Source organism: Bombus vancouverensis, chromosome 6 (assembly GCF_051014615.1).
Source record: "Bombus vancouverensis nearcticus chromosome 6, iyBomVanc1_principal, whole genome shotgun sequence".
Classification (NCBI taxonomy): Eukaryota; Metazoa; Arthropoda; class Insecta; order Hymenoptera; family Apidae; genus Bombus; species Bombus vancouverensis.
This window is the reverse complement of record NC_134916.1, coordinates 15,797,231-16,027,271: the sequence shown is the minus strand read 5'-3', so window position 1 is coordinate 16,027,271 and position 230,041 is coordinate 15,797,231. Positions and strand designations below refer to the sequence as shown.

The window sequence follows — 230,041 nt, the reverse complement described above, 5'->3', positions numbered from 1 at the left end:
GATCTCTGAGAAATAATTTTCCAGTTAATTAGGAGAAATACACGACTTACTTTTATATGTATATGTTGCAATTATACGAACTGTCTGTAATTTAGTGACCAATGTTGCAACACGGTGCGAATAATACTTTGGAAAAGTATAATCTCGAAGAATCTGTTGCCTTGATGCTCGAACAAAAATAAATGGTGGAAGATAGCAATTACGTTTTAAGATCTCCGGGATGACTAATGGCGAGGAATGGCTGCGATGAGATAGAAATCGGTTGTCGAGTAATAGGGCTTTAAATGCCGGAATTAAATCGTAGCGGGATAAACACCGAACAATATCGAATCGCTTTTTCCATTTCTCTCGATTCTTGCTACCTTGACTTTGCCTGTGAAACATATTATCCATAAACGTCCTTGTTGTATTATGCGTGCTAACTTGAATTTATCGTCGTACGTGCGTTGTTTGCAGAGGAATAGTATTTTTGTCGCGACAATGCCAAAGGAAGAAAAACAACTTACGTTCAACAACGTACGCTCGAGATAAAAACATAAATTTGAAAAATGGATATGTACGTAAAACGATGAATACAAAAGGTATCCTGACAGAGTTGTACGAAGTTTGGAAGATTAAGAAAACGACTGTTCAAATATTCTTCCGCGATTCCGTGTAATAATATGTATATGTAATATAAGAAAAAATAATGAAATAAAAAAGATTTGTAACTGAAAGCAATTTTCACCTGTTATATCGTAAAAATGTTGTCGTCGAACAGTTCTTAGACGCAGCTATTAAGTTCAAGACCGCCGAAACTTTGTAGACATCGTTAGCGGAATCGCGCAGGCTTGATAAGGATCGTTCTCGATCGAGATCGATGCGAATCGATCACGTTCCGCGCGCACGCTTCCCATGCTGCTCCTTGCTCGATAACCAATGGAAAAAATCTGGAATTCCCAGTGGGTGGACCAGTTCTTCGTTCTCCAAGATATCCGAGCGTGGCGTCCTTTCACGTTGTACACGTGAAACTCGTTCGTTCTGTGAACGTCTATAGTCTACACAGAATCCTATCGTACTTTTATCGATCGATCTATCGCTCTAAATAAAGATATTCTATAAATCATTATACACGTATGATGAGATATAATAATTATTCAATCTTCCAGTATTTTATAGTGCTCCAGTTTTTCCATTATTTCTTTGTAATAAATTACCTTTTGCTGCGAATTATGTAGGACGTAAATTACTTCGTACAAAAAGAAAAAAAGAACAAATAATTTAAATGTAAAACGATTTCAATCGAGCTAATTATTTTAATTATTAATTATAGAAATATTTGAAATTCTGAATTATACATTGTTTCACTCGTTCAATAAACGATAAAATATTTTATTGCAAATTATTTCCTCGCTCCAGATTCACTGACAGAGAAACACGTCGTTCTATCATTTAAAATTCTTTTATTTCCGAAGCTTTGTATGCACATATAACGATCAACGATGTAACAATACCGTCTCTGCTGATCGCAATCAAAAAGACTCTCTCTTCTTCTCCAAACTTTCTCTCTACCTCTTTCTTTCTCTCTCGCTTAAGCGTACACGCGTTCACATTCTCTCCCTCTCTCGTTTTTTAAATAAAATCCAATCACCCAATCCCTCAACTTCTTCGTTTTATATTTAATAAATTCTCGCGTGATTTCAAAGTGAACAATCCATTTAGCCATCTTCTCCGCTGTAAAGATACACCGGCCACTCGTTACACACTTGATTTTGTAATCGACCAATGAGTCTCGTTATGAAAATCGTCGCAGATACCAGTTGCTCGACCAATGGCCGAAGAAGAACGCTCATAATACTGTTTTGGTTTCGCCTTCGAATAAAAAACACCGAATCACGCATGTCACGTTTTTTTTTTTTTCACGAACGACACACATATTATTGGATATTCCTACGACGTCATTGGAAGAGAAAATTCCTTAAAAAATTTATTGACGTCAAACAAGGAGACGATTCCTAGTAAATTACGTGAAATTTTATTCATTCGTTATTTCTTAGTTTCTCCTTTGACCGTAGTTTCTTTCTTCTTTAGACAGAGGATGTAAGGAAATCGTCTTTTTCTACATCTTTTTATTTAGTCTGAATTTTTGTAGCTCTGTTTCTTCATATAGAGTTAAAGATGGAAACCGTACAGGAGAATAGCGAAGTTCCTTTGGAAAGTAAAATTCGTTCCCTAGGAGCGAAGGTTCGATAAATTTTAATCTAAGAATTATTGTTGTCGTATTTTAACGTTTCTTCATTTTCCGTATATACTGACGAGCAGCAGTCAACACTGTAATTATCTATACACTATTTTAATTAATATTCCCTGCAGACGTTTCGACAGATATCTTCCAAAAGTAAAAAACTTCAGATCAAACATCGCCTATGATACGAGTTACAGTGAGAAGAATACGTATGGTTTATATTACGAGTTCTAACTACGAGTCTTTACTCGTCAGTCTACACGTAATTTCTCATGCAAAGACTCTATTACAAGTAGTCTAGTCCGCTTTCCAAACTCTCGGAAACGAGCGATGGAATATGTGCGATCACACGATACAGTGTGACCTATAAAAATCTATGTCTTTCTCGAGCGTGCGTTTAAAGCACCAGTTCGATGACGATTACGAAGGAAGCCACTAAAAGAACGTTGAGAACGGTCCTTAATTTTTCTCTCTTTTTTATCGTTTTACAATCGTCAAAACGTGTCCACCTTTATCGAAGAATGGAAGAAACTCTAGCCTGAATTATTTATTATTACACAGAAGTGTCGTTTATAGATTACAAACATGCTAGATACCTGAGAAAAACGTGATCACGAACGTGTGTCGATCGATAATCGTTTAACATTATACTTCCCTCCATTTTATTATACAAATCTCTGTGTACATTGTAAAGAATGCCAACGTCTTCGTTGCTAGTCGACGATACATCGCTACGTTCTCACGATAAAAATATTATATCGAAAATTTCGATGATATTCTTATGGGATAGAGGAGCGGTGTGATCGTACAAAAGTAAACGGTCGAAGAGAACATCGAGTACGGAATTTGTTTCTCGTCGAACGAGTCTATGGAAATCGTACAATTAGTATCGATCTACGTGTATGTACTTATATTCTCCTTTTTCAAGATTAGATTAGTCTCTTGTCAGTTGTCATCTTGTCTCTTTTCTTTTTCCCATTTGTCATCGATAAATTGTACAACTACCTTCGCGTTACGAACGTAGTAATAATAGATTAGACGAGTAAACGCGACAATGCTTTATTACTCTGTACCTGATGCATCTATGATTAATTAATATCGAATCGAAGACGATGGTAATATAATGACACAGTAGAACTTCATTCACTAGAATGAAATTTTAGTTGGCTCAATTAACTCGGATACATTATTATTTCAAAAGATACATTTCATTTTCACATTATCCGAATTTGTAGTCGTACTACCAAAATGATACGAAATTTAATGTACCTGACCTAATTAATTCGTTGATATACAGGGTGGTTGGTAACTGGTGGTACAAGCGAAAAGGGGGTGATTCTACGCGAAAAAGGAAGTCGAAAATATAGAATAAAAAATATACAATAAAAATTTATAGAATAGAAAAAAAACGTCAATCGAGACAACGATCTACAGTGAGATCCGTTATAACGAGGCGTGGTAAAGTGCGCGCGTACCGAACGAAAATTCAAAGTCGATTTTCTCGAAAACAAAGCCTCGAAGGAAAAATTTGTATTCTATATTTTCGACTTCTTTTTTCGCGTAGAATCACCCCCTTTCCGCTTGTACCACCAATTACCAACCAGCCTGTATAAATATCATAATAGACACAGTGGCGTGTAAAAATTTGTAGCTACTGTAGGTAGTTAGAAGACGTAATGAATTCTTTTAATATTATTTGTTTCGTAATGGAACCATCATAAATGAAATTCTACTGTATTTATGTTTCATATTTTTCATTCGGTGTAAGCTACCGAGTATGTAGAAGTATTTACATGAAAGCGTTATATCGTGTTTTTCTTGTTAAGTATCCAAGTGTGTATCTAATTGATGGATAAAAAAATATTATTATTAAATATCGAGAATGCACAATGATTCGCGTCATCGACGACGCACCTAACTACGAACGCGGCGCCTATCTTCTACTATCGAATGCAGATCGTATTGTACAAAGTCAGTCGCTGCTCGTGAATAACAAACGACAGTGTCATCGATGATTTATGCCACGTTAGAACGTTATACACGTATACATTTACGAAGCTAGCCTTCAAAACGTAAACGTATCTTTCTTTCCACATTCTCCTCTTATATCCCTAACGTGCTCAAGAGGAGGAAGCGTCGGAGGAACGCGTGTACTGTCCAATTTCAAAAGGTAGCCGACACACTATTTTAAGTATACTTTCTAATTTTACGTTCCAGCGTATCTCTTCTTTCTTTCTTCGTAGGAAAACCTGCATACCAGAAGATAATTGCTTTTAAAATAACGCGTACAACGTTACCACGTGGGGAAAGAAAACCTCTATTATCATCTGTGACGAGACGTCGTCCTAGATAATTGAAAGATTCGAAGGAAAAGTGTTACGAGCGACACGATTCCGAAGTCTTTTAATCCATAGGCCACGGAAAGTAGTACGAGCGACGAAACCTCTAATTTTTACGAATCACGACCTTTACTTTACCTCTTAACCCAAGCGAACCGAGAATTTTATAAGCATCAACATTTTTGTCAATTGTGAAAATTCTTGAAACAAACAGATGTATATTATTAGATGAAATTGTCACGGTAAAGTAATTTTTGTATAACACGGTGATTCAATATTAATACGTTAGATCATCAAGTACTCACTCGGTGATGGCATAGTAAGCACATAAATGTCTATGTTTGATTTTCGAATGTCCGAGTCTGATTCAAGAAAGTTTAGATAAAGTTATGTGTGGAAAAAATAAAAAAGCATCCGTATCGCTTTTCCAGTAAATCCTTCAATCGTTCTATGTTGGAACGACGAACGCTTTATTTAACGAGATCCATGCTCGTAGAATGTTTCATCGGCGGGAACGACGATCGCATTTCGATCCCCACTGCGTCAGTTGTCTTTATTTCCTATCCTAAATACGATTAATTGCATCGACCACGTGTGATAAAGGAACGTGGCGTTCACGTTTCTTGCCTAACTTTCAATCGAATGGCGAATTACGGTTAATGAACACGCGAATCAAAGCGAATTGAACATAGTTTCGGAATCGCGATAACATTTAGGGAACTCTTGTCACGAGCAGGCTTTCCAATCAACCGATTTAACTGCACGCTTGGAATTCGATTTTCATGCATACTGGGAAACCCACTGCGGTTCGCAGCTCCACGAGGGTATGTTTTTCTAGGAAAATGCCACGCGATTCACAGGGAGATCGCGTCGATCAATTTCGATAGCGTATTAGACTTGTAGATTACAGTACAAAAAGCGTAAGATCTACTATGAATAACAATATATCGTACATGTGTTTCAAAGGTGTCACAGTCCAAAAATATTCAACCCTGTGTTGGAAGAAAGAAAATCGTCAAAGGGGCATTTTCAGAGCTAAAAATGAAAGAGTTTGTACTTTATGCGACGTTGTGCCTTCGGTCGAACAATGTTTTGTAAGCTTTTAAATAGTTTCTTGCTTTCCCTGAAAAATTTGTTCGACCTGTGTCACTTCTGAAATATATGCGTGATATATTAACACATTAAGGATCGAGTGGCGACATAATGATTTAATGTTACGTAAACGCAATGTTACTAAGGATGTTTAGCTAAAGTAATTAACATATTGATCTTTCAAAGTGCGAAAGACGTATTAGAGTAATAAATAAAACTAACGACGAAGTATTTTAAATTCAACGAAGTAAAAGAAAGATGGCTCAAAGAAAATGACAAAACTTTAATTCTGTTTAGTTTCGAAATGACAGAATACTTTAACTAAGGCGGATTTAAACTTGAGAAGATCGCACGATCTGGATAGAAGAAAAATTATTAAGCAAATCCTTCGAAGTCTCTTTCGTAACTACGATGTTAACAAATAGCAGAATTTTCTAAAATTAATTGAAAATGTTGCGACACGAACGCGATTTCGATCCTTAATGAATTAACCAATTAATTACGATAAGTATGAAATTGAAGCGTAACGGCGCTCGATAATCTTCCTCCTCTCAATCGCTACTACTTTTCTATTCTCATTTTTCTAAATGATATGTGACGAATACAAGCGACGCGCACGAATTTTTGTACCATCGTTTCTACACCTTTCACGTGATCGCCTAATCTCTGTATGATAAAAAGATCGATGGAAATATACGCGAGAAGAAAATGGCTGGAGGATGAAGACGGACTGAATGAGCAAAATCAAGTATACAAATAAATATAAAACGTATATTTAAATTAAATGCCACAAAGTATTTTGTTGTATGTTCTTGCGTCACCAAGTCGGAGTTGTTCTAATTTTCACCTTATCCGTTTTTCTTTGTCTCTTCGTTTTCTTTAGTTCTCTTCTCCTCCGCGTGAAATTACAGTGCTCTGAGACGACGAGCGAACGTATATTAACGCACGCGTCATTTTGTACACGGAACAAAGAAAAAAAGCAGAATCATAGTTCTGACGCTTCTGAACGTACACAGGGTGATTCGGAACAGGTCATGCAAAACAGTTCGAATCTACCGTATAATTCTTTTTCTCTCTCTCCCTCTCTCTCTCCCTCTCTCTCATTCTTTCTCTCGCACTCTTCCTTCCATTTTCATTTCTTCTTTTCCTAAACTATAAATTAAAAGAGACGAAAATTCGCAACAATATCCTAAGCCGACTAAAAATTTCATTTTTATTTCTTTTCTATTCGTAAATCGGTCAATTTCTTTTAAACATGCCGCAAACGTACAATTCATCTCTTCCTTCGTTTTAAGCGTACTCAGTCTTATGCGAGCCACGAAATGTCTGGTGCACCGCAGTTTCACGCGGATTCCTTTAAATTTCTACTGAAATCTGACGAGCGAAACGAACATACTAGACGCGTGTTCCACACTGTCCGGAAGGTTCGATTTCATCGGAACGAAAGAGGAAAGAGCAAGAAAAAAGAACTTAATTAAATCGTCCAACGATCGATCGAACGTAGTAAAGTCGTGTTTCTATATCGTCGAGGAAGAAAAGCAATAATAAAAGTGATACGACATATGGAACGTTCCAATTAAAAATCGATACTACTTACAAAAAAAAAAAAGAAAAAAAAAAGAAAAAGAAAGATGAATTACATATTTCTCGTAGATTTTAAACAATGTACGAGAAGTTCGATTGTTAAATGATGCGCAGTGAGTAACAGCACCGAGATAGAAAAATCCTCTGACGCTTTTTAGCCGCGTGTTCAAACTCGCCGGAAATCGAGCAAATTGTTCGTACGAGACGAAAGTGTTCCTCACGAACGTGTACAACACGTCTCTTAACCTTTATATTACGGTAATAATGAAATTAATATTATTGCTGTGCATTCTCTTAATCATGGACTATGTATTATTGCTTTACGAGTTTTCTTTTTTCTTTTCATCGTCTTAGAAAAATCTTTCATTCGAACGATCGCGAACCACACTTTCCAACGATCGTGATCAGAATTTCTTCTACTTTGTAGAAAATCTTAGAGATCGTGTCTGATGAATAGCATTTTTTTTTGTTTTTTGTTTTCTTTCCGTTTCTTTCTCGACATGTAACACTGTTTTAACAAGGGTTGTTGCCGTTGATTACCGACTTTCATTTCTTTTGAAGAAAAGTGCTGTTGCTCGGGTCAATCGTGTTTATAACCTCGGACCGCTCGAAACTTACTCGAAGCTCGCGCGAAATAACATCGATCGATGAACACTAACGTGTGGTACGTAGTTGGTAGTAGTAATAGTCTAAAAAAGATCGTACATATTTCGCGCATGCACGCAGCATTTCGTGCGCCACAAACATGCACAGGGCACTTGTTATGTACAGGAGATAATTACGCGCTATACGTACACGTGTATCGTTAAATATACGATCTACGTTAAGTTACTTATCTTCTTTTGTTCTCGAATTATACAGCGTTTAAGGTACACTCGGAAACGAGCGGACTAACAGCATTTCGACGTTTGCGATTTTTCACTAACATTCTTCTCTTCAACTTGTCAATAGAATTATTTTTATATTATAGATTTATATATGTATATATATAATATATACCTATATAGATTTCATCGATACCATAGGTACATGGGTAATTGCTTACGCGATTTATGTACAAATTATCACGGTTTCAGGTAGCCGAGAAGATCAGTAAATCGACGATTAGAAACGATTTGGTCATGTCGGTCCGTTCACGAGTTTTCCTCTCGTCCTCGTATTTGTCCGATATCGAACGATAATTTATTGCTAATAGTATTTCTTTTCTTTTCTTAAATTCTCTATTTTTCTTTTTTACATCGAACGATCGATCGACGAATCTCGCTCGAGAATATATTTTTCACAGAAACCCACGCTAATCGCTACTATGATCGCTAATGAATCCTTAAGGCGAAGTTTACGGCTAGAATCGTAAGGCGATGTTCGTTTATATGGTCGATGAGAAAGTGTATACCTTGCACACAACGAGCTGCTCCATCGATCGATCGTTGTCCAAGTTCGATTTATATAAAACGAACGGGACAATACCAGACCGACATGTCCCCACGTGTTCTCTTCTTCGAATAATAGCAGTAATAATAACATCGTTAGCATTTGTATTATTTATACTGCGCGGTAACGAAAAAAATCAACGTCTCTTCGTCGGCTTGACATGACGTACATCTACGTCATATTCCCCCCTATTTGCTATATTAATTTTCTCCCTATCTCCCGTTTTCCCATTTGCTCTATCTATTCGTCGTCTTATATACTCCCTCCTTTACTTACTTTCTTCCGTTCTTTCTTTTCCCCGTTTCTCGCTACATTCGTCGATGAAACGAAATAATTTACGAATCAGCTCATACACGTGGAAAAAGCGGAAACTCAACGAGATAAAACCTCGAAACGCTAGAAACACGATACACAGAGCGAATTTATTCATCTATAGCGAAAATTGTAGCCGAACTAAGCGCAAACGTTTCATTTTTTTTTTCTTTTCCTTTTTCGCCTAACGATTCCTCTTCGGAGATCAGCGGCAATCGTTACATCCTATTTGAAGTACACGAGGGAAAATTATAATAAGTTTGTATTTCCTCATCTTCTGACTTCTAGAAAGAACTATTTTCATACGAAGTAGTTGAAACGCAAGTATTTTGGTATGGTAACCCGAGAGAGTCGAAGATATTTGTGAGAATTGTATAATTAAAACTTATTGATATCTTTCAAACGATCAAGAGTGATAAAGGCACGCGTTTAAGCCCAAAATCAAACGAAAAGATAGCTTGGATGGTAGTGAATTTTGAATAATTGCTCTCCTACAAAGGTCGGGAAACGTGACTTATCATCATTTTCATCCGTGGACTTCACATTCCTTTCTATACCATTCCTAATTTGGCCACCTATCTGTCGTTACTCTTTCATTCACTAACGCATGCGCACGATTTAGAATAATCTTGACTAATCGTTAATTAGTTAAATATCACAATCTATGATAAGAAGTCCGTAAATATATGCATAGATATACGCCACCATACGCGCCATGCTGGAAAAACCGACATAGCGCCACGACGCAAATTAGAACCGACAGTTTTACAAAAATAAATTGTCTCGGGTGGGATAATAGTTAATGGTGGTTGGTGATGAACGGTTTATCTACTATATTCGGGACAATGTGTACGGCTTTGCTAAAATCATCAGCCATAACTCGACTGAAAGACTCATCGAATCTCCCTTTGAAGATTTCGTACGAGCTTACAAGAAGCTAAAGATTGCCTGAACGAAATTTTCGCTACGTGTGCTGTTGTCGTTGCCTACGATCCAGTGAAAGTTCCTTCACCGATTAAACGGAACCCGCACACACGATTTATCCGTCGAATTTTTCTATTTTTTGTAAAAAAAAAAAAAATAGAAATCGTGGCATTAAACCGAAATCGTTGGATAAATGCGTTACACGATGTACACAATTGTGCAATAGAATATACATACGTACGAGAACAGAGCGAAGCAGAGAGGACTAAGAAAAAATAGAATAAAGAGAAGAACGAAAAAGAAGAAAACAAAATAATAAAGAAGATACAAATAAGGAGAGATATAAAGGAAATATTGATGATGGTAGGTAGTGAGGTCGTATATGTATATATGTATATATGTATATACGTAAAAACGTTGAAGAGATCGTGATCGATAAAAAAAATATATATATGTATAAATGTATACTATGATCTATGTATGTACAAGATGAGACCCTCTGTACGCGAACCGCAATTTAATTGGAAAATAAGTCGAAATTCTACGCGCAAGATAGTTCGATGATCGACCGCTCCGTGTTACGACTAACTACGTTTTACATTTTTTTATTCAACGTATTTACAAGAGGATAGCTAGCCGTAAATGATTATTTGATACGTCAAATTGATTATTTACAAAAAAAATTCTGAGCTGAAACTTTAAATGCCACTCAGCGGCATCTCCTAAAAGAAGAAAAAAAGAAGAACAAGAAAAAATTAACAAACACTGCTTATTGAACCTTTTTAGTAGCTACTCTTCCTACTAAAATCCGTTTGTTAAACTTCCTGTACAAAGAAAAGAAAGTTTCTTTCTTTTTGTATCTGTTGCTTGGTCACGTAATCCTTTATCCTTTTTACAAGCGCACAAACACACACAGGATAATCGCCTAAAATTCGATGTAATTTCATTTCACTTATTATCATCGTCGCTTCTCTCCTCACTGAAAACCTCTATTTTTAACAGACAAACACGGACAGTGTGACTTATTTCAAACGCGTCCGTTTTCACACTGTTTCCTTTTTTTTTTATTATTATTATTTCTTCCTCCTTTCTTTTTTGTTTCGAGCGAACTGCCGCGCCGTCGGGACGAGGCACAGCGATCAGAATCGAATCTATATATCGGCCTGCTCCGCGAGAGATGTTGCAACGATCTTCGGAATAAAAAAATTAATTTTGTGAAAAAAACCATCATACTCATATGTATTTCAGTCAATGTTCTCTAATATCTACCTATTGCCAATTTAATACTCGACGACGAGGCTGGCGTTGCTATTGTTGCATCACTCGGTGATTCGTACGTTCTTCTGTGGAAAGTACAAATATCAAAACAGAAGCATCGTTGCGAGATACGAGACGCTATTTCGTTTTCCATCTGGCCTCTTGAAACAACAGTTCAAAGAAGATAATGATAATGTACCAGGAACGTTAGTCAGCGATTTCGTAAATCCGACGAATCACGTCCGCAATATGTGGTTCTTCCTTAATCAGTCTCTATAGTATCGTAGAAATGGTTGCAAAGTAAGTATCGAGAGACAAGAAAGAAGAAAATTCGATACGTGCTTCTGTTTTCATACGCGGAACCTCGTTTGTTCCAGTTGTACGCGTATATCCCCTAAAGTGATAATGGGATTAACCTGCCTATGAATCTCCGATGATGATGGTTTGTTATTTCAAAGGAAACGATCGTCGCCTGGCAGAATAGAGACCGACGTTGTTGTACAGAGTGAAAGGACCGTAAATTTGTAACTATCGTATGTTCCTGTTCGAGATGTTTCATTTCGGCAGGGAGAACGAAGCATGCAAAAACACATATATCGTTATCATGTCGATTCCACGTATAACCAATTAATTGCTCACGTGTCTTTCTTTCCGTCGTGCGCATGCTCAACACATCGAAGTTCACCGCACATCAAGACTTGTCCCCTTCTCGACAGGCTTCAGACTTAGACCATCAACGACGACGGCGACGAGGACGACCATGAAAAAAAGGATCTCGAAAAAAAGAGGAGGTAGACAAACGCCCATGGCGTACGGTCCTCAGCCTGGAGTGGGTGGGGTCTTATGTCAGTGAATATTAAAGTTGTACTGCTTACGGCTGGACGAAATACGAAGCCACCGACTTACAGCCAGTGGCTCCGGGTGACAGTTCGACCAAGATATATCCCCGAAATGAGGATAAGGCGAGGACGTGGTCGTAGCCTCAACCTGTATCGCCGTGGACAGGTCCTGTTGATGGTACTCGTGTTTGGTCCTCTTTGACTGTAATTGCGTAACAGGACTCGAATGAGTCGTGTGATTCAGTCTCTTTCCATTGATCTGAGTCGCGTGTTGCTGTTCCAACTGTTCGAGCTGTTCGAGTTGATCCATAGATTCGAATAACAGACTGGGCATAGATGATATAGGGGAGTGGACGATATTGTTTGAACGTGGTATTTCGACCAGCAATTTGGATTTATCTTGGTATACAGGGGAATAGATGGTCATTGCCGCTTCTGGATCGATGTCCATAGGTGTTTCAGCCTCGAGAACCGTCGTGACCAACGGCGGTTGCGTACACGTGGCTGGCAGTGATGCTGGCACCGGTATAGCTGGGGATGCTGTGCTCGGTATCAGCGTGGCGACCGATGACGTCGATTCCTCGTTATTAGCCGGTAACGGTGACAGCGATGGCAACACCACGGATATCGGCGCCATCATCGAGCTCGATTGCGTCGAACCGGTCGAGTTCACTAGCGACGATTCCAGACTCCTCAGCTCCTCGTTGACGAAGTCCTCTTCGAGCTTGGTCTAAAAAAGAGAAGCGTTGGCGACTCGCAATAAGAATCGTAGGGCCCATACGAGGTGTTGGCGTTTAAGTGCCCAAAAGAAACCATGCCTTACAGGTTTAGTGGAGCCATGCGGGGCCAGACACCGATAAAGCAAATCAACAGCCTGCAATAACAAAAACAGAAAACAGGTATCAACCGACACCCTACTGGCGGGCAACTGTTCGCAGCTGACTCGTCTGGCTCGTCGATCGATCCATGTTTGTCAGCTATATTATTACTTCTCTTTCTTCGGTTTTTTTCTTTTTCTAAATCCTTCTTTTCTTATTCTTTTTATCTTTTCTAGCCTCGCTATCTTCCGTCTAATGCGTCTTAAGAGATCTACGAAAGCGAACGATCTTTGGGTATCGACTGATACCTGATACCTAACGCCTTCTAAAACTCGAAAGACTAAATTTCGATGGGAATCTACAAATATGAATCTGTAGTATTATTTCACCTGTTATTCATTCCAATCTAATTTCTATTAATTCTATTCGTTCTCTACTTCTAAGCGATTGATTCGATATAACTCACGACCATGTTTTTTAATTGAACTAACGTAACAAATGGCCATAATTGATCGATAGTTACGGCCCTAGGAAGATTCGTACATTTCTTAAAGACGCTACGGACTTTTTAACGAAGAAAGTTTGAAGTTCATGGACTGCGACTTACAGGTTTTTCTTTTACTCGAAGCACTGAAAACCAAAAATTTGCGAATATTCTAAAAATTCTGAACGTCAGCTAATGCTCACACTAATAATTACCCCAAAGTTAGGGTGAACGAACTTTAATTCGTGATTAATTTTACTCCGAAAATGAAAGAAGTATTTGAAATAAAGGGATTCAGAAATGAATCTGAATAGAATAAAAACGAGGTAAATTACTTCACTACTTGCATAGCTTTCCAATATTTTTATCATAAAATATCGTGAAATGAAAGTTTCGATGTACAGACTACACATTAGATATCGATATTACCAGATCATGCGTAACTATTACTTCACAAAAACAAGATATAAAAACAGTAAACTACCAATATATTACCAACATATATTTTCAAAAAGAAAAAAAAGAAAGAAAAGAAAGAAAACTAATTAGAATACTCATCGAAGCGAATTTCCCCTCAAAACAATACATGATACACAACATACCTAACAAAATTACATCAACGATTGCGCGACAAAGTACCGACGTCTAAAATACGTATATCCAAAAATAACAATCTTTCAACATACAACAAAGAGCGAATTTTCTTTCGATCCAACGAGGCACAACTTTCATTTCCAGTCAACCAAACTAGGAGAACAAAAATTACTTCAAATGTTTCTAATAACTATCACATCCTATTCCCAGAAACACCAGAAACATCTACAGCGTGGAATTGACAATACAGCATTACTAACTCATATAACATATATAAAGAACAAAAAAAAAAAATATAATATAATGATAAAATGAAACAATAGGATTTCGCCTCGCGAAGGATCATCACACTGTACACTCTTACTAAGGACATATCACAGAAGGGAGATCGGAGAATAAAAAAAAAATACAAAGAGAAACAATATAGCGATACGTTGGCCCTTACCTTTGGCAGTGGATATGTGTCTGGCAGCGATAAAACGGGTGGTGAGCTGGGGGTTTCCGCTTCGATGGTCAGGGCGGGGTTGGTGGGCGTTAAGGGGTTCAAGTTCGAGGTCCCAGAGGACACAGTCACCGTACCGGTCACAGTCACTTTTGTCGGCCTGTTCGGGACTTCCTTCGAGGCACGATGCTCCGCGAGGAGTTTGTCAAAAGTTTTACTGCGACCGATGACTGTCCGCCGCAACGAAACCGTATGCGCTTTGCACGTAAGCGACCTGGTGCAAGGCTTGCCTGTTTCCTCGTTCCACACTCCACAATGTCGATCTGGGTCGTACTCTCGATCTTTGAGCAACGATCGATCGGTTTTGAGTCTCTTCCGACGAGGTTGACCGGTCGCTGTGCCAGGGCTTTTCACAGGACTCGAGCTAATTACAGTTCCTGATCCAGAGTTCGATGTTTGAACAGACGATGGTAACGACTCAAGAGGCGATCGAGGCGACGATGAGATCGGTATCGATGAAGATGACAAGTTCGTTGAGATGCTTGGCTGTTCCGTGCTCCGTTTCACGTTCGTGTGATTGATCTTATTGCTCCCACTATTTGAGATCTGAGGCGATGACTGCGTCTTTTTCAGTTTCGACACCTTGCAATAGGGCGTCTTCAGAGGAGTTTTTACAACTGGAGTGGAGGGAGGTGGAAAATTGACAGTACCAGAAGGATGGCGACTTTCTGTAACAAAATATCAACAGTATTATGTAGTATGGTTTATGCAAGGTAGATAAAAAGTTCTTGGATAAGCGATATTTTTTAAAAGAACGTTTTAATATGAGTCTAGTTACTTGTATTTTTTTCTGTTTCGCTTAAATGACTTATGAGAAAGATATTATGTATGAAAAGAATAAGTTATCTATGAAATACTTATGTTTCTTGTATGTTTAAAATTACAATTGCTCCGTCAAAATAAGTAGAATAAATTTTACTTGATATAGAATTAAACGTAATACTAATATTTGAGCAGAAAGGAGGGAAGTATAAAACGACATACCCATATGTTGAATGAGAGCCTGTGGTTTGACTATTGCATGACAGGTTTCACATACTACCGTGTAAAAAGCATCCCTTTCAGGACAAAATCCATATAAATCAATGTCTGAAACAAAAATTGTCTTGTTAGAAAACAGTTACAATTTCAATCTCTAAACAAGATTGTATCTCTACTACGTTAAACTTACCCTCAGCTGAAAGCCTCGTAACAGAACTAGTAAGTTGAGCATCCGGTTCTTCATCGCCTGTAACAAGTCAAATTTTCTTATGGATAATATGACAAAGTAAACAATGCGTATTATAAGGACACTTCAATAGCAAATCATTAACTTATATGCAACACATAAAAACGTGTATTATAAACGTATATCTTCAAATTAAATATTTGAAGAAGAAATTATTAAAAGGATTATATACCATGATTAATATTATGCTTAAATGTAAAGTTCACGTTCATCGTATTATAATTGTATTTACCCTGTTAAAAAAGATTTAAAAAATCATAAGATATTGTTAGCTTTGTATCTATTGAATTTTGTCCTTAAAAGATCATTTTTCTTTCATTCCCATCAGATTCCAAGCAGTAATGTGAAATAAAAACACAAACTTCTGGGTAAACAACTTTTATTATGTTTATATTTCTTACATGCATAATTCTTGTAACAAAAAAGTCTTATAAGAGAGAACAGAGCACAAATATAATAAAAATACAAGTGTACATATATTCGTTCGAGAAAAAGTCCATCAAATAGCGCGGGTTCGGTCGAGATCGTTTCACGAAATTCAGTGATTCATGCCAATGTATTATTTCTATATGCTCTAATTTAACGTTTCGACGCTCCATCATTTTCACAAACGGGTTTCGCCACGAATTACATAATTGTCAGTGGAAAGAGCCAATAAAATACGCGCGATCATCTATGAAAATGTCAACCGTGATTAGCGCTGGACAATTGTTGACAACCGTTTTAAATAAATGCGTGTCAATGCGGGCCCTAACGATGCCCTGCGTCAAGTCGACAGACAAAGGAGCATCGAAGTTGAGGTTAGGTACACGAGCTAGACGCTCTCCGTTGTCGCGGTTTTAAACCAAACGAGAGCAAACGAACGAACATTTTCGATGAGATTCAGCGCACTTACTCAACGGTTTGTCTCGTCCGATTTTTTCGATCCAGCTGGACCAGGGCTGGCCGTGAAAGAATGTTGGGCTGTCACTTCCCGACATTGCCAGTGGCGCTCGCGTTGTGAATGAAACACGATGCGATTTCTCGTGTATATAGCGAGGCGAAAGTGTTTTGGGGCCGGGCCGCGTGGACTGTCAGGTGCCGCGGGTCGCGTACGATCTGTCTCTTTCTTAACGCGATAATACTTTGAATACATTTGCTCATAGAGTATACGCGTTCTCACATACGAGAAAAATAACCTACTGAACTTTGAAAATTTTGTCTGGCAAGACCCTGTCGGCTAACATCTTTCACGGAGCGATATACTCTATCACTTCTCTCGCGTTTGTACGCCCGAATACGAGTAACACGCTTCGGCGTACCGCACGCACGTAAGGTTATTACTGTGAGATCCGAGCGCTTGCATTGGACGAACTAATATGACGTCACCGACGAATAGTCAGCTACTCGTGCGCAACTCGTTCGGACCAATCAGATCTTTGGATTTCTGTCCTATCTCGTCTCGTCGCGGTACCTTATTGGCGATTCTGGCTTGCTCAGCAGGTGGATTGGAAATTTAAAGTTTTTCAAGTACACTAGAATTTACCACGTTTAATTACTATCTTTTTATTCCTTCGTAAAAGACACACAGCTTAAAAACGATATTACAAACGCTCCCTTTTCTCTCCTTATATGAAATAATGATATACAGAGACATTGATACTGATTCGAAGTGTATTTTTACTTCGACTATTAAAATTCATTGGATATTTAATCCTGTGTCGATAAAGTAACTGTATCAAGATCAAGTCGTACAAAAGATTTAATTTGACTAGCAAAATAACGACGGCAATGTACGTCGTCTGAAATTAAATACGAAGCAACGAAATTCGAAATATTTAACCCGCGAAAAACGGTCTCTGATTCGGTTGCGTCTCAACTGGTTGAGCTCTATTTTTTGAGTCACCGCGGTGTTCTTGAATTTGTTGCCAATTTATAAACCAAAATGGTTGTTTATCTCTCGGCCAGGTTTTGATTCGATTTACTAAGGCAACGTCTCCCATAGCGTCTACTGGCAAATCTGGAGGAATCGTTGATGTTGTGATAGGAGTATTAGATGCTACAGCTCCTACTGCTACTGCTGGCCTATTGGTATTGTTTATATCGATTCGACTTCCCACGGTTCCAGTAGTAGCACTAGCTACTGCTGCTTGTTCATCCAGATACTGTGGAAGGACACCAGGATATGGCTTGCTACTTCCAGCATAAGTTGGCCTCTGCGATTGGACCAAAATAAAGGTGGCGAACAAGATTACTACGTATTTTATCTGTAACGATAAATTTCAAAAAGAATATTAAAAAAAACCAAAAAAAAAAAAAAGAATTGGCAAACGTAAAAATTGAAAGTAATATTTGAATCGATGCTTCTATTAATGTTGTTATTTTTATCAGTCCAATTTTGTAAAGTGTATTTTACTTACCATGATGTTTTAAGTAAATATTTTAATAAGTCACTCTTGTAAGTACGTATGGATATTTCTCTGAGATCGGCAAACTAACCGTTCGGTTTCTCCGTTGAAACTAATCTATTCAACTCGATGGAGTCTCTTGTATATAAATCCGCAGATACCGGATTCCCCACCACGGAACCAGTCGAGTCATACGCATCCATGGGAAACCGTCGTAATTTCTCGGACCCAGTCCCTCTGATGCGTGTACGCATCCTATAAGATACGAAATTGACGTCCGGGAAATTTCGGACGATATCATCGTCGATGCCTGCCTTTCCTAACAGGACTAATTTCTACTTTCGACGATGAGCTGGATTCTCGTGAAATCTTCCTTGACACGCATACGGAACCAACAAGCGAATTTGCCGAAAATATCTTGACCTCAAATTATGAGTAGACGAAATTGAGGACTTGCTTTGATAAATAAATAATTTCGAAGGAAACATCAGAAGCTTTTTTTATGTTTCAAAATTTTCTACTTAGGTTTGACGTAATTTTACATAATTAATCGTTTTCCGTTATTCTCCACGTAAACGATATTGCTTCTGAAATATTTTCATATCGAGTTAAGGCTATTAGTAATTTTTCAACTTTAAAATTGTTTAGCTAAGCTTAAGAGAATTTGATATAAATCAAGGAATTAATATCCTTTTGTTTCGAGCATATTTCCCAATTTATTTATATAATGTTTGAAATAAAAAGATTATCTGAATATATAAGAAGACATAGTGAGGATTCTTGTACAATATAGAAAGTTAGATGACGCCAAAACTGCGGAATGTTACAGGATTGGTAACACATTCGACTTCTGATTCACACGATACTTAAAATTACAAGGCTTTTGTTATATCCGAACAATTACCATTTTTCATCTACACATCCATGTATATATATATATGTGTGTGTATATGTAACGGAATGTGAATATTTGTCTCTAACGTGGTAATGTTGCGGCTTCGTGATGACATCATACACTACAGTTTGCACAATTTTTCGCCTTTACCTTTTTTCAATATTCGATACGGAAAAGAAGCAAAACTACAGAAAAAATCTCAGATTTAAAAGCTCATAATAAATATGAAGAAATTAATACGTTAAATTAAGTGGAAAACGATATTGCTATTTTTGTACTCATATTTTATTCATATCTCTGTAAAAGCGAACAATATTTTCAGTGATTCCCACCACACAGTGTGCGCCGATAAAATTGCATTAATTTGTAATGTCTGCCTTGATAAAGAAATTATCTCGAAAGAAGTAAATCTCCATACGATGATAAGCCGAAAAGATGGAAATGCGCATGAATACGTCAGAGGTTAAAAAGAATCTATGATATAAATCTCCTAGTGCACTGGATCGAATATTTTTGTTTGTGTGTGTATAAACTCCTCCAATCAATAATGTCAGAGTTATCGTCCGGGTATAATAAAATGTCCACGATAGCCGTGGAAATACCAAAAACGCAAAATATTATAATTCTTAATTCAGTTATTCCACGCTATTCATAGCGATGGAACGTCGTGTAGATGCACACGCAGGTTTCAATCAAATACGATAAAATCTTTGGTAAAATTTCCAAAATACAATCTAATTCTTAATTCAGTTATTCCACGTTATCCATAGCGATGGAACGTCGTGTAAATGTACACGCAGGTTTCAATCAAATACGATAAAATCTTTGACAAAATTTCCAAAATACAGTATAATTTAGTTTTCCTTATAATTAGACTACATATTTTTATGCAATTTGTTTTGCCTCTGAATATAAATAAGAAATAATTTAGATTATTTCATTTAGTAAATATTCTACTTCGAATATCTTTTTATAGTTCTGCATATTATGCGCATTCTAAGCATCTTAAATTTATGATAAAAATTTATAATACCCAAAAATCCGTAATCTACTTATATTATATACAGTTAATGAATATTGACTTTTTTAATTACAACAATCATTAATCCCTACTATAAATAAACTAACAATAAGTTTCTATTGAATTATAAAAACAATGTATCTGTACATATTTCGTTGAATTTCTTCTCTTGTTTTTTTTTTGTTTCTATGATGATACATTGCTGGCGCGTGTAGTGAAAACGTATGGAAGGGGTAATGATTTTTATTGTCAAGGTTTAGAATGGCTACAAAGTCAACATCTACCTCTTACTCATCTTGTGGAGGAGGAACAAGGATCGCTAAAATCTTGTAACGGTGAAGATGCCTTGGATTTTCCCCATCATTATACCAAAGACGTTCATGCATATCTGTGAAAGATGGGATCTACGGAAACATATAATTTAAAAGATATTCAGCCATTATAAAAATATATAGTATAAAATATTTAGTCGTAACAGCTTGTACAATATAACTCTATTTAAAAGAGAGAAAATACAGAGAATTTCAAATATTGCAATATACAGGATATACCAAAAATCATGATGGAAGGCGAAGAAGGGCGGGGATTCACTGTAGGAGAGATACGTGGCGTGATAATCTTTGATATAAGACTCCGTCTTCGACAAAATTAACTATGAGGTTTCGTCAAGTATGCGTGCACTCGAGAGATAACGAGAGTCGGTTGGACTGGTTTTCTTTGCATTTATGTACTGTTCGATAGTATACGCAAAAAGGGGGTAATTCCCCATGTAAAGGAAGTCGACAGTGTGGAGTGACAAATTTTTATATAAGGCTTCGTTTTTTCGAAGAAATCAACTATGTGGTTTCGTCAAGTATGCGTAACGAGATAACGAGAGTCGGTTGAACGAACTTCTTCTGCCAATCTGTTGGGCAGAATACATACTCGATGGAAATTCACAGTCGACCTTCTTTAATATAAAGGCTTATATTAAAAATTGCCATTCTACATTTTCCACTTACTTTCGCATGCGGAATCATTCCCTTTCGATTTTTAGCATGATCCTTGGTACACCCTGTATCTGGAAAAATGAAGAAAAAAAAAACGTTACATAAGATATTTTGACTCGGAAGGGAAGAGGAATATTTTGCATATTTTTTATATTTGTACGCGTTATATGCATACAGTGGAACTCCGTTTATACGAACTCCATTTACATATACGAAGGAAATTTTAGTAGTGTCTGGTCGTCTGAACTTCTACCGAGCTCCTATTCATCTGAACTACTGCCGAGCGTCAATCCACTTATCTGAATGTCTTACTGTAAGATGTAAGCAGTAAACAGTAGAGGCACGTGTTATGTGACACAATCTCTTGCCTCGAAATCGATACCAGTTTGCAGCATTATTATATATTTAGGCGTAAATATTTCGTGGAATCTTATATAAATATGAATTGCTATTAACTGAACGAAAAATCACGAACGGGTAAAAGTAGACGGGTTTCTGTTATACGAGCGACTTGATCATATGAACCAACTTGTCCCCTAACGGGTTCATATAAGGCGTTCTACTGTACTGTGCATTTTTGCACACATTTCAATTCCCCATAAATAATCACTCGCAGTTTACTCATCAGCCTTGAATAACAAAGCGTAAGAGAATTGGTTCTTCACTGATCACAGAATATATCTATAATTCGCTTCGATTGTTTGTTTCTTAAGATGACGAAGCACAATGTTTCTGATTCACATGTACACGTAATAAAATTTCTTCGATCGATACTATAATTAACGACAATAAAATTACAACAAAGGTCATCAATTTCATGCGAAGCGGCTGGGCTACGCAATAAGAATTTTCTCCTAATTTGATGTAGAACTCACGTCATGGGTATTATACGTTCTATTGGTGTAAATGGGTTTTCCTATGAACTTTGACATTTACAATTATGCTTGCGATAAAGCCGATTCCAATCGACAATCCATAAATAAAGCAAAGAGTGAGCAATGTTATTGAGTGTACGAACAGATTACTATCTAATTTACAGCATGCATTACGAATAATCGTCCGATATTATGCATTGCATTCGTTAAGAAATATGAGTTGTTACCAGCCAAAATAAAATGCTGCTTTTATCTATTGATAATTAGTAGATTGCGGATATTTACGCAAATTTATATTTTTATAAAACAACTGAAACAAATGTGTTTCATCTACTAAATATTCATTGGAATAAGTACTGATTTTGGGGTATTTTATATATTTTTGCGTATTATACACATTCCGTGCGTTCACGTACTTTAGAAATTTTCATAAATGCATAAAAATTCGCAATCTTATAATTAGACTGGTATTTAGTGTGTGTCATTGAAAATCTGCTCTCTGAGTTCAGAAAAATAGTGTTTGTTTCATTTATAAGAAGAGTACGTGCTCTTATATCGATCATTTGTACGACCACCGAAATGTGAGAATGATAAAATTCTATTATTCATCAATACCGGTTTGACATTTCAAAGAAGTCTTGGAGGAAGATTTGTTGCAATGAGTAAATTATACGCGTTCGTAAAAATATACGTGATTTAATTAATTCGCAAAATCTCTTGGGTTTATCAAAATTATAATACATTTAAAAATATACATATATAGATATAGAATATATGTCGATGGAAAAAGTGTTGCGTGATTTAAAGTTTTTGAAAAAATGTTCTACATATAATTTCAAAGATAATATTTTATAATTCAAGATTAATAATTCATTAGGATAATATTATTGGTATCCAATCCTAATTACCGTCATTATGACGTAATATATTCCCACAACGTTTAGATATAGATTGCAATAAATTGTTTTATAACTTATGCGTAATAGGTTTTGAACCACGTATTTTATCATGTCCACGTCATAAACAGAGTATAATTTAAAATTCACAACTGCAATTTGTTATATAAACTAGCCTCAACTTCCTGGAGCTGCTTGTTCATCGACTGATGAGTATCTTGACCGACACTTTTTAATTTTATTTTTGAATCACGAGATGGCTATAGTAACTACTGTTCAGGATAACCTGTTTCCTTCATAGAAGAATAATTCTTGACTTTTCTATTCTATTCTTTATAAACTTATTTATGAATTAATATCTATAGCAGTATTAATTTGAAATATGATTAGTAAAAGGAAAGAAAATTATAGGAAATACGATTAGTAAAGAAAAGGAAATTCTCAATATATTGCAATATTTTGACGTGGATCATTTTTATTCTGTTTTTAGTCAATGTCAATGATGCAACATCATTAACTACATCATCATTGACTAAAGTATAGACATGATACTATTATATGGAACTTTATCTTTTACGTTCTGAAATACCGACCTGGAAGAAATCATATTTCTTACGCCCTCTATGATTTGCTACGGCGGAAATGGGAATTAAAATCAAATTTTATTACTCAACTATGTACAACATACAGGCAATAATATACACTCACTATGATAAAAAATAGATATTTATCTACTTTACCTTACTTTATCTACTGAAATACGATAGAAGTCCAATACATAATTATGCACTTAAATGCTACTACTCATATATTACTTAAATATTAAAGTACTTATTTATTTAAGCACAGTGGTACTTTCTAGTAATATTTGATTCATTCTTGGACGGATTTGAATGTTACACTTTTATATTTTAATTTCAAATTCTACTGAGATTATACTGAATATAGGGATATACATTATCATAAAACATGCCCGAAGCGAGCCTGATAACAACAAACCGCGTACAGTCTTCGATCAAAACGTATCTGAACATGTCGTTAGATTCTTTCACAACAATAATAACATTTTTTTCGTACAAATTTGATAACGATATTAATAGAGAAAACTCGTGATTGAAACATAACAACACATAGAAGGCATTTCAATTTTTTGTGTACATATAATAAGAATTGAATGAATCGTCATTAATATTTAATTAATATTAACATTAATGTTAACCATTCATAAAATACATAATTGTTTATAACTTAATCACGTTACATATTAATTGGATACCTGTTACACGTGAATCGAACAAAAGACAATATAAGAAGTGTATACGTACCTCCATCTCCGTAAAGAAAAGTTAAATATTACCAAACGTTCTTCATTGTCACCGTTAATTGTCACACTCGTTACATTCTCACGTCTATTCTTTCGAAGTTATTTTCGTACTTAACCAATGATCTGCACAGAACGTAACCAAAGATTTAAGATTAATGCATAAAACTGAAGCAATTGTGTTAAAACGAAGAAATAATCAAACTCAAACTAATTAAAAGCTTATAATACAAACTATAGATGATACTAACATTGAAATAGGCGATCGATGACAAACGAACAGAGAAAGTACGAAGAAATATTGAATCTCGCTATAAATATACCCTATAATAAAGTACTAAATAAGAACATATTAGTTAAACGAACCTGATTATAGTCGATAGAAGACAATAGATTTGTAGCAGAAATAGTACTACGTCGTTGAAGTTAAAATCACGCATAGACGATATATCTTAACATCACGCTCTTCCTCAGTACAATGACATTTCGCGCCAAAACATCGTCTAACTGACTTCTGATTGGCTGACGCGGAACGACTTCTGATTGGCTGACGCGGAACAACTTCTCATTGGTTTAGAACCGCGCACAAAATTGAAATATCGTATGCCGCGAAATTTGATTTAGTCGATCTATAGCATTTACAGCGTAGATGCTTATAAGAAGTTCCTAAAGTTTGCTATCTCTTTCATATTTACACCGATAATATTAATCGAATTTAATTTATCGCTAATCTTTCTTTACCATTATTGTTATAATTAATTTATTACAGTGGATATAATATTCCTCTTTTATTAAATAAAACAATATAAGTAATTAAAATAATAAATTAATTAAAGTAATATAATCTTATATTATTACAAACTAAAGCAGACTTTAGCGAATGTATAAGATCTATATTCTGGGCCTTGCTATTCAAGAAAAATACGTTTTATTTTACGAGTATAAAGAGTAAATTATTTTAAAGAAAATAAAAAGAAAACGATTGTATTTTTAAAATGCATACTACAAAATTTTAAATATAATTTATCACGAAATATATTTTATTCCATATTTAGATAAATTTATTTCACCTTAACCCGCTCCTCCATTTATCTATGAAAAGGGTCACCACTGAATCAAAAGCCTCGGGCCCGAAAAATTTTAATACGGCTCTGCTGCTCGACCGCCTTCGGACAATGCGCATGCACCGTTTCGCTTCTGGACGGGAAAATGTATATAAGTATTTCGCGAATTTGAAAAGATCAATAAACGTCGGCTGTCAAAAAGAGAAGGATTCACGTAAAATTAAAATCGTAAACATTTTAAACTCTCAGCTTTGCGATTCAAACCGTCATGTTCATATCACAAAATACGGGCCTATTACTATTATATCATTTTATGACATATTATATCATTTTCGATTATAGTAAATACTCATGATACGATTATGAATTATATGGTAAATAATGGGAGTTAATTGCTTGCAATCGCCATTATATTTTTATATACATAATTAGGGAACTTATAACACTATTAGAAACTTATTGATTTTCAAAATTGCAGAGTATCAAATTCAAGGGAAAACGTTTGAGACTTTTTGGTAATGAAAACTAAAGAGATACTATATTTTGTCTGAATGATTGTGGTCCTCAAAATAGGTCCCGTTTGTAATTTATAATTTCATTATTTTCTATATTTATCATTAGGAGCTATAATAATTTATTAAAGTAAAGAATATATACAACTTTTCTGTATATTATAATATTTCTTCTAAATTGAATAGTAGAAAAGATGTAAAATTAAAATGTTAATTGTTTTCTAAATGTTTGCTTTGCATATTGCAATTCTGTTCGTTGCATAGTGTCGCTATCTCGCGCAGCTCGCAGTACTTTCTATAAAGATTTACAGAATTTTCCACGATTGCTCGAAAGATCTTGCTGATAGAAAAGCTATATTAAAAAATTCTATTCCTCCAAATAAAAAATGGATAGAAATGAAAGTTTTATTATATTTTATTTAACATTTCACAAGTTTTATAAAAAAACAGTTAGTCGGATTTCTTTTTATTTATTTTTCCACTCACTCTTGTATTTTTTATTTTATATGTATTTTAAGACAAAATAATCTTCAAGTAACATCAGGAGTAAAATCAATGGCGCATTTTGTTTTCAATAAAGAGAATTTAAAACATTCGATTCAAACTGTTTAATAAGCAAATTAACTTGAAATATGCTGTAATGACTTAAACGGGCTTAGAAAATTGAGCCATTTAAGCATGGGCCAGTTTTCTTGATATTTACAGAAAGCCATCATTGTTTCGTCTATTATCGGGCTAGTTGTCGACGTCATCTAATTTAGTGTTGCAAACGAGATCATTGCTGCTGATCAACGCGCTAATGACAAAATTACTCTCTTTGTTCTACAAGATAAATGTCACTTTCAAGGTCTTTGCCAACGGTATCCCACAATTTTTCTCAACTGACCTTTTTTCTCATTTTTCTTACTTTACTTTATAACTTTTCCTTTCTACACGTTCTCCTCCCCGATTACTTAAAAAAATTATATAACGATGTGTAATTCAAAATTCAAATAACAAAGTTGTTCAATGCAGTTAAATTAAGAAAATGTATATAATAATTACAATATTATTTATTATTTAATATCACAATATCTACAAATTAATTACTACGTATTATTATATTAATTTCATTTTTATTAAATTCGTTATTTCAAGAATTATTTACGGACGAATTTCTCCCTCCCTACCACGTATCGTGAAAACATACAAACCGTCATCCGATGTATGTACAAACCCATCGAACTGTGGCAAATTGTTAAAATCCCGGGGACTATCAAACTTCAACCACACAATTAATACACTTGTTGAATGTTTGTCTCTGTATACGTGTTACGACCGTTCGCGGAGAAACGCGGTCGCGAGGAAAACGCGTCAGCGAGAGGCGTAAATTCTCGCTACGATTCGGTTAATCGACGCCGCGAATTAGTCGTTCCTCTGTTTCGGCTAAGATAACACAGCTGGTTGAATGAATATGACACAGTATAGTAAGTTATATTTCACCGTTTATTCTAACAACTTATAACGAAGGCAATTACGCTGGTGCGTATGTACGAGATGAATGAGTGACTGATCTACGGGTGTGTATACCCGGTTAAAGGATGTTGACCGTTTGAAGGGTGTAAAATCAGTACTGTCCGAAGACGATGCTGTGGCGAAGGACAGCTAAGGATGGGTGTGTCTAGCACACGGGGCCATCGGATTTGTTGGTAACGATTTTAGTTAAGAGAATGAGGGAAATAGGCTTCGTCGTTAATTGGTTAAACGAAGGGTCTTAACCGCCCTCGAGAGAAAGTGGTTCGTGGGAGGAAAGTTGCATCATACGTGAGAAAAACTAACTTTCCCTTGTCAAGCTGTAGTAGACAATAGTCTTTAGAAATTCTTCGGAAACAGACGTTTGTTTGGTTTGAAGGACCTCTACTAGGAAATTCCTGAGATTTATGGAAGATACTTGAGACTATTGAGGGTACGCAGTGAGTATCCGAAGATATCCGAGACTAACGTGGAAGAAACACATCTCAGATAAAAAGAAGCGACTAAAGGACAAACTAAAAAAACTCTATTGGCTCACGGGCCGACGCTCCAAACTAAATATACAGAATAAAATTACCCTCTACAAGACCGTAATAAAACCTGTCTTGACCTACGGAATCCAACTATGGGGAACAGCAAGTAACTCCAACATCGAAATACTACAACGCTTCCAATCGAAAACGCTAAGATCCCTAATAGACGCACCTTGGTATGTTACCGACGAAACCATCCATCGCGACATCGAGATACCCACAGTCAAAGAGGAAATAGCAAAATACAGCGACAGATATAGCAAAAGAGTCAACAAACACCGAAACCCCCTAATCACTGGACTGCTCGATACGACGGACCAGATTCGCAGGCTGAAGAGGCACTACCCGCTAGACCTAAACGCTAGATTCATTTAGTTATCCAAATTAAGCATATGCACTTACTTATAATACTTATAAATTATACCTATCTATAATAAGTATTAACTTATTGTAAATAAACAGCCATGTCACTGCGCCACGCCAGAAAAATTACTGAAAATTCTCAACGCGAGAATTGATTGTAATTTCAACAAATAAATAAAAAAAAAAAAATCTGGTTGCCATATTGCCCGCGGTGTGTGGCCTGGGCTAGGTAGAGGGTTACGCGACGTAACAATACGTTTATCCAACAATTAACATGCTTCATTAAATATCAGTTTAATTTTGTTTAATTATAACTTTCTCTATTGATTCTACGTATATCAGATTCTCCAAGCAAAAAGTTAGGTCTCTTTACAAAGTTTGTATATTTTTATTCGCGGACAGATCAAATATATTTGAAGACCGCACGAGAAAAATACGATAGGAGTATGATCACGTTTTAATAGAATATCAATTTCTAAATTCACCACGCTGTCGATCAATACTATATCGCCTTTCTCCAAGTTTCGTAAGATTGTAGCATCTAGATGAAGTAAGAAATAATAATAGAAAATCATCGAGTAAATTCGCGACATTCCATTTCATCGTCAGAATGTGGTTTCGATACAATTTAATAGTCTAAATTTACTGAAAAATATTACAAATGATATTTGTATTGCGAATAAAATCGCGTTAACGTAACTGTTACGCCGGGCCTCTCTGCCTGGCCCAGGTCACACACCGCGGGCCAGACGGACACCAGATGTCCGCTTTTCCGTACGGCGTACCCTCAATATCCTTAAGCACCCGTCATAAACCCGAGTCACTTGCCTGCTAAGGTCCTTCAAAACAAACAAACATCTGTGTCCGAAGAATTTCTAAAGACTATTGTCTACCACGGCGGGACAAGGGAAAGTTAGTTTTCTCACGTGCGCTGCAACTTTCCTCCCACTAACCACTTTCTCTTGAGGGCGGTTAGGACCCTTCGGTTAACCAATTAACGGCGAAACCTGTTTCCCTCACTCTCTTAACTAACATCGGCACCAACAAATCCGATGGTCCCGTGCGCTAGACACACCCATCCTTAGCTTTCCTCCGACACAGCATCGTCACTCAACTTCACTTCTTCTACATCGTTGGAAAAGTCAACTACTAAGTATACGCTAATGCCCAGCGGGGCAGTCTAAGCATAACGCGAGAGTCGGTCTCGGTATTGTCGAGCATACACTTCGTCTCTTAAATATCTTATAGTGCTCCGTCCACTAATACACTAAATCTAATTATAAGAGCCCTGCTCTAACGCACATATCTATCTTAGCTTCGTGCGACAAGTTGTTAATTACTTATTTCTCTACGTCAGTGTAATCTAAGTGCTGGAAACATATAATTTATAATTCTGTGAATCACAGGGTTATACAACCTCAATCACCCCTATTATCTCAACGGAAATCAGGGGATCGATCAACTCGCGGTGTCGATTGTTATAATCGTAACGGGGATTTACGACCCCCGTTGACGTCTCTCCTCGCGATTACGTCTCCCCGCAATTGGTCGAACAAACAGTAACGTTAGTCTTTAATGAGTTAAAAGCGACGCGAAGTATAAGAAATTGATAAAATGGACGTATTATATCATGTTCTTTCTGTAAGTACGACATAATCGGGAGGCAGCGATCGCTTCAGAACTTGAAGAGATCGGCGATAAAATGGTAATTCGTTCGAACAAATTTCTTGTTCTCTCTATGGAAGCGTATAAACAGCGCCTATTTCATGGCAAAGCGTATAAAAGCCTGGTCTCTCTACGAAGGGAGGAGAACTCCGTTTGAAACCGAACAACGACACTGACCACACGGCAACTTTATTCTAGTGCCGCTTCTCCTAGGTCAGTTAGGTCCCTCGATTGCATGTTGTTATTATACTCGTGACCGGTTATCGTTGGTATCGTCAATGGTTCACGAAGGACGGGTCAAGCCAGTTGCAACGATACGTTAACACCGTTGACATCGAAACTCTCCCCGTTCGATTCGTCGATTATGTCAAATTTCTTCGCGCCCCTCGAGGACCGTGCGACCTAATTTTTAACCCAGTACCTCCAATTTCGGTTCCATCGCTCGCGATATCTCATCCGCTGACCCCTGTATACCGTCATTGAATGTATTTCCATTTTCTGATCTTAACGTTCGAATTCTGACGATATTCGATATAAATTTATCGTTTCTAATCGATTCTCATAATCCAATGACCCGATATAGTCTAGTATTGTATCCTGTAACCTTTGTATTCCATCATTTATCACGTTTTCTAATTTCTATATTTCTATGCTAACGATTCGATTCTCTATCGCTCGAGATAAATCCATTATTCATAACCGATTCTCATAATTACGATCTAACGTTTTTAATTCTAATCTAATAACTCTTACCTCTACATTTCATGTCCAAATCTTTATATTTCAATTCCAATTCGATTTTTATTCGTAAATAATTCTATTGTTATTATTAACCAATCTTTGTAATTGCAACCTAACGCCTCTAATTCTACTCTAATATTTCCTTTGTATTCGTACATTTCCTGTATTTCATTTGCTATTTTTTCCTGTATTGTATTTGCTCTGTATTCCATCGTTTAACGTGACAGTTCAATTTTTTATCTGTTTTATTATATCTGTTTTGCAGGTGTTCGCGTACCAAGCGACGAGAGGCTACGATTCGCACCATTTCAAATTTCACGCCACCATACACCGACCAAGGGGAATATATGGGGTTAAGTATATCGACTACGCTAAAATGTCGATCTAAGGAACCCCATAGGCTACAATGTCGCTACGAAGACGCCAAAATTACCAAATTCTCGTCAAACTGGATTCAAAGTGGGTGCTGTCGTTTCATTTAAAGACGCAACTTATCAAAAATGTGATTTCGAAAACGAGACTTTCGAGTTGGAGTTTTACGACAGGGGAATCAAAGAATACTTATTCGAAGAGAAGATGGATCATTATAATGTGAACAGACATAATAAGTGAGAATAAGATCAGTGCAGAAGGTGGAGAAACTAGAGAATTCGAGCATGGCCAAGTGTTTCGTCTGTTACGAGCTTTCACAGAACAACGTGGACGATTGAACGAACAGGGGAGAGTTTCAGTTTATTTGATTAGCCGATCACACGATGAGCCCTGAGGTCGCAAACAAGGTGTATTTGAACTTTGAGGTGTGTTTGAGATTAGACGCACGTATAACGTGGCTCTTCTACTATCCAAAAAGAAACTGGTACGTGATGATTTCATATTGTATCGACAGAATATATTGTATCCTACGATGTATCATATAATGTTACAGCAGAGGTTCAGTTTTGCAAAAGGAATATTCATCTTTTTCTGGAGAAATGTTTATACTCCAAGCGAAATGTCAATTGTAAATTTCTTCAAAGAGAATTTTTTTTTTCTTTTTTCTTTTTTGAAGAAACTTTGGGGCATTTCATTCGAACATTGTGCGTTGTTTATGGTTTTATCTTGGTTTTTTGAAAGTTTAGAATAGTAAAAAAGAATCGATTTCTAATAAAATAATACAGTATTAGCTAACATTCATATAAACTTATTTATTTATTTTTCTCATTGTTTTTGCTACTTGTTTATCAGCGAATAAACCGACGCTCACGCAAACCGTAAACCGATATATGAATCCATCGAAGTGTGGCAAACTGTTGAAACCCTAAGAATCATCAAATTTCAACCACTCAACTAATACGCTCAATAATTATTTGGCCCTGTACACGTTTATAGGGTAATTAACAAGCTCTTTCATGCTTCTAGCGTGTTCTACGTAATTCGTACCTTTGCACAATTTTGAATAAAAACACGTAACTTCTCAGACGCCAAACTGATAAACTCCACTTCTTATTAATTTTCTAATTTCGTTGCGTAAATATGCGATTAATGTTGAATTTTTGACAAACAAATGGCTTATTTTATTATTAAACAAGGATAAATTCTTAGAAAAACAAGAATTCATTGCCCGACCGATGTAGCTTAAAACAGAAAAGAAAATAAAAATCGTACGTTTCAATGATTCCCAGGTTAGGATTAGGTTTCAAGCTAACAAGATAACAAATTTCGTATCGATCAACGTGAATTTTGCGAACGATCGATTCATTGAAATCTCAAACCTCTGTAATTTCAGTTTTAAGAAATGTTTCATCTAAATAAATCGTTTATATCGTTTCGTATGAAATTTGTTCAGTCGTTGACTTGTCGTAAAGGATCGAAGCGTTTCTTCGCTATACGATTTCTTCGAACAGATATTCGTAAGAAATACTATAAACCTGTCTTTTTAAATGCTATTGAAAAGGTAAATGCTGTTAAAAATGCGAAAGCGTGGAACAGCTCTGTCAGAAATCGAGAAAGCCGGAACATCGGTATCAGAGATAGAGAAACATCTAAGAAAATTTACGTATGAGCGATCGATTGAAGAACGACGGGAACATAGACGGTCGTTGACATGTAAAGTAATTGCTCGGCTAGTTTCGAAATGGCGTGTTAACAGGTTGCGGGAGGGTCCCTTCATGGCCCCGATTGGAACTACTGTATCAATTCTCTAAACTCTATCGCCGGCTGTGCACATATACCTCTACACGCTTTATTTTCCAACTGGAAAGAGAGAGCCGGCTTCGGTAAATTGGAGCTTGCTAATCGTAAGAAGAGGTCAGTAGTGCAGTTTAGCCACGGTATAAGAGCGGCCCCAACATCGCTTTACTCCACTAAAGTAGTTGAACGTTGCACGGTATCACCATGAACGTAGTGCTGAACGTGGTGCCATTTTTCTTAGGTAAGCCATGCCACAGACAACGATGGCGCTCGTACACGTGTATCTTCTCATCATCTTCGATCGATCATCCTCGTGTATCTTTCTTCGTTCGCGCATCTATATCTCTTAATCGAATCTTCGTTAAAAAGGAAACAATTATTATCTCTCCGTCTATCTGTTATAATTTCGTTTAATCGCTATCGATCGGCAAGTAGTGGCTGTATTACTCGGCTCGGGCAGAAAATCCAAAGTACAAAGAGCGGCGAGCATGAAGTATAGCCGCGTGATGCGAAAGATAACACTGGACCGTCTCTAATCGGTTCTATTCAAGCCGGTCCAATCATTCAATTCACGTTCACGTGTGCTCGTGGGTAGATCCCACGAGATAGAAATCCGCGACATATCGTGTTCACGCCGGATCATCCCAGAAATGTGCCACGCAGAAACTAAGTTTAATCATTTCCGTGTCTTAAAACCTCTTTAATTTTCGCACCAGCATGCAAAATCGCGCTATACGTCTGTAACTGGTGAGATGGAGTCTATGAGATATTTTTCAGATATTTTATATTTTTACGGTAATTTGGAAAATATGCATAGCCAGGCGTTTTATTATAGTACCAGGGCGTGGATATGTATTCCAACGAACTATAATTCTAAGAAATATGCCACTAACTCTCAATAACTAAATAACTCTCACTAACAAATATACTAACTCTCATAAACTCCTACAAGTTTCTACCTACGTGCTGAAATGACCAGTTATACGAATATTTATGAATATTTACTTAAACTATACTAGAATTACCAGGTATTAAATAAATATTTAATTCTGCAAAAACCAAAGAATAAGTTTCAATGAAACAGATCGGTGTGTAGCTTCTCTGCGTGACACAAGCTTGTCATGAGACGCGACGCATTTAGTAGCTGGTCATCTAGACGCAACTCTGATCACGCTGACACGTTTTCCAGCCGCACGTGTCACCATTGATACTCCATGGAAGTACGGGCCAGAGTACACTTTCCACGTTCAAGTAAATTCAACGGCGATTCCCGAGGAAGGTAGCTACATGAGTATTCGGCTGAACGTCGCCTCGAAGCTGGTATGTCAACCAAAAGGATTCCGTATTCTCAGTTGTCGTTTTCGCGACTCGAAAGCGGACAGTTACGCGACTGAAAGCCTCGATCCAGGAACACCAGCGGTCCCGGTCAGCCAGGTGTCGCGACAAGAAGCGTACGAGATCAACCAGGATCAGTTTGAGATTAGATTCACCGAGCAAGGACTGGATAGTCTCGTAGTGAATGAAAATATACAGCCAAGAGAGCTGGATATGATCAGGGTGATCGTGGGACAGTTGAACGTCGGTGTATTGGGAGAATACGATCAAACGGTCGAACTGATGGAGAACTTCACGCAGGGAGAGTGCGTGACGATGTTCTGGGTGGAACGGAATGTGATTGGTCATGCTTTACACGTGAATCGTGGCTACGTTCTGGAGACGATATTCGGATTGAAGGATGGACAGTTGGTGCAGATTAAGAAGATTAGAAATCTACATATGTGCACGCACAAGGTGCCGTATTTCTTCGGCAGCGCCGAGAGCATCAGACAAGTCAGCGACGTGGTGTCTACTGTTGTGAGTATTTGGAAGTATTTGGAAGTATTTGGTTGGATATTGATTTGGATTGGAGATTTTTTGGGGGGGGGGGGAGGATCGAATTGTTTCTGGAGAATTAAATAGTGATTTAACCTGCAATTTCGTCGAATACTAATTACCCTAAAGATGAGAATTTCATTCATATTGTAAGCAATGTAATTTCTAGAAAAATTGCCAATTGGTATTTAAATGATCGGTTTCTGAGTGACTTAAATTTGGTATTTAGAAATTCTGATAGAAGCTTTTTAAAATCTTCTAATGACTAATGGAAATACGTCTTTCGTTGCAGAGTTCGTCAGAAAGTCACATAGTAATCACATCCACCGAGTTCATATCTGGTACGACGAACGTGATAAATACCAGCAAGGTGTCTGAAGGAATGGTAACGACCTTATACGAAAACATAAGTGTGAGATTAGTTTCGATCCTACCCGCACTGAATGAACCACCTGAAGTAAAGGATCCTGAACCAGCTAGTATGTTTATTGGAAGATGGTTGATGGAAAGTTCGATGGAAGATGACTTATCGTTGGAAGTTTAAGATTTGCGTCGATATCTGATCATTTTCATTGATGTAGTCTAATGACGATAAAATTCATCTATCACTATTGTTGTAAATAGTGTGTAATTGTATTGTCATGTGACTCTGTAAATAATAAAGTAATCTTTCGTTTACATACATAAATCTCAAGTCATTTATGTTGCTTTATGAGATTATACATTATTTTTTAAAGAATTTCGTTAATAAATTTTTCTAATGAAACATATGAATTTTCTTTTAAGCAGGTAACTATTATAAGATTAATGTGCATAATAATATTGTATTGCGTATAATAACATAACGTATATTGATTCATCCATATCCACTTAAATGTCGCTTGAACAATTTGTAATAGAAAATTACACTGTTATTTTTACGTAGAATAACACTTCGTTTACGATAACACTGTCAATTTAAAGTAAATTGAATATTCATTTAAATAGAAATTGCTCAAGCATTTCTGCTTTAAGTAATTATATAAATTAACGCAAGAAGAAACTGGAAATGCAAAGATTAAAAGCGCGATCTGCTTTAATTGCAGACTGCTTTAAGTGATTTGATTTGAAGAAAGGAAGCAAGAACTATATCTTACCGTACATCTGCGTTTCATTAGCAACAAGTAGAACGCGGACATTTACAAATTCCTATTTTTATAAATACAATTTAAAAGACGAAAATTGGACAGAGATCTATTTAATATCATAATATTATTATATTAGTACAGTACAATATATTTAATACAGTATTAATATATTTTGGATGTCTCATACATTTTTGCACCTTCGTACAGCGTTCTTAGCGTTGCTAAGATCTTCGAAATATAGCAAACTATACTTGTAGCAGCATATGCCAAAGCTGCATCAGTTAGAAATGCTATCAGCGAATCTGGGAAATGGAATTTGGCCATTAGACAGAGATGCGTTTAACGACAGCGAATTTGTTTGCGTTAGTAATACGTCCGTATTGTAAGCAATATAATGCGACAGAAGATCAGATACATCGTATGGTAAGCTAGAAGAAGACGAAAGCGTTGCCCAGACAGCTGACACATATAGCACATATAGCATATATGTCACAATACATCGAATCCTACAGAGACTTTTGTGCAGAAAACGTCACAAACTCGATGCTCAACATTATGAGCGTAAAAAAAGCAAAAATCGATCTTTGTAATATTCCAGTTCAGACAAAAAATCGCGAATACCTGTTTCTACTTCCAATAACGATATCTAACAATCCCAACAAGGACGAAGTAGAATCGAAGAAACAGGAGAAATTAGTTTCCGCTAAGAGACTGGCTGTATTATAATATAAGCAAATTATTTGTGGAATGGGTAAGGTATTTTATAAGATTCCCAAAGCTATTTAAAGATAAAAATGTCGTTGTAACTATGGATGGATGTATTACCCGTACTGAAAACGTAGACGCCATTTCACTAGCCTGCGGTCATGAAATAATGATGTTGTCGCTGTCTACACACGCATCGACTGCAGCCCCGTCATGTTTCATCTTTCAAACACTTAAGCAGCAGATAGGTGACTTCGCATATCCTGACAAAAATATAATATAGTTTCACGTGTCAGGAAAATCCACCCCTTGACACCGCTGAAAGTAGCTTAGAGGAATCCGAGGTGTGTTAATTATTTAATAAAACCATTTTGTTAAATGGTATTTAAATGTTATAACGAGAAATAAAAATTGATGCCATATTTAATTGATGCTAGATTCATTTAGTTATCCAAATTAAGCATATGCACTTACTTATAATACCTATAAATTATACCTATCTATAATAAGTATTAACTTATTGTAAATAAACAGCCATGTCACTGCGCCACGCCAGAAAAATTACTGAAAATTCTCAACGCGAGAATTGATTGTAATTTCAACAAATAAATAAAAAAAAAATATTTAATTGATGATTTCTACGTGAAATTAGATAAATGTAAGTCTGATGAAATGTAAGTAACTGTTGAACATTGAGACTTTACCAAAGTCTAATGAACGAAGGGATTATTCAAGGCTATATTCAACGAAGAGAAACGAATCGGCGCTTAAAAATGCGCGTCGGCTGAATGACAATGGGTCAATTCAATTTTCGCCTAATGACAGGGTCCGATATGACAATACGATGGTCCCAATGGAAAAAAACCTCCGAATAAAATAATTTGCGCAGTGTGACGCGATGAAGAATAGTTGTTCCAGTTCCGAAAAAACTGTCTATACCAACTTACCAATCTAAAATTGGGAATTGTCCGATTTGATGAACCTGAGAAGAATTATAATACTCCCGATTTCCACGCAAATTATCGCGACTTTTATCGATGATGACTTTGAAGGGACTTTGAAATAATTTCTCAAAAACTTCCACCGATCAAAATGATCTTAATATGACCTCGAAGGAAATGAAAAGACTTTAAGGTTAAACGCGCACTAGCGATAGTTTTGTCGCTGTGGCTCGCATCAATCAAAAGTTCAATTTCTTTTTTTAATAACCAAAAAGGTCGTTCTGCAGTCGCGTCGTACGATGCGCGTACTTCCATATAAACGAATGTCCTTTTCGTAAACGATAAAACCATCGCGCAACAAATTGTCCTTAGCGCGTGCACAGCAATTTTCAAATGATCTAATTTGAAGTTAGATAATCTTCAGGTTGAGTGACTATTTTACTCAAATTTCTATACTTAAGGCTAATAAAATCACAGTTTTCGACAGGAAGATCGGTCAGCACCTACCTTCCAATTATCTCGATGTAGTTTCGATCGAAATGAAGAATGACTACGAAGTATGATCAGAGAATGACATTTTCTGACGAAAGATTACGAAACGATGTTCAGGATTCAACAGATCTAATCACTGATACAATCACAGTCAGATCGATCACTTTCAAACTTTCCAAAAATCCTAATGATCGATCAAATCTACTGCGTATGAACGTGAGACGAAATGAAATGGAAAAGGGCGTCCTTCGTCCGGTTGCCTTGTTTCCATTCGGCTTAAACGTTTCCCAGAACGACGATTGTGGAGCCCATTAAAATCTTTAAAGGCGTGTCTAGACTGGAACGATCTGGGAACTATTGAAAATGATATCAGGCGTGTGAGACGGTACGGAAGATGTCTGCAGGAACCACGATCCGCACGGAAGCGGTTGTTAATGAAATTGTTTTCAAGGAGACAGCAATGAATCAAGTTATCTGTCGTATAAAGAGGAGACAGATAGAACACGGTCGCATCAGTCGTCTCAGTAGAAGCCGTTCGACATGCTGATAATAATTCTACCATTTTTTCTGGGTACGTACGTACGTAGATCCGTTTTTTCACCGATAATTCGATGAATGAAAACTCGTCGCTCATACGTCACTCATACCACCAAACTATCCGAAGATCGGGATATTTTTGGTTTCAAATAAATTTGAATTAGGTTACTTAAAGGGATGTTTTTTTATATTTTAATTCTTAAAAGTCGAAAGCAACGAAATTTAACCCTTCTGGCATTAATTAGTAATATAAATATTTGTGTTAAAAAATTTGTGTTAATTGTAACTTTCAAAAATCGGAAACCTTACAGTGCCGATATCATATTTGCATTATGAAAAGCGAAAAGTGCGAACGTGAATCACCTAGATTTCTCGAAATTCCACCTCGTTTTACGGTACACGAGTATCGCGAACTTGTTGTTTGTTCACCTCTTCCCTTTGTTTCACGAATTTATTTGCCTACACATCCGATTAATTCGCTCATGGGATTCAATCGATTGGATATACCGTCCGCTAAAGCACCAACGGTTTCAACCATCGACGGCTTTAAAAGTAACCGTTAAAGGGTGATCTCGAAGCACGTGCGTGAGGAGATACGCCCGCCGATATCATATGCAATACATATGTAAACAGAGGGGAGAAAAACGTCGATATTTTTCAATGAATAATCCTTCCGCCAGATTTCTCCACTCTACCGAAATTCATTAAAAGTACGAGAAGATTATACAAATAATTTGTCAACGGTTTCGGGGAAATATCTATTTCGTCCTATACAGTGCGAACCACGACACGTGATTAGCTTAGATCAACCTATAGTCAGTGGGTCGATCGAACATTTTTTTGGCAGATATAACATGATTCCAAGACTTTTTGTTAACTCTTGTTAATTCTTCGGAGTTTTTAAGCTCGCATTCAGGTTTTTGTAGATAAGCCTGTCTTTTTTTTACAACTATCTTTTAGCAGATATCGAGAAAAATGCGACAAATGTAACAAATATCTTTTTTCCATCTGAATGGCAAAAGTATTAAAAAAGTGTCTGTCAACTGTAATACACCTGCGTAGACGGCAAATTAATTGCTGTTTAGCAATTGTGGACTGTTATTTTTCCAACACTTCTTCGATTCTAATAGTAAAAATATATTTCTTACGATACTTACTAGATTCGTCTTAATATATACTAAAAGATCGGTTTAAAAAAATTATTGGTTTATCTAAAAACTGAAGTGAATGAAGCGTGAACTTGGAAACTCTGAGAGAAAAGAAGAGACGATAAAAATGTATTATGATCATCTTAAATCTCTTTAATCGCCGTTAGCGATTGTATATCGCTAACGGCGAAATAATTTAAGCTAATCATACTTTGTGATTCACTCTGTGTATATCTCGCTTCATTATAATAACTTACTTATAGTGCAATGGGCTAGAAACCGCGAGGAAATGGCCAAAAGTCATTTTTTTATACTATGGTTATATCATAATGTGACAAGTCTTCAAAGCTCCAAAATCCGAGATACTATTCATTTCAGATAATTCTGTGATCTTGGGTACAGTTCTGAAAACAAGATGCAAAAATTTTAAATAAAGCTAATTGCTGTATGTGCTTGTTCTAGAATATTAAAATACAGGTTTGAATTTTACTATCTTATGTATATCAGTATGCTAATTGTATCATAAGTATTTGTTCAAGGTACAAATAGTGCAAAATTTATAACGATTAAAATTTTTGATAATGTTTTTAAAACAATGATTAATAAATTTAATAGCGATAAATATCGGACCTGTTTCGTATGAAAGTTTAAATCGCTGCTAAGAGGAATATATAAATTTCAAGCGCAGCCTCTTGCAGCTTTTAACTCTGTTCCGATTTTAACCAATAAATGATAATTTCTATCGTTTTAGACACTTGTAGCTGTATAATACATACATAAAGCGGAGGAATTACTTGAAGAGGGACTTAAAAGAAGAGGGTTGAGTTTCATAGCGAAAATTTTACTCGTTGTTAGTATTCGTTGTTACAAACGCTAGATATTGATTTTCTCATGGCATATTTCTGGGCCGTGGCATTAATCTTGCCGAATGTGCACGGTGAAATATGCCTCGTATTCTTAAATTTTCTTTCATTTTATATATTTTTAAAATGTAAAAGTTCTATGTAATCTATTTATTACACCTATTATTACCTATTATAATTTTTAATGTTACGTATCTTACAGTTATATATAGCGTTAATTACACATCATTAATTTATAAGTATATGTACATTATAGCATAGTGATCAAAATTTAGAACAATTCGAAGCTGAACTTTGGTTTGGGATGCTACTTGTCTTAAAACTTTTTTTTACTTAAAGCAATCCGATGGTAATCGGTGAATAGAAACGAAATACAACGATTTTGAGTGTCACAGTCTATTGATTCTAAAGTTATACGTGTTGAAGTTTGACACTTTTAATTAAATCATAAAAAAAGTCAAATCAAATAGCAAATTCGCGTATATTGTCGGGAAGAATATGGCGCGGGTCCCTTGCAAAATAGTTGGGGAAAGTGTACGTACACAATGTAATAGATGGGCTTACGAAGATTGTATCGGCCGAGAAACAGCAGAACTTAATTTAAATAAACAACGATAACGCTATCGAAAGTGATTAAAGGCAATAATATATAATATAAAGATAATATTTTCGTTTTATCGTTATTTTAAGTAGAGAAATAGGATTTTTTAATTTTATTTCTTTCGTCTTTTTCTTCGTTATTAAAGCGACGAAGATATTGAACTTCTATCCGAAGTTATATCGTTATTCGAATCTGCGATAATTAAAAGTGACGACGAAGACTCTGACGATGATGAAGATAATCAGTGTATATACATGTAATTTGCCTATATCTCGCTATTTAGACAACGTGGAAATTAATTCGCAGGTGTTCCAGATAATAATCTTGAATTATATTTTTCTATGTTTCTTGTCTAAGTCTATTTCTAAAAGTAATCTCTTTTTTTTTTTATTTATATTTTACATTTACATTTAACATTACATAATAACATTTGTGCTTGCTTCGAAAACGTTAAATGAAGTCTATCGTGAAAACATGATTTGTGTTGAAAAGAAAGCTATTAAAACAATTTCTAAACCACTGTGCACAGTACTGAATCTGGCATTGGTAATTTGTAATTTTTCTGTCACATTCGTTGTCAGCGACCTGAAAACCCCTTAATTACCAATTTGTAGAACATTTCGATGAAATTTAAAATTTTAGCCATTTGTTCGTGGTTTTGTAATTGTGTAGTTTCTAGCCCACTGCGACAGTGTTTCGGAATTAATCAATTTGAATCAATTTTAATCGTAGTGTCATTCTACGCTATATCGATCACTTCTTTTCCCTCGATGTCTCGAGTTTTCTTCAGAACGAAATATGTTAAAAATGAGATTTATTCGAAATGAGATAATGAGATACCAAGTGGTTCACGCGAAGTCAGAGGAGCGAGGGGTTAACTCGCCATTCCACTTGTTTCGAAATTGTTTGAAAAATGTCTCAATTTTGCGATTTTTCCTCATTTTCGTGAAAATGGGTTGTACGTTTGAATTTTTATCCCGGGAACTGCCTGCCGTATCGATAATACAAGAAATTTTAATCGCGTTGAAGAATGATTTTTGCGATATCGAAAGATGGAAACATATTTCTATTTTGCAAATTTCACCTGAAGGTCGCGTTCTTAAAAATCCGAGAAAGTTACTATCGTATTCCTCGATTTTTTCTCTATAAAATGGCTCAATCCCATTCTAGCACGGTCTCTATGGACATCACAATAAATTGTTAAAGACGAATAAATTGTCAAAAATCGCGGTACGTTCGGTACCAAATCAATGGACCAGGCGATCCTTTGATGAAATACCCCCGAAAATATGATACAATTTGATGAATAGTTCGGAAATACCCAGGAAAATATTTATTATACGAAACAATGCGTAATACCCTGCACTTGTATGCTGTTTCAGTGAAACCTACAAAATCTATAGAATGCAGGCATCGATACTGTCCTTTATGCTACTAACCCATTGTTACCCAATGATACTTATTTCATAATAATTAAATTTCTACCAGCCTGTCTGTTCTACGATTATTTATAAAGAAATAAAAACTACGGGGGGTTGGGGGTTATCGCGATGGTGGAAAATTTGCTATATATTAGAAAAGAATAACAAGTGACTTGTTCATTATGTCACTGTTAATTTTGTATTCGATTCCGCACCGACTGCAAAACTGTAATTTTTAAAAAAATTAACATAATAATTTTCTCGTTCAAGCATCGCCAGCATCGGACTATGGTTTCGGGAGGAGGCTGTAGGCTACCCCGAAAAGATTACAAGTTACTTACAACAATTTAATAGCAACGACAGCATATTAAAAAGGCTGTCATGACAATTCTTTAATATCGTATAAAATTATACGAAGCACATTTCTGATCAATATCGTCAAAATTAGTGGTTTTCATAGTTCACCCGTACGTATGTTTCAGTTTCACAGTTGACAATTGATGCTGTTAAAAACAGTCTGTAAACTGTATACATATACATTTGGAAAAATATCTGTGAGATTCGAATTGATCATATAATTTGTAGCTTTTACAAAATTTAGCTTAAAAATTTAATATTGAAATCGAGGTGCTCTTAAAGCATAGAGCCCGGGACTGCAAACTTACTTATCCCTCCCTCTTATTCTGGACCTAAATTAATATTTCGCGTAATATCTTCCTGTTAAAGGAATGAATCTCGTGTCATTTTTCTGCCCTTTGCACAATACCACATAAATCCCACGAATTTAATTCCTCTTAATTAAATTAAATTGAATGAAATTAAATTAAAAAAAATTGCCAAAAACTTAAGGTTTTACATATTTATATATAGTACAATAGATAAATGTATTATATATTTTATACATTAAAGACAAGTTTTCTAGGAATTTTCAATTTTAGCATTATGTTAAATGTCTTTTTTTTTAAAGCTTCTTGTTATCGATTTTACATGATGGCAAGAACAAAGGGTTTCTAAAGAAAGTACTAAATAGAGGAGATAAGTCTAAATAGACAAATAAAGCGATTTAGATGAAAATCTTTTTAATCTTCTCATCGAAATTAACGTCTCTTGCACTTTTTTTTATGGAAATTGCTTGATAACACGGTGCGTAATATATTTAATCAATAACATAGTTAACGTAGCTAATAGCAGAAGCACAAATAATATACAAATATTTGACGAACTAACTCCACTGCAATAAAATTTCTTGGTAATTGGAATATGCGGAACCAGTATCACCAAATTCCGAGTAAACTACAGTGTGACAGGGTTAGTATATATAGGTATGATTGGCATAGCGATTAATAATCGCGACTGTATCTAGGGTGTTGCCGGCGAGCATCGATTAATACCTGCACGATATAATGACCGTAAACGCGGCGTGGTACAGGCAGATAGAGTAAAATGCATCCTATCTGCTGGGACGTGCGATCTATTTTAACTAGTTTAACAGGCTCCTTGTCATTGCAGCGGCACACGTGGCCGTCTACGACAACGCTTACGAGAACAGCGATTGGCAACGATACGGTGCAGAATGTACTTACGACGTGCTGGTGAACATGTCTTTGGCCAATATCGTCCACGAGAAGGACAATTTCTGCTCGATGATCGCGTCAGAACTGAAGTGTCGTCCGAAAGGCAGTGACACCCTAAGTTGCCGTTTTACGAATGGAAAGATCATCAGACCCGATCCAAACGACGATAGATGCTCGAATTCGAAAAATTTCGTTCCAGTCAACGACAGATTCATCAACGAAGAACCATTCGAGATTAGATTCAATTCAAAGGGGATAGAGAATTTAGTGGTGCCGAGAAATATTTCTAGGTGGAGCCTGGATATGATAAGAGTGATCGTTGGTCAGCTTAACGTTGGCTTTGAACTGGAGAATGGACAGGATCGGTTCGTTACCATGGAGGATTCTAGTATGGGATATTGTGAAGTAGAGGTCAAAGTGTCAAGGGCAGGATATGAAAGGGGAGTGGTGGGACAAGAGGGATACGACATTGTCTTTGAACCTGAACGACCAGATACGCTGCCTTTGAGCGTGGCGAGTCTGACTATGGACAAGGTTAGACAGCCCAAGCAGTGTCCTAATAGGAAGATATACTTCTTCGGGAATCACGAGGATTTTAGTATAGAGAACAAGAATACTTTCATGGATATGGTAAGTCGTGGGAATTAACGAAATAGAAACTAGGTTGAGATTTGTTTTATTCGGTAAATATTATTACAACAAGTGCCTTATTACATATTGTACATTCGTATTTCTACACAGCCTATCTAACTTCTAACGGCCTATCTAAGTCTATCGTCTAACTTTTAAATGTCGTAACATCTTTTGCAGACTACATCTATCAGCCAGATGCACATTTCACGCGAAGAGATGTACTCGTTCACTGAATCTAAGGGCGTAATGAGAACATTGAATAGACCAAGAACGATGCGAATGCATCAGAAAGTAGGCTTGTCTTTAAAGAGCATAAACCCTGCTCAAAGTCCATTACCCGAAATCAAAAGTCCTGCGTCAACTAATTTATACGCGTACACTAATTTGGAACGAGTTCCTGGATACAAATAAGACGATTTATACGTATAATCCTACACGTAATTTGTATAATCATGACAATCACTTGACAATAAACGATTTACTAAGACCACGACTCTAATTAAACGTTATATTTAATCTTCATACGTACAACCCCACGTTAAGATTTAACACTTCAGCAGAGAATGTTTTCCTTACATTAAAGAATTAACGAAGTTCAGCAAGCGCAACTGAATATTTGTGGCGGATCGGTATCAATAGGGCGCCGACAGGTCGAGCCGCGGGTACCAACCGCCAACACTAGAGGGCTACGACGACAACGAGTCTGTCTGTCTAATTCGCTAGCGGTCGAATATACGAGCGATTGATATAAATCCGCACCTAGCCAGACTCCGCCTTACTGATGAGTCCACCAGTAGTCCCCGGGACGAAACGCACTCTCTCTCTCTCTTTTCATCCGTCACATATTATTATTCACTACTCGGCGATAAGTAAATTTCTTGTTAAAAAATCATTATAATTGGATTAATACGTAAATATATTTAATAGCGGATATAATTAATAGCGACACATTTATATTGATTAACGCCACTTGTACCGGTGCGAATACAAATCACGCTTAACTTATTAATAGTGTACAGGTCAATGGAATTATGTGTACATATCGAGCTTATCATTAACTTGAGATCCAATCGCCTCAATTACCGATGTCGTACAACTAGAAATGGATATAGATCACATGTTAGTAGTATTTTTAATTTTACACCACCTTCGAGAAAATTGCACTTTATTTAGTGCGCTGTCTAGTAAGTAAATAAATAATCTAACCATTGTTGCATATACGTGTAAGTAAAATACGACTAAAGTGGGAATTATTTCATACTTTTTAACGCTTTTCCAAGTCGGTAATATCTTTTTAACAAACGAATCTTTTATTTCACATTCTTTATCGAAGCGATCGATATTACAGAAGCAACGTAAAAATAGTTTGAATTATCATCGTTATAAAACGGTAATTTATTTCCATCTATTTATTATTTACATCGAGTCTCAATTCCTATTAACGAACGAGCGAATAATCATCTCGTGGCGAAGGTAAACTTATGCCCGAAAACGAAACCTCAGAACAGTGAAACGCAATTTCAAAGCGCCCACCCAGGCTACTGTTTTTGGAATCTGTTTACTCTGTGTTTCATAATGGAATATCGATGTAAAAGGATATATCCACGACGGATTGGATACTTTCCGGACAGACGTCGTATAGTTGAAAAAACTGAAATACAATTTTCTCTTCTACGTAATTAATATAAGCAACTTAATTGTGTTTCTGTTTACCGTGTGTAACTATTCTACGCTCGAGTATGTATATGTCACCTGTAAAACGAACTTTCCTAGTTACGTACACGTCGTGTGCTTAACTTATACTATAACTATAACTATAGGTAAGTCGTTAGTTGTAATTTCTATTTCTTGGTAAAAATCAATTGAATGTTTGATTATAATTAATATTTTAATGGGAGGTTTTCAAACTTCAACCGCGATGGAAAAACATACTTTGACAGGAGATTCTCGGACTTCAATGGAAATGGATTTCACCAGTTTCTAATGAGCTCTCAATGTATTTTCTGTAACAGGCTTTGAGTTTCAAACATGGCTCTGCGTCTGGATTACGAATAATCGAATAAACCAAGGAAGGAGGGCATTTCAATTTTCTCTTTTTACTCGCATTGCAATGATGATCTCGGTAAATGATCTGTGTATCAATTAGTTTCTGCTATTTTCTGTATCATTAAGATTGGAGATCTTTCAAACATTTATTGAAAATAATTTCGAACAAATAGCAGGCAGTGAAAAAAATTCCGATAAAATTCAACAATACGCTATAGTAAGTATCGGGATTTTAATTTGCAAAATAAATACGATGTATTGATATAATACAGTACAATAAATTTTTGTAAATATTTATATAACAAACAGTTTTTGTTTATTATAGCGTAATTGTTATATATAATAATACATTTTTATATAATAAACAAAAAATGATACGAACTAATAAACAAAACAAAATTGGAACATGTTGCACCGACCTCGGCAATATTGCAATCCTTTTCATCCTTTGATATTATTTTCGCTCGATCGACGTGCGCCAGGACCTTCCTGGCTGGTCCGGGGACAAATCGACTGACCAATTAAATTGAATCGCATAGCTGGTGCGATTAACTTTATTGAAAAGTAATAGAGACCAAGGATGCGTAGAAGAATTTATTGGAAAAACAAGGAAAATGTCATGAAAATTTCTAGAAATTTACGATCTTCAAACACGAATCGAAACTTTCAGATAAGTTACGTTTGATTAAGCATCAATTTACACTATACGGACCGTCACGTAATGGCAACGTAATGTACCAGCATCGGCAGGACGTTGAAACGTATATTTTAAATGGAGCCGTTCGCGTTATCCGAAAACAACGAAGGATCATAGCAAATCGTAAAGAGCAGAAGAGAAAGATGAAAAATTATAAAGAACACGTAAACATAGAAAGAACGAAGGCTCGTAAGGCAAACATCTGGAATAAGGAAAACATCTGAAAAGCATGATACGAAGAAATGGTCAGTTTTTGTTTTGATAGAGTAAAAGCTGGCCACTTCCGGTCTCGCGCATCTTCTCTTTCATAACAGGTGTTAACCCCCCTCTACCACTGGTTGCTCCTTTAAACACTAATGCAACACTGGGATGTGGCATGGGGTGGTATCTCGCACACGATAGGTAGAAACTAGAACCCCCCACTCGTAGACTATGAGATAAGCAAAACAGGGTGCCTCTGCGCCTGCGGTACTCCTGGCGAACGTTCATATGTTACCTCCACCCTCTTGCCAACCAAATCAGAGATCAGTGAAGTCGTCGTCGTGATAACTCGGAGGACACTCATATCGTTTCCTCTACTTTCCCGATTTTGAAATTTTGTGATATTTACGTAAAGCAAATATCATTTGCAGTTATTCGAAGAGACTCTGCATTTTGGGGCATACATACGTTGGAGAACAAGCAAGCTTTATCGGTCAATGTGGTCAAGAATTTCGTTGATTCCAATCTTCGTCAAAAGGTGGGTTCGATTATCCTTATCGTAAAGAAACAAATACAAAAAGAAAAAAGTATTTGCACGTCATTGTATTTATTGTTATAGCGTTTACGTATTAATTAATTAATTAATTAATTAATTAAATGAACTTCGCGTGATTAGCAAAATTGAATACTTTAACATGAAAATGAAACGCAGAACCTGATAGAAAAAAGGTTTTATTAGAAAATAAGAGTAAGATAATAATAGTTTGCAAATACTTTTTGTAGCCACTGTGTACCGGTTGTGTGTCAAATTCCCCTTTATCTCTTTAGTTGATTTCTTAGTTTTTAAAATTAGCCAGTTTTCTATTTTGATATTTTTTTTTTTTTTTTTTTGTCCTGAGAAAAAATATCCTGAGAAAATATCACATAAATACCGGAGATTTCAACGATCTATGAAAAACAGGCAGCCTTCTTAGATAGTAGCAATCGAATCAGACAGAAAATCATGGATTGTGAAAAGATAAACATCAATCGTGTACTCTGGTATTAAAATTCCGGAATTTGCAAAAATTTGACCAGTTTCGTCTCAGTGATCGTCAGTGTGAGTGATTCGAGCTTTTATCTGAAAAAATAATTTCTCTTTTCGTATGCATACATGAAATACTTCGAATGTGAAAAAGTTTGAATATGCAATCGAAGAATCACGCGAACTTTTAAACGCGTTTAATCAAATTAAGTAAATAGTATCTTGGTCTTCTGAAAGATATCCGCTAAAACGTTCGTATTATTATGCTAAACAAAGATTCAAACGTTTGTTCCTAAAAACCTAAACCTAAAACTAAATAATGAAATTATTTCAGAATAATGGAGTCTACAACTGTGTTCAGGGCCTACAGCAAAGAAATCTTACGCCTGATCATGATCGAACAATTATCAATAGCCCTAATCCATATGCGCGTTGAAAATGGTGGCATGACGATTAAATCCACCACGTCTGTCAAGTTTCGCAAAATATGTCACGAAGAAGACCAACTTCTGCATCTGGTCCGTCATTTAATCTCTCCAGACGAAATTCTCATTCCTTTCATAAGACGCTTTTCTGAATTCTTAAACATCGATGTTCGTTCCGTCACTGAATGTATCGAGAACATCTTCAGCTCAACTTGCGACATTGTTGTAGACTTTGACTTACAAAAATTGATACAGCTGTCCAAGAAACGAGATGGTACGATTAAAGATATAATAACAGAGATGTTCTGGCTACCAAAAATGAACAGTAGAGCAGGAAACGGAAGTTGGTTCGACTCAGTCGATCGAGGACATGTAATTCCTTTTTACATGACTTGTTGCGATCAATTAAGCGATTTTATTGGAGACTATTTCAATTACTTTCGCGTAATTGAACAATCAAGTAGAAAAGTAATAAAGTGGTATTTTTTGGATATTAATATCTTTCTTGCGCAAGACACTGATTCGTTGTATGAAAAAATGGAAGGAGAGAAAAAAAATAAGCAAACGAGAAAGCTTACTATATTGAAAGAGATAGACGGCGATACGACGCATCACACGGTTCACGTGATTCGTTATTTCTCTAAAGAATGCAAATTGGAAGATGACAGTATTGCCCATTTACTTAGAAACCCTTTCTTACCCACCGACCAACTTCCCTTTATCACACAGAGCTATGATCCACGAATTTCGAAATACGTGTTTCATATAGTGTATAAGGATAATATCGAAATGACTAATAAGAATTTTTTTAACCTGCTGTCCATGCTACGAGACATTTTGTACAAACTGAATATTGTCTCCATCGTGATACAGAATTGCGACTCTTTCAATTTGCAGAATGTTTTATATATGTTCGAGCACATTTTGTGCGAAGAGGATATCGCTGTGACGATCGCAGGAATGTAGAACCGTCAATCGTGCCTCGGTAAACGATCAATTTTCTTTGGAAACGATTAATTTGAAAGAATTAAGAATGATGATTTAGAGTTTTGACTAATGTGATTTTGATTAAGAATCCGCCTCTACGTTACAAAAACGATTCTTAATCGCGGTACAAAGCTTTAAATTGGGATAAGTCCAACGAATATTTACTTAACGAATTATTCACTTAATTATTTTCTAACTAGGTTTTATGCTACCTTTACTGTGATATTATTATATTTTAATCTTAAATATCATATATAGACACGGAAATATAGTAGAAAGAATTACTTTATTTGTATAGACAGATTCCCTAAGAAGTAAAACTGATACATTCTGCTTTTTTACAAATTCCTCAATTTCAGTACATATATCATTGATGCTTGGCATTTTATAAAGGAAATAATCTGGTTAGTTTGAATTCTATGTGATTCAATTAGTATCACTCAAAAAGGAGCCCTTTCCTTCGTAGATCAATGAAATCTTATATGTAAACAATAAATCACAGGCATATACGACACGTATACGTGCCCATAGGAATATGTGTACCTGAGAAACGAGTCCAATCTAAATGTCATTTAAAATACAAGTGCTAGACTTGTTTTAACAACTTTCTGTGTACATGTCAAATGATGTGATAATTGTATATTGTGTAATATGATGTGATAATGTATATGGTGTAATTGAAATTTAAGGAAATTGAAAATAATTCGACTAACTCTATTATGATGTTCGCTAATGTGCTATCATACCGTATATATCTCTATATGAAAGTATTTTCATTAAAAGAATGCTATTTTTTGAGAAAGCGAATTTGTACTGTGATGTGATATCGATGTAAGAATTGAACAAGGATCGGAATTAGCTCTTTCCCAGTTTACTTGTTTTTGAGAAAAATGAAAGCTGACACAGCTAACACAATAATAATCAAAGCTAATACAAAGAGCTGATATTTCCTAAAATATTTATAATTATAATTTTACGTTCATAATTATATATATATATATTTATTTATTTATGATATATATATATATTTATGATATATATATATATTTATTTATGATATATATATATATTTATGATATATATATATATTTATTTATGATATATATATATATATATATTTATGATATATATATATATATATATATTTATATATATATGTCGGAGATGAAATGAAAACCGGAGCCTTCCCTATGCAATTTTGAGGAGGCCTTTTAGTACTTTGACCTAGATTTTATCATAACTGTAATTAAGTAATTGTCATCTGTAATTGTTTGACATTTGTGAAAAGCGAAAGTGGGTTCGAGGTGACAACTGGTCGCTGAACGTAGCCACGGTCACGGGATAAACGTTTTGCTTGATGAAGACAGAAATTGCCTAGTATCGGCGTTTGGGCGTTTGGATCTTTCTCGATGTTACCAAGGAGTATATAACAAACTTTTGACAGATATTGCCTAGCAACAACGATTGGAACCTTCTCGATGTTTCCAGCGAGAATATAACAAACAAATGCAGTCGTATTACGAAGAAGATTTTAATCAGAGAGGCATTCGTGTGGTCGCCTTGGAAAGTGATACATCGAGTAATTTTTCCGTGTGATTCAGCAAACGTATTTTTGTGTTATAAAATTGTTTAAAGTTTTCCCGTTGACCGTGTATTCGTTTGAACCCCGGATCATTGTTTATAGCGTAAATTAAATTCAATATTTGTAAATTTATCAATCGTTAATTTTCATTATTCGTTAAATTAGTAAATCGTAAGATATATTATTCGTTTCTTTTATTGTTCGATAAAACTTATTATTCTTTAATCTAATTAATAATTTAACTTATCATTTGTTAATCAATCATATCATTTACAAAATTCATTATTCATAATATTTGTAAAACCTTGTTTATTCGTGTAAATATATTCTCTGTTTTGTAAAACAATGGCTAATTCAAACGAAGAATCGTTACGCGCCTTAAATCCTAATGTATACCCGACATATATATATATATATATCATAAATATATATCGATATAATTATACATTTTATGATATTTCTCATATTTTCTGAACTTTTTCAATTATATACATATTTTCATACTACGTATTTTAGTAGTCAAGTAGTTAGTAGTTTTAGATAATCAAATATATTGGCGAAAATTTCTCTTAGTATTACAAAAATCGGGGAAGGTATTCGTATATTTTCTTAAATACCTTACAAAGAGTACTAATCTTAGAAGAAAAAAGTAGGCAAGACGAAAGATATATATTTTTCATATTGTGAACGTTTTAGATTCTTTAAGAAAAGACTATTCCGTTCGAAATATGATTATATACAGTAGTGGTAGAATCTCTTAGACGACGAAGAAATATCTTTGCAAAAAAATTGAAAATAAAGCAGAACAAATCGCCTATCTTGGATCAACAAAATTGATAGAAAATCATATTCAATTTCCTGAGTGTTAAATGTTGGTGAAGTAGAACTTGAGTTACAGCTGATTTCAGATCTTCTCTTACGATAAATTATCTCAAACCGATGAATATTAATTATCGATCAATGGATGTTGTTATAATTATTACATATATGTACTATATACATATGTGACTAAAATTGTATTCGATAAATGTAACCAGTAAAGTTTGTTTCTCGAATCGTATGAAATAATTTTATTACTACCACCTGATCGATTTTTCCATTTCCTCTATACATATATTATATTTTCTCTTTTTCAAACGTAATCTCTATCTACGTTAGAGATTAAGTTTGACAAAAATGGAAAAATGTCCCGCAATTGTATAAAATTGTATAAAACTGTATAAAATTGTATAAAATTGTATAAAATTGTATAAAATTGTATAAAATTGTAAGAAATTCGTTGTTTAACAGTTCGTAAAGCAGTAGCAAAAGTTGATTTATTCTTTTTCTCTAAAAAGTTCAAGACAAAGGGGAAGCAAACGCGCAACACAGAAAATCGAACGAGTACCAGTAACAACGCGTTATCAACTAATTAAACGTGGCCCGTTTGCACATTGAGATCCAATCGTATTTAGCTGTCAACTACGCAACCTGCCCACAATCAAAGAGGAAATAGCAAAATATATATAGCGAAAATAAATAGATATAGCGAAAGAGTCAACAAACATCGAAACCCCCTAATTACTGGATTACTCGATACGTCGCACCAGATCCGCAGGCTGAAGAGACACTACCTGTTGAACCTAAACGCTACATTTAATTAACAAGTACTTATAAATCACACTTGTCTATAATAAGTATTAACTTATTATAAATAATTAGCCATGTCATTGCGCCACGCCAGAAAAAATTACTGAAAATTCTCAATGCGAGAATTGATCGTAAATTTTAATAAATAAATAAAAAAAAAAAAAAAAAAAACTACACAACTGTACACACGCTCGCACTTTGAAGTTCGCGCGTAACTTGCGTGCAACAAAGGATTAAATATATATATATGTATAATACTTTATAATATCAAGTATGACGAAATCCACAGCGATGGAAAGACAGGATTTATACTGTGCGTCCTATAACTACTTAATCAACTATTTTTCCCGAAATTAATTATATACAATACTATCTTTACTTTGCTTTTCTTCTTACTTTTATTATTTAATACTTTTTTCTTCTGTCGTTTCTTTCATTTCATTTCTTCGTAGAATCTTTCCTTCCCTTTTCTTCCACAGTTTCTTCCTTCACTTCTGTCTTGTTTTCTTCTCCACGTCTCTTCGCCTTCTTCCTTCCATTTTCTCACCTTCTCCTTTTTCTCCTATTTCCTCCCTTATCCTTTTCTACCTAACTCCATCAACTCCTCTTCGTCCTGTCGTCTTTCCTCCATTTACTTCATCCCCTTCCGTTTCCTTCTGGTCCTTCCTTTTCCGCTTCTTATCCGTTTGCAGAATCATTGCGACAGAAGGAAACGTCAACTTCGGCAGATCAAATTCGTTCAACTTCGTTCCGGCTACAAATGCGAAAGGTGCGCAACGACTAATGGGAAATACGAGGAAAGCAGCGATATCTTATTTTTGGGAAACCCGAATTTCGTGACCAGTCCGAGAGACACTACTCGGAACATAGTAACGCAAACTCGAGCAGACTGGTCTCTCGCTTTAGCCGCGTAACGAGTTTAATAGAATAACACACTTCGATAACACGAACCACTCATGCTACGGATTACGGTCGTTGAAGTGTCAAAGTAACAGCTTAATTCGGCCAGCTTACACTGGGTCACATCGTTAATCGTATAATTTTATTTCCAATGAAAACCAACTTTTGAACCAGTTTCCACCGATCAAAAAATTATCATCTATCAAAGAGTATCATTAAAGAGTAAAAAAAAATACTTTGTACTATGTTACAGAAGTTCAACAGTCAATAGAGTTTAACGAAGATGAATAGTCTAAAAGGAATCTCTTTCTCGTTCAGTTGCGTTCAGTTTAATGAGGCAATTCATGAAAGTTGCCACGACTCTCCTAATCGTCAAACCATGAAAATTACATGCGATGTACACACGCATTACGCGTACCTGTGTATATGTATATGTGTATATTATATATATATATATAGACATGTTGAGCTACGTCGTAGGACAAAGATTATATCGAATTAGCAAACACAAGCACGGTTGCGCGAACTGTCACTGATATAAAGGAGCTTTCAACTGCTACGAGGACAATCCAGTGGCTAAACACGTTGCAACAACATGCACGTCGTATTAATCCCATTTTTTCTAGGTCGGTAAGCCAATTAATTTTAATCAAACCTTCTCACTAGCACACCTTCTCACACAGACCAATTTATATTTTGCCGGTCCCATCGTTAATGCATGAAACATTGAAGAATCGATCTTATCGATTTGTAATGAAGGAACATCGATTCGATGGTCAAAAACGAAAAACACATACGGTATATCGGTTTCAGATATTTAGAATCATGTTTCTGCTGCGTCTATACCAAGTGTCCTATTAATATTATTATTAAGTCAGGAATTAATGTTACAAATGTCAATAGTCAATTTTTGATTGAAATGTTCTCTAAAGTAATCAAATTCTACGTCGACGAGATCTCATCTTACAATCATCTTCGGGTTTCTGAAATATGTACAGATCCTAATATTTTTTTTTCATTTTTTTTCTTTTTTAGTAGAACACGTAGCGATGTAGACTAAGCTTGCACACTGTATTATTTACGAAGTAGAAACGATTACGTATTTTACAAAATTATTTATCTCGATCAAAACTCTTACGATCATCTACGATACAACTGAACCATCGCTTCTTTATAATATATATATAATATTCTTTATAATACATTTAATATATATATATATAATATATAATAATATTCGTTGATAACAAAACGCTCAATCGCATCTCATTTTACTCTAGTGATTTTAAATAAAATGATTTTGAATAGGATGATTTTGAATAATACGATGACTTTTAAGAGTTGATCCGGCCCTGATAAAAGAACTAATCTCGTCGATATTTCCTTTATTTAGCGGCCAACGTCACTACGTTCGATTCACGTGCCTGGGTATACGGTCCAGAATATGTGTTCGACGTGAACATCACACACGCATTGTCCGATGGTCTATTAGGCGATGCACTCTTCCAAACAAGCGTAACCACAACACTAAAATGTCGTCCAAAATCGATGGATCAGTTACTTTGTCATTTCGAAGGTATCACGGTCGAGGATATGAGCGGAGGTCACATCGAACTAGGAGAGATAGGAACTCCATTTGTAATAGAATTCAGTCCAAGAGGAATCGAAAATATCGGATTTTCATCAGCGATCAACAAAAAAAAACTTAATATCCTTCGAAAAGTCTTCAAAGAATTAAGCACCGAAATAGATCTAAGCAAATACGCGAACGTCGTATTGCCGTATCTCTCGTACGCAGGGGACAAAGATTACCCGTTAAACGACTGTTCCTCTTTGTTCGTCATTTACGAGTTCTACGATTCTGACGATCTCCATAGAAGTAACCGAGAGGAGAGTTACGATCGATCTAAGAAACAGAATTACAATTTGGAGGTTATGTCGTTACCAAATCGAAATACGGACAAGACTGTTGTATTTGAGAAGTGGACAGACAAACGCAATAGCAGATGTCATCCGACATTGCGGAAAACAATGACGAATTTTGAAATTGTATGTGTCAAAAATTAGCCAATTTTATAATCAGTAGACTGCCGTACGTTTGTGCATTTATGGGATATTTAAAAACGTGAAAATTCATAGAACGTACATGGCACGTTGAGTGATACGAGGATCATAGCGAAAAAAGTATGATAAGCAATTTAAAAGTTAGTCTTGTCGAAAATGTCGACTGTCGTAATATTAGATGTACCTTTGGTCGTTTTATAGAATTTCATAAATTTATTAACTTCATAGATTGTTTATATTTTTAGAAAACTTTACTATCTTTGGATCTAAGAAGTTCAAAGAGGCGTCGTTTCAAGGCGTACGTTTCTTTTAATCGCGTCCGTAAAAAAATATGAATTTCTATGATCTAATAATTGGAATGTAATTAAAAAGGTGAAATTTAGATAGAAAATTATATTACCAACTAAACGTTACAGGGTTTACTATGCTTCGGCTGTTTTATATATTTTTTCCATTTTTTCCCATAACTACGAAAAAAAACCGCAGATTACTGATAATTATTGTGTAAATAAAATAGAGAGTTAACGCTTATCTTTTCCAGGACGAATATATCAGCAGAATGTATATCAATAATAACACGTTTGAGAGTGAAACTAGGATAAGCCAGAGGGTGTCGAACAACATAGCCAAAAGGAATTTTACCCTGCAGGATATTACTTCCGTGAAACTACTTGGCATAAAACCCGCTACGGATCCACTGCCGTTTTTCAATTTCGACAAATTTGAGAGACTACATCCCATAGAAGCAATGGACAACAACAATAATAATAATTAGATATTAAAACTCCCGTAGAAGATTGACGTTACTCTCCGTATAGGAGGATAGAAATATCGTAAAGGAACTGTAATCAAATTATATGCAATAAAAACTCTTAACTCTATGTAACTCGAATACAATTCATTGCTCGAAAGAATAACTAGATTTTTGAATTTGGTACTGTTAAGATGATCTACGACTCCGAGATCGATCTCGCTTAACTGATAATGTGAAACTAGCTACGGTCGATATAGTAGAAAACACTGTGCCCCTTATCAAGTTGCTTTCCAAAAATGAATTACATTTATTTTTAAAATTCGAATTAAAATTACGCTGATCACTATTAAATGGAATAATGTCCATATGATAGGGCAAATTAAATTAAATATACCGATCGAAATTTCGTTAATATACTCTTTACAAAGATTGTGATTATTATTCGAAAGCACTTTATCAGAGAAAATATATTTTAAACGATGTAATCATAGAATCAATGGAAACGTTATAAGACCCCGAATTTCGTTTTATATCTCGAGAGTTGCGAGTTACCCCAGATCGAAGTAGCATAATTTGCGATTACAACGTCAGTGGTGGGATGGCTTAATTAAATCACACGACGAGGTCGTCAGAGTATATCGGCGATATAAAAGGACCTTCAAGCCGAAGAAGAGTATTAAACCAGTTGAGAGCAGTGCTACAACATGCTCGTCTCATTAATCCCGTTCTTCTTAGGTCGGTAAGCCAATTTTCCATTTAACTATGTCTTTATCGTCAATCTGTCTGAATCGGGCCAGGAACTGCTTATGCAAACGATAATTCATAACTAATTGCAAATCGTAACTTCCTTCGTTAGCGCATGAAAAAACGTCTACAGGCGTTAATCGCTTGAAAACGACATATTAAATAACTATTTATCATTTATAACTATTTATGTATAATCGTTCGCTCATTCGCTTATTCATAACGTACGACTCGTTTTACTGATAAAATTTTCAAATTAGAAGGAATATTAAAATAAAAAGGAAAAATTAGAATTGTTCGTGCTTCCGTCGTCATTTTGTTATGTAGAGAATGTGCTTTAATAATAATCTAACACGTCTGAACCGAGAGACTAATATTAAAATTTCCTAAAATCGAGAAGATCGTTAAAAAAAAAAAAAGTAAATGTACTAAAATAACTCGTGAAAAGAAACTAACGACAAAAATTTCGAGTTCCGCTTGCGTTGAAAGAAGAAACCGTGACTGTGTCAACTAGAGTAAGTGCTGTTTAGCCTAGTTCAGTGTTTGAGAATTAACGTCAAGATTTATTAAATATCCTGAGAAGTAAATCGTCTAAACTAGAACTAATCTAATTAAAGTGTATAACGAAAAGTTCGAATTCTGTGTGACAATGAGTTAGAAGCTATAACTGTACCAATTGGAGCAAGTGTATCGAGTGCAAAAGTAGAATATATTAAAAATTATCAAAGATAAATCGACTGAGATAAAATACAAGAAAATGAATAATAAATACTTGCAATGCCATGCGTTTGCGCTGAATTATATAAAAACTGTGTCTAACAGAATATTTAATAAAAATTTCAAAGAATTCAGGGAAAAAGAATCGACGAACGAAATTAACTGATCTAACGTATGAAAGAATTAACAACGATACTCTAACGTGCGTCGAACGATCAAAATTATTCGAGAATTTTATCGTTTTTCAGTGGTCCGGGTGACGGTCGACGAGAGCGTCTGGAAATATGGACCAGAGTACGTGTTCGACGTAGAGATGAACGTTACTTCGACTCCGATGAACCACGATGGAGTTCAAACGTCGAACTACACAGTGATGAACCTCTTCTGTAGACCGACAGACCCTGATGGATTGTTCTGTCATTTGGGAAACGTCAGACGACAAAGCATTGACATCACCAACGACAATAAAATCGACATACCAGAGGAACAATCGAGACACCTAATGAGCGAGGAGCCATTCGAAATAAGATTCAGCGAGAACGGTATCGATTACTTGACGGTGAACGATCAAGTCGAAGTTGAACATTTGAATAATATTAAATTGATCGCCGAACGATTTAATATCGGAGTGAACTTGAATGGCGTGCCCGATGGAACGTTCCACATTACGGAGAACACGACGATCGGAGAATGTGGCGTGACGGTTGCGATAAATCACTATCCCTCCAAGAGAATGATGAACAAGATAAAGAACGACAGATACGATCTGCAATCTCTGCCACGATTGAACAAAGTTCCCAGCGAGACTATACTGATCCAGAAGACGACCAATCTGAATAATTGCAGCTACTACGCATCCTTCTACTTTGGATCTTATGGTGCCAATATCGTGGTCGAAGCGGATCTCGATTCGCATCTAGTGAGCGACTATTTTCCATGATATTCGAAGATTTAGAAGAAATTTCTTTCCTTTTAGCTTTCGTCAAATTTGTGGAAATTATTCTAGTAATTCCTTGTAAATCTCATCTTCATAATTTTATAACTCAGTTTGTAAATTTACCATTAGCCGTACTTTTGTAAGTTTAATCTTATTGGCAATCTCGTAATTTCTTGGAAATTGATGCTTGCAATTTTCTAATTCTTCGTAGATCTGACGTTGCTATTAGTTTCGCGATTCTTTGCACTTTTATTGCGATACGAGAAAGTTATATCGTACGAGAAACTTGACAATTAAAAAATTAGATGCTATAACGATTCTTCTCTCGTTTCTAGGAGAGTTCGACTACGCGTGTCTTCGTGAGCGACTATCAGTTCGTCTCGTCGATAACAAGGATGGGCACTTTGGGCACGGAAAAGAAGAAACTGTCGGCTATGACGCAATACGTAAGTCTGTCTCTGAAAGATATTCGAGCAGCCAAACGAGAATTGTTCGAAATTCCTAATTCATCGATAACCACCATCGTGGCGAATTCAGAGACGAAGAGGATATTTCCGATGAAATGAATGGTTTTTGCGATAATTTGAAATACAGTTATAGATTAAAAAGACAAAGTATAATCTGTCGACGTCAAGCTGTAAGTTAAAAACAGACAACATATTAATGTACCATAGAATGTTTTGTCCAATTTATGATAAAAAAAATAAACGGAAGACAATAAATATAGTCTCGTATCGAAATACCTACAATCTCTCCTATTATGTATCCTATTTTATCAGCATCATATATCATTCACCTTAAATAATGCGTTTAACATTTACATTTTTAAAGTCTTACATAAATCTTATTAGATAAATTTCTTTTTATTTAAATTACGGATACATTAAATTATATATCTACGGTGACCCACACACGTCCATGTACGCACAGAATATCGTGTGTATGTAAACGTATACACATTTGTTTTCTCTAGTTCAGCGATCATTGTAAGTTGAAATTGATTGACGAATCGATTAAAACAAAAATACAGGGAAAAAGAACTCTTAGCGTAACGTGATTCGTGATCTTCCTCCCGCGTCCACGCGTGTCTTTCTTTCTTCTTTTTTCTCTTTTTCTTCTTTTTTTTTCTTTTTTTTTTCTTTGTTTCTTTTCCTAATCTAAGTTTCGCCTTAGGGAACAGAGCAAAATTTCTCTCTCCTTGCTAAATCTTAAATCTAGGTGCTCGGATTGCAAACGGCCCTCTTTTAAAAGACTTACGTCCCGATACTCGCGAACATTACAGAAGAGAATATCGAAACGCGTTCTTCAGCGTTTTGAACGTTTCTAAATTTCTTTCTCGTCCTTCGAATTCGATTATCTCGACTCAGGATACACGGAATGTAATTTCGTATCCTGATACTTCAGAAACAAATGCAGCCTGGTACGAGTGTTATCTATGGAATGGATAACGTAACGCGCGATTTTCGATTTCATCCAACAATCGAAAGGATAATTTGATCCTCGATCAAGAAACGCTTAGCTTGTGTCCTGTTTCTTTGAGAAACTTGTCTTGTTTCCTTTTGTTTCCACGTAGGAATGCCCCAAGCATCGATGGATTGCACGTTCGATATTTCATTTTCAAGTTACGATCGATCTTCCCAGTACGATCCTTTTTCTCGTACGATTCATCGATTAATCAATCGACTTTTAATCTTGATTTAATTGAGACCTAAAGAACATATAGTGGTATAGTCGCAGTAGAAAATGCACTTAGATTCTTCCTCGAATACACAGCGCGGTCCCTAAAACGTCTAAAAGCTGAACTTTCCGTACCAAGCTCTCGACAAGGTTCTCTTAAAACTTGTCGTTTCTCGCGATCGCGTCGCGCTTATTCGTCGCATATAATGCGCAAAATTTCTTCTCTAATAAAACAGAGGAAAAGAAGACGGTACAACAAGTACAAAGTAGATTCGGTCGATCGACTTTTCGCTTCTATCGCCAAATGACATTTTCCAACTACGAAAGAATGAATGAGACGTTCAGACGAATGAGACGTCGTTGCGATTTTGCATCGACGATGTACGAATTGACAGTTTAATCGTTCGATTGGAAAGGCGCGTGAATTTTCTGTAGCAAGTTCGAATTTGGCGCGCTACGCGAAGTTGCGACAACTTCGCGTCGCTCGATTACACCAGCCATTGATTCCTTAATTTCCTTGCAACAGCGAAATGTTATGGCTTTGGAAATATCAATCTGTCGAATCGTACGATATCGCTGCAAAGTGATTCGATGCGAAACTGCGTTGATAAAAGATTCGTACGATGCAAAATTGCAACGATATCGCGTAGTTCGTCTGCAACGAACCTAACTCGCACGCTCTTCCGGCTACAGAGTGCGCTTCGTTGCGTCGGAATACGCGCGCCAAATATAAAAAAACGTGTACGACCAAGAGGAACCAGCGTTGTTTCGTCGCTCGCTGTAGAACGTAGGTTAAAGCGTCCTCTTCTTTCTTTTTTTAAATACGTAAGTACGTTTTGTTGGAATCGATCGTTAAATATTACAACAAGCATCCAATCACGATTACGATTTCGATATTTATAATGGCACGATTACAATGATCCTTGTGCGTTCATTTCGTTCGTCGACGATATATGGAATTGGTTCACGCGTCGCATCGATAGTATTCACCGTGTTAAATCATGGCGAATGACTGGGTACAACACGAAAATGAAAAAAAGCTCGACAAGTCACAAATTTACGACGATAGTTTCAGTTCTTATACGTTCTCCTTTGTATGTTGCCTTCGATTGGTATTATTCTTTCTTTCTTTCTTTTTCTTTTTTTTTTTTTTTTTTTTTTTATTAAACGAATCCAAATATCGCGTATAATTCGTCTTCAGACGTATCGTTCGATGAAAATGAAATATTTACCTGAAAACGATACGAACAATTTTTTACGATCTATTTAGAGATGAACATTGGGAAATGGTACCTCGCGATATAAGTTTCGTATAAAGCCGTTTGTTGTTTCTTTCTTTCGCTAGACACATAGATACAACGTTTTCCTAGAGGTTTCGTTTCGTTTGAATTGCTCGCTCGATTGACTCATCTATCGAAGACACTGTCATTGTGAAGTTTTGACAATTTTCACACTCGCGGTATCAAACACGTGTACACATCTCAAATGTATATGTATATATGATCTAAGAATGTAAATATATGTATATATGTATATATAATCGACAATTTGAAAGCCACGTATATCCGGTATACGCGAATTATTTCGTCCCCTCGAGTTACCGAAGTCTCTTAACGTTCAGATATTTCGTATAAGATCGTGATCGTCGTATCGAATCTTCCTCTTATCGTCGATACCATTGACAGACAGACATCGTTACAAAATCGATTTATACAAATCTAAAAAATGATCACGGTTACAAATATTGAGACAGTGAGACGAGGGATATGATTGCGGAAACATTCGGAGAAGGAGAAATCCCATATCACAAACCACGGTGCACGGTACATACTCGGCGAACAATCAGCGATCGATAAGCAACATTATATCTCGTCGAAACATGTTTCCTTTCCGCAAAAAATGGGGGAAAAAAAATTGTTATCTAAAGCGTCGTCCGAACCGTCCGATCGTGACAAACACTTTCCACTTGTATCCTCGTACGATTCTTACTGAAAGCTCGCTAGCAAAAGTCAACGTGACGATCTGTCCTCTACTTTCTTCCACTCTATCTACTAAAAAAATTTCAAAAACCACCATTTGGAAAATCACTTTCGTCGCATGCTCTGAATCAAACCGAATCTTGCGAAGTATCTGCCTAACTAGCGGACGACGTGAAAAGAACGCGTTCGTTTAAATCGTCGTCTCTCTATATTAAGCGATTTCTTCCTCCCCTTCTCTCGGTTCGCTATTTCTCCACTTTCCTTTTCTTTCTTCTCCATTCTTTTCTCTTTTTTTCTTTTTTTTTTTTTTGTCGCTCCGGTCTTGGAAAACAAACTACTCTAACCTAGGTGTATATACAATTATTACGCTCGTAGAAGAGACACGGCGCGCAAACCGTGGCTCAGTCGACACAGTTCCTGCCGTGCACAGCGAAAACATCGTACGCGGACGAATCGCAAGCGGCGCGACATTATTGACCGTTGTTCGCAATGTTGTTCTGCTGCTTCACGGAATCCATATTGGGGATGTAGTCCATCGCCATCAGACAGGCAAACACAGTCATCACCATCTTCGGTTTCACCTCGGTTATGTCCTCTGGCAGCGCGTACACGCGTGCGCCGCATTTTCGGGCCAAGGATATCGCGTACTTCGCGTTGTCCAGGTTGTTCTGCGTTAAAAAAAAAATGAAATTCGCGTGAATTCGTGCGTTAATCTCGTGTAAGCGAAACGATCGTTTGGATGCTTTGTTTGTCTCGTTTCGTTCATCTTCCAGAATGTTCGTATCGTTTGGGTTTTAGACTTTTGATGCAAATCTCTTCGGTTTGTGAAAAATGTGAAAGAATCGTTTTGCGTATATGGTTTTTCGCTTCTACTTCGAGGTGACTTATTTTTTAAAACATCAGGTCTTTCTATTTTTAAAACGATACAGATACTCGGATATAAATATTCAAAGACCGCAGCTAGATTAAACGCGATTTTGTCATTTGAATTGTATATTTAAAACATCGAAATTCATGTAAATTTTATTATTATCTTTTTTAACTTCACCTTCGGACAGGTTATATTATATTACGTAAGTAAGAAAATAACGTTCGTATATCAGGCAAATTATGCTGCATTTTGCAGGTCTTTAAAGTCATTTAATACCACAGATACCATAAATGGCTTGCAATATTTTCTAAGGCAATGGCAAATTGTTCTATGCAAATCAACACAAGTTCCTCGATGATTATTTCGAAACTATACAAAAAATATTCCGATATTAAGGAAGACTCGTTTGTAATTTTCCACCGACCGTGAGTTCATTCCAGAGAGAAAAGTTCGCAACAAGAAACGACTTCGTTGAACTCTAACCGAAGACGTTCGCGATCTCAACAACTTTAAAACCAACAAATCAACCAAATTCTATTCCCTTAAAGCAACAATCCCCACAGCTCACCTCTTCGGTTCCACCTTCCTTCACGAGGTCATAGTTCACAGACCCCGGCTTAATGGCGTCGATAAGATCGATCACCACCTTTCCATCGGCTATCGACGAATCCTGGAAACCCTTGATACCGCTCGTCTTCCCTGCCGTTTGAAGCTTCGAGTTCACCCACTGAACGATCTCCTTCTCGACCAAAGTGCTACCTTGGGTGCCTGCCAGCGACGTGAGAATCGACAACGTGTACGATCTCATCAACTGCCAGATCAAAGCCAAAGTCAACGTGGCGTTTCCATCGTTGATATCCTGGCCAGCGATTCCTACCAACGAGAAGTTCATCGTTTTCCCAAGCTCGACCGCGTAATTGCAGTTCTCCAATTTCTCCATGAACTTGCGCAGTTTCGTGAACTTTCTGTGCACCCTGTTCCAGTTCACGGTGCCTGGTTTGATGATGTCGTAAAGCTGGAAGATGACCAGACCATCGGCCAGATCGGAGTACAGCCAATTCACATGAGGCATCACGCCCATCGAGTTCATCCAGTTTCGATATGTTTTCTCTTCTCTCGTCTCTTCCAGGGATTCTAGGCCTTCGATGCTGCTTTCCGGTTTGTCCAGGCCAGGATAGTTATTGAACATATTGGCGACGAACGCGAGATTCAGCTTGTATATGCCATTGACCACGTCGCTGGGTGTTACGAAGCTACGGCAGCCCAGCTTGGCCGCCTGTTGCAACATAATTTCCGCTCGAGAGGTGTGGTTCGGCTCCATTAGAGCCTCCAGAGTAACTCCAGCCGTGTTCGGTGCGATTTGCTTGATGAGGTACGTATAGACCTCCGAGTCGGTGATATCCGTATGGAAATTGTGGCATCGCCTGGCTATACCGGCGTTTTCCAGATGATGGTTCACCCATCTGAGCAGGATAGATTCCGGTGATAATTTTAGAAGGTCTTCGATGCGTTCTCCGTCCTGTAGCAGAGTGGCCAAGCCTGGACAATTTTCCAGGGTGATCTGGTTGAACAGACCGATACGTATAATTTGCCATAGAAGACCCAGCACCAGGTGAGGCGAACCTTTCGTCAGATCGTGCGCGTCGATATTCACGATATTGCAACCGATAGCTTGGGCCGACGATAGGGCCAGCGTTAGGTTTTCGTGTTTCTTGTAGAGGGTCAGGTTCTTTTTGTTGATGGTACGTTCGTCGATCGTATCGGGGCAGGAGTGATTGATTATTTTACTGAAATAGAGGACATTCTTTTTAGTCGTACAATTTCTCATCAGTTAGGTAAATAATAATTGGATTTGTCTTTCTGAGCGTAAAAATAGAAGGATTCGTGTGCTTATAGGCTGAGCGATTTATTAGATCGACCAGGATGTTTTTCGGAAAGGAAGAAATTAATTATCTTAGATAAAACTTCTATTAATTGCTCTTTCATGCAGTATTCATTGTTAGATATATTGCTTATAGATAAGCAAGTTACTAGAACATCTTCTATCTGCGTTATAATTCGCTTATTCCATCGCTGTCGAATTTTTCGTTTTTATTATTAAAATATTAATATTGCATCTTATAGGTGGTCCGATTTTCGAACATTCATCTCGTCAACGAGATTCATAAAGACAAGAAACAGATATCGATATACTTGAGAAAGACTATTCCCATACGACTTGTACAAAGTACAAGTTTTAAAATGTTCCCTGTTACAGAACAATTTATCAATGAAATTTTCAACAGCGATTAATTCAAATGGTAATATCGCACTGTCTGTTTATAGATCAAAATACACAATCGCAATTGTATACTCTAATTATACATTTTAATCTATAATAATTACTTGCGATTTGTCGAAATCCTCGAATAAAATCGTAAATGTAAAAAGAAAATTTCCTAACGCTATTTTCCAACCAATCTAATAAAAATAGAAATATCGATAGGTTCATAGTGAAAGTGATTTATTGTATATAATCACACGTTGTAAACATATGTATTATATCTAATCACGCGTTATGAATAATCACGCAGATCAAAGAATCGTGAACGTATCGATAAATAACCTATTTTATACAAGTTACATACATATATATATAGATAATAGAAAATATAAATTACATACCAGAGAAGAATTCCATCCTTAACCTTGTCGTATAAGGTCTTGCCTTCCGGATCGATGAGCAGCAGATGTTTCAAGTCAGGATCGTGTGACAAATTTGTGTTGATCCAGTCGCTGAAGGCAAGCTGTTCCTCCAATCTAACAGAATGCGTGGTCCCTTCGCTGGATGCCTCGGAAATTCCTCCCAATGTTTCTAAATTCTCCTTCTTCGAGACCACTTGTTTAAACGTGGATCCCAATTCGTTCGCCTTCAGTTCTTTACAGAGTTTCTCAAACTCTTCGAAGGATAGTCGTCCCTTGTGTTCCGACCTCTGCTTGTCGTCGTATTCCTCGATCATCTGACGCACCTTGTAACCAGGCATCTTGAAGCCACAGATGTCCAAGGCGCTTCGCAACTCCGTAAGATTGATGAACCCGTCCCCATTCTCGTCGATCTAACAGAAACGAAGTTTCTTTAGATTTCCAGTCTCTTTCCGGCTGCGGTTAAAAGAAGCCAAGCACGTGCTTTTGCGCGTAAAGCGTTCGGGTGCATGAGCTGGATACGAGAGTCATGGAATTCAGGAAGATAGTTCCGGTCGCTGAGGATTCGGGTAGTCCAGTTCTCGGGTTTAGGATTTTTGGAATCTTCGGATATCCGATCAAAATCTCAGAGTGTTGACGTTAAATAGAAAATAGCTTTGACTCTTAAGGATTCGGATCTTCTAATTTTCGCATCTATCGTAGGATTCTCTTTGCACGTCGCAGTTGGGCCGAAGAGACGTGGTGTTTGGAAAAAATAGCCTTGGGACTTGGAATTTCCAGATTTGTACATAGAACAGGATTTGCGGAATCTTTGGATGTTAAAGCTGGATCAGAGACTCGCACCGTCGAGGAAGGATAATTTCGATTCTTCAGGATTTGAAGGTCTTATAATCTTCAGGTCCGTCGCAGGATTCTTGGATTCTTTGGATGTCAGAGATAAATCGAAGTACTGCAGTGTTCAGGAAAAATAGCTCTGGTTCTCGAGGATAGCGATTTCAGGTATGTAAAGTAGGATTCTGGAAAACTTCGAGCGCCGAAATCGAATCGGACGGTTGCAATATTCGGGAAAATAGTTCCGCTTCTTAATAATACGGACCTTGAAATTTTCAGGCCTGTCGCAGGATTCTTGGATGTCTGTTGGATGTCAGAGATAAATCGGAGAACCGCAGTGTTCAGGAAAAATAGCTCTGGTTCTCGAGGATAGCGATTTCAGGTATGTAAAGTAGGATTCTGGAAAACTTCGAGCGCCGAAATCGAATCGGACGGTTGCAATATTCGGGAAAATAGTTTCGCTTCTTAATAATACGGATCTTGAAATTTTCAGGTCATAGCTTATGTTCAAGGTGTAAAAATGTACAGAATATATAGGACGCACAAAAATACACGAAACATATAAAACAGAAAATTCCTATAGCTTAATTGTGCCCATAAAAATTCATCGTCTAGTAATCATTTGGGTGTTAACAGGTTCAAGTACACGCTGTTTTAGTAAGAAAATAAAAACGCGGTAACTTCCTTAGTTCGGCTTTCGTACAATTCGATTGCTTATCTAATCGAATGGGAAATACTAGAAATAGATACGGTGAAAATTCACGCGAGTTCGGTAGCGGAACTTTCCGAGAAACAACCGCGTTCTGGAGGAAAATGAAACCCTTCGACATACGCTCGGCCAATCCCCGATCATTTAATCACGAGCGTATCGCACGTGTGAATGGAGGGAATAATGTTTCATCGGCGCCTTTCAACCAACGATATCTAGGTCGTCTGCAATAAAAGTCTCGTCGTTAGTTTTCAAGTGTGCAGTCGTGATTATAGGCGGTGCAATTTCCACGGAGAACAATAGTCAATGACGACGTTAGGAATGGTCGTGCATGCGCCTTCTTGGAAAGCTGCATCGGGGTTAATCGACAGTTCTTTATGCCAGTTCGCGGGAAACCGTGTTACAATCGACTAATTACCATTTTATTCTTGCCACTGAATCGTTCTTCGTTCATCGAATTGGTCGTTTCTCTCCTATCGTCGCGAGACAGTTTTCATCGCCTTTTAACTCTCTCGAATACTCATAGATTAAAGAACATCACGCTTACTCTAACGCTACCTACTGATATAAAAGAACGACTGAATCTGGTTATTCTGTTTTATCTCTCCGATTATGAAATATTAAGGAATAAAAAAAAAAAGAGAAAACAAGTTTCGATTTTTGAGAACCCAGAGTATTCAAATTTACTATAAGATAGTTGGATATTTTGCGTGATGAAAATTACCTAGAGGAGTTCAACGTTGGCGAAAGAAAAAAATAAATCTCCTTTTCGAAGATTCGGACGTTCGACTTTCCAGATCTAACGCACGAGATTCTTCGAACTTTCGAACGCAACGTCTTGATTCGCAAGTTTCTAAATTCATTCGGTGTAATATTGTTCCATTCTTGGAATTCACTGATAAACTTCTACACGACAGATAAATCAACGAATGATTCAACGCGCAATTACAATCCGCCCAAGCTATTTTACAACACTTTCGATTCACATTACCGTTCACACTTCTTTCGCGAGCATTCGTCGAGAAATCCGATTTGACGGTTAAAAATGGACCGGCAGATGATCGTGGCGTACCTTTCACGCCCAACGATTGATCGATTCGCTTCGCGAACACTCGAGCGGCTTACGTAAAGGCGTAACTCGACGGAAAACCGATTGAAGCTACTTACTAGGCTGAAAAAAGAAGAGAAATCCTTCGAGAACTCCTCGAGAACGTCCCATTTTTTTATCTCGCGGAGCTCCATGGCAAGAGTAGAGGAACGAGAACGTGGAAGGTAACACGCTCCGACAAAAATGATCAAACCGGGTTACGATGCTGCGAGGGACTGAATGTTGCATTTAGACTCGCTTGTTATCACCGTTATCGGATGTTCGATAAAAAGGAACGGCCAAGAAAAGAAATTCATACGATAACTTGACACCTTATCGATACAATGACATAATAATGTAAGTCATATCGAACGATTTTCCAATTATTCGGAACTTCATTTGTATACCAAATCGCGGAACAAAGTGGCGTAACAGATTGTTTATCTGGATGCTATCGCTTATCTTATGCGACTCGTTAATTGAGAGGCTCGGAGGATAAGCGATACGAGTGGCAACAGCATTGGGAAAATTGCGGATCAAATTAGTATTTAACGGAAAAATGTCTATGTGTTTACGGATATCGAAGCATCGAACGATACCAGCCACTATCAACAGGAAATGTCGTGTCGATCGATCCGATAAATAAATAAATAGAAATCTTATTTATTGTTTCATATTTTCGATTTATAAATTCAATAGAATCAAAGCGTTGTGTGTCTAAATTTTTGAACTTGAATATTCGACGCGAATAAAATACCTATCTTCGAGTGTTTTCAAACGTTAAAAGAATTAAACGTCGACATTATCACAGGAAATAAGTTTAGGTATTAGATGACTTTAGATAAGTATAGATACTATTATACTGTCTTCTGTACTTATCTGCTTTACAGCAAAATAATACACTCGAACCATTTTTTCACTGATTACCGTCAGCCTTTCGATCGTTTCTTTATTTTCATGGTCAAAGCTTCGCGCCACGAAAATGTTTCATCTGCGACGAGACAGGTAAGCAGAAGGTAGAAACGATACAATACGTGAAATAACCGCGCAACGTCATAAAACCGAATTGTAAACCCGGGCCATTATTGACAGACCGAAAGCACAAACTGATTAAAGCGGTTTGCCGGGTTTATCGCGTTAAAGTACCGCGATTAAATGGCCAGTTAATTGTTCCGTGTAACAATCCCTAATAGAACGATAATAATCGTCTATCTGAAAAAAAGCAATCGCATAACGATTAGCGACCGGGAACGATAACGATTGACTTTTTAAAAATTTCGTAACAAGCTCATGACAGTCGAGGTATACGGAAAACTCTTGTAGTTACAACATTTCACCATTATTAGTTCTTTTGAGAAAGTCACTTTGAAAAACTTGAGGTGATCTCCTGCTACACTTTCCTAACATTTTTATAACTTTATTGGAAATTTTCATTTCCGAAATGTATATATTTGTGTATGTAAGTAAGTTGGTGCAAGAAGCGCCGATGTCGTATCTTCGTAAATCGCAAAAATGACAAAAATTGCAATTATTAAAAATAAACTATTGTATATTCTATATAAAAAATCGAGGATTTCCAGTTTTATCCAGAAACGACTGTAACAGCGTTCGTACATGCAATGTAAGAATTTTACGTAAAATAAACTTTCTCCAAAAATGATCAAAGCCAACGTAGGAAACGCAAACAGCCTAAGTTTCAATTCTCTCTTTCCGTGTTAGAAGAAAAGTTCGAGACAGCAGGAACTCCTGTGTGAGGAATTATTTGGACATGAATTTTCCAACGTTTTCTTGTGACCATCTCCACGTACAAATACCTAGACTTTATAAAGCTGATATTGGTACTCGTTGCAGCAAACCACAGATATATTTTCGTATAACTAACAACCAGACTGGACTGCTTATACGTTTTTTAAGAATTTGAATGTAGATTACATGCGATATACAGGGTGGTTGGTAACTGGCGGTACAAGCGGAAAGGGGGTGATTCTACGGGAAAAAAGAAGTCGAAAATATAGAATACAAATTTTTCGTTTGGGGCTTTGTTTTCGAGAAAATCGACTTTGAATTTTCGCTCGGTACGCGTGCGGTACGTTACAACGTCACTGTAGATCGTTGTCTCGATAGAAAAATGAAAAAAAAAAAATTTTTATTCTATATTTTCGACTTCATTTTTCGCCTAGAATCACCCCCTTCCCGCTTGTACCACCAGTTACCAATCACCCTGTATATTATATTTGGCCCGATCATCGTACTACGGGCTATGCCCGTAATATTTACGTTTGGTACGATCATCGTACTACTGGCTATGCCCGTAGTTGTAGGTTAAGAGGTTAATGAGGCGAAACCATTAATTAAGGACTAATATTTCGTTAATGCAACGTTCGATTTGTGGTTTTCTAGAACGCGGACATTTATCAAACTTTATACTTTTATGATACGATGAAGACGACGAATAGAGTTAAAGATATAGCTCGCTAACAATTATTAATGATCGAAATTGCAGTTCAATTAATTACGTACGTGAATATTATATTTTCGTTATACTTTATATACAGGGTGGTTGGTAACTGGTGGTACAAGCGGAAAGGGGGTGATTCTATGCGAAAAAGAAGTCGAAAATATAGAATAAAAATTTTTTTAATTTTTTTTTTAATTTTTCCATCGAGACGACGATCTACAGTGAGATCCGTTGTAACGTACAGCACGCGTACCGAGCGGAAATTCAAAGTCGATTTTCTCGAAAACAAAGCCTCAGACGAAAAATTTGTATTCTATATTTTCGACTTCTTTTTTCGCCTAGAATCACCCCCTTTCCGTTTGTACCACCAGTTACCAACCACCCTGTATAAAAATATGCGAAATACCCAAAGCAAGATATATATTCGTTATAATATTTGAAAGATCAAATAATTCGGATTTTTAATTACTTCGATTTTTACGCGATCGATAGATCGCTTTCTAGATAACCGCGAGTATTTTGTATGGAAAAAGTGAAAGAAACAGAACGAAATAGAAAGTCGAGTAATAGACGTGTTTCTCGTCGAATTTTACGTATTGTCAGAGATAAATCCGAGTCCCGTGGACGAAGAAAAAATTCGTATAATTTTCTACAAGATTAAAAGACTAAAAAACGTAGTGCCAAACGGGATAAGCGAGTGTTCTTGATTAAACGATATGAAAGTAACGTCACGATGACTTAATATCGTGGTATTGCGCTGGAAATACCGAGAAGTCAAGCGGAGCGCGTTGACCCGGCAAAATGCAGCAATTCGATCGTGGGTAATTTGTAACCAGGTCAACGTAAATGTACCTTTCCACCTACCATTCTCTCTACGAAGTCGAGTATCGATAACTGTCTCGTTTTTCACTCGGCACACGATCCGATCCGCTTTATCGATCAATTCATAATGTTTCTCATTGCACTAATTCTGCGTAATCGCATTACATTAACGTTAATAAACCTAGATCGAGTTGTTTCAGATATTACATAACGTTTGCTGTCGTATAATATTTGACTTTATAACTTTCGAAACTCTTATATTTACATATCAATGGAAATAGTCTGCCGTATATTTAACGAGATTAAATTCTTACGCAGTAACAAAACGAATTAACTTGGACAAATGTTACTCCTAATTCGATATTCGATGCAGGGATTAAAAAGAAATATCCTCTTTGGGATCGATCAATGGAAGAGATTGAGATCGGTTAATAGAAAAGAAGAACAGTTCTAAACGAATCAAATCGATGTTAAGTCCGAGGTTAGATCGACCAAGAGCAAGTAAATAACGTTGAACTTCTGTTCAAACATTCGACCCCGTGTGTCCCATTTACACAACCATCGTTCTATTATCGCTTCCTATTTTCTATGATAAGAAATTCCGAATATCCTGGGAATCTACGAAATCTACTAAAAAAAAATTTTAAGAACGCAATCTTGAATTTATTTAAAAAATAAATAAAACATGCCACGAGAACCCTTCTGATCGCAAGAATTTAATATCATTGATATTATTATCGAAGAAAATTCTACCAAAAGACACCTTTCAATTTTTCTTACATTTCGTTATACTACACTTTGCGTAAACAACACAATGATATCTATACCTTTGAAAAATAGCAGAAAATATTAAAATAATAAAATATTACAAATAATAATAAAAATCACTATTTCATCGACACGTCGACATTTCGTTGCGTTTCATGCACGCTCCGATTGCCTCTCGAACCTTAGCAACGAACGATCGATGTTGCCCCTTAAAGTATGTAACTACCTGCATCTCTGTGCAATCTCGGACACGGGTCGACTGTGAACTGAATAACACGCAAAGACGTGAGAAAGCACAACGTTAGCACGCAAAGACAGTGACCAACCAGGAAAACAAACGAAGAACAATATAGTGCATTACAGAGTTGGCACGCTGATTGTGCAACTGGCAAGAGTTATACATTTACTCAAGCTTGAAACGCCTACCGGTTGCTTACTCGGCTAGATTGTTCGCTTTCTCGAACTCTATGGGCTGCGACGATCGGCCGCGATCCGCGGGACGTGAAGAGGAGTTACAGGCGTATCGTTGGAAACGCATTTTTGCATACGAAACGCATCAGCGTTCTCTGGCATCCGGAAGGTGGATCGTAACGTAAGGAGCAGCATCGATTGCGCGAGTATGCCCGAGAATGTTTCGCATCGAAGACTCTGTTCTCTCTCTTCTCGTTCCACGGTGTTCGAACGCGAACAACGGTTCTGCAATTTTAGTTTGTACGTTGTCTTTCGTTTCGTCGAAGGCTTTTTATTTACACAATTCCACGCGTGATTTTTTATGAAAATTTTTTATGAATAGAGATTGTACCGTCTACATCGACGATATACGTATGAAATTTTCTGTTACTTGGCTGGGTAATTTTATTTTATTTTATTTATCTAATTCGATTGTTTCATAATTGGATTCTAATAAAATGCGATGCAAATATAAAACTTTGCATCAGTTAGATAGGCAATTTTATTTTATTGTACGAAGATAGAAATGTTTATGAAATCCAGTTGTCTCGTAATTGAATACTAATGAAACGTAATGATCGTAAAGAGTTGAATTAGTAAAATCCGGAGAAGTTGGGTGAAACAAGAATCTAGCTCAACTGTATGTCAGTAATTTGAACTAAACTTGAACTTGGGTGTTTGATCAAATATCGAGTATCGATATTCTAACAAATTATAGTATTCTAATCTCAACTAATAACTATTAAACGTACTTGTCGTTGCATCTTCGACACCCGAAGTTCAGTCGCCTGTTCTAATTATTTATACCAAATTTCCATTATTAACTCCACAGTGTAATGATAACAACGATCAGAAATTATTCGAGAAGAGCTGCTCTTTTAACGCTATGTAAAGGTATCTCATTTTACGTTTACGCTATAATGATAGTTCATTTTATTTTCCATTAATTTACCTTTACTCCGGAACTAAACTGTTTTCATTTACAAACGCAATTTTCATCGAAGGCCTCGTGCCTTTTTCAAAGCACGTTACTCAGGGCCCGTTTCACAAATAGGTAAATTACGTACTATATTCGTACTCCTAACATAAGCGTGATTGCGTTTCCCCCCGTGGTCACGGCGTTTCGGAATAATGAGTACAAAAAGCTGAAACACCGTGCTGTGTAATGACTTTCTCGAGTTTTTCGTTGGCCGACTGTGATCTCATACGCTTGGAATTACAAAGGCACGATATTATTGTAGCCAGCCTCTGGTACGAGCAAATGCAACCTCTCCGAGATTCGAATCTCAGTTTATAATGGAGCTGGTCGAGCGCTTGAAAGACGCTATGGTGTTAGAGATTTTACTTACAAGAACGCATGCTGTCTGATATTTTATATGTGTCAGCGATGTCTCGGAGAACAATTGTATCCAAACAACGAGCCTAATTTTCACTGTAATTTATTTATCCTCGTAAATTGTCGTGTAAGCAATTCTTCTAATTTAGACTTGTACACGTACTTTTAATACTTTCGCAATTGAGAGTCGTTTGGAGCGGAATAAATCGGAAACCGATTGCCGTACAGTACTGTCTTTAATACGTAGTTAGGAGAGGTGTAAATATAAAAATTTGTTTCATAACATCCTGCTCGTAATCACTGATCCAGAGGTATTTCAATTTAACAAACGCGTATAATATCGATTACAGAAGCTTGACGCGTGTTACTTAATTTGTACGTGTCTAATTTTATTTTGTAAAAATCGTACGCGATGAATGAATACGAATTAAAAATTACAGTGTGTATCCTAAATTGTTAGAATCGTCTATGGCCCAACAGACAGTGCGGCATGCAATGAACAAAAATGAAAATAATCATTGTTCGATTTTGATCTTATTATTCGATGATAAAGTCAGCCTGTATGTAATATAAATTTAAAGAAAATCTCGCGAATATCGACAGAGGATTAGTAAAAATCGATCGTACGTCAAAATCTGATCACTTGAAAATTAGCTCGCTCGTTGTACATTCTCTTTCGTCAATTCTTGTCAAATAGCGTACGTTATACCTTAAACACGGAGAATTTGGGCAAAAATGTCCTTCTTTCTTCGAAGAACAATTTTAAAAACCCATCCGAACCATCCTGTAATTTTGATTGTCCTGTATCAAGAAGTTATTGTATTACACTGCTATATAATTTTCATTCGCCACCAACTGCTAGCCCGAATGTTATCTCTTTAACGAAATTCGTAATCGCGAGTTGATCGAAGACTGGATTTCTGACCACGCCTATTCCAAGAAAATTTTCAAAGCTACGCAAAAGCTCCATTCTTCGCTAAATGTCGACGCAATATCTGACAGAATAGAAAGGTGAGATAAACGATTCCTGCGTGAACTTAAGAAAAGTATTTTTTTCAAAATTGAAAAGATCGTTCCCGACATCGGCGATATTTACATAAACGTCACTGTGTATGGTTAGGCAAATAAATAAATATTCAAGATATTTCAACCGTGGCAGGTAGTAGGGAAAACGCTAATAAAGATTTCATGAGCAGACTTTTACTCACGTCGGATCCACTGATATGACGTCTCAGGAAAACTGCACATTATATGCATTTTTAATCTTCGTCCCGAATCTTCGCTCAAACGCCGTACAGTGGTACGCGAGAACGGAGCTCGCGAACGTTGCCTGCGAACGCGCGAACCTGTTCCGCGAACGTGGCTACCTTTGATTTTCATCGCGAATCCTCGTGCAAATTCCAGCATTGTGCGACGATACGAGTGCCTCTTTAAGGCTACAGGAAGAGATACTTGTATTTTATCTTAATCTTTCAGTGTGATAACTAAATGTACACACGTCTACGTATATTCCTGAAGACGTTAAAAAAGTATCATCCTTTACGATAGGAAATCGTGAACAGAATTTTCAAGTTCATCTATACCTGTGCACGCTATTTCTCCGCATTTTTTGAATTCCCTTTAAGTAGCATAATTTCACATCGGCGCTATATTCGTTAATTACTTTAAACATATTCAAAAACTGTCTCTAGGAGGGTCGAAACTGCTCGAAAACATCGATTTCTTCCACATAGCCGCGTTCCTATAATTCTCAACGATGCGAAAGGGAGCGCCCAGTGATTTCGCGGCGAGATATCGTGGAATAGGTCGCGAAGGGCGCACGAGGGGATATCCAATCTCGCCACGAGGCTTCAGCAGATAGGTTGCTCGGACACCCTGTAGACGCGGGTGCTCGCACTGTTCACACTGCTGAGCCGGGGTCAGACTTCTCTCTCGGTTTGCTTTCATCCTGAGAACTGGTTTCGCTGGCGTCGCGTCGCATTGCGCTCTCTGTCCCCGCCCTTCTGTGTTCGCGTGTTCCCTCCTCGTCCCTCTTTGGAAATCACGATTGAATTACCCTGGAGGAAAAAGTAGCCAGCTCCGCTGTTATTTGTACTGTACGCGGTTGCGTTAATAGACAATCTGGACTAGGCCAGAAGAAACCACCGTGAACTCGCGAGCAAACGGTATTGCCCTTAATGCGGCATAACAACTTTTGCCTCACTTTCTTCGTCTAACGGATGATCGTCTCCTCGCCAAGTATCGGCATCGTTGGTGCAAGTGATACATGGACAAGTCATACCGTCGTTCAGGTATTAAAGTTTGTGTGTTCGAAGAGCAGAGACAATTGGAGATGTTGCAGTAGCTGGCGAAAATATCTGGACATTTACATGGATATCTTTTATCGGTATATCACGTGTGTCGTGTGGAACTTTTGAAAATTACCACTTGTTTCATTAAATCGGTGCTTGCAGGATATGAGGGATAATTTCTTTCGCGTGAATAAAATTTTCGGGAATTCCGAAGCTGGTAGAATTCTGCAACTTCTTTTCCAGGGTTTTCTAGACGCTTGGGTTTTATGAAACACGTACGATTCCAAAGTTTTGGCTGGTAGTGTGCATAAGTGTGTATAAGTGGAGATAAGAAAGTTCGTGCAGGAGCGTGCAGCGTTAATCTAGAATTGTTTGTTCCTTCGTGGCATATTTAAAAGTATTCTATACGATATGCGATCCATTGTAGAAAGGCTACAGAAGAAGGACACGATAAAATCGATCGCGTTAATTAATCTGGCGTTATCAAAATCCTCTTTGTATTTCATTTCGAACTGAAACATATATTTTTTCACAATTTAAGCTATTACTCGTCGTGATATTGGAATATTGTTTGTATAGCAATTATACTTCCTTCCTATCTTTAGTTAGTTTACATTAAAATATTGCTTCTTAGCCTCGAAGTGACATTAAAATCAACAAAAATGTTTTCACGAAGCTTTTTCCCTGTCAGTTTCGAACGCTGTCTATAATTTGAAATGCAAAATATTTCCATAAAATACGTACAACAACTAAACACAGGTACATCGATGCATCAACGTTTTCATTTTCGATATTAACGTATCTCTTTCACCACGTACAAGTAATCATTACGATGACGAAATCGTCTCGGCGTGTCGCGAGCAAGAATCAACGATATTGCAAAATTGTCGTAAAATCGAGGTAGGAGTTATAATTGTAAATCCGACAGTGCAAACATGACAACAGCGATAAGAAGTTTCGTAAAGGGACGCCTTTACGAGACTGGGGAAGAGAAATTCCTGGTAAAGCGATAGCGTAAATTTGGGGGATATGGAAGGATTCAAGTACAAAGTGTATACGACGCGTTCCAGATTTCGATCGTTGAGTCAACGAGTTTCCTTGATTTCAAGGTAACGATAGAGGTGACTTAGCTACGTCACGATGAGATTCCACCTACATGAAACACGTGCGACGAGTTTGTTCTTCCACGGCGAATGCTCGATGGACTGAAGTCGAGCTTGCGGATACGTACGCGTAGTGGATTCTACTGACAATTACGTAATCATATGCAATCGTGCAAGTGTATATGGAATATACAGTCAGCCACAAAAGTTTGCATATACTCCTTCAAACGTAATAACAGAATTGACAATATTTAATATTTAATGGTAATATTAAACGCTGACAATATATTCCACTGACTTTCGTATCAGTTTCGTAAATTTTCTGTCGACTGACCTTAGATACATTTTAAAGAACACCAATGTACATTTACATATCATGTACGTACATATATTTACATATTGCGCATTATGTATATACAGGGTGGTTGGTAACTGGTGGTACAATCGAAAAGGGGATGATTCTACGCGAAAAAAGAAGTCGAAAATATAGAATAAAAATTTTTCGTTCGAGGCTTTGTTTTCGAGAAAATCGACTTTGAATTTTCGCTCGGTACGCGTGCACTTTATCGCGTCTCGTTATAACGGATCTCACTGTTGATCGTTGTCTCGATGGAAAAATGAAAACAAAATTTTTATTCTATATTTTCGACCTCTTTTTTCGCGTAGAATCACCCCCTTTCGGCTTGTGCCACCAGTTAAAAACCATCCTGTATATGCAGTATTACAGAAACTTTAACTTCGGTAATTTTGTCGACGTCAAATTTTACATTCGTTAAATGTAAATATATTCTAAAAAACAGCACAATATGTTACGATGCCTTTGCCAATGTTTTCCGATATTCCTGGCATCGAATTGTGTATTAATTGTATATTAAATATAAATATTTGCAGTTATGTGGGAGGATTCCTTTACGGGAATAGTAAGTTACAAAAGTGTACGTACACCTGTTGCGCTTACACGGAGTCATAGAAAAGTAGAGTATAAGTGCTCTATAGGCATCGATAATGGGCTAAAGGCCAACCGATAAAATTAAACTAAGACTTTTGTGCTAGACTGTGTGTATGTGTCTGTGCCTATACACTATTTCGTGAGCGTAAAATCGTAAAATGTTAAGGAAACCGAGTAAGAACGATGGTTATTCGCAAGATACACCTACTAATTGTCGAATACGATCACGAATAAGACGACAGTCAATGATGACGAAGGCTGATTAGTCATTGATGACTATCATCGGTTCGATTTAAAACGTTTGCTAGGATTTTCAAAACGTCGACGGCTCGTCATCGGAAATACATGCTGGTTTATCGCATGCGGAATGAAGATAAAACGCAATTAGACGTAATTAGAATGCAGACGAAGACTAGTGGTTAGCAGTCTAATGCGGAAAAAATAACTGTACGTATCTGACATTAAAATTCCTTGGAACAATGCCGTTCAGCTTAAACTTTCTTTATCTTTCTTCGCAGAACACGGAAGTCGCGCGGAACAAGCGTACTAATTGCAATAAATTATTGATCTAATTTAACAGCAGATAGGGTGGTAGAAAATAAAACGGTTTCTATGTAACTGCACGACTTTACGTCCTTCGTGGAAGAATGGTCATTGTAGATAGTAAAACTTGTGACACTGAAACGGTAGGACGTTCGGTAATCGACACACGTAGTCAACTATAAGCTCAGAAAGCTCTATAGAAAGAACTGTAGAAATCATGAGGCTCGATATGACACTCAATCTCCAATCGATAGAAATAACTAGGGAAGCTAGACAAGCCAAAGTACTAAAGAAGTCATGATACTAGACAAACGAAGATAGTACTCGACAGTAAGAAGGCGGAACCAGAAATAGGAACTCTTAAAGTCATTAGGATTCTTGAGACCCACGAGACCTTCGTGGTCATTAGGATTTCTGAGGTCAGTGAGATCTTCCATCGTCGCAGTCGTTCGGATAATTGACCCTACAGTAGCATAATTGAAACTCCGGATTTACTATTAGAATTCTCAACGTCAATCGAACCTCTGAACTCTAACTCTGAGGGACTTTCGAACATCCAAGGTTTCGGAGATCGTCTCGTTTCTTTAACGCATCTCAGAGACCTTGAGACTGTGACATTTTTGGAACTCCAAGACCTAGAAACTGTAATATTTCTGGACCTCTGTGACTCTACAGGATTCTGAAAATCCTTAGACTTTTGAGACTCTAATAAATCTTTGAATCCCACGGCATCGAGCCTCGTAGAAATTCGCATAACCCGGATATAAACATCGTAACCGATGGTGCCTCCTGATGCTCACATATACATTGGCTGAATAGAATTTAATGACTTCGGTATTATGTATATTAATTCTAAACAAGCTTGAGAATTTCTACATTATATTCAGTGAGTTCAAAATTACATATATCTAGGCTGAACGGTTTCCAGGTCTCCTCCATTGAGTCTATGCGGCTCTAATTTACCAACAGCAATTGGAGCTTTTGTAAAATAAAACACAGCGATAAAAAGGTACTTATTGAAAGAGAAAGCCATAAGCTTCGTATTCGAAAGTGTGAAATGTCATTACTATAGAAATTCTATCTATATAAATTCTATATAAATTCAGTATCTATATAAATTCAGAGATTTACAGCGCGCTTCCAAAATAATCCGATTCTAGTTTATTTTAAATTGATCTTCGCACGTTTACTCGAATCGTTAGAAAATCGATTTGCTTCGTTGCTGTGGCAGCCCTTCGGTTTCCAGTTTCTACAGTTTCTCGACAAAAAATATTGAAAAAAATATAAATGGACGAGTATCGAAACAGCAGAACACGCGAATTAAACGATCTGTCGTCGGACATCGAAAGTCGCTTAAACAAAAACGTACGGCGCAGGAATATCCCGGTGATCGAATAATTCTGGTGTGGAAACCACGCAACATGGAAACTGCCTGTAACGTCCGACGAAATAACAGTTTTCGTAACGAATCGTGATACTGTATGGTACGGTTGGTAAGTTTTTGTCAGCAGGTTTAATTTATATGCGGCAGACTGCGCGATGCGTTGTCACGCGGAATAAATTACGGCCGCGTTTTACACGCGCTGCTGAAAGCTCGGCAATGATCCCTTAATGGGCGTCACGACAGAGTAAAAAGTTCGCTAGTCGCTTCGGAGTTAGTTCAAGTGGCGATAATTGAACAGCTTCGAGCGAATCGTTCTTGATTGAAGGATACGTTTCGTTGCCGCTCCTTAGTTTCTCTCGCTGCACACGTTTAATCTAATTCCATTGATATTTTACCACAAATCATCGGATACACCTAGAAATTACCATACGGCAGAGTAAAGCTTCGAGTCGCACAACTCAGATTTGCGTAACTAATAATTTCGTCTTCCTCCATATTTTACCTTGCAATTCCAATACAAGCGAATAATCGACAAATTTAAAGAGGACGTGGATGAACGAACGCTTGCACAATTCTATAAGAATTTTCATAGTATTATTTGTTTTTATAGTACGATCATTGAATTAAGAGCAACTTTTTTTTAACGACGACGTGTATACCTATAATACTATAAATTAAGTCGTTCTTGGTTACTGAAATTGTTACTAAAATAAACGATCGCGTACATGACCGGCTCAGCAGGTAGAGTAATGCTAGGTACATGAGTACACGATTAATTTTCTATTCTTATAAATCTTCTATATAAACAATAGTAAATTTAAAACACAGTATTTATGGCATCCCATTCGCAAAATTGCAAAATTATACAACTCGTCTCATTTGCCAATTCGCTAATATTATTAATTGGTAAGTGATTGTACGCGAGGGCCCCTGAATTGCACAATCAAAGATATAAATACATATTGTCCTCTTTTAGAACGCGAAAGTAACAGTTGTCAAAACTATGTTGTCACTTTCGTCAGAATGGAATAAGGCCAAGAGACACAAAGGACATACGAGAAACGGATGTTCTCTCTTACGTAATGATTTAACCTTTCCTTACTTTATAGCTACGTTTATCATCCCTGGACGTTACATACTCAACGGCAAGCACAATCCTCTGAAGCCTACTTTCATCGTGAAAAGCAACGCTTCGTATACGCGACGGATTAAGGAAGACGTACAACAACATATGGAAGCTTCGCGTATATCGCGATAACGATGAACGAATAATCCCCTGTCGTACAGCGTATTCTAAAGTCCAGATACCTACATTCGTAACCCTAGGTGTAATTCCACCAGTCAACGGAAAAGTATGCTATCAATGTTAGTCTATTGGATATTCTGCATTTATTATGAGTTGTTGCAGCGTCTTGAGACGGTAGCCATCGATTAATCGTTACACGATTGTCCTCGTAGTCGTTCTCTATACGTCGAGACTTTTGCCTCCACCGGTCGTGTCACACGCCATTCGATTCGTGCGTGATTCGGTTTCCAACGTAGGCGAAAGTGAAATCTAGCGCGATCAAGGTTAACGATGCCGATCAATTACCGGTATAATTAATCAGCGAGCACCGAATCGCGTGGCGGATGTACGCGAGGAATGCCAACTATTTTCGCTGATCCAGCTTCCGTATGTTTCGATTCATCGGAGATTCGTCGGAAAAGGCGTTACGAGCATTTAATACACATAAAAACAACGCACTTTGTAATAGCCGCAAACTAATGATAATGATTTTCTACAGTGCGCGCGTATCTTCAATTCTACATTTTTGTCCACGTTTTTCTGGAACATATTATTGAATTATACATTTATATAATATTACGGCTTTTCTTGTCTCGTTAACCGACCAACCATAATCGCCACTCCTACCGCGTCCATTTCCGTGCCCCTTTGCTAATTGACCGCTGCACGACCCAGGTAGGTTTTCTCTACAGGGTGTATAAGAGAGTTCAAAGACAAAGGATCTTCGACGTAACCTAAGAAGGCGTAACTTTCGGATTTACAAAGCCTTTTATGCCCTTTAACAATACCTTCTTAAAACATACGTTCAATTTCAATTTCTCTTGGACACGTTAATCGAGAATTAAGAACTTTCTTGCTTCTTTTAGTGGATATATCAAAAGGTAAAGTTTGTCCCCGTAACTTTGAAAGACTACGCGCCAATCTACCCGAGGCTTTAACGCTTTACAAATTATAAAAATGTAGCTTTGAAAAATATGGATAACGCCTAAGACGTTGCACACGTTCGTCCGTTAACTTTCGTAAAGAATTTGAATTTTAGCGAACCGCTTTGATACTATTCTACACGAACAACACTCTAATAACTCTCTAATAAATTACCAAATATTTAAATAACTCTAGTCAACAATACATACTATAGTCACAATCTCGTATAACCTTGCAAAAGTACATTAAAACTCACAAGTACATGTACAAACGTAAAATAAACATAAATAAGAAACGCAAGTGCAAACTAAAGGTTCATAAAATCGACCGATTGGCTGTTTCCCTTGTAAGAGATATACACTACGCACGCGGCTCGTGCTCCAATTTTGGTTGCACGCTCGAGATGTAATAAATACAATTCGAAAGTAGAACGCCTTGAACCCTATAGTTACGACTACTAGCGAGTCGTTGGAACTAGTTTCTGCTTGCACGGAAAATGGGACAAAACGTTGTAACGTTCAATTTACGTTGGCTCGTTGGTCTTGCTCTCTAAAGTGCAAACACTATCCAGTAAGTCGCCGAGAATTGGGCTATTAGCTAATTCCAGTGCTTTGGGGTTGTACTACGGAACGAGAGTGTATATCGCGGTACGAATTGAGTTGAAAGTCGAGGTTTGTGAAAGGTGCAGCTCTATAACGTATTGGATAAGCTTCGGGTTATTTATTGTTGTTAATACGACTCGTGCACTTCCGCTTGTAAGTATAGAGACACTGATCGATTTATGGCAACGGTATGTCAGTTTTATCAGAGTGTATAAATTAATGATGAATTACTCGTTCGAGAGAGAAATTCTTGTGGAATCACCGGTCGATAAATCTAAATTACCTATTAAAAAACACAGCGGTAGTATATTTTATTATTTGCTGTATACTACTGCGTCGAAAGTTTTCCTATCGGTTTAGACGATTTTTGTTAACTGTCATTTAATTGGAAAATTAAAAACTCTGAAGAGTCTGTCGAGTAACGAAATAATTCTGTAAGAATTTGTCGATTACGAATGCCAGTTTTATCGTTGCATACCGATACGCTAATTTATATCAAACAATTAAAGTTAAAACGCGACTTATCAAAAATAACCAGGTGCCCGGATATTTTTCAACACGAATATATATGATATTTTACGTGAAATAATTTCACGACCGCGTTTACTCGAAACGTAGGATTCAAACACACGTTCGAATGGGAAAGAGAAATACATTGAAAGACATATTTAAATAACAAGACACGTGTTTGAACATCTTCAAAAGCATATGTATTTGAATGACAGAAGACAGGTTGAAACATCTTGGAAAACATATTCAAGATAATATTGTACCTACATAACGAAACACAAAATGAGTCAGAAAAATATGAGTAATTCGATTAGGAATCTTACGAAACAGTGAACAAATTGAGACTAACCAATCAATAAGACGTTCCATCCATGACTAATGGCTACAAATCACGTTCTGCTACACTGTGAAGATTGACCAAACGATAACTTCAATAATCGCAAACTATCATTCCTTCAATCATATAACGATTGCGTTCAATCCAATGAATCAACTTCCTACGACCAACAAATGAATTATTCGACAAAATATTCCATTTGCTTATATTGTAATATAGAGTTTGTAAAAAGGAATCCGATGGTATATACGTGACCACATGTGATCCAACAAATTCTCAACTTACGAGTCGAGCGAGCGAGATCGGTGACGGTGAGTCAAGCTCGCATTCTTCCAAGTACGATCACCTCTGATTTTATTTCATTGCTCGATGCGCTCGCAGGACCTCCTTATACGTGCATACGCCTCTAAACATAAACCCAAGTCGTGTTTCTCTGTCCCACGAGAGAGAGTTCCATTCACCACTTTGTGCGCGCGCGTGACAATCGCGCTCCACCGATTTAATTTCGGTATACATCGCGTTTTTGCCTGTTTACTCGAATCTGGGGCACGTTGTTTCGACCTTTTTAAACCTCCATTGTTTGCCTCGATGGAGAGATTGTGCGTTTTTCATTTTAATTTCGCACATGTAATTTCGCGCGCGCAACTTTTACGAAGATTGAAATTATCATAGATCTCAGATTCTAGATTTTAGATTATAGAAATTATACCAAGACGTGGGAATTGCGGTATCTCTAAAAATTCTTTGCTTCGTTCGCGTAACTTCGAGCTTTCGAAATCTCAACTCTAGACAACCTGTTCCAAAGCCACCAATTGTACGCGATACAAAATTCGCGAATTAATCACCACGGTGGAGATTAGGATTAACCTGCTATAATCGAGTTCTTCTTTGCTTGTAAAAACAACTTGCCGCTCGTTCTAGTTCTGTTTTTTCTCAGAAGAGAGAAATAACGATTATCGTTTGCCATAAACGATCGTTAGTAGAACATAAATATCATTCACTTGCGTTTATTATCCGAGTACTATACGATATATCGATGTTAGTCGCTACACTTGTACTCACGCTACTCTGACACATAGGTCTTTTGTATTTCAAAATTGCGTAACAATACAACGAGTTAATTTTCTCATTTTATGCAACAATATATCTAAGCTCGTGTCAGTTTAACAAGAAACATGTCACGCTGATCCGAACGTACTAAAACGTGCATCTACGCCTCTTCCAGCCACAGAGTTAATTGCACGGGGCCAATTAACGTGGCATAGCGACATTTTGCGCAAACGACTCCGGTGACATCGGATAATAGTTTCGTCGAGGTTTTGTGAACCTGTCGCGTTGCAGGTAGGTAATTTAACGCTGCTCGATTCAGAAGCGCTTTCCGCTTGCGACATCGCGGTCGCGCTGGCGAGGCTGGAAAGTTTCCCTCTGACTAAAAACCTCGACTGCCAAGGAAACGTCCATAAGCGATGAAAGATGTCGGTGGAAGCACCGATACTTGATCTGAGTTCTAACGAGCCAAAGACGAACGCGTGAGGAATAGGACGTTGAAAATGCAGTTTGGAAAGTAAATACTGCACGTTAAAATTGAACTTGCTGGTTTAACCCCGTAAAGAATTTTGATCCGAAAACGTAAACAAGCTATTATACAGGGTGGTTGGTAACTGGTGGTACAAGCGGACAGGGGGTGATTCTAGGCGAAAAAAGAAGTCGAAAATATAGAATAAAAATTTTTCGTCTGAGGCTTTGTTTTCGAGAAAATCGACTTTGAATTTTCGCTCGGTACGCGTACGGTACGTTATAACGAATCTCACTGTAGATCGTTGTCTCGGTGGAAAAATTAAAAAAAAATAAAAAAAGAAATTTTTTATTCTATATTTTCGACTTCCTTTTTCGCGCAGAATCACCCCCTTTCCGCTTGTACCACCAGTTACCAACCACCCTGTATATAAAGTATAACGAAAATATAATATTCACGTACGTAATTAATTGAACTGCAATTTCGATCATTAATAATTGTTAGCGAGCTATATCTTTAACTCTATTCGTCGTCTTCATCGTATCATAAAAGTATAAAGTTTGATAAATGTCCGCGTTCTAGAAAACCACAAATCGAACGTTGCATTAACGAAATATTAGTCTTTAATTAATGGTTTCGCCTCATTAACCCCTTAACCTACAACTACGGGCATAGCCAGTAGTACGATGATCGTACCAAACGTAAATATTACGGGTATAACCCGTAGTGTGATGATCGGGCCAAATATAATATACAGGGTGGTTGGTAACTGGTGGTACAAGCGGAAAGGGGGTGATTCTGCGCGAAAAAAGAAGGCGAAAATATAGAATAAAAAATTTCTTTTTTTATTTTTTTTTTAATTTTTCCATCGAGACAACGATCTACAGTGAGATTCGTTATAACGTACCGCACGTGTACCGAGCGAAGATTCGAAGTCGATTTTCTCGAAAACAAAGCCTCAGACGAAAAATTTTTATTCTATATTTTCGACTTCTTTTTTCGCCTAGAATCACCCCCTTTCCGCTTGTACCACCAGTTACCAACCACCCTATATAGCTTGCATTACAGTACTCTTTACGCTTCGTATTATTTATAATATAAGGTCTAATTATTTCTCTGTTGTTAAACTCGCACACGAGCATTCATTCACAGCGTGCGTATAATTAATCAGCAGTTCTCGTTCCGAGGATAGTAGAAATCATAAATGCTAATTGCATGGAACAATGATCGTCGGTTGAAGAAGAATTTCTTCGAACTAGCTGCTTTCCAAAAGTGTTATTCATCGACATACTTAGAGTTTCCTCCTCTGAGTTCCTAACAACTCCGACTTACTCACCGACGGTGTATCTAAACTACCATAACCTTCACCCCGTTAGTCTTTCCATAAACATCTTTCCTACAAACTACCCCATTATCTCTGTCACTCGACAACATATTTATTAACCCATCAAGGATCAAGCGGTGAATTAATATGTAAAAGTAGTGCGAGCCCAATGTTAAGTTATCGTTCTGTCGATGTACCGAAAATTATAATAATTGATATAGAAGCGCGCCATGTGTATAAATTGGAGACGAAAAAGTTATAAAATACTACAATTTCTTCGAATTTCTACCTCGGTAATCTTCGATTATCTTGAGCACTATAATTACAATTTATGTATAGGTTTAGATTTAAAACTTGTTAAGAAACCAGTTATGAAACAGAATTAACGTATTTCCATTTTACCGTAGTTAATTGAAGATTACATTTAAGAGTTAATAAATGATATCTATGGCATAAGAGGTAGGAACAGGAATTAAAATTCAATCTTCTAAAATTAAGTAACTTTCTCTTTTTCGCGAGCAGGAAATTTGTTGTGAAAATCTAATTGAAAAGTAGCGTAAACTAACATCTTATATAAATAATTATCGTTATTATAATAACTGAAATTTAATGTAAACCACTCTAATCGCTATAACTTAACGATACTAGTCAATATTCGATATTATATGTAATTATAATTCATCGTACCATATTTAATATTCAATTTCATCTTCTTCTTTAACGTTACCCTAGAAACTCTCCCTTTGTAAGATTCGCCCGGTGCACAAATATACCGGAAATCGTCAGAAACGATCTACGCGAACTTAACGAAACGAAAGTGGCCCACTTTCTTGCGCAGGGCGGACAAGAAGTCGGAGACGAAGAAAATCAGAGCGCAACCCTCGATTGCGATCGATCCCGCGAATTAAAACAAGCGAGTCAATGCATCGTGAATAAGTTCGAAAGAAGCGCGATCATCTCCACGCCATTCATATTGCTTACACCGAAGAATATCTCAGATAACGTTCCTTGTTCCGTATAATTCAATTCTATTTTTAATGCTATCTTCGGTTTCCGGCCAGTCACATGCCTCGTTCCAACGATAAAATAACTTTTGACAAAAATTAGTTACGACAAAGAAAAAATAAGAAAGGAAGAACTAATCGCATGTAGTGACTCGTGAAAGTGTTCGAACGCTTACAGAAACTTTTTACGAATATACTGTGTACGTTGCACGAAATATTTCGAAATTTTATTGCTGTTACGATCAGACTATCGTCAAGCCTCTATGCAATATTCGATTGAAAACAACGCTGCATACATCGATTCTTACATTCTTATCGCTTAAATAATTTCGTAGCCGTGAAAACGTACAGCGACCTGAGTTTGTTCCGAACGATGACGCGTAACTCGTTTGAAATTATTTATCTTGACACGATCAAGGACCAACGTATCAATTTTTCCATCGACCCGATATAACACGCGAGCTTACAAACGAAACACGCTATTGCCTTTTGTGGCTTTGCATCGAACGATATTATATATCGTCATACTTGTTACATACACCGATAAAACAACGTTCGATTTGTCAAAACTTATCGAAGGAAATTCGTAGAAATTCTAGAGCGATAAAAGTAGTACAAGTGAAGGCGCGATGACAGTAGCGGATGCACGGCGAAAGAATTTATCAACATTCGCCACAATAGCCTGGAGCTGCAAAAAGGGGTACAGAGTTACGCAGATACGGTGATCCGAAAGTAGTCAACGAGATGCAGACACTGAAACGACTCTCTCGATGGATCTTGTTTCCTGTGGTCATCCACTGGTCTTTATACGCCACACGTAGACACACTATACGGCGTGGCCGTTACAGTTATACAGTTTCGATTGCCAACTGCGCTTTAATCCCTTTCCAAGTATAGTCGCGAGATTGTTTTGTATAAAAGCTAGAACATCGCATCTGCGCGGCTCTGTACACTGTTGACTCAGCTGACAAGGTCTCGAGCTTTCTTAATACGATGACACACGATCCGCGTTTTATCTGCATAATATGGTATAAACATAGTATTGCTATTTGCGAAAGTTAACGACAATATTGAAAATTAAAAAAGAATAACGTTATATTTATAGAGGATGACTCAGCAGGGTATAACAGCGAGTAAAACTTTCAAAATATATTCTTCAAGCTGATTTTCATTTTGTTTCGCCTCGATCAACGAATCTAATTCCTCTCTGGTGTATCTTTCTTCTTCCGAGTCATCCACGCATAAAAGTTTCATCGTGAAATTGTAGACGATATCGAAGACCAAAGCGTTAGCCTCTTTCTATCTTGTATTTTTATTGTTAACTTTTTAGCAAAATTTTAAACGACCTATCCTTATCGCTATCGCACCTTTTGCTCGACTATGCCCATTGTATTTAGAATATCTCGAGAATGTTCGACTATTAAACCTTGAAATACACCGCATGAGAGACTGTTTGGTAAATGCATGGAGAAATCGCGCGTCGATAAACCAGATAAATAAATAAAACAGCGGAGCAGCAAGGCGAATGAAAAGGACGAGGCGGTGGTGAGTGGAGGAACGAGAAGTTTCCATCGAAGGAATTCGAAATCACGCAGAAGCCATATTTCCTCTTTCGACATTGCCAACATCGATAATTATCACGAGGAAATGGTAAAACCACCGGATGACGAGCGGTCCGCGCAACACCGAGGAAGTTCCCAGGATATAGACCGTCTCGGTTATCTATCCATTCGCCGGTTTCTTCTGAACGCGACCCGCCAAGGGAATGCAGAAAGTCTGATCTTCTTGCCCCATTGTTCGACGAGTCTCGTATTAATTAGAGGCAAATGCTCCGACACTCGGTGGAATTTACATTGAGAACCGTACGAGACCAGTGTGAGAGGATTAACGGTTTTACGGGCATTCCGGATATTTTCAACGGAGGATATTTTCGTCCCACGAGAACGCGAGAACCTGACTGTTTCGAGAATACACGCGGCCTCCTTCGCTTTGGAATTCGAAAAAGTCTGGCTAGCTAAGGACAAACTCGAACGACTGGCGTCTCGAGTGCCGTGAGATCGATGATAGTTACGAAAGCGTGTTTGTGCGTCTTTTATTCTTACGCAAACCTTGAAAATATTCTTGACGTAAAAGAATATAATTGATAAATATCATTCTTAAAACGGAATATGTAATTCCACTTGCAGAATGGGTCGTGACGAGAAAATGATAAGCATCTTTGAACGTAATCGTACGATCTTATTAATCTCGTCGTCTCTGATATTCAATTAGCCATCGTCGTTTCGCCTTCTGCATCTTTAACGTCCAATTAACCATCGTCATTCGCTTTACATCGAATATATCGAGGCTAAAGTATCCGGATAACGAACTCGAAACGTAAAAATCATATGATACTTTATTGACGAAAATTATGCAAAAAAGGCAACTAACGAGACATTTACCTCGACACTAAGAATCGTTATAGACGCAAACGCAAACGTCTTTAGCGAGCAATTAAGAGGCTAGAGGTGGGCATGACTTCGTTTTACGCGGACTCATTAGCACGGCTTAATCACGACGAGTCCGGTTACCGATCGTCCTCGCCGATCGTCGTGCTAACGTTTCTATTACGATCGACCTTCGGGAGTCGTGTTTCGATTAGCAAAGCTACGGGGCGAAACGCAAAACCACCGCACCGGTTGACAGATTGAAACGTATGCACCGGTACGGTAGTCTCTCTCTCTCTCTCGCTCTCTTTCTCGCATACACACCCACGCACACGATACTGTCATTCTCACGGATCGGTAACTCGACCAAACTTATTAATCCAAGGGACCAACAGCTACCCTGTAAGAAGATACATCCGCCCCGTGACTCATCAATTTCGAGATACCTTATTTATCCATAAGGCGCATTAAGGGCGAGTACTCGGAAGCTTATCGAGCCGAACGACTCTTTTTCTCTTGCGAATGGTTGGTTTAATGGTTGGGTTATCGCTAGGCAGAAGAGGATTCGAAATGCCGAAGAATTCTGGATACGTTTCGGACACGTCGAAAAGTTGGAAAGTTTCACCGAAAATAAGATCGTTACGAATTTAACCCTTCGTCCGTATACGATGTCGTTTTTGATCAGTAATTTCAAGTAATTTTCCATTTCTTTCCTATTCTTTCATATTTTTGGTGAAATTTTACTTTGCTCAAAAAGTTAGTAGTAAACGAAGTAAGATATAGCGGTAAAAGTTATTGGATGGGATTCTAGTAACTTGGAAGAGTGTTCCGGAGATTTTGAGAATATTTTAAGACGCAAAAAATCACTTGCTATCAAAATACAGCTGCCCGAGAGTTAAGACATTCATCGCTATCGAGATACGACGTATTTTTCCTTCCTCGGAAGTTGCATATTTTTTTCATCAGAGACGTATCGAAGAATTAATATTCAAAGTAGATACAGAAAAAATAGATAGGTTTAATTTTTGTATGTTTCGTCTGTGCTGACTGAGAAGAAACATTTTAATACGAAATATTCGGAGAAGGAATTATTATAAATAAGTGATAAATAGGTAATAAGTAGATAGTAAATCCAGAATTTTCTGTCGATGAATAATTCACACGAATAACGTTAGTCTAGTACTTTTGTTAATTTAACGTAAATAATATTATTCCCTATAACTAACGCTATTAATATTTGTAGGTATTCAAAGGGATGACGAAAACATATATTTAATTTAAAAATAAAAAAAAAATTAAAATTGTCCACCTATAAAAGATAGAAAATGTGATTTATGTTTTTCATTAGTACATTGTTTCTCAACATATTCAACGGTAGAAACGAATGTGTTAAAAATTCTGTTTTTAGAGGTTTAAAGAATTTTGTTATTGCGTATGGTGAAGTATGTTGTTGTTGAGAAAGTGTATGGTTCGTCGATGATTCAGTTCATATTTTCCAGAAGATTGTTTGAAACGTGGATTGTTTAGGAAGCTTGAACAAGCGAAGCGATGAAATTGTGTTCCAAAAATGTCGACGAACTCTGTTTCTCTTTACCGTAACTTCGTTTACGTATACGGGAAAGTCTGCGAAAACTCGAAGCTAGTGTGGCAGGAAATCTTTGTTGATCTTGAAGGTCCTTGTAAACGCTGCAGGATGGGAATATCCGCTCACCCGATCGAACGTGTACAAGGTGCACTTTCGTGCTAGAGAAATGGCGTACGTAAAGAATATTCGCGCCGACAGTTTTGCATTTTATAGAGAAAATGAATTGCGTATCGTCGTGCGAAAAGAGGGCGAATTTTGGAATTCGTTTGATCGACGAATTTTCAAATATTTCGGAAATTAAATTTTTGAATCGTCAAGTATTCCAATGGCCAGAATTCGAAATTCTTAAATATTCTCCAATAGTCCAAACTCCAATAGTTCCAAATCCTTAAATATTCCAACAGCCATATTTCCAAATTGTCTTGATGTTCCAATCTCCGATTTTCAAACATTCCAATTGCTAATTTTTTTAGCATGAAAACATAAGAAAGAAATGGAAAATTACTTGAAATTACTGATCAAAAACGACGTCGTACTTTTTCTTTCTTTTCTTTTCAACATTCCAATGGTCAAAATCTGAAATTTTTAAATATTCCAGCAATCATCAAATTTCCGAACGTTCCAATCGTCTACATTCGAATTTTCAAGTATACTCCCGACCATAAAAATTGTCAAATCTCTAATCACCGAATTGTCAAATTTTCTCCACCGTAAATACACCGCCAAATGTTCCTCGTATACACATATGACTTCTTCCTCTCGTTCCCAAACGCCAAAAACGCTTTCATCGACCGCTTCACATGAATCACCCGTCGCTCATTTCCTGTGAATAGTAGCATTTGGTATTCTCCTAAGCCATCGTGCAAAACTACGTGTATTCCCAGTATTCAAACGCTACACGCGTACAATGTATGCAGGGTGGTTGGTAACTGGTGGTAAAAGCGGAAAGGGGGTGACTCTATTCGAAAAAAGAGGTCGAAAATATAGAATAAAAATTTTTTTTATTTTTTTTTTAATTTTTCCATCGAGACAACGATCTACAGTGAGATCCGTGCACGCGTACCGAGCGAAAATTCAAAGTCGATTTTCTCGAAAACAAAGCCTCGAACGAAAAATTTTTATTCTATATTTTCGACTTCTTTTTTCGCCTAGAATCACCCCCTTTCCGCTTGTACCACCAGTTACCAACCACCCTGTATATTTAAGTCGATCTTTTCCTTCTTCTTATCTATCTTCTTATAAGATTGGACATACTTCATCGAACTGACCAGATATTTCTATCTACGACGATTTACATACTTCTATAAGCTGTCGTTAATCTTCATTGCAACGTTAATTCGATTGATTTTTCATGCTATCTTTATAATTGAGATGCAATTTATTTATAAAAATCGAGTAAATATAAAGTATCGATTCGTTGAAGGAAGTTCGTTTCATCGACGCTTTATCGCAGCACTTGCAAGTCTGGAATCTCGTTAGAAAAGGAATTAATTAGAAATACAGGCGTAATAAGGAGCTAAGCGTGGGAACCGAACTGGCACAGGACGCGTGTACATGCACACGACACCCTACAAACGTACGCCTGTGTATTTATGTGAGAAAAAAGAACCAGGAAACAGCACTTTGATACTCTCTACTATGAGTGGAATTAACAACACTCGACCATGTTTTCATATACCAGCTGTAAAACCTATACAGTCGGTGGACCAAAATATTCGAACAAGTAAATCGAACGAGATCTACCGAATATCTTAATTGTACCAGTTGTTCTTAAATTTCTAGTAAAATAAATTTCAAAAAATGATTTTACACTCGATATGTTCTATCTGAACTAAAACGCTTCGAAACTTTTAATAGAGCAAATTCGCAGAATTTTATCCTACAAATTTTGCGTTAAATAAAATGATTAAAAATTCCCCCTCGTTTGTTACTTAGTTTTCGTTTAATGTAAAATTCGTAGAATAGAGTCTTTCAGATTGAAACTACCAGAGGAATTTCGCAGCGCTCGATTCAATTAGAATCTTCAATGATCGACTAGGATAACAGATGGTTAAGGAACGAGAAAATAAACGAAGAGGAATCGTTAATTACTTTAACTCTCAAATAATCTGACAGTGTTTCGAGGAAATGAGCTGTTCTTCGTACGATTATCTCCGCTGCTTATTATTCATCTTTGCTTATTATTCGTAGACGCGTCATTGTTGTCCTACCACGACTCATCGTCAGCCAGCTAAACGATATCTCGAATAACCTAAAAACCAACAGCTAATATCGACAGCATGCGCTTTTTATTATCCTCCATCCCCGATATCTATCGCCAATGGATACCATCGAATATTCGCAATCGTTTTAGCTTATCTATAGAACTGCAGCGACGACCATCCAACTTCAAACCTCCAATTTTCATCGATCGCGTCCCAACAATGGAAACGATATTCAGACGATTCTACGTATAAATAAAATTCTATCGCAAAAAAATATGACCAACTGACTTATTCAACGAAAAAAGGCAAATCGATACGAAACATTTCCTTATACAAACAGAAGCTCACTATAAAAATACGATCGCCCGAGTTGTTCAAGGAAAAAGACGAATCGATCAAATTCAAACGTTCGAGGGGAATACGACTCACATGAAAAATCAGCAGGCCGATTCACCTCTGCTGAAGCTTCGTAAACCACCATATTTTATCTTTATAAAGAGCACATTCATAGACGAGAAATTCCTGATGCAAGTTATGAGCGTATTTTTCCAGCGCTGCACGCAGAAACAGCAGAAACATTGTGCACCACGAAATTACGCTGGATGCAAAACGAGAGAAATCTCTCGTCTTTTCTTTCCTCCGACGGGACGAGCACAAATAGCAGGGCATTAAGTTTTACAAGGTACAACGTGCATTAAGCAAGAAACAAGCTCGAACAAACGAGCTTTACATGTTGCTAAATGATCAAAGTACGAACGAATAAAGTGGAAATCTCGCTGGACCTTAAGGTACGTGTTATTCGATGGTTAAAGCACAGAGAGAACGATAGATAGGCTTCGAAAAGCGGTTGTTATTATTAACGCTAGAACTACCGGTTACTGAAATACAAGACTCGCGTCGAGGAAACAAAAATGGAACATTTGCTCAGAAATATATAACGTGATGTACTTTAGTGCTTCGAATTTATACAGTTTGTATGGAAAATTACGAATTAATGATTTTCGCTTCTCTCGTAGTTCTATCGTTCATCCAAGAACAACGATTTAAGTCTTCAAAGACGATTATGCAACGAGTAGAATAAGAGAAATAATAGAATAATTTGGAAAGAATAGGAACTTTACAACAGATATGCAGAAGATTTTCTATTAAAACTGTCTACTAACAACGAATACATATTCGAGAATCATCAAACTGTTCCCCGAAACTCGTATCCACGCGACATGCGTTCACTCGATAGATCACGACGATTAAATCGTATCGTTGCTGATCGCACGATGAATATTCGACGAATACCAATATTCTGTGCATAAAATTAGCTTTATTTCACTTTTGCCTCTATGCATATGAAGACATTACCGTTTTTCAATATATCCTCGTTATCTTCTGCTTCTGATTAGATACTTGCAGGAGCATTTATTACTCATTTCGATAATAAACCGTGAAACGATATTCATAGGAATTGGTAATTAGAAAAACGGAAGTCGCTTCTGATTAAAAAGTTGCAGATGGTCATCGGACGCTTAACGGTCTTTTGGCACGAAACACGATAAATTAATTATGTGTACATCGTGATGTTGATTATCGACCGAATGGTTCAGCATATTCTTTCACATGCTCCATTTATATGGAGATTTCAAGGCTGGCAATTATCATACCATTTAGCATCCATTACGAACGCTATGAGTGATTCACTGTCGAACTTTTCACCCGAGGTTCAACACTCGTTCGACTTCCGGTTCTCCTCTTGTGCGCAAGAAAGTAAAAATACGCTGGTTCTCAACTCGCAGAGCGTTGAAAAACATGACGAAAGTAGGATGGAAATCGCGTCGAAACAAAGAAGAGAATATTATTCGATAAAAGCAAATAGAAAGAAAATAAAAATAAAGGCAAATTACACGAATGGGAAAGTAAGCAAAGTTTATAAATTACGAGAATTTTTAATCCTAACAGGTCCATAGGACGTTGATGAATTTGACCACTACAAAATTATCGTGAGAGGAGATAACATTAATGTCATCGTAGGATGAAATTTCATCTCGTTTAGAATTTGGAAAATTTTATTTTACAAATCGATAAACTAAAACGAAAATGGAATTAAATGTTTCATTATTACTCGATATCGGATTAAAATCGAAATGATAATTGCTCGTACAAATAACATTGCAATTATTACCGAATGTTAATATTGAAACTACATATATTCACACAGGGTAGAATTTCAATCGTGACGCAATTTCTACCGCAAATAATAATACAAAATCGCAGTAACAGAACGTACGTTATATATTACGTTTCAATATTACAATTTACAATCAGTGGAAAATAAATGAAACACAAATTAAATAGTGAGGCAACATTTGAACACGTTATTGCATAACACTATTCATTTTAATGCAGAGACTAATTAGCGTGGATCGAAATACGACAGACGGTAAATATAACAAACGACAGATGATCAATCAAACTCGTCGCAGCTGCTATCAAATTGAAAGTGTTCTAAAATTCTGCGTGATCGCGTTACCTTCGAAAGTACATTCGTTTTATGATGCAACGACCGAGAACGCGATATTCCCGAAGAGTTTCAACCAAAATGCATGTTTTCGTTCTGATAATGTATCATCGAGGAAGTGCGATTGTCAGACGAAATTTGGAACATACGAGCAACCGGTGACTCATACGAATGATAAGAATCTGTTGTTTAATTCATCGTTGTTCCTCGATTGATTTTTCCATTCGATTTGCTTTTCGTATAAGGAAGACCCATAGATGAAGAATTTTCGAATTCAATATCGTCATGCTTTCTTTCGCTTTTATACGAGGAAGGATCATGGACGAAGAATTTTCCGTTCCGATGCTATTGTTTCGTTCGTCTTACTTTTATACTTTTACTTTTAAGAGAGATTTTGGCTTTTCCATCCTTTTGCAAATATATTTTGCAGGCCGAGGATTCGAACTCGCGACGCGTCGTCTTCGGTTGTGGGCCTTAACGAGCGTAGCTGGCTGCCCCGCTGTTTCGTTCGTCTTTTCACATAGGAAAAATCAATGAATCGAGAATAACGTCTGGGGAATAGCATAAAACACAGCGCTCCACCTAGGAACACGACGTTCCATAGCGACTTTATATTTTAAGCGACCGATCGTAGTCCATTTACTATTCCAGCGGCGAGTAGTTGCATAATAATCACGGCACGACATTACAACAGAGACTCGTTGAGCAACAATTCGAATAGAACGCATTGTTGGCCTACGAACGAGCTTTTACTCGAACCGCGTCCCATACGGTTACACCACGCCGCACCACAGAGAAAACGAGAGAAAAGAGGAAGAAATTCGGCGTACAACGAACTGACAATGAATTGTTCGCCGCGATATTACGACATCGTCGAGGCTCGACGAACGTTCTATCTTGAGCAATATTCGCCAGACACATTTTAAACAAACTTCTAATCTCCGTGACATTCGAACGATATCCTTGACTCGGAACCAATGTAATTGTCACATCTCGCGCTAAGATAAATTACATATCGAACTGAATGAGAAAAAAGATCATTCGATTTACTTAACTTTGTCGAAGGGAAAATGAGATCAAGCATCGTTGAAGCTTAAAACCAATAAATAACATCTCGTACGACGATAAGTGAGAAACCAAATTCAATGAATAAGATACAAAGTTATTCGATTTAATTAAACGAATAAGATACAAAATTATTCGATTTAATTAAAAATTTTCGAAGAAGAAGAGACCGAGGATCGTCGGGAATGTAACTGTAGCATGTGGTACGGCGATAAGTGAAATATTTAAATTGAACGAGCAAGATACAACGTTAGCTTAGTTTGATTAATATTTTTGGAAGACAACGAGAAAGAGAGAAGCAAGCATCGTTGAAATGCGTAAATAGCAAACAGATAATGTAAGTTATTTATGGGTTACTTTAACTCGAAAAACGAATGGTTTCGGTCGATCCACAGGCACAAGCTTGATAACGTATACCTGATACAACCTGCAACACCTCCTTCGTGAACATTATAACGCATTGCTGCATTAATTTCATGCTCGCACAGGTGTGAAATAGTTTTGGTCCGAAGCCGCGATCTCACGGTTACCTGAGAAACACCCGATGCATGAAATATAATAACAAATCCCGAGCACCTTCTGTGAAATTGCTCTGAACGAGTTCAGTTTTATCTGAACGCGTTCGGTTTTATTTAAACGAGCCTATTACGAACATCGATGAACTCAACTAATTTCACTGTTGTTTGCTATCACCCATTTAAATGGTATTCAATTACTTGAAGCGTTCATTGAGCATCTTTGAAATTCAAGGCGCATGCTTCTACCATAAATTATACTTCAAATAACTTAATATAAATACAAATTATAAATTATACACGGACGTGCGTACTCTTGAATACGATATCACTGAAATCTTTTAAAATACTCGATAAGTACGATAAATAGTACGATAGATATTCTTCAAAATACTCACATAATAATTTCTGTACAGCTTTTGCGATACAGAAATTTTATTTTATTATCATATATCGTATGTTTGTATTATATCAACGTAAAAGCGCAACGTAGATTAAAATTAATCGGATAAATAAATAAAAGAATACAATAAGAGAACATTTAAATAAAAATGAAAAAGCCACGAAATTTTTGAAAAAGCTTGAATAATAATTCGCGCAAAGCACTCGTGCAAAATTTCATAACATAAAATTAATTTCTGTACGAAAATCATTTATTTGTTGGCACACGGCACAGGTAAACGTACAACGAATATTTTATCAACGATAAACGCATTGTTAAGAATTACTTTATAAAGGCTTTTAAAATATTCAAGCTAAATATATATAACGTTCCTTTACTTCCATGAAACTTAAGTTACGCCCTAAACCAGCCGTAAATGCATTCTCCGATCGTTTCGGGGAGGCGTGTTTTCATTCCCTGCTGCGAACTGAGAATGGTAAACTGGGTCCGCGTAAACGTAGGCATTTAATTCTCAGGAGTGCAACGTCGATAGTCTATTTTCGCTTTGCTGGAAAGGACCAACAGCACGATGGTCTGGATAAGAAAAGAACGACACGTGCCTACGCGCTGTAAGGACGCTTCAGGGGGTTGCGAGCACGTGCTCCTTTATTTACAGCAAGCCATTTTACCAACGCAACCGGAAGAATTAGTTCGACCGTACCGTGATCGTGTTTCTAGTACTCTCTATTTTACCATATGACTTTAATTGTTTCAAGCTTTGATTCTTTTCTCCGGGCGTTTTCTTTTCTAAAGAATACACGCTGGAGATACGAATAATATTCGATGGTTAATTCGAGGGTTTTTGGAAGATACGTTAATTAAAAAATCATTGAAAAGTATATTATATATTGTAGTATATTTAGTACTTCCCAAGATTAAACTATCGAGTTCTTAAAATTTGTATATTACTATAAGCTAGTTAGAGTTACTTTTTAAATTGTAATCTAGCTTCGATTTGCTGATATCCGAAGGTATGTGTGCCTTAAAAACATAATAAAAAAAAAGAAATTCGCAGGAAGAAAAAAAGCGAAAAATATATGTTTTTAAATATATAACGATCGCTTATTTCTATTCTATTAAACTCGAGAATAATCGAACATATGAATTTTGACGTATCAAGCTTCGATTAGAAGTATTTCGTCGACTGACTCAAACTTTCATTCAATAGTATGAAATAGCGCAGCGATGAATGAAAATCTATTGCTGTTCTCTCAGTAAGTAAAAACTATGCAGCAGATTCTTCCATAAAGATAATCTTTAAAAAAACGGTACAAAGCCCAGTAACCTATCTTCCAAAAATACCATGCAACCAACTTCTGGTTCTATTAGTCGAAAGACAAGATTCTTAATACGACCAGAAGATTTCCGGGATATTTTAATTGGAAACTCGCCAGAGGCGAGAAGAAAAAGCGGAAAAAGATATATCCGGGTCTAGCTACATCGCCACCCTTTTCACAGGAACACTCTTCACGACATTGTTTCTGACGGGGTGACTCTCAACCCCTTGTGCAACGAAGCGACCGTAATCCACACCGACACACGGCCACCATCACGTACTGCATATTTACATACTCGAGGGGTGATTTAGATGCGCTAAAAAAGCCTGCTATGCCAGGCATTAAAGCCGATGCAGCATGAACCAGAGTAACCAGAGTAACCAGAGTTTTCGAAGCGGACTCGGCACGGTCGAATCGACGCTTTCGAGAATTCGAAATCGTCCCTCCGGATGTCGTTATCTGATCTGTGTCTGGAATTCCGCCTATTACGCACCGACCAATGCGAATTTTTTCCTTGCCACGACAAATTTTCTTTCGTTATAGTGCCCCTTTTGTCTCTCTGAATATCCATTATTTTTTCAGTCGATAAAGACTTTGGGCTTTCCTATGTCGTCAAATCGTAAATGCGCAAATTTTCTCTTCTCTTTTAGCGACGAGGAAAACCGAACGTTTGTTTCTTCGTTTTCACTAACGTAGATTAAAAGGACGAAGTTACGTAACATCTGCAGAATTATTGATTGTATATATCCGTAACTAGACTGTGGATGATTGTGCGAATTCACACTTTTATGAATACAAATAAAGAAATAGAATTTAAACGGAGATTCGTTTCATCCCTCAAATATATTGTACGCGCTCTACTTTACTCCTACGCACTCTATTGTACGAATACTCTACTTTGGATAATTCGTATAATTTTACGCGTTCTATAAACATCGGCAGTCTGTAACCTATTGAATCGTGGGTTCGTAATATCGGCGTAATAATAATCAAATAAAATCCTCCTCTCAGAAGCGAGAGGTCTAGAATAAAGAATTAATGAAGTGATTACGTGTCTACATATATAGGCGATAAATAATTAACATACACTTTATTCGATTTGTCATCCACTACCAACGAAACGCACTAAGACACGACCTATTTCCATTAATATTCCAAATTATTCCACGTATTCTACGTAATTCTTCCACAAGATATTCAATTACAAGGAAAAAAAAGGAGGAAAAAGGCGAGAAGTACGAGGAGATGTTTCACCGTGCTCTATAATCGCTTTAGGACTCTCTAGAGTCTAAAGTGACGAGGACTCCTACGACTCCCTTTCGAGCACTCTCGGCCAAGTGCAAATACGAATCCCACCTCGATTACTTCCACTAACGACTTTCGCTACCGGAACGTAAATCCGAGACAGCGCAGGAAGCGGAGGGAAGGTCTATTAGATCTGTCCCGCGTCCTCCAACCAGACGAACCGAGTTAAACCCGAGCTGAAACTGAGTTAAGCACTGCGATACTTGGAGCACCTTGACCGTCGGAAATTGCCGTCCAAGAATTCGATCTGCTTGAATAACTCAAACAACCCTATTACCCCGGCGAATATCAAATTGCCTCGGGTCAATCTGATTGATAAGACGAAGCTTCTTTTTTAGTTCGAGTACCTCGATCGTGAAAAGTCTGTTTTATGAGTTCAAAGAACTCCAAGAGGTCGAATGATCGTAACCCATAAACGATATCGTTTGAGTCGTAAATGATTATAGTAGTCGGAGGTAAATATAAGTTACGATACTTCATCTTGAGATATGTACATGTATAATCTTAATTAATGTGATTGACATCGATATATAATTAATATCAACGATATCAACAGAAGGATAACACTTAACGATCGGCTGTACTTTCTTTTCAGGACGCACTCTCTATAATTTAAACGAGTCCCAACTATATTCAAATTCCACGATCATTGCAATACTTCGATTATTCTATTCTAAACGTCGTTCGATATTACTTCGACACACGCGTTCGTCAAATTTTCCACTTCCTATAAACTTTTATTCCTATCTTATATTATCTTATTATAATATTATTTTCTACATATAATTAACTTAACGAATAATTTCATCAAGAAATATCTCGATTATCGTTTCAACCGTTTATCTTGTGATTCCCATGTATCCATATTACTCCGATATTTCAAATTTTCCTCTTTTATCACTTTACGACTTTAAAATCTATCCAGCTGTATAAAATCGCGAGACATGGCGATTGAAAATTTAAACGTGGCGCGGTTAGGCCCACGCTGAGCGTGACGTCAAGGGTGGTCCCCTCGGTGCTCTTCCACGTATACATACACATTCGTACGTGCGTTTTCGCAACGTTGCAACGGGCAGGATGTCGCGGAAGGGGTTGTGTTCTCGCACCGGTAACGCGATCAATAAGATAATTGAAGACTTTCTCGACAATGCCGGCGGAAGGGAGCAATTTCGCCATCTCCCTTGTACTTGAGCAAGGTCATTGTTTCCGAGGGGATTCTCATCTCGTTTCTAAGCACCATCCGCATCAACGGTTATAATTGTATCCTGCTGGTTTAAACGCCACACTAGCTGCCTACCTCCCATACTCAGAAACGAATAAATGCAGGAGAAATCCGACCCAAACGGTGGCCAGAACCGTGACTCATGAATTGCAGATTCGATCGATAAAACGGTGACGATAGGTTACGCTTGAAATAAAAAACACGACGAGTACGTATATTCGGATTAGTGATAGATAGAAACAAATATGGGAAGCTCGTCTTCTGTTTCTCTGTAATTACTCGTTTTACTCGTAACTCGTTTTACCACGATAGAGAAAGAAGTAGAGTACAATGAATCCTCTATTATGCGTAAATGAAAATTAACCGATAATAGTTTAATAACAACTCGCGTATTAGCGACTATATATTTCGATAATATGCAATAGATGCATGTTTTTAAGTTTTAATTTGTATACTAGCTAACAAATACTGGAAAATTTCATAATTCAAATAATAATTTGTATAACATTATATTATTGTATTTCACTGTTATATTCATTACAAGATAACGTTGTATTCGTTCATTCTCAATTTCCAACTCAAAATTACAATTACTATTCCTGTAAGCAAAATTCCAGTTATAAAGGGTTAAAGGGCTCTATATTAAAAGACTGTAAACTCGTATAGAAGAGCAAATTCAATTAATCCTCAGCCACAGACACGCGAGCAAGAGTAAAAGGTTTCACGAAACGAGACATACATGCTCGGTTAAAATCAACCGTGAAAAGTTAACTTGTAAGAACAAGGAATAACGACTTGGTTACGAGATGCTGTAGCCCATCGAAACCGATCGAAAAACTGTGAATGGTGTGCATACATCTTGATGCACCATGTATATCCGCGAAGAAACGATCCCAACGGTAATAGCGATATATAATTGGAACAAGCGTAGGTATTTGAAGGACGAGCACGTGCGATCACGGTCACGTGTCTTCCTTTTGTACATTAGAGTGCAGCGACACGAGTGTTCAAGAGCTGAAACTCTTCTCCGAGTATGGGCATAACGGTATCGAGGAATTTTAGAGACATTTATCAGGGGAAATTAAAGATCGAACGATCGGTTCCGTTAGGAAAGTTACATCGAAAGCAAATCCTCTTAAAACTGTAAGGTTTACATACAAAGCGACTTTTGTCACATTCTTTGGTACTTCAGCTTTCTGGTATTCTTCGTATCAAGCTGTATTGTACTCGATATAATCATTTGTTTTTCTATTGGTAAATTAACAAGATTCAATAATCAAATTATTATTGTTACTAAATTCAGATACATACTGATTATTAAGTCTTAAATTTATCAGGTAAATACTATATCGATAAATACGATATCTTCATGGTACATGGATGAAATAACCAGAATAGGATGTGACAACTTTCTAATGGTTGTTACGAGCGAGATTTGCGACATGGTGGAATCGATATTAAAATCGATCTATATCCTGACTTATTGTTTGATAAAAATAACCTCCTATTAAAACTGATTTTTACCAAAATAGTTCTTATTAAATAAATACAACTATTTTTATATCCCTATTAGTATAATTGTTATTAAATCCCTATTAGTATATTGTTATCAAACTCATTACTTTCTTACATGACAACATAACCTTAGTTAAGAAAAAGGGTAATTGATACTATTCAATATCCTTTTCAATATGTTCGTTTTTGCTATACTATAAAGAATCATTAATCCACGTTAGGATAAACTGGTCCCTATGTTAATTTAATTTATTTTTAATTTTTTGCTCCAAAAACACCTTAATCCAGAAGATTACAATTTCATGATCTACTTATGATGTTATATAATACACTGAATATTTTGTTTAAAAACATTAAGAACTGTTCGATAAACATTAAAAATGCTTAAATTACTTGAACATTTTTCCCCCTGAAAAAGTATAAAAATATATGCAAGGGTCGATTTTGCGTGAACCCTCCATTTATATAGCATGTAAATAACACGGGAAGATAATAAATTTCGTACAGTTAATATATGGTGCTTGTCGTATCGGCATAAGACAGAATGTAAATAAAGCAAATGTCGGTAAGGCGAACAGCGAAAACAATAGATAATGCGTGACTTATAACGAATGTTACAGTTAATGGACTTCTTCATCCGGACTATTTAACAAGCATGACAGCACGCAGCGCAAAATACGTTACGTATACGTATAGTAATAAGCGGAGAGAGTGGTTACATGTTACACGTGCGTGGACTTGTGTACGGAAGAGTATAAGTGAAAAGTGACCGGGTTACGATACTCGATATCGAACGTAATTACGCGCTCGATCGATTTGAAAAATTATTGACGTTCGATGCAGCTCAGACCGACACAATGTGCCCGCAGAACGTACATGCGTCATTTTTCTAAACGAATTACACATGATTCATATCCTCGTTACAATACAACCGCATAATGTTGCACTGATTCATAGATGCTTGTATGGCTTACTAGAAAAACAGTTGGTAAGATGCTACAGTACATTGATTGCCTGATGGATTATCATTATTGTATATAACATATTGTAATATAGCATTTATGGCAATTATAATACGTACTATACATTCATAAAGTTTTTAATACTCTAATGTAAAATATTAAATTCTTTCATAAAGTGCTGAATGCTTTTATGGACGGTGGGAATTGTTTTTCTCGCCAATTAGTCACGCGTATGTACAATGTGAAAATATACTTTCATTTTTGCAGCTACCATACATAAACAATGGTAAGAAGGAAAAGATTGAATATTATGAAATATTAACTTAAAATAATATATTTAATATAGGAATGAGAATCATGGTACTCACAACCCTATTTCTAAGAAATAATGCACAAAAAAAATATATCGATTTCACTAAAATAAATATAATATATTCTACTTCTATATTATATGTCTTGTAGTGAAAGTTTTGCTATTTACAAAAGTTTGAATTGTACCTACGGAAAGATTAAACAATTTCTAATTTCTTTACAAAGAGATGCTATTTACATAATAGAAACAAGCGACACCACACCGGCGCTGTGTGCAAGAAATACAAAATTTGCCCGGCAGTAGACGTATTACGAAATTTCGACCAAACTAATCATTCTCTGTTACCACACATGTATTTGTAAATAGAGACGATTGTCAACGCGATATGTACGTTTGAAATTTCGCGTAGGCTTGGCGTAAAAAACGGATAAACCGAGTACAGGGCGGCGACACCCGACGTAGTCCCTACGAGGGTGGGTTTCCACGAAAGCATGCTGATAAAACCGGCGATCGATAAGGAGCCAGGGTATACGTTGTAATACGTGCAACATCAACGCGAAAACCATAGTAACGGATGCCTTACGAGTCGATTGTTCGAAATTCGATGATGAGTAAAAAGGACAAAGGCAAAAGGACTCACCGCTTGAAATTGCTCCAGCAACTCCTGCCGGTCGTCGATCGCAGTGGCCATGTTGTTCGAATATATAATCCTTCCGTCTTTCCTTTCTCTGCAGTCCCTGCGTGTAGCCCTTTTCACTCCCTCTTTCTCCTCTCTCTTAATTGATGTCCAGTGTACGGCAGTACACACCGATCAGACAGAGGAAATGTGTAACACGAGTCGGTAATTTTCACCCGGGGTACACGCGGGTAGTTACAAAAACGGTTACCTGGGGCGTTCTCGCACCTCGCGTACGCGTTTTTGGTTACGACGCGGTTACCAGCCAAACACCGCGAGGACGCGTCCTACTATTACGGAGTCGCAGCAAATACTGAGGCTCCGTACACCGTACACCAAACGAAGCGCGCGCCAGCCAGCCGAGCACACCCGAAAACGACCGAACCAGAAAGAAGGGACATTGCTGTCTTGACACCATAGGACAGGTCCGTGCCAGGTTCATCGAAAAACTTCAAATGTTATAAGTTGTAAACATTATCGTGCTTAGTTTATCTGCTTAACACACAAACAATCCTTTATTGACTCTTTTCTTCTTTTCTTTGTTTTCAGTCGTTATATTTTTTGACGGAACAAATTTTTGACGATTTCAAACCAGAAATATCGAATCGTCATTATCAGACTGTGGATTTTTATGCATTTATGAAAAATTTAAAGGTGCAGAAGTGCATAGAATGCATGTGATATGCGATATTGATATAAAATACCCAAAGTACAATACTCTCTATAATATTTAACAGGTAAAACAATTTTTTACCCAGATTTCATGTTCTTAATTATATTTATGAAAACATGAACTTATTAAATATACGCAGTCTACTTATTATATGTATATATAGATATATTCGTTGACTCCTTGCCTTATCATTTCTTTGGAAGCTATTTGAATAAGCGTTTAATTGTTCACCGTTATAGCAATATATGCCGTATAAATTACTTTTGTAATATTATGTGTAATTTGTATTTAATAATTCGCAGTCTGAGGTATTGGAAGTGGATTTTGATTTAAACTTTCTTATAAATCTAAACTGCCTCTGTTCGAGTCGGATAGAACTATAATATATAAATTGTTCTGAGGCAGCATCTATCGATTACATATATTGAAAAGTACGGGAAAGTGATAACGTAGTATTGGATTGGAAACTAAGTAATGCCATATAATGACAAGATCCGCAATCACTTAGTCGCCAACCCAATAGAAGCTGTTCCTTAAATTTATCTTAAAATTTATTATTATTTACGTTATTTTCTTGCGATAAATTTAAACTAATGGAAGTCATTTGTCATGAGTCATTTGTTTTTTTTTAAACTGAACATTAACCGTTTACTTACGTAATGAAATTAAAATATGAACAAAGGATCAGTTTGGAAACTGACTTGCAGATATAAGGCAAGTAGTTAACTACGTTTCTGTTATATTTCTACGATATATTCTACTCGATAGTGGTCGATAAACATATTCTTATAAATATCCTGTAACGTAAAAAATATTCAATTCTGACATTTTACGCTTCAACTTATGTTTTATGGATGAAATGTGGAATATTCTAGAGAACAAAAGCATCTCTTATTTGGATCGACTCCCTTCCACCATCAAAGCGCTTTACTTTTAAAAACCTGAGGGCGGAAGTTGTCCAAAGAGCGTCTCTTCAATCTGACAGAAGACATTCTCTCTATGAATCACTTCGTTCGTCATAGTTTCCTTCTTTCACCAAATAAGAACCATGAAATACTTTTCGATTCGTCACCATATATTCGCCAAATTATATTGGATCAAAATTCTTATTAAACGAAATAATGCTCGTTCTGCGAAGGATTAAGTTCTTTTCTTTTACCTTGAATTGCCTTTATGATCAAATTGCTTAACATGTCACGGAATTGCTAGTATCTCATGCCATAAAAGTAATGAAATGTTACTTCCATACACAGGAAATTGTACATATGTAAAATCGTCTGTAGAATAAAAGTAAATATCTTAAACTCAGAAGAATGACACAAGAATGTATCTGAATGTAATTCGCGTTATATAAAATAATTTGAAATTTCATTAATACCGTAGTGACTACGTCACGGGCATTTAGGCAGATTCATATTTTTAATTAATGAAGTGGAACATAAGCAAAGTTTTGTTTCTTCTACTAAATGTTATAATAAGTGATCTACTTTGAATATATCGTACATCTCCAAATTTTCTATAAATGTATACTAACGAGACACAACTATCACGAATATCAAAATTTAGAATCCGAAGTTACAAAATCTTTGTTGCAAACATACACATTGCAAAGATATCCGAGCAATCAATTATTAATTACGTTAATAAACCTTTAATATATTTAAAAAGAACACCTTTAACGTTAACTATATGTTTGCAACAGCTATTCATAGTCTACCAAATACTTTTACGACCTCTACATATTTGTCGATACATATCTTGTAACTTCTATATGCATTTCAAACTTTGCCAACATATTACGATAGTAGTATCTCGCTAAAAAGTTAAAGAAATTCCAGAAAATGTTATACAACGAACATAAGAACATCCAGAAAACTTTTCCATGATGATTGTTTGAGCTTTCGTGAGTCACTGTACATTATTATTCTGCTTCGATATAGCGACTGCTCTATCAAGAACAAATAAAAGAAAAGGAGACATGATATTCAATAGCCATTACCTTTATTGCATACCTCGTTTTCAAAATGTTTTTTGTTTACTAGTTTTGCTGCTAACATTATCGCCTGTGGATAATATCAGTGATATGTTCGCTACCGTTTGAACGCGAGGTGAAATATTAAAATGGAATGTCTAATAGGAAAACCGTGACTCGATTGACCATGAAACAACTTCGTTTCTCGCGAAGTTAAGCTGATCCTGGAACTTAGTATTTTTTAATGGATTAAAGAATATATTTGTAAAGTGTAACGTAATGACGACGAAGATGCCACGATAAGACAAGACGCCGATTTTTAGACTCAAAGAAACGAACAACGAAATCCCGCGGTAGTGAGTCATTTTTTTTACATACACAGTAAGAGACAATAAAACGCTTGCTTAAATTGCGTGATGCGACGTGCTGTCTGTTTCCATGCTCGATTTCCGATTGGAAGGCATTGTTTAAACGAATGGACAAAGCAATATACATAATCCCAGAGCGCATTTACGAATGATATTTAAATTAGTAATGTTACTCTTTATTAATCTACTCTTCATCGCTTAATAATAAAGAACGGACATGATTGTTATCGACGAAAAGCACACGAAAGGAAAACAAAAGAACCTTTGAAAAATAAAATAGAAATCTGTTTTTTATACGAAATCAATTTATACAAAAAAATACTAAAAAAAAAATAGACTTTGTCTATGTCGTATGTAGATCGCTGACCTGGCCAAAATTTGAATATTCATTTGAAAAATCATATTCACACTCTAATCCTTCTTCTAACGCCTGAAATATTAGTTTTGCCGAAAGCTCTATCCTACACAAATACGAATCTTCTTCAGACCAGGCTTATTCAACTTCCCGTTGTGCGTAATATAGACGAGAAATTCATGTCTCCCCGAACTTTCATGTTCCGCCGCTCTTTATTGACATTCTATCTCTCCTGCCGGTCGCACGAACACGCTTCCACGGACGTCGACCTCTTTTAAATAATGTTACATCATAGAAGATCGGCAGTGATACTATTTTTAAGAAAAAAATGTCTTAAACGTCGGATGCATTTCCCAGATACTACTAATGCATCGTCATATTGTTTTATCATAACGTTGAAAATTTGTACTTTTTATCTAATATACTAGCTTTTCTTTGTTTAAACTGTTTGGAAAAAAAAAGCAAGAGAAAAAACAGTTTATGGTATTGAACGTACATGTACTTACACATTTACATTTAATATATTTTATCGGAAATCAAAGTGATATAATCTTACAAATAAAGGCTACTTTAACGCTATTTAGCCCTAGGTTACATTTACTGTCTCATAAATATTTCTGACTAAAATAATTCGCGTATAAAGGAAATAAACGATGTACCTATTATGTTATACGATAAAATAGTTATTTACGCAAGTAATGATGATAAAAGATCGTATATTCGTTGGAAGTTTTCCTCGTGATGGAATTAGCTTTTTTCTTAAGAACAATCGAGAAAACACAAATAGATAAAAGTAAAATAAATACATAGATACACGATAATGGTTTTCTATCGACTAAATTTTTGGTGAAAAGTTTTCTTTCTTTTTGCGAGGTGTAACGTTCGGAATAACCAAAACACGCTTAACGTAAAAGGGTCTATACTGATCTTTCTGCATAATATACAGAATAGAAAGGAACAAAGAAACAATCGAGTTTAACATAAAGATGGTTACTAGCAATGGTGCAACGAAAATTAAGTAACATTTTTTGACTATATCGTTTGAATGAATGTGAACGATCGAATAAATACTAAGTAATCGTCATATGTAAGTCGAAGAAAAATTAAGCTAGCGTTTTAAAACCGTGAATGACAAATAAATATTAATTAGCAGAAAAATAATTATCATCGTGGTCAAGCAGTTTACAACGATATCACAAAATATAAATTTCAATTAAAATTGCAGGCATTTCAATATATCATAAAATTTTTAGCAGCCTGCCTCCCCTTAAAAAATGTGAATTCATATCAATCGCGATCAATTGTGAAAGAAACAAAATTACATGTTGAAATAGATATTAGCTGCACATGAAAATTAAATTGTGTTACGTGTAAAGCTAATGACATATAATTATAGCTTTGACTTATGAAAACAACGCACAATACTTCGTTTAATAATATCCTTCTGAAATAAATTCGGTAAATTTTTAATCTACTATCGGGTGCACGTTCCGTCAAATATTTCGTTACAAAAGAGAACCAAAATCAGTACTAAACACCTTGTGCTTATTATCAATGAAAATTATGAAAAATGAGTTTCTTTCTTTATGATGATTAGTATAATTGCTTGGAAACGCGTAGGGACTTGCCTATATTACGCCGAACGACTGATCAGTATTCAGCATAGTGTACGCTAATATTTAATAATAAAGTACAACGTTCAAATATGTCCATTTTGCAACAGCTCTAAGTAATCACGCAATTTCAATCTTTCTTTTTATGTCACTAGTCTCACAATGTATTTTTAATGATAGTGTACCACCTCATAAAGCATATAATTTTATTATTCGTTTCTTTCTTCTTTTCCTTTTCTATCTTTTTTTTCAATGCTCATCCCGATTAATAAAAAATGATTCTAAGTACTTTGTATAAAATACGATAACTAATGTACGTACATATGTATACATATATATAATATACATAATATAAAATAATATATATACATTATCATATATTACATATATGATATATATATATATATATATGCATTATTATTTATTATATATATATTATTTTTATTACGAAAAGAAACAAAAAAAATTCACATATTTCGAAAAACCTAAACGCGAAAACAACACTATCGTTAGAAATTCACTGCATTCCCGCGTTGCCAGGAACGATAATCAAGCAGATTATCGAGCTTCTTTTGTATCTGTACAAAAATATATATGTGTACACATGTCTCAGTGAATCTTTGACCTACAGTCTGTTTTAAACAAAACGCGCAACATACTAATCGTGGATTATGTATAATATAATATGTTGGTATTTTCCTATAGCTACAGTTATTTTAAAATGAATTCTGTTAACCATTGATCGAGCAATTACTATTTCCTTAAGCTATGACATCTAACAGTGGAACATTCGTTAACAAAATTCATTCAATTTATGCTAACATCGACGATTCGAATCGTATGTTTTGATATGCAAATGTTTAAAACACACTGTACGCCGTGTCATCCCACACATAACATGCATTCATATAGCTTCTAGTTCATATGGAAACTCAATGATTGAAATTCGTTTTCTTTAACAAGTAATTATACAAAATTTCTCATGCTGTGAGCACAGCTTCTTCGATAAACCCACAATAAAGTTATTTCTTTTCTTTACACAATGCAGTTTTTCTTGGCACATCATGCAAAAAAAACCACATTAGTAGATAGAGACACGCACATAACACTTTTGCACAAGAGTTAAGTATATTAAATTTTTATGTATAAATAAAAAAAAGAACAAGAAAGCCAGTTCAAGAATCATATTAAAAAATAATTAGAAAATGTAATTATTAACTTATATACGAAACACGGTTTTGTACCAGAGTCAACATTAAATACACAAATTACATTTCGTAACCTATATTTCACACCAATGGATAACAACGTATCTCTTACGTTTTTCCGCTTTTTTTTATCGAGAATGAGATCCATATTTGCAACACTTACAACATTTATAAAATGGTTTATTACGGAATATATTTTATCGTTAGTATAAGTATCGTCTTTATAACATTTAGTGATTTTATAATACTTTAATGTACAAAGTAATAAGTAAGCTTTAATTATACTACAACGATGCATTACACCATGTAAATGTTAACAATATAAGACAGTTAGCAGTTTTAAATGTTGAACGCGAACTAACGTTGAGCGTATAAAATGAAAGGATCGGCACACCAAGGTATAAAGTTATCGACCTATTAAATATTACAAAGCGTAATACAATCATAAGGATTGAAACGAACATTTCTATCTGTTAATCGTTTGAAATCGTAAGAAATTAATATTTTATAATACTACAAATAGAATTTACATTATAAAATGTATTTTTTTTTAGGCCATTCGGGAATTGTTTGATGAAATCAGTAATACCTTAATATAAAACGATATTCTAGATGTTTGTGAGAAGAAAAATGAAATGAAACGAAAAATTAAATGATTTACAGATTTGTATAAATTATATAAGTTGTACACTCTGGTCCAAAATCCAATGAATTGCGATCAATTGTTCCAGGAAGGCAGATTTAGATATGCTATGTATCTGCGTGTCAATTCTTTGTTTTATACAAATTGTGACTTACTTCTATATTTCAACCTAATTTCTTATATATATATATAAGATACATATATATATATATGTATATATATGTATATATATGTATATATATATATGTGTATATATATATATGAATATGTATATGTATAATATCTACCTTAATACACACATACGTCAGTCTATCTGTACATACTATTTTAACGCAAGGGAAGTTCTCTTACACCATTACAATTAAAACCCGATACAAAAACCGACGGAATCTTTCTTCGAATAGAAGTAATCTGAGGTGACTTCTCTGTTATATATGTTATCGCCGTCGCTAATATTTCTTTTTTGTCACAGATCGTCTAAATCATTAGATCAAACTATGCCCTCCTTTCCTTTCTTCGTTATCTTTTACATTTTTTTTATCTTTTCCATATGTTATTTAGGAAAAGAGCGTCACATTCACACTATAGATCGCATTATGAATAATGCTAATGCATATCGTTAATTATTCAACAGTCGTTGGTCTCGCAAAACCTGTATTTCCTATCGACCGTTGCAGCGAGACATAAGAAATAAGAGTTACAATGAGATGCAAAATATCCGTTTTCTAAAATCCCATATAAACAACAAAGTAGTATATCACGGTTCATCCGCGATACTTGATCTGTACAATATGTATTACAATTTAAAAGGTTTTTTTAATCAAAATCGTGTACTTAATTCAAAACTAATATCTTATTTTGGTTAAAAGCAAGCAGGTTTTCATGTTATAAATTAACATTAAATATTAATGCATGAAATTAGTATTCCTTCAGTATAAATAAATGTATTGGACTCGAACAACAAATCTTCTTAATAAACAACTGTTTTATCTTAGAAAAATAAAATACAATGTAATATAATACATACAAAAAGTTGATACCTCTCTACAGGGTACCAAATCAAAATAAAAAAATAATGTTCATAATCGTCAAGATTGCGATTCGACCGCATTATAATACTTTATCTCCAATATCCGCTCGCAACAGTAATCAAACAGCATCCAATAATCTGCAGTACCAACTGACTGAATGATGATTGTAGATGATATTAATTGTCGAGCTGCAAGTTCCCAGCCAATTGAATTGATAAACATCCTAGCCTTGTACAGAGCTAACGAGGTAAAGTAGGCTAGTAAGTCTTGACGAAGGATGTGGTTTCTTGAATGTCTGCTTCACTATCTGTGCCCTGGTATCCCTGAGATTGAGAAAGGGAAAGAAGTGCATCCAGGCCTAATGATTCAGCTAGGGGATCTGGCGCTCTTGACTACAGTGTAGACAACACAAAAAAAATATTGCACTAAAACTATAATATAATGTTATTTAACAAATGAAAAAGACTTAAGACTCAACTGAATTCAAGTAAAATCAAGAATTGGGAAGTAATTGAAACTCTGTGTAAAACTAAAATATTACACAACAAAGAGAAAAGATTTAAATGTCACCAAGCAGCTAAAAATACTACAAAAGTAGCAATGACATCCTAAGCATATTAATTTTAACTTACCGTTGAGTTTTGCTCTGCTTCTTTACAATTACTACATATGTAATCATCCTCCTCTGCAATTTCTGTACGATCTAAACCAACACAATGCATGTGGAACCAACCTTCACAGCCACCATCACACTGTACCCAATCAACTTCCCTACCTAACATAAACAAAAACAAAACAATAATATATAGAATAGCACGCGCGCGCCCTCGCGCGCGCACACACACACACAAAATGTAATAATAAATATAATTATACTAAAATATTTTGTTGAAATATGTGAAGTATTCCTACCGCTAGGTCGTAAGCAGTTAACAGCCGCACAATCATCTTCTTCGTCTGAAGTATCCTGTTTGGTCTTTTTCCTGTTACCACCCCTTTTCTTTGGGCCTTCTTCTCCTTCTTTACGTTTCATCTAAAATTTACGTCTAATTGAAACCAAAGCAACAGATTCATAACAAACACCGTATTTATATAAAGTATTTTTAACTAGGAAATGTTCCAAATTCAAGCTTTGCTAATATATACAAGGCATTTCTAAATTTAAATACCTTTCGAGGTCCACGCTTTATTGGAACTAGAGAACTGGCTGATTTTTTTTCTTTCTGCAATGCTTTGCGCTTAGCTAAATTCTTTTCTTCCATTTTTTGTCTTCCAAGTTTTTTCAATAATTCAAATTCGTCGGATTTTCTTTTCCTTCCACGCTTTTTTACATCCTTTATATCCTGATTCAAGTTAGTTTGGACTTCCTCGTATGATGCATATTTTCGAACCGTACTAGGACTATTTGTATGACATAGTATACGCCAGATGTGTTGTGTTTCATCAAGTGCAACTTCTAATAAATCGCCTTCCATCATCAGTTCTTCAAGACGTAACCTTGCTGTTTGTGAAAGTACAACCGCAATTTCCGTTGCATCATTTGATTGTGTTTTACGTTGAATTTTTGATACTGTAAAAGAAAACATAAACATCATGAATACTACGTTTATATCTTTAACATTTATTATTTTTTGTGAGAGAGGATCTTACTATAGGAATACGCATGTTCGTTACTATTGAATGTACTACAACTTGGTTCATCATCATCTATAGTAACAATGTCGTCATCATCATCCTAAAATATATCATAAATATATTCAATAGTGTATAATATAGACGTATTTCAAATATTGTGCTATATTACAAATTCTATATATAATACTATTTATATAATAGACATACCGCAATACTAACTACACTATCATCTGAATGCACACCACTGAGTGGGGCAATTGCTTGTACTCTCTGATGTAATTCAGGATTATTTGCTGCCTTTTTCAGTTCGCTGCTAATAATCTTTTCTGTCTTTTCTCTTGCAGCTGCTTCCACTAATTTTTGTGATAATACAGACAATTTTGCCAGTGCAGATGAAATTTCATCCGTGGCTAGTGCTTGTCGAGCTCGATCCTATTCGATGTATGTATACTATGTATATTATGTATATCGTTATATATTATAACTCGATTTGTTAACGTTAATTTTTACATAGACCTCACCTGCCAATTCATTGCACGTTCCGTTAAACATTGTAATGCTTCACCTTCTGGTAAACGAATAGGAATTTTTTGAAGACTAACTAAAAGTGCAAGAATAGTTTCTAACCGTGGCCGTCGTGAACGTAAGCAACATGGACATAAAAATTTAATTTCTCTTGACATTGGAAATTTTCCTTTATACGATGTCTTTGGTAAAGGTACACAGTTTGCTAAAATTACAATATATTTTGACTAATTATAATTGAGCTCAACACCTATATTCATTATAATGAGAAAATATTACTTACAGTGAAACCAATCCTTACAAAGCTCACACTGAAGCATGAGCCCGAATCTTGGTCGACGACAAACACAATACCTTGAATCGTCAATTTCGGTTTTCATTAAGTTTCTTTCCCTTAAATTTCGCATCGCTTCCATTTCGCGTTGTTCAGCTAATTTAAACGCAGCTACAACAGTAGCTGAATCATTGGAATCATCCAATTTTGTATCACAGACAAATACAGGTCCTATAGAATCTTCATTCTTACTCTTTTTAGCTTTTAACGCTTGTATACCAACGCCAATTCGTGGTGATAAAGCTTCCATTAAAGTATAATGTGAATTTTTCCTTAGGAATGTTCTTGCTGTCCTTTCTTTCCAGGTTTTTGCTTGTGAAAGAGTAGATTCTAAGATCGGAAGAGCATCTAGGTGCAGTGGAATATTTCTACCTTTTTTAATTAAATCATCTAGCGTATTATAGTATGGAAAGTTATCTCTTGCTTGTATCTCTTCCATTATTTTTGTCCAATTTTTTGCCTTGTTTAATGTATCTTGAAGGACATCTAAGCTTGGTAGATAAGCTTCTACTTTATCAGCTTCACGAATAAATTCTTCGAGAGATGTAATAGTTTGTCTATTTTTTGTATGGAAATATAATTTTGCTTTTTCTTCCCAATCATCAATTGCAAGCATTAATGCTTGCAACTCTGAGAGAGTATTTTCTATACTTAAATGAGGAGGCATTATCATACCTTTCTCAATTAATTTTGCTAAATCATCACGATGTACTGACTTTGGATCTTCTTGAACAGACTTTACTTCCTCAAGCCATTGCATTTGTGTTAATTTCTGTAATAAATAAATGTGATTATATATCTAAGAACACGAATATATTCTTGTCAAATACGTGTATACATTATATTTATGTATTTACTTGTCTCAAATGTGTAAGTTGAGGTAGTTCAATACAAATAGAATCTCCAAATTCAATACATTTTTCCAACTGTTCAATATCACAATCATCCTCTTTAGATTCTAGTTCTTCTGCTTCTGTTTGAAATTGCAATACTTGATCAAGTATAAATTTTACACCATCAGACTCCTTGAGTTCACAGCACAGATTTGTTATTTCTTTATAGAAAAGTGTTAATTCTTCTACTGTAAGCTTGTACTTAGTTTCAACAGATTGTCTGGTTCTGTATAAAAAATTTCAAATAAGTGAACTTATCTTAACACAAATAGTGATATCTAATATGAACATAAACTTAAAAACTTCATAATACCTGGTACGTTGTTTATTACTCAAAAGTTGTTGCGCAACACTTGCACACTTTTCAGCATCTTGTACAGCAGTTGTTAAAGCTGTGAGCAATTCACTTTCTGGAAATTTTTTACTTTCGGCTTCATTTAACAGTTCTTTTAATTCACTTAATTCGATTTTATCACTCTTTTTATCAGGATCCATTGCCTCTTTTACTTTTGTTACCCAGGAGTCAAATGACTCTGCTTTCAATTTTAATTTTTGTAACATAATTGGTAATTCGTCTAGAGTATAGCGATAACGTAATGTATGCTTATCTGGAGGACAATCACAAAGATCTGTGAAATGCCTTAAACAAACTAATTGAGAACTTTGGCATGAACATGTAACTGCACTCAAAAAACAGGTTGTCTTGCAAGCTTCACACTGTCTCTCATCGTCTGGTAAAAGTTCAAATGCTTCTCGTTCTGCTTCTGTTACACCCTGAAAGATATAATTTTTACCACAAAGATCATTCATGAGAACATACACCATTCTTACATTTTAAAAGAAATATTACAACGCAGAATGAGATTATCAATGAAACACATGTATCCATCTGTAGATAAGAACACTTTAAAATAGAAAAGATTTTTACAAATATATTATTTGTTTAAAATTAACAAAGATACTTTTCAACAAAATTACAAGAAAAACTATAAAAATCTCTGAATCAACAGAGAAAATACAACGCCTGTTTAGCATCATGGCAAGACTTTAAAAACATAACCTCTATTCGCCAATAAAAGTTATATAATCAAAATGAGAGACACACCAAATAGATATCAACAAGTCAAGGTTGATAACTAAGGAACGATCGCACAAAAACTATTTTAATGATATGAATGTAGGCTAACCAAAAATAACGAAATATAAAGGCATTAACGATGATTATAACGACGTCGGTGAAACTACGATGCCCAATGGTTGGTAATATCAGCCGCACACACGTCTTTCACCGCGTGTGCCCGCATGGTTACGGTTATGTATGTTTGCCGACGTGTACGTGTAATGTTGTATGTGTAAGTCTGTGAGGGAATGTCTCAGCATATACTATACCATTTGACCTAAATATATTAGGCTTTGCATTTAGAATTATAATCTGTTCTATGTGAGAAAGTGATTTTGGAGGCAACATTTAAACGTTAAAAATACTTATGAGTTCAAAAAAGAATTAGACGCCAAGCATCTTATAAATTTTAATGAAACAAAAGATGAAATATATATTTATAATAATTAGTAAATTACATAAATACGCAATTTGATAAACTTAACAATTTAGTTGTATTGCCTATAAGTATTTTATTTTTAAAATACATTTGTGATATCTGCATCAAATTTAAAAAATAAAAATTATATTATTTGAAAAATAGAAATATGTCACTTACCCACTCCAACAGATTCTTCCGTAGTTTCTTCTCATCATCTACCATTTGAAGCATATCATGGTAAGTTGCAGTTGCGATTCCTATATCTAATGAGTCTGGGTCCAATGACATTTTACACACCAATTCATCATGAGAAAATACACAAAATCGTCTTAAATTTGAATAATGCGTTATGCAATCTCGTCCAATTTTGAGCTATTAAACATAGAATAACTGTATAAACTAAGTACAAACATGGATATAATATAATATGTTGGTAATAAGAATTTAAAATGATAGTATACCCAATCAGCGGGAGCAAAATTCACGGCTTCAGCAAAATTGTAACCCTGATTAAAACCTGCGTGATACGCTCTCGGAAATGTCACTACAAATTCTCCCGCGTGTTGATCAGTTCTGAATACTGGAACGCCTAAAAATCAGATATAAATATTAATGATAGTTTATACTAAATAGTATATACTTAACAAAATGGCAATTAAAAATAATATCGTATTACCTTCATTTGTTAAAATGTTTGGATTCATAATAGTAACTAACTGATGAAGTAAATCTGGTTGACTATGAAACAATTCTGGTGCAGCCGATTTCATTGAGTGTTCAAATCGTTCCGCTTCAGAACCTGGTACACCATACCATGTTTTCGGCTCTCCCCAGTGTAGATAATTGATTGAATAACTCCAGTGATCCTCATTATGCCAACAAAATGTTGCAAAACACATTCCAACATACATCCATGGAACTTTCATACCACTAATATCAGCATTTATATGACCTAATACACTTCCTCGTAAAATTGGTAAATTGTTCAAATTCCATGAAGATTCAGCATATTCTTGATCACATGTAAACAAATTGACGCTTGTTTTTGTTGGAAATCCCGACCCGTGATCCATTGTATGTAAATCTGCGCCATATTCGACTGTTACATCTTCGTCAATTGAGGAAACAATTCGCCAAAATTCTTTTTCTACTAGTGATGTTGGCACCATCTACAAAAAGTATTGTCCAATATTTGCAAGTATATTACAACATTATAATACATAATAAAATAACATACATGTACAGGCATGTTAAAATAGTCGCTCTTAAATTGGTCAGCCATTTCACCAAATTGTTGAAGTGTATATTCCCTTTGTGCTTGCTCAAAACCGAATGCTTCCATTGGCTTGGAAACTTCTTCAGCAACACACTTTGGACATCTCCAATCACCTTTTGGTATTTCTGTCAAAGGTGGCATAAGACAAAAAGTATGATAACTATCATCACATCCATCACATAAAAGCATGCTTTCTTCATTATCACCTCTTCCGCAATTGTGACAAATATACTTTGCCAACTAGAAAAATACACACATGAATTAAGAAAGAGAAAATAAATTGTATAAATACAGGTCATAACTAAATAACATATGATGTACACTCACTGGGTCAACTTCATAAATAAGTTTTACACCTCTAGTTTTGTTCGATTTCTTTCCTTCTTTGGTATTAAATCCAGCCATTTTTGGGCCAGGTCCATAAAACTGTAATTTTTTAAGTTCTTTACTATTATCTTTATCATCATATTGTTTATTTCTAATTCCATCTTTACAATCATTGTCAGAATCACATTCCTCTTTACAATCCTCTTGTTTAATAGATACTTCCTGCTTTTCTTCTTGACCACTAAATCTCTTAGAACGACGGGAAAATTTCTCAGGTGGGGGTTTAATTTGTTGCCGTGATATAATTCCATGTGGTTTATAATCTCTATCTTTTTTCTCATTTACATTAGAATCTGGTTCAATTTTCTGTATAATTCAACATATGATATGTGCGCATTAATTATTAAAAAAATAAATGTACAGCATCTAAATAAGAAATAACTTACAATATCTGCCAATGTCTTTCCTTGTTTAAACACATCAAATGGATACAAAATACGTTCATAGTGATTTTTTAGAATACTTCCAACACTACGACCAGAAGGATAACCTAATTTATTTGCAATTTTTGCCCATCTCCTTTCCTTCGTAACTGTGTCAATTCCTCCTAAAAATAACATTAATGTATTAATATTTAGAAACCATGAAGTAAAATATTAACAATTAAATAATAAAACAACAAACCTTCATCGGTAACTATCTTATGTAAAGAATATAAATCAAGAGCCTTGCGTTCAACAAGGGGGATTTTTAAAGATGAACCTTGAAGTTCCCAGAATTTTGCAATCTGATCCAAGAAATTAAGTTTTATCCTGGTTTTTGCCTCCAATTCGTTTAGCCTTTGTATTCTCGGAACAAATTTGAATTTATCTACATCAACAGCAAATGGTGGCTGCCAATTCTACAAACAAAAGAGAAAAGAAAAATTCATAAAATTGATTTATACACATCTTATCTATTACAATATAAAATACATACATTACACATACATACAAAATAAAGTATAAAATACATAAGATGATACAATATACAAAGTAACTTAGTATTATATTAGTATATATGTATTATAGTAGTATTTATAGAATATGAATTGTTAATAACTATTATATAAGATCTTAAAGAGGCCCTAAATATTTACAAATAATTCGGTAACAAAACAAATTAAGTATAGTGAAAATTATGTAAAATAAGCATCCTAGTGATGCAAAAATTCTGGATTATTTTATTTATACATATCTCTGTTTATTAAAAGAACAATATAAATTTATTTAATCATTTATAATATTTATCTATATGTCATTTATATAAAGAATAATACAAAAAAAAGTTACAATAGTACATTTTGCGAATTATACACATTTACTACGATCTGGATTTGCATTCGATATACGTCGGAATACTTACAGGTCTTCAGATGATTCAATTAATTTAATAAAATACGGATTAGCATTTAGAGCATATATAGTAATGAAAATATAATTACGGTCTTTTATTGATATTTATCTAGCATAAGGAAATAGCAGAGAAATTACTTTCGTCTTAATTTTATTTGTTCTAAAATATCAGAAATTTATTGATGAGATACAATAGTAACATATAAATATATATATCTAAATAATCGATAAATGCTTTCGTAGCTTCATCTCATCACCGTGACGCAACACCATTGTAAGATCAGTCGACTTTTAGAAACAATAAGTAATAAAGAGCATAAAACAGCCATCGAAATAGAAATGTGAATGATTTTGTTGTGATGATATAACATTTAATATGTTTACAAACGATTATATAATTATATCAACACAATAAAAAATTAGACATATTTTTAACATGATGCATATTGCTGCATCTCAAGTTGAAAATATATAAATATCGTGAAGATTTTCTCCATATACGACGCCCGTTTAATGCCGTGACCATAGTTATTTCCGTAATGGCGTCATCCCGTTACAAAATATGAATTTTCTCAAAGAGTAATGAATTACAGATAACTAGATTAATATACAAATTACGATTAGATCAAAGTTATCAGTTAGACAAAAGATTTTACAATAAGAGATAAAAATTGTAAAAACAATCAATTTTTTTCAAAGTTAAAGTGTTTGGCATGGAGAGGAACATTAGCAGTCGTAATGATACATTTATCGTTGCTAGACTAAAAACAGTATATGCTATAAATCTAAATAATGTTTACGTGAAAAGCTGTGAGAATAATATTTTTATGTTTTAAATTTATACACGTTATGATAAATTTGTGAAAATAACCATACCCTTAAATTACTTGAATAATTATAAAATTTCGAATAATGTGATTCGTAATAAAATTAGTGCTTTAAATATATAAAAATATACTTTCATTCGGGGAAAAAAGTGTATAATACATTCAAAAAAACAATGATTGCGTAATTTTCTCAGTACAGATTTTATATAATTCATGTTAAATTATTACCTATGTGTGCTATATTGTTCGTACGTTTTGTATGATGCATTTTAGACGATTATATATTTATGCATAAAAAAACCAAGATTTTTGACACTCAATTTATATCGAAGGTATACTTCTAATTTCTCATTATTTATTTGTCCTTTTCATGATCAACATAATTTTACAATTTATATTGTAAAATCTTTCTTTTCACATGTGAAAACAAAATGGTGGCTCAAATAGATTCTAACGGTGATACAAATTAAACGAACAATTTATGGAATTTGAACTAGAAATCTGAATATTTTACACAAAGCTGATATTTCCATATTTGTATATATAGGCAGCGAAAAACATGGCAAAATTCGATGGTACTGCGCATCGGTACTTTCTACTTCGTAAAACACGAAATTAAAACAAAAAAAAAATTATATCGAATTCTTAGAACAAACCAAATACAGAGATTCTCGAAGAGAATTGCCATATGACACAACGAAGCATATTTATTCATCAAAAACTTGTGATATTTTTAGGTAAAATCGTTTTACTTCTGGGTACACACGAAACTGATTCCCATATCGACAATATCACGATATCAGAATTGTATCAAAAAGATCTTTACCTATAAACGCTGATAATTATTTCAGCGCTTCCTCTGTCGATGTCATGGATATCGTATAGAATTTCCGAAACATTTCAAGACGTTTTCCTAAGGTGACATTGTTTCGATTGTCTCGGCCATTTTACATAGCGTACCTTCTAGCTATAACGATATTAATGTCGCAATAAAATGAGTACCGAACATATTTCATTTCAGAATTTTTTAGTAGTTCCTCAGAATACTGTCACTCCCAATTCTACTTCCTATTCTAACCCGTGAAGATATCGACGTGTGTATTGCATCTTGAAATGTCGATATAAATGCTAACAGCATACGCATACAAAATAAAAAAAACCCTCCGAGATAATAAATCGAAGTCTTTTCTTCCCTTTCGATCGTATTATCTGACGACTCGTATCGATACGAAACAGTCACGACTTTTGCCAGATCCGTACTTTTTTAACGCGAACGGAAAATTCTATCTTTATTGATATATATATAAAAGAAACACGTTATACGAGGAGAAACGAATTTTCCTCCTTTAATTTAATTGAATTTTTCTAAAGTACATGTTACATAGGAACTCATTTATTTTATGATGTCACGGCTATGTGATGTTCGTACGGAAGCGTCATAGTGCGTAAACGAGGTCGTGTGTGCATATCTGCACGTTCACGAGAATCACAAGAAAATACAATGTTATCCATTCGTTCAAGTCTTAGGTCTTTAAGCATGGAACAAGGATGATGCTTGTATAACGTGTCCTTCCTATGATAAGGTAAACGAAAGAGAAAGCAAGGAAAAGAAAAAGATTGATAGTAGATATGATACTCACAGGCGGCGGTTTGATCTTACAAATGCCAGACTTCTCTGCGATCGGTCGTATTTTTGCAATGTAGCCAAGAGGGTCGTGAAACTCTTCGATACTCGGTTCGAAAACCGGCGCCTCTGGAGGTATGACGAACTCGAAGTCCGAATCACCACGATCACAAGCCATGTCTTGGATGCAACGATAAGTCCCGAAAAAGTCTTCACAACCGAAGTTCGTGTCGAACCTCGATACCATGACTTGAATGCCTCGACACAGCTTGGACGCGGATAGGTGGCCCACAAGGCACCTAACGCGGGTGAGGACCTCGCGTCAGGTTTAGCACCGTTACTCAGTTACCGGTTGCAGCAATTTATTTAGAAATCTGCTTCGATAAACCATCTTTATTAACTGCATTTGTGTACCTCGTGAGAAGCAGTTGACAATGTATGCAATAAGCACAAAACACAAACAGTAAACACTAACCACGATATCACACGAAACCTCGCACACGAGCAACTGTCCCATAGCCCCATTCCGTGATTCGTAAACCTACCTCTTCTTCCCTTACTTCATTACAATGCAATAGTGGCGCCATCTTGCATCGAAGAACGGATTATAGAACTTTTTCGCCTACGATTTTTGTATGTATGAAACTATGATCATAGATGTAAATTTATCAAAATTATTTGTTCATAGGAAGGACGTTTAAGAATTCATATAAGAACATGATAAATATTAGTATTTTTAATGAAACATTGTATTTGAATACAACGTTTGAAAAACGCACGTTAAAGTTATAAGTACAATAAATGACAAATAAAAACAAAAATTCCCTATGAAACGTTGCTATTCACTTTTAATACATAATCAAATTAATTAATCATTTCTAAAACATAAGTTGTTCATGGAAAAATCATTTATAAATTTCCACTGCCACTACATAGTATGTAATTTTAAGATAAGTATTTGTAGTATTTGAATGTGTTGATATTAATACAAATTTATGTCAAATCACATAATTTAAATTTGGCGCCCTAACACACAGATAACAAACATGCCATCTAGCGAATATACTTCAGAGGTGTCAGAATCAGATATTCACACGTATTGGAACGTTCCAAGTCGGTAGGTATATCATTATTACGTAAGTTATATAGTTTTGAAATAATTAACTTCATTTTTCACACTTAATAAGTGATTGTTAGCATTTAATAAGTAATTAAAGTAAGTAAAGTTTATTTCTAAAAATTATGTTTATGGAATTTGTAATATTTTTTATGTTACTTATTTTGTTTCTTGGTTATATTTGTTTATTATATTCACTTATGTTTTGCAGTATTAAAATAATTGTTTTTTGAATTCAGTTAAAATGGGAGGAAAGAGGTTTGGAGAACTTGAAAGAGTAACTGGTGTTACATTTTTCCGTCTTAGTCCATATGAACAAAGTCCTTTTGCTGGAATACGTGAGGCTACTATACGATTTGTAAAACGCTGTAGAGGAGAATTCTTTTTTATTACACCTCGTAAGTATTTTTTATTAATTAATAATAAAATAATACTTTCAATTTGTCCTTCTCTAAATAATAAAACAGTAGAAGCGTATTATTATAGTTGCATAACTTAACACATTTTTATATTACAGCTAGCATTATATACCTATCTATTAAAATATTATACATTACGTTTCAGCCTTTCTTTGTACTTACCTACTAATGGAATGGGCAGATTTTGAATATCATAAACTACAACGTAAAAATCCGAAAGATTATGAAAATGATACATAATCTTTCAATATTGACAAGTAGATATGGCTATAATTGATAGGTTAAATGTAAAATGTAACATTCATGTTAAATGAAATTTGACTAAAATGTTAGCATTAAAATGAAACTCATTAAATATTTGAAAAGAAAAGTATATTTTAGTTTATTCAGTTGAAATTTTTTTCGACAATGTTATACTCCATAGAATTGCATCTAATTGTGTATATCCTCTACTAAATTTTATTTGTATTTAATGTAATAAATAATTGGTATGGATAAAATAATTTTATTGTTATGAAGTGTACTGCCTGAAATCATTGTAATATTTAGTAAATATTTATATTGTATTTATTGATAGTTTTCTTTTAATTTATGTTTTGTTTTATACTTAATATTAGTCTGTATGACGTGATGTGATGTTACTTTTAGAGAGAAATTTTCATTTTCTTTCGTCATAACATTACTTGTGCAAATTTCTTTGGAATTTTTATGGTATCACCTAAAATGTAAGAGATACCAGTATGTACATATATCCTTTATTGAATAATTTGTTTTTAAAGCATACAATTTTACTTCAATATATTGTAATATAAATCTATGTATTTTAAGAAATCATAATGCATAAGTATTATGAAGGATTTGTTACTTGTTATTAAAGTTATTATATTTTTACTAAACCGTAAATTTTCCATCTCTTTTTAGTTTCTTTTTTTATCATTTTGGCAGCCCTGTTTTATAACTTTCATTTTTATTTTATTCCGCTATACAATTTAGGGAACCGTAACATCGACGGACATTAATTACTCGTTACTACCAGCCAATTACATCTCAATTACAATATCCTGCCTCATCGTGTTGAAAATATCTGATTCCGTTAGATCTAACCGCCATATTGTATAGCTACGATTCGACCAATGAGAGAGCACGCATTAGGAATGCACCTGGGCAAAACAGGTAAGAAACGAACAGGCAAAGAGCAATCAGGTAGTCGTTCAGGTATTTCCAGTCGAGCATGTTCGGCACGTAGCTCTCTGCCAAAAGCTTCTCCTCCTTCTCTTTTCTCTTTCTTTTTTTCTCTTTTAGTGTGTGCATATTGTGAACATTTTGTAAATAGGTAAGTAAGAGACCGGTGTGAAACAGTTTTTTGTACGCATTTACGTCGCGCGAGCTGTGATTTTTTTTTTACCGAGTTGTTCCGTACGGATCCCAAATTGCGGAATAGAGGAATTCAGCAGACTCGGTGAAACGCTGCTGTCAAGGTATTTATGGAAATGATTTCTTGAGTGGAGTCATTGTACCGAGTACACCGACGTGGATTTCTCCCCGCGAAGAATCGTCTGTCGTGGTCACACCTGTTGCTCTACGTCTCCGATGATAATCAGCAGTCGACCATATATATCTATATATACATACTTCGTGCCTGGTCACGGTAACGGACTTCAATAAGAAAAATCCTACTATCGCGACAACATGCAATCGAATTCCATTAATTGACACATGTTTGTATTTTAACCGGATGTACTTTATTATCTTTCCTCCTTTATGAGAAAGATGTGCGGTCGATGTACTCGGTAATACGCACTTACGGAGAAAGATTCGATGCAATTTTATTTCCATCGAATACTTGATCGGAAATCGAAACGTAACACAATCGTACGGTAAACAATGCAAAGCCACGAGACAACGAGTTCATCTTGCGTCCCGATTATCGTGCTCCGAAAAAATTTTTATGCAAATGACACTTTGAAGTCATCATAAAAATATAGCGTACGATTTTCTCGCGATGTTAACTATGCAAACATTATAGAGTAATAAGATTTTGATTCTCCGTGCATAATTTTTATATATATAAGTATGCATTGTATGTAATGGTAAATAGTAGTGAACATTTTTGTCGCGTTATCAGCATTGCGTTAACGATGAATCGCAATGATTCATTGTTTTGGAACTTCATTTCTTTCTTATTTTTTTCACTAACATTTTTTACATATTTTTGATAAAATAATATATCCTGCGTTTTTGTTAAAAAGTGTAAATAATGGGATCAATGATTATAAAAATGAAAGAATAGCAAACATTTTTTCACCGTTTTATAAGGAGACATTTTCTTTAGACTTGTTAATGTTTTCGAATTTTGAATACTATTGTTCTTAATAAGATTGTGTTCATGTTAAATCGCATGTCTTGCGAAAATTCCTAAAATTTCTTATTGGCTGGATAGTTGATGTACAAATGCAATTACACGGGTTATTTCGTAAGTTTTTACGGTACTTATCTTTTATCCGCTAACAACGTGAATACGTAATTTACATTCTCTTCTCCTTTATAAGGTATAATAAAGATGAAACATAATTGGTGTAACTATAAATAATTAAATATATACAGAAATATGCGAAAAAGAACATAAAATTCCAATGAAACGTCCAGATTATTCTAATCCCTTAACGACACGCTCAAAGCATCGAAGATGTCTATGGTAAACTGTGACTGCACGGCAATCACCTGTAATTCACGCCTACGAAATACCTACGTATACTGATTATGACCGTCTTGACATAAATTGCAAATATTTATCGTACTCCGCGTGCATCGATATTGCATCGAACGACCTTCGATACTCTGAGAAAAAAGGGGATGGATTCATATAGTTTTTGCCACTCACGCGTTTACCACACATATCAAGCATAAATAATACTAGTTATACATAAATGTCTCGAAGTCAATACTTTTCGTAGCCACTGTATGAGATAACTTTGTAATATTTACTATGTAAAACTATTGTTGATCTATATTCGTAACAATATGAATTTGTATAAATATGCACAATTTGATAATCGATGACATCTCCGTGAAACAAATTTAATTTCTACTTTTTGTGCGTGACTTGTATATGATCGTTTACGAATAATTTCATTCTTCAGTTACGAAATACACACGAACAAATATAAAGTAGCGACTTTTGCATGACGTTGCCCGACGAATTCAAGGAACGCCGAAACATCGAGCATGTTTTGAAAATAATGTTATTACCCATTGTAATATCGATAAGCATTAATTGCGTTCGATTTAGAAAGCCGCAGTAAAATGTTCGAAAATTATCCTAAAATCTCGATAACGCGTATGTATCATTGACGGATCGGCACCACTGTGACAAAGCAATGGTTCACGGAAGTACATAATCTGTTCGCGATAGAAGCGACGAAAATACTTATTTATCGACCAGGTATCACTGAGTTAATCAAGATGTTTCGATTAATCGAGATTAATACCGACCATGGATGCAAGTGAGTGAAAAGTTCATTCGCTCGGTCCATTCACTGCGAAACTTGTTCGCAACCGGCAGATCAGTAGGTATGCGAGGCGCATTGGCAACTTTCTTTCCACTTTTTCAGTGCTCATACCGCCGTATGTCCGCGATATGTTTACTTTCAACAGGCATTTACGTGTCGTACCTCCACAAATTGTTATTTTCTTGAAAGTTTTGGCCCTCGACTGGTACCAAGTCTTGCACAATTGACTTAATATTATTAATGAGATATCGCAAATCACAGGTTACACGTTATCAGTAAACTAGTGGATATTTCTGCAAATTTATTTTTTTATTATATCTCAGAATTGTTTTATCCACTTTGGATATTTGTATATACGTATCTTTATATATTATGTGCATTCTACTATCCCATATGTGCATAAAGATCAATATAAATGCAAAGTTGCGAAAAAGAAGTTTAACTTGTAGCTTGTAATTGTCAATTCATTGACATTATTACCTGATAAATTATTGTGCAACAGAATCCAGAGTATCGACTTTCATCTACGTATTGCATTTTAGGTAATTAATATGGTCCATCGTTAATAGTTTCTAGTTTGTTTCTTCGGTAATCTATCGCTGAATCTATGGTTGAAATAGAAGTGGTAATTGAGTCTATTAAAAGTATTGCTATTAAAGAGTACGGTTTTATTAAGTCGATCTAATTTGATCTGGTTTCATAGGTTGTGTAGCAGGTATCTTACCTTAGTATGAGACTTGACCGTTGAGACCTTAAGTGTTAATGCACAATAGTAATAGTTGTATCGAATGTGTCTTTGAAAATCCTTGTCAGAGCTTTTAAGATACTGGATACTTCACTATCTAATAGAGTGTTTTGTGCCTTCTCTTAATATGTATTCCGGATGATGCTCGTATTAGCCTAGTAAGAAGTTCTAAAGCGATGGTTTAGTCCCTTTATATTGTATATATTTTATAGTATCTATATTGATTCTATCTATTTTATATTTTATATTATTTCTCCTTCGTTCAAAAACTTTAATTGATTCTTTATTTGGTTTCATCATACTCAACAGTTTTAAAACTGACTTCATAAAGTGACTCTCTGATATTGTGTATGTAAAGTAAACAAGTGTTACGCGAGTAAAATATACTAATACTACGTATGTAAAATAAGCAAACATGTCTGGTACTTGTATCTTACTTACATTAGAAGTTTCGAAATTTCTTAGAAATATATCTTCCACAATTAATCAGATAAAATGGTCAACTGACATTATATGTTTAAAATTATTTTTTGATAAATCGGCATGAAACTAATAAAAAAAACTGGAGGATAAAATACTAAATTATTATAACAAAGAATGTAAAGGAAATGTATTGAAAAAATTCTCTCGAGATACTCCTTTTCCACTGTTTATTACCAATTCGATATACCTCATTATCTCGGAGGATCTAGAGTGATTTTAGTCCCTCGAGAAGGGTGAATAACCTTCGCCACGAGATATTCCACGCACTGGCGAATGAAGGGAATGCGAGCAGTTTGTTGCTCGTGCTATGATAAATCGAGAAGACGCGGATTTTACGATGTTGCTTGTAAACCACCTTGCACCAAGGAACGTTACGTTAACGACGGCATAAATTCCTCCCCTTTCTCGCGCACTCGAACCCCAATCTAACGAGCATGTTGCGTTACGTTGTCGCGAAAAGAAGAGGAAGGAAAGCCTCCAGGCGGAAAGCACAAAATTTTTGATCCAGACGAAATAAATCTTTTAAAAATGTCAAATTCCTCCTCCATTTTTTAAATCAATCACGCGGTACCATGATTATACGGCCCTTGTAAATTAACTTTGCGTAATTTTTTTATAGAACCAAGCTTTTTTTATTTCTATTCCAAATTTTTTGTATCCTAATCGGCGAGGATGGCGATAGCCAGTTAATGAAACAAAATCTTGGTCAGTTAACGAGGTGCTAGCTTGTGCGAGAAGAAAACGAGAATGTCAGATTTCCCGTTTCTCTCCCGTGTCATTTAGACTTCGCACTGCGAATCAGGTTCCATCCTGCATGCTCATTTCCAAGTCAGGCGGATAATATTCTTGAGTAATTTACCTGCATTACACGTATGTAACTGTGTTGCTTCTATACTTTGTAGGAAGCATGGAAATTTACAAAGGTGATTCTTAGTCTTGCAATGAAAATCTGGAAAGATGAAATAAATACATATGATCTGTGTAATTTGGCGCTTAAATCATTTTATCATTTATTAGGATATCTAGTATCCTTGAAAACTATTTTATAGATTAGATACTCGACGGCATGGTATTAAAATAGGCAATCGTTTTCTTATCTTTCGTAAATATTCAGGTCATTTTGAAATATAAAAACCAGAATTCTTATTTTCGAACAATGCGTTATTAGTTTTATTTTAAAAGAAATAATAATTTCACTACTTTTGGAATTAACAACTTCCAACGTTCTTCCCCGATTTTCTTTCTGATATTTTCTTTAGGTAGTCATCAAATAAAAGTTCCAAACACGGTGTTCAGCTGGAATACAACCGCCTCGCGGTAGAATTCCATCTTGGACGACGGAGAAGAAGGCATCAGAAGGTTGAATGCCGTTTCCGTCAAGTACGGTCAAGGACGTGGTTACTTCAGCGCATTCCCCGGATGAATTTTTCTCTCAGGGCGTGTCCGCATCCATAAGCAATTATACTTGTATACTTGTCGCAAGATCGTAGACATCCAAGCCTTATAATACGCTCCTTTTATCTTTTCTTATGTTCCTGTTCGTACATATTTCGATCGTGTTGACACATAATCGAATTCCAAAAGAATATGTACTTCGATCGGTGTTCTTTTTGCGTATTCAATCGGCCACGACCGATACTCCCGGGAATTTACGTAATTTAATCCTTAGCAGGGGATGGTGACATCTCGTGATAAGGGTTTCCATTTCCATCAATTCTCATTGGATACGATTGGCTGCGATTCTCATTGGAACCAACGCCGTAGGAATCTTACCGTCTTTATCTTCGATCGTGACAAACGATCGTTAACGGAGTGTGAATCGTAGATGGAATACTTCACTTTCTACTACACTTCGATCCGTGAATACTTGACTCCTACATCGATTATTAGTGCTTTATCGACCGGCCATTTTTATTACAGAGGAACAATGACTTGTTATTGTGTGGTACTTTTAAAAAATGAAAGTAAATATTCATCGTCGTTTCTTAAATTCTTCCGTGTTAATGAGATGATGTAGAAAGAGTTTGCGCCGCGGGCGATACAATGTTTTGGCGCCCTCTATGCCCTTAATAGCGGACAGCTAGCTTCAACGCTCGAGGGCTCATGGTCTAGGAGTCTAACCTATCTAGTACACTGAAATCAAAAATTGACGTTGGATATATTTTCTGAAACATTGCATCTATACACTTTATGCGTTTTTAAAGCTTTCAATATTTACACATTACTACATGATTATTAGATTGTATTATTTATGCATTTTATATGATGAATATACTTAATATGCAAAGATATATAAAATATCCAAAATGAAGCACTTATTACAGTCTTTGATAGGTGAAACTCTATATCAGTAAATGAAATTTCTATTTAGAACTCATTTCTTTAGCTATATTCATAAAAGTATGAAATAACATACATACATATAGTATTTTAGTGACTATGTATTTTATGTAGGGCGCTAATTCACGTTTCCGATAGATAATGCTTTTATTCCACTTTTTACCGCATAGTTCCTCAGATTATTTTATATCGATTGTATGTTCCTATATTTTATTTATCTTCGTTTTAGTACCACGATGAATTCTCAAGAGCTTTGTAAAGAGCGTTAGAATGTTCCTCGCGGTTAAATATAGAGTAGCGAATTTGAGTTAGAACTGATAAAAATCTAGAATTCAGAGCGTCACTAATGAATTTAGCTCATAATCTCGAAATGCATCAATATTCGGTGACGAATGAAAGTATTATCACAGATTAGCGTTTCTTTTGAAATTCTATGTAAATATGTAAAAAATATGATTCTCCATTTAATTTTTTGCAATGTATAATTTTTAAGAGTTGTAACCAATTATGATATCGATTTCGATTCTTAAAACGGTTGTGAACAATCTTTATCCCAGATACTGTTATAACGAGGTTTCTGTTTTGGTTACAATTCCTATGTTGCTTCCAGATTATTATTCTTTTGATTATGTATCGATTACAAAACAATTTTAGAATTGAAATATTGCTCCATTGCGAACAATCCATTATGTGACTTTTATTACTTATTTTTATTGTATAGTTGCTTAAACCTCAGACTGGGAAATTATATTACATTAAAAATTCTCTGTTTTACAGATTTATACAGTATTTTATAGAAAAATCTGGCCTGTGGCAATACTTTTGTTCATCACTGTGTACACGACTTCGATTCTGAGGCATATAAACGAAGCCCACACTCACCTTCCTTCCTTTTCCCTTCCCTTTTCAACGTAGCTGTTATTAAGTCGCTGTTACGACACCTCTACACCGCGGTTACGACTTCGACCAGGGAACGAATTACTCCATCGTTCCCGTGCTCCGGGGCTCTAAACCTAACCTATAATCAACACGAATCGTCGATATATCGGATCACCTTGCGCCTTACCAAGCTTATTATTCATATACGTATACTCATCATGATGGTAACAATCGCGCGCGAGAAGATTGTTTTGCGTTTCTAACAAAGATAGTTAGGAACTTATTTAGACACTCTATTTACCAGATCCGTCAGTTCGTTCATGCGCGAAAAAAGATATATGAATCTGGCGCGGGAAAAGGGAGGAACGAAGATGGAGTATAAAAAAGAGACGTACAAGAGAGAGAGGGTTATAACAAGGCTCTCGATCTTGAGGAAACCAAACGAACGTTCCCACCGTCGATGATACAATCGATTTTTATCGAGTCACGTATCTCGTCTGGCGTTACGCAACGCCATTAACCGATCGCGATATAGTTCTACGACCCAAATCCATCGACACGTAAAATGATATACGTTTGAAGCGAAATTGGGCCGCGAAACAAAACGCCCTCGTTCTCAAACTGGCCACGTTTCGAACTCGTTTTCCGGCTTCCTGATTAAATCGCGAGAATTTCGCATATATTAAAATCTTATATATCCGTTTAGGCCTTAATGATATGGAGGAACGTTTAAATTACGTTAAGTAAGAAACCAGTGGGCGGTTTGAATTAGAAAGAATTACGATACGGAACGGAACGAAACAAAATGAGGAGGAAAAGTTGGTTTCTTTTTCTTTTTGTTTTTTTTTTTTAATATGTTATTAAAGACTAGATTCTTGATTTCTAGGGATTAGAAACAGCATCGTTACAGTTGATACGAACGTGTAACAATGCCTTCTCCGTTATGTGGATTCCCAGCATGCCTAATCCCAGCAGTAGGTACGCATAGTGAAAGCATTCACCGAACGGACGAACGTTTATCCACCGGCAGGAACCAGCGTCGTTTCCACGTTTCAGATTTCGAATATTAATTACGTTCTCGCCGCTTTTACCGTAGTTTCATTGCGTCTGGAGAGAGAAAAACCGGAAAGACCGGGATCGTACGGCGCTTGTTCTTAAATACGTTCGATACATATACAACGCGACCAATCGCCGCTTGTCGATCCAAGTATCCCTCCTTCACTGGTTTTAACATTTGAAAATGACTGTTAGTTACGATCCAGCGTGGAAATCTGGTTAAATGTGTAGATTAAAAGCAGCTTGGCCACTGCTGTTTTTGGAAATCTGTTCAAAGAGAAACTGCACATTTCATTTTTCGATTGGACTTGTTTTCAGATACAGTTAGTTTATTTTTTTGAGTTCTCTTTTGCAAGGGAATATTTATCCATTTTATAAATACTTTCGTTTGAAGATATTAATTTTCAGTGGTTTTATAAATCCATTTCTACTAAATGAAATTGAATTATTTCGTTATCTGTTATATGGTAGCTTTAAACAGATGTTATTTCTGTTTACATAACTTCAAATGAATTACATAATGGATGCTATTTGCTGATTAATTTTATACGAATATCGTTTAAAAAGACACTGAATTAATTCACGCACCTAATATGTTCATTCTAGTAATTTCCTATCGTAGACTTACCTATCTTTGGTACATTATTTCGGTATCTAAGGAGGCTTAAAGATACAGATAAATATAGGTAACAATGGAAAACAGCAATAAATCACGATCACGTATTAGTCTAGGGATCTAGGCATCTGTAGAATTCAGTGTCCTTACTAATTACCTCGAATAAATCATCCGGTCCAAAACAAGCGCCTTCTCCGCATACGAGAAGACAAGCGAGGAATTGTATGCAACCGAAGGATCCTTAGGGCCTCTATCCAAACACCATTCACGTCCTTTAGCTATTAAATCTTCTCGTTATTTTTCATTTCACCTTTATCAGGCATTGTCCTATTTTAGACCGACTGTTCGATGGGCGAAGAAAATATTGTATTATTCGACGTTGTTATGCGAATCCCTTTGAACGACGTTTTGTTGAAAAGTAGACGCGTCTCGTTGCAAATTTACGACCTTTACGAACGAAATAGCCCGCCAAGCCCGCATCGACAGCTTTTATCCAGCACCTGGCTGAGACCGTCTGTTTGCGCCCGTATGGACGTGAGACGTTTACACTCGTTTAACAAAGCGTCGTCGAATCAAATAGGTTTCTCTCGGAGTAAATTCAGAATTTCACATTCCTCGCGCATAACTATGCAAAAACCAAGCCGTTTTCATAGTTTCTCTCTTTGCCCTGGTGCCACATAGAGAATATATCATTTCATATATTTCACAGAGGGGACCAATTTTTCCTGATATTTCATCCATTTGGAAAATATTAACGAGAAACGAAGGTTGTACGATGGAAGCGCGTTTGAAAAATCGGTGGAGGATAATATAGTATCTATTACAGGACGGTAATGGAATGTTAGGAAACGCCTGTCGAGGAATACAAATAGAGCTAGAAACTTGAATGACTACAAAACCCATTCATACCGGGCAACGATACATTCTGCAAAACTGAAATAGGAAAAAGTAATGTGAAAATTGCACGCGATTCAGAATAACTTTTTAATGAACGAAAAGCAAAGCAGATATTGTAACTCGCAATATTTCTACAGTGTCCTGTACGAGGAGAAAGATAAAAGAAGAAATCAAAAGGATTTGATTTTGTTTCTTGAATAAACTGAAAATTCCAAGTGATTCAGGATGGCTTCTTAATGAACAGAAAGCAAAACACTTGCGATATCCAAATTGAACATGAAAAAAAATAATAAAAGAGTGGATTAAAAGAAATCAAAGTTTCTTGAGTAAACTAAAGCATCTTTTTCTATTTATTTACCAAGTCTTTCGAATTCTGGAATTCCTTTTCGGGTACACAGCGGTATTTTCGTCCTTCTGTACATCTTAGCGCCACACAACTCGCGAGGAGACTCGTTTCTGCAAATGTGTTTGTCGATGAATAATATTTATTGGCCCATTGTGTCCGCGGGATCTCACCTCCGGACGCAGAGGTTCGATAAGTGGAAGGCACGCGAAAGGAATTCTCTACATGTCTGGCGAGCGAATTAGGCTCATTGGAATTTCACTTTGGTTACAAGCAGGCTTTCGTGCCGCCAAGTATGGTCCCCATGACCCGGTAGCCGGATACGATACGCGACGTGCGAGTATCGCTCGTCTCTATCATTAAGTTATTAAACCTGTACGCCTAACAAACTTCTGTGACATCGTTATTCTCATTATATTATGCGGTGAATTTTCTAACAAGAAAATCATTTCGAATAAAATAAAACAACAATTTTTCAATAGGAAATAGCACTTTGTTAAATTTATAAAATAATGCTGGAGTATCTATTTCTTCAACTTGGATATTTGTTGTTTGTTGCAGATAAAGGATAAACGATTGTCTGGTCACAATGCCGTACTACAACAGTGGACACAGTCCTTCCACCTATAATAAAGGTAATAGTGACATAATGTTAGATTGCTTCTCCTTGCCATCGTTAAACTTAACTAGGATCAAATTATTGTAACAAGTAGATTGCGGATTTTCATGCACTTATTTATTTATAAGGAAATATAGTACTTGTTATAATATTTAATAGGCAGAGTATATCTCGGCTCCATCTTCTCCATTTCATTTCAAAAGTATGAATTTGCATAGGTAATCTACGGTATTACTCATCAGTGTATCGTTTTACAATGATCGTTAAAGTTCTATATATATATATGTTTCTTGTTTGTCACAGTTAAATAGCAGTAGTTTGTTATTAAATTAATCGAAGCACTCGAATGATAATTGAAACAGTTATTAAACGAATTAACAATGATACATCAGATGGAGGGTCGAGTGGTCCATCGAGCACATCGGGCGGCCGCGTGAGCAGTTCCGAGCCGACGTACATGATGGAGCATTTGGCCACGTTCACGGTCACGAAGGAAACCGGTATTGTTTATCCAGCGGACGGTATGCGGCGACTTTTGCAGTTGGAGAAGAGTAACGGCATCTGGAGTCAAAAGATGCAGCTCCGTCTGGAACGGAACTGGGTGCTGATCATGGACAACGAGACGGGGGTAAAGATTCCTCTTCAGACACACAGAGAAATTCTCCACTGATTTTTCCAGTGAAAAGAGAAAAGAACCGTATAGTAACTAGCTTGTGTAGTTACCGTAGGCGAACGATCAAATACGAAGTGGAACATTTGTGAAATTACTTTACGTTACGAGTCTCGAGGCAATTTCACTTAATGCATCGTTGATAAATTCGTATGCAGGCCGTCATGGAGCGATTCCCAGCCTCGTTGATACAGGAACCGACCGCGTTCACGTCGAGGGACCCTATGGAGATGTATAACAACATTCTCGTCTTCACAGTGGCGGATGACAGTGGTTCCGGTCAACGGGCAGAAATGCATATATTCCAGTGTCAAAGCGTCTCGGCACAGGATCTCGTCGAGGATCTAAAGATGCTACAAATGGGTAAACTGGTACCCGGTGGTTCGCCAAGGGGACCGAGAGGTCGTATACCACCGCCTCCTACTTTACCACCGCCAGAACCACCCTTAAACGGGGTTAACGTCCGAGAACAAGTATCTGCCTTTAACGCCAACAATGGTAGGTTCTTTCGTTTCTTCTCCTTCTTTTTTCCTTCCTTCTGCTTGTTTCTTATTTTTGTCTACTTACTTTCTTGAATATTTCATGAAGCGTATAGACGCATATAAAAATGGAGTAATTTAATTCTGCGTTACAGCCGACGGTCAAAACGATATATCTCGCGAGGAGAACAACGACGAGGTATCCTCGACGTCCTCTGAGAAATACGAACGCGACGTAACCATTCTGAACCATTGTTTCGACGACATTGAGAAATTTATCGCGCGTCTGCAACACGCAGCGGCTGCTTCCAAAGAGTTGGAACGTCGAAGGCGCAATCGGAAGTCGAAGAAGAGAAATCTGGGCGATGGGATGCTAACAATGAGGGCGAAACCACCTCCGGAGATGGAATTTATCGATATATTCCAAAAGTTTAAGCTGTCGTTCAACTTGCTAGCCAAACTGAAGGCTCACATTCACGACCCTAACGCTCCTGAACTGGTACACTTTCTCTTTACGCCGCTGGCTTTGATCGTAGACGCGTCTCACGATACTAATTACGATCCGAACTTGCCGAGCAAAGTGGTATCGCCGTTATTGACTAGGGAAGCGGTTAACTTATTGATCAATTGTGTCACCAGTAAAGAAACAGAGCTTTGGCATTCACTGGGCGACACGTGGTTAATACCACGCGATCAATGGAAAGGTCACGTTCCCCCGTATCACCCTATATTTATGGACGGTTGGTCCCCGGAGTATCCGATACCAGAGGATAGAGACCACGATCATCTGGCTTCCTTGTTAAACGCTGACAAACAAAAGAGGGACGAGCTCCCTGAACAACAAAACGATCCGTACTATAACCACCGAGAAGTGGACGAGTCTCATTATAGCAGCGATTACTTAGAGTACGAGAGTAGAGAAGAGCGTGCTGGTAACGAGTACTTTGATAGAAATTACGGGACTGCCTCGGAGTTGTATGGTAGAGAAGAAAGAGTAGTCGATCAAACGAGAGCGCACAGCGATATATCCGTGGACTCGATTGAAAGAACACCGAGAGCCGCCGGTATGGAAAGGGCTCAGGAAGCTTGGTTAGACGATCTGGTAGCCAGACACGCGAAGATCGTACAGGTTACCTATCCGAGGACGGCGAACAATGATAAGGAGTTGACCGTTGTCAGAGGTGAATACCTGGAGATCCTCGACGATAGCAGGAAATGGTGGAAGGCGAGGAATTCGAGAGGGCAGGTCGCGCACGTGCCTCACACCATCGTCACGCCTCACAATCCATCTCATTCTAACGATAACGACGTCTTCAACAATCCTTTGTACACGAGCCGATACCCGCGACAGGGGCACGGCTATAATTACGAGGTGAGAGACATTCTGGCTTCTATATCCTTAAAGAAAAGCAATTACACGGGAATGGTTGTGAAAGCTTGATTACAGAAAGAATAATTACCGTTACGAAACTATGTCACTGCCCGTGATCATTATAATTATCATAGAATTGCTTTCTGATAATTATATATAAATTAACAAGTAACATATGTATATATAATATAATACCTTAACCAAGATTCAATAAGTAATAGATTTGCACGATTATCTTAGTCAAGATATCGTTCTACGATAAAAGTTACTTTTAAATTTCAGGATTCCGAAATCGAAAGGACCAGCACTAGTCCAGGACCAGAAGCCACCCATCGAACACACGCGATCCCACCGCCTGCACCCGCAGATTGGGTGAGAAAAGAGAGACTCGGGAAAAAAGGTGAATTCCGGTACTTTTAAGCTATTTAGTGACTCAGAGTCGTGTAATTTTGTCCATTGCTTGAGGGATCGGAGAGAAATCGAATCAATAGGATAACCTTAAGTTGTGGTCGTCGATATCAGGAGACTTACCACGCTGGACCACCCAAGCAGTATGCAGCTAAAGTGCTTGAGACTTTCACGGCTTGGGTTCCTGTGGTTCAAGCTATCGAAGGCTTATTTCTCGATAGTTTCAGCCGCAAGATAAAGCATGCTATGTTGGAAATGATCAATAATTCAACGAATATATTAGCGCCACAGCGTTTATGTTGTGCCTTAAATTGCTGTACAAGTTGTACGTTCTGTTCTTGTAAGCGTTCTATGGTTTCCAATCTTTTTCTTTTTTTGTCAATACCGTGTTTTTTCTATTTGTATATATCATATAAATATATAAAGAGGTATATGTGAGCAATATCTAGGTCGAATTATCAACTATCGTTATCGCAATAGGGACAAGGTAACTGGAGAAATTGTATTTGTTGGTTTTGTCGTTCAATTTCTTCGATCTCTTATCCAAAGTTTTCTTCTAGAATTTCTTTTATAATTTATATCGATGCATCAAATGCTGCTTCTTTTCTTTCTCCCCCTAAAGCCCCTAAAGATAAGACGATGATTTTATCAGATACAATACAATACAAGTTTGCAATCAAAAATAGAATTGCAGTGAATGTAATAGGATGGAACATATTTTTAAATACACGAACAAAATTATTCGATATTTTATAAGCAACTTACACACGACTTTCATCTTCCACGTTTGTTAAAAACATAACCGACGTCGTTATACAAATCTCGTTGTATAGCAAAATCTCAACATCATCTGATATTTTACTACAGTCCATTAGAAGTGTTCGATCTTATTTTAATACCGTACCTTTTTCTTTTATAGTGACCGTAGGGACGATACCATATTTTTTATATTTATCGACTAACCAAATCTTAGTATATAATATTATACACGTACTTAACAGAACAAAGGATAATATGTATAGTTTCATTGTTAGAAAAAGAAAAAAAAAATACGTTGTAACGTAAAGGCGTCGAGTCAAGTGGACTGGTTAGAAGTTTTCCAAATCGATTAGCGTCGAACTGGTGAAAATTTCGAATGCAATTTTCGTGCGTCTCCGCTGAAGAGATCGTGGTGAAGTCACTGTGTCCGTCCATTATTATTACATATTCGGCTTCACTATGACAAAACAAAAGCTTGTATGTAGCTAATCGTAAATTAAAGCTGTTGATAAAATTCCTCTTGAAACAATAGGAAACGTTGCTCTTGTTTCTCACGTCGAGTCGAAGCGACGTCAAGTAAGTGTACTTACATTCGTCAATGTTCTGACTTATTTCTTCCTTTATCAATGGCTTTAATCATCGACACGAATCTTTCTCTCGATGCTTGTACGTGACGTCACATGTGTCTGTATGCATCAGTGTGAATAAGCTTGTACAAATACGCGAAGGGTAACGCCGAGGCAGAAGAATCGTTGGATTTTCGCCATTCCCCTCCTACGAATCGTAAGATAAGACTGGAAGATCGAACCGAGCTCTACGCATGATGACGATCAAAATTACCTGTACGATCAGAGAGTGAGAGGAGAGAACGTAGCTTATTTTCTGTTATCTATACCTCTATAACGTGGATGCGGAGAAATTCTGCGGCTACTGATTTATAATATTTCGAGAAACATCTCGAGCTCGGCGCGGACTAACTGTACGACACGTTGTTGCGATTTTGCACATTGATCATACTCTATTATAGTTTTAAACAGATGGATAACGGAGCATCGTTGCGATATTGCGGTGACGACACTAAGCATTGTAGCATACATTCACATTCACAAATTTTGCATATTTATCCGATGTTTCGTATTTCGGAATTCTTATATTTACAAGAATGCGAAGAAAAGACAATGTAGAGAATGTTGTGAATGTTAAATAGCACGGTTATCGTTACTGTGAAATCGCAACAATATCGCATCGTTTGTTCGCGTCGAACTTTAAGCTTCCTCGCTTGCGAAAGTCGAGCTACTCTTCCAGATTCATTAAAAAAAAAAAAAAAAAAAATGATATTTGCTTCGTTGATTAATACATTGATATTCCATTATCTCTAATAATTGCACACACGACGTTCAGACGCTCGATTGGTCGAAAAATGTATAGCCACGAACTTGGTACGGTAGCTCGACATTGGCTCTTGCAATTTGCTCGTTGAAATTAATCTTCCAGCGTGGCAATGATTAAAGAGAAAGTGAAAGACGCGAAGCAAAGTGTGCGTATAACGACGAACGCTAGAACGTTGCTTTCCCATTGCCCTAAAGTTTCGTAGTAACATCCTGGTATAGAGACAATTATGCGTAATTATCGATTTATTCTCGAGCGAAAAGATTATTTATACGCAGAAATCAATGGTAGAGCCGTTCTCGACGATACGATGTTAACTAGTCGACCTAAAAATGTTATACGCGAGAAACGATATCAGAGAGGGAAACATGTTCAACGATACTTGCAAATTAGATCTTGAAATTCTTCTTCGCACCTTCAATCTCTTTAGGATACTATTCTAATCGTGTAGCAACGATCGACCATCGTGCGAGCAATCTCTACGAACCGTGAAAATTCTTCCACGAGGGACACTTTGCAATTAATAATTAAAAATACGATGCACGATCACGTAATCTACATTTTCTATTCGCTCTTCGAACGAGTGAAATCTTTTCTTTTCTTTTTTTTTTTTTTCTTAACTTTTTAATTTGTTTTGTGTCCACGGAATGGGGATTACGATCCGTCCAATATTTTGTTGCACTGTAATTTATGTACATCACTTGATTAATAAATATACTCGGTTACAGATAGTACTTGTTTTTATGCGTATAACACTTAGTTGATAGTAGTATAGTATTTATTTGGTTGAGAAACAAAGTATCGTATCTGTTACTTTTCTCTCATTACGTCTTACGCCGGTATCTTTACTGTGGCCCCGTTGCGTTTGCTTAAACTGTGCTTCTTAATGTGATCGTCCATTGAAAAAGTGTTTAGTGATATTGTGCTCCAGGAATGTTGGGGTAAGTGGGTTTAGTCGTTTTAACGTCTGTGAAATTAAGTATTTAAATATTATTTTATCTTATCGATTATTAATAGTATTATGCGTGCTAATTAAATTTCAGATGAATCTAGCGAAGAGACGAAGTCTATCGGTAGCAATAAAGTGTCATTCGCCATTGATTATGAAACTAATGATGATAAAAAGGAATCGCCTATCGATAGACCGGAAATCAGAGATAAGAAACCAAAGTCCAACGAATTGACGCAAGTGGTTGAAATTCACCCACCACCTCCGTATGCGAACGATGAAATTGTGCCGGAAACACCAACAACACCATCGACATTGGTAACACCTTTTGTACCACCGCCACCTCCACCGCCTCCTCTAGAGAATGAGTTATCCATTTCTTCGACAACTTCGACCATGTCGTCTGTTACATTGAAGAGTAATCATTCAATTAGCGGTAATATACACATTTTTACAACGCACAAAACTGTTTAATACCTGGTGTGTTTGCTTTTCAAGGAAAGAAAACCGAGAAGGAAATGCAACAGGAACTGAGACAAGTATTAATGATATTCCGTGAGAAGAAGGAGCATTATAACGATAGTATGAATCGCGAACCTGCCTTGGACAAATATTCCACCCCTCGAGAAGTACAGTATTGGCTGGCAGCCAAAGGATTTTCAGAAAAGTATGATACAGTTTGGGTTATTAGTTATCATGTACAAAGAATGTTTCCTTACGCAAGCCCAGAATGCAATTAATAAGAAAATTTAATAGTTGAATGTTTGACAATTTAAGAAATTGAAAAATGCTTAATTTTTTCAGAACTTGTAAACAGCTAAAAGATATGACTGGTTTGGAGGTATTCGATTTAACTAAACGACAACTGGAACAGTATTGCGGTATTGCAGAAGGTAGCAAACTCTATGGTCAAATTTTAGCTGCACGAACTGAAAGCGAGGTGAGTAAATGTCAAAAATAAAACTTGCAGATTTTAAATGCGACAATTTAACTTTTTTACATTTGTAGAAGCATCCTCGGATGTCAGAATTAAAACAAATATTGGAGAAAGCTCGACATAAAGTTGAAGAACAATGAAACATTCACCGCCAAATACTCCATAGAAATATACAATAAGAATTGTACATATCTTCCGATTGTATGTATTTAAAATCACACACATACATCAAGAAATTATGAAGCAAAATGAATTATGAGCAATATCACATACACCGGTAAATATGTACTTAGGCATTTTTACAAATCAAATATTTAACTGAGATTCTTTATTCCATTTTCTACAATACGTTGATACATATATACCATTAATGACAACAGGCAATGTTTGTCAATATCCGTAAGAAACATCATTCTCCAAGTAACAACGTGATATTTCCACGACGAGTGTTATTAGTAGAAAATTAGAAACATCAGTTCAATATTGATGTCAAGTCTTTATTTCAAGCGATCACATACATTGTAACAGACATAAATAGGTACTCTAGCTGTATCATTCATTATATCGATAAACTATACACTTCTTTCGAATACTCGACTCGAGGTCACGCAACGTGAACACATTGATAATTATATTTTTATAAAGGTAAATCTGTTATAAAGCCCTCACAATATTTGTCATTTAAATAATAAATTCCCGTACAAACTTTTATATTAGCAAATGGAATACAGTAATGCACCTATCGAATGCGTCAATGTAAAACTTTTTACAAAGAAATAGAAATGATTGCTATTGAACGAACGCAACATGCACAATAACGGTGTTAAGACTTAATGAACGTTAATAGTCTACAGGCTATAAAAAGAAACGGAGACAACGCTTTTCATTAAATCGTATGATACGTTGAACAAAGTGAAATCGTTTTCTGGTTAATCAAGCTCCAAGCAGTCTTATATAATCAAATACGTCCAGCTATATAATTATCGTTAGAAGACAAAACAATGGATCTAGGGAAACGTTTTCGCAATAGAATTATTTCGGTAAAATAATTGCAACGTATCGCCTATAAGATTACTACCATAAATTATTTCAAAATATAACGAAGCATGTTGCTTTCCGTGATCCCTAACAACTTATTACACAGACTCTACGCGTGTATGTAGAAACTCTTAAAAACGTTCCTGAAATTTCGATACAAAATCTACGTTGAAAAACTCTCAGACATCTTGTTCTTAAATGCGATCTAAGTCTCGTCCTAAAAATGCGTCACAACGTTATTCGCGTTTTCTGTAAGTGCTACGATAGTACCAAACATTTTGGTCATTTACGAGTAGCTCAGACAAGCCTCTTACGCTCGTAAAGTTTCGAGTTTATCCACCTTATACGATAATAATTACGTAATGAATATTTATTATGCGACGATTATTACTGTTTAGTATCATTTACCCTTAATGTTATTATTATTGTTAAAATCATTATCGTTAACTTTACTTTCGTAGACGTACGTGTCTTAAGGATTTAATAAAAGTATCATTGGATACATTATTTCATTGACAGAGTTTTCTTTAAAAAAGAAATGGGTAATCCTTGCAACGTGTTAAAAATCGGAATGTAGGATTTATGTTATTAAAGTATTGAAAAAACATTCTTTTTTCACGCAACATGTGACTCGACTAATTAAATCAAATAGTACTAAGTGACTTTGTAAATATATCTTTTCATGTAAAATTTTGTAACAGCAATCGTAAGCGAACAAGTGTGCGTTCTTGTCAAATACATCACATTAACGTCTTCCTTCCGGCACAATGTTGTTAATTTGTGATCTTTAGCGTCTTTGTCTGCGTGATCTATTTATGAATTTGTGCGTATTTCAGTTAATATAATATTATTACAAGCTTATCGTTGTTAAACGCTGAAATTTTCTTCGTTTTGGTAAATTTTCAAAAGTTTGTACATTTTTGAAGCAGAGAAATGCTACTCTGTATCATCGAAACAGGAAAAACTCCTAATGCCAAATATTTAATTACGTTACTTGTTTCAATATTATCGTAAGTTTCAAGATCACTTTATCGTTTGAACTATTCTAAACTCGCAAATATTCTACAACTATGGTAAAAATATAGTGAAAATTATTCAAAAGATTTCCCGTTTTTCATTTCTCAACCATTTGTTCCAACTTACAGACTTCATCCTTTTATATGATAATTAAATTACATATCAATATCTGACGAACATTCAAATGTAACTTCGCATATATAGTTTATAACACGATTACTTAATCCTTTGCAAAATAACAATCTTTCAAGTTCCTCGAATTGTTAAACTAAGGATTACTTTAATATTTACACTCATTACAATTAACAATATAATTAACCGAAACGTAACGCTAGACTGCGATAGAGAAACAAAACAATTATTGTTTAATCGAGGATTGACTTAAAATTAATGGTACGGTGTTCGATTCTACGGTTAATGATAGCATATAAAATATATAATATTAACATTATGCCCGTAAAACAGTTGCATGCCAGTAGTGAACCTCGATTAAATGAGAGCGAAACAACATTTTTTTTGTAATATGTACACCGAGCATATAATGATGTTTACGTCATCGTATGATATCAGTGATGAAACCGATGATGATCAATGTATACCGGTGTTATATAACTTATTAGACGATACGGAAACAAAGTTACAATAACAACTGATTTCAACAACAGTGAAATGTACGAATTATGTTCGGTGACCAATAATCGTTCGTTAATGGTCGACTGTCATTATTAAGTTTTACCAAATATGTAGGGTATTTTCGATCATGTAAAATGACTTTAAATATTACATTACAGATGCGAATATTGTTTTGGAGTAATATAATTATGCAATAAATAATTTGCATATCAGCTTGACCTTAGAATCAACAGAAATACGTACATTTTAAAAAAATTTTACATCTTTTTTATTTGTTTTTCAAAATATCTAGAAAAGCAGTAAGTAACTCCTTACTTATAGTTTCACTGTAGAAAAAACATAAATATATAAAGTATACATATGAAAATTAAACCACATTGATACCCGTACGTAATTCCGTTATTCCTTATAGTATATTATAAAACAACATATTATACAAACAAACGAGATGAGTTTGCAGAACTCAAAGAGAGTGTCCAAGAAGAACGGTAAAATAAACCTTTAATCTGCTAGATACTCAACAGATACATATATCTATTGCACGAAGGGTAAAGTCGACGATGCGAGATAAGTGCGAGTGACGAAAACGCGTGAACGTTCCAAGGTCAAAGAATGAAGCGTACGGTACACAGAGAGCGGGCAATGAAGCGATAGTGAAGCGAAAAATAGTGTGATAGATGAAAATACGAACGTACGCTCTACTGACCGGTGGCATCCAAGTCCTCCTTTGATGGAACAGACCTTAATCGATTGGGAACGTATATCAATTGAAAACGAAACTTATCGTTAATAATTGAGTGAATAGCGAACCTGAAAGCGGGCTGATAGAGAACAGTCACGTAAAAACAAGAAAAATGGAGTGGCTCTTTTTGTATGCACGAATAAAAGAAAGATGACGAGAGAAGGATTTCGTTCCTATTTTCTCTGTAAGGAAAGATCCCTATATGCAAAGCAGACCTTTAGATTCTGTCTTTCATAAATTACCAAAAACCTCCTGCACTGCGACCACCGGGTGGATTATTCACGCGGATACAAGCTCTTCTTGCTTCCTCGACGTCCTCTGCGAACATACAACTTTTTCAGTACCGGTTCTCTTCCTCAAAAGAAACAAATTCTTTTCTCCATTGGGTACCTACCGCTGATGGAGAAAGTAGAGTCTTGCAAATTTCTTTGTCCCTCTAGTCGCGGGCCTTTCGACGATGGTGTAACCACCGCAGAGTCTGGCAGTGTCGGCATGCAATCAGGCATTGAAATCTTCGGTTTCGGACTCTCGTAAGTACCATTCGTTTGATGATTCTTCGCGAGTGCTGCGGCCTTTCTTGCTTCCTCTTTGGCCTTCGCGATCGCGGCATCCTCCTCGGCGTACTTTTTCGCTTCGGCTTCGCTTCGTGCCACTCCGCGTGGTCTCTGTGTAAATAAGATCCCGGAACGGTAATTGAAATTGATTTGTAGGTCGTTAGAAATAACTGTTTGCTTTTGTGCTTTGTAACGTTCCACGTTTACATACGAATTAACCATAAAAAGAGAGGCGCACCTTTTCTCTGTCTTCTATCATACTGTATACATAATCAACGTGGCTTGGCGTCTCGACAAACTTTCCAAATCCATGAACAGCCTTTAGTTCGCACTCGTCCACGCAGACACGACCTTCCACTATAACGTATTCCGGTACTCCGTGAACTTCCATACCCTGGAATAGATTAAAATTGAATTCAGTGTCTTCGCGAAAGAAACGAAAGTACCTAGGTAACGGCAGTTCAATAGCAATAGGGGTTAATCATATTTTGTCTTTATCGCTCTTAACGATACCAGCTTGATTGAACTTCCTGCGGAACATAGGTCGACAAGACAAATGGAAAATAAATCCTAGGGCGCGTGCTCTCGATATTACAGGGACAAAGACTTTATTAAAGCTTAATATCAGCCAGCCCTTACCTCGAAGATGTTGAAGTCAACGGCCTGAACATGCGTCTGAGCGGAAATCGTACGCTTCCTGTTGGGGTCCCAGACAACGATATCTGCGTCTGAGCCGACCGCTATCACTCCCTTTCGCGGATACAAATTGAAGATCTTAGCGGCATTGGTGCTGGTCACTGCCACGAACCTCGTAGGATCCATTATTCCCGCGTGTACACCTTTCTCCCAAACGACTGACATCCGGTCTTCCACGCCGTTTACACCATTGGGAATCTTCGAAAAGTCATCTTTGCCCAGAGCTTTTTGTTCGGCGTTGAAGGTGCAATTGTCGCTACCGGTAACTTGAAGGCCATCTCTGGCGAAATAGAGCAGATTGTTTAAGTAGGTGACTGGTAAAATAAAAATGCCGATATCTTAAGAACATAGAAATTAGAATATGGCAGAGAATATTCTATAGAACCAAAGGTTACCTTGACATCTGACAAGCTGGAAGAATTTTCTAACATGTAAAGTATAGATTATAGAGTCGCGATATGACCGGTTTATCAAGTAAATAAGTAAAATTGAATGCTGACCGTGGAAATGATCTTTAAACGAGTTTTCCTCTGCCCGTTTAATTAACTCTAATACCAGCAGCGAGATAAGAGGCGCTTCCCACGCGATGCCTATTAAAATTACGTTCAGTTAGCCTCATATCGTGCGTGCCAATTTGTTACTGTAATTTATCGCTGTCATTTGAATACGCGGGGCATCCACATGCATACGGGTAACGTTATAATGGGAAAAATCGTTTTATCTCCTATTGCTAACCATCGACAGTCTTTCTGCATTAAGTTCCTATACAGGAATCAGCTACTTATCAGCACGAACCGGGAAGTACTCGAAACACTCGAAACGGGATAAACACGGCAAGCCATCGGATAGATCTCCACTTTGCTATACCGTCTATTTCATCGGTCGTCTCTTACGATCGCATGATTTGTCGATCACACCGATATAGACACTTGAAACTTCGATAATTAACAACAACGAAAAGGATAAAGCACCGATATTTTTCAAATATAGTATATAACATTACCGTATAGATAGTATTTCGATTTGTGTCCGTCTCCTTGATTAATGTCAAAAGATTTAAAACTTTAGATTACTTACTGTGCTAGATGTTCGATTAGATAGGCAGGAGTGGTAGAATCGGGTCTCAATGGTGGGCTAGTAATGTAACGTCTCGCTTTTTCGATATCTTTCCCGTATTGTTCGCTACCATCGATACCCACGGTACTTGCGAGAGTCTCTCCAAACAGGACGACACCCTCCGACCTTTTCGAGGACACAACATCAGCAGCGGACTTGCTCGACAATGCCGTTACGTACAGCGGACAATTCACCTAAACCGCGATCGTCTCGTTTATCCTGACGTTGATCTTATCAGTGAAAGCGCGATCACAGCCGAAAAAAAGGGCAAGATTATCATATACAATAGTTCTCTAAACTATGTAAAGACTTATCGAAATTTTGTAGGAATATATGATAATCACATTAGCAGAGTTTAAATCAAGTTGAAATCGAGTTAGAAATGTATGTAAAAGTTACAGAATGTCTATTGTAAACATAAACTTCACGACGTTGGTAATTTAAACAGTGAATTTTCCATCGTATTAATAAACCTCAAGCATCAGATTTAACATTGATTATATTTTTAGTTTAAACCAACAATTCGTATTCTGTATTAATTGTTCATTAAGTTTATGTTTGCAACCGTCATATACATTTCTAAAGTAATCTCTGATTTTACTATTACAATCATGATAGTTGAGTCTTGTTGCAGTGTTGATAGAATTTCAAAAATCTGCGTACAATGTAAGTTTTAAATATGAATTTTTACATTGTCAAAATCGTCTTCGGTTTTGTTATGTTTCTTAAAGGAATATTCTTTTCAGCCGTGTTCACGATACCGTGTCTAACTACAATTTAGAGACAACTTCGAGTTGAGCTAGATCACGTTTGTACATTGAGGGAATCGTGCCAGGTGATTTCAAACTTGCAAAGAAATAGGGCAAAGGAAAAGTAAAACCGAACTACAGTTACGATCAGTGTGCATGCACGGGAATTTTAGCGGAACATCTAAATATAATTTACGGTGCATGCAACATCGGGCAGCTATTATTATACCCTAATTGTACTTCAATGATCGTCTGTTGTAACATTTTAAAACATGATGGAGAATAATCTGCTTTTATGAAGTTTCATTGTCTAATGTATCAGATTCATAAATTTGTACAAACTTGCAAGGTTTCGCAGAGACCACCTGGACTTGTTCGATTTAATCCCAGGTGCAAGTGGCTCTGTAAGTCTTTTAACACAGATCATTCTGAGTTTATGAAACCACCTTGAAATCTTGATATCTGAGATAATAGGTTTGTAGGACTTTAACAGTTTTACATCTAAGACTACGGAGACTAGTTCTGTGATTGTAATGTCCGCTAATGCGTAGTTTCAAATAGTTTTTACGAACCAAGACTACGTATCTCATATTTCTTACTTGTTTTCTTACATCTTTTCCGAATCCCTACTACTTCCTATGCTATTCATTGCAATAGTAAAAACGGCATAGCTGAACCAAATGGCTCACATTAGCATTGTAAATTACATACTTTTCTTAACTAAACTGTAAAGTGTAGTTCTTTGATAAGTATCGCATACTATTCTAATCATTTTTCGGTCAGCGAAACATACTGTTTTACAACCAGTAAATTACTTTCTTCGTTCACTCGTGAAATGGAATGTATAGAAGACTACGTATAATTATAACAATATCGTGTGATAAGTGGAAACACGAAGAGACTATGCCGTGGATGTCAAAGTCACCCTATCGAAGGTCCACGGTGGCTTCGACTCACTTGGTCAACATATTCAGCAACACGCAAGATGTATCTGGGTCTGGTCTGAGAGGTGGGCTCAAAACATGCGCTGCTGCGTGTTTCCAACATTTGTGCGCGTAGTTGGTACCATCTGTGCCAATTGCAGCTGCCAAGGTCTCGCCGAAGACGCAAGCGCCACGCTTACGCGCAGCATCCACCGCTTCTGCGGCGCTACGACTCATCACATGCACTATATACAGTGGACAATTGACCTAAGCATGCAGAATTTTGATCGATTTATGCTTACAACGTCTTGTCTGAAAAACAACGAACCTGCCTTTCGTAAAGGTAATCTCAATAAGATCTAATAAATTCTTAAAATGAAACTGAGCAATCAAGTACCTCCTCCCTTAAATAAGATCATAGCACAATTGTTCTTTACATTTTGTCATAGTTTGAAACGATAAAAAGGAAAATTAGTTGTTGTGCTTTTAACTGAAACTGAATTGAAAATGTCATTCATTCGAAAGTAAAACGAGAGTGACAAAAAGAGGGTGATACGATCGTTAATAAACAATCATTCAAGGTACTACGATACATTGATCATCAAAGTAGCGGTGCTTGAAACAGTAAACAAGCGTACTGGACAAATATAAAGTGATCCTCTCTAAAAATAGAGTCCTCTCCAGACTGTCGCCCTTACCTGACTAGCTATAACACACGCTCTATTCACAGCCTCCGCTTCCACTTCTTCGGGGCGAGACATTTCATGACCTTCCGGCCCCGTCACTCCTGCATCGAGCAATCGTTTCGTGTTCTAAAACAATTTCGAACGTTCTTGTCTACGTATATCCCTGAATTCGTGACTGCAAACGTACTGTGTCTATTTTCGCCGGATAATAGAGGGCCAAACATGGTAACAGTTGTTGAAACATTCAAACACAGCGTATTGCTCGTTTACTTCAAGGATAACTATACGTCGTAAATCACGATGTGCCTCTTACCTCCGCAATAATATCGCCATTTTCCGCATGAACCATAGCGATGGCACCGAGCTCCTTGCACGTTTTGAACGTCTCAATTAATTCTGGATCCCTTAGCATAAACAGGTCGCGATAGGCCATAAACATTTTAAAGCTGCTGACACCGTGATCCTTCACCAACGTGGCCATCTCCTCTTTGACCTGCGATATAAATCGTTCAGCTGTAATACAGGGGAAATATGAGCGCCTAGAGCTAAACAGAATCGCTTTAAAAATAGAACCGAATCGCTTTCATGAAATAGAATCACTTCGAACGAAATAAAATCGCTTCCAACGGAACAGAATTGCTTCCAACGGAACAAAATTACTTCGAACGGAAGAAGATCGTTTTGAACGGGACAGAATCGCTTCCAATGGAACAGAATCGCTTCGAACGGAAGGGAATCGCTTTAAACGGAACGGAATTGCTTCGAACGGACGAGGAGTCCGACAAGCGTCAGCAAATAAGGAGCACGGCGATTTACATGCATCCGTACGCAGTTCGCTTGCGATTTCCTCACCGATCGTTTGGTATTCCATTCACGATCGCGATTACAGTTACAGAGTCGGCATATAGCAAGACAACTGCAGCTACCAGATTCGTACGATTTGCCAATTTGCCGCGGGATCGGTTTTCCCATATTTAGGAACGATCAGAGCGGACTCGTCGCTCGATGAGCAAACATCCAGGTCGATGCTTTATGCTCGTTTCAAGTCTAAACGATTTATTCGATTCAACGATTCTGGCAACGATCGATTCGCAATTTTCGTGCAGTTTCTCTGTTCAATCCATCCCACCGATTTCAATCGCCGATTGATCATTAACGTTCGACAAAAGAAACGTTCAAAAGAGGGAGAGAGAGAGAGAGAGAGACAGAGAGTCGAACGTAACAACCCTGGCAATTTCCGACGATCATCGGCGGATTACGTAAATTCTATTTGCGATCTGAATACTACTTGTTAACATTACGTCGCTTCGTGTTAATACAGACTATGTTTAACTTCGCGGAGAGATGTCGGTGAACTTAAAAGACCCACAAGAAAAAGGTCATGCCCAGACGTGCTTTCTTTTCTAGGAAGGACTCGCATTACGGTAATTATCTCATTCTGGTTGACTAAGTAGAATAGAGGACGCGTGTAAACTGTATCATGCTGGCTCTGTTTGTGGTAGTCGTCTCAACCTATCTGTCAGATCTTATTAATTCAACCTTCTAGCGACATATTTCTTTGTATTACGATAACGGCGATATAAAGATGGGACGACATTGAAGATTGTCTTGGACGCTTGTTGATCTGTTGAGAGGCTCACTTTTGGACTCCAGGACGTGACAGCGACATGGAGCGAATAATCGCAGCAGACTTTCTGATCGGCGGACTCTCGGTACCTCTCGTACGCCTCCAAAAGGGATTCGTCCTTCCTGGGGATGACGAAGTCGATGATCATCGTCGTACCACCAGCGACAGCTGCCTTGGTCCCCTGATAGAAATCGTCGACCGATTTGGCGCCCATTAGCTCGCATTCGAAATGGGTGTGTGGATCTATGCCACCAGGCATCACGTACTTCCCACGGGCGTCGATGATTCTAGTGCCACCCGGTATTATCAGATTGCGACCCATTTGCCTAGAAATAGAACGTTCACAATGTAAATGAATCCAGTGGTGGAAGCGAGCGATTAAACGCTTCTAGCACGATCGATTAGTTTATTGGAAATCTGTTTTCTTCCTTTTTTGTTTTTTTTTTTTTAACAAAAGAATCACGATTGCGAACGATCGTTAGGTATTTTTGAGTTTCAAGGGTGATTAGAATGCGATTTACGAAAGTAAAGAATGATACGTGACTTTAAATATTTGGTTTTTTAAGAATAGTGATCTCTACTTTTCGATAATTTAAGCAAACCTAGACAAATCAAGCAGTTCTTCGATTCTGTTGCAAATAAAAATACTAGATAATATCTACAACTGTCCCGATATTATATTTAATCTTCGTTCTAAAAGAGGAGCAATGGCGTGAGTAGATCTGCAATCTACGATTGGTTTGTTTAACATCGTTTTTCTAGGAGGAATCAATGATAACTGATAATGTAACACCGGTATCGATTCTTGCTATTTTTCTCTTAAAAAAATGCTAACGTTAAACTGAAATCGTTCTTCTGAAAATGAAAATACCGAACAAGATTAAAACTTTCCAGCATTAATTCGAATCTTCGTTCCAAAAGGGGAGAGCAATGAGGCGAGTTGACCAACAACCTCTAACCATTTACACGGTGCATAATCACATGGCTTTAAGCAAAGGCTCGATATTACCTGCTTATTGCCTTCTTTAAACCGTTCATTAGGTAGTGCATGTCACGCTTGCTTGACAAATTGTACCGCCCATCATCGCGTTATCTTTCCATATTGCTCATTGATAAAACAGCCAGCGTTGTATCGCGTTTCGCTTGCGTAAAGTGGCGTGCAAACACGCGAGTAGAATACTCAATGAAACGTTGATCGTTCGCACGCGTAAGTTCAAAAGTATGTTTGCTCGCGAACTACAAATGTTACAGCGAGTACCTCAGGATCATAATTCTTTGACTTGCGCAACGATTCCGATTGACAATCATCAACGTCAAAGAAAAACACCGAATGATCAATCCATCGCATCGAAACGAGACAGAATTGCAGTTCCATCGTGAACGAAATATGTGCTTTCGTAAGTAATACGTCGATTACGTTGGATATCATCGAATTAAAAATATCGAACAACATGATAATAGCTGGATGTACATAATAAATTTAACATACATGCGCGATAAAATATAGCTAATAAATAATAAAAATTGCATTCTGTTATTAAAGTATTTTAACTTTCATTTAATTTTAATAAATTAGAAATTCAACGTGTAAAATATTAAATGGAATTCTGTTAATATCCAACTTTCTCTAATATGTTGATTTCCTAATTATAATTAGTAATTTTGATTTAAATATGAAACGAAATATTAATTTTATTGATATGACATATAATTTTAATTTAGCTAATATTTAACAGTAAGTGAAATTTTATTCGATAATTAATATTTATAAGAAGCCACGTGATTACATAATACACTATACTTTATAACGTTATATATTGTAGTGAAACGTATTAATTTATCGTGGTTCATGGAGCAAAACAGATGGAACTCTCGTGGCAGTCAATGTGTTAATGACGTAATTACACGCGTCTGAAAATAAATACAGCAAATGTATATAAGTATAAGGATTCTTACTTAATGATACCGTCTTCGATGTAAACGTCGTTGTCCGTGATCCCATCGTCGTTCACCACCTTGCCATTCTTAATCAGCAGCCTGTTTTGCGCGCTCTGGAAACAGAACAGTTGGTATCAATTCGCATACCTTTTTCCAAAACGGTACCGCAACTTGTAATAACGTCGAATGCTACTGAATGATAATCTTTAACGAGATCTTCTTGCACGCCTGTATTATCCGCGTATATGTTGTGCTAATGTTGTATACATATGTAAAATTCGGCGATTAAAGAAAATAAATGCACATCGACAAGTACCACGCGAATTATTTACCACCGTTCTTTTCGGTAAAGTTGTAAACGATACTTTGTTACACGATTAAAACCATTAGAAATGTATAAACGGTGCTTATAGATAGGGGGAGCCGAGCGTCAATTTTCCAGTTGATATTAAACTTTTATAGGTCACTCGTCCACTAGACTACGTAGATGAAAATTTCCGGTGTGTAGACTTACATAGTAAAATATTTGGATATTAATTATCTTTAATAATATCGACTAACGTTAATTACGATAATATAACCAATTACGATGAATTCTGATGATAATAAATACATATTAATTATCCAAATGCATTCGGCTATTTACAGTTTAATTATATTTCTTTTACAATATATTTGCCCTTGATATTTGCAGAAGCTTCCATATATAAACCAAGGTGTACGAATTTATCCTTTGATATTTAGATAATGCTTATCTTCTATTTATCATCTGATAATATCGATTCGTTATCTATTTATCCGTAATATCTATAATCATTCGGATACGCTATCGCTCGAAAATACCTGCACGTTTGCTCTTCGACATGATGTACATCAATCATAGAATTACGGATAGAGCAAACTACTACGATTTTATTATTTTGCCGTTTTTCAATAGATAATTTAACGTTATAGGCTGGTGATTCGATAGAAAAATAGCGAGTGTTGCTTTCAATTACTATTGCGTAATTAATAATACTTTTATAAAATTCGCTTACTCTATGAACAAGAAAAAAGTGTTCGTGCTAAATATATATCAAGGCTTATTAATCCAACGAATTATAATTGTTAAAATATTTCTGTGACTTCTACGAAACGAATATTTAGAATAAATCTTCCAAATTCTATATACATATTCAAACTTGTTCAAAGCCTTATCAACATGGTCATGATAATCGTGTTTTAACTCGTGTTTTAACTCGTGTTTTGCTAAGATATTAGCGAAGTTTCATCATATAAACGTTTCTAAACATTGGAATCGTACAGTGTCATCTAAAAAACCTCTGCCTCGAATGAAATTACTTCTCATTGAGAGTTGACCAAACCCCCTGCGCACTGTCCTTGATATTCGTTTGCAACGTGCGTCGGATCCAACATCCGGTGCAGACGATTAATGTGCGTATATTACCTCCACACTATAGTATACCAATCAGTATATAATAGAAGTTACGCTTCACGCACTTCCGCCAATGCTGAATTTAGAGCAGTATAACCGATGTGCTACGACTGATAAGCGTAAGATCCCGTATTCCGCGATACATCTTTCCATCCGAAGGAATACAGGTTTCGCCTCTATCGTAAACGTTCTCGACACGGAAAACGCGCGGTTTTTCGCTGATCCACTTCGGACATTACCATACAATCAGGATTTGAAAACCGTGCTCGCCATATATGTACGTGCCATTTCCGCAATGAATAAAGGAACACATCTCTTTTCGCTATGTTTTCGACGCTAACCCTCGTGTAAATACTAACAATTTTTCCCACATCTTTCGAGACAATAAGAAATATCTACACGCGAGTGTATCTTCTTAAGATTCACACTTTTTTAGTCCTGCATTATGTCTTTCGACGAACAACACTGTTTCAGAAGAACTATCCTCTACGATAATAAGAAACAGTTATACGTGACTGTATTTCTTATCATCCTTACATTATGTCTCTCGACTAATTACGAACTTCGCAGGAATTATCATTTAAAATAATGGGGAATATTTGCACGTAACTGTATTTTCTTTAAAGTCCTACCTTTTACTATCGTACTATCCCTCTGCTCAGTAACAAAACTTTAGACAACTTATCGTCCAAGATAATAATTCAGATTGTTCAAAAATCTACGTATCAACAACTATCTATGTACGCGTGATTATATTTTCTTAACATTCGTACTATTTGTGTGTCTATCGTTACGTGTCTCGATTAATTAAAAAATCCAGGTACCCAATCCGAAATATCACGCAACCCTTGAGAATCAGCAAATTATCGAGTACAATGGCATCGTGATTAAAAAACAAAGATCCTGACCTCACTTTATGCTCGTTGTAGTATAAAGAAGAGCGGACAAAACGTATAAATATTAGCGTGGATCTCGTAGGTGGAACAAACTGAAGGGAGACCAGAGAGAAAGGAGTCCACGAGGCTGCATAAGGGACTTTCGACAACCACCCCTGAGGCTTTCCCCGTCCGTAGAAAGATGAAAGCGTATAGGGGAGAAAGATCAGAGACGCCATAGGAGGGAACAGTGGAAAAAAAAGGACAATCCATCGTTGTCGCCGGCACCACCCACGTTTTATAACCGATCCATGGTCCGTACCCTTCGCACTGGCTAATGCAACGCGTGGTGTAACAAACCCTTCACGCAGGCTGGAGGTCTCCACCCCGTAAAATCGCTTCGAACACCCTGTGTGAATTTAAACCACCGTGAATAGCCGTGGCTTTCATGAAATCGATCCCAATCTGCCTCGCCCCCTCTGATGTAAGTGTTGCTGCAAGGTGTACTTTGTTAAATCGGATCTTGTCGAACAAAGGGAGGGTGATATATTGGATGTTCGAAAGGGTACAAGTCGTTAAAAGAACGCAGCGTTTTCTTAAAACAATGATTTTACAAGGGATGTGCCTTTTCTAATAAACTTTGCACGCTAAACTACCTCAACCATAGAATGAAATGGTGGCACAACCTTCGGTCTAAACCAATGGAAATGGAACGAATATCGAGAACTCGTTGCCGCAATTCACGTGGGCAGAGACCTTGTCATCTTCACGGTATAGTTATTAGGCACGGACGCGACATGTGCGTTTCATGTGTTAGAGAATCTTCGCTTGGATATTTTCAGCAGACGACCGCTTAAAATACGTTAGCCGTACGTCGGCGTGATTTTCGAGAAAAGAAATCCTACCGTTCACTTCTCAGACACGTTTAATACCATTTCGTGTCAGTTGCGAATTTAGCATCTACCGTGATTCCATATGAAGGCCACAGGAGAAGATTTTCCGTTTTTACAAGACAATTTTGAGATTCGCTACGTCGTCGACCGATCCTATGTTCTCAAAATGATCTTATTATTTGATTTTAGAGACTTCTAGGTGTGCTTCTACAGCCTCCTCAGAATCGTAAAAATATCGTCATAACATTAAAGTGGTGAAAGACGTTAAAACACCTCTGTTTACCTTAACAGTTGTATCTTTAACTTCTGCAAAGCCTTGTCAATTATATCTTTCGCTCGAACGGATTCTTTCCACTTTTAGCTACGTATATCGCGTAGAAATGTTCCTCTTTAATCGTAATATGACATCAAAATCAAAAAATCAACAGAAATGATACGTATTTATCATGCTCTTCTCCTGTAATCTCCTGTGTTTTAACAATTCTAGCCCCATTTCGTTCACGGTTCGATCTATCAATTTACACGTCAATTATCATATATAGGTCATCGAATGGAGTACTTCTAAGTTTCGACACGTTCAGAATCAAACACAAGGAAAATGATGAAACGAAGAAAAAACGTGGATAAAAACACGAGGCGACGCGTCATAAGATCTTCCACCCCCGTACGGAAGTACGCCCCTGGTAAAATCGATATCTCCAGCATTTCCCGGCAACATGCCACGAATTCATCTGAACTCGAGCAAACATCGCCCAAATGGAAGATCTTATCAAGCAAATGAGTATCTAGTACGAGAATTCAGATCCCAATCGAATCGCACGCTCTGCTTTTATCGCGTAAGTTCGAACACATTATAATAAGGTAGATTGTATACGGTTGCATGCGCCTAGAAGACGCTGTCGCTTGGATCGCCGTTCCAGTTCGTATCTGGTCCAATTAAAAGGCGATTTCTTCGTTAATTACTATATCCAGACGATTCAGAGCGCCAGCCGCCAAGGCTTGACCGCTTTCACGAAGGGAAAAGGATTTTTCCTGCGTTCTTAAGGAGCGAAACTCGCAGGTTTCTATCGTTGATTTCTTCGAAGAAAATGAAGTGGACGCGTACACGGAGAAAATACTCACGGTGGCTGACTCGTCCCGCTCCAACGAGACATCGTACAAGCAACTCTCTGGCTGGTTAACTCGACAAACGTTCGTCGAGCTGCCTTTTGTACCGTCTAAACGTGGTCCAAAGGTGCACCACATATTCGACCATTTAATACACCAACGGGACCAGAGAGTTAACGGTAATTGCATAACGTTACATAATAATGGGTGGCGCATCTTTTTAACGCTTTCTTATAGTTTCTTCGAGCAACGAAAGTCTAAACGCGTGGAATGAAATTCGTGTTAAACTAACATAGGACTATAGTCGTACTCGGCTTATGGCGATGTAACCTTGTATATAGATATACCGTACACGAGGTGTAAACTTGGAGATTACGTTACTTGAGATCTAAATACATTTTAATAGCGAGAAACGAAGAAAGCACTCGAAGTGATTTATCGCAAAAGATACCGATAGGCATTGAACCAAATGGTAGACGCAAAGTAGTCGTGTGCATTTCTGTGACTTGAAAACCGTAAGTTGTATCTACAATTGGAAATTTCGACACGCAATCAGGGAATCACACCTTGCGTCGATGCGCGAAGAACGTGTGTACGATAGAATATATTTAAGTATAATCGGTCTACGAGTCGTCCTTGCACTTGTATAATCGAACGAAGAAAAAGAGGGGCGAAAAAAGGTCAATACTGATCCGATAAGCCGCTCTAATTTCAGTTCGCGATAAATTTGCCGCGGGAACGACCAATGTGACTCGCACCTGGCTTCCCAGTGTCTATTTACGTCGGTAGAATAATGCCGGTAATTTACATTTTGGCTGACCGACTTCCATTCGACTAAATTCTCCGTCAAGTTCTCGGTGAAACAAACAGACGACGATGAGTATACCCGTGTCGAACCACTTGTCGCCAGTGGAAACGCAAAACGAATTGTAAGAGGTTCGAGGGCCTAGCTACTCGATGAAGTTCTTAATGAACAGGACTATTATTCTGTACACGGGATTTGGATCCTTTTTCTGAACAAATAATTAACTTCCTCTCCAAGTCTTCTGTACCCTTTAATGCAGTAGATACATTAAAAATGTTTTAGAGATCTATGTACACAACGAGACTCTTCATTAATGCTACTCGAAATTTATATACAGAATGTAAACTGCTTTCGTCATTATTATTTTATAGAGGACCAGAGAGACAAAGAGAACCGGAAAGATTGCCTCGCTGAATCCTTTGTGCCGTCTGATGAAGTACGAATCTAAATCAAATTTGAGCGACTTAAAAAGCTCGATTACATTCTTACTACTGTTTCAATCTGCATATATTGGCCAGCCTTATAAATAATGCAATCTTTTTTAATCGCTCGATGATGCAATTCCAGCAATTAATCAGTGACGTATTTTCCTGTATAAGACTGCTACGGCAACGAGATCCATTGTGAGAAACTTAATTCGAAAAAGAGCCATCCATCCTAGAACAGTTTATAAGTTAACATACACACATGCGAAAGTTCTACATATAGAATTTCAAGTTTTTCAATGTTTCTTCGGAAGAGTCAGACGAATCAGCCGTTTTATATCTTCTACACCCTCCAAACGGGATAAAAGGCACGGGCAAAAATGTCAGTCACCACCCACGGTTTATTTTTGCTCGCGGAAACCATCCAGCTCCTGCGAACAGCTCGCAGGGACATAGAGACTAACGGAAGATCCGTAATTCGATGGCTCTCTCATATACGATTTACCGTCTGGCTGTCGTCGAGAGCGTGCACAGTGCACACTCTCGTAAAATCAAGCTCCGATGGTTTTTCCGACTTCAGGTCGGACGTATGTAGTGTCGACGAACTATTGATTCGCCGGCGCAGCCCGCGTTACCGTGCTTTTATAGCACCCACGGCACAGTGCCGTACGATTTTCCCAAGCGTGTACGAATTATCGTCGCGAATCACACACTGTATTAAGCCCTTTCACGTCATCGACGTTTACCAACTTTTCAAACTAGTATCTATAGCTAAACGCTGGAAATACAATTAAATTTCAACCACATGCAGAAAGTTCACTTTTCTAATTCTAATAATACGTCATGTATACACGTACTATGTCAGATAAACGACGAATTGATCTTAGTTGTTGGAATCGTTAAACCGGTGTATATGCAATATTTTTCCAAATAAATCTTTAACCAGATATAGTTTTTTAAAACGTTATCTACTTGATCAGTTCATATGCTTTGGTGCACGGCTTTGCGGTTTCATTGCTACAGCCAATTGTCGATTTCAGGATAGAATCATTTATTTAGAATAGAAATTTAGAATAGAATTGAAAAATGTTTGGAATCGAATTGTTAGGATTTCTTCTAATTAAATTTAACTTCGTTAAATAATCTATTGATGTAAACATTGTCTGTATGGAATGGATAGTGCCTGCTAACCGTCCTGGAATAATCATGAAAATAATTTATCCTGTTAAAAATACAGGAGGAAGCACAAATTATTATTAACACGTATATGTGTAACATCCTAGTAATTAATAGACTTTGTTGTTAGAATTCGCGTCTCTTAATCTTACTAAAAGAGCGAAAAATATTGAAAGTTCTAAGTGGTCCTAATTCGATGACCACGGACCGTGGTTCACGCGAACTTTTACCAAATCGGAACTCGCGGTATTTGGTATCGTTAGAGCACCTTCCGCCTGTGAATAGCTTCATCTTTCATAATTGAGAAATTCTCACGCGTTATATAACGATGCATCGTGTAATTAGGGAAATTGTTTGGAGAAACGAAAGAGATATATATTGGTATCTATTTATGCCGAATCTCTGATGCTATGATTGTATGTTAAAATACACTTTCTCGTTCCCATGCCTCGATCTTAACGTACGTCTATATAGGAAAGTAATTGACGTATAAAAACTGGAGCATAAAGCTTAGCAAAATTGCGTTTAATTTGAATTAATAATTGCGATTGTCTTTATACTTGAATACCTCTTTGCGTCATTCTACGTATTTGAGCGTTACGTGATATTAATTTGTGAAAAGTGTACATTGCGTCATCGTGGGAAGTAAGTGAAATGCAGCCACCCCCTGAAGAATTATAACTTCGCCTGCGTTATCTGTGAACTGAGCCTTCTTACATGATTGAACTATTACTTGTTAGCGGAACATTACAAGTTACAAATTACAAGATACGCGTTACAAGTTACAAGTTACGGTAACAGGTTTGGAGATAAAACAAATTTTTTGTACAAGTAAACTCCATCAATTGCAAATCTCTTAATTATGCCATTCGTCGAAAAGATTGTAAAATTGCAAAAAGTTGTCGGTTACTTGATATTACTGTGATATTATAACTCCATAGGAAGGATTCTGATTGTAGAGTTTTATGGAACTGCTTAACTAAGAAAAAAAGTGTAACCGTAGAAAAGTGTAAAACGAGTTTGACTAAACACTTCGCATCTGCATTCGATGTAAAACGGCAATAAAATGTAATGCTATCGAAAAAGCGAATTATTACTATCTACTAGTCTAATCTACTAATCTATTTACTATCTAACAAACTATAAAATGGTAATTTATGACATCTCGCTACAAATTGGTCATTTAATTCGCATATTGCGTTTGCATACTCTGAATTTTACTGTGACTCAGTTCTATAGATGCATCGTATGCATAAAAACATATATGTAGCACATTTGTGTTTCTGTAGACATGCAAGTTGGCTCTTTTCGCGAGAGAGACCGGTGCGGTGCCGGGCGCCAAGACGCTCCGATCAATAAGGCAGCAACCTTGCGATCACTGCGATGGTGCGAACTTTCGGTTTTAATAGTGACGCAGAAACATCCATATCTATCTATTTACTTTCTACCATAACGCTTCTTCTAAACACTTCCTTTGAACTACATGTTACGGTATGTACCTCTTCGAGGTTACGATCCGTTTAACGAACCTTATGGCCTGCGGTAAAACAAAGGGAACGGGATAAGGACTTGGCAGTGGCAACAATTAATACGACAATTAACACAAATAAAGTATGACGCTTTCTCAACATTATGTAGTCGTTATAGTTTCATTAACGATAATAATTAATTAATCTTACTGTTGATTACTTTTTTGTATTTAATAACGACACGTCGGTATCAAGACCTGATACGAGCAACTAAAACAAATAAATTATGTTTTCTTAATATTGTATCATCGTTATATAATCGTATAAATATCAATAATTAATTCATTTTACCATTAATCGTTTCTTTTTTATTTTTCTCTGTTAATTGTGAATGGTTTGTTAAACACATCTATGCTATCGATCGTAAGTTCGGTGACCCCTTGCTGCGACATGTTCAAGTTAAAATTATGAACATTTAAAATTATCAACAAATACGATATCTTTCATATTTATATTTTTAATATTCTAAATACGAGATATGGTACATAACTCGGCTGAAATTAAAAGAACGAAAGAAACTTATAGATACTGTGGTAAATGAATATTAAATTAACCGTTATAGACGAAAACAAATCGATATGACGTTTTAAGCAAGGGCTATTCTAGTCATGAATTCACGTCAGGCAATATCGAATATAGGATGTACGTACTGATTTTATTGCTGCACTAATCATGTTTCAGAGATACTTGCATCGATTTACATTGCACACGGTCCACGGGCGACTATCATGGTCGTTTATCTACATACAGCCGATTATTTTTACAATTATATAAAGTTTCATCTTTTCTTTTCTCATACTAATTATCGTGCAATTACTTGTTGACTAGTTCGATTATAAGTAACAAATCTTTCCATTTCTTCTTTTCTTATATGGGTGAAGTGTTATGTCAAAGTCGAAATATTTCCGTATAATGCGCTATTTTTATTTTTAAACATCTATTTTATTCGTTGTAGGGCACACGTTACTCACAATATGCTGTTATTAAAATTTATATAAAAAATTAGTTTGTCATGTAAAGATGACGATTATATATATATAATTTTAGTAGGAAAAGAGTGATTACTGTGCTTCATAGTAATGTGCATTATAAAATTCATTAAATTTCGCAATATTACACGTGATGCAAATACTATTCAATGCATAAGACTAAATAAACCGGTGTTTGCTCCACGTACATTTATGAATAAAAAAATTTTTGCGCAGTTTATTTACGTAATGATATTTAAACTAAAAGGAGCCAGCTCCTATGACCACCGAAATAATAGAATAGAAATAAAAACAGACTAGATCGACAAGGAACTGACCTGCAGGTGAATGGGGACCTTCTTCACCGGCGTGCTCATTTTTGACTAAAGAAAGGATTACGTTGTCTAAAAAGAGTGAACCACACGATCTTACCGGACACGCAGTATATGCTATACGAACGCTGTACGTACACACTATTTTTGCTTAGAAAAAACGTATCACTTGCGCGAAGTTTTCCCGAGGTAAAAATCAAAAGGCGCAAGATCGAATCGAATCGAACAATCGACTGCGACTGACGCTACGGGCTACGAGTGCGCGTCGCACCACGGTGGTAAATTTTCCTCCCTACTCCCTTTATTTCGGGAAAGGTGGGGACCATCCCCACTATACATCTTATGTTCATCATATACTGCAAATAATTTCTGTTACTTTAAGTTCTAAAATTTCTTAATTATACACAATAAAATAAATCCAAAAATACTGGAACTATTTTTATCTTATTTACATTTTGATATATGAATATTGAAATCATTACAAAAATATGCTGTAAGTAATTTTAAAGCCACTCTAAATTCAGAAATTTCTTAGTAATTTGACATAATAAGATAAATTCCAGAAGAGTAAAACTACACATAACACATTTGCATCTTGATATATAAATAATAAAATTGTTATAAAAATTTCATAGACATTTTGGCACTTCATTGTAATTGCTATTATCAATTGTCGTTGTTAATCGTACAGTTTGTAGGTATGTAAACGATATATTTTAAAAAGTCGAAATTAATAAGAGAGACATCTGTATAGATTGAATATGTTCCCGCCAAAATAGAACGCGATACTTCCGTTTAAACATGGCTATTCGTTTACATATGAATCATGATTTGTCCGAAGAAAAACAAAGTGTATTACATTTAATGCCATGCAAAATTTATGGTGATGAGTCCGCAAACGTTTCTACTTATTTTACACCTTACATTCGTGAAGTAGACGATAAAGGTAAGTTCATTAAATTTGAATTAATTATCGGTAAATATACTTGCATGTTTGTATGTATATCTTTTTCCGCAAATAATATTGCTTTAATCATATTAATATTTAATATTTACGATTAAAAAGTAAGAATTATCCTTGTTTATATATAGTTTATAATTCTTCATTTCGTGGATATCCACTTCAAGGAAAAAAGATAACGCTACCTTCTGGATACAAAGGTATTACATTTGTTGAACACAAAAAACCAGAAGTAGAACATGTTGAACGTAATTTATACTTCACGGGAGCTTTCTCTCATTTTACATACTGGAATTATGATAAATTGCCATCAAAAAATGATAGTTTAGCAGCTGTTATGGATTGGATAGATATTGCTGAAGCAGTAAGTTATTAAGTAAAAAATAAAACTTCGTTGTAGTTTGTAGAATATAATAAATATTTAATTATATTTCTTCCATAGCTACATTCTACAGAATCATAATTAAAAGTAAATCTTAACATAATTCAAAATGCATGTTATACATTCAATGGATTATACAGATTGTACTATTTTAATACAAAGATAAAAATAAATATATTTTGTATATTTTATATATGTTGTAGTTTATTAACCATATTATATCATGAGCATATATTTTTGTCATACATAACAAACAACTTATAATTCCTTATGACATATTGTAAACATAGCAAATAATTTTTGGTTTATTTAGGAAAGCTGTTTCAAAAATGTGCAGTCTTTTACAAGATAAATAGTATATTTGTAAGTCATTTTCTTATTTTTATAAATATATAAAAGTTGCAATGAGGGAAGATGAAAGCATTTACTACCTTTTTGTTAGCACAGAAAATCTTTTCTTATTACACATATATAATAGTATTGAGTGTAATATATTATAGTATTTTTAATACTGCTTATAATGACATCAGCGAAATAGACTGTTACTTATAAATTTATAATCAGTGCAATATAATCCTTTGTTAAAGTTATATTCAATGTGACGTTCATATGCAGCTGTTTGTTTATGATCATGTTTGTATAAAATTCATATAAAATGTTTTTTAAAGACTATTTAACATAAGTTGGCAGTTTTGGAATGAATATTTGTAAGAAATACATGCACAGTTTCTAATGGAGTTTTTTTTATACATGCATATATGTATATAGATAGAAAAGTTAAACTAGTTCTAGTTTCATGTACATTGGCAGTATTAAAGGCAAAAGAAGTTTCTTTTTTAAATTATAGAACAATTAATATTAAAAAATTAGACACATTCATAAATGTTTATATTAAAAGAAATCTTAAATATAGTAAATATTTAAACGCATAAAATAAATATTACAAAATTACTGCTAAAATATGATAAAATTAAAAACAAAAACAATCATCAAAAATAAGATTTATAGAAACATAAATTTTTCATATAAATTAAAGCATTTTTAGTTAATAAATACTTTGGTACGTAAGTAATAAATTACTATAAAATGTATTCTTATTATTAAGGATTTTCTGATCAGTCTACACAACCTATTTACAACTGCATCATACTTCTAATACCCAGCTAATCTAAAAATAGGTCCATCATATATCACTTCACTTCATTTTAGCAAAAGCACCCTAATACTTATTTATAAAATTAAAAAGTAAGTTTGTGTGTGATATTTTGTATTACTACAAAAAAACCAATCACATTATTTTGTCTTGTATTTTATAAAAACTCTAAAAAGGAAAGAAGTCCTTATCACTACTATTACTATACTGTGTATGCATCTTAGCCCTCCTTACTGTTACTAAAACTAGATATACATAGTAAACAATCTGTGACTTCTACTATTGCACGGTTTTTAATTTGTACCCTGATTTTTAAGTATTATTTTTGTAACTTACTTAAAATTGTTTAATTATTCAAATTCAATAACTGAATAAATTTAAGAAAAAATATTTTGTAATAAATATAATAGTTTTCCTAGATATCTTTTAGTTGAAAACCATATAGTTGGACCAAGTATTTTGAATACCATTATATAGCTCAATGTATATTTTAAAAACTGAGATGGACAGTTCTATTATCATATAAAAAGTAATTGTAAATTAGTTAAATTACTATAACTTTTGTACAGTTCACATATGATTATATAAAACACTTATTAAATCTGTGCATTTTAAAAATTATTATATAAAAATTATTTTGACTTTCATAATACTGATTATGAGAATGTACCTAACTCATTTGTTTGCTCTTGATGATACTTGTTCTGATCTTGTTGTTGTTTAATAAATGCACTCAATCTATTAAGTAAGAACTGTTTATCATGACCTTCCAGCACTAATTGATTCTTTAAAACTGTAACCATGTGTTTGTTTGCTATTGATACAGCATAATAATAATATAAAAGTAAAGTAAGAATAACAAAAGCTGGTACACCAAATCCAGCAGTACCAAGGAAGTATAAAATAGATTGAAGCCAATAAGGAAATTCTGCAAACATCACAATTAATAATGACCATACAGACTCGAAACCTCTAAATGGTCCACAAGATTTTGATGGCACTATTTCTGCAATAGAGTAACCAATTGGGACTGTAGATAAAATAAAAGAGATCAATAGAATCAACATAAAAAATGCATTCGATTTACTTGCTCTGTAAACTTTACTTGATGGGGTACTGTTTACTAAACAAGCAAATTTTTTTATATAGAACAGTACAAAAGTACCAAATATTGCAATTAATGGTAATAAAGGTGCATAAAAGAAACCAAGCCAACAGATAGTTTGCAAATAAACAACATCTAACACATGCTTAGGTAAATCAAATTCTTGTTCTCCGAAAAAACGTAACACTTTGTTTTCCGTATGTTTTGCTATTAATGACCTGGGAAAATTGACAAAAAATGTCATGAAAAATTGAAGAAAAAGATCTGTAATATAGAGTTTGAAGAACTGTTGTCCTACAAATGTTTCCCAGCACAGTGGTCGTCTATCAGCAGTACATTTATTATCCGTTACCTCCGTTACAATTAGTCTATAAAATGATGTGAGTAGAACAATGAAAGAAGAAAGTCGTAGAAATACAGTTCGTAAAAGAGTTATGCGTATAACAAATGAAGGACTATAATTTTCTAAAGAGACTAGATATCGAAATAGGAATGGTACTGCAAGATTTAAAACAACGATACATATGTACGGAAGAAATTCAAAAAATAAGTAAGCAATTTTATTCAAGGGTAAAGATTGCAAGTCGTATGTTTCATTGACTTGTGGTGAAACTTGATCGAGTGAAAATTCAAATATATGATAAATCAATACACCAGAACCACATAACACTACTAGAACTATTAAATTAATAAAGAAACGCATGAGAAACAATTTTGTTGTTTCTTCTCTCGTTCGATTTTGCCTTTCTTCTTCTAGTCTCTCAGCTTCTAAAAATGCTTTCATTTCATTGTATAATGCTTTATGCTTTACAGCTGCAGACTTTTCATTATGTATACAATAATCCCAACCACCAAAAACTAAATTACAATATTGATAAAACTGGCCTTCATTTTCGACTACCCTCTGTTTAAAACTTTTAGCAGCTGACTTAACAATAGCTATTAAACTAAAAATAAATACACCGACAGTTGCAGAAATATAGGATAATGGTAAATTAAAAAATATACCAGAAGTATCATAAGTCATATGACTATATGCACCATAAAACAATAAAGTATATTCTAATATACCAGTGCCCTGAAAAATGTCTGTTATACTACTACTTTCTTGAGTTATGTTCCAATATAACTCTGAACAACAAGATATACTACTACTATTATTAGAATTTATGCATGACTCATCTTCTGGCATATTCAATAATATTGCAGGTAACACAATAAATGAAAATATAATTATAAATAAAAGAATATTAAGATATAATAACCATTTGATGAATAAAAAGTATGCAACAACTCCCATTCCAAAATTCCCACCAATTGTTTTAAGACTATCATTCCATAATTCCATTTTCGAATATGCTTCCTTCATTCTGATACGAAATTGTTGCCAAGCTTTCCTTCGTTGCCATTTCAATTGCTCAAAACCTTGCAATCTTAATTTTGTAGCACTCTGAAATATATATATATATATATAAACAGATATATAACAGTTTTAAATTCTATTAATAATTCTATTAATTTGATTAATGTTGTCATTAACATACTTGTAACTGATTTTTTAGTTGTATTTTCTGTGCCATGCACACAGGCATAGCTTTGATTTGCATTATTTCTTCCCAAGTACGTTCTTCATTAGATAAGTTTTCAGATAAATCTGGTAACATAGACACTGCTGCATCATGAATATTTGTTGACATACGTCTTGATGTAGTTGTACCGCGAGATCTTGTACTAGTACGCCTCCTTAATGTTGTTTTAGTATCATTACGTATTCGTTTGGCAGTTGCTATATCAAATAACAAGAACAAATAACATTAACTGGTATTAATATCAAAATATTAAGCATGCAATGTTTCTTTTATGTACAAAGTCTATTATTCATAAACTTACCAACACGAGACTTTTTACTTGGTAGTAAAGTAGCTATATGAGAAGGATCTCTTTGTAATGCTTGTTGTAAATCTGCTTCAATTGCTGCGGGATAACTTTCCTGATAAAATTCAGCACCAGCCTCTTCCCAACCTTGTCCTTTGTCACAAGCACGTTTCTTTCGTTCTCCCCCTGACATTTTTTCTTTTTATGAATAGTTGTAATTTATGTATGAAATTTTCTTCAAAAACCTTACACACAAAATTGAAATAAAAATTATTCATAATAAGTAAATTTACTTAAAACACTTTGCATTCCAATTCACAATAAAAGCATCTAATATTTATCAAATTTTTATTATTTTTATATATTAATTATTAGTTAATATACATACATATAAATGATGAATCTTTATAATTTTCTGTCAAATTATAATTTAAACAAGTTCCACTAAGAAATAACGCTAACAATAAGATTTTATATGTTCGGTTATAAGTACCTAATTGATAAGAAGTACCGAAGATGAATCAGTCGATCAAGTATTTTGTAATTGTGTCATTTCTTGGGGATACATATCATCATTCTTTTGTTCTGGTCGATAACAGTACTCATAAAAAAATAACACTTTAACATGCAAAACACTGATCTTCATAAGTCATATGACACATACATAGATTGCAGGTGTAAACTATGACGTAGATTACGCGAGATTTCAACATATTAAATCAAACCAATATTAAATTTAATATTTCTGTATGGCAGAATTTCTTATTTTTCCAGGTGAATAAAGCAAAATAAGTAGAACGATTCAACCAGAAAACGCACATCGGCATTTTGTTTTGCCATATATCTAAACCCGTGTAATTTGTAGACGGCTGATAAAACACTGAACCATGAACCAAAAGCAATATAGAAGGTATCATTCTACTTCTGCAAAGTGCACTATATCAATGTTCTAATTACGACTAACAGAAAATTCTGAGTACGATTAACTTTTTAATAGATTTTTAAATGTGTGTAATAATGTTCCTGCTTTTAGTTACAGATTAATTAATTGATAAAAAAAAAAATAAAAAAATTAAGTCACTTGTTATATACTTTATATATATATATATATATATTCATATACATTCAAATATAAATTATTGATATGCAATCATAATATATATTTAGTAAGTATTTTATACAATTAAATATTTTAATCAATCAATTAATCTCCTCACATTATTACATTATACAACTTAATTTTAACACACTTGTCATTTCTTCATTGTACAAAAAAAGTGCATATTTACAAAATTCAAACACAAGTACATAGCCAAAATTAACATTCAGAACACAGTAAAGTATTCTAAAGTAGAATATAACAATTATTATAATTCCATAAGAGTAAATAATTTATCTTATAAAAATAGTATCAATGTTTCTAATTCATTTTTAGTTTAGAATTAATATTTTCAATTCACATAATATTTAAAAATATAATATAAATTAAGCAATTATATGTTATATAAAAATTCATTGATATTAATTATTATGCTCTGTGATGTAAATATCTTTTCTATTACTATTATAAGCATAAGAATAATATTTTACATAAAATATTTTAGTATTGTCGTCCTCCTCGACCTCCTCCACGATTATATCCACCACGCTGATAGTTATCTGTTCCAGAATTGGCGCCACCCTGATTCCAGCCTCCCTGAACTCTACCTCCTCTTCCTTTACCACTACCTCCTCTTTGATACTGTTGTCCGCCTTTATATTCAGATTTGTATCCTAAATAAATTGATTATTAATCAATAATTGGATTAAAATTCTTTATAAAATTTATATGAAACACTATTATAAAATTACTATATTTACTTATATATATCCTACATTTTCACTTTTATTATCTATATTTTTCAATTAATTACCTCCATCTCTGTTATCTCCGCCGTAAGTATTATTTCCACTGCCTCCATAACCACCTCCTTGTCCACCATAGCCGCCACCATGCCCTCCTCCATATGCACCTCCTTTGCCTCCTCCTCCGTAACCACCTCCTTGGCCTCCTCCTCCGTAACCGCCTCCTTGACCTCCTCCTCCGTAACTGCCTCCTTGGCCTCCTCCGTAACCACCTCCTTGACCTCCTCCTCCATAACCACCTCCTTGACCTCCTCCTCCATAACCACCTCCTTGACCTCCTCCTCCATAACCACCTCCTTGACCTCCTCCTCCATAACCACCTCCTTGACCTCCTCCTCCATAACCACCTCCTTGACCTCCTCCTCCATAACCACCTCCTTGACCTCCTCCTCCATAACCACCTCCATATCCTCCTCCTTGCTTTGCTCCATATCCTCCTCCTTGTCCACCATATGCACCACTATTAGAAGCATAATTGGAACCCTGATATCCAGTGTCTACATAACCAGTATTACTGCTGTATGAATTTCTATTATCACTGGTATAAGAATTAGAACTTTGAAAACTGCCACCTCCACGCCCACCACCTCTACCACCTCCTCGACCTCCGCTATAATATAAAAGTATATATATTCATTTTGAATGATCTTACCAAAACGTATTTTTTTTTACTTTATCTTACCCAGAAGTTAAAGGTCCAGGTACTCTATCCTTTTGCCAAGGTGGCATTTCGGGAGGTGGTGGTTCTTGTTCATATGGTCTTCCACCTCTGTCTGGTACCTCTCCTATAATAACTCTATTAATTTCACTTTGAGTATTTTTCCTAACACTTGCGTTGCTTGTTTTCTCCATTAATGCAATATCATCTCTTGCTGCTAGTAAATCAGCAAATGTAATATCTGGTTCTGCATTCAAAAGTTTCCTAGTTTCTTCATATTGTCTATTTAACTCAGCCTCTTGAGCTTTTACTTTGTCTGACCACTATATTTGGAAATAGAAATCATACGTTTTTTAAAATTATACATAAATATAAATAGCTTTTGTAACTTTATCTTAAAAATAGCTATGTATACTTACTAGAAAAGATTGTACTGTTACATCGAGCCTCTTGAGCAACATATCACGGCGCATTCTGTATTCATCGTGTAACTCTTGTTGTAAATGTTGAAGATCATTCCAATCTGCTTCTGAGAATTGATGACTAATTAATGGTTGGCCTACAAGCTCAGAAGGAGCTGTTTTTAACACTTCAGTCAATTTATTTTGCAGTCTTGTAAAAAGTTTCTCAGAAGTGATATCATTTGGTGGCCTTTCAAAATTTAAAGCTATTGACATATCTTTAAGATCTTTAGCTGTGTCACTCTCTTCCTACATAGAGTATATATACAAACTCTCATTAATAAAACTATAACATCATTTATATATTTTTGTCCTACTTTGATAATGGTAACTTACAACAACGACAGCCATGGAATTCGAACTTTTATGCTTCCTAAATTCTAATAATCTGCAAGTTTTTAATTCTGCTCCTAAAAAATCTAACAAAATGTACCTATCTTGTTCAGTTGCTAATCTTGCATTAACATTACCAGTCATTAATCTCTCATTCATACATCCTAATTCCTTAAGAAAACAGCTTAACTCTAAGAGGAAAGAACTAGAATCATCTGGAGACATTATGGCATGAATAGTTTCATCAATATCATTGAGTATTGCAATCTCATCTGCTAACCATGCTACAAGCTTTGTAAATTCTGGAGATTTTGGACCTTGTTTTACAGCCTCCTTAAATTTATTGGGGTCTGTCAGCTGACCATTGTACCTATAAAATAAAATAATTTATCAGATAACATAATTAATAAAATTTATGTTAAATATGTAATTATAAGTAACACATCATATTAGTAACTTTGTATGTTCAATTAAAGTTAAATAAATGCATGAAAATAACGAATTTCCTTTAAATATCGTATAGTTTTAGTATTAATTCATTAACTGCCATTATTTTTATTCTAAGATCATAAAAATTCGAATTAACATTAATCACGATATCCATTAAACATTTTTTGTTTTAAGTCATTAAAAATCGCTAAAACATTTATAAAATTATATAATTTCGAAAAAATATTGGCAATTAATAGATTAACGTTCAATATTATAACCTCAAATTACATACCCAAGTTTTTTCATTCTCTCCAGTAATTTAAGTTCCATTTTGGCAAAACCTTTAATTGAATAAAACAAGTAATTGTTACCGAAACATAAAATCTTCTAATGAAACCAAAATGATACATACTTACAATAAAAATATTAACAAATTAAACTCAATACCTTTCTTTGCCGTATACACTGTCAATGTGGCAGACTCTAATATGAGGTGTGTAGGAACATGTGAGGTATATACGTATATGTATGAAATCATAGATTGTAGATGTATTATAGGTAATAGTATAGATAGGATAAGATATATGTATAAGATGTACATGTATAAGATATTGTTTGTGCTTACATCTTCTGTGCGGTAAGTTCTATTTTGAATTCTCCAATTTTGTAGATTTGAATTGTCCGCAAAAATTGAAATATTACCTAACACTATCAAAGAAATGAGATATTTCCTTTGAAAACTGACTCTTTTAAATAATTTTATCTATTCATATGTCCTGAACAATGTTAAGTAACAATATGCACATAATTGTATAATATAATTCAACTGTAAAATATAATACAGCTTTCGATAAAGTCACAAAAATGTAAGGTTTATATCTTTATTGCAATGTTTCATTTTAAAACAAAATAATTATTTATTGTAATTTTTTTAAATAAAAAGAACGAATATATGTAATCTGGTATGATTTTATTTTGCAGCATTGCGGTAAGAAAATGTCCTAAAATTACAACACATGCATAGGTACGTAGAATTATGTAAAGTGCTGCCTTGCTAATTGACCGAAATTTTGTCTTGCTAATTGGCAATCTCTACTATTTATTAAAAATTCCTTCCTGAAGCGGTGCTCCGACGTTTTACATACGTATATAACGTGTTTCTTTAATTTCATTTTGTTTGAGTCCCGATATTTGAATTAGATTTAACTTTTTTCCCCGTGAATTTTATATGTTAATATACATAAGTCCTTAATTCGCAAATTCTATATCTTCATAAAATTTCTTCTGGATGTTGGAACATGTACTTTAAATTTCAAACATTACTATTAAGTAATCTGTAATTCATCCTAAATTCTGTAATATTTTTGCAAATTTGTGGATTGTACACTAGCATAAAGACATACATATACATATGTATTAGAATACATTAAACTAATATATAAGTATGTAGAGTATCCAATAATCGTGTTTGTAATTTCATAGTTACACTTAACTTTTGTTCCGATCATTACTAACATTTCAATACATGTCTATAATTTATTATTTTTTATATTTTACATTATACATATGTAAGTTGCGAATACTAGTAAAAAATCTACAAAGGGAAATGATAAATAAAATTAGATCATGATTATAAAAGTAAAAATATGTAGATTTTTAGTGTATTACATGTACCATACTTACAAAGATAATTTTAAGGTATGCATAATTAACATTACAATTAATATATACAAATACTTTAATTTGTAGAGAATTCCAAAACAACAATGGCAAATATTGTTCTTAACTTTAACTTATAGGAACAATCATTGCCATTTGTATCTAATAATTTATTAATACTGGCATAACTTTAAATGTCAATAACTGCATTTACATTGCCAGTAACTTTACATTTGTATATTTGTAATATTTTACAACATTATTATTTATACATTGTTAATAAATCATGACAATATGACAATGTCTTTCATTTTAATAAACATTATTTAATTTTACACTTGTATTTAAGTACGTGGATATAACAGTGGTGTCCTAGAATTCTGTTACAGATTTATTACTGTTAAACAAACAAATGTTATAGATTTTGATTTAATACAGTTAAATATTTTATTATGCCTCTGGCACAAAATTTCAAAGTCAATTTTATAATCTAATGTGTTGATATAATTTATTTATATCCTTCTTTCAAAAGATTTTTATATTATGTATTTTTCAAATGCATTTTATAAAAATCTTTATACTACAATCTAATATACTCTTTTGTGAGTTTAGTTTTGTAATGTACAAAAAAGTATATCTTTATACATATTTAGTAGTGCACATCAGAGGATTCAACTTACATAATTCTATTTGACTGGCAAATTGTACATTTAACCTTTATATATAGATATAAATATTATTCTAGTAGTATACATTTAAATTTATTTCCAATGGTGCTTTGGCAAATATGTTTTCATAGCACCATAAAAGTGCAATTTCATTGTGAAGCATATAATTTTAGCTAATCTTTGTACTACTTTTATCCATTTATACTTCAACCATGAAATGCAAAAAATAATTCTTGTGTAAAACTTCAACAATAGTTCTGAATGAATAAAATTTTGCTAAATATAATAAATAGAAATGTTTTTTTCTGTATCTTTCAATATTATTCTAAATATTTAATACTACAAAAGACAGTAGTATAAGTCAGTCATTTATAAAAATGAAGTCAATAAGATTATACAATTTTGTATTACTTTTTGACTGATAAAATAAGCCAGATGACGAAGCTTTCATTCTTACAATTTGTACATCTAGTGAATTAAAATTTTGAATCTCATCATGCAATCAAATAATAATTAGTTGTCTATATTTCCTTCATAGAAGGATTCACACTTTTCTAGCAAACGTAGAACTGGATTTATGTTATAAGGAAACAAATCTTTTGATACTAATCTGTCAATTGCTAAACGAAGTCTTATCAATATTGTCATGGTATCATCTAATTCTCTTCCACAGCAAGAGACAAATTCTGTCCAATTTCTTTTAACATATTTCAAAAATCTCAATAAGTATAATAAGAAACAGGTCTCATTACTGACAAGTAAATCTAATAAAACATCTGGATCATGTGATACAGCATGTATAAATTGTATGAAAGTTAAAGTTGGACTAAGCATATGACCAAGATCATTTTGTGGAGGTCCTCTATAAAATAAACCAACAGCTACATCTAAACAACATACCATGCCTTCAATTAAAAAATCATCTTGATCATGGAACATTTGTACAACCCACTGTGATAAAGGCATTTCAGGATGAAATGGCATTAATGTCTTAACACACTGATCAAGTTGTCTTAGAACTTCTCTAATGCTCCTCTCAATAACTGCCATATCAGCATCAAGATCTTCTGCTTCAGAACCCAAGGAAGAGTCACTAGAATCGCTACGTGTCTCTTTAACTGTCACAGCAACACTTTTTAAAACTAAAAGCACTATTTTTTGCAGAAGAGGACGATCACCTTCACCAGATCCTCCTCCAAATCTTCCAGAACCATGTCGATACGGTAGAGCATCCAATAATCTCCAATCTTTTACAGCTCTTACAATCAAATGTGCAAGAGAACAAGGCTCATCTGGCAATACATCTTGTAAGGCCAAAGTACTTCCATAACACAATACTTCATTAAATAACCCAAGGAGATGTCTCCAAATCACACCAGGAACATTGGCATTTAAAAGTACAACCAGGTTGTCTAATTGAGAATAAAAAAGTTTGGTATCAATAACAGATAAGTTGGCTTTAACAGAAATGATGGATTCCCACAAATCAAGAAATGTAATAACAGCTGATTCATGTTGTGGCGTATATGAACTTAAAATAGCATCAAATTTTGATACTAGTATAGTCCATTTGGATTCTAATGCTTTGACACACATTGCTTTTACTGGTGTACTATCAAAACTTTCTGTATCAGCAATTGATATTGTATTACAATGAGATGGTGGCACTATACTGTCTGTATCTTCAAGAGGATGAATACTGCAGTCCTTGTGTTCCACAACTCTTTTTACAACATCCAAAGTAAATAGCATTTGGCTTGGAGAATGAGTATTTACTAAAGATTGTGTTAATCTTTCCAACCATGCTGTGTCAATATTTTCTTTTGTTATAATAAAAAATGATGCAAGAACTCTGCTAGCAGCAAATGATATAAATTTATTTGTTGTACATGATAGGTCAATTATTTGATCTATAATGCCATGCTCGTTTCGCGCCAGCGCATCACAAACATCTACTACTCTCCTGCACATAATACCTCTAACATTTTGTTTAATGGCTAAATCAAATAATAGTTGTAAAGTACTTATAAATTCTAAGGTTTGATCAGGTTCCCATTCTGATAATAATGAAGATCTAAAAGTGCCATCTGCAGCTTCTACTGTTGCACTAGTGAATGGTTTACGTAAACTGCTTTCTGGTATATTACATAAGCATTGTGTCAACAGACTATTCTGCAATTGCTCAATATCTGATAATGTATCTTTTTCAACTTCATCATTTTCAATGCGTTGTTTCTTCTTTGCTGGCTCCTCCATTATGTTGTTAGGAGGATAATAATAACAGTGCCAAAGCACCATTAGCAGCACTATTCTTGCTGCTTTCTTCTTTTAGCTTATAATACTCTGTCATCAGGTTCATGAAATGTAGTCAACATCAGCTTATTGTGTGTACAAAAGTCGTAAACACATTAGCAGATACAATATACCTGTATTGACAAAAGAAAACACATTAATTTAAATCCTTTGGAAATTGACTACTTTTTATGATATAAAATATTCTTGACTATATCAGATATTTAAATATTACAAATACTATTTTATTTTATTTTTCTTAAAAAGAAGACTATTTTAGGGCACAAAAGATTTTAACCAATATCTATGTTATTTGATAGTATTCAATGAATAGAATCCAAAAACATCAATTTTGAACTTAAGAAACTTTTCAAATCAAATCAGTATGTTTTAACCCAAGCCTAACCTAACCTAATCAAAATCCAATCCAAAACTTTAAATTTAAACACAGCCTCACTTATTTAAAAATTCAACTTTGTGATTTACTGTTTTGTAAATATATTCTACGGCACAGAATCCAATATATCTCTTGAAACAAAAGTAACTTTCAAATTCCAAATTTCTTAAATACAAAACTGGTCTTTTTAAACATTGTCATATATTATCAGGAAATATAAGAATCAGTCAAAAATTTTTGGTGACCTAAAATGAAGTTTGATCAGAAGAAATGTCATAAATATAATCTGTCATAAAACAGAATTTTCATTATTCAATGATGGTTAAAATATTATTTATAAGAGAATTTTTAATGAATCAATGCAATAATATCAATCAGAAAAATAAAGAATAATATTAAAACTTACAGAGAGAACTGACTTCAATTTTCATTAAATTTCTGAAATGTTTGTAAATTCCAATACTTTTATAGGTGTACGTAAATAAGTATGTGTGTATATGTTTACGCATTCATTCATACGATGATATATGTGTATATTCTTTTTACATGCCGTGATCAATCAATTACTTAATATGCGAGGCATCTTTGCTAATAAACTTGAAATTATATCTGTTGCCAGACACATTCATAAGATGTTAACCGTGAAGACTTTAACACAGGTTGCACATGTAATATATATAAACCGACGCTTGGTGATACGTTAATATGCACACAGAAATATTCTCTACCGATACCTTGACAGACAGTTAAAATATATCAAGAGAATATTTGACAGTATTCTTTTCGAGTTATACCGTATTTCACTATTTTAATAGTGTAAATATATTATTGTTTGTGCTCGAAGAATTTCTTTTGACTAGGAAGTGACAGAGCACTCAGACAACTTTGCTCTGTTGCCACGTATACGTGCTACCGAGTAAAAATAAGAAATACGGATTTATATTGTTTAGCCGTAAATCTGCTCCAATTAAACAGTTCATATCTCACGTCGAGTGGTAAAATGTTAACCCGATAATGCATAAGACACGAATTCTTCGTGTTTATTACGTATTTTTCGGATGGCATCATGCAGAGCTGCGTAACACAGTAGCTCCTCCTCGCACATTCCACAATGTACTAAGTACGAATTATTGTAATTACTTTAACAATAGCCTCCAGACTGTTACTAAACCTTATCAAATATTCATTAAATGCCTATTTTTTCATTTTTCTTAATAAAAGTAATCAAAATCAAAAAGTCGTATAATAAATACACGAGATGATCGGCAACTCTGCATCGATGGCAGCGCTTAAAAATTTATACATATTCTTATTTGTTAAACAGTTTCTAGTTTAATAATTTGCCTAATGTGAAATTATAAGTAAGACGACGTATTTCGATAGTTGTACCGATAGGGAAGATTGTATAATGTTTAATACAAGCCGAGAAGATTAAAAAAAATAAATTATTCAACATTCTTTATTCTATTACGTACTATATGGCCAAATTTATCATTTGCTTAATTTGATAATTACATTTATAGTAATAAAAATATGATTTTTTTTTCTTATAGATTAATATATAAAGTATTATTAGAAAATTTACTAAACATTAAAAACTAGTATTGAGTTGGAATAAATAATGAATTGAAATAATGGATTGTGATTTGTGTTCAACAAATTTTGAAATTAAATTTGAAAAAATGATTAATTATAAACAATATAAGTTTTATATTTTACAGATTTCAATTTTACTTTAAAAGTATAAAAGTATATACATTTTTTTTCGTTTATTTCGGACCAATTAGCTTATACAGTATTATTTTAATTTGTACATAGGAAAAATGGAATTTTTATTCTCAATCTTAATCTTCTCAATCTTATTTCTGGAATATGACAAGCATGTTTAAGAAAAGAAGAAAATTATATACTCTGATCAATTGACAAATGATCGCTGTGTGAACTCGCTTTGTCATTACATCTTTCATATTGTAGGATAGGATCTATCTATATGCTGAACTGTCATAGGTATTTTCAATGACGTAGGACTGCCATATTTTTTTCTATATGGGGCCTGCTAGGGGGTCAACCAAATTGTTGGGGGTTTGGAGGTGGCCATGCAAGATGTTTTGTGATAAACGAATGGTGCGCATAATAAACAATTAAACCAATATTATAGCGGGACGCGTCGTTTCGGCAGATATGCTCGAATCGTTTGAGCAAACGGTCCGGATTGGCAAAGAAAAAGCCTTTCACTCAAAACATCTTTCTCACATGCGATAGGAATTTTACGTCACAAAAATTTTGATCGGGGATGAGAGTGTAGTGCCGTGGCGAGGTTATATCAGAAATTGGGACAATGGCCCTTTAAAATTTATCTACGTTTCATTTTATAATTATTAATATTTAAACGAGAAGTATTTGTATAGTCCTACTATACAATACTGATTTCTTCGAACGATACGAGTTGTCTTGGTGATTTTGTTGAATTCGTTGATCGCGAATGCGGTGCCCTACCCCGCTGCACTATTTTTGTCTGTACATTTTATTTACACGTATTTCTCTTGTTGCGTGTTTTCTTCGCCAAATATTTTGGCTATCTTTATAGCAGTTACGTAATTTCCGACGTGAGTAATTCCGGCACGATGGCCGATGATGAATTAAATGAAACTCGATTGTTTTACACGTAGTGGCGTGTGGACATATATACCACGCTAAGTTAAAGGGAATTGATTTTTGACATTCTTTGCATAAGAGTAAAAGAAGCTCAAAGCGTGCTGGTATATATCAATAACATGAACGGGAAACGATCACTGCACGGTTGTAAACAAAATTAATGTTTAAACAGTGAAAGTGATCCTATTTAGATATGTCTATTGGAAATTATCTTCTTAAGGTAAATTATTAGTATACAATTATATTTGTTGTAGATACTGTTTGTATTTATATTCTTTTAATTGGTCTTTTAAATATTTGTAAAAATGTAGTATAACAAAAAATTTTTTTAATTGTTTAAGATATTTTTAGTTGCATCTTTCATATTTATAAATAAAACATTTAACAAATTATGAATCCATATCCATATTTGGTTAAATGAAATAAAGAGAGATTAAATTAATAAAAAGCAAGTGTATTATGTACAGAGTTATTGAAAATGATTGACATGACAATATTTTAAATATTTAATTCATTATCTTTAATGGAAGTATAAAATATATGGTATAATTATAGGTCTATATTAAATTTTATACATAAAAAATAATAATATTAAATGTTTTAGGATAGTCATCACATCATAATGTGGTGGTTTAAAATACTATTGAACAATATTATTAAGAATGACAGAAATAGTATCCAAGGATTTTGGTAAGGGGCAACCTTTTCGCAAAAGAGACATGTCAGATTCGTCGCAGCACCAATATAATCAACCTCCTCCTGATATTATGCCAAAGGGACTTGCAATCAATGGTATATTCCCAAATATATAACAGCTTTTTGTAACAAAATATGTGTCATTAAACACATTATTATATTATAATATTATTATTACTAAATAATTATTATTTTCATAGGCATAGGAGGAAGGTTGCGCCAATTAGAATCTCTTTTTATTGATGGTCCTGTACAAGGGGAAGGAAGAATAGGCCACACATTTTCTATTGAGACACTTATTGATATTTTACTTGTCTTATATGATGAATGTTGTAATTCTTCCTTACGACGTGAAAAGACTGTCTCAGATTTTATTGAATTTGGTATATTATATATACATAACATATGTGTATTTTTTAAAATTTATAATTTCATATTAAAAAAAATTTATATATTTTTTTATAGTAAAACCAGTGGCTACTTGCATTAAGAGTTTGCAATTGGCACGGGAGGATTTTGAAATAGTAAAAGTTATTGGTAGAGGTGCATTTGGTGAAGTATGTGTTGTAAGAATGCGTGGTTCAGACAAAGTATTTGCAATGAAAATTTTGAACAAATGGGAAATGTTGAAGCGTGCAGAAACTGCATACTTTAGAGAAGAGAGAGATGTACTGGTGTATGGTGATCGTAGATGGATCACAAATCTTCATTATGCCTTTCAAGATGACAATAATTTGGTAATTCTTCTAAGCATTAATAACAATTAGAAGCATTTATGAACATAAAAATATCTTATGTGTTTTAAATAATAATGTGTAGTACTTGGTCATGGATTATTACTGTGGTGGAGACCTGTTAACACTATTGAGCAAATTTGAAGATCGCCTTCCAGAAGATATGGCACGTTTTTACATAGCTGAAATGGTTTTGGCTATTGGGTCCATACATGACTTACGTTATGTGCACCGTGATATTAAACCTGATAATGTTTTGTTAGATGCAAATGGTCATATTAGATTAGCAGATTTTGGATCTTGTTTACGATTGTTTGAGGATGGCACTGCACAAAGTAATGTTGCTGTTGGCACACCAGACTATATTTCACCAGAAATCTTAAGGGTAAAATTATATTTCCATATTATTTTATATATAATTATTATTTTTATAATTTATAAATTATGTAATATTAATTTGTATTTTACTAATTTATGATATTTACTACTCATCAATGTTAAAAAGAATGCATTGAATTTCATATAGGCAATGGAAGATGGTCAAGGACAATATGGACCTGAATGTGATTGGTGGTCTTTAGGAGTATGCATGTATGAAATGTTATATGGAGAAACACCATTTTATGCAGAATCTCTAGTCGAAACTTATGGGAAAATTATGAACCATAAGGTTATTAAATAATTTGAATTATACTTATAAAAGTTCTTACAATGATGTTATAATAATTATTATACATATATGTTATACACATTAATGTGTGTATTTTACTTAATTTCAGAATTGCTTTGACTTCCCAGCAGATGACATGTATGAAGTTTCTGAAGAAGCTAAGGATTTAATGAGGAAATTAATATGTAGTTCAGAATTTAGACTAGGTCAAAATGGAATTGATGATTTTAAGGTATTAACATGTAATGTGTTAACTTAAAAATTATAATATGTGGTTATAATTAGACAATTAAATTTAATATAATTAATTGTAATTATATAACACAGAAACATCCATGGTTTGAAGGAGTAAACTGGGAAACTCTTAGAGACAGTACTGCACCTTACATTCCTGAAGTTTCTTCACCAACAGATACATCAAACTTTGATGTTGATGATACAGATGTTCGCAGTTCTGATGCTGTTCCACCAGCAGCAAATTCTGCGTTTTCTGCACTTCATTTACCATTTGTTGGCTTTACTTTTACTCAAGGAAGGTAAGTAGCATCTTTTACTTCTTTATGTTCCTAAAAAGAAGTATACTTAATATGGATTTGTATTTATAAATTACAGTTGCATATCTGATCTGGGTTGTTTGTCTGCTATAACTCAAAAGGATAAACGTGTGCAAATACTGGAGGAAGAAAATGCACAACTGACACAAGCACTTGAAGATTTAAAAAAACAAATTAGTATGAGTCATTCTTCCCCAGGAATATCACCAGATTCTAATAATGCAACAAGAAAACTTCAGGATGAAATAAATACACTTACTAAACGCAACTGTGGTATAAATATATATCTCTAAATATGTACTACTGTAAAAAATATATGAATACTTGATCATGTTATTATTTCATAATATTTCTTTATAATTTTCTAGAATTAGAATCACAGTTAAAATCCATGGAGGTCCCTCGTGAATTACGCAACTTAGATAACGGTGATATGACAAAATTACGGGAATTAGAAAAATTAGTACGCTCTCTTCGATCAGAAAAGGAAGAAGCTATTAAAGATAAGTTAGATGTCCAGGAGAAGCTTAAACTTCAAGATAAAGAATTAAAAGATGCATTAACACAACGTAAACTAGCAATGGCTGAATATACCGAAGTTACAGACAAATTATCAGAATTAAGACAACAGAAACAAAAATTGTCTAGACAAGTCAGAGATAAAGAAGAAGAATTGGAGGTTGTAATGCAAAAGGTTGACAGCTTACGACATGACATTAGAAAAGCGGAAAAGTTACGTAGAGAATTAGAGAATCGAGTGGAAGAGGCAATGGCTGAAACGAGTAAAGAAAGAAAATTAAGAGAACGTAGCGAAGAATATTGTAAGCAAATGCAGGAAGAAACAGAGAAAATTAGGCAAAGGTCTATGGGAAATGATGCAAGTGCAAATCATGCATTAGCGACACAAGAAATTAATAGGTTAAAAGCAGAAGTGGAAAAACTCGAAGTTCAATATAATGAAAATTTGAACCAACAACAAGGTAGGTTCAATCTTGAAATTCGTAGTCTCCAAGAACAATTGCATGAAGCTGAAACAAGGAGAGATTTATTGGAAAGGGAAGTCCAGTTAACGAAAGAAAAATTAGATAATGCAAGATTAGAAAATATCACTGATAGTGAGGAGACTATAAATGAATTAAACAGACGTCATGAAAGAGAAAAAATTATGCTAGTCGAAGAAAACAAAAAACTTATGTTAGAACTTAACACTCTTACCGATAGTGTTAATAGAATACAAGGTGAAAGACGACAATTAGAAGAAGAATATGAGGAACTAAGAAACAAGAAGGAAGCTATTGCACAATGGGAAGCTCAGATTACCGAAATTATTCAGTGGGTGTCCGACGAGAAAGATGCTAGAGGATACTTACAGGTCTGTCCTACCTATATTTTTTTTTATTAATGATGATCATTAGTATTATAGTATGATATGTATCTCAAGAACTGTTTAATTTTGTGCTTAATAAATTTCAGGCGTTAGCAACAAAAATGACAGAAGAATTAGAATTTTTAAAACATTCTGGCGGTGTAGGTGGTGTAGGAAGTGGTTCTACAATGGCAGATAAAAATTGGCGAAATCGTAGATCACAAAAGCTTGACAAAATGGAGCTTTTGAACCTACAAAGTTCTTTACAAAGTGAAATACAAGCTAAGCAGGCAATATCTGAAGAACTTACAAAGACGCGTTCAGATTTAATTGCTGCTCAAAAGTAATTAATTTAAATATATTATAAATAAAATGAATTTTAATGACGAAAATATTTTTATTTCTCTAAATGTCACTGATATAATTTAATAATGGTAAATCATTGTGTATTTACAGGGAATTAAGAGATTTCAGACAACGATTCGATACACTCACGCACGAGATAAAACGTAAAGAAATGCAAATAAAAGAGTTGCAAGCGAGGCTTGACACAGGCGATGGCTGTAAGTACATTTCATATAGCACTGTTACAAAAAGAAATTTCGTAAAAATTTTATTGTTACGTTTTTATAAAAATTCTGTACGAACTATTATTATACAAACTGCTGCGATACATGCTGTGTATGTAATTTGTAAATCTTTTAATCTCTCTCGTACATTGTTTAGGCGGTGAATATATCTGTTCGGTGTTTTGTTCTACATATTCTGTAAAATATTCTGTATTATTTTAATATGTTGTGGCACGGAGTATATGATTTATATATACAATTCGTAATAAATAGAATAGAATGTTCATCATAAATAGATACAAAATATTATTTATTAGATATATAATACCGTATGTGATTTAAATATTGTGTGATACAAGAAATTTTTATATATGAATTCTTATATAAATATGCTAGATTGTTTTTCTTAATTTTAAATTTGCATGCATCTAGCAAAAGGTCAACAGAATCAAGAAATTGTTATATGACATATATAGCAGGAATCATATATAGCATTCATACTTCTCAATATAAATTCTTAAGATTTGCTTATTAACTCTTATTTTTGTCTCTCTTATCTAATAAAATACATATATTAATTAACATAAATAATAAAAGTTTGTTGTGAAGATGCATGAATGGTGTACATGATTCTTTGCACTTGCATATTTATATTATTACGTAGTATATTACTTTTATATTATAACTAAAATTACAAGTCATTATAGTCAGAAGTATGATTTAACAATCTCTTTAGTTTTTGTAGTAAAATATAGAATTTCTAAGAGGTATAACTATATGTGAATACCATCTATTTCTTGTAGTTTGCATTAGTTTAATTAATGGCTTGATATTATATTGGTATGAGTCAGTGTGTGGTTATTTTTTTCTTTTCTTAATTTTTTTTATAAATGTGAATAGTAAGAGTTGGTGTGTGTTTCTAGACTGATATTTAAATGTATTTTAAGACAGTTACAAATATGAAAGTGCAATTCATTATACATATATATATATATATATATATATACATACATATATATATATATACATACATACATACATATATATATGTATACATATGTATACATATATATGTATGTATGTAATAATATCATTTTATGGTCATATATATATATATTATAATTGATCATATTGATCGTATAAATATTTTAATAATATTATAAAAAATGCACGTATTTTTAAAATATGTTATAATTCATAGGTATTTGGCACAAATGAAAATTGAATATATGTGTATCAGAATAATTCAGTTGTTGTCTTGAAAAAACATAAGGCACTTAATTTTTAAAATATGATGTTTTCTGACATTGTTAGGTTGACCTTAATATTTTAACAAAATGTTTTGTCTGTATTATATGTAATATATTTAACTATTTCACTATAATACTTCACTTAGGTAATATACTAAGTATAAAAGTTATTGCCAATACTTACTTTACCAATAATAGAGATCGTTACTATTTGGATACCTATCCAGCATAGTAATTCGGTTCTCCGGTACGGTATGCGATTCTGATTTCTAGACTACAAAGTGCCTCTGTTTATTGGCGTAACGAGCTGTGTCTGGGGCCTCTTGTTGCTCATCTTCAAACTGTATTTGTGACAGCTGCCCTATCCAGCAAAACGTCAAGAAAATCTCCAAACATCGTTAGCACCAAACCCCAACGCATCATCGTACATCAGCCGTCGTCACCCCTACCAGTAATGCGTGCTTCCCGCGTCACGACATGTCGCTTATTAACTAGATTCGTTCCCGTCAACACATTCATCAGTCAGAATGCCGTCGCCATCGTATCGCCACCCGGTAAATGAAGTGGCAACAAAACGCGATTTTGATTGACTAGTCAGTTGGGATGCTAATTACAGAACACAGTGCTATGTTTTTTATGAATATAATGGTATGAAACATTAAATGTTTTTCTTTAAAAAGGAGCGTCAAATGTCAAATGTATCAGATTGTTCTTATTTAAAGCATAGCTCTATGTTAACTTTAATTTCAATTACTGTGAAAATCAGTTATGTGTTTCTTGTATGTTGGAAATAATCATCCCCCAATTAAGGATAGTGTCAGTAGCTTTTCATCGTTTTAGGTGATGGTTGTCCTTTGTTAATTGTTGTAGCTGATAATCACTCAGTTTTGTAATTAAATGATTAACAGGTATGTTGTGTCTGAATGTTTTCGCCTTTAGATTGTTTGAACTGATTGACTTTTTAGTACATCTTATTACATGCTTGCTATTTCTGCTGGTAAACAGTCAACCTTTACCTGCATAATAACGATTACTATTTTAACAGAGTTTGTGTGGTGCAAATTGCAGTGCAGTGATTATATTAAAATGTTCAAAAGAAGATGTTATGAAATTTACATTGATTTATGTATCTACTTGTAGAAAGAAAAACATAATTCCTTACTTTTACATTCTTTATATATTAATAGAATATAGATAAAAGTATTACAGATATCTTTTTTCTTTGTTAGTTTAACATTATTAAAAACAATTTCAACTTCCTATAATCAAAAAAAAGATGTTACCATTTTTTATCCTATTAATTTAAAATTTTTTTTGTATTTCAGTTTTAGAACGTCCTACATCTCAAATGTCATATTTGGAACATTTCTTGAAAGAAACTGCAAGCAGTACACGTCACGGAAGTGCAGATAGCGTAGAAGCCGATATCGAAGATAATCGAGCGCCAAGTATCTCCAGCAGTAAAAGCAACTTATCTGAACTCAGTATTGTGAGTATTATTTTCTAAGTTTAATATAACATTAAGCGTTTACACATTAAAATTCGATATATATTAAATTTTAGGATCCCACATCTCCGTTATCTCATGAACTTCTCAATAAATCATCAACATCTCATGGACAAACCAATCTTCAACCAAAACCAAAATCTCACCAATTCTTAGTAAGAACATTTTCAGCACCTACAAAATGTAATCATTGCACTTCACTGATGGTAGGTTTAACCAGGCAAGGAGTTGTATGTGAAGTTTGTGGCTTTGCATGTCATATGCCCTGTTGTGATAAAGTTCCATCAATGTGTCCTGTGCCACATGATCAAAGTAAGTTATCTTTAGGAAATCATATTTAGTGCAATTTATTTTGAAAATATAATTCTTTAATATGGCATGATAATAAATACTTTTTCCAGCAAAACGACCACTAGGTATTGATCCTACACGAGGAATAGGTACAGCTTACGAAGGATATGTTAAAGTGCCAAAAATGGGTGGAGTGAAAAAGGGCTGGGTTCGTCAATTTGTGGTGGTTTGCGACTTCAAATTATTTCTTTATGATATTTCACCAGATCGTAATGCATTACCATCTGTTTACGTGTCTCAAGTCTTGGACATGCGGGACGAAGAATTCAGCGTTAGTTCTGTTCGAGATTCGGATGTTATACATGCTACAAAGAAAGATATTCCATGTATATTTAGGGTAATGCTTAAAGTCTTTTGTTGTATTTTTATTATACATTCCTTCAGGATTTATTTTTATCTCATGTTTATTTAGATAACGACATCTCTACTAGAACCACCTGGTTTAAGAAATCACACGTTAATGCTTGCAGACACTGAAAGTGAAAAAACAAAGTGGGTAGTTGCTTTAAGTGAATTACATAGAATATTAAAGAAAAACAATCTTCCTAATACAACGGTAAATACAGTATATCGATGTATATATTAATAAGATATCGTTCGATCTCATTCATTTTTATTTATGCTCTTCTTTTTACGTTACAGATCTTTAGAGCAAAAGAATTACTAGATAATACATTGGCGCTCATTAAAAATGTGATGTCAGGAGCAATTATTGATCCAGATCGTCTAGTCATTGGCACAGAAGAAGGTCTCTTCTGTTTAGATTTAGATCGTAGCGGTATGTTCTATCCTATATATATATGTGTGTGTGTGTACAAAATCATTTTATGACTAATTTGTATTACATATTTAGAAATTGCAAGAGTAGGAGAAGGCAAAAAAATATATTTACTGGAATATGTAACAGAAGAACAATTAATAGTAGTTTTAAGTGGAAAACAACGTCATGTACGGCTGGTCCCAGTACGTGCATTGGATGGAGACGAAGTTGAATGGATTAAAGTTGCAGAAACTAAAGGATGTATAACTTTAACGACCGGGATAGTCCGTCGCAGTCCACTAACTTATTGTTTGTGTGTTGCCATAAAGAAGCAGGTAAGACATGTTATTGTATAATATCGGATCATTAATGTAATAGATATTTCCTATATTTAATGTCATTTTTCTGTTTTAATTTAGAATGCATCACAAGTCATTATTTATGAAATTACGCGTACGAAAACACGTCATAAACGTATACGTGAACTGATGTTATCATGTCATGCACAAACTTTGCAAGTTCTTTCTGAAGGCCGCTTCTGTGTCGGATATCCTTCCGGATTTTCTATCTACAGCATCTTAGGAGACCATCACCCTATTTGTAAATATATAAATCCGACCTCAAGTAAATTCAGAATTAATTTGAAACCTATAAATCTCTTATTTTTATGTTTTAGCATTGGTCCATTCTGAGAATACGCTCTTAGGTTTTCTTACATACAGTGCTGTGGATGCTTTACGTTGTATCGAATTGCCACGTGGTGAATTCTTATTAGTCTTCCATACATTAGCAGTTTATGTTGACAGCCAAGGCAGAAAGAGTAGAGATCGTGAAATTATGTATCCTGCTGTTCCTACAGCAGTTAGTGAGTATTATTCTTAAAGCATGTTATTCATAAAGCATTAAATATGGAACATGTTAAAACGAAATATAATTATAATCTCGTATTACATATTACAAATGTAACAAATATTACATGTACAAATATAACAAATGTACATATATTGCATATAACAATTATAACTTTATGTCACAGGTTACTGTGAAGGCTACTTGCTAGTTTATAGCGAGACTCACATTGATGTGTTTGACTGTACAACTGGAGATTGGTTACAAACACTTAATGTGAAGCGAGCACGACCACTGAATACTTCAGGTTCTTTAACGTCCTGTGTCATTAACGATATGCCACATGTTATTTTTCTGAGCAATTTACATCAACGTTAGTATACTTCATATAATAACAATCATAACTATAAAGTGATTAGATATAATATACAATATTCGATTTAATATAATAGGAGAACTACTTAATTTAACACCACTAGATGCAAGTGGTAGACAAATGACAAAACCGCGAAGGAGATTTTCATTAAGAGAAGGAAATAGAGCTGTTCGTCCTACTGATAGACGTTCCAAAATGATATCTGCTCCGACGAATTTTAATCATATCAGTCATATGGGTCCGGGTAATGGAATACAGGTAAGTTATTTTGAGTTTCCTTTTTTTTTTGTTAATATATATATTTTTTGATATACATCTATTTTATAAATGTCTTATATTTTATATTAGATTCAACGATTGTTAGACCTGCCTACTACACTTGAAACAGCTGATCAACAACATAGCGGTCATCACAGTAGCTCTCATCTTCATAGCAGCCAACAAAGAGTAAGAATATAATACATCTTTATGTATTTCTAAAAATATCAAATGTCTACTTACATTTTTTTTCTTAGTTGTATAGTCCTGCAATTCAAGCATCAAGTAAACCAGCGCCACTACCGCCTAGGCATCCACCTTCTGATACCCGACGTCTTAGTTCTCATATATCTAGAAATTCCGGATATTCACCGCATAACGGTATTTATATGCTCAATCGTATTGTATTTTATTCTGTTACATAATTTTATTTGAGATATCTTACATCACATATAAAATCTTTTCTTAGGTTCAACATCATCACGCAGAGGACCGGCACCACCACGACCAACTGCTACTCCACCTTCGTTACCCCGTACTCCTGTGGACCAAGTTGATTCGGAATCTGTGCATCTACGATCGCATACTCCACTTTCTCTTGGTAGCATCGCATCTTTACACGACAAGGTATTACTTTTTTTCTTACTAAAAATATTAACCAAATATAAAGATGATATAGATAGAGAACATTCAACGTGTTCTAAAAAGTTTAGAGAAATCATACTTTTAATAAATACATACAATTTTTCATTAATGTAGGAACACACCTCTGGTGGAAGTCCTAGACATTCAATAGCTTCAAACAACAGTTCAAATCCATCGACGCCACCAAGTCCCGCTCATGATCATGGTTCATCTTCATATGATTCATAAAAATTAATTTAACACTTCTCATAACATTAATAACTTACTGTAATCGCGTCTACTACCTGAATAATAGGATTACAGTATCTATGATAACATTTTTACATAAAATGATATCCGTATTTGATTTTTAGCTGGAAAGTTATCGTATTTATTTCTTTCTTTTTTCAATTTTGTGCAATACATTTTTCTAACCTTGTGCATTATGTTAATTGTATTACAAACGTCTAACAAAAGGCATAATACTCGTATATACAAATGAATTAAGAAGTTGCATGTTTTAGTTATTTAATTCAATAATCAATACAAAGATTTCATAAATATATTAACATTGATTTTGGTATCATGTTGCAATAACTTTCTGGTTTTCAAGAACTTATAACATGTTATATATTTAACAAGGGAATTTACAGTTTATGTAATGATAAATTGTAAATAATTTATGTTCGGAAATCAATGAATCAGCTTTACGATGCCATATATTACCAAAGTAGGTATCGTTTTAATTTCCTCTTTTTTTTCGGAATTTTAATACGAATACTTTGCATAATTTTAATTTTTGATCATCGTAATGAACTACCTTAAGTTAATAAAAATTGAAATCTCAGTCAAATTATCTAGCAATAAAAAATTAATCTAATTAATCTATCGTACCTACCTTTTGAATCTAGGTATAAATAATAGTTTCAAGTAAATTATATACTTAGTCATTCTTAGTGACAAATGAATTCAGTGGAAGTGAATCGATCTGATGCCTTATGACTAAATATTTTCTATTGCGTCATAATGCAGTAAGGTGCATCATTTTATTCAGCATGTGAATAGTAGAAATAATCGTGCAATGTATCTAAAGCTCCTGCTAATAAATAGCTATTAAGCAAGGCGGCTATATACTTTTACATGATATATGAGTATTATATTTGTGACAGTAAAAGAGTGTTGAATATTGATTTGTCCTTACTGCGACAAAAACTGATTTCTCGTTTATAAATGTACTGCTTTCTCTATAATTAAGGCTATAAATATCATTGTGGAAACTCTTTTTTTTTAATGCATATACATATTTAAAATTTGTCAGTCAAATATTAACAAGTGCAATGCATAATGACTGAGAATAGAATCGAAACGAAAACGGAACGACGATGATTAAGTATCGTTTATTTCAAACCATGAAATTCTGAAATCCTTATTTATATTTGCAACAATTTGAAGAAAGTGTTAAGAAAGATTACGCTACAGGATTACGCAACATCTTTAGTACTTTTATATTAAAAAATTTAAAAACCATTAAATTCACAAAAAAAAAGAATAATGAATTATTATGAAATTTTGAAAAAAGTATTACTTGATGATTAATTAGTTACATTTAGTTCTTTTTATAGTTGTAAGACTAGAACAAAACAAATGAAATTACAACAAAGATGAGAACAAGATAACAAGTTTTATATGTTTTAATGTATAAAATATATACATTTTTCATGTACATTTATAAAAATTTGCTAACTATACTAAAAGAGGAGAAAAAAGAGTTGGTAGAACAAAATAATTATCTCAGGATTCTATACCAGTAGTTAAAATATGAAATAACATTTAACGGTCAAGAATCCCGAGTTGCTCCATTCTTACTCAAGTAATTATGGATTGAAGATGTTTTATCTTCATATCCCTAAACACGGCATACAGTAAAACAAATAACTACAGTATGGATTCAATTCTTGCATACACGAAAATAAAGTGCATGTAAAAAAAATAATGCTGAATCATGCATTTAAATTTACATATATTTATAATGAATTTTAATGAAAAAAGTTTAAAAAAGTATCGAAAAGTTTATGAAATATTGAAAATGTTACGGTAAAATATTGATACGCTACATTCCGAGCAATTCTTTTTTATTTTCATAAAACAGTGACAAATATACATGAAAATCGAAGTTCCAACTCTTTAAAAAGATCATCGTTGATGGATATAAAGTTAGCATAATAACTATAACATGCGTATAATACCAAAAAAAAGAAACTTGAAACGACTTTATCACATTTGTGTAATGGTAAGACATGAAAATATAATTATAAAAGAAATATATATCGACTGCAATAGGTTTGACATTCTTATATTAAAAATATAGAAGAAACCGTTAATAGAAGAAAAAAGTGTTAATGTTATCAGACAAAGAATGTAATAGTACAGATATTGCTGTCCATACCAGAATAAAATAAAGTTTAAAAATGAATTCTAGAACTATTCTAGAAATGTCATCATATGTTTATAAATTGTAGCAATGTACGTGTTATTGTACTTACCAACGAAATTCAATGATTTGTCTATTATCCGCAATTGTTACTTAAGGGTTCTAAAATCAAAGATACATCTGTTTGTCTTATGTTGCCTTGTATCTAAACCGAGTTTGTTTATAAATAGAACATACGAAGAAATAGTCACTTTGTATAGCATTGATTTTATATTTTTGTAAATAATTCAATTTCTAAATAAGGTTCCAATTTCAATTTGATTTTAGACCCTTCGAATCTTTCATTTTCCTTCTTTTTTTTAGTCTGCACATATATGACACTGAAATTTTGAGTACGTCGTTTTATAACATGTAAAAACTGTGCTATAATTATGCTTTTTTTTACGCATAATCAAAATGTACGACTGGCATTCTGCACGAAAATAGAATGATTATATGTATGCATATACAGATTTGTATGATTCAATAGTTTACTTTTTTACGAGTTGTTAGAATATTTTATGTAACAATTAATAATGATTTATGTATCCCATTGGTTTAGTACCAGTGCATGTAATGACCTGATTATTAATCTTTTTTTTAGCAACTTAGTTTAGCGTATTCTATACTATGAATTTATTTATAACTAATATGTGCATTATATTTACGATATTTATTAAAAGCAATTGCAAGCAATTATTTGCATTTTGAATAATGAATTGTATCTCATTGTATATTATTTAAAGTGTGTCATTATAGTAAGAAGTACTTACATTATGGTAAAAAGAAAACCAAATTCTTATGTTTGTAAGATTTCCTCACAAACATTTTTTTTGTAGATTTCATAGTATTTATAATTTTTGTTTTACATTTTGTTTCATACAAAATCTATGATAAAAGATGAATATATTTCCTTTCTCTTAAATTCATTCTTCACTGAAATAATAATAACTTAATTTTTTTGTAATAAAGAATTATATTAGTAAACTTGATGTATGAGTACAATATAATTAATGATTAAAACTGGTCTTAATTTTAGGTATTATCATAATTAACAAAACAAAATAATAATTATTAGAATATTTATTTTTTAAAATGAAATCATTAACAGTAAGACAAAGGTCCCTACTGAAACAATAAACTAAATATCATTATAAAAAAGACCATTTAAAAAGATACGTAAGCTTTTGTACTTATATTGTATATTGTGCTTTATATGCTTCATTATTTTAGTATTCTATATCGCATAAGTAATTCATTTTATAACTCTGTATCAATACAATTATTAGTGAGGAATATAAAACATAACATGTTTTGGTCTATAAAATATTTATAATGACTAATTATTTTTAATACCTTTTTTTTGAAAATATAATACATATATGTATATGAAGAAGACATTCTTTTTTAAACATATGTCGTACAGAGACGCACGAATTTAAATTTGGTAATTTCGTGTAAATTAGTATATTAAATAATTCTATTAATCCAAATTAATTTTAAATCTAACTTCAAAAAAAGCTTTCTATAATATAATTATATAAATAAAGAGTAATTAATATTTTTGTTGACTATTATATTAGATGTAATTGTTATATATCCGAAATTGTTCTATAAATAATTCATTGAAAGATATTCATATGTTAACATTAAATATAATAATTTTATGATTGATAACATCTATGAATTTTATGCAACATGTCACTTCCTAATATTAGTCATTAAAACAGAATTAACAAAACATTGAATTGGCACTAATTGTTACTTGTTTTTTGTGTTACATTTTACAAATATAATATATTCAACAGAATTTTTTTGTATTTATATCATATTCGAATAACTTTATGAATTTTTCATTTTTTTCAACATATAACATTATAAACTTGGTGTCAACAACAGTTTTAGCAACATTAGTAATGATTTGTATGTCATGAATGTTTAAAAAGAATTCATTAGATTTTGGATCTAACAAATGCTTCCAAAATCACAACATTATATTAATTCTATTGTTCTATATTGCGCAAAATTCAAAATTACCTTTGTGGAATGTGATATCCATATAGTGAAAAACTGTTGACTCAAAATTTGAATTATAAAATTATAAATATGTTCCTTATAAAAGTATTTGCACAAAACATATTTTCATTAAATCATAGATGAAAAGTAAGTTATTCTTAATTTATTTATTTTATATGAATGTTAATATATATATATATATATTATATTATATATATATTATATATGTATATTACATTCATTCTTCATTTAAATTTCCTAACAATATTAATGGCAGCTGTACAGAGAGGTGTCGCATGTATACATAACATAAATAATTATAATATCCAAGTAAACCAGGTTATTGAATGTTTAGAAAAACATCACTAGATAATTCTAAAATATAATTTGAACGAATTGTATGTTTTACAAATATTAATTTTGAAATGCGATTTGAAATGACAGATATTACATGTATAAAATCTAATTCACAAAAAATTTCTTAAAAAATTAATGTGATTAACTAATAAATGAATACGTTCCAGTCTCTTTATGCCTTTGTTTTATACGTAATTATCTATTAAGTGTATACCTATTAAATTTCGATTGTGTGATACAACAAAGAACACACGCGACATTGTATACTGCCGTCCAGAATTTAAAAGACGACATGTTGCAAGAAAGGCATTTTTTCAGTATTATTAAATCACCACTGGAATTCTAGAGTACAATATGAAATTTGTACCTCATCTTGACGGTTTTGTTTCTCGGATTCCACGGTCTTGGCGATATAGTTACTGTCACGATAAACTTCCTTTGCGCATAAACTCTCTAAATGGTGTAACTCCTATGACATTTTAAATCTCTTCGTTTTAAAAAATTGGCCAAATGTTACAAGGAAGTATCAGAAGACGTACTTTCAGAGGATGTACTTTCATGGCTGACTTGATTCAGAGAATGTTGAAGTGCATCGGGAGTTAACCATTCCTTTGGTAGACAACGTTGAAGGAATGGTACACAAGAACTGAAATATGCAAGGCGATTTACCCAACCTGGTATTTCTTGACCACACAAAATCTACAATTTAGAATAAAAATATAATATTAGCATTGTATTAATTAATAAGTGATTATATACTATTTTTATATACATACAAGTGTAAGTTGACTACTAAAATGATTACAATTTTTATTCATTAAATGGTAACGATCACCCCTAAAATCTTTTCCTAATTCAGTAACGATCCTAGTTACATCTTCTTCTGTGAAATCTGTATATCCAATGTGTACTGATTGCCTACGATGATGAAAAATAAACATACTCTTCTTTAGAAATAATATCAACATATCCTTACTAAAATATCTGTACCTATATCTAAATTGCTCCCCTAATTCTTCAGCAACTCTCGGTGTGATTTCAAAAATTCCAGAAATTGGTTTAGAATGACCTCCATATGCATATTCTGCAAATTGAAATAATTCAGCTAATTTTAATAGATTCAGATGGAATTAAAAGAAATATATATATATATATAAAACATTATGTAAATATACCTGTTCCATATATTTCAACTCCAGAATGAAATACACCCAATCCAATTGGAGTAGTATATTCGTTTATCCAATACTGAAACACGAAATGTATTTATTACAAATGTGCATCAATAAAAATTAAAAAGATATTTTAAAAAGAAACTTAAAAGGACCTTACCATATCATAAACATTAAGAATTATTGGCTCTCTAGCCATTTTTGGTATTAATTCTTCGTTATCCTGTGGATAACCCAGACAACTAGGAAAAGATAGATTGCAGCTAAGACCTGACGAAAACATCATAGAGATACCTATACTTGAAGAGATGAACAGCAGCACTACCTATGTTCCAACGCACCTAATAAGCAAATACATTTGCTATATACTGGATCTACACTAAGCACATAACCAAAAATTACTACAAAATTTAAAAAAGAATGATGAAATAGGAAACATCTTATTTATAATTTTCAAATAAGTATCTGTGGTTAATTTTATATCAAATCACCTAAATGATTCATATGGGGTTACACAAATAAAAAACAAAAATGTAATAAAATACATATTATTGTCACATAAATATTATTTATTAACTACATAATAATCAGTAACTTCATGCTTTTCTATGTAAAATTATATTATACTTTGCAAAATACATAGCAACAAATATGTTTTTCTAATAACAATATTGCAACTTATAGAATCAAAATGATAAAATCACCAATATTATGTTACTTAATCTATCATAAATGCTAAACAATAACAATACCAAAGTCAAAATATAAACAAATGATATTTTGAATTAGAATTATAATTTACTACTCTGTTATTGTATTAATAAAGTTGTAGGATGCAGAATGTTCAAAGATAATCAGCAAATTTATTAGTAATATTGTCTGACAATGAGTAAGGAACTAAGAATGGATATACTTCACAATAGAAGAAAAAAAGTGTATTGTGAATCATCAAGTCAAAGGTTTTGTTAAATGATATTTTTAAATAAATTGTATTACCTAAAAAAGTCGAGATTTTAGCACTATCACATTTCTTTATAATTTGTCACAGAATAGTTCAGTACATGTTAATCTCCAAATTTTCTTGAAAGAATTGTTGATGTTAAATATTGCAGAAAGACATTGTACAAAATTGCAAGTAAGTATACTCGCAATAAATTACCGATCTTCTTGAAATGTCAATAACAGTTATTAAGTTCTTATGAAAATTTAATAACATAGATTTAATAACTGAAATTCGTAAAAATTACGTGCAAATAGCATACATTATGTCAATAAGAAGTCTCTCCTCACTTGAAGTGTGCTAAATTATCAACAAAATCCTTCTTGAAATTTGTAATTATGTATCTTAACTATTCATTACGTATTTTTAATCACAAACTTAATTAAATGCACATAACAAACATTAACATTAAAGATGTTTTAAAGGAATTTAGACAAATTGTTTATAATTAGAAACGAATGGCATTTGTCTAGGGATATCGAATAATTGTCTCTAGTCTAGATGAATATCAAAAGTTGAATAATTACTAAAGAATTTTTTTTTCGAAAGTTATACATATGTATGTAAAATTTTACCAAAATATTAAATAATATATTTTTCTATAATTTTCCTATACTGTTGCTAATTCTAACATTTTTTATTTACACAATTTTAATATTTTTAATACTGATAAAATATAATTCGCAAGACATAAGCATAATAAAAAATGAAGTAATTAAAACAAACTTTTTAATATTATTTATAAATATAACTAAATATATATAAATAGCACAATGTCATTATTAAAATTTTTATTAATAAATTTACATATTGTTATTTGAGACTATCTTAAATTAATCTTATTCTTAATTGAAATATTAAGTATAGCATTATTCATCTGTTTTTATGATTAATGCTATCAGATAAGCACTGTGGACAGAAAGGAAATTTCCTCTCTGCTATAAATACATATGAACATAAATATTTAGTGATAAAAGATTGTTTAGACATATTTCTAAAAAATTCAGATTACTTGTTTAAAATAGAAAATTGGTACAGCAATCAGTTATATTTCTAAATTTTTTAAAATAATTTTTTATGGTACATATGTATCTAGAGATATATAGTATATAATTTGATATATAGTATAGAGATATATAGTATACATAATGAAATGCATGTGATTTGATTTTGTTATCCTGTTACTATTGAGATAGATACGATTTATTTGAAACATTTTACCACACATTACAAACAATTTATGAAACAAAATATTACTCTTATAAATATACACATATATAAGCATATATAGCACACGTTCTTTTACTAATTTTTAACACTCTTTACATAATCATTGTTCAATTTTTCTTATTTTTAAACGAGTGTGCGAATATTATATTAAATATGCTACCATAAATACAATATTTCCAGATTTTGTATTTTGTATAAAGATATTTACAATTATTTTATTCTATTTTACTAAGAAAACATTTTCTAGATTTAAAATACGTAATTAAAGTTTAATTATTTACATATTTAAACACCTCATGATAATGTCTTTTTGTAAGAAATTTCAAAAATTAATATATTTGTTCAATGAATGACCAAAGTGTAATTTGCTTCATATAAATAAAATAATATCACAATTGAGTTTTTATAGAATTTAATAGTCTATTCTTATCTAATTGTTGTGCATATATTGAACTATTGAGAAATTTAATAGTTTCAGTCATCATGTTTAATATATAACTTTGCAACGTATGTATGTTCAAATAAGTATATAATTACATAAATATATTGTGAAATATTTGTCAATGCCACTCTTTTAAAATCAATTCTCTTAAGTATTGTTAATATATTTAAGATATCTTTCTAAATATATTCCTTAATATGTGTATGACACCACCTCTTCCTTATACAAATTTATTTTTATGCAGGTAAAAAGTCTTAGTTATAAAGCTTATTATTGCATACATAATGTTGCAAATCACAAATATTCTAAGATATAAACTAAATGAGGTACAAGTAGAAAATTTTGCCAATTATAAAATGCAAGCCTAAATACCTACATTCTTAATAAGTAAATGTATTTGTACCTACATAAATGTACAACATATATTTATAAATGTATAAACAGAGGAGAACTGTATCTAGATTATCTTTAATGCATACATATTTGGAATACACAGCAACTGTGTAAATCCAAATATTGTTACTTATTATAGATGTGTATACATGAATATAAAGTACTTAAAATATGAGTGTTTTACGATAATCGAGTCGTACAAAACATTTTTAAATAGGAAATATGTAGTTTTAACTAGTCTGAATAAAATTTATAATTTAACAGAACAAATACAAAAATATAAAAATTTATGATTAGTGAAGTAAATATATATAAGTAACAAAACTGTTCATATAATGTAAATTATAAATTGCCTGAATAAAATTTGGTAACATTATATGATCGCATACTTTAATTATTGTTTTAATTTAATTTTAAATTCGTATTTCTAAAATTTTACGAATAACTATGTATCATAATCTTCATCCAAAGTTGCAGTATGAGTAAAATTAGATGTTGGTTGATTATTTGTATTTACACTTGATGTATTTGTACTTAAATTCATAGGTTTAACTTCTGTATAAAAATTAGGTTGACTAATTTGAAACGATGGAGGCACAGACATTTGAAATTCTGGAACTTGAGGTACAGTATTTTTTACCATTTCATTACGAGTACCTGGATTATATATTCCAGTTCCATCACTGTTTTCTTCATTTTCATTTTCTTTCTTTACTTTAGTAGTTAATCCCATCTCCTGCTTTGAAAATCTATAAAAATATAATAATATATTTAAAATTTACAAATACCAAGTAAGTTATTTAATATTTACCCTGTATCTGGCTGTTGTATTGTAGGTAAATAAGTTGATGTATTTGATGCATTTGTATTCATTGGAGCAGGTGTTAGAGGTGGTGTAGGTACTTCCTCATCAGGTCCTGATACATCTGGTAAAGAATTTACTAAATCTTTTAAAAAATCAAAACGGTTCTCTGATAAAATACATTGTTTCCTACAAAGAGATCAACAAATCAGTTAAAACCAAGTACTGAATTAATTTTAACTCAATTAATTTTAAAAAAATCTTACATATGAGAAGGACTCAAAGTTTTGGCATTTTTAGCATTTGTAATTTGCATGGATTTTGTAAGTAATGAATGTACAAACAGTTCCAATGTTCTAGGTATACAAATAGTTAAGGAATTTACTTTCAAAATAAAAATATATCATTAACGGCTTAAAGATCTACGATGTAAACAACAATAATTCTTATATTGGCTTATGTTGGCATTAAAATTATTATTCTTATTATTAATTTAAAAAGGATATAAATTATAATCGGCACTGGTTGTGCAACTTTTCCAATTTCTTCATCAGTTTGCATAATTTTTTTTATTCTGCCCTAAATACATTTGTAAAAATAGGTTAGTCATATAATTAAAAATTAATATGTATATGGTCTTTTTAATTATATATTTCTTTATCATTTAAATGAGATTACAAGTAAATTACATTGTTTTTATTCAAATTATAAATATGTAATTTATATATGAAGTGCATTTTCGTGAAAAACTTCTCCAAACTATACAGAGTATTTTAATACTCACTGCTGGAAAACGTGCATTATATTTTTTCTTTTTACTTGGCATTGTCACAAAGTGTAGTACTTCACCTTACGCAAATTGTATATAAATAAATCAGAGAATAAAACTTTGAAAAAATAAACGCGTTTATTGTATGTTGTATTTGCAGGAATCAAGGTGTTCCAAAACTTGACATGTATCTGTAACCTCTATGATGTATACATATACATTTTCAATAATCGTAAAGTATTTTACGTTCGTAAATGTAATACTTAATGCTACATTCATAGAATATAAGCTACTATGTGTTCTAAAAATACTTAAAACCAACATGTAATTTCAGATCTTAATTTATGAATATTAATATTCATTGCAGCAATATATATATTTTCGTATTTATTGTATTAATATATATTTCCCTTTTCTGTGCAAAAATAATTTATGCTTATTGATTATACATAAAATTACTAATGGCATATCGTAAATTAAAGATGTTGCGTGACCTTTCCAAGATTTGGGGAATTTAGCGTGATTGCAGCCAGTGGAGTACTGCACTGGAATTCTGTACGCGTTACAACTTCAAACAATTTTGAAACTAATTCGATGTTTAAATTTATGTTTAAGACTAGTTATATTTCAAACTAAATATTTATAATAGATTGACAACTTTAACAAGATTTATGCTGTAATGAAACTTATTGAGACGCTGAGCTCAGCGTGACGGTTCTAACGATTCTTTAATTTTGAGTCGCAGAGTAGCTCATTTATCTACTTGAATTTACATGATAATCTATGATTAATTTGTTATCCAATAAGACAAACTCTTATTAACTAATGCTAATAAATTTTATTTTGATTGGAGTTTACAATATTAGAAAGCGAGCGATTTATGCTTTGGCAAAGCACTTTACCATGGTAACGAAAGTAAATATGAAATTCGAAAGTAATCACAGTTGTTACTGAGAAATAATTTTGTCATTAATCAATAAATTTGTTAAATAGCTTTTGTTCGTTGCCTCGGCTATGTTGCTGTACAGTTAAATTCGCGGCGCAAGAATTAACCCTATTATCATACAAAATATTCACGGTAGAGAGAGCCACAGGCGTACACCAGTTCAAAACAAAGATGACTACTTCTTATAATCCATCCTTACAAAATAATGTGAATTTAGGAACAATGATCTAGTTACAAATTTGAATTTGAGACTGTGTCAAATTGCGATTGTTTTTCTTTTAACTTTATACTAATTTGATTATATGTAAAAGTTTTATACCTGTAACCTATTTTTAAAATACTAAAACGATAACGATGTTTTTGCAAATATATATAATTTAAACTTCCATTTTAATGAATACTAGATGAATAACGTCGTATTATACTAATGTTTTTAACCTATAATTGTAAATAATTTTAATTAATAGATCAAATTTATTTTATAATGGCAAACTCAAGCAAAGATAGAGTTGTCGTTTTAATAGACATGGATTGCTTTTTTTGCCAAGTTGAAACAAAACTTCAACCAGAATATGCTGGAAAACCACTTGCAGTCGTACAATACAATCAGTGGAAATTAGGAGGGTAAAATATTTCAGATAACATAAATTATACTTAAATAACTTAAGTAGATAGATTAGAGAGAGATTCTAAATATTGCTAATATTTTTTAAATAGGATAATTGCTGTTAATTATGAAGCAAGGGAATATGGTGTTACAAGACACATGAGAGGTGAAGAGGCAAAAGAAAAATGTCCAGATGTTGTTTTAGCTAGTGTACCATGCCTTCGTGGAAAAGCTGATACATCAAGGTATATCAAAAAATTATGCATTTAATATTTTTTACACACACACAATGTGGGTGAATTACAAATGTTTGTATAGATATAGAAGTGCTGGTCGTGAAGTTATTAATGTTATAAAGAAACATTGCAATATAATAGAACGTGCTAGTGTGGATGAAGCATATTTAGATATTACTGACTTGGTTTGTAAAAGGATGTCTACATATTCTATTTCTTTGAATCATTTAGTGACACAGCTTTCAAATACTTTTGTAGTAGGATATTCAGAAGTTGGAAAAAATGATGAAGGTAAGAAAAAATTACTATAAACTTTTATGACTATAAATAAATTTGTATATAATGTTGTTATATGATATGGGCCTTTATATGGTATGGATTTAGAAGAGAGAAGTAAAGGCACAGAAACTTGGATAATGAACGTTTTCGAGAATCTTGAAGACATAGAAGCACAAAAACTTGCAATAGCGGGACTTATAGTTGAAGAAATAAGAGCTGACATATTTGATAAAACAGGATTTAGATGTTCTGCTGGTATTGCAGGAAACAAGGTAAAAAGGTGTACCATCTATTTTATTACCTAATTAATTAAAAAAAGTAATATTGTATATGTTTAGATATTAGCTAAGTTGGCATGTGGATTGCATAAACCAAATCGACAAACAATATTACCTGCAGCTGCAGTATCAACTCTGTATTCGACATTGCCAATCAAAAAAGTTAGAAATCTTGGTGGGAAGTTTGGAGATGTCGTTGTGGAATCTCTCAATTGTAATGTTATGGGTGATTTAGTGCAGTATTCACTGCAATATTTACAAAAACGATTCGATGAAAAAACAGGGTATATTTATGAACTCATAATTTCACTGAAAATAATAATGTATAAAAACATTACTTTGAGACTATGTTATATTAATATATTCATTTAGGTCATGGTTATACAATATTGCTCGAGGAATAGACAATGAACCTGTTAATATACGATTAGTATCAAAATCAATTGGAGCATGTAAAAAGTTCCCAGGAAAACAAGCTATTGTCTCATTAGATGTGGTAAAGTACATAATAAAATTTGTACATAGGAAAATTGTGAATTATTTCTTTACATAATATTTTGTTTACAGTTAGAACATTGGGCTGGTGAATTATCAGCAGAAGTTTGTGAACGTCTTGAACAAGATCTTGAAGAAAATGAACGACGAGCAACGTTAATGACAATATGTTATCAGTATTATCAAAATAAGGCTACAGTATCACAATCACGTTCATGTACCTTAAATTCATATAAACCAGGAAATATGGCAATTCGTTGTGTACAAATCATATCTAAGTCAACACAATGTCCAATTGCATATTTAGGTATATCAGCTGGTAAATTTATACCAGCTAAAGGTAGCGGCAATTTTCGGAATTTTTTTAAATCAAACGAATCAGAGCCTCATAAGAAAATAGATGCACAAACAGAAAATACGAAAGTAGAAAGTATATATTCAGTAGAAAATACTACTAAGAAAATAAAAAGTGATTTAGATGTCGATAAAATTATCAATGTAGATTCTAATAGTGATGAAATTAACAATGCATCAAGTAATAAACTAAAACATGTTGAGAAAAAATGTTCTACAATAAGTCCACAATTAGGTGAACAAAGTTGTAATATCAAAACAGATTGGTCTCCTACTTCCAGAAGATTAAATAATTTAATCAATTTATTAAATGAAGGAAATAAAATAACATTTTATGAAAAGAAGGCAAATTGTTTTAATTTGAATGATCCCTTACATCAAAATGATTTTAAGGAATCATTTTTTATGAATGTTTTCAACCCAAAAGAAAGTGATTTGAAAGATACACATGTAAATGATATTAGGTTGATTGAGTTAAACGACAATGTAAATATAGATATTGAGTTTGAAAATGTAAATGAAGATAGTGTAAAAAACGAGAAAAGTAATTTTGACGAAAAATTGGATTTGAATACAAAGGCGAATAGTGATAAAATGTATACAAACAGTGAAATGGAAAATGGGCCAATTTCTTCAAATATAAAATTAAATGAAAATAACAAAATGATTAACGAACAAGATATAATACAACTAGAAGAAATATTTCCTGATTTGAGTAATATTGATCCTACTGTAGTTGTATTGTTACCTTCATATTTACAAGAAAAAGCAAAATTATATATGAAAACAGAAAATAAAAAGGATATTTCAAAAGAAACTTTAGCGAAAATGAAGGGAAAAAATAAATTTAAAACCAACACTTCGAAAGGAAGAAAAGATAATGATATTTCTAGTTTCCTAATTAAAAAAAACTCATGTAACTCAATTGAAGTTCCTTCTAAACAATGTTTAAAATGTTATCAAATGATACCTATATTAAAATATCAGGAACATTGCGATTTTCATGTGGCTGAAAGTCTGCAATGGAACTTAAATAATTCAGTATTACATACTACAAATATGAAAAGGAAGGAAAATACAAGTGATGTAGATACCAATTCTATTAAACGTCGATTAAATGCAAATATTTTAAATTCTCATAAGAATCATAAATCCATATCATCATTTTTTTCGTAATATGAATTGACGTATTATATGTTATATTGATATCTTATATCTATCTTAAAGAAATAAATCTTAAATAAATATTTTGTGTATCATTTGTAAAAATATACTTACATTTTATGAAATATGTAGATATATATTTACAACATAGTCTTCTTAGAATTGAAGTAGTTCTTCTCCTTCAATTTTATTTGAATTAATGACACTTTTGAAATAAAAAGCAATAATACTGTAATATGCATAAAATGCTAATGTTGTATTGATTCATAATAAATTTTATTTAATTATATTGCTCCAGTATCTTTCATTTAAATAAATTAAAATGATAGATAATAATTAAAATAATAATAATAGTTAAAAAAATATTTTACTTTTAGGTATCTTATAATATACTTGTTCAACATTGATAAATTATGTATATGTACAATTAATACTTAAAAGTCGATTTGTACTTAAACAATCGAGTTTTGCAAATTCCGTTTTCACGCTTTCTTTGTATCGTTTCATTGAATCTTGAAATGTAGAAATCGTTGTTTTTATTGCATCGTTAGATGCCTTTAGCAATTGAAATGCTAAAAAAAATAATGAAATTTTAAAATAATATCTGAAAATATTATAAAATTGTACCTTGTTGTTTATCAATCTCTGCTTTCTCGATAGCTCTCATTAATTTATGCATAAGTCTTAGTAATTTTAATTGTTTTCGTGACAACATTTTTTGGAATAATATTTTTCCGAATTTTTGTTCGTGTTTTTTTATATATACGTCCAATTTAAGAACTGCTGCTTTTTCTGTTTGACTGTCCCATAAGATTTTTTTACAACATATATTTTTATCCATGATTATTGTCTTAAATTTTACATTATACACATTAAATTGCACATTAGAAATATGAAGCTCAATAAATAATTCTGTTGTTTTTGAGTATAATTAAAAGTTTATACACAGTGGGGTCACCCTATATATTCTGAGTTGAAAAAATAAAGAAATTTGGTGACGATATAAATATATAAAAACATTTATTTATTCAAAAACAGTAATAAAAACATACATATACACTTTGGATGTTACAACGTTTATGAATGTTTATAGGAAATGTATAATTTAAAGAAAATATTTAAATAGCATTATATCCTTTTTTCCATACAGTGTCTTTTAGATATGCACCTATCATAGGATTATTGAGCATTGTTTCTACAATACCTTTAAATCCCAGTTGACTGGCTAATACATATTTACACTCCACATCTGACAATTCAGAAATTAATATTTTCATGTTATCTGTCATAGTATGAGTAATGCTTTTTTCCAGTCTGTACCTATAATAAAGTTAATAATGATTAAAATGGAAAGAAATGTCCAAAAATAAATTATTTCTTTAAAGCAATAATTAACTTGCCTGCGTACACAATTTCTTACAAGACTAGGGGTGAGCTTATTTACTGCTATAAAATCTTTCAAATATTTTGTTTCTCCATTTAATATACAATGGCTATAAATCAGATTAGCCCAATCTACGTGATGATTATATGCATGAATGACAACAAAAGCTTGAGAGAAGCTTAAGTTATGACATAATACTTTATCGATATCTTCAGGTTTTAAATTAAGTATACAGATTACTTGTTGATTATAAGACACAGTATTAAAAAGTGAAAGTTGGAGAGCAACTAATTGTACTTGATCAGAACATTGATTAGCAAGATTTAATTTATTAGCCTATAACATATTCATATTATAAATTTTTATTTATGCAAATAATCTAGATAATGTTTTACCTGTAAATAGTATTCTGTTGCGTGAGTATAATTAGTAACAGCTAAGTGTAACTGTTTCAGAATATTTTCAGTTTTGATGAATTTTTTTTCATGTTGAACAGTACTTTGCAATTTCATAAGATCTTTTGTAGCATCTGATATTATCGTATTAATTATATCTTCCGCTTCATTTTTCCACATATGTGCTAGTTCATGATATAATCGAAAATGTAAAGCTACCAGAGTAAAAAGTTCTTTATTTTCAGGACAATGACGCTTCAGGAATTCCAAAATTGCTGTTTCTAGCCCTATTACCTATAACATGTTTAATATAATATTGTATATGGTATTTATATATGTATTTAGAAAAATAAGAAGCGTAAAGAAACCTTATTTAATCCTTTTCCAAGTAAAAATTCAAACTGATCATTTTCTTTTAAAATTTGAAATACATAATTCATTTCTGTGAAACGACCAACACCTGTTACAAGACGTACCTAAAATTGTTTGATATTATATATTTTTTAAGCACAGTGTATAAAATTTTGTTTATTTAATTCTTGTAAAATAACGTACTAGTAATGTCCAATACTTAAGATTCTGCAAAACATTTGCGAAAATTTGACATTTACATAATACTGATGCTATCCCTTCCATATTGCAGGAAGTTGTAAAACAATCATGAGCACGTATTAATAATTCTGCAATCGTCTTCAGAGTAAATGCTAAACAATAGAAAAGGTTTTAATAATAAATTTAGTTATTATAGGAATGTAATGATAATTATATTTTAGTATAGTACCGCTTGCTTTTTCGCCATGAGAATGTCCAAGCAATTTATTTGCCGTTTTTAAGAGTTTCCAACCAAGGAGTGAAACATCATTGCATAGTTCCATAATAACACGAAAATTTGTATTTAAGGAATATCCCCACAAGCAAACGTTATTTTCATATCCATCTACAAAAGCAAACTTTTTACAACCGTGTATAAATTTACAATATCATTACATACCTTCTACTGCACGGTTAATATTTAGAGTGATATTTTCAGCCAAAAATGTTGCAACATCATCATTGTTTATTTTGTATGCAATAACTATATCATTAATAATTTCAGATTTATTTTTAATACTATCACTTTCTGTAATTTCTTGTAAAAATTCAATTGGATTGTTTAACATTAACAAGAACTGATAACTTTTTTCCAGTTGCATGGCTAATTTATAACATAATACAATGCGAAGACATATGTCTACTCCATGTTCCAGGGTATTAAATAATTTTTCTAAAATTGATAAACACTCCATTTGTATTCCATGAACATCTTCATGTTTTAGTTTATTCATTTCAGTACTGATTGAAGTGATCACTGTAATCAAAGTTTTGTTATAAATATGTGCTAGTTAATAATTTGTTGCGATGAGAGTATAAATTAGACATACATGAAGAAGCTGAAGAAAATCTTTGTAAACCACGATTCTTTAAGGCATTGTATTTTTGTTGTTTATTCTTATTTACTTCTTTCAGAAGACTTTGTTGTTCAATATTTAAATCATTTGGTGAAATTTCCCCTTCTGCTAAACTCAAACATAACATCAGAATTTGTAAATCCTACAATTATAATTAAAACAGTTAATACATATTTATTAATAAAGGTTTAATGAAATTTACCTTATGTTTGTAATTAAAAATTGTACTTATTCTTAATGCTGTATCCAGTTTACCTAAGTCAATTAATGTATTAATTAAACTTTCAATTGCATTTTTCTCTTGTATGTTACTTAAGGTATAGCCAAATTTCAATTCATTTAGTCCTGATAACAATTCTGTTTTTAGTTTATTGAAGATATAAGGTCCATCATCTAATTGCACATTTTCAGGACCTGCTAACATACATGATTTCCACATTGCTGTTTCAAGGACATCAATATCTTGTTGCTCTGTTTCAATATTCTTTAAGGTTTCAAAAGCTAGTTTTAATATTTCATATCTGTTAAAACATATATTTCATATTTGATTAAATCTATATGTCATTGATGTCTCTAGATAAAAAATATCACATACCTTTCTTTATGAGAAGTAACTTTTTCAGCATGCTCAACAAAAAATTCTGCTGCTTTTTCATATGAAATGTTATATTTTTTAAAATTTAATGCACACTCGTTCCAAAAATTATCTTCAATTTTCTCATTTTTTTGTATATAATATTTAAATTTACTTCGGCACTAAAAGTATTAATAATTAAAATATTAATGATGAAAACTTGTACTTATATAAAAAAATAAGATAATACCTGAGCTAAGATTATTTCAGACGAATTAAATCCCGCTACATTTGATAATTTTAATGCATTAGTATAATCTTCAGTTCTTATTAAATCATTAATGCACCTATGAATTTCTGTATCAAAATTATATACATTGTCTGATACCGTAAATGCCGCAAAATTTAATGCGACATTTGTTTTTTGAAGAATTTTTATAACTTGTAGCAAAAATGGAAAGATTGGAACGAAATCTGTAATGAACAAAGAAATTAGTTTATGTCTGATTTTCATTATTAATTATTGAAATAATAATTCATACAAGATAGCAGTACCTGGAAAATTCTTATAAAAGTTACATTTTATCAAAATTTCGAGAAATTTTATTTGGAGATGTGTACTTCTTAGACCATAAGCGAGTGTTGCAATAAGGCATTTAATTGTAACAATTGCAATCCAGTATAAATTATTCAAGTATGTGGTATCTGAGCAATTCCAATCTATAGCTTCCTGAAAAATACATAATTCTCATATTATTTCACGTAATTGTTAAATATTGAAATAGTGCTTGATACATACATTACATTTGAGATCTACACATTGTGCTTTAAAATCCAATAATTTTTGTTGGCAACTTTTAAAATCACCATAAATTACACATTCTATGAGAAAGTCAAAAAATAAATTGAAGAGACTTTCCTACAATCAAACTGTATTAGGAAAATAAGATAAAACAAGATATTCATATAAAGGTAAAGTATACTTACAGGCATAAAAATTTTGTAAGCTTTACTAACGATAGTAATATATCCATATGTTACCATTTGATCCAATAAGTTATAAACTTGATTAGCTGTCCATACTTGTTGTTTTAAACATTCTTTATAATTAGAAAGAATTTCTTTATCTGTGGTGGATATTACCATCCATGAATAACAATATGCTGCAGTTGAAGATGGCTAAAAAAGATATTCGATAAGAAAAGCATGGTATGTTCTGGAAAATTTTATAGTTGAGAAAAATATGAAATTACTAATATATAAAATACCTCATAACAGGATGCTAAAACTATAAGGAAAGGCTTTGAAGTTAACCGGGATGAATTGATCAAAGCACCAGGTGGATCTGGGCTTTGGAGACATTTCAATATAATCAACCACAAATCATCATTTGGAGAACAAATGTTATCATTTACAGTATATTCATTTATACTATGAGAATCATAAGTGCTTGCTAAATCTGCTGAGACTGGTGAATCATAATTGGGTGATACCTATTTAATAACGATATAGTATAGTATTTAATAAAATATGTTTTAAATATATGACATTTACTACTTACACTTTGTTTAACTCCAATTTTGTAATATAATGATTGTCTAACATCTCGTGATTTTATCTTTTGTTCATTACATACAGCTAATTGAGATTTAGTGAGTTGAATATTACTCAAACAAGTTAATAAATGTTCTCTGAGAATTGTGTTTTCAAAATGTTCTATATTTTCCAATATCTAAAAGCAATGAAGAGCATATTTTTCTTTTAATTTCAGAAGTCTTGTATAAATTAATTAAAATTCAAAATTATTACCTGGTTCAGGGGATAATTAAAGATGTGACAAACTAATACAAATTCAAACCAGTGATTTTTACTTGCTAAAAATTTTAAAAAGCTGATTGGGAAAGCAAAGTTGTGTGCTGCTGCAAATCGTACAATAACATCCCATATTTTTAATACATTTACGAACTCCTGACTATCATTAATTGAACTTTCAGTACAACTTGTTTGAAAACTACTTTCAAGATAAGACATTACAGTCTTTAAATCATTTTCATTTTTGTATATTATATTTTCTAGTAAATTTCCTGTCAATTAAAAAATATATTAGAGATCTATGATTACCAATTCTAATAAATATTCAATGAACATAATTACCAATAGGAATATTAATCTGTTTATAAATATAATTTGCCACGGTTATATGCAGCCTTAAATTTTCTGAATCGATACCTAATATTTCCATGAAAGAAATACAAGTATGTAAAATTTCGGGTTTCTCTAAATTTCGTAAGGCAAGACTATGCGCATACAGAGCCGCTTTATATTTCCTATAAGTGTAGTATAAATGTGCATAATATATTCTGAAATACATAAATACATGAATTAATATATAATTCTTCTTTACCTTCTAGAAGAAACATTTCCAATTAGTTTTCCTTGGGAATGTTTTAAGCTAAATATAGCCATATTAGGACGGGCTTCTTTCAAATAGTATTTATATGTTAAATCTTCTGTATATCCATATTTTTTAACAAGAGTTTCATTAGAAAAATGAGGCATTGGTTCATTATTAAAACGCCACTTATATAATTGTTTAACGTTTAAATTTTTGTAACCATCTAATAATTCATACATTGTAACTTTGTTCTTTGGTTCTTTTTTTATGATGGATTCAAGAATTGGCACTTGTTTTAATGTATTCTGAAGAACTTCATTCGAAATATCATAGTTGCATAATTGCAAAGGATTTTTACTTGTAAATATACTTTTTAGAGTAATTTCTTTTAGTACTGTGCCTTTATCTTGATTGCATATTGCACTTTCTCTAGATTGGTATGAAAATATCAATACTAAAACTATCAAATAATTTTGCTTCAAATATTCGGTTACATCATCAGAAAGATAGTAAATTGTTTTAAAAATTCCTTCTGTTAATATATCTTGTAACGGTTCTTGATTTTCACACATTTTTGTCAATACATCATACAATTCAATGATCTTGGTTTCATCTTCCTGAGTACTTGTTTCACTCAAGCAATGTGCAAGACACAATTCTTTGTCAATTTTCTTCATAAATTCAGTTTTATTAATATTACAAGATTTATATGATAATATTGTATTAAATTCTGCTATTGTCATTGCACTGGCAAATATACGTGCTAGTAATAATTTTACATCACATTGTTCTCTCTCTACAAATACGCCATACCTATATATTAAATATTAATAAATAAATATTTAAATATTTAAATATATTTCATAACAAATGTATTTTATATGGTCTTACCTACATAAATGATTTTTTGCTAGATCTTTAATAAGAGTACTGGCATCTGAAGAATCAATAGCTTCAATCATATCTGGTACTATATCCAAAGTACGAAACAACGACTTGTATTCTTCATTAATTTCATTTATTTCTTCTATTGTATCATTGCCATAGTAAATGTCAATCCAAAATCTCATTAGTTCGATTTTATTATTTGACAGTAAATAATCCCATAGCACAATATTAGTTATATTTTTCAAAAGAGATTGTTCAGTTATAGAAAAATATAATTCAGTACATAATGCTTGTTTTATATCTTCTGGTAATTTTATAATATCCTCTATACATAAAGAAGAGCTCAAGCCATCTTCAACCCTAAACAAATGGTATTTCTTACCTTTTGATCTATTTAAACTGATTATTTATGAAGAAACTTACATATATTTTTGTTCAAATTCTACAATACTTTTTATTATATTCCATGAATCTATATATTTATTTTCAAAGTGTGCAACACTTATTAGATATTCCGATAAATAATTTCTTAATGTAAAATCCTTGCAGTTTACACAAACTTTAAATATATGTTCCATTGGATTTTTATCCTATAAAAAAACTACATTAATGTAAAGAATAATATATTGTTTGTCAGTACTTAAAATTTGATATACCATATTATTTAAAATATGAGAGGCCCTGTAAATTTGATGTTTCTTTAGAAGTTCTATAATCCAAGTTTCAACTTCTTTGTTGAAATAATGCTGAGCATCTTCGATAGAACATCTTCTTCTATAAGCTAGACATTTATAAGCAAGATTAATGTGAGTGCCCTTTGCAGAGGCTTCTCTAACAAGTTCTCTGTCCCCTAATATACGCCAACCAGACCAAATAATTGCAGGTTCTCCGGTTAAACATTCAATCGGAATGCCTCCCACTATTGTTTTCTCTGCCATCTTGTTAATATATTTTTTTTATAATATACCTGTATCATAATATTTTGCTGAAACAATATAGATTTCAATACAATTTATGTTAGGTTTTGTAACATATTGTTACTAACTTTTCATTACATTATATTTTACTGTAACACTTAAAAAGTTTTTACGTTATTTTATTAGATATAAAATTATAAACTACAATACTATTAGCATACAAAATTTTCTCTTTGCTCTTATCTATACACAAAATACATATATGACATACAAATGTACATTGTTGTTGTATACTATGCAATAAACGTTGTTTAACGTTTTACATTTGCGAAATGTCAAGCTTGATGACAATAAGAACTAAGAAAGATTCTTATGATGCTGTCACGGAGAATAATGAAATAATTACATTTGTTATCGATTGATGGTATTGACTATAAATAAAGTATAAGATTTCAACCAATTACACACAAATTACGTGTAAATTGTATTTCCAATTGTACATTTTAAATCATGAATGTATAAAACGAAAATATTCATGTTTATTCTCAATTAAAGGTCGACTAGCTGAGAAGCTGATAACTTTGCTGATAATGAACGACCACATAGTACCATCTGGGTAACACTATGTCATAAATTGCATTAAGATAATAAAAAATATTGCTATGTCTTATTGTTTTATTTTCTCTATTGGAAATACTATAAAAGTACATAAAAATTAATAAATTATTGCATAACAATAGTCCGGAGGAAACTTAAATACGCCAGTGATGATTTGAGAACCTACAAAGACAGAGTAGTTTTTATGACCGATAGATGATTTTTTAAATCCACGATTATGCAAATATTTAAATATTAGTTAAATATTATTAATCACTTACACTTCCAAAAGTTGATAAAGATAAATCAGCTATCCTGCCTGCGGTAATTTTAACCGGATTATTCGACATAGCAATGATTAAAATAAGACCGTGTATTGTCTTAGTCGGTAAATGAAACCAGTCGATCATGAAACAAGACAATCCAACATTACTGCTCTATGATCAAAATCAGAAATAGAACAATAGATTAAAAAATAAGTACATATTCTGAGCAAGTTACTAATAAATTTTTGTAAAAAATAATAGTTTATCTCGAGGAATCATTAATCTATATGTTTATATAAATTATCAGCTATAAATTAAATTTGATAAAAATTTATTAATAATATTATAAGTGGAAAAGTTATGGAAGTACTTTGAACGGTTTGATTTTTTAAAGTATATTGTATTTTTTAGTAAATTGTGAAAATATACCTTTTCTATTAGGAGTTCACCAATATAGCACAATATAAATATGTTAAATGTCAGAGATATTAGTAACATTGTATATGTCGTAAGACTGATGGTATTACTCTGTTCCCAATCCTGTTATGAACAAGCAATCATGAATATAATAGGATATTATAACGAAAATAAAAAGAAACGCACCGTTATACAATAATATTCGAGTAGACATATCATAAAGGTGGATCCAATGAATTCTAGGAAACATACTTCTTGTAGCACCATTTCTACTGCTGCCGAAAATCTATAATCGGTTATAATACAATATCAGGTACTATTTTTATACTCACTGACATGTATAAAGACTTCTTTATATCAATTATATTATGTATATTAATATTAATACATTTATCACTTGTTTGTACCTTAAAATTCTCAAATGACGTTCAACAATTTCTATCAATCGCGCATTTAAATTAAGCGTTTCTTTCATATATTCGCCACGGACAAGATCATTCAATCGAGATATAATGATGTCGATTTGTCCACAGGTGTGTGTTGCGAAAAGAGCGGCTAATCCACAAGCACCGGCAGTTATGGAATACATCACGTATCCGCACATGCAGTGAATAACGTACACTAGATCGTAAATGGGGCTACTCTGAACGTCGTACAACGCGCTATATGTAGGATATACCAGAGGTTTGATTGTACGATTATTTTCATCGACAAACGTGCCGATCGCGTACTGTAAAATCGAGTGATAGATTGTTCCGCCGGTGTACATGAATACGGCGCAGATTATTGTCAGATTTCGACCCATTCGCCCGTATTTCAACATTATTTCGCGATCCTTATGTAGTTCCACCTGCCAGTAGGGACGTCCCCTTAACGAAACACTAAATGGTTTAACTTCAATGAAATATAAAATATGAAACTTATGTAGTAGAAATATTAGAATTTATTCATCGTTCCGAAGATATGGAAAATTTCAAAGTCAAGAGTTTTCTCTGACGCGTTCACGCGTTGTCGATCATCGATGATAACCATATGATGATTGTATGTATACACGATAAAGAAAATACGTATATCACGCAATACGTATTATATTTTGTGATACGCAACGGTATAGAAATTAATTATATATTTCATTGTTCATTTTAATTTAAAATGATACAATTCTCGTGCACGAAAAATTAGTGAAAATCAATGAGAATCGATGAACGTGTTAATTCACTGACCTGTTCCCAGTCAATGCACACCTGTTCGATGCAGCCTTTGATCCTCGGTTTGCGAAGGGTGAGCGCCCAGTATTTCATCAACGAAGTACAACAGAAACTCAGTAAACCGGATAATTTTAATCTCATTATAGTATCTTTTTCTTCGAATATGATATGCAGAATGCATGGAATAATGGCGAAGAGTAACACAAAATTACTGAGTGCAATTGCGATTTTTGGCAGAAATTTTTTCACATCTCCTACTGCTGCTGGCCAAATGCCAATGGATTGCAGGATCCACTTGCTGTGTTTGGTTACATAAGCGATATCTTTCTTATAGTACAGGTTTCGCGGTGTGTAATCACACTTATGTTGCATAGAGAGATGCATATTCGCGGATAGCTCGAAAACAACTGTTTACGATAGTTCGGTAGCATTGATTGAAAGTTGAGCTTGCGCTCGTGATATTGTGTGCGTGCATCTCTTTCATTACTTTGAAATCGATTACCATCAGAGAAGGGGACGTTTGAAATTATAGCGAAGCTATAGTATAACTTTCTGTCTAGACGTGAGTGGAGAGAGTTGGAGAATAAAAAGTGCACAACGATTAAGTACTTGTAGTGTTAAGAAAGAGTATAGCGTATACGTCTGTGGCAAATAGTAATATTTAAATACGTGGGTAAGTAACTCATAAATAAAACACTTTGGAATTTGTATGTGGTTTCTTTCGTCACTTAGTACGCAGAAAATATTTCTAAATGTAATAGACATAACAATTTACGTGGCTGAAATTAAATAGCAATGATAAAATGCATTGTGTCTTTACTCTGATATTTTAGTATGATTTCAGTAAATAAATATCAATATGTCGATGTTACTCGTGATTTTTTGCCATTTGGTTAAGCTACTGCGAGAACAATTATACATATACGGTTATCAAAATGCCATATATCATTATCAAACTATAAAAATAATATATTCAATGGATAACGTGTAATAATATTTGAGAATATCAAGTATTTAAACAGGACTGAATATATTTACGATATAATTTTTTATTTATCATTCTACGCCAAAATATTGGGAAATTGAACAATTATTAAATTACTACACAAGGGCAGTTCGGAGGAAATTTAAGTACGCGAATGACGTCTTTAGAACCTGTAAAGATAGAGTTACATTTAATTGTCAACAGATAAATAGCTGAAATCAATTTTGAATAGTTAGAATATTTGTAAAAAATTACACTTGCGAATGTAGACAAGGATAAATTAACTATTCTGCCGGCGCTAATTTTTGCCGGATTATTTGACATTGCGATGATCAAAACGAGGTCTTGCATTGACTTGGCTGGTAAGCGATACCAATCTATCATGCAACAGGATATTCCGACGTTAGTACTCTGTAATATAAATAATGCAAATAATAGGCAAAATTTCGTAATAAGATATTATAGATTACGAATAAAAATATAACGGAAAATACCTTTTCAATCAGCAGATCACCAATGTAGCATAGTAAAAACATGTTGAACGTCAAGGATATTAACAATAACGAATATGTTGTCAGACCAATTTTATTGTTCTGTTGCCAGTCCTGTTAAAAATATATAAATATTATAAATTAGAGGAATAAAAATATTATAAATAAAAATAAATATAACAATACCGATAAAATGAAATACGAAAATATAAATTAGGAGCAAGAAAAATGTACCGTTATACAATAGTATTCGAGCAAGCACATTACGAACGTTGTTCCAATGAATTCTAAAAAGCACACTTCTTGAAGAACCGTCTCAACCATCGCAGAGAATCTACAATAGCACTGTATGTATTTAATTAATAATAAATATCATTTTACTTCACCTCAACCTTATTTGTACTTTAAAGTTCTTATATGATGTTCAACGATTTCCATCAATCGAACGCTCGTATTAGAATTTTCCTTGGAAAATTTTCCATCAATCAAATCATTCAGTCGAGACATAATGACATCAATCTGTCCACAGGTGTGTGTTGCGAAAAGTGCAGCCAGTCCGCAAGCTCCAACTGTCACAGTGTCAAACACATACCCGCATATGCATTGGAGAACGTACACGAGTTCATAAACGGGACTCTTTTGAACGTCGTAAAGACCACTGTACGTAGGATACACCAGTAATTTGATCGTACGATTAAATTCATCGACGTACGATCCGATCGCATATTGCATGACCGTGTGATAGATTATGCCACCGCTGTACATAAACACAGCACTGTATACGGTCAGTCTTCGTCCAATCTTCCCATACTTTAGCATTAACTTGCGATCTCTTTGGTATTCTATCTGTCAATTGAAAAAATGATGCAGTTACATATATCTATATTATTAGACTACCAACATTTATGCAAATTCATATTCTTCGGAAAACTAGGATTAGAAGGCTAAGATCTAGGCAGAAGTTTGCTTCAATTTCTCACGAATATATAAAAATTCGCAATCCATTTGTCACTTTTCCACTGGGTTACACAGATATACTTGTTGCAACTGACCTGTTTCCAATCAGCATATAACTGTTCGATACAATATTCGATTTTCGGTTTGCGTATTGTCAGAGCCCAATACTTCATCAGGGAGATAAAAGAAAAGCATGTTAAGCCCAGAATCTTCAGTCTTAGCAAAGGATCTTTTTGCTCCAATACAATGTGTAGCACACACTGCACCAAGGTGAAAAACAATATTAAATTACTTAGTCCGATTGCGATTCTTGGTAAAAATTTGCCGATACCCCCCACCATAGCCGGCCAAATTCCAATGGAATTCAAAACCCATTTATTGTGTTTCGTTACGTAAATGATGTCCTCTTCATAGTTTGGATTTCGCGACTGATCGGTCCGATTACGAGTGGAGAGACGAGTACTCGTGAACATGTCGAAAAAAACTGTCCGCGACAGTCCAGGTGCATTGATTGCAAGGTCGTTGAGCTTACGCTCATGATATTGCGTGCGTGCATTTCTTGCACAACTTTAAATCGATTATTACTTATCAATGTAGCGAATGTCTGTAATTATAGTGAATAGCTAACTTACGATGCTATAGAATCTAACTTTCTGTCTAAACACGAGTGGAACAGGTTGGACCATAAATGCACGACGATTAAAAGCTGCTGATGTTAAGAAAACACAATATCGTTTTGTGTATAGTATGTGTGTTTATGTGAAATGACAATATATATAGGTGAGTAATTTATTAATAAAATACATTGCAATTCCTTTCCTTTTTCTTTGTTAAAAAAAGTAGTTTGAAAGCTTAATATATATTTTGTAATTTATTTACATTCTAGTACGTTACTGTTTATTTAATTTCACAATTAGTGCTAGTTAATATTAAACGATATTTTTAAATGCTGGCTTCTTTTACATGAAAATAGATCGTGACTGTTTGTTCTATGTGAACATAGTAAATTATTGTGCCTGTGATTTGATATAATATAATGTGTACATGGCGTCGAGTAATTAAAAACGATTAATAAAATATATCATCTTTACCTTAATATATCTGCATGATATCACAATTTTATGATTTCACAAACTAATCAATTTTTATATTTTAACATTTTTAATGATATTTAATAATATTCACCGTACATATTTATCAAAATGCTATGTATCGTAATGAAAGTAAAAAAATAATGTATGTTATGTAATATATATTTAAGTAGCAAGGAATGTTGTTACAACATATTGCATTATTTACTATTCTACAATTGGATACATGGAAATAACCGAATAATTATTAGATTATAACACAATGGTATTCCGGACAAAATTTAAGTACGCGAATGATGTCTTCAAAATCTGCAAAGGTGAAGTTACATTCAATCTTTAATCAAATGAAAATTTAATTAAAATCTTCAAATTAATTTGTGGAAGCTATTTGTAAAAACCTACATTTCCGAAAGCAGGCAGAGATAAAAGAAATATTCTGCCGGCGCTAATTTTCGCCGGGCTATTCGACATGGCGCTGATCAAAATGAGACCTTGCATTGTCTTGCCTGGTAAGCGGTACCACTCAATCATATAACAGGATATTCCGACGCTAGTACTCTATAGCAAATAATATATATCTATAGCAATATCTCCATAGTAAATAATAAATTATAAACGAAATTGATTAATAAATTTTCATAGTGACCAGTACTTTGTTATATTGAGAAGATTGAGATATTACAAAATACCTTTTCCATTAGAAGATTGCCAATATAGCACAGCAACATGATATTAACTGTGAAGCCTATTAGTAGCATCAAATATGTTGCCAGACCAATTTTATTATTGTGTTGTAAATCCTACTAATAACATAAAAATACCATAAACTCCTAGGAACACAAATTAGAAGCAGCAAGAACGTACCGTTATACAAAGGTATTGGAGCGAGCATATTAGCAACGTGGTACCAATAAAATCGAAAAAGCACACTTCCTGCAGAACCGTCTCAATCATTGCAGAAAATCTACAATAGTACGCGATATGTTTTTGGTCAGTATTAAGCAACGTTTTACTTTACCTTCGTACTTTAAAATTCTTATGTGATGTTTTACGATTTCCATCAGCCGAGTGTCCGGGTTAGAACTTTTCTTGGAGAATGTTCCATCGACCAGATCATCTAATTGAGATATAACGACATCAATCTGTCCACAGGCGTGTGTTGCGAACAGCGCAGCCAGCCCACAACACCCAACTGTCACAGAGAGGCACGTAAACGCGTATATGCATTGGAAAACGTACACGATTTCGTATACGGGACTTTTTTGGATGTCGAAAAGTCCACTATATGTAGGATACACTAATATTCTGAGGGTACGATTATTTTCCTTCAGGCTCATTCTCATTCCATACTGCATGATGGTAGTGTAGCACATGCCTGCGCTGTACATGAACACGGCACTGTATATGGTCAGATCTCGACCAATTTTTCCATATTTTAGCATAAGCATACGATTTCTTTGAAACTCTACCTGTCAAATGATTTTTACATCTTTTATATAAAAAAACAGTCGTACTGAATCACATTTATAAGTGACTGGTCCAGAGAAAAGTGGTGCTAGTGATACAATTTTAATTTACGACAACTGTGAATAAAATTACATCTTAATACAGAAAACTGCGTGCTTCTAGACAGTAAAATACTTTACTACACATGCAGTGGGTACGAAAAACATTTTTCACGCCACGCCGTTGTATATTAAATTTCGTTTTCGTATATTTTCATACGACTACAAAAATATGATATTACGAAATTGAAATATTATATATAATCATATTATATATTAAAATTTTCACTGAAACTCATAAAAAGTCTTCTAGACAAATATGTAGATTACGTATTTTTTCTTTCTGTGTTTTTATGTAAAATACACTTACACTGCCAGCCGTAAGTACATATTAGGTTATTTGCCTTATATATATAAAAAAAATATGATATTTGATACAAATTGTGTGCTTATCATTATTTCTATTTTCCAATTATTTCATAATTTTTGAATAATTCCATATTCTATAAACTTCTTATTTCGTTCATACCATATATCCCCTATGATGTAACATATTAAATATCGTAAAATGTGATAAAGTTTTCTAACAAATGTACAAACAAGTGAGTATCCTGATACTTAGAACCGGCAATGTCTATCACTTTTCCACTGAGTAATTCACATACACTTGCTCGACTGACCTGTTTCCAATCTGTCTGCATCCATTTGATACAGTATTCGATATCCGGTTTGCGCGCTAACAGAGCCCAATACTTCATCAGGTTGATTAAAGAATACCAAGCCAAGGAACAGAACCTCAGTCTCAATAAAGGATTCTTTTCTTCCAATACAATGTATAGCACACACTGTATTATGATGAAAGACGGCATAAGATTACTGAATGCGATTACGAGTTTTGGCAAAAATTTACTCATGCCTTTTAACACAGTGGGCCATATTCCGATGCAATTCAGAATCCATTTATTGTGTTTCGTCACGTAAATAATGTCTTCCTTGTAGTTTGGATTTCGCGATTGATCGGTCTGACTTCGAATGGAGGGATACATATTCGTGAACAGATCGCAAACGACTGTTTACGATAGTTCAGGTGCATCGATTGTAAGGGCGATGAGTTTGCGCCCGGGATATCGCGTGCATGCATTTCCTGCAGCAATTCAATATCGATTATTACTCATCAATGTAGCGAAAGTCTGTAATTGTAATGAATAGCTAACTGGTAACGGGTATAGAATCTAACTTTCTGCCTAGGCTAGGGAGAGGGTTTTAACCTTCCGAAGTTACACAACATATTTGATTATAAGAGACAATTGTGGAACACTGAAATCTCCAATGCCACGAAACTAACAATAAAAGTAAGCATGCACATATCTTTCATTAAAAATTATATAGGTATTACAGGTTACGTAATACTGAAAGAAGCAATAATTCAAAAAATAGTGTATTTATGAAAATAGAGTTATTTTAATTGTATTTTTTCGTAAAACTACTTTAAATTAATCTTGATTCCATACCTGAGCTTATCGGTTTTCGTGGATTTCAGTAATGTTAGACCTAATATATGATATTTCTTTTCTCATTTCTTCGTTTATGTTAATAATGTTTTCAATCTTTATATTAGCTATTGGCTCACACAAATATGATGGTAAAAACTGTAACAGGATGTTTAATGTCCTTGTGAAGATAGTTTGGTATTTCTTGTGGGCAAAAATCCAACATTTCTCATCGTTTTAAAAATGCGATCTGTTGACAAGCTAATCAATTTTTCTTCTTCTGTGTAACAAAAACTTGTAATTAACTGCGCTAAATGGATTTTATAACAGGTCATAATTCTTCATATCTAAAGAAGGGAGATAACTTGTATTCTTCTTTTTCAATAGCGTTAAAAGTTTTAGTGGTAATAGTTCCCTCAACATTTTTAGTTGCAAAGCGGAAGAATCATATCTCTTATATTTTTTATAATATGTGATTTATCCAAAGAGTTACTTGTTTCTAAAATGGTATTTGTAAATGGATGTCGAAATATTTTGATTCTTCGCTTGGATATTTATACTGGCGCTAATTAACTAATTAAAGATATCTGTTAAATTGTTATTTTAATACACTGAATATCATTTGTATGAGATTTTACAAAATCATCTGCACCTTCATTTCGAAAAGAAGTCAACAATTCAGTCTTAAGTTTTACAATTTGGCATAGCACTTTAATTCTAGATAACCATTTTACTTCAGTGTGCAAAGCAAATATTCGTATTCAATTTCCATAGATATAGAAAGCTTTTTAAAAAGCATGTTTTTAATGGTCTTGACGTAATATAAATTACAATATTTACTACTTGATCTAATGCAGATTTTTAACTGTCTAATAATGTATATTTTAGTACTGTATATGTTTTTACAGTATATTTCTTTATTCAATATTCTACAACGGAATACAAGAAAATAACAGAATAATTGTGAAATTAGTACATAATGGTATTCCGGACGAAATTTAAGTACGCGAATGATGTTTTTAGAACCTGCAAAGATAAAGTTACCGCTAAATGAAATTCGATTTGTATAAATTTTGAACATGCAAATCATAAACAAAATATTTTTAAAAACCTACATTTCCGAAAGTGGGTAAGGATAAGAGAAATATCCTACCGGCGCTAATTTTCGCCGGACTATTCGACATGGCAATGATTAAGATGAGATCTTGAACTGTCTTGACTGGTAAGCGATACCAGTCTATCATGTAGCAGGATATTCCGACGCTAGTACTCTGTAGTATAAATGACGAATAACAAGTGAAATTGATTAATACATTTTTGTACATTGATTACTTTGCTATATTGAAGAGAGTTGAGTATTACAAAATACCTTTTCTATTAGAAGATTACCAATGTAGCATAACAAGAACATGTTGAACGTCAAGGATACCAGTAGCATCGAGTATGTTGTCAAACCAATTTTATTATTCTGTTGCCAATCCTACTAAAGACATAAAAATACCATAAACTTCTAGAAATACAAACCAGCAGTAACAAGAACGTACCGTTATACAGTAGTATTCGAGCAAGCATATTACAAACGTGGAACCAACGAATTCGAAAAAACACACCTCTTGCAGAACCGTCTCAATCACCGCAGAAAATCTACAATAGTTTGCGATATGTGTTTGGTCAGTATCAAGCAACGTTTTACTTTACCTTCGTACTTTAAAATTCTTATGTGATGTTTTACGATTTCCATCAGTCGAGTGTTCGGATCAGAATTTTTCTTGGCGAATTTTCCTTCAACCAGATCATTTAATTGAGATATGACGACATCAATCTGTCCACAGGCATGTGTTACAAAAAATGCGGCTAATCCACAACACCCAACTGTCACAGAGTTGAACACAAATGTGCACATACATTGGAGAACGTACACGATTTCGTAAATGGGGCTTTTCTGAGCATCGAAAAATCCACTATACGTAGGGTACACTAACACTCTGATCGTACGATTATTTGCCTTTAGGCTCATTCCCATTGCATACTGCATGATCGTAACGTAGCACATGCCAGCACTATACATGAACACGGCACTATATATGGTCAGATCTCTGCCGATCTTTCCGTATTTTAGCATCAGCATGCGATTTTTTTGAAACTCTACCTGTCAAATGATTTTTACATTTTTACAAACAACACTATAAGTGAGTTGTTTGGAGGAGTGGTGCAAGCGACAAGATTCTAATTTGGGAAAGTTGTGGGAAGAGTTACATTTAAATACATACATATTATGTACTTCTAGACAGTAAAATACTATACGTTTATCGGCGCAGTGTCTCCAAAAGTATTTGCATACCATTATATATATTATAACATTTACATATTAGTTAATTAGAACTAAGTATATTAAGTTCCGCGTCATAATATTACGTATTCTCATATACTTACAGAAATTTGATTCTACGAAAATGACATATACAGAACATGATAAAGAACACTTCATAATATATGCGTATAATTTGTAGTTTAATATGCCTCACATAAATAAAGGTACGTGCAAGTACTCTTTGTAGCCAATTGTAACTATAAAAGTTTGGAAGTTTCCGAAAAAATTTTCTAGATAAAAAATTTGCGTATTGCTTCTTTCTGTAGCTATTTGTCTTTTTTTTAATACAAAGTGATTGCTGTGTGCTTCTCATTATTTTTATTCTACAGTTATCACATATTTTTGTATTTCATAATTCCATATTCTGTAAACCTTATTTTACTCACTCATATGTACCTTATAAAGTAAAATATTAAATTAAATAAAATGTGCTAGGATTTCTAATAAATGGTGTAACAAGTGAGTATTCTAATACTGATAAGTAGCAGTGTCCATCATTTTTCCATTGATGCTTCGTTCTTTTATTCTTTGCTCGACTGACCTGTTTCCAATCTGTCTGCACCTGTTTGATACAGTATTCGATGTTCGGTTTGCGCACTATAACAGCCCAATACTTCAACAGGTTGATTGAAGCAAAGCAAGCCAATCCCAAGAGCCTCAGTCGTAATAAAGCATCTTTTTCCTCTAATATAATGTGTAGTATACACTGCACAACCGTAAAAAGCGATACCAAATTACTGAATCCGATTACGATTTTTGGTAAAAATTTGTCTATGCCTTCTGCCACAACGGGCCACATCCCGATGGAATTCAAAACCCATTTGTTGTGTTTCGTCACGTAAACAATATCTTCTTCGTACTTCGTGTTTTGCGGTGGATCTGTCTGACGTCGAACGGAGAGATGCATATTCGCGGACAGGTGGAAAACGACTGTTTACGACAGTTCAGGAGCATCGATTGTAAGAGCGATGAGTTTGCGCCCGGGATATCGCGTGCGTGCATTTCACGCAGCAATTCAAAATCGATTATTACTCATCAATGTAGCGAACGTCTGTAATTATAGTGAATAACTAACTGGTAACGGGTATAGAATCTAACTTTCTGTCTAGACCAGAGGCCTGAGCCTTTCGAAGTTACGGAACATATTTGATTATGAGACATTTGTGGAACACTGAAATCCCGAATGCCACGAAACTAACAATAAAAGTAAGCATGTACATATCTTTCATTAAAAATTATATAGGTATTACAGGTTACGTAATACTGAAGAAAGCAATAATTTAAAAAATAGTGTATTTATAGATTTATTTTAATTGTATTTTTTCGTAAAACTACTTTAAATTAATCTTGATTTCATACCTGAGCTTATGTCATTTTAACACAATAATATTGTTTGTCAGATATTTTACAAAATTATCTCTACTCTTACGTACGGTCCGGAATGATCACTGACTCGAAAACATTTCATACCGTAGTACCAGCACCGACACATTTTGTAACATAGTATCAAAGCCTTGCGTTAAATAGTATTTCGCAACACCAGCAAAATCTTACTTCTGTTGCTAGCTACTGTCCCAAAACGCAGAATGCAGACCGATATAAAAACCATCGCGTGACCAACGGAAAGAGTTCTTTAGTTCGTTTCTTCATTCATAAAGCATCAAACATAAGGCAGTGCATAAATTGTATACATCTGTCTAGTATCGAATTTGTTAAGAACTTACATTTGGAAACCCAAGTTCTCGACCTTCGTCTTCGTTAACCTGAACCACTGTATCCGGATATCGAATTAAGAGGATTGGCATGTTTTATTACAAAGTGGCGTTTCTACTTAGCAGGAACGATTATGGTGTTGGGTAATGTTTCTCCACATGTAAGAAGCTATGATTGTTGATTGTACGTAGACATAAAAAATGATGAATAAATATAATACATATAATATATATACGTAAATATTTCGTCATGACTTCACAAACAAACACATTGTAATAAGTTGTCATTTTCTGCGATCTT

The 230,041-nt window shown here is 34.3% G+C and overlaps 24 protein-coding genes and 5 long non-coding RNA genes across 61 annotated transcripts; 11 read left to right on the top strand and 18 right to left on the bottom strand.

Annotated features, from left to right (window-relative positions):
* Positions 1 to 6,406: 6,406 nt before the first annotated feature.
* Positions 6,407 to 17,003, bottom strand: LOC117157636 (uncharacterized). Of its 2 annotated transcripts, XM_033335830.2 has the most exons (6): positions 16,524 to 17,003; positions 15,572 to 15,628; positions 15,385 to 15,489; positions 14,344 to 15,068; positions 12,826 to 12,876; positions 6,407 to 12,732 (listed from the first exon to the last, which is right to left on the bottom strand). In XM_033335830.2, the coding sequence occupies exons 1-6, from the start codon at positions 16,606 to 16,608 to the stop codon at positions 12,010 to 12,012; spliced, it is 1,746 nt and encodes a 581-aa protein (XP_033191721.2). In that variant the 5' UTR covers positions 16,609 to 17,003; the 3' UTR covers positions 6,407 to 12,009. The 2 variants fall into 2 exon arrangements, with proteins under 2 accessions (XP_033191721.2, XP_076475222.1); XM_076619107.1 differs by lacking the exons at positions 12,826 to 12,876; positions 16,524 to 17,003 and having other exon boundaries at positions 15,572 to 15,648.
* A 145-nt stretch (positions 17,004 to 17,148) lies between these two features.
* LOC117157638 (uncharacterized) lies at positions 17,149 to 18,155 on the bottom strand. Its single transcript, XM_033335832.2, has 2 exons — positions 18,028 to 18,155; positions 17,149 to 17,874 (listed from the first exon to the last, which is right to left on the bottom strand). Exons 1-2 carry the CDS (start codon positions 18,028 to 18,030, stop codon positions 17,446 to 17,448), a joined length of 432 nt encoding a protein of 143 aa, XP_033191723.1. The 5' UTR covers positions 18,031 to 18,155; the 3' UTR covers positions 17,149 to 17,445.
* Positions 18,156 to 20,344: 2,189 nt separating this feature from the next.
* LOC117157701 (uncharacterized) lies at positions 20,345 to 24,486 on the bottom strand. The gene is made up of 3 exons (XR_013058590.1): positions 24,379 to 24,486; positions 24,017 to 24,138; positions 20,345 to 20,991 (listed from the first exon to the last, which is right to left on the bottom strand). It is a non-coding gene; the product is annotated as an uncharacterized LOC117157701 (long non-coding RNA).
* Positions 24,487 to 29,150: 4,664 nt separating this feature from the next.
* Positions 29,151 to 35,131, top strand: LOC117157644 (vitellogenin). Of its 2 annotated transcripts, none has more exons than XM_076619639.1 (5): positions 29,151 to 29,203; positions 30,668 to 31,258; positions 32,531 to 32,812; positions 33,761 to 34,425; positions 34,736 to 35,131. In XM_076619639.1, the coding sequence occupies exons 3-5, from the start codon at positions 32,776 to 32,778 to the stop codon at positions 34,985 to 34,987; spliced, it is 954 nt and encodes a 317-aa protein (XP_076475754.1). In that variant the 5' UTR covers positions 29,151 to 29,203; positions 30,668 to 31,258; positions 32,531 to 32,775; the 3' UTR covers positions 34,988 to 35,131. The 2 variants fall into 2 exon arrangements, with proteins under 2 accessions (XP_076475754.1, XP_033191734.1); XM_033335843.2 differs by lacking the exon at positions 29,151 to 29,203 and adding an exon at positions 29,312 to 29,874.
* Positions 35,132 to 38,152: 3,021 nt separating this feature from the next.
* LOC117157646 (vitellogenin) lies at positions 38,153 to 44,972 on the top strand. The gene is made up of 3 exons (XM_033335844.2): positions 38,153 to 38,279; positions 43,788 to 44,482; positions 44,663 to 44,972. Exons 1-3 carry the CDS (start codon positions 38,249 to 38,251, stop codon positions 44,894 to 44,896), a joined length of 960 nt encoding a protein of 319 aa, XP_033191735.2. The 5' UTR covers positions 38,153 to 38,248; the 3' UTR covers positions 44,897 to 44,972.
* A 9,498-nt stretch (positions 44,973 to 54,470) lies between these two features.
* LOC117157747 (uncharacterized) lies at positions 54,471 to 56,921 on the top strand. Its single transcript, XM_033336018.2, has 3 exons — positions 54,471 to 54,602; positions 55,370 to 56,025; positions 56,582 to 56,921. The coding sequence occupies exons 1-3, from the start codon at positions 54,572 to 54,574 to the stop codon at positions 56,813 to 56,815; spliced, it is 921 nt and encodes a 306-aa protein (XP_033191909.1). The 5' UTR covers positions 54,471 to 54,571; the 3' UTR covers positions 56,816 to 56,921.
* A 455-nt stretch (positions 56,922 to 57,376) lies between these two features.
* On the top strand, positions 57,377 to 59,914 carry LOC117157746 (uncharacterized). The gene is made up of 3 exons (XM_033336017.2): positions 57,377 to 57,529; positions 58,504 to 59,174; positions 59,528 to 59,914. The coding sequence occupies exons 1-3, from the start codon at positions 57,499 to 57,501 to the stop codon at positions 59,756 to 59,758; spliced, it is 933 nt and encodes a 310-aa protein (XP_033191908.1). The 5' UTR covers positions 57,377 to 57,498; the 3' UTR covers positions 59,759 to 59,914.
* Positions 59,915 to 60,036: 122 nt separating this feature from the next.
* Positions 60,037 to 106,749, bottom strand: Fim (plastin-2 fimbrin). Of its 3 annotated transcripts, none has more exons than XM_033336016.2 (4): positions 106,615 to 106,749; positions 66,384 to 66,814; positions 64,288 to 65,506; positions 60,037 to 63,516 (listed from the first exon to the last, which is right to left on the bottom strand). In XM_033336016.2, the coding sequence occupies exons 1-4, from the start codon at positions 106,663 to 106,665 to the stop codon at positions 63,319 to 63,321; spliced, it is 1,899 nt and encodes a 632-aa protein (XP_033191907.1). In that variant the 5' UTR covers positions 106,666 to 106,749; the 3' UTR covers positions 60,037 to 63,318. The 3 variants fall into 3 exon arrangements, with proteins under 3 accessions (XP_033191907.1, XP_033191906.1, XP_076475588.1); XM_033336015.2 differs by lacking the exon at positions 106,615 to 106,749 and adding an exon at positions 69,109 to 69,274; XM_076619473.1 differs by lacking the exon at positions 106,615 to 106,749 and adding an exon at positions 68,360 to 68,507.
* On the top strand, positions 83,930 to 108,741 carry LOC143302859 (uncharacterized). The gene is made up of 4 exons (XR_013058684.1): positions 83,930 to 84,096; positions 105,320 to 107,075; positions 107,200 to 107,387; positions 108,199 to 108,741. It is a non-coding gene; the product is annotated as an uncharacterized LOC143302859 (long non-coding RNA).
* A 5,706-nt stretch (positions 108,742 to 114,447) lies between these two features.
* On the bottom strand, positions 114,448 to 125,419 carry Kdm5 (Lysine demethylase 5). Of its 2 annotated transcripts, none has more exons than XM_033335889.2 (18): positions 124,906 to 125,419; positions 121,729 to 121,945; positions 121,491 to 121,651; positions 121,045 to 121,410; positions 120,679 to 120,957; positions 120,118 to 120,610; positions 119,903 to 120,030; positions 119,619 to 119,813; positions 118,214 to 118,674; positions 117,865 to 118,126; positions 116,957 to 117,779; positions 116,670 to 116,878; positions 116,356 to 116,580; positions 116,164 to 116,248; positions 115,683 to 116,083; positions 115,426 to 115,546; positions 115,146 to 115,288; positions 114,448 to 114,836 (listed from the first exon to the last, which is right to left on the bottom strand). In XM_033335889.2, exons 1-18 carry the CDS (start codon positions 125,134 to 125,136, stop codon positions 114,771 to 114,773), a joined length of 4,866 nt encoding a protein of 1,621 aa, XP_033191780.1. In that variant the 5' UTR covers positions 125,137 to 125,419; the 3' UTR covers positions 114,448 to 114,770. The 2 variants fall into 2 exon arrangements, with proteins under 2 accessions (XP_033191780.1, XP_033191779.1); XM_033335888.2 differs by having other exon boundaries at positions 114,448 to 114,905; positions 124,906 to 125,418.
* LOC117157689 (uncharacterized) lies at positions 123,643 to 124,275 on the top strand. The gene is made up of 2 exons (XR_013058685.1): positions 123,643 to 124,002; positions 124,117 to 124,275. It is a non-coding gene; the product is annotated as an uncharacterized LOC117157689 (long non-coding RNA).
* Positions 125,420 to 125,912: 493 nt separating the features above from the next.
* UQCR-Q (Ubiquinol-cytochrome c reductase ubiquinone-binding protein) lies at positions 125,913 to 126,928 on the top strand. 2 transcript variants are annotated; one of them, XM_033335906.2, is made up of 3 exons: positions 125,913 to 126,006; positions 126,246 to 126,404; positions 126,571 to 126,928. In XM_033335906.2, the coding sequence occupies exons 2-3, from the start codon at positions 126,251 to 126,253 to the stop codon at positions 126,663 to 126,665; spliced, it is 249 nt and encodes an 82-aa protein (XP_033191797.1). In that variant the 5' UTR covers positions 125,913 to 126,006; positions 126,246 to 126,250; the 3' UTR covers positions 126,666 to 126,928. The 2 variants fall into 2 exon arrangements, with proteins under 2 accessions (XP_033191797.1, XP_033191798.1); XM_033335907.2 differs by having other exon boundaries at positions 126,003 to 126,105.
* A 670-nt stretch (positions 126,929 to 127,598) lies between these two features.
* Positions 127,599 to 148,305, top strand: LOC117157682 (epidermal growth factor receptor kinase substrate 8). Of its 3 annotated transcripts, none has more exons than XM_033335894.2 (10): positions 127,599 to 127,758; positions 137,855 to 137,928; positions 138,305 to 138,540; positions 138,741 to 139,080; positions 139,217 to 140,433; positions 140,716 to 140,833; positions 144,033 to 144,356; positions 144,437 to 144,605; positions 144,743 to 144,878; positions 144,947 to 148,305. In XM_033335894.2, the coding sequence occupies exons 2-10, from the start codon at positions 137,883 to 137,885 to the stop codon at positions 145,013 to 145,015; spliced, it is 2,655 nt and encodes an 884-aa protein (XP_033191785.1). In that variant the 5' UTR covers positions 127,599 to 127,758; positions 137,855 to 137,882; the 3' UTR covers positions 145,016 to 148,305. The 3 variants fall into 3 exon arrangements, with proteins under 3 accessions (XP_033191785.1, XP_033191782.1, XP_076475414.1); XM_033335891.2 differs by having other exon boundaries at positions 144,033 to 144,374; XM_076619299.1 differs by lacking the exon at positions 127,599 to 127,758 and adding an exon at positions 127,765 to 127,903 and having other exon boundaries at positions 144,033 to 144,374.
* Positions 131,250 to 134,862, bottom strand: LOC117157690 (uncharacterized). The gene is made up of 3 exons (XR_004464306.2): positions 134,385 to 134,862; positions 133,583 to 133,827; positions 131,250 to 133,295 (listed from the first exon to the last, which is right to left on the bottom strand). It is a non-coding gene; the product is annotated as an uncharacterized LOC117157690 (long non-coding RNA).
* Positions 142,800 to 166,396, bottom strand: CRMP (Collapsin Response Mediator Protein). 5 transcript variants are annotated; one of them, XR_013058635.1, is made up of 12 exons: positions 166,146 to 166,395; positions 156,613 to 156,707; positions 154,670 to 154,982; positions 153,343 to 153,522; positions 153,042 to 153,155; positions 152,378 to 152,610; positions 149,499 to 149,835; positions 149,098 to 149,253; positions 148,700 to 148,970; positions 148,548 to 148,623; positions 144,198 to 144,341; positions 142,800 to 143,956 (listed from the first exon to the last, which is right to left on the bottom strand). XR_013058635.1 is itself a non-coding variant. In XM_076619305.1 (11 exons), coding segments are annotated over exons 1-11 (1,815 nt in total). In that variant the 5' UTR covers positions 166,185 to 166,395; the 3' UTR covers positions 142,800 to 143,955. The 5 variants fall into 5 exon arrangements, 4 of the variants coding, with proteins under 4 accessions (XP_076475420.1, XP_033191788.1, XP_033191789.1 ...); XM_076619305.1 differs by lacking the exon at positions 144,198 to 144,341; XM_033335897.2 differs by lacking the exons at positions 142,800 to 143,956; positions 144,198 to 144,341; positions 152,378 to 152,610 and adding exons at positions 145,352 to 148,304; positions 150,633 to 150,865 and having other exon boundaries at positions 166,146 to 166,396.
* Positions 164,325 to 165,901, bottom strand: LOC143302825 (uncharacterized). The gene is made up of 3 exons (XR_013058636.1): positions 165,490 to 165,901; positions 165,131 to 165,333; positions 164,325 to 165,049 (listed from the first exon to the last, which is right to left on the bottom strand). It is a non-coding gene; the product is annotated as an uncharacterized LOC143302825 (long non-coding RNA).
* Positions 166,397 to 166,910: 514 nt separating the features above from the next.
* LOC117157687 (ribonuclease H2 subunit C) lies at positions 166,911 to 167,673 on the top strand. Its single transcript, XM_033335903.2, has 3 exons — positions 166,911 to 167,085; positions 167,232 to 167,464; positions 167,543 to 167,673. The coding sequence occupies exons 1-3, from the start codon at positions 166,941 to 166,943 to the stop codon at positions 167,561 to 167,563; spliced, it is 399 nt and encodes a 132-aa protein (XP_033191794.1). The 5' UTR covers positions 166,911 to 166,940; the 3' UTR covers positions 167,564 to 167,673.
* LOC117157683 (transmembrane channel-like protein 7) lies at positions 167,638 to 172,678 on the bottom strand. Of its 3 annotated transcripts, XM_076619301.1 has the most exons (5): positions 172,109 to 172,669; positions 171,631 to 171,860; positions 171,285 to 171,526; positions 171,006 to 171,190; positions 167,638 to 170,687 (listed from the first exon to the last, which is right to left on the bottom strand). In XM_076619301.1, the coding sequence occupies exons 2-5, from the start codon at positions 171,806 to 171,808 to the stop codon at positions 169,292 to 169,294; spliced, it is 2,001 nt and encodes a 666-aa protein (XP_076475416.1). In that variant the 5' UTR covers positions 171,809 to 171,860; positions 172,109 to 172,669; the 3' UTR covers positions 167,638 to 169,291. The 3 variants fall into 3 exon arrangements, with proteins under 3 accessions (XP_076475416.1, XP_033191786.1, XP_076475415.1); XM_033335895.2 differs by having other exon boundaries at positions 167,638 to 171,190; positions 172,109 to 172,678; XM_076619300.1 differs by lacking the exon at positions 172,109 to 172,669 and adding an exon at positions 172,004 to 172,097 and having other exon boundaries at positions 167,638 to 171,190.
* Positions 172,679 to 172,803: 125 nt separating this feature from the next.
* LOC117157726 (protein FAM98A) lies at positions 172,804 to 176,112 on the bottom strand. 3 transcript variants are annotated; one of them, XM_033335977.2, is made up of 7 exons: positions 175,852 to 176,112; positions 175,697 to 175,745; positions 174,976 to 175,342; positions 174,598 to 174,888; positions 174,203 to 174,501; positions 173,529 to 174,130; positions 172,804 to 173,388 (listed from the first exon to the last, which is right to left on the bottom strand). In XM_033335977.2, exons 1-7 carry the CDS (start codon positions 176,003 to 176,005, stop codon positions 173,216 to 173,218), a joined length of 1,935 nt encoding a protein of 644 aa, XP_033191868.2. In that variant the 5' UTR covers positions 176,006 to 176,112; the 3' UTR covers positions 172,804 to 173,215. The 3 variants fall into 3 exon arrangements, with proteins under 3 accessions (XP_033191868.2, XP_076475418.1, XP_033191869.2); XM_076619303.1 differs by having other exon boundaries at positions 175,817 to 176,110; XM_033335978.2 differs by having other exon boundaries at positions 175,821 to 176,109.
* Positions 176,113 to 177,124: 1,012 nt separating this feature from the next.
* On the bottom strand, positions 177,125 to 181,564 carry lin (protein lines homolog). The gene is made up of 2 exons (XM_033335979.2): positions 180,827 to 181,564; positions 177,125 to 180,157 (listed from the first exon to the last, which is right to left on the bottom strand). Exon 2 carries the CDS (start codon positions 180,027 to 180,029, stop codon positions 178,245 to 178,247), a length of 1,785 nt encoding a protein of 594 aa, XP_033191870.1. The 5' UTR covers positions 180,030 to 180,157; positions 180,827 to 181,564; the 3' UTR covers positions 177,125 to 178,244.
* An 890-nt stretch (positions 181,565 to 182,454) lies between these two features.
* On the top strand, positions 182,455 to 199,325 carry gek (serine/threonine-protein kinase gek). 6 transcript variants are annotated; one of them, XM_076619294.1, is made up of 28 exons: positions 182,468 to 182,544; positions 183,008 to 183,295; positions 183,680 to 183,867; positions 183,972 to 184,154; positions 184,237 to 184,508; positions 184,591 to 184,890; positions 185,032 to 185,175; positions 185,285 to 185,407; positions 185,503 to 185,711; positions 185,788 to 186,002; positions 186,098 to 187,101; positions 187,203 to 187,438; positions 187,552 to 187,658; positions 189,271 to 189,468; positions 190,240 to 190,403; positions 190,478 to 190,733; positions 190,823 to 191,109; positions 191,185 to 191,328; positions 191,415 to 191,550; positions 191,626 to 191,867; positions 191,952 to 192,132; positions 192,209 to 192,397; positions 192,569 to 192,754; positions 192,834 to 193,015; positions 193,106 to 193,204; positions 193,273 to 193,396; positions 193,485 to 193,642; positions 193,775 to 197,674. In XM_076619294.1, the coding sequence occupies exons 3-28, from the start codon at positions 183,738 to 183,740 to the stop codon at positions 193,886 to 193,888; spliced, it is 5,583 nt and encodes a 1,860-aa protein (XP_076475409.1). In that variant the 5' UTR covers positions 182,468 to 182,544; positions 183,008 to 183,295; positions 183,680 to 183,737; the 3' UTR covers positions 193,889 to 197,674. The 6 variants fall into 6 exon arrangements, with proteins under 6 accessions (XP_076475413.1, XP_076475412.1, XP_076475410.1 ...); XM_076619298.1 differs by lacking the exon at positions 193,775 to 197,674 and adding an exon at positions 199,028 to 199,325 and having other exon boundaries at positions 182,455 to 183,295; XM_076619297.1 differs by having other exon boundaries at positions 182,455 to 183,295; positions 192,861 to 193,015.
* Positions 197,295 to 201,074, bottom strand: LOC117157728 (deubiquitinase DESI2). Of its 7 annotated transcripts, XM_076619306.1 has the most exons (8): positions 200,917 to 201,044; positions 200,651 to 200,673; positions 199,815 to 199,995; positions 199,658 to 199,730; positions 199,473 to 199,566; positions 199,259 to 199,400; positions 199,022 to 199,181; positions 197,295 to 198,951 (listed from the first exon to the last, which is right to left on the bottom strand). In XM_076619306.1, exons 3-8 carry the CDS (start codon positions 199,938 to 199,940, stop codon positions 198,905 to 198,907), a joined length of 642 nt encoding a protein of 213 aa, XP_076475421.1. In that variant the 5' UTR covers positions 199,941 to 199,995; positions 200,651 to 200,673; positions 200,917 to 201,044; the 3' UTR covers positions 197,295 to 198,904. The 7 variants fall into 7 exon arrangements, with proteins under 7 accessions (XP_076475421.1, XP_076475424.1, XP_033191874.1 ...); XM_076619309.1 differs by lacking the exons at positions 200,651 to 200,673; positions 200,917 to 201,044 and adding an exon at positions 201,056 to 201,074; XM_033335983.2 differs by lacking the exon at positions 200,651 to 200,673 and having other exon boundaries at positions 200,917 to 201,055.
* Positions 201,075 to 201,841: 767 nt separating this feature from the next.
* On the bottom strand, positions 201,842 to 204,552 carry NC2alpha (negative cofactor 2 alpha). The gene is made up of 5 exons (XM_033335870.2): positions 204,306 to 204,552; positions 204,028 to 204,100; positions 203,788 to 203,881; positions 203,531 to 203,710; positions 201,842 to 203,468 (listed from the first exon to the last, which is right to left on the bottom strand). The coding sequence occupies exons 1-5, from the start codon at positions 204,345 to 204,347 to the stop codon at positions 203,165 to 203,167; spliced, it is 693 nt and encodes a 230-aa protein (XP_033191761.1). The 5' UTR covers positions 204,348 to 204,552; the 3' UTR covers positions 201,842 to 203,164.
* Positions 204,553 to 205,453: 901 nt separating this feature from the next.
* DNApol-eta (DNA polymerase eta) lies at positions 205,454 to 208,732 on the top strand. The gene is made up of 7 exons (XM_033335867.2): positions 205,454 to 205,860; positions 205,954 to 206,088; positions 206,162 to 206,370; positions 206,464 to 206,630; positions 206,697 to 206,920; positions 207,009 to 207,132; positions 207,204 to 208,732. The coding sequence occupies exons 1-7, from the start codon at positions 205,721 to 205,723 to the stop codon at positions 208,659 to 208,661; spliced, it is 2,457 nt and encodes an 818-aa protein (XP_033191758.1). The 5' UTR covers positions 205,454 to 205,720; the 3' UTR covers positions 208,662 to 208,732.
* Positions 208,733 to 209,060: 328 nt separating this feature from the next.
* Positions 209,061 to 209,627, bottom strand: LOC117157642 (uncharacterized). The gene is made up of 2 exons (XM_033335840.2): positions 209,277 to 209,627; positions 209,061 to 209,221 (listed from the first exon to the last, which is right to left on the bottom strand). Exons 1-2 carry the CDS (start codon positions 209,488 to 209,490, stop codon positions 209,061 to 209,063), a joined length of 375 nt encoding a protein of 124 aa, XP_033191731.1. The 5' UTR covers positions 209,491 to 209,627.
* Positions 209,628 to 209,652: 25 nt separating this feature from the next.
* On the bottom strand, positions 209,653 to 217,040 carry SPG11 (spatacsin). Of its 6 annotated transcripts, none has more exons than XM_033335836.2 (23): positions 216,779 to 217,040; positions 216,390 to 216,718; positions 216,157 to 216,323; positions 215,737 to 216,093; positions 214,855 to 215,658; positions 214,605 to 214,777; positions 214,260 to 214,534; positions 214,012 to 214,182; positions 213,719 to 213,943; positions 213,438 to 213,629; positions 213,250 to 213,369; positions 213,006 to 213,180; positions 212,701 to 212,924; positions 212,472 to 212,632; positions 212,079 to 212,397; positions 211,850 to 212,018; positions 211,420 to 211,776; positions 211,210 to 211,365; positions 210,984 to 211,132; positions 210,797 to 210,904; positions 210,429 to 210,722; positions 210,050 to 210,369; positions 209,653 to 209,969 (listed from the first exon to the last, which is right to left on the bottom strand). In XM_033335836.2, the coding sequence occupies exons 2-23, from the start codon at positions 216,669 to 216,671 to the stop codon at positions 209,768 to 209,770; spliced, it is 5,400 nt and encodes a 1,799-aa protein (XP_033191727.2). In that variant the 5' UTR covers positions 216,672 to 216,718; positions 216,779 to 217,040; the 3' UTR covers positions 209,653 to 209,767. The 6 variants fall into 6 exon arrangements, with proteins under 6 accessions (XP_033191727.2, XP_076475349.1, XP_033191728.2 ...); XM_076619234.1 differs by having other exon boundaries at positions 216,390 to 216,700; XM_033335837.2 differs by having other exon boundaries at positions 216,789 to 217,040.
* A 333-nt stretch (positions 217,041 to 217,373) lies between these two features.
* Positions 217,374 to 219,522, bottom strand: LOC117157648 (odorant receptor 4-like). Its single transcript, XM_033335846.2, has 6 exons — positions 219,154 to 219,522; positions 218,338 to 218,780; positions 218,117 to 218,216; positions 217,943 to 218,053; positions 217,529 to 217,684; positions 217,374 to 217,430 (listed from the first exon to the last, which is right to left on the bottom strand). Exons 1-6 carry the CDS (start codon positions 219,520 to 219,522, stop codon positions 217,374 to 217,376), a joined length of 1,236 nt encoding a protein of 411 aa, XP_033191737.2.
* A 709-nt stretch (positions 219,523 to 220,231) lies between these two features.
* LOC117157589 (odorant receptor 4-like) lies at positions 220,232 to 222,044 on the bottom strand. The gene is made up of 5 exons (XM_076619368.1): positions 221,667 to 222,044; positions 221,018 to 221,460; positions 220,849 to 220,948; positions 220,618 to 220,728; positions 220,232 to 220,534 (listed from the first exon to the last, which is right to left on the bottom strand). Exons 1-5 carry the CDS (start codon positions 222,042 to 222,044, stop codon positions 220,232 to 220,234), a joined length of 1,335 nt encoding a protein of 444 aa, XP_076475483.1.
* An 870-nt stretch (positions 222,045 to 222,914) lies between these two features.
* On the bottom strand, positions 222,915 to 229,120 carry LOC117157663 (uncharacterized). The gene is made up of 13 exons (XM_033335871.2): positions 228,570 to 229,120; positions 227,364 to 227,806; positions 227,202 to 227,301; positions 227,027 to 227,137; positions 226,773 to 226,928; positions 226,634 to 226,683; positions 226,268 to 226,374; positions 224,848 to 225,236; positions 223,689 to 224,131; positions 223,527 to 223,626; positions 223,352 to 223,462; positions 223,065 to 223,220; positions 222,915 to 222,971 (listed from the first exon to the last, which is right to left on the bottom strand). The coding sequence occupies exons 1-13, from the start codon at positions 228,933 to 228,935 to the stop codon at positions 222,915 to 222,917; spliced, it is 2,589 nt and encodes an 862-aa protein (XP_033191762.2). The 5' UTR covers positions 228,936 to 229,120.
* Positions 229,121 to 230,041: the final 921 nt, after the last annotated feature.

What these genes read in the sequence shown, in the direction of transcription:
- LOC117157663 (XM_033335871.2), bottom strand. Translation starts at nt 228,935, where the DNA reads ATGCATCTCTCCGTTCGACGTCAGACAGATCCACCGCAAAACACGAAG. An exon ending in TCATACAAATGATATTCAGT is followed by an intron (nt 225,237 to 226,267) that starts GTATTAAAATAA and finishes TATCGTAAACAG; the next exon opens with TCGTTTGCGATCTGTTCACG. An exon ending in GCAATCTTCTAATGGAAAAG is followed by an intron (nt 223,221 to 223,351) that starts GTATTTTGTAAT and finishes TATTTGCTATAG; the next exon opens with AGTACTAGCGTCGGAATATC.
- LOC117157644 (XM_076619639.1), top strand. Translation starts at nt 32,776, where the DNA reads ATGAACGTAGTGCTGAACGTGGTGCCATTTTTCTTAG. An exon ending in CGTGGTGCCATTTTTCTTAG is followed by an intron (nt 32,813 to 33,760) that starts GTAAGCCATGCC and finishes CACGTTTTCCAG; the next exon opens with CCGCACGTGTCACCATTGAT. An exon ending in GCGACGTGGTGTCTACTGTT is followed by an intron (nt 34,426 to 34,735) that starts GTGAGTATTTGG and finishes CTTTCGTTGCAG; the next exon opens with AGTTCGTCAGAAAGTCACAT.
- LOC117157747 (XM_033336018.2), top strand. Translation starts at nt 54,572, where the DNA reads ATGCACGTCGTATTAATCCCATTTTTTCTAG. An exon ending in ATTAATCCCATTTTTTCTAG is followed by an intron (nt 54,603 to 55,369) that starts GTCGGTAAGCCA and finishes TCCTTTATTTAG; the next exon opens with CGGCCAACGTCACTACGTTC. An exon ending in CAATGACGAATTTTGAAATT is followed by an intron (nt 56,026 to 56,581) that starts GTATGTGTCAAA and finishes TATCTTTTCCAG; the next exon opens with GACGAATATATCAGCAGAAT.
- LOC117157642 (XM_033335840.2), bottom strand. Translation starts at nt 209,490, where the DNA reads ATGGATAAAAATATATGTTGTAAAAAAATCTTATGGGACAGTCAAACA. An exon ending in AGAGATTGATAAACAACAAG is followed by an intron (nt 209,222 to 209,276) that starts GTACAATTTTAT and finishes TATTTTTTTTAG; the next exon opens with CATTTCAATTGCTAAAGGCA.
- LOC117157589 (XM_076619368.1), bottom strand. Translation starts at nt 222,044, where the DNA reads ATGTTCACGAGTACTCGTCTCTCCACTCGTAATCGGACCGATCAGTCG. An exon ending in TCGAATACTATTGTATAACG is followed by an intron (nt 220,729 to 220,848) that starts GTACATTTTTCT and finishes TATTTTTAACAG; the next exon opens with GACTGGCAACAGAACAATAA. An exon ending in GTGATCTGCTGATTGAAAAG is followed by an intron (nt 220,535 to 220,617) that starts GTATTTTCCGTT and finishes TTTATATTACAG; the next exon opens with AGTACTAACGTCGGAATATC.
- LOC117157646 (XM_033335844.2), top strand. Translation starts at nt 38,249, where the DNA reads ATGCTGATAATAATTCTACCATTTTTTCTGG. An exon ending in AATTCTACCATTTTTTCTGG is followed by an intron (nt 38,280 to 43,787) that starts GTACGTACGTAC and finishes TTGTCATTGCAG; the next exon opens with CGGCACACGTGGCCGTCTAC. An exon ending in AGAATACTTTCATGGATATG is followed by an intron (nt 44,483 to 44,662) that starts GTAAGTCGTGGG and finishes CATCTTTTGCAG; the next exon opens with ACTACATCTATCAGCCAGAT.
- gek (XM_076619295.1), top strand. Translation starts at nt 183,738, where the DNA reads ATGACAGAAATAGTATCCAAGGATTTTGGTAAGGGGCAACCTTTTCGC. An exon ending in CGCCATCGTATCGCCACCCG is followed by an intron (nt 189,469 to 190,239) that starts GTAAATGAAGTG and finishes TTTGTATTTCAG; the next exon opens with TTTTAGAACGTCCTACATCT. An exon ending in GTGTTGCCATAAAGAAGCAG is followed by an intron (nt 191,868 to 191,951) that starts GTAAGACATGTT and finishes GTTTTAATTTAG; the next exon opens with AATGCATCACAAGTCATTAT.
- NC2alpha (XM_033335870.2), bottom strand. Translation starts at nt 204,347, where the DNA reads ATGCCAAGTAAAAAGAAAAAATATAATGCACGTTTTCCAGCA. An exon ending in ATAATGCACGTTTTCCAGCA is followed by an intron (nt 204,101 to 204,305) that starts GTGAGTATTAAA and finishes AAATGTATTTAG; the next exon opens with GGCAGAATAAAAAAAATTAT. An exon ending in ACTTTGAGTCCTTCTCATAT is followed by an intron (nt 203,711 to 203,787) that starts GTAAGATTTTTT and finishes ATCTCTTTGTAG; the next exon opens with GAAACAATGTATTTTATCAG.
- DNApol-eta (XM_033335867.2), top strand. Translation starts at nt 205,721, where the DNA reads ATGGCAAACTCAAGCAAAGATAGAGTTGTCGTTTTAATAGACATGGAT. An exon ending in CTGGTATTGCAGGAAACAAG is followed by an intron (nt 206,631 to 206,696) that starts GTAAAAAGGTGT and finishes GTATATGTTTAG; the next exon opens with ATATTAGCTAAGTTGGCATG. An exon ending in CGATTCGATGAAAAAACAGG is followed by an intron (nt 206,921 to 207,008) that starts GTATATTTATGA and finishes ATATTCATTTAG; the next exon opens with GTCATGGTTATACAATATTG.
- LOC117157687 (XM_033335903.2), top strand. Translation starts at nt 166,941, where the DNA reads ATGGCTATTCGTTTACATATGAATCATGATTTGTCCGAAGAAAAACAA. An exon ending in TCGTGAAGTAGACGATAAAG is followed by an intron (nt 167,086 to 167,231) that starts GTAAGTTCATTA and finishes GTTTATATATAG; the next exon opens with TTTATAATTCTTCATTTCGT. An exon ending in GGATAGATATTGCTGAAGCA is followed by an intron (nt 167,465 to 167,542) that starts GTAAGTTATTAA and finishes TTTCTTCCATAG; the next exon opens with CTACATTCTACAGAATCATA.
- SPG11 (XM_033335836.2), bottom strand. Translation starts at nt 216,671, where the DNA reads ATGGCAGAGAAAACAATAGTGGGAGGCATTCCGATTGAATGTTTAACC. An exon ending in ATTTTCTTCAGCTTCTTCAT is followed by an intron (nt 211,777 to 211,849) that starts GTATGTCTAATT and finishes CTTTGATTACAG; the next exon opens with TGATCACTTCAATCAGTACT. An exon ending in TATTAACCGTGCAGTAGAAG is followed by an intron (nt 211,366 to 211,419) that starts GTATGTAATGAT and finishes TTGCTTTTGTAG; the next exon opens with ATGGATATGAAAATAACGTT.
- LOC117157726 (XM_033335977.2), bottom strand. Translation starts at nt 176,005, where the DNA reads ATGTACATCTTATACATATATCTTATCCTATCTATACTATTACCTATA. An exon ending in AGTGTATACGGCAAAGAAAG is followed by an intron (nt 175,746 to 175,851) that starts GTATTGAGTTTA and finishes ATTCAATTAAAG; the next exon opens with GTTTTGCCAAAATGGAACTT. An exon ending in CGGAGATAACAGAGATGGAG is followed by an intron (nt 173,389 to 173,528) that starts GTAATTAATTGA and finishes CAATTTATTTAG; the next exon opens with GATACAAATCTGAATATAAA.
- CRMP (XM_033335897.2), bottom strand. Translation starts at nt 166,184, where the DNA reads ATGAGCACGCCGGTGAAGAAGGTCCCCATTCACCTGCAG. An exon ending in ATCGAAGACGGTATCATTAA is followed by an intron (nt 154,983 to 156,612) that starts GTAAGAATCCTT and finishes TTCTATTTCTAG; the next exon opens with GCAAATGGGTCGCAATCTGA. An exon ending in TCACGTCCTGGAGTCCAAAA is followed by an intron (nt 153,523 to 154,669) that starts GTGAGCCTCTCA and finishes TTTATATCGCAG; the next exon opens with GTCAAAGAGGAGATGGCCAC.
- LOC117157746 (XM_033336017.2), top strand. Translation starts at nt 57,499, where the DNA reads ATGCTCGTCTCATTAATCCCGTTCTTCTTAG. An exon ending in ATTAATCCCGTTCTTCTTAG is followed by an intron (nt 57,530 to 58,503) that starts GTCGGTAAGCCA and finishes ATCGTTTTTCAG; the next exon opens with TGGTCCGGGTGACGGTCGAC. An exon ending in CGGATCTCGATTCGCATCTA is followed by an intron (nt 59,175 to 59,527) that starts GTGAGCGACTAT and finishes TCTCGTTTCTAG; the next exon opens with GAGAGTTCGACTACGCGTGT.
- LOC117157683 (XM_033335895.2), bottom strand. Translation starts at nt 171,808, where the DNA reads ATGTCAGGGGGAGAACGAAAGAAACGTGCTTGTGACAAAGGACAAGGT. An exon ending in AAGTAAAAAGTCTCGTGTTG is followed by an intron (nt 171,527 to 171,630) that starts GTAAGTTTATGA and finishes TATTTGATATAG; the next exon opens with CAACTGCCAAACGAATACGT. An exon ending in AACTAAAAAATCAGTTACAA is followed by an intron (nt 171,191 to 171,284) that starts GTATGTTAATGA and finishes TATATATTTCAG; the next exon opens with AGTGCTACAAAATTAAGATT.
- Kdm5 (XM_033335888.2), bottom strand. Translation starts at nt 125,136, where the DNA reads ATGGTATCGAGGTTCGACACGAACTTCGGTTGTGAAGACTTTTTCGGG. An exon ending in AACTTACACATTTGAGACAA is followed by an intron (nt 117,780 to 117,864) that starts GTAAATACATAA and finishes TATTTATTACAG; the next exon opens with AAATTAACACAAATGCAATG. An exon ending in ATAGTGTAGTTAGTATTGCG is followed by an intron (nt 116,249 to 116,355) that starts GTATGTCTATTA and finishes GATATATTTTAG; the next exon opens with GATGATGATGACGACATTGT.
- UQCR-Q (XM_033335906.2), top strand. Translation starts at nt 126,251, where the DNA reads ATGGGAGGAAAGAGGTTTGGAGAACTTGAAAGAGTAACTGGTGTTACA. An exon ending in ATTCTTTTTTATTACACCTC is followed by an intron (nt 126,405 to 126,570) that starts GTAAGTATTTTT and finishes ATTACGTTTCAG; the next exon opens with CCTTTCTTTGTACTTACCTA.
- LOC117157682 (XM_033335891.2), top strand. Translation starts at nt 137,883, where the DNA reads ATGCCGTACTACAACAGTGGACACAGTCCTTCCACCTATAATAAAG. An exon ending in TCCTTCCACCTATAATAAAG is followed by an intron (nt 137,929 to 138,304) that starts GTAATAGTGACA and finishes ATGATACATCAG; the next exon opens with ATGGAGGGTCGAGTGGTCCA. An exon ending in GAGTAATCATTCAATTAGCG is followed by an intron (nt 144,375 to 144,436) that starts GTAATATACACA and finishes TTGCTTTTCAAG; the next exon opens with GAAAGAAAACCGAGAAGGAA.
- Fim (XM_033336015.2), bottom strand. Translation starts at nt 69,183, where the DNA reads ATGGAGCTCCGCGAGATAAAAAAATGGGACGTTCTCGAGGAGTTCTCG. An exon ending in TCTCTTCTTTTTTCAGCCTA is followed by an intron (nt 66,815 to 69,108) that starts GTAAGTAGCTTC and finishes CGTTTCTGTTAG; the next exon opens with ATCGACGAGAATGGGGACGG. An exon ending in AGGAAGGTGGAACCGAAGAG is followed by an intron (nt 63,517 to 64,287) that starts GTGAGCTGTGGG and finishes TTTTTAACGCAG; the next exon opens with AACAACCTGGACAACGCGAA.
- LOC117157648 (XM_033335846.2), bottom strand. Translation starts at nt 219,522, where the DNA reads ATGCATCTCTCTATGCAACATAAGTGTGATTACACACCGCGAAACCTG. An exon ending in TGTGCATTGACTGGGAACAG is followed by an intron (nt 218,781 to 219,153) that starts GTCAGTGAATTA and finishes CCCTACTGGCAG; the next exon opens with GTGGAACTACATAAGGATCG. An exon ending in TCGAATATTATTGTATAACG is followed by an intron (nt 218,054 to 218,116) that starts GTGCGTTTCTTT and finishes TGTTCATAACAG; the next exon opens with GATTGGGAACAGAGTAATAC.
- lin (XM_033335979.2), bottom strand. Translation starts at nt 180,029, where the DNA reads ATGGTGCTTTGGCACTGTTATTATTATCCTCCTAACAACATAATGGAG.
- LOC117157636 (XM_033335830.2), bottom strand. Translation starts at nt 16,608, where the DNA reads ATGTCGGGAAGTGACAGCCCAACATTCTTTCACGGCCAGCCCTGGTCC. An exon ending in GGCTCTCATTCAACATATGG is followed by an intron (nt 15,069 to 15,384) that starts GTATGTCGTTTT and finishes ATTTTGTTACAG; the next exon opens with AAAGTCGCCATCCTTCTGGT. An exon ending in ACACATATCCACTGCCAAAG is followed by an intron (nt 12,877 to 14,343) that starts GTAAGGGCCAAC and finishes TTGTTATTGCAG; the next exon opens with GCTGTTGATTTGCTTTATCG.
- LOC117157728 (XM_076619309.1), bottom strand. Translation starts at nt 199,940, where the DNA reads ATGATGTTTTCGTCAGGTCTTAGCTGCAATCTATCTTTTCCTAGTTGT. An exon ending in AGTTGAAATATATGGAACAG is followed by an intron (nt 199,567 to 199,657) that starts GTATATTTACAT and finishes TTCAATTTGCAG; the next exon opens with AATATGCATATGGAGGTCAT. An exon ending in TGAAAGTACATCCTCTGAAA is followed by an intron (nt 198,952 to 199,021) that starts GTACGTCTTCTG and finishes AAAATGTCATAG; the next exon opens with GAGTTACACCATTTAGAGAG.